This window comes from Crotalus tigris, unplaced genomic scaffold (assembly GCF_016545835.1).
Source record: "Crotalus tigris isolate CLP2741 ecotype Arizona unplaced genomic scaffold, ASM1654583v1 scf7180000018053.2689490, whole genome shotgun sequence".
NCBI classification, from domain to species: domain Eukaryota; kingdom Metazoa; phylum Chordata; class Lepidosauria; order Squamata; family Viperidae; genus Crotalus; species Crotalus tigris.
The window spans coordinates 2,061,033-2,349,390 of NW_024096796.1; the positions used below are offsets into that span (position 1 = coordinate 2,061,033).

The 288,358-nt window shown below is 36.7% G+C and overlaps 3 protein-coding genes across 14 annotated transcripts; 1 reads left to right on the plus strand and 2 right to left on the minus strand.

The window, feature by feature from the left end:
- Positions 1–5,033: 5,033 nt before the first annotated feature.
- On the minus strand, positions 5,034–29,902 carry PLEKHB2 (pleckstrin homology domain containing B2). 6 transcript variants are annotated; one of them, XM_039347175.1, is made up of 10 exons: positions 29,722–29,902; positions 28,955–29,040; positions 26,412–26,472; positions 25,434–25,479; positions 21,970–22,122; positions 19,426–19,528; positions 13,822–13,861; positions 10,122–10,211; positions 9,430–9,532; positions 5,034–7,205 (listed from the first exon to the last, which is right to left on the minus strand). In XM_039347175.1, exons 4-10 carry the CDS (start codon positions 25,468–25,470, stop codon positions 7,069–7,071), a joined length of 663 nt encoding a protein of 220 aa, XP_039203109.1. In that variant the 5' UTR covers positions 25,471–25,479; positions 26,412–26,472; positions 28,955–29,040; positions 29,722–29,902; the 3' UTR covers positions 5,034–7,068. The 6 variants fall into 6 exon arrangements, with proteins under 6 accessions (XP_039203109.1, XP_039203106.1, XP_039203107.1 ...); XM_039347172.1 differs by lacking the exon at positions 28,955–29,040 and having other exon boundaries at positions 29,722–29,901; XM_039347173.1 differs by lacking the exon at positions 26,412–26,472 and having other exon boundaries at positions 29,722–29,901.
- Positions 29,903–33,525: 3,623 nt separating this feature from the next.
- FAM168B (family with sequence similarity 168 member B) lies at positions 33,526–51,182 on the plus strand. Its single transcript, XM_039347177.1, has 7 exons — positions 33,526–33,804; positions 38,237–38,317; positions 39,042–39,125; positions 44,653–44,795; positions 45,287–45,464; positions 46,429–46,556; positions 46,661–51,182. The coding sequence occupies exons 2-6, from the start codon at positions 38,248–38,250 to the stop codon at positions 46,539–46,541; spliced, it is 588 nt and encodes a 195-aa protein (XP_039203111.1). The 5' UTR covers positions 33,526–33,804; positions 38,237–38,247; the 3' UTR covers positions 46,542–46,556; positions 46,661–51,182.
- ARHGEF4 (Rho guanine nucleotide exchange factor 4) lies at positions 49,516–188,044 on the minus strand. Of its 7 annotated transcripts, XM_039347165.1 has the most exons (16): positions 187,655–188,044; positions 185,191–185,212; positions 182,661–182,816; positions 149,800–153,984; positions 146,686–147,000; positions 145,913–146,039; positions 94,981–95,114; positions 71,109–71,288; positions 69,610–69,804; positions 66,150–66,329; positions 65,446–65,678; positions 64,532–64,661; positions 62,570–62,701; positions 58,467–58,710; positions 57,043–57,120; positions 49,516–55,455 (listed from the first exon to the last, which is right to left on the minus strand). In XM_039347165.1, the coding sequence occupies exons 3-16, from the start codon at positions 182,670–182,672 to the stop codon at positions 55,295–55,297; spliced, it is 6,306 nt and encodes a 2,101-aa protein (XP_039203099.1). In that variant the 5' UTR covers positions 182,673–182,816; positions 185,191–185,212; positions 187,655–188,044; the 3' UTR covers positions 49,516–55,294. The 7 variants fall into 7 exon arrangements, with proteins under 7 accessions (XP_039203099.1, XP_039203098.1, XP_039203097.1 ...); XM_039347164.1 differs by lacking the exons at positions 182,661–182,816; positions 185,191–185,212 and having other exon boundaries at positions 49,516–55,452; XM_039347163.1 differs by lacking the exons at positions 182,661–182,816; positions 185,191–185,212.
- Positions 188,045–288,358: the final 100,314 nt, after the last annotated feature.

Here is a 288,358-nt window from a genome sequence, read left to right on the forward strand (position 1 = left end):
CAGTCCAAGGGACTCGCAGGAGTCTTCTCCAGCACCATAGTTCAAAGGCCTCAATTCTTTTGCGCTCAGCCTTTCTTATGGTCCAACTTTCACAGCCATACATTGCAACTGGGAAAACCATGGCCTGAACTATATGCACTTTTGTTGGCAGGGTGATGTCTCTGCTTTTTAGTATGCTGTCTAGATTTGCCATAGCTTTCCTCCCCAGGAGCAAGCGTTTTTTAATTTCTTGGCTGTAGTCCCCATCTGAGATGATCTTTGAGCCCAGAAAAATAAAATCTGTCACTACCTCCATTTCTTCCCCATCTATTTGCCAGGAATTGAGAGGGCCGGATGACATGATTTTGGTTTTCTTAATGTTGAGTTTCAAGCCAACTTTTGCACTCTCCTTCTTCACCCGCATCAAGAGTCTCACTTAGCAACTGTCTCACTTAGCAACAGAAATTTTGGGATCAGTTGTGGTCGTAAGTCAAGAACTGCCTGTATTGTAATTTCTCACCAACTTTGTCCCTAATCATTGTTTTTAGCTCATTTGATTATTTGTTTTGTTGTTTTCTGTTTTCTATACAGCCCAGAATTCATTAACTTAATTCAAGTTAAAAAAAAAAATCCACTGAATACTTTTATCACTATTGATAAAATTAGAAGTGATATCCTGTCTCATAGTCAACATTTATTTTTTTTGTCCTATTACAAAGGGATCCAAAATTATACTATTTAAGAAAATAAATATTTAGATAGTTCTTCTAATCTTGGAAAAGGCAGGATCTTCCTTATTAAAACCTAAGCTAAGCTCATATACAGGTGAAACTTGAAAAATTAGAATATCGTGCAAAAGTTTATTTATTTCAGTAATGCAACTTAAAAGGTAAACCTAATATATGAGATAGACTCATTACATGCAAAGCAAGATAGTTCAAGCCATGATGTGACATAAGTGAGATGATTATGGCTTACAGCTCATGAAAACTCCAAATCCACAATCTCAGAAAATTAGAATATTACATGCAATCAATAAAACAAGGATTGTACATAGAACAATATCGGACCTCTGAAAAGTGTAAGTATGCATATGTACTCAGTACTTGGTTTGGGCCCCTTTTGCAGCAATTACTGCCTCAATGCGGCGTGGCATGGAAGCTATCAGCCTGTGGCACTGCTGAGGTGTTATGGAAGACCAGGATGCTTCAATAGTGGCCTTCAGCTGCATGTCTCATGTCTCTCATCTTTCTCTTGGCAATGCCCCATAGATTCTCTATGGGGTTCAGGTCAGGCGAGTTTGCTGGCCAATCAAGCACAGTAATCCCACGGTCACTGAACCAGGTTTTGGTGCTTTTGGCAGTGTGTGCCTCTCCATTCTTCCTCCAGACTCTGGGTCCTTGGTTCCCAAATGAGATGCAAAAGTTGCTCTCATCAGAAAAGAGGACTTTGGACCACTGAGCAACAGATCAGTTCTGTTTTTCTTTAGCCCAGGTAAGACGTTTCTAACGTTGTTTGTTGTTCAGGAGCGGCTTGACAAGAGGAATACGTCATTTGAAGCCCATGTCCAGGATCCGTCTGTGTGGTGGCTCTTGATGCACTGACTCCAGCCTCAGTCCACTCCTTGTGAAAGTCCCCAACACTTTTGGATGGCCTTTTCCTCACAATCCTCTCCAGGCTGATTAGAGTGGGACTTTTTGAGCCTAGAATATTGAACCTTTTCACAATATTCTAATTTTCTGAGATTGTGGATTTGGGGTTTTCATGAGCTGTAAGCCTTAATCATCTCACTTATGACACATCATAGCTTGAACTATCATGCTTTGCATGTAATGAGTCTATCTCATATATTAGGTTCACCTTTTAAGTTGCATTACTGAAATAAATGAACTTTTGCATGATATTCTAATTTTTCGAGTTTCACCTGTAGTTGGAAATAGATTCAGCATCTTGCATGCATTTAACTGATGCTTTTATCTTTGTCTCTTCCTATCTCTCTTAATACTTGCAAAACTGTACATCTTGCTTTGGGGTAATAGTAAATGGAAGTAATGCCAAATAATATTTTGTTGATTTTCAGCTATCTCCCTTAAGCCTGTTTTAAAGGCCTAAGCATAAATTTTGTATACTGACATTTGCAATCCCTCAAATGTCAATTTCTTGTCTATAGTAGGTAAAGGTGGGAAGAAGCCATATTGTATTCAGAAAGCAGAACATTCCAACATTGTAAGCTGGTCAAATTAACTCAGTTTTGAAAGCTCTGCTGTCCCCAGAACAGAGAGAATGATTTTTCTACCCCGTTAGTTTAATTCTTTGGCTGAAAATTTTGAGCTTTATCATTTACTAGTGGTAGAATGCCAGTGGTTTTACTTTTCTCTCTCTCTCTATTCTTCTCAATCTGCATCCACTCACACTTCCTACAGCCAGTGATCTGAAGGAATCCCAGACAGGAGTTGCTTCATGACTATATCTTTATATAGATCCAATTCAAGCATATGAAGCCAGGGAAGGTAAAGATGTCTGGAGAATGATTGTACAATAGTGACAAAATATTCATATAATTTGCCCATTAGTGTCTTGTTTTTATGTAAATTTACCGGCTGCCAAATTTCAGTTGTGTACAAAACTAGGATAAAAATAAAAAAACACTAAAAATATTAAATCAGAGAGCCCAGACTAAAATGACTTAATAAAAAATAAAATCAGCAAATTGATTTTGAACCCAGGCCTGGGACCACCAGCAGGTTTTCAAAGCTTTCTAGAACCCCAGGATAGGTCACCAACCTTATCTCTGGGGGATGCTGTTTCAGACAGTGGGAACTGAAATAGACCGCTTCCTAGGTCCCAAAAGATGGCAGTATTTAATGGAGGCAACCTGGAGCTCACCCACTCTGCTGAATACATGGGCTGGGCAGAGATGACTGGAGACAAGCAATCTCTCAGATATCCAGGCCCGATACTAAACGGGGCATTGTAGGTAATAACTAGCGCTTTGAATTGCACTCAAAGGCCAAATGGCAACCAATGCAGCTCATGTAGGTGTAGCTTCTGGGTTATCTTCAAGGGCTTTCCTATGTAGAGTGCATTGGAATAACCCAATTATAAGATGATCAAGGCAGAGTAATTATATCACTGTTATAATTATAACACACTTCCAATGAAGTGCAAGAACACATCAAACACATGACCATCTTCTTCTGTTTTGTATTTTGTTTTCCAAGTAATTTATTTTGTATCACGTTAAATAAGATTTATTTTTTTAAAAAACTGTAGAATTTTTTTTCAATAGCTCACTACCAGTTTGCGCTTTACTCAGTTATTTAAGTTGGGGCTGGAGACAATTGCCAATATATTCCTCTTATATTGAATAATACCTGAAATCTACCTGTTAAGGTTCTATTGAAAATGGACACTCCAGTTGTATGCTAAAAAAACCAGCCAGATACCCACATAAGACTGAAGGAGAAAAAAAATGATTTTCTTCTGTGTGACTTGATACTCTTTCGTGTTTCCAAATGCATCTTAAAGTGAAAAAATAATTGTTGAAGCCTGAAAACTGAGATAACAAGAACATCGCAACTTTCTGGTCTCTGGAAAAGTTTCAGTCCTGAAAGTATCTTGCATTTCTTGCTCATGATAGCAATCTCTCTCTTCCTCTACTTTCTTTTCTTGTTTGGAAGCAACTTATCAGATTTTCCCCCGTATTGAAAAGAAGCAGGTAAGGACAAAGTCCTAAAATGAGGAACTTTGCCTCTTGCTCCCTCTTTATCTTTGAATAGGTCCATAAGTGGTTTTTATGCATAGAAAGTCTTCTTTCCCCAATAACTGTTTTGAAAGCTAAATTGTATTTCCATATTATAGTTTGGGGGGGGGGTCTGTTTTCAACCATTATGTAAGGCATTTCAAGAAGTATTGCAAAATTATCTGTCATCTCTCCAATTTCTTGTCCCCACCACTTCATTTAAATAGACTGTTTTTTCAAAGTCCAGATTTCTCACAGCAGCCAACATTCAGAATCAAAACAAAACAAATCCTTCATACATGTTCATTATATTTTTCCCTCCTTCCAACCCCCATTACACACACACACACACACCTTTTCAGAATTGGGTAGCCCTAAGCCTTGTAGGATATGGAAATAGCACTTCTTTCACTGTAAGTTCCCTCGTGTAAGCTCAAACCTGCCCCAAGAATTCTATAGATCAGTGGTTCTCAATCTGTGGTCCACAGACCCCCAGGGACTGTGATGTTGTAACAAGGGATCCACAAAGGCTTGAAGAAATGTTATGATTTAAATCTTGAGTTAAGTCTTAGAGGTCCATAGCCACAAAAGTTATTTAAAGGGGGTCTGTGGTGAAGAAGAGGTTGAGAACCACTTCTAGAGATTAGGAATCCTAGGCTGCAACCCATTACTAGGCAGAGACCTATTTGGAATTGGGCCATGTGAGTGGCTGGTTGGAGAATGTGCATAGGGCTCAACTTGCATGAGCAGCGAGCTGACAGGCACTTTTTATGTGTGTGTGCCAGCTCGTCACTTGCGCTACCCAGTTCCCCCCTCCCCCTTCCAGTCGGGCTGCCAAGCCGCAAAGTTTGGGGATTGCTGCTATAGATGATACACAGGATTGTTTTCCTTCCTTCTATATTTAACTAAAATCCAACAGTAATTCATCTGATTGATCCACTGCATTTTAAAATCCTGTTAGAAAATGTTTTATATATTTTTGTGTATATTTATTTTATAAATAACTCTAAGCCGTTAACATACCTATTATTCCTTTCTCTCCCCATTTTTCTTGAAACAACACCTCTGTGAGATGATTTGGGCTGAGAATGACTGGGCTAAAGCCAGCTTAAAGTAGAAGTCACATTTACCTGATTTCTAGCTTTGTGCCTTAACCATTAGATCAAACTAGTAGTTCTCTCTAACTTCAAAGAATTCTGCTTAATAAGAGTATAAATGTTCCAATAAAAGACTACTTGTATCGTTTTGAAACATCATGTGATAATCTTTGGTACCTAACTTAATTATCACGAAACACCAGGGATATGTACAATTTAAACTTGCCAGCAGTTCAAAGACTAAATTTATTTATTTTTTCAAAGTACAAATATGGTACATAGAAATAGGGGATTCGGATAAATCTATGAAAGACATAAAAGGTGCACTTGACAAGTTACATAAAAAGAGCAAAAGCTAGTATTAATTTTCACCATATAATCAATTTCTTAAATCTTAAGAAATTCCAATGTAACCTATATATTCCAAAATAACATAAATTATTTAAATATGTATCATATTTATGAAACATTTATTATCTTCAATTTACAGTGTGATCACTTGAAATGTCCTAGACTGGATCTATTCATGAAAACAATAAAAATATCTTAGCAGAGAGATTATTCATTTCTTTAAAAGAAAGCTTCCAAGTTCAACAATGATGGATGACACCCATATCTCGTATTAAATTTTGTTGTTGCATATATACCTAAGGCAAAAAGTAACAGCATATGCTTAATGCAAAGCTTACGGAAACCTGTAATAAGATTTCTTGTGCCATCCCCAGCTTTGATTTAATTATCCTATCTCAACAGGATATCATACACACTGTATTAGCACTTGGCTGTATGGTACTTGGCATCACCCAAGTCTGCTTTTGTGAAAGTTTTAATTTACAAAACGAAGAACAAAATAAAAGACAATTGGAAGAATTGTATGCAGATCTTAAGATTTCAACAGGACATGCATGCACTATTTATAAAACTACCAGGTTCTTACAGTTAATTCTGTGTGCTAGCTAAAAGTAGAAAATGAAACTCATCAGGAACACAGCAGGCTTAATCACCAAAGGACAAGCCTCTTTACAATGTCCCAGAACAGTAAATAAGTGTTAAAAATAATTTGCAATAAAAAGAAATGAATAAGTTTTTGTTAGCCTCCATTCTCTATAATTATTCTACTTTGAATATAAAAAAATTAAATGCCCAGTAGAACTATAACATCTCCTACTATCTATCAAGACCCAAAGCCAAATTATTTTCACATGCAGGTTGAAACATTTTGATACTTGACTAATTCTGGCACAGCTAAAATTCTCAAATTGAGGATGTTAATAGGTACTCACCATTCCCTTCTTAACGTCCCCCTGATGGAATGACAACTCCCAGAGTTCTAAATAACAATCTACACTTGACTAAGAGTGCATAGCACATCCAGAGGATCATGTCCAGGCTTTTGCTAATCTTCCAACTAAATAAGATAGCAACTTATATGACACTGGCATTATTTGCATGGTCATCAAACTCCTTCAAGTACAGACTGGAATTTTTTCAAAGCAAAATGTTGGAGTGTTTGTGGCTTAATGATCTAGGACAGTGGTTCTCAACCTGTGGGTCGGGACCCCATTTGGGGTCGAACGACCATTTCACGGGGGTCGCCAAACAAGGCTGTCCGCCACTTTTTCCCCCTTTTCTTTGGCCACGCCCCTGGCACCCGATGATGTATAAGTGGTTGGGGGTCACCACAACATGGGGAACTGTATTATGGGGTCACGGCATTAGAAAGGTTGAGAACCATTGATCTAGGAGGATTTATATCTGCCTTTAGGGTGAATATTTACCAACTGTTGAAATACAAGAACCATCTGAATCCACACACAGAAACTCTTTCTCTCTCTCTCTCCTTCTGCTTCTCCACAGAGTGTATACTAAGTCATTATCTTTCGTCTCTGAGGAGTGTTTAAAAAGATATTTGAGTTTCCTTCTGAGGCAGCAGTTGAAGAAATTTTACGAGAATTGTTAATATTTCACTGTAAAATGAAGTCAGTGGTGGTTATTTAGCCACCATTAGTAATACTTCACTTGTTATTACTGCTACTTGTTTATCATTACATAGGCTCAAACTTACTTGACCTTTCTTAACTAACGTGAACTTTCTGGATGATTAAAAATGTGATTAACTAATTCCAGTGTATCATTAGCCAAAATATTGTTAGAACTTATGAAACGCCTATACACTACTTTACCAATATATATATTATTATACACAGAAGATAATAAGAATATCCCTCAACTTGAAACTCCAAAGAAAATCTAGAACACCCAAAACAATGAGCCCAGGGCCATTCCTGTTGCTGCCCCAGCTAACATGCCCAGTGCCAGGTCTCCATCAGTATCTCGGTAACGTTCTCGAATGATGACATGGTTTGCAGGAAGCGGGCCATAGGGACCTGAAGAAAACAAAAGGGGATATCAGTGAACTAAACTTGAAATAATTTCTTTTTTTCTGTTTATTTTTGTATTGTTCTAGCACAAGGAATGTTAGATCTCCATAAAATTGGACACCCAACACATTCTGGGCTATATCTTATTAGGAAATAATAAAAGAAGTTTTGTAGTGATGTCAACTAGAAGAGCTTGAATTTAATAGCAAAGAGCATTAGAGAACATACATAATGTTCTCCAACATATTCACATATGCACAAAAGGGGTAAATGAAGGAGCACGAGTAAAAGAGTTAAGACTGCATGTGTATTCAGATATTGCTCTCGTTTAACTCATTCCCAATCCTCCAAAATACTTAGGAAGAGCAGAAGGTCTTGTTTGAATGTGTTTGTCATATGGAATCAATTCTGTAACTACAAAACTAAAACGTAATCCTAAAATTACTAAGTTATTAAATAGAGTACATTTCGCTGTGAGTGGATGCAAACAGGACAGACTCAGTAGCGTAATCTAAATATCTACTCATAAATGATCAGTAAATTCAGTAGCATTTACTTCCACATAAGTATGTATAGAACTGCTTCCAAAATAGTTACTGGTTCAGTGTAAACACGAGATATAAAATAGGATAAATAAAATTCTTTCAGGTGCAAGAAATCATGTTAATCAGAATAGAGCTGGAAGGGACCTTGGAGGTCTTCTAGTCCAGCCTCCTGCTCAAGCAGGAGATCCTATACCATTTCACACAAGTAACTGTCCAGCCTCTTATTAAAAACGTCCAGTGATCAAGCACTCACAGTTTTCTGACAGCAAGCTATTCCACTGGTTAATTGTCCTCACTGTTAGGAAATTTCTCCTTAATTTCAGCTTGCTTCTCTCCTTGATTAGTTTCCATCCATTTTTCTTGTCCTGCTCTCTGGTGCTTTGGAAAATAAATTGACCTCCTCCTCTTTGTGGCAACCTCTCAAATACTGGAAAACTTCTATCAGTAGTCCTTTTCTCTAGACTAGTCAAACCTAAATCCTGAAAACATTCGTCATCTGTTTTAGTCTCCAGGCTTTTAATCATCTTAGTTGCTCTTCTTTGCACTTTTTTTTTTCAAAGTCTCAATATCCTTTTTGTAATGTGGAGACCAAAACTGGATGCAGTATTCCAAATGTGGTCTTACTAAGGCTTTATAAAGCAATACTAATACTTCATGTGATTTTGATTCTACGCTTCTGTGTATACAACCAAGGATTGTGTATTAGCTTTTTTTTGGCTGCTGCTGCACACTGCTGGCTCTTGTTTAAGTGATTGTCCACTAGGACTCCAAGGTCCCTCTCATAGTTACTGTTTTTGAGCCAGGTTTTGCCTAATCTGTACTTGTACCTTTGGTTTTTCCTGCCTAAGTGTAAAATCTTGCTTTTCTCCACATTAAATTTCATGTTGTTGGATAGGGCCCATTGTTCAAGTCTGTCAAGATCTTTTTGAATCCTGAGCTTATCTTCTTGGGTGTTGCCTATTCCTGCCAGCTTAGTGTCATCTGCAAATTTGATGAGTTCCCCTTCTATTCCCTCATTTATGAAGATACTGAGGAGCACTTGGCCTAAGATAGAACCTTGTGTTAACCCACTGCTTACTTCCCTCCATGTATATGTAGCACCATTAAGGACGACTCATTTGAATATGAAACGACACCATGAGCTGAACAGAGGTGCTTCCTTATTGTTGCTAGCCTATTTATAATAATCTCGCCAAACTAACTGCATTCTCTTGGGAACAATAGATAAAAGCTTCAAGAATTTTAGGGAGGGTCTGGCCTCAGCTGCTTTTTCTCCTGGAGCGATTCCAAGCTTGCCAATATCTTTACTCCACCCTTCTCTCCACTCCAGATTCCACCACACTTTCTCCCCATTTTTTAATAAATAGCAAAAGCAGACAGCCTCTAGGCTATATAGGATTCCTTGCCTGGTGTTGCAAGATCACATGGCTCAAATTTCAATTACAAAATTACTCATTAAAAAACCAATAACCCTAAAATAAGAGTATTAAGCTTCTCAATAGACCTAATCCAACTATTTTGCTTAGCCTTCTCTAATTTGAAACAATGAGGGGGAGGGTGTTTTACAGCTTTGGATTGCAAAAGGATTGCTTTCCCCTAATGTAGCATAAAACAATGCTTTATTATTTATTAAAATGACTCTAAACTATGAATCAGTTCAAGAGAAAAATAAAAAGAGCAAGTACCTTGGTTTGGGTACTGGTAAGGTATAGCATATGTCTGTCCATTAGAAGTGTAGATGATCTGAGATCCTGGATATGCACCATTGTATTGTGGGTAACCATAAACCTAAGGAAATTATAGTCATGTTAGAAGCATTTGTGAAAGAAACGGTGAGAGTGAATATGGCCAATTACAAAACACTTATTTACCAGAAAGTCAAACAGATTAGGCTGTTCCCCAGCACCACGTTACCTTTTTAGGATGTTCTCTTTGTCATTAGCTATCTATGCCTTTTTTTTTTCCATGACTGGCTAGTACACACAAAGACCATTCAATTTAAATTTAGTAAGAGTGCGTTTAGGATTTAAGGAGGACCAGATTAATCCTCAGAAACAAAGGATAAACTTGAGATAAATACTTTGCACACCTTAACTTCACATTTATTGGCTTTCAATCAAAATAATTGAATGGATAGGGAAGGGAAGGCTGAGTTATATCCACTGCTGCCCACAAGTGTCTGGGTGGGTCCCAGGACTAGGAAGTCACAGGCTATGCTTTAATTAGGAATTGGGGCATAAAGCACCTGTATGAAGAAATAAATAGTTCTAACAGTCCTGCTTCAAGTCAGAGATCCTGTCGGCAAGTTTAATGCATGATGATATAAACATGTCAATTACTACCATTTTAAATTATTTACACATTTGGTTTTAAGTACCTCAGGTGATGGTGTTGCATACGCTGTGTATGGAGGAGGTGCTGAAGAAATCGCATTATCATCATACATCATCTCAGAAGCAACATAAGCCTGGGCAGATCAACATAAAAATACAGCAAAAGTTGGCCATGTTATTAAATGACAACTGCAACTATGCAAGTCAAACCTAAGAAAGGCAAAGAAACTAATATCTTTTACACAAAGAAGGTGTGTGTTGAAAAAGACAAAGACAGGGTTTTTTTCAACTAGTGCTTCTAACTAATAGCTGGATAATTTAATATATATTATGCATACTATACAAGTTAAGCCTCCCAGTTTTGCTTTCTATTTAATATCAGAAATATGACAAATGTAACAGTGCATACAGAATTCCAGAGGAATACATTAGGAGATGCTGCTGTAAAGTAACACAGATCAGGCTGGCAGTAGTTGTGACAGTAAAATTAATCCTATAGTCACACAACAGACTTCTTACAAAAAAGAGAAGAACTTCAAAAATCTGGGTGCCTTTAATTACTCAATTATTTCAGCAGGTGAGAAATGCCACAATGAATGGCACTGTACAGGAAACTATTTTTGAGAGCCCACTCTGCCATTCAGATAAGTACCATAAGAATGAGAATAGGAATCCCAATCAGGAGCCCCACCAGGTTTTGAAAAATTGTTTTGTTATTCAAAAACAATTCGATTTTTGTTGGCTTTGTGCAGGCAATGACTGAATCCTTTGTTTTTAAAGTATTACATAACGCACTATTTATTTTTTTAAAAAAGACTCTTGCTATATTGTTCTCCCTGATGATAGAAGTAAAAGAAAGGTCTTCAAAATTTAATATTGAAAGAGAAATTTAAAATTGAATTTGCTGCAGTGGAAATTTACTGAGTAGAGAAGCTATGGTGGGAAAGAGGAAAGGTTAACATAAAGAAAGGATGTAAAGGAAATACCTAGGCAAAAATAGTTGGGTCTTAAGAGTGGGAAAAAGAAGAAGAAATCATCTGTAATAGAAGATAACTAGCAAAACAGGAAAGAACCTATTTTTCTAAGAAGTCATAAAAAAGGGGGCCAGAACTCAGGCAACTGAGCATGCGCAATTAATTGATTAATATTAACTGACACGCCTTGCATAAATTATCTTCTAATTTTAATGTACATGTGATGTATGATTTAGTATGTAGCAGGAAATATGTAGGAGGCGGTCGGAAAGAGTGTAACCTCATAGTACCTCAGCCAATGGGGAAAGAGGAGGGATGTGGCGGCCGGGACAAGGGATGTATAAAGAAGGAAATATTTTGGGTTAAAACTTTGGAGAGAACCAAGTTTTGATAGCTTCTCTCCCCGCTTATTGCAATAAACGAAACAAAAGGCCTTCACTGTGTCTTGGCTGGTTATTGGTCAGGCGAGCTTGCCTCTGGTCACGAAGGAAAGTAGCCAGGAGCACCTAACACTGGGGATATTTCTTTCCCTCTTTTCACTTATGCAAACAGATTGTGGCTTTTTACAAAACAAGTTGTTATTTTACAAACCTCACATTCAACTGACACTGAAGTCTCCTTGCATAATCCTGGTGCTCCTTTCAAGTGTATTGGATTACAGGTCCCACCACCTCATTCAGCAAAGTGACAGGACCTGTAATCCAACAAACCTTGAGTAGACCAGTCACCAAAGCTGCTTGAATTGATAGAACAGACTTATTCATGAATTTAACTCTGCCTCCTCTGTCCCTTACCCAAGGTTTACTTTAGATTCATGAGCAAGGGAAAGGAAGGGAAAAGAAGGGAAGAGAAATACTTCTTTAAAAAAATTCCCCACAGTTTAACTTTGGGAAAGTAAATAGTTGGCCATATATGGAATGTTCACTTCTTTCTTTTATCCCCAAATGCTTATGTTTTATTATACATATACAGGGGATTTGAATTGCAGATTCTGCTCTTGCATTTAAATAATCCCTTTTAATCACAATCTGTAACAAACATGATAAAAAGTGGTAAGCAGTGTTATTATGTTCTACTTCTGCCCCTCAGATTGGGCTACTCAATAAATGCAATAATGAACAATGTCAAATGTGGCATCAATCCTAGCAATTCGCCAATTTTCTTCAAAGACACAATGCACATTGTCAACTAGCGTTGCTCAGATATTGCCCAGTGTGTTGCTTTTGAAAGACTTATACTTAATCATACAGCTAACCTGCTCTGCACGTTCTTTCTCAACAGTCCCAAATGGAAAAGTGAGCTAATTAAGAGTTAGCGTTCATCAATAAACAGCAAAGTGATCCAATACTGTTGGTCTTGATGGAGTTGTGCTTTTCCTAAAGGAGGGGATTCACAACTTGGGGATACTATTACTGGGCTCCCAGTTAAAGCAACTGTGCTTTAACAACAATGGAAGCCACAGCCATGAGAGCTTTCTACCCAGCATGGCCATTTAATGCTCTACCTATACCAGGATGTCCTGGTGTCAGTAGCTCAAGTCTTATTCATCACTTGACTAGATTACCAAAAGACTTTATAGGTAGTTTGCCACTGGAGGTGACCAAGATGCTAGAAGTAATACAAAATGCAGCATCTTGGGGTGTCATGAGAAGATGGATGAAAGAAATCGGGGCTCTGGTTTCCTAGTACGATTTTGCTCCGTCTGAGGTTGGAAGGTTGCCCTGGCGAGGTGACAAAGAGGAAGGGAAGCCTTGGGAGTTTGTAGCCGATGGTGGTCAGCCCAAACGAACCGAGGAACCTCTTCAAAAGGACGGGAGAAAAGGCTGCAGGTAAATGCACAGGCAGCCCAAGTCATAGATAACTGGGAAAGAAGCAAAGAACTGTGCCATGCCACAGCATGCCACTGAAAAGCTGATTGTTAACAATGTGCTAAGATCTGGGTGAGACTATTTTTTATTTCTCTTCCCTGTGGACTTAGAAATATAAATCCCCAGAATGGATAATTTCCAAAGCAAAGACCCCAGGAAGACTTGGGAGGAAGGTAGTTAAAAGCGGCGAAAATTTTTAAATGGGGGAATGAAATTAAGGAATATAAAAGAATATACAAAAATGAAACTGGGACTGATTTAAAGAAAATTTTGCTAACCTTTATGATGTGGGAATTTTTTTTATTTATTTTTTGTGAGAAACCATTTTAAAAAATCTTTTTAAACCTGGACATACCCATTACAATTAATTCAGACATCTAGTGGTGAGAGGAGATACTACAACAATACAAAAAGAATTGGAGAAGTTGCTGACCTTGGACTAACCCGTTGTAAATAAAAAGAATTGTGTGTGATTTTATACTAGAAAAGATTTTTTACAATATCTTCTGACCCTGGATATAACTATAATAGAAACTATTTGGAAATAGAGGGCTTTTTATATTTTTGAAATAATGGGAACATTTGGATTAGCCTAAAGCAGTTGGCTTTTTTCATGGTTGGATTATAGCCTAAAGCAGTTGGCTTTTTTTTTCTTTTTCCTTTTCTCTTTGTGGATTTACAAAACCTGTTCAATTGAAAAATGAGTACACCAAATATCACTAAAAACATCCTCTGCACCCTCTTCTGGAACATCTATTTATTACATTTTAACTAATTATTAAAATATCAGTAATAGTAAAGCTTGTAAGCAGCCTAGAATTATATTATTGAAATGGAATAAAAATCATAACAAATAAATAGTTATGTCTCACCACAGATAACAACAACAAAAAAATACTCACTTCATTTGTTCTGGCATCCTGAAGAGCAATTTTCCAAGCCCTACAAGAAACATAAGCTAAGTAAAGCATGAAAAGAAACAAATCACTAGCAAAGATCAAATTACAGGTGAAACTCGAAAAATTAGAATATCGTGCAAAAGTTCATTTATTTCAGTAATGCAACTTAAAAGGTAAACCTAATATATGAGATAGACTCATTACATGCAAAGCAAGATAGTTCAAGCTATGATGTGTCATAAGTGAGATGATTAAGGCTTACAGCTCATGAAAACTCCAAATCCACAATCTCAGAAAATTAGAATATTACATGCAATCAATAAAACAAGGATTGTACATACAACAATATCGGACCTCTGAAAAGTATAAGTATGCATATGTACTCAGTACTTGGTTTGGGCCCCTTTTGCAGCAATTACTGCCTCAATGCGGCGTGGCATGGAAGCTATCAGCCTGTGGCACTGCTGAGGTGTTATGGAAGACCAGGATGCTTCAATAGCGGCCTTCAGCTCTTCTGCATTGTTCGGTCTTATGTCTCTCATCTTTCTCTTGGCAATGCCCCATGGATTCTCTATGGGGTTCAGGTCAGGCGAGTTTGCTAGCCAATCAAGCACAGTAATCCCATGGTCACTGAACCAGATTTTGGTGCTTTTGGCAGTGTGTGCCTCTCCATTCTTCCTCCAGACTCTGGGTCCTTGGTTCCCAAATGAAATGCAAAAGTTGCTCTCAACAGAAAAGAGGACTTTGGACCACTGAGCAACAGATCAGTTCTGTTTTTCTTTAGCCCAGGTAAGACGTTTCTAACGTTGTTTGTTGTCCAGGAGCGGCTTGACAAGAGGAATACGTCATTTGAAGCCCATGACCAGGATCCGTCTGTGTGTGGTGGCTCTTGATGCACTGACTCCAGCCTCAGTCCACTCCTTGTGAAAGTCCCCAACACTTTTGAATGGCCTTTTCCTGACAATCCTCTCCAGGCTGCGGTCATCCCTGCTGCTTGTGCACCTTTTTCTTCCACACTTTTCCCTTCCACATAACTTTCTATTAATGTGCTTTGATACAGCACTTTGGGAACATCCAAAACCTCTTTTGCAATTACCTTTTGAGGCTTTCCCTCCTTATGGAGGGTGTCAATGATGGTTTTCTGCACAACTGTCAGGTCAGCAGTCTTTCCCATGATTGTGATTCCTACTGAACCTGACTGAGAGACCATTTAAAGGCTCAGGAACCCTTTGCAGGTGTTAGCTGATTAGAGTGGGACACTTTGAGCCTAGAATATTGAACCTTTTCACAGTATTCTAATTTTCTGAGATTGTGGATTTGGGGTTTTCATGAGCTATAAGCCTTAATCATCTCACTTATGACACATCACGGCTTGAACTATCTTGCTTTGCATGTAATGAGTCTATCTCATATATTAGGTTCACCTTTTAAGTTGCATTAATGAAATAAATGAACTTTTGCATGATATTCTAATTTTTTGAGTTTCACCTATATGTATGCAATTACCAGTTATAACTGAACCAGTTTAATAATAAAAATTCTAATGTTTTCTGAAATTTTTCTTTGATCACCAGTTGATAGATCTTATAGAAATTAACTATTCTTTTTTAAATTCCTTTTTATTAAAGAGTTTAACAATATTAAAAGATAAACCAAAATCAGAAATGAAAATAAAGTAAAAAGAAATGAAATATAAAGTGCACAAAAGAATGGAAAAAGAAAAAATATTAAAAATATTTAAAGAAGTAATTCCTTGCAGTAAGTGCAGGAATGTTTAATATGTCGCCACCCACATAAAATTGCATACATAATTCACTTCTTCTGATAACCCCCTCCTCTATACACCTGCAAACCCATCATTATTTCTGTCCAGGTTTTGGCAAAAAGTCCATAAAGGGTTTCCACAATTTTATAGAAATATTTATTTTAACTATGATCAAACAAGTCAACTTTATATTCCTTTCTTTTGCTTCTGACAATTTTGATCTTTAATTCATCAACCTGCTGTTGTAGGATTGAATCTCCAATCAAATTTTCCTTCTCCCATCTCAGAGATCTCTTCAAGGGTTAGAAAACCTCTTCTCTAAATCCAGTAAGTCTTGCCCAAGTCATTTTTCATCTCTTGACTTATCATCTTTCCATTTCCAATCTGGCTGTTATCTCTATTTTATAATCCACAATTTCTTTATCTTCCAAAATTTCTACATCAATTGGAATTTGTTTCACTTTTTCATTCTGTCAGTCTATAAATTCTTTCATGTTATTTTCTTTCCCATCTTTAGAATGTATTAACAGGTGCAATAATTATTGCTGTCAACTTAGATATAGATTTCTCCCAACTTTTCAAAAATTATTTTAAATGTCTCAAATTTATCATTTTGTATGTTTCACAGTTTCATTGTTCCTCTTTTGACTCAAAAATAAAAGATAGGCCTGCCTCTCTCTCTTTTTTTTTCTCTTCTCTCTTTCTTTCACTTTCTTTCTTTCTCTTTTTTCTCTATCTTTCTCTTTCTTTCTTCTTTCTCTCTCTTTCTTTTTCTTTCTATTTCTCTCTCTCTTTCTCTTTCTCCTTCTTTCTCTTTCTTTCTCTTTCTCTTTCTTTCTCTCACTTTCTCTTACTCTTTCTCTTTCTTTTTCTTTCTTTCTCTCTCTCTTTCTCTCTCTCTCTTTCTATCTCTCTGTCTTTCTTTCTATCACTATCTTTCTTTTTCCTTCTTTCTCTGTCTTTCTCTCGTTCTTTCTTTCTCTCTTTTTATCTCTCGTTCTTTCTTTCTTTCTATCTTTCTCTCTTTCTTTCTTTCTCTCCCTCTTCCTTTCTTTCTCTTTCCCTTTCTTCCTCTTTCTTTCTCTTTCTTTCTATCTCTTTCTCTCTCTCTCTTTCTTACTCTCACTTGTTCTTTCTTTCTCTCTTTCTTTCTATCTCTCTTTCTCTTTCTTTCTTTCTCTCTTTCTTTCTCTCTCATTCTTTCTCTCTTACTCTTTCTCTCTTTCTTTCTGTCTCTTTTTCTTTCTTTCTTTCTCTCTCTTTCTCTTTCTCTCTTTCTCTTTCTTTCTCTCTTTTTCTCTCTCTCTCTCTCTCTCTCTCTCTCTCTCTCTCTCTCTCTCTCTCTCTCCTTTTTTTACTGCCTGGAACTTTAGTCCCTTCTAGTTTCTCATTTTCAGGTATTTTTTCAAAATTGTTGCTTGGAAGACTTATTTTAACTTTAAAATAATAAATCCAAAAGTGTTTAAAAGTGAGTTTGGATGAGCCCAGTATCCTTAAATCTTAAACCCAAAAGTAAACAATTTTCCAGCAGCTTCTTCATAAGGAGTAGCTATCTGGAATACAAATAGGTGTTCTCTCATGCTCTCCTTGGCCAGAGAAGTTCCTTTGACCCAAACTCATCACCGGTCCATTGGTCTTAGCTACGTTGTCATTTCCACTTCTCCAGTGTCATCTCAGATCACCAATGGTCAACTATTCTTCATGTGAGAACACAGGTCCAAAAAGAATTTATTCTAAGTCATAGGAATCCATTTCAGCTATATATAATACATTACTTATAAACCATTTCCCACTACTCTAAGGACAATATATAAAAAGTAAAACAGATACACATCCTGTCTAAAATATAAGTTTAATTTCTCTTTTTGGCAGGACTATCAAACCCCACATATAAGTTCTTGATCATCATAGCAATGCTGCTGACATGAAAATGTACTATGGTACCATCCTCTAGGATAGACATGGCAACATACAGCATATTCTGACAGCCTATGTTGCCAAAAAGCTGCTTAGAAGCAATAAAATTGTACCTTGGCTATTTGCTTGATAATTATGGAAAGACTGCCCCTAAGTCATCTCAATATCCTTGAGATCTCCCTACAATTTGTGGAATGAAGCAATGTAATGTGTTTAACAGCTAGCAGTGGAGTAAAGAACCAGTTTTTCTTTAAATAGTAATTAACAATGGCTCGTTGAAAATTAACTCACTATCTGGACAATCAAAATTTCAATATTTGCTTAGATAAATTCTTCATGAGCAAGGCATGTTCTCTGGCACCCAATAAGTATGGATAGATACTGGACAGCATGGTGTCTTTTGATTTCTAAAGGGTTCAATCCCTCATTATCATTATGAAAAATTCACATCCCTTAGTGACAATACACACAGTCCTATTTTCCCCACTGAGGTTCAGACTATCATGAAAACATCTTCCATTTATGTTAATGTTAAATATTAGGAAAATAAAACTAATGTCACCCAGTATGATTAGTAATTCTGAGCATGGAACTGCCCACATATGGTATTCTCGAGAATGAAACATGGGAAAAAAATATCTTGAAAGGAATGAAAGAAAGCAGAGTGAAAGTAGAAAGGCTGCAGGAAGAAAACATTATGAATTCTATATGAAAAAATATTGAAAGATTAGTGTTCCATAGAATGGAACCAAATTTCTATTATCTCATATGTGTGTGTGGATGTGTATTTATATGAGAGAGAGAGAGAGAGAGAGAGAGAGAGGGGGGGGGGGGAGAGACTGACTCTTGGAGACATACAATAAATATTAGAAGTTGTGCCATTGCTCTCAGCAAACTGTAATGCCTGAAGGGACAGAGAACTAGAAGCAGTCCACTGAAAATAGGCCCTTATCTCAAAAGCCCTCACCAACTACAACTTCCCCTTAAGACATCTTTCCTGCATTGGGACCTCAGGACTAAGAGCAGTCCTAAAAAACAGACAACCAAGCCATAATTGAGCTGACAACTGCTACGTGCTTTGTTAGAGATGCCACTCATAGTGATGCCTCAGAGCAACTTCAGTTCACCTGTCATTGCCACTATCACTCTGCTCCTTAGGTATCACAAGACATTAGGGCTCAGATCAAGGTTTCTATGGATGAACTTGGTATTTCCACTGTCACCTTTGAGAATATATAAAATGTGTTGGACAGGAGGGGAAGGATTCTTTATTAGCCTGCCTTTTCACCCCCCCCCCCAAAAAAAGTTAATCCTTTCCTAATGACTCCATCACTCTGGTGACCAACAGTTTATATAAGAAAACATTTGCAACATATGATTTTATATTCATCTTGAGGATTTAGAGGATCACAACATAATGTTGGTGATATTTCAATGGACAGAGAGAAACTTAAGTTTATTTTAGCAGTTATGTGCTACTATATGCTAATCTTGAAAGAAGAAAGCAAATAAAATTGCTAACAAAGCAATTGAATACTCAGGATAATCTAGCACGATTCATTTCCTGAATTTCAAAAGTCATCAGAGAAAGTCAACAGGTCATGGAAAGTAGGATTAACATTTATATCTTCATGAAGTACAGCAATACATTTTAAAAATTATGTACAACTATACTTAGCTGCTGGTAAGATGCACATACAGATACAGGAAAATAAAAAATAAAGAATTTGGGGGTTATAAAAAAGAGCAAACAAAAAGAGAGTGGCATTTTGCAATTGGCAAAACTGTTACGGTTTTACCTAATTCATATATGTACCTAATTCATATATATATGAATTATGCAAATATGAGCTACTTCCATTATGAAAGTAACTAAGCGCCTATATTTGAATCAAAGCAGAAGAGGCAAATCATTCAAAACTCACAAGCAATCATCGGTACTTTCTGCACAGAGATTGAGCACCTTCCCATCACGGCAAATTATCTGCAGCAAGCAGTCTTTAGCTTTGCCCTCTGGAGGCTGAAAACCTATCCAAAATAGAGATGATTTTACACCTTGTGATAAAAAGTTAATAGTTCAAGATAAAAACCAAAATGTTCAAAAATCCAAACATCCAGCTTTCTTAATTTTCTTTCTGAAAATTAGCAATTTCTATATCTGATACTGTGGAAAACAAAATCTGTTCATACAGAATTTTCTTTACTTTGGGGGGTTTCTAAATGGGTTGTGGGGGTTTTTGCCACTCATTTTCAGGGCTAACTTTTTGTCTGCCTAATTCTTCTAAATAAAAAAAAGAGAAAAGATGCTGCAGTGTTGGCAATTCAGTAACTGCCATTTCCAATTTTAATAAAGATTAAAACTATTTTAAAATATATTTGTAGGAGATGACCTGACAATATTCAATCAATAAATTATTGTCTCAATAATATATACTTTTCATACACCAATCAAGCTTTTATAAGCAAACCAAGAATTAATGTAGGAGATGACCAGGCTGAACCAAATGGAGGGGTCAAACACATCATCAGTCATGAGTCCCTTCACGCCCACAAGAGATTTAAGTGCAGCCTACTTTGAATTCTTTCTGATTCTTAAATTTCCCTTTGCCATTGAACTTTCCCGATCTCCTGATTTTCCTGGCACCTAACAATTAAAATGGGAAAAATACTTGTTTTTTCATGCTATATATCTTTCACCAGTCAAAGCAAAAGCCATGCCTGACAAATATAAGAAATATGTACATGTTCTTTGCTTTATACAGGTAGTCCTTGATTTACAACCACAAATGCATTGATGGTATTCAGCCAGTTTGCACCGGTTCAGTAAAACCGGTACGTAATTTTTTGTTGACTTTTGTTGATGCCCTAGCCCTTTTTCACAAGGCCCAGAATGGACCGCCGGAAGTGCGTGGACGCCATTTTTGGAAATTCGTTCTGAGCCTGGGACGCCTTCCCCAGGCCTCCGAGGCTCAGAACAGACTTCTGGAAGTGGTGTCCATGCACTTCCGGTGGGCTGCTCTGGGCCTGGGAGGCCTCTCCGTCTCAGAATGGACTTCCGGAAGTGATGTCCACGCAGAGAACCAGTTGTTCAGGTATTTGAATCCCACCACTGCACAAATGGAAACAGTTGTTAAGCAAAACTCCCACGTGACTGCTTTGCTAAATGATCACAAATCCATCATTCTCAGTTGCAATCGTTAAGCAATCTCCCAGATCATTTAAGCAAAGTGAATGAGCTGCCTGTCAAGTTCAGTTCCCCTCCATACATAAAGAGTCCTCCTCCAAAGTGTTGCAGGAACATAGCTCAGATCTTTGGGATCTACCTTCCACTTGTGTAGCACTCCAGAGGCATTCTGTTTCATTTGGCAGGTAGTCCTTTCCCTCTTGAAGAGCTGCTTGCAGGGGGTAGGAGGAATCTCAGCAAAAGGAGCTGAGATTCCAAGCCGAGATTCCCCCCAAATTTTGGTTCCCTAATAAAAAAGAAATATCTCCCCTGACGGAATCCAAAATGCAAACTCATAATACCCATACAAAATACTACATAATACAAAAACAGAAATTGGTATTTAAAAATCATAAGTAAAATAAGACATTTGAACTTGAGATGCAATATGGACAACCATTTGACTCAAAATAATTTCCAGAATCACAAGGCAGGAGTTATCTTCCCAGCCTAGGCACCTTGCAAATGTGTCTACTTTAACTGCAGAATCCTCAACATTTCTCCAGGATCTAACAAAGTTTGAATTGGAGTGTGTTACTTCCTCAGATGTATCTGAAATTAGCATGCAATTTCCACTCATCAGTTCTAGTCCTATCCCCTGCAACAGCAGAAAACAAATCTGTTCTATCTCTTATGGAGCACTGTTTCAAATATTCCTTAATTTTTTTTATTTTCTAAGTAAACACACGATGCAGTCTTTCAACTCTTTTAAGCAGAAGGCAGTAAAGAAGAGTTGGGCAGTCATCATCCACATTATATAATATGAAACTGTTGCCAAGTGGGGCAAAACAATTGCTTTAATGGTCATCAAATATATTCCTTTAGTTACAAAATATATAAGCTGAAACGTCCAGCATCCTGTCTTCTCTTGTGAAATAAAAACCAATTAATCAAAGACAGGTATACAAATTCTATCCTTAAAAAAATTAAGGGAATTGTCATCACTGCGGGCAAACCAATTATTATAACACTAAAATTTTAGCCTACATAAGGAGTAACTCCCACTGAATCAATGAAGACTATTATTCCGTGTGCTCACATACACATACACACACACACACACAAAAAAAAAACCAGCCATCACTAATCCCCATTTAAAACAATTTCTCTGCATTTAATTAGTTTTAGACCTACACCACTAACACTGTTATTACAGGTGACACTAAGTTCTCTTAGATATTGGGGGGGGGAGTACACACAGGCATGTGAAGGGAAATGGAAAGTCATATAAAAAGCACATACTCACCTCGGCATTCATTTCCCCCTCTGATATTGATACAGTCAATTTTCATGTGAATTCTATCTTCTAGATCATGTCGATGTTGATTGTCATAAAATAATAAATGGCCATCAGACCACAAATCAAACCAATTTTTCTTCCAGCGTCGTAATATAGTACCTAAAGAAATACATATAGAATAGTCATGGAAGGTGAAGACAAGCGGGCAATATGCATACCTGACTTGTAACTTATTCGTATTGCATATAGGTTTTGAATCGTTTTATCCTTTTAAGCCACCCAGCCAATAAATTAAATAAATAAGTTAGTAAAAAACTTGGGTCTCAAGTCTGAGGAACTGGGTATGTTTACTTTAACAAAGAGAAGGACTAGGAGTGATATGACAGCAGTCTTCCAATACTTAAGGGGTTGTCATAAAGAAGAGGGGGGGGGTCAACATATTCCCCAAAGCCCTCAGGGCAGGACAAGAAGTAACAGATGGAAATCCAATCTAGAACTAAGGAGAAATTTTCTAACCATGAGAACAATTTATCAATGAAACGGCTTGTCTCCAGAAGTTGTGAGTGCTCCACCACTGGAGTTTTTAACAAGAGACTGGCCAACTATTTGTCTGAAGTGGTATAGGATCTTCTGTTTAAGCAAGGAGCTGGACTAAAAGACCTCCAGGTTCTCTTCCAACTCTATTATTCAATTATTCTATTATTTGTTACATTGAAGTAACTAAAATCACTAATAGGTTTGAACATTCTACAATGCTTTAAGAAAAATTCAAACACTTTCCCTTTGAAAAAAGTACTAGAATGCATTACCACAGGATATAGGAATGGCCACCAGCCATTAACTTTGTAATCTTTGAAAGGTTAAAAATGCTCATGGAAGATGAGGCTATCCCTGGATATTGAACAATAAACCTACACCTTAAATTATCTTCAGGATCACAGGAAGGTTGGGGATTCCTCTGAATATCAACTACTGTGACACATAAGCAAGTGACCTCCCCATAATCATCCAATCAGAGATGTAGGAATCAAATGCTGCAAACTCTGAGTCTGCTAAGTTACTCTTATATTTTTAAGACACAGCTTGGATGCCAGGAAATATTTCCTGACTCTTCCTAAGAGCTAGCTGACTCATTCTGACAAACCATTCATCAAAGCCAGCAATTAAGTTTTCTCCTTTAACCAGTGAAGGAGACAGACATCTCTACAATTACTGTGTAGCTCAAATGCTGCAGAATATTTTCATTTTAATAATGGCAATCATTAAAATATGATAATGCAAACAAAAGCCTATTCACATGCTTTTCTCAAAGATGGAAGAACCAAATTATAGATCAGGTAAGAATTAAGATCAGGTAAATTATAGATCAGGTAATAAACTAAGATGTTTTATTGGCTTACCTGACATTTTCTGCCTTAGTCCATGCAGCCACCAAGACCATTACCAAGCAGCACTTTTTGAAGCGCTTTTTTAAACCAAGCATCACTACTTTGGGAGGATATATCTAATCCACTATTCCCAACATCATATTCTCCTACTATGTTGTCCACAACTCCAGAATTCCATCTCCCAAAGAGAAATCAAAGGAGTTATATCTTAAAAGGTTAAATCATGGCAATTGGACCAAAGTTTATTAAACTGAGACATTTTGTTACTCATCCAAGTAACTTCAGTCAAAATGAAAAATTTAAGTTAGACAGAGAGTCGTTGGAATGTACTAACTCTTGCAGGGGTTTCTCCTCAAAATGTATTGCAAGTGTAAATGAAGACTCAATCATTGAGGCCAAAAGCTTAGATGATTGAGTCTTCATTTACATAGGAGTTGTAGCTCTGTATATCTGGAGGTATCTGCTAGGAACAGCTGTTTAATCCCTTTCTCCCCAATACGAGAGTTCTTCCCCACTACCATGGCCATTGTAATTTGCCCTGTGGGAAGAAAACACTTCTTACTGATTGGAAGAAGAGGGATAAAAAAAGGAAAAAAGTCCTTGCATAGAGCAGGGCTTTTCAACCAATGGTACGCGTACCACTTGTGGTACATTAATGAGTGGCAGGTGCTACGCAGCTCTGCCTAGCCAAGTGTAGTGGGAGAGGGAAAGAGCCAGCACAGGCAAGGACTTGCAGTGAGAGAATCCCCTGGAGCTGCAAAGGCCCCAGGCTCACTTCTGGCTCACCCTCCCCCTTGAGAAAGGAGGAAGGGGGCGGGAGACAGGAGAGCCTATAAAAGGGGGCAGTTTGGGCAGGAGAGGGAGAGAGAGAAAAAGCAGCAGCCTTGGAAGGAGGCAGAGTCAGCTGCACCAAAGGGGAAGAAGGAGAAGGAGGGGGAGGGGAGAGGAGATCAAGCAAGCTGGCCATGAGCCGATCTACAACTGCTGTGGCAGTCACCTGTGCTGGCAACAGCAAACAGGCAAGAAATGCAGTGGGGGAGGGGTCACCCTCCCAGAGGAATGAAAAAAGGCAGCAATGGCTGGAGGTGAGGCACAGAAGAGGGAAGGAGATGGAGAGTGGAAAGATTCTTATGTGCTTTTGTTACTTTGAAGTTCTGGGATTTGTGCAATGAGGGCTTTGTGTTCTTAAGGAGTGTTTGGCAATTTCTATTTGGCTGATGGCTGATGTCTCCTGTTAGCTTCTATTGTTCTGCTGTTGTTTGCTGTAAGTTTTGCTGTAAGGGATTTTGAAGTATTTTTCTCCTGAATGGATTTTACCTGTAGCATTCCTTTACTTATGAATGGAGCCATTTGGGGAGGTTGCCTTAGCCGGCAGCCAGTACTTACATATTTTTTTCTTAAGTGCCGGCTGCGCTCCTTACTTTCCTTTCTAGCCAGTAGCTAATTCTTAAAGGGGAATGTGCCTTTTTAAGCTAGTTCATTCAGCAGCTTGTCTTTTCTGTCTCTGGAGGCCTTTCTTTGTTTGATCAATATATGGAAGAGGGAAAATATGGGGGGGGGGGTTCAAATTCTTCCTTCAGAAGCTCGGAATGAGAAAAAGGGAGGCAGGGAAGGGAGGGAGGAAAGGAAGTCCCGCCTTAGCACTTGGCCACCAGCAGCCCTGCCATTGACTTTGCTTGTCAAAAGGTTGCAGAACGGGATCACATGACCCTGGAACACTGTGACCATTATAAATATGAATCAGTTGCCAAGCATCCAAATATAAATCACATGACCCTGGGCATGCTGCAATGGTCATAAGTGTGAAAAATGGTCATAAGTAATTTCAGTGCAATTGCAACTTTGAACAGGTTTTTTTTTTCGTCATCAAGTTTTTGACACCTTGCTAGGTGGTACTCGAATATTGCCATATCCTAAAAGTGGTATAATCGGTAAAAAGGTTGAAAAGCCCTGGCATAGAGAATGCTGTCTGCTATAGTTGCAGACTTTTTAAAACACACAATATGAAGTGATCCAATCATTTCTTAATATCAAGCTATTTGGCCCCAAAGCAAAGAGTGGAAAATAAAATCCATTACTTACTTTGTCGGAGCAACCATCCACTTTTTACCAATGCCATCACCAATCTCTAGAGCAAAAAGAATATGATAGACCTCTGAGATAAAGCAAAACATAGCAGTAATGACATTAACAAAATGGATCAATGTAATGATTGTCAAAGAGGATCCCAACTCTGGAAGTTATTAACATATCTAAAGGATGCCAAATTCATGAAATTTGATATAAAATGCATTCTTCTGTCTTGATGGTGATAGGTTAAAAGAATAATTGAAATTATTGTGGCCATTTATTACTTATTTTTATCCCACCTTTATTATTTTTATAAATAACTCAAGGCGGCAATGTAACTAATATTTCTTCCTCCTATTTCCCTACAACAACCACCACCACACTGTGAGGTGGGTTGAGCTGAGAGAAAGTGACTGGACCAAACTCTACCAGCCAGCTTTTTTGACCAATGCAGGACTAGAGATCAGTGTCTCCTGGTTTCTGGCCTGGTGCTTTAACCACTAGACCAAGGGTAAGCAACCTTGGCTCTTTTATGACTCGTGGACTTCAACTCCCAGAATTCCTGAGCCAGCTAAAAGAGCCAAGGTTGCCTACCCCTGCACTAGACCAAACTGGCTCTTGTCCATAATTTTCAGGACTATTTTTTATTAGGAGACTATTTCATTTACGAATCCAAAATATCATACCATGTGAAGGAGTTTTCTGTTTCTGAAGAATAAGCAGTTAAAAATTTTAACATTCCAGACTCAGGAAAATCATAAGCAAGATTTAACAACAATGCTGAATGTATGTACATCTGCCTTTCCTTCCATTATTTCCTTTTAATTATTTAATCAGAATAGCTACAGAATTTGCACCATAACTGACTTGCCAAGTACCGTCTGAACATGGCAGACCAAACTAGCCTAGATGTTACTTAATGTTATAATTCTAAGACAATGAATTTTTAAAAATTGTAAATTAAAATTGAGAAATATATTAGTTAATTACCTATATATGCAAGTTGATTTAATCCATGTGTACTTTAGAGATTCAATCTATTTTCAAGTTTCTGAAATCAATTTAGAAACTGAAGTCAATTTGGAAACTAATAAATATGCCTAATTTTGCACTCAGCTGAGAAAAAACAAGGTCTTCAAACCATGGACTCTACTCTAAGACCCACTGCTGCTATGTCCATGATTGTGTGTGTGTGTGTGTGTGTGTGTGTGTGTGCACGCGCGCGTGCGCACAAGCGTGTATGTGTGCCTTCAAGTCGGTTTTTAATTCCTGGCAATTGCTTGGGTTAGTGCCTACAGTTTTATTGGCAATGTTTTTCAAAAGTGATTTGCCATTGCCTGCTTCCTAGATTTGAGGGGGAGTCATTGGCCCAATGTCCCCCAGTTTACTTTGTGCCTAAGAAGGAACTAGAGCCCAGTCTCCTATTTTCTACTTGGGGTCTTAACCACTACACCGAACTGGTTGTAAACAACCACCTATACTGGGCAATAAATATAACAATTACATTAGGCTTAATGCTATGGTTAATGCCAAAGTGGGAGTTGGTTGGAAGGGAGAATAAAAACAGGTTTCTCATGATGGGTACAAGGGCAAAGTCAGAGGGAGGCCCATTCCCTCTCCATGGGAGGAGACCCGGCTTTGTATCCAAAGCTTCCTTAGCAATAGGATGGGAGACCCCCCAAGATAGGCCAGGAGGAGGGGGCAAGGGATGGTAAAAGAGCAGCAGGGCAGGACTAAAGCAGGACTTCCCTCAGATCCTCCCTCTCCTTTTTTCCTTCTTTCCTTCCTTCCTAAGTACAGAGTGGTGGGAAAATATTTGAGATGAGGGAGGGAGAAAAACAGGCAAGAAACGCAGCTGGGGAGATGTCACCCTTCGTAAGGAATGAAGAAATGCACCATCGCCTAGAAGTGGCCAGCACATGGTCCTCACCTACTTCACATATCGGGCTTAGTGGGCTCTGGAGGAGGGGCTGCCATGAGTCAACGTTACCTGCACAATGCCACCCAGCCCCCAGCCTGCCCGGTCTCAGCAGGCAGCAGGGCGCTCTCCTCAGAGCGCCAAGAGGCCGCCCAGCCCTCAGCCTGCCTGGTTTTGGCAGGCAGCGGGGCGCTTTCCTCACAGAGCCAAGAGGCTGAACCGGGCAGCGGAAAACCAAAAAGAAGCGTGATGCCACCCAGCCCCCAGCCTGCATGGTTTTGGCAGGCAGCAGGGTGCTCTCCTCACAGCGCCGAGAGGTTGAGCTGGGAGGTGCAAAGCTCGTCAGCTTTGCACCTTGCTACCTGCTGAAACCGGGCAGGCTGGGGACTGGACAGCATTGTGCTTCTTTTTGGATTCATGCCGCCCAGCTTAGCCTCTTAGCGCTGTGAGGAGAGCACCCCACTGCCTGATGAAACCCCTCCCCCGGATATGTGAAGTAGGCGAGGGCCATTTGCTGGCCACTTCCAGGCAATGGTGCATTTCTTCATTCCTCACAAAGGGTGACACCTCCCCAGCGTGCACCCAGGGGGCAGGCCGATGCAACAGGGGTTGGTTCCTCACTGTTTCCAGATGGCCTTATGGAGTTAAGACTGAATGTGTTTCAGCATAGATGGCCACTACAAAATTGTACATTGGCTCCCGGTTGGCCTGGGCCAGGGCCAAGGCAGAGGGGGCTGTTCCCTCACTGTTTCCAGAATGGCTTCACGGGCCACATCTGGCCCCCGGGCCTTGTGTTTGACATGTCTGGAATAGGGTTTTTCCCCCAGACTCTCACAGCTGCTTTGGAAGCTGTTCCCAATTGTGTCTACATGATTATTGTGTTGGGAAACAAAAGTAGTGTGCATTTTAAATACCCCTTTCAAAGAAATCGCATATCTCTGATATAATCTCTGTAAAAGATTTGCTCTACAATTCAATCATGTTCCATATTACTGGCATAAGCTCTTTAAAACAAGATTTAGAACCATAAATATTCCTGGAATTTCTTTCAGCTAGAGACACCAATATATTGACCACTCCATTAAACTTTAGCTCATAAAAACTGATAAGACATTACTGGTTTGATCCTAGTGGATTAAAAATTGTATCTAGGTAAATTGAATATATAATTCATCCCAACAATGGATATTTCTAAATTACTCTATGGACCCATCAAAGTTGAGACAATAATACATTTGTATCCATTTGAGATGGAAACTGCACTATTCAAAATAAATCACTTTACTCGAGAGAAAAGATGCTAACTTTCTGTCAGCCCCTTGAATGCTAAATGATTTATTTCACAATTACTTTATTTCAGGCTTGCTTCTTCCAGATGTTTTAGGATCACAAATATAATTATCACCAACCATTATCAATCAATCAAAATATATTTACTGTACTGTCTAATCGAAGACATCATACAATATAACTATAAAACCATCCTAATATGTTGACTAGTGATAATGGGAATCATAATCAATGTATCTGGAAAATAAGATCACATTTATTTCTGTAGATGTCAGTAATAATTTCCCAATTTTTGTTTCATCAGATTTATAAAAGAGAACCTTACATCTGATTGTGCTGTACTTTTTCTTTATGGCAAAGTACAAAGACTCCCAGCTGTTTTCTTTTGTCTTGCAGCAGGATTTTTTAAACCTTGGACATGACAGTAACATCAAGCAAAAACTTAAACAGGTAAGCATTTTTTCTATTACAGCCCAATATTTATATTTACGCAGTTCTTAAGAAATAGATCAGCTCATCACTACAGTCTTGAATTACCTTCTGCGGCAATTCAGAAATTACTTCACCTTAGTCTGAAATTCTATACCGGTGAAAGTTGGTTTTAAAACCTGCAATTCCTCTCTTCCTAAAAAGGCTACGCTGAAGTGCCATTAAACTATCTTCCCTTTCCTGATTTAAAACTCCACAACTTCTTCTCTGACATTAAGACGGGGAAAAAATATAAATAAGCGATTCAGACTCCATGAGCTCGTTACAGCCCGAAGGATTACAAAACGCGATGGCGTAACCTCGTTGGATTTGTCTCTGCCTCTAGACGAGTTGTAGCCGATGGGGCAACTAGCCGCCCTCCCACCCCACCACGGTAGTACGGCTTTCTTTCTGTCCTACCCTCCGCTAGTAAAGACCCACACAAAGCGCACCACCGCCCGTCGTTCGGCTATCGAGAAAAACACGACCTCCAGCGCAGCTAAACTTCGAGCCCTAAAAAGTTAACCCTGGAACCATTCTTTTCCTCGGCTTGCTAGAAACCATAGAAGCGGTTATTCACTTCAACAAGAAAAGGAGGCAAAAGCGACTTCATTGACCTCTTACACTTTGGAAACAGCGAACAACTCCTAGAATTCCGGCTTCCCTTCTTCCTTGTTGCTGAGAAATGGAAAAGCTTCCACAGCACCGCCTCCCAACGCCCAGGACTCTCTTGTCAGATGGATCCTGTGATCGTTTGCGTCACTTAATACATCTGCACATGCTCATAACTGTAGATGGGAATTGTAGTTTCCAAAAGCAAAAGAAGGAAGGTGACACACATGTCGTTATTATTTAAATAAATCATTGTGCAATATGTTGCAATAATAAAGGACAGGTCTACATGGGGAGATATCCGTGGAACCATTTGCACAGGGTTTCTCAAACTAAGCAATTTTAAAATCTTTGGACTTAAAATTCTCAGAATTCCCAGCCAGCATCCCTGGGGGAATTCTGGCAGTAGAAGTTCATACATCTTAAAATTACCAAGTCTGAGAAATACTGCTGTTCAACAATTTCCTGCTAATATCTTGAACACAAGTTGAAAAAAAAAAAAAAACCTATGCCAAGAAGAGATTGTAACAATTATTTGCTAAGGGATAATGCCAGGAGGCTGGCTAACTCCCCAAAATGAAGGATGCTCAAAGTGAACTCATATCTATAGTGCTCTCTTTTGTTAATAAAATGAGTGGCAGAAATGTATATTAAGAAAAAAATCATTATGAAGCATTTAATGTAAAAATTAATCTCTTATTAAAAAATTGAAGATGTAAAACTTTCACACAAATAGCTTCTTGTGATAGCAACTTCTACAGCACTGCTACTATCCAGGGCAGTGTATTAAAAATAATCCACAGAATGATATAAGAGAAAGTAAGAGTGCTGAGCATAATATACAGTGATTTAATGGCTTGCTGTTGTTTGGACATCTTGGGGATATTGAGATACTAAAATGTATATAAGAATGCAACTGTACAGATCAGTGTGTATACAAAATATGAAACTGGTCAATCATTACAATATTAATATATCAGATACAAAAAACCCACTCAAATAGCAATCTATATTAAAATAACATCTGCAGAAACAATCACCAAGAAGAATATGATTCCTAGTTGCTCCAAAAGTGTATTAACATCAATAGGTGGAGGAACAGAATGTTATTTCTTCAACTACCATGACAAACATATATTTTTTTTTTGCCAATGTTAGCCTAAGAAAAAGTTCTGAAAATCTGAAGTAATATACACATGGAGCTTCTGATGTAGTCAATCCTGTCTTCAATCAATAAGTGTCTCTTGAAGGGATTTTATGGTACACTATTTACCTTATATGCCGCCCATCTCACTAGAGAGGCAACTTTAGGTGGTTATAATCAATAAAACACTAAACAATTAAAACAACAAATAGTAACATTAAAACTGGTTTAAATTGCTGCTGCTTAAGAAGGCTACTATCATCCAACAGACATAAATGTTGGCTAATAAACACACATAATTGCAATCATCCATACATATAATTGCTATAACTACTTATATATTCAGCTATCAATAAGCCACACAGGCAGATCAAATAGAAGCAAATCTACTTGAATCTCATGTAGGAAACTGATAATCACATGAGTGAATGTGTTGACATCAACGTTTGTGGATACAAACGTTTGTCAGTAATTGATGTTTTGTCATACATATAGGCAATGTTATTGGTCTCTGGAAAACCCAAAGACCAATGGATGCCTTTCCATACAAACAATTACCTTTGGAGATGACACTTATCTGATGCACTGGTGGCTTATAAGGCTGTTTTTAGGCAAATCAGCATACATATTCAACCAGTGCAGGAACTTAGCAGAGAGTGCCTTTGGAAGGCTGAATGTTAATATTGCCTCAGTACAAGGTTGCCTGTGGCTGATGAAAATGTGAGTGCCATCACATTCATTCCCTCTTCTGGGTGCAAACACGTATCATATTGATTGACAAGGATCAATATGAAGGGCAGTACTAAGTCAGGCTATGTTTTATTATGTCAGGCATCACAGCCGATTCCTATAAAAGGATGTGAGCTCTGTGTCCAGCCCTCTTCAGTGTGCCTTTCTAGCATTAGGTCCATCTCTCCCCCACCCTATCCAGACCCTAATGGAGATTACAGAGAAAATGATACAGGTTGATACATATCCTGTTTATATGCCTGTGGATGGGTGTGGCACAGGATAATAAAAGCATTATCTCCTTGCACACAAAGCAGCCTTGGAGAATCTGTGGGTTTTGTTTGCAGCCTTGGTAGAGAAAGATGCACTGTGGCAGGCAAAACTAGGGGAATTTCATGCCCTCTGGTACCATAGGCCAAAAAGGCTGTAGACCAGCGGTTCTCAACCTATGGGTCGCGACCCCATTTGGGATCGATCAACCATTTCACGAGGGTTGCCAAGCAAGGCTGTCTGCCATTTTTTTCCCCTTTTCCGGCGGGTGCTTACCTCCCTTGGGCTGGGCCAGCTGGTGGCCCAGCCGGTGGTCGGCCTGCTCCGTCTCTGCCGCTTGCCAGCTATGCCTCGGCTGGCGCAGGGGGTGGCACAGCACATGCTCAGCGCTCCCGGGCAGGGAAAGTCCTCAACTTATGACCAGTTGGGTAGTCCTCGACTTACAACCGGTTTACCCTCGACTTACGACCGGTTTAGTCCTCGACTTACGACTGGTTGGGGGTCACAGCATTAAAAAGGTTGAGAACCACTGCTGTAGACCAGTTGTGCATTGGTGGCCCAATAGTCCTTTGAGTATGGCCAATAGCAACCCACAACCTTCTAATGCTTTGAAACTGCCAGAATGTGTCATTTTTCCTCTCTTCATATATGTGGCTTTCATGACAAAAACTGCAGAATCTCCCTTTGAGGCACCTGAATTTTTTTTTAAAAAATGCTGCAGTGCTGCAATCCTTGTATGATCATTGTAAAAAGCTAAAACAATTTTTGCACCTTTCTTGTGTTTTAACAATTCATAATTTTACAGGGATAGTTTTCATTCAGCCAGAAATAGAGCATTGACTGATAAACTAGTTTTACATCCATTTCTCTATAATATAAATCTACTCCTGAGTTTTGATAGTACAGTAACAACTCCCCCGCATCTAAATGTCAATTCATGTTTGTTAAGTTTAAGGACTTCAGAATCATCCTTGCACATATTTACTTTTAGCTAGCTCACTGTATTAATGAAGGTAAAGAATAATAGAGCAGGAACATTTCAATATTTTTTTTCTTTCAGTTTTGCTGGAAGTAAAACACTGTTGCACCCTTCTCTGTGCAAATAGTAAGACACAGTTTTGTGCAGCCTTTCTTGAAATTCTTGTTTCACATATTTTGTGTTCTAGGTTAGAGAAATTACATTGCAACAGAATATTGCAATTATTTCTGATAAGTTAACACTTTGGGTAACTGTGGCTATAATAGGCTAACAACTAAACAAATTTTATTATATAGGTGTACACTTACATGAACGAGATACTAAACCAATTACCCCTAGAGAAGTTACACCCCGGCATGTCCTTTTCATTTAAGATAATATGACTTCTGTACATATTAACAACCTCCAGTCTTTTGGACTCTTATTATAATGTGCATATCTGTACATAAAATTATAGCCTAATTATCGTGAACATGGGTCTAATTTATTACCCAGGGGTAACTCTCAAATCTCTAAATTCGAAGTTCTTTTGTTTTGTTTTGAAGAAAAAAAGAAAGATGACGGGGCTTCCATTCGCAATTAATAGCAAGGGCGCCAATCCCCCTCCGATCACGTGATTGGGAACCGCGTCTCTCTCTCTCTCTCTCTCTCTCTCTCTCTCTCTCTCTCCTCCCGCATGTGACAACAGTTCTTGGCTCGCCTTTGGGGGCTTCATACGTATGCGGGCATCGTCCGTCCTTTGCACACAGCCGACGAGCGGATGTGACGTTCTGGGCCGCTGGGTTGCTGCGCAGTTCTCCGGAGAAAAGAGAAGGAGAACGAGACGGCGAGGCGCGTTCGGGAAGGGTTCGTTCTTGCGGCAGCTTTCGGCGGCAGTAGCCCTCGCCCAGGCTTGGCCCCCTCCCGCCTCAGGCCCCGAGAGCGAGAGAGCGACCGCCGGGCAGGGGCCGCCGCGACCAAACGCTGCTGTTGGGTGAGTGAGGGAGCGCCACCTCGGCCCCTCCCCTCTCCTCTCCCTAACCGCTGCCTGAGGGGAGGGGGGGCTGTAGGTCGTTTTCAGGCTGGCTCCCTCTGGCTACCTTTGCCGAGGGGCCCATCACGAATGAAAGTCGACCCGGGGAGTTGCCTCCTCTGCTCCCGGCCTTCTCGCTCGTCAGCTTTGCGGATGCTTGGCCGAGCCGAGGCCTCGGCGGCAGACCCCGCGTTTGTGGGCGCCCTTGCGCTCTTGAAACGTTTCTGAGGCACCCGCTTGCCTTCATGTCTCTTGGCCTTCCAGCTCTGCATCTCATTTTGGGTCTGCAAAGCGATGCTTGCAAAGAGCGTAGCTAGACCTCGCTGTTGTTTTCCTATTCGAGGGGCTGCTGATAAAGAATGGATATTTTTTTGGGGGGGGGAGCAGCTTTTGATGCAAAGCTGGAAGGTGAGGCAGCAGAACAGTTACTTGGAGGTAGAATAATTCAGATTTATTAGTTAGCCTGGGTTATTGGGAGCAATTGAATCTAATCTGGATTTCGGTGTTGACAAAAAATTACATAAGAATTAAAATAGATTTGTATTCAAGTTTGTACTTAGTATGCTTGTTGAGAGTCAAAATCATGCTCTTATATGGTGGGTGTACTAAACTTGAAGTGTAGGTACTTCAGCTCTAATCTGGCATATTTATATTGACTTTTTGAACTAGTTCATAATCATTCCAAGGTCACAGCCCAGCTGCATAAAATACCAGTATGTTTCTTAAATGGAATCTCCATCTATTTTATTTCTAGTTTTTTTATCCAGAATTTGTATATATTCTGGTTGTAAATTTGAATGACTTGCAGGAAAAAAAGTGCATCCTTTCTCAAAATATAGCTTGAAAACTGAAATATTTTAATTTAGGTCTTTAGGTCATCAAAATTAAAATGATGAGCAATTTGTGTAAAATCAATTAGTGCCATTGATTTTATCGTAAAACAATGAATGCATACATTCCATTTATTCAGCTTCATCCATAGATATTTGTAAAGTGAAGAATGTATAAGTAACTGATTAGATTGCTGTAGATTGTTGGCATTTATTCTAGTTCCCTATCAAAATAGCGGATAAAATGAATTGTGTAGCTGATGTTTGAGTTGTTCTAATGCTAATATTAATATTAAGCTACTGGTAGTTACTAGAATTTAAAATTAAAATTAATAGTGATGGTACTACAGAAGACATACACATGGTTTTCTCATCCAGTTGCTTGACCAATTGAAGTATAATTCAATATTATGCTTACACATTGTGCAAAACAAAAGTAATTGGCACACTGATTCATTGTGTTGTATGATTACAGCCAGCAATAGGACAAACTTGGGCAATGCTATTTGTTTTGTGTCCTGCTCTGAAAGTGGATGACAGGAAATTCTTCTACACTTTAGATTATGGCATCAAAACAGCTGTATGTCATCCTCTCCCTGGAGGGGAAAATTAATGATTTTTGAAAATCAAGTTAATTTTTCCCTTAGGGAAATTAAGTCCCTGAATAAACATAATTTCTTATAAATATATGTCATTTTTATAGCCTTATATATTAACTCTTATTTTTTGCCAGTGAAAATGTAATGACTTGCTAAGATTGCTGAGACTATGTCTTTTTCAACTGCTTTTGTACATTTCAGTTAAAGATTAGAAAGCTTCAGGATACTGGGGAGGAAAAAATCTTTTCCCCCCCCCCCTTGATTTTTTTTACCAACAAATGTTCCTGCTTTGGAGTCTGTTAAAATAAATCATATATAATGCTTTTAAGATAAAAGTTTTATTCATTTAAATAGTTTATGTAAGACCATCAATAGTGTTTATACACTGATGCGAACTACAAAAGAATTTTATTTTGAAAATGAAACTTAAGCAACCTGTAGTGAGTCTATAGTGATGTGGAACTATCTAAATAATACACTTTTGATTAATTACTATAAAATTTGTGGTTTTTATTTTCAGCTTCAGTTTCCCACCTTAAAATTGCAGATTCACATGCTTAATTATTATAGGTTGCAGCAGTTGGTATCTGTGCATCTAATATTGGATGCTGGATGTTTTGCTGCTGTCAAACTAAAACATACTTAATGTGGAAGGGACCAACTAATCAGAGTGGTTCTTCTGTGTAGGATTTTTTAAAATCCAAGCTTCCTTGCAAAGGGACTTAAATTATTGTTTTATGGCTAATAGAACAGTAACCCAAACCTTCTCCCTATTTCTGTATATTTCTGTATCATTGTAATATCTTACAGTGAGACACATTCTACACACATTGAAGAAAAATCACGACAGTTGATTCATTTGTAGTTAAAATGCAGGACACCAAAATTATTTTTATATACTTAAGAGTGAATGAGACTGGTAACTTAGTTCCAGAGAGATAACCTACCAGAGTTTGGACTGGATGGCTGCAGTGCAACTTATCATGGCCTTCTATATTATTAAACATTTGAACGAGGTCATAGAGGTTTTTGCAGGGTTCTGTCTAGTCCTGTATAGTTTCTAATAGGACTATGTAAACATTTGAAAGGAGCATCTTGGAGAGTACATTGATACAAGCTAAGCATCTTTCAAAAAGTTTAAAGAAGCTATATTCTCTGGAATGGTTGAAGCAACTGTGTCATGTTACTGCACTCAGTGGGAAACCTTTTAAAGCAATTGAGCTGAGAACATAGCTGCTTTAATGCTTCAGGGAGGAGTGTGCTTCACTCATGGCAACTTATTTTGCAAAACACCTCTTTTAAATGTTTTGTGTAACATTTGTTTCTAAATAAATTAGCTGGGATAAGCTATGTGAATATTTTTAGTAGAATTTTATATTGTTTGTAGTTGTCTAGAAAGATGTTGAATTCTTGAGCAGATGCTTAGAAATCTGTTTTTAAATACAATGAAATTTGAAGTTATTTGCCAGCTAAAACTTCAACTAGAGAAAACATTAGTCTCTGTTAAGTACACAGTAATTACATCAAAATTAATCAAATTATTTGTCTTTGAAAGCTATGTGAAAACTTCTGCTAATGCAACCTTGTGAATTAGATATACTGTAGTTCACTAACTAGTATTAGTTTTCCTAGTTATGGTTAATTTTGTAAGGGATAATTCAGTGCAGTATTTGACTAATAAATCCTTTTTTCCCCATCAACCTGTCCTTAGGCATTAGAAGTTCTTAATATCAGCTTGGTTGGTAGCTGGTAGGAATAGATCTTTTCCCGATTAAATAGCATGACTCTATTCCAAAATAGAAGCAGTTTGTTCCCCAAATTAGAATACAGGTAGTCTTCAACTTACAACCACAATGGAGCCCAAACTTTCTGTTGCTCAGCAGCAGTTTTTAAGTGAATTTTTTGCCCATATTACAACCTTTCTTGCCACAATTGTTAATGAATCACTGCATTTGTTAAGTTAATAACATAGTTGTTAGTGAATCTGGCTTCCCCATTGACTTTGCTTGTCAAGATCACAAAAGGGTGATCATATGACCCCAGAACACTACAACTGTCATAAATATGAGTCAGTTGCCAAGCGTCTGAATTTTGGTCACATGACCATGGAGATGCTGCAGTGATTGTGAAGTAAAAATTGGTCATAAGTGCCGTTGTAACTTTGAACAGTTACTAAAATGACTGTTGTAAGTCAAGGACCACCTGTATTGTATTTTTTTAAAATTAAAACCTATCTGTTCAAAATTCATAACACAAATGAATATATTACAGGATTATATTTACAATATAGTATCCATAATCCAAATCCTAAAAAGTATTTTATAGCTATTGAAATTTTGCAGATTATAGGAATTGCTTACTCGTTGATGTGAAATGTACTTGTAAATATCTTTTGTTTGCAATTTTAAGAGTACTAATTTATGAAAATATTTAATAACGTTCAGTACTTTGGACTTGGCTATAGAAAGATGCTTTGGAGCATACTTGGGGCTCATACGTTCTGCAGTTTACTGAAGCATTTGCATATTTTCTGTGATTGGATGGCTGCCTTCCATGCTGAAACACAAACACAAGAAAAGGTGTTTCATGCTTGCCCAGTAAAGTACTTTTTTGTTTTCAGTTATGAAGTCCTATGGAGCACAAATATTTATAACTAACCCTATATGTCATGAGAGAGTAAGTCCTGTTGAAATCTGAGATGGAATAAATGTCTGATTTGCACTGTTAGAGATATTATCAGTTAATCTACTTGGTACAATATAAAATTGTTCAAATATCACTACTACTTTCACAGTCATATTTGGTTGTATATACAGGATGCACTGCTAACTAGGTATTTGAATATTTTTTTCAGAGATGTACTTTGTAATATTCTCATGTTCATAGTAGAGAAGGGAGCAGATTTAAATAATTCATACTGTTAAAGCATTATAGTCTACTAATTGTGTGACATTTCCCCTTCAGTTGTTGAAATCATGAATCCTGTTTATAGTCCTGGATCTTCTGGGGTACCCTTTGCAAATGCCAAAGGAATTGGGTATCCAGGTATGCAATTTAATCTCATAAAACTTTCTTGTGATTTCTTATCAGACCAGATGCTATTATTATCTCAATTCTGAATTCAGTTTGCACAAATAACTACAGACTTCCTGAAAATGATAGCATCAAAATATATTAGGACTGAGTTCCCTAAATTTCAAACATATCTGAGAGTTCTATGTTGGAATTGTTAAGTAGCTTTAAAGAAAATATTGACCTGGGAGTGTGTCATCAACTTCTTTCCTTTTTACATAAGGACATGAAAAATTAAAATAGTTTTGTTTATGTATATCTATGCTATTTGGTATAGAAAATGAAAAGTCACGATACTGTTTTCAATTCTATGGCCAAAGATTAGGACATAAACTATAGGTTTTTGCACCAAAGTTAAAAGATGAATTTTGACCAGATTTCCCCAATCTCAATTTCCACCAGATATATGAACCAGTTCTCAGCATTCCATGGCATATCCATTGTTGGGAATTCTGAGTTGCAAGCCACAGCTATGGAGAGCATCCAATTGAACAGAGCTCTTTTTGAAAAGCATCAATGAGCTAATTAAATAAATAAATAAATAGTTCAGGAATTTAAATGATGTGTGACAAAATATAAGGTATTACTTCATCTTATGGATTGAAATTATATTAAACAATAGTATTAAGTTTGTTGGATAATAGTACAAGTACAATATTGATGCATCTGAAAATTAATTTTCAACTGTTCCTTTCAGCTGGATTCCCAATGGGCTATGCAGCTGCTGCTCCTGCTTATTCTCCTAATATATATCCTGCAGCAAATCCAACATTCCAAACAGGTAAATGGTACTACTGCACGTTTCAGTAATGTAAACTTTTAAGTTATTTCCAATGTTGATATCTGTAATAGTGTAAGTGACATATACTGTAAACACTAAGTAGCCACATACTTTCATGCAGATTCTCTATGTTTGAAAATGTCAAACACAAAGGAGAGCAGGAAAATGTAACATGCTGGATATTTCTTCATTGATTACATTTCTCCATCTTGTATTTTAGAAAAGCATAGTAACCCTTAGAGGAACAGCATTGTGCTTATATATAAGTGGGATTTGAATCCCCAAATTATTTGTTAGAAAGGGTATATATGGGTTTTGCCTTCAGAATAGTCTTTTCACTACGTTTTTGATAATAGGAACAAACAGTCCATTTTCACAATCATTCTTTGTCGTGATATGGAAAGAGTAGTTTAAAACTATTAGGGATTGAGCTCCTTGTTATATTAACCCTCTTTTTTTACAATTATAGAACGCCTCAATGTTAAGACAAGATTTTGTGTTGAGTTTAAGTTCCCATTGGGCATTATATTTAAGTTCTGACAAATTAGTCCTTTAGGCAATGATGTCAGAAGCAGGACTGGATTTTAAGCCGGATTATATCCTTGTTCCTATCCAAAGTAGCCAGTTATCATATCAGTTAAAGCTAAACTAAGACCATCTCCATAGAAACATTCCTTCATCAAACCAGAGATACTTCTGCCCACATTCACATCATTTATTAGGCTTAGTATGACAGCCACAGATTGCTATGATTCACAAGTACATAATAGCAAAGAACAAGGAGAAATCATCTTGAAAAGGGTGGGTTTTACTGGAAGCTCTAGGAGTTGAAGGAATGGCTGGAATAATCCTCTTTTTAGTCTCATAAGATCAAAGCTTGGCCATTATCAGGAAGAAAGCAGTGCAGGTTTTTCTTCCTGTATATGTTGATACATAAACTTTCTTCCTCTAAGTTTGAGAATTCCTGATGATTGTTCAAGGAATTAGTACATTAAGGGAGTTTGGAGTTTAGCTGTGAATTAGGATGCACTAAAGTATCTGGTCTATCTGCATCATGAACTGAATTCTGTTCCGCTTACTGGTCTCCTCAAGCAGTTTATTGAGATAATGGTATGGAACTACCCATTGTGGTTTTAAAACAGTGTTACATTGTATCAATGGAAAACAATTTTAAATTAAAAAACCAGGACACCCCAAAGGGAAGAGTAGATACACTAACATGAATACTTCTCCACTTTGTCAGCGAAGTTACAGTTAACCTTAATTCTGGAAATTTCTGCCTCTATATATATATGCATGTTTTCAGGTGTATCTCAGAAATTTGTATGTGATTCCAGGATAAATGTTACATTAATAACATCCAATTAAAATTACCTGTTTATGAAATACAGTGCTCTGTTTACAAAATTAATTTCTGGAGAACAGAAGTGCCAGATAACTAGAAAAAAGCTAAAGTTGTCGTTCTTCAAAAATGAGAATATATATAATAATTAACTCTCAGTCTGAATTGATACCTGAAAAAATTGAGAACAACTGGTAAAGCAAATTATCTACAAACATCTTAAAAACAATTGAAGGATTTTTCATGCACAGGTATTAGTACTGGTATTTGCCAGAGTAATTGATCTGATAAATTTAAATAGATTGTGTGAATATTGTAGTCATTATGTATCTTAACTTCAGCAAAACATTTGACAGTATGCCATGACGCTCTGATAAACAAGCTAATTGTGAACTGTAAAGTATGACAAGTATATAGAACTAACTGGAAAAACATAGAATGTTCCTCAATAATTATGTGTCAGAGTGGACTAGATAATGAATTGCACAGAGTCCAATCTAGTTCTGTAGAAATTTTATTAACTCAGTTGACCATATCATATATAAAACTGATACAAAAATACAAAGAAATGCATAGAAAACAATAAAACACTTTCATAATGTTATCACCCCTATAATTAATTCCAGTCTGATCTAGATATTCTCTCTTGTTCTCTTGGCCTTTGAAATGAAGACTGCAGTCTTATTAGTGTTTCCTACAATAAATACCATATTTTCCCCAAAATAAGACCCAACCAGAAAATGAGCCCTAGCATGATTTTTCAGGATGCTCATAATATAAGCCCCACCCCCAAAATAAACCCGTTAAGATTATCAGCCAGGCGGATGCATTTATTACCGTATTTCCCCAAATATAAGCCCTAACCAGAAAATAAGCCCTAATGTGTCTTTTGAACCTGGTCTTATTTTGGGGGAAACACGGTATTGTTTCTCCTGGGTGCTCCAGTATTTTTTTGTTTTTAAATAGGAATCTAAGTACACAACAGACAACAGTTTGCAGTCGACAAGAATGTGTCCAGTGTCTTCAATGGCTGGTGCTCCACAAATGCAGTGTCTTTTTTTAAGTGGGACTCCATGAAATCTCCCATGTCCAATGGAGTTCAGTTGTTCAAACTGAGCTCTAGAGAAAGCTCTTCTGAAATGTTGAGACATGTAACTTGTTAAACATTTTTCTAACCAAGAGGCTGATTTGTGTTGAATCAGCCACTTCATAGATGTGACACATTTAAGTATTGCAGCCATATCAATAATTCTTTGTTTGAAAGCTTCCTTGGTCTTTAGATGTGATTTGACTAGGATATTGAAAGATTACATTTGAAAATTGGGTGTAGTTGAGGTAGAAAGTATGGTTATCAACTTAGGTAACACAAAATAGGTACAATATTACCTATTGTAATATATAATATGTAATATATAATAGGAAAAAAATCAGGAATAGTTTGGTAGGAAAGAAAATGGGCTAGAAATAATAGAATTTAATAGACACAAAGTTCTTCACCTAGGAAAAAGTAGATAGGAAAATACTTCGCTTGATGATAATGCTTATAAAAAATTTGGAATTGTTCATTTATGAATATTAATCTGTAGGGGATTTTTTTACTGCAAAGAAGACAAATGCAGTTTTAAAGTATATTAGCACTGGTAGTTTCCGAATCAGAGGAAGTAATAGTTGTAATTTATTCTTCTTTGGTCAGGTCCCCAATTTGAGTATTGTGTCCAGTTCTGATTATTGCATATTAAAGAGGATTCAGATAAACTGAAACAGGCTCAGAGAAGAGCAACACGGATGATCAGGGGATAAGAAACTAAGTCCCATGAAGAGATATTGAAGAAATTGGGAATGTTTAGCCTTAAGAAACGAAGACGCAGGGGGGCATAATATTATTCTTCAAAATACCTGAGAGGATGTCATACTGAAGAAGATAAAGACTGTTCTCCGATATTCCAGAGCTCACGATGCTTAATAATGGATTGAAGTTACAGGAAGGCAGATTCCGATTCAATATTAATCCCCCAAAAAATTGTAACAGTAAAAGCAGTTCAACAATGTCATTATGTGTTCCTTATGCAGAAAGAGCAGTTCAATGTTGCACTGTAAGTGCCTCCAGGTTGGTGGTATGTGTACAACAGTATATGGGGGTCACAAGTTAGTTTCTAGATTAAATCTCCTAATTTGCATGGAATAGTGTGACCATGCTTGGGGTAAAGCAGGGCCTTGGTTGTGTTGGTGGCATGTTATTCAAAATTTGCCAGAACTGACTGTTACTGTCCACATTAGTAACAGAGAACTTGGTTTTCACACAGATCTGACTAAGTAAAATAATATAGCCTTCTCTATATTAGTCACTAAAAATTTCATGTGAAAACCTTGATTGTCCAAAGCTATATTAACTGGCAGAGATCTATATGGGGCCATTTGGTGATGACCATGGTGCATAGAATATTGTAATTTGGAACATTAGAAGAGTGAATGCTTAAGAACAAGAAGGGAATAGAATGGAAGGAAGGAATGTTACATATCTGTACACTAAGAAAAAAATAAAGATGCAATAGATTTGAATGAAGATAATCTAAATACATGAAGGAAAGTACAAATAGTCCTGTCTTATTGATTGCATGTTCAGCGACTGTTCAAAGTTACAATAGCACTGAAAAAAGAGTTTTACGATCAGTCGTCCAAGTTCTGAACATCACAATGTCCCCACCTCGCACAATCATCATCACCTTCACCATTTGGCAACTGGTGTGCATTTATAAGAGTTGCAGTGTCCCACGATCACATGATTGCCACCTGGGTGAGAAAAAATGCATGTAAGAAAATTATGGCTGAAAAAAATGAGGATGAAAGAAATACATTGTATAATATGTATATAGGAAAAAATGGTTGCAAAGAATGTAATCAAAGAGAATAAGGGATGGTTAAGATGAAAATAGGGAGACAAAAGGCCGAACAATTTTGATGAAAGCAAAAACATTTGGTTTGCACAATAGGGCTGCACAAAGAACTTCAGCAATGAAACTCAGGTGAAGGAATGCTAGAAGTATTTTAGAGCTTTTTGTGGGAATTATAGTGATGCGTTGAAGAGCAATATAAATGAATATTTTAATTCTTAATGCCCAAGAAAAAAATGATGAAGACAATGTCCCAACTGCTGTAATTGAAATTGAAAAATGGTAATACTGCAAGTGTAGAAAATAAATCTAAAGAAAAGTTAAAATACGTAAAATGAAGCTAGTTTAAAGAAAGGAAAATGAAAGGGGGAAGAAACTGAATAATGAACTAAGTGGACAGGGAAGGAAACAAAAGGTATTTAGGTATTATAGAAAGAACTAAATTCAGTAGGTAAGCACCCTCTTTTAATCTAGGTTTAAAAACATCCACAGTCAGCAAGGAATGTTTTCAATCATTTGACCTTTAATAGCTTTGTTCTTTCTAATTTATGTCAGATGTTCCTATATCCATTCTGAATCAGATTCTAGACTTCTAATCTATACTACAATATTCCAAAATAAACTATACATCTAATTTCAACCATAATTTAACCCACAGTAGTAGAGACTGGATCACTTAGCAATGGAAATTCCAGTCCCAAAAGCCCTTGTAACTGGAGGACAACCTGTAAATACTTTTTTATCAAATTTTGTAATGGCAATAATCCAGAATTTATGACAGTAGTAGTAATCAAGAATGTAGTTTTATGCCATAACATACTAGGCATTTTGTGAACCTCTCAGAGTCATTGAGAGTCGGGCAACATACAAATTGATGAATAAATGATAAGAAACATTACTTTTTACATTGTGCTTATTTTGTGTTTCTAAATATTAAACACTGAGTATTTTCTTGACTATTCTTGATCATTGTACATATTTTACTGTTCTAGAGATTCCATCTCTGGACATGAGGGCTGAGCTACAGGATGATTATATCGATTGTAGGGTTTTTAACTTTGGCTGCCAATTTATATTTATTTTAATATTGTGTTTTTAACTGTTGTTAGCTGCCCATAATTGTCATGTTGAGTTATGGATCGTCATTTAAATAAATAAATAATATGTTGTGGGCAGCAATTTGTTCCTATTTTAATTTTTTAAAAATGGATCATGCTGTTTTTCACCATTTAATAATATGAATATTGCAAATTGTTGAAACACAACGTTGACACTTGGCTATCTTTTAATATAGGTTATACACCAGGCACACCATATAAAGTCTCTTGCTCACCTACCAGTGGTACAGTGCCTCCTTATTCTTCATCTCCCAATCCTTATCAAACTGCAGTATACCCAGTTCGAAGTGCCTATCCACAGCAGAATCCATATGCACAGGTAAAAAGAGTTCTTTGAGTTAATTATATAACAAGTGGAACTGTTGTCATTTTCTAGATTCTTAGTGCTGTGATGGCTTGGGGCAGGGGTTTAATCATTAATCATTTGTATAGTATAAATCAGAATTTTAGTGAATTCTGGCTTATAGTTGATAATTTGCCTTCAAAACAACATGATTATTGGCTTCTTGTTTCTGGATTATTTAGAGATACAAGCCAGCAATTCTGGTTAACATGCAATTGCACTTGTGCTTCCCAATTAGTTCAGATTGATTGAGCAGTTAATTAGGAATAGTTTTGAGAGAACTGAAAACTCATTATTACTGATGAACAGTAATCCGTTCTTTTTTTTTTTTTTCCTTTTTGAAGGGCCCGACTCATACCTGATGTGTATAAGTAAAATAATGGCATTTCCTTGAAACCATGTGGCCTTTTAGTATGTATCAGTAGTACTGGAAAGAATTTTAGTAAACCAACCATTTTTTTCAACAGCAAGGCACTTACTACACACAGCCTTTATATGCAGCACCACCCCACGTAATCCATCACACTACAGTTGTGCAGCCCAATGGAATGCCTGCAACTATGTATCCAGCACCAATTCCACCTCCCAGAGGAAATGGTGTCACCATGGGAATGGTGGCTGGGACCACAATGGCAATGTCTGCAGGTATGTGAATTTTCTTTTATTCCAACAGTCTGTGATGTGGTATTGGTGTTTTAGAGCAGTTGATACTCATTAGTGGGGCCGGTTGGCTGCTACATATAAATTCTCAGACAACCATTGGTAAACAGATAATCTCTTTGGCACATAGCACTAACATTCTTGACTCTTGTAACTAATAATCTTTCATCTATCAAACACATTTTAAAATGCAGGCCCTTCTGTGACAATGAGCCTCACAAGTCAATTGTATACAAAGTACTGGTAGTTATTTGACTTAACAACAGTTTGTTTAGTGACCATTCGAAGTTACAGAGGCACTGAAAAAAGTGACTTATGACTGTTTTTCACACATACAACTATTGCAGCATCCCTATGGTCAAATGATCAAAATTCAGATGCTTGGCAACTAATATTTATGATGGTGGTAATGTTCTGGGATCATGTGATCACCTTTTGTGACCTGACAAGCAAAGTCAATGGAGAAGCCAGATTCACTTAACAACGGGTTGCTGACTTAACAACTGCAGTGATTAGCTTAACAACTGTGGCAAGAAACATCATAAAATGGGGCAAAACTGACTTAACTGTCACTTAGCAACAGAAATTTTGGACTCAATTGTCATAAATGGAGGACTACCTGTATTCTGATTTATAGAATATTTATTAGTTGTCTGTCAAAGTGCAGAGAGAACTTTTAACATGGTATTTCAAGAAGTGAATTTAATTCTGTGCCATGTCTTAATATCATTTTAATTGGGAATTCTGGGAGTTACAGTCCTAAAATATTTGGAAGGCATAGGCTGTATAAGATACAAAATGCTGGGGAAACAAAAACAGGACAGCAGAGTTTGCAAATATAATTTCTGTAACAAATTCTGATGGCTATGCCAACTTCAAAATTACTTATAAACAACGAAGAGTGTTAATTATGAAGCAATTAAGTGTGGAAATATTTTTTCCTCCCCAGGTACCTTGTTGACAACACATTCCCCAACTCCCGTAGCCCCTCACCAAGTTACAATGCCCACTTATCGAGCTCCAGGAACTCCAACCTATAGTTATGTGCCCCCACAGTGGTGATCACCATTACCCAGTGTAAGTATTTGTATATTTATAGCTGTAGTGATTTCGCCAGTGTAGGACTATCAAAAGTCAGAGTGGATATTTAGCTCTCTTTTTTTGCCTCTTTTTGAATGCAGATTTGAAGATGGGAGATATGCAATCAAGTAATTGAGGTTTAAAAGTTGGTGCTGAAGCCTTCATGCCTCCAACCAGGACTTGTTTCTTCTGAATGCTTGCAATCCTTTGCTAAACACTAATTCCACTGAAGACTTCCCAGTGCTGCATATCTTACATCTTGGAACTCCAGCAGTTAGTCTTAAAGCAAATCCTGTTTTGTGGACTGTCTTGCAATTTTTAGCTAATTATAATGATTAAAGGGAGTATAAATTTATTGATTCATATCTAGTTGAATGCATGTCTAAAACTCGCAAAGCTTGCTCAACCTACCTGCTCTGACTGATGCAAAAATTGTCATATGCAAAATCCAAAGGAGCCGAAAAGTATTTTACAGTTTATATCACTAATGCACTGTTGTGATGTTCGCAGGGTCTTAAAGAGGTAGAATTGTGACAGTGATTTTTTTTCATCATTCTAATTAGCAAGTGTGTTAACGTTTTAAGACACCAGGTAAAGGGAGAAAAAATGGTGGTATTTTTCTTTCCGGTTCAGTGACTGGAAAATGATTTTGTAGAAATCTTGCAAAGGAACCATTTGTTATTTGTAAGTTCTTTATATTTCCACTTTTTGGTTTCAGTGTTAATATAGACATTCTCAAGGACAAAAACATTACAGGAAAAATATGGTTACAAGTCTTGCTATCTAAATCATTAATCATCATTGGAATATTTGGTGGAAAATCATCCACATAATGGTTTACCTCCTAAGAACAGTCTTAAGTGATTGATGTCAATGATTTCCACACTGCTGTAAAATAGAATTTTGTTCAATTTTGTTCAGGTCCACCCTTCCAACAAAAATGGGCTAATCTTGGCCAGATTGATAGTTTGAGCAGCTTTCTTTTGTAAAAGCATAGTCATATCAATATTTCAATAGAAAAGAATTCAACATATTCTGAAGAAAAATGTCCTTTTTTATATATATTAAAGGGGAGCAAACTAATTAAATCATTTTATTGACTTATTTTCCTTGCAGCATGGATATGAACCAAGTATGGAAGCAATTGTTAGAATATACCTAAAAGTAGGACTAAATTCAAAAGTGATCAAGTACAAAGATTCTTTTTGGTAATACTTTTCTTTTGGCATAATCTTGGGCATATACTTTTTTACCTCCTAAATTGCATTTGGAAAAATTGAAATTAAGAAAACAGATGCAGTATTTCATTGCAGCGAACTCCTTACCTGCAGCTTTGAGTCTTTGTAGAAGTACCTCAGTCAATGCTGTGGCGATATAGGGCTAGTCTTGGAACCAGTTTGTGCACCAAAATTATTATGGGATTTTTAAATTTTTATTTTAGGTTTTAATTTCAGTGCTAAAAGCAATCAAGGGCTTTCTTTGAATTGGCACCAATTATTATTCCCAGTATTTCCTGTCTGCAATAAATAGTGTAGTCAAAGGTTAAAATGTTCCCTTTTAAACTTAACATTTGTAGATTAGTTTATAGTATTGGTAAAATATTTGCAAGTTGTTGGGGTTTTTTAATGGTGAGACTGAGCATCCCAACATTGGGATGATAAGTTTTTAAATCAGATATTACAACTACTTATATGTAGCTTGGAAACTGATTTTAGTACTACCATCCTATTTTTTCTTCTGAGGCAAGAATCTTCTGTGCCTCAAATCCCTTTGAAACGGCTTTTACGACGTTTGAACAATAACATACTCTTTTGTTTTACATAAAATGTATTTTCTTTGGATCATTATATAATATCTTTATCCAAATGCCAGTGACACAACATAATCGTATGTATTCTTACATTTTAATCTTGAGCACTTATTGCAGCCGAGAAAGTTCTGTATCCATAGAACAAGCAAATTCTTTCTTTCTTGCCATTTGGGTCTGCTTAGCTATTCCATTTGTGACGTTGTCATCATTCTGAAGAGTGCTCCTTAAACTTATTGATTATTCAGTATGGACACTTAGCCAGTGTAGCAGGCTTTTAAAGTTAAATGTTTCTTGCCACATTATCACAGATGTGAGTTTTGAAAAATAGTTTGCCAGGGACATGTTGAAAATAAAAGCTTATCTCTTTATATAAATGTCCTGATGTCTGTAGCCAGTGCAGCACTTTGTAAATGATAAAGATAAATTGTATTTGGTTTTCCTCAAGTTTCAGTTTCCAAATACTTCCTTGGTTGTTGTTGTTTTTTTAAAAAAAATACAGTGATAGTAACAGCTTTTAGGGTAATCAGACTTCGAGCACTTTTTTCTGAGTTGTTTTATGGGATTCATCTGCAATGGAGGAATAGTACTATGCTGTCCCTTGAGGAATAGTACTTCTTGCAAAAATTACTGCACCTTCCAGAATTTGGGGGGAGGGGGCAATGATATTTTATTGGAGATAAGTCCATATCTCCGATAGTGTCAGTAGGAAAGTAACCAAAAGCACAGTGATGAGAGGATGTATATAGCTTGGTATATTGTTGCAAATAATTTAAAAAAGCATGACTATGAAACAAAGTTTGTACTTCAAATGGGTGTACTAGACAGGATATTGTGGATTTTTTTTTCTCCTGGCTGTTAGTTCCCTGGTTAGAATTCCTATATGGGAGGGTGGGTGAGGTAAAGCCTCTAATTCTTAGTATGTAGCTGCATTGAAACTCCTTCAAAGGAGGTTGATGCAGCAGAGACAAGGCTCCAATCAAGCTGCTTTCAAACAAATGCAGCTCTAGAGGGGAATACAGTAACATATTACAGCAATAACAGAAAACAAAAGATCTGAGTTTAATTTCAAAGGCTAGGTTTTAAATAATACTGAAGGCATTGTTTAGGAGACATTTTCAAACTAGATAACACAATATTTGAAGTGTCTTTTTTTTTTTTTTTTGAAAATAGCAAAATAGACACATTCTACTTTATATTTGGCCAAGAAATACTTGTAGATGTAATCAGTGGTATTAACGCTAACCAACTGACATGAAACTGAATCTCCCATTTTTAATTGAAGTAATAATTGTATAACTAAAATATTATGGTAGACATACATTGAAATACTCTGAGAAGCTCATACATTACCACAAAATGTGTCTTGATGCCACGATGGAGATAATGGAAGGAAGAAGTTTTGCTTTATTTGGGTTCCTGAAATGTAACCCTGTGAGAGCAGAGTTTTTAATCTGTCATGACTAAAACTTGGCACAGATTCCATATAGTCAATATTCCATGACCATTGCAAAGTAATTTTAACTTCAGTGGAGAATTTTGAATTTATTAGGGAAAACCTTTTGTTCTTGTGTGTTTCTACTGAGCATTCTTATTGCTTGGTTTTGGCATTATAAAACTAAATTAATTTTGTTACAGTCAAAATGCAGGGAAGCAAAACATTTTCAACTAGTTTGTATTACATTGTTCTGTTGATTCTAAGAAGCAAACACCCAACACTAAGGGTCTGTTCTGGGGCAAGAAAAAAAAAGATATTGATAATCATTTTCTGACAGTGAAGCTTAACATTGCATTCTGCATTAGGTGGTTTGCTAATTTAGTACATTACCTTTCTGCCTTTGCCTGCAAACACTGAGCCCCAATCTAGAAATCACTTTGTGATTTGTTTTTAACCTGTGCAGTGTTTGTTTGCACTTGGCTTTCCCTCTCAACTTTTTCCTCTGTAGTCATTCTCAGTATATCTAACAATCCCATCCATGTGGAATAATAGCAAAAGGGAGACAGCAGTGCAGCAAAGGAGCTGCATTTATATTAAACATCTAATTCTTGTTCAACCTGTCAGTAGAGATTGAAAGACAGCAAGTGACAAGTAACTGGGGAGGGGTTGTATTATCCTTGAATTTTCTCTTCAGCCTACCGAAGACATTGGTATTTATGAGATACTGATTTTAAATGAAATGGGCACTCTTTCTAAAATGACATGGAGCTATTTGAGCATCCCAATATCGGGAGCCAATTTAACATGCCAAGATAGTCTGAACAGTTTGACTTCCAATTCTCTGTCATCAGTATCTATATGACTTTTTCTAATCTGATATGACTTTTGAGCACTTAGCAAGCAAACTGTGGAAGCTTCACTTAGCTTGCTGCTGTACAAACTTGTTTTTAGTAGAATGGATTTGTTAGTGGGATTTTATTGTAGTGCTATTATTGGCTGCCCTTGTGGGGTGAAAAGGGGAATGCATGCAACAGAAGTGCAAGAGGCCCCAGTAATAGTGTTGTTATGAAATAGGCACAGGTTTCCTTTTTATATAATTTTTTTTTAAAAAAAAGAAACTGTCTTAAAACAGTTGTATTGGTACTTTTCCCCAAGTTTAGGTCAATGTTGTCTTCCAGAAGTTTAAAGCATCACATCTTTTGCATCAACACATAGGAGTGGCAATTCCATTCTGAGCCAATTGTGTAAAATTCATTTTTATTATACAATCGAATGAGTAGATGAGCTCAGAGTTAAATTCTTAAAAGCACGTTTATGTAACAGGAATTGTTATGTATTAATACTTCAGTTTTCAATAAAGATTGACTGTGTTGCTTAATGCTTTTTTTTCTTTTGCAACTACAATCCTCAAAAATATGTTGTTACATTTAAATGATGTTTAGGCCTTTCAATCTGCACTGTGCTAGAAACTGTTTATCCCTGACAGATAGGCAATCTGCACATTCTACAAGTTGTGGATCACAATTGCTATGGGTCTCAGTCAGCAAAGCTATTAACAGTGGATTGTGAGAATTGTGATTTAAAACATCTGAAGGAATTCACATTACCTGCCTCTAATTTACTAAGGAACAGTAGTTTGATTCACATCTTACACCATCCATAAAATTTTAAAACAATTTGCAGGTTTCAATGAAAGAAAAATATTAAAGTGAGATTAGCAGATTTTTCTTTCTTTCTTGGCAATAAATGTTTTAATTTTAAATTTCGCATACTTTTAGAGAATTGAAATTTTACCATGTTTAATGAAAGTTGGGAGGGGGGTTGGTATTAGAAGGAATAATTTAGTAAGTTCAACTGCCTATTCAGGGTAGGGATTTAAATTGGCATTCCAGAAACATGCCTACCTAACCACTGAAATAACCAATAGAGAGAACCCACCACCCTCCAGGTAATTGGTTCTTATCAAATGAAAACTTTTTCTAACAATCTGCCTTTCTGTAACTTACATCTGTTTCATGCCATGCACCCCCTAATGAGAATTCAGAGTTCATGTTACTTGTGACTTTTATTTATCTAGTTTATATAGCTGCTCATCTCACAAAGAAGTGACTGGGATGGGGTACAATAGATCTTTGGAAAATGCCACTGTCAACTTCTCAAGGCTGTACACCCAGTTCTTTCAGCCTCTTCATAGGGCTTAATTTCATCATCTTTCTCTGAACCTGTTCTGATTTTTCTGAATCCTTAAATGTGTGCGGCCTAGAATTCAAGGCAAAGCCTGCTCAAAGCCAAATAGAGTGACCAATTATTTGCCATACTCCTTATTTGATGCGAATAATGCTAAACTCATCTATTTAGAAGAATGTGAGGTGAAATGTGGCAAAGCACTAAGCTGATCAGATCACTGATCAGAACTTTGAAAGATAAGCAGCAAGCAAAAATAATTGATCTATGTGTTAATGGTTTTATTTTACCTTTCTTCAAGTGATTACTATTACATAGAGCAGTTTATAGCCTTGCCTGTGTTGCAATTACAGTACCACTGGACCCCAAATTTAGGTTGGAGGCTGTGGTGTAGGCCACAGGTGTCAAATTCGCCACGCTACATAACATGTCACCAGTGGTGGGATTCAAATTTTTTTCCATTTAAATGAAAGAAACCGCACTCTGTTCTGAAATCTGGCCTATTTCCAGATTATCTCAGAACAATGTTTATGCCTGTGTACGTATGATAGCTTTTTTAAAACAAAATTGTGAAATTGTAATATTGTTAAAATACATTCCATTCAATTTGTGGAAGTCTCACCTGACTCAGACTTTCATCTGTATTCCTCTCAATTACTGTAGAAGCAACCAAAGACTTTTAAGGTTTTAAATGTAACCATATAAATATAAAAATACCTTGGGCCATGACACTAGCATCACTGCCAGCTTTCTTTTACTACTTGCTGTTTTCTTGAGTGATTAAACTGCAACCTTAACATATTATATTTATAAAATACCTCAAACAAGTGCATAAATGTTATTTCTCCCACATCACAGTTTAATTAGCTTTATGCTTCATTATATCATTCTAATCAGAATGACCACTTTAGGTTTTGGAAAACCGGAATGTTTTGTTACAGACTACAGTTCCTAATTTCCAGATAGTAGTATGTTCAGGCAACCTGGAAAGTCTCAAAGAATGGTTAAAATATCTGATGAGAAGTGTGTTTGTGGCAATATGTGCCTACTGAACAAGCTTTCAAACTAAACATATTGTGTTAGCATTGCAGCAGGACACAGCACTTGTCTGAAGGTGGCTAATGTTAAAAAATATTAATAAATGTCAGACCCAATTATTTGAGTGGGGGATGGAAGGAATTCCATGACCGTAGATTGGATTGGAAAGCTGAAAAGTTACCCTAGAAGACAGTGGATCCATTTCTGCATTATGGCAAGAAAACAATATGATTATGTGGTTATGACAATTGAGTGTTAATTCAAAGACAAAATATTTAGCCGTTATCTTTGCAACTGTTGAAATTGTATTCTGATGTATGTATTCATATACTAACACAAGGGTGAGTGACCTGCATAATTAACATGATTGCTATTTGAGACTCAGCATGACCAGATGTTAATTTATTCTTATATTATTTTTAAGGTAAAAGATGAGGAGTTTTGACTGCCTAGAAACTTTGGATATATGCTTCTGCTATCCTACCCTTTCCTATATTGTTTGGTTTTCTTGGGAATGAAACTACCATTTCAATATGTAGAACTACAGATACATAATGATACATACTAAACACAAGGATACACTTAGTATGAAATAAAAACTGTGCTGATTGCTCCAAGGCAAACTACTAATTGTTCATTTAAGGGTAATCAAATGCAAAGGACATGCTTATTGGGTTACCAGTCATTTCTGCATAAGAAAAAAAGACACAAGAGTGAAAGTCAGTTTTACAATTTTCTTTATGAAATTAAATGTAACCCCTCCAAAGAGGGAAAGAGAAAGTGCAAGAATGATTCTGTACATGCTTCTAGCTTTCTATAACTGAAGGCTGGTCAGCTACAGTTAGACCCTGCAACTTTTTGCATCACACTGCTGAATGCTCACTCCCCTGGAGTAATGTCATGCCAGGGTAGATTGGGTTCTTCACTTTAATTTCACAGTACCAGGAAATCCCTAAACAATGGGATTCAGTCAGTTATGGCTTCTATCTATTTCACTATTGTAAGGCAAAACTTTATCTAATCAAAAGATTATATTGAGAGAGAGAGAGAGTGCCATCAATTTTAAGTGGTTAGTATCTGAATATACACTCTCCATAAAAATTGGCGAATCTGTATCCCTGTCTTACGCACCCTCACTTCCTCTGCAGAGTGTTGCATAGGTGATAATAGTTCCAAATAATACTGCTTAGTTTGTAAGTGCCTGGCATGTCTGAAATTAATCTTTAGATAAATCTACGTATTGTATCTTTAGGAATATAGGTCAGCCTTTCTTCCATAATTTGCCTCCTAGATATACCTGGACTGTAACTCCCAGAGTCCACAAAAGCTCACTGCACCTATTTTGGAATTCTTGGAATGGGACTTCCACACAATTAGAGGACATCAAGTTGTGGAAGGTTGATACAGGCTTCCAAATGTTGGCTTTCTTCGGTGGAAAAGAAGAGGCAAAAGAGGCATCAAGTTAAAACCTGACAAGACAGATTACAAACTTACAAAATACAGTTATTTGCACTGTTACATAAATAAACATTTTATAAACACTGAAGAAAAGTATTGTTGGCCAGGAGTTATGAGAAAATGTTTATAGAAAGTAAAAGAAATTAAAAGGTAATTTAGGCTCATTTCCCCTCCCCTATATACATTAACTCAATTAGACTAAAAATGTCCTGGCTGTTAGCCACACTTCAGGCTGGTTAATCAAGTACTGGTTCCAGATCAGCTGTTTGACATAAGAGAAGGTGACATCTGATCTCTGGGAATGTTCAGGCTGTTCTGGATTTCTGAAAATTTGGATAAGAGGAAGGGAGAACCTCATCATCCCAGGAAAATGGGCACCAGTAAGAATGTCAAGCAGCTGCTCAGAGCAAATGACCGAGAAGTGGTGGTAGCTGCTCATCTACTGTTGTCTTTTCCTGTCAGTCTTTTTGAATCCCCAAATAAAGGTTCCCAGATGAAAGGGTGGTCCAGAATAAAAGGGACAAAATAAGGAATTAAAAAATACATATATTCTGTCATCCGTCTTCTCCTAGGTACGCATTTGTATGGGCAGTCTCAGTTCATTTTCACCGACATACACACATGCACACGTACACAAAAGGATCATAACACTTCAAAGCTCTTCCAGTTGATCCAAAGGAAAGGAGTCGGGAGTGGGGGGTGGGGGAAGAGGATGCTAAACCAGAGGTGGAGGCAGTGCTTGGGCTTGCAGGACGAAGCATAAAGTGCTGTCTCAAAAGGGATTCAGGCACAAGGTCAGGCTGCCTCCCTTTATTTTCGAAACGGTGCCAGCCTGCTAATATTCTGCCAGAAGTTTGAAGGTTTGCGTTTGGGCTCTGCCAGCATGAAGACTTGCTGCTGGGGAAGGTTTGTAGGCAGAGTAGGGTGTTTCTGGCGCATCAAGAAATCGTAGTATGTCCTAGTGATCACTGCTGATGAAATGAGCAAAGAAAAAAAATTTTTTATAGCTGTATCTTCTGCTCTGCCTCCTCTGAGAACAGGAGTGTCCCGTTCTCAATATGCTTTTCACTCAAATTGCAACCTTTAAACATGGTTGTTCAGCAGCAGACTGTTATTGTGAATACATGGGAAGAAAGGGGGAGGATTACATCGTCTGGAGGTTGTTTCTCGGTTTAGGTCTGTGGAGATTCTCAGTCATCCAGGTCATAGTTATCCCAAAGATGCTTTTTTCACGAGACAGCTGGACTTCCTTGTTTTTCTTTGAAGACATTTCGCTTCTCATCCATTCCCAAGAAGAAGCTTCTTGAATGACAAGCGAAATGTCTTCAAAGAAAAATAAGAAAATCCAATTGCCCCGTGAAAAAGCATCTTTGGGATTGTTTCTCGTTTATTTCTCTCAAAACTTTATTTACCAGATTTCTTCACTCTCACACCTCTAGATATGATGGGACCGCAACTCCCATTGAATTTGCATTTGCCATACATTTGGAGATTGCCAGAGTAGTAATAGCTATTCTAGGATATGGGGCCTAATTATTAGGTTGTAAAACAACCCAAAACACATTAGGATGTCAAACTGAAAAACAGTATTCTTTAAAATGGGCAATTAAAGATTTGTCTTAATACAGACTCCAATTAATTCAGTTTGCAGTGTATCACTGGTACAATTCAAGGGGCTACTAATGATCTTATGCCTACCATGCAATTTAAGCAGTTCGAAACATGAGTCCAGCTTGTCCTTACCCTGGAAATGACATGTGAGAAACTTAGTACTTATTGCATGTCTCCTGTTTCTCCAGACAAGTGCCGTCTCCTCATTACATTTAAAATGTAAAAACACTTCCCTATTAGAAAGATGAATGATGAGCAAAATGCTGGCATTTACATATAGTTCAGTCAGGAGGGGTGGGGGCAGAGCTGAAGATTTGACTTAGAAAGGCCCACCAAATTCTATCTTCACATTTTAAAATAGTTAGAAAGTCAGTAAAATCAAGATGATGTAAAATCCTGCATGCATTACTATTTTTAATAAAAGAGTCTATGCTATGACTTTCCTGCCCCAGCAGGGGACAGCATCCAGCCAACCCTGTCTAGGCTCAAAAGTTAAGCAAAGTCAATTTAATTATTATTTGTCTGGGGGGTGTCTAAGTAATACTGGAGCTATAACCCAGTCATGGGGAATTCTGAATGTTGATCCACACATAAAGTTGTGAAGAAATGCTGGTCTGTTAAAAAGCACATTCTCCAGGAAGGCAGTGGTAAAGTGTTTCCTAATTACTGCCATGAAAATTACATGGATATGGCCTTGAGGTTACCTGGAATTGTTCAGCTTGACAAAGATGTTACCTTTCTGATTCCTGTACCACCAAATAAAACCAAAATATTCTAAAGTAATTACTTGGCTTCTAAATAGATCTTTTTTTTTTAAACTGCAGCTTCTGAAGATAACCAAGGATTGGATCATAGGCTATTAACTCAAATAATTTTAGACCATTGAGCTGTGATACTTATTTTAGGGGAAAGGTGAACAAGGAGGGCAGACATCTCTCTTGACTTGCCTTTTGGCTTTCCACTCTGATTTTGTTTGCTGGCATTAAGCATAGCTTGTTTCTTCTGCATTTCAGTGATGGAAAAACCTTGAACATGAAAAAGAAGCTGTTAATCCAGTTAGGCTTTTCTAGCTAAGTAATATAAACATATGCATAGGGAGACAAGGGCTATATCAAGCAGAAAATCCCAATGTGTGCAATAGAAACTATACCAAGCAGTTCAATTTTATATCTCCAGAATAAGTTCATTGTACAATCTAATGTACTATTTTGTTCAGCTCCCACAAATAAGTATTGTAAAGAACATGCAGCCTGTGCAGTCCTTAACTAAATGTAGGAGAGGAGATAGGAATTAACAAATATAGGTTAAGGTCTGAGAAGGAAAGCGATAGGAATGGAAACTATGAAAAAATTAGACTTAAACTGTTCAGAAAATAGTCTAGTTTTCAAGAAAGATTTTTTTAAGAGGAAGAACTCAATTTGTAAGGCTAAAAAGTTGCTGCAGGCAATGGGTCTCCATGGGACCAGATAAAGGGATACTGTATGCTATTGCAGTCTTCTTCAAACTGATGTACTCTAGATATATTGAGCCTACAATCCCTATAATTCCCTGTCAGCCTAACAATTCACAGTGCTGGCTGGCAATTCTAGGAGTTATAGACCCAACAGATTGGAAGTGCATTAGCTTGGAAAATACTAATTTAGGGCATCCTATGGTTTTCCAGATTTTACTGAACTCTGCCTCTCAGCCTTCCTCATTGTTGGCCATACAGGTAGTCCTCGATTTATGTTCATAATTGAGCCCAGAATTTTGGTCGTAAGTTGTGGTATTTGTAAGTTGAATCATTATGTGACTAGATTCAATTTTACAACCATTTTTATGATGGCTGTTAAGTGAATTACCTTGATTGTTAAGTAAACCATGTAATCATAAATCTGAGTTCATATTTTTGCCAGAAAACAGCAAAAACTCTCACATGACCCTATGATACTGCAGCCATCCATAAATGCCATCAGTTGCCAAGCCCGCGAAATGCAGTCATAGGACCACAGAGGTGGTATGGCAATTGTAACAAGGATGGGTCATAGTTAATTTTTTTTTTTCAGTTTGTTGTAACTTCAAAACTTTGTTAAGCGACCAGTCATAAGTTCAGGGCTGCCTTACTCACTGATAATTCCACAGCATATTAAGGGCCACTGTTCTCTGTCTTTTACTCACGAGTAGTCTGCAAAACTAGATTTATAAAATAAGCACTTGAGTAAGATTAGGAAAAATTCAAAAATTATATGTGATAGAAATTCTTGAGAATGTAGAGTCAATAACAAAGTGGGAACATTTTAAAAATTTAATACATAGTTAAGGTGTAGGAAAGTTCAGTGAAAGACATTCTCAGCACAGTGGCTCACAGTGATGGTTCATGGCTATTGCATACCTGTTTCCTGGTCAAGCTGAACTTGCTTCCTTTCATTCTCAAATGCCTTGAGCCAGCGTTGCTTCTGTTCTGGTTTCTTTGCACAGAATAAATGAACTTCTTCAGTGACCTGGCAATACAGTTTGAATGCGTTTTTAATAGTAATATTAAAATCTTTATCCTTTCCATCTTCCATATCCAGAATCTCCATAAGATCCATGTTGATCCGACTCTTATAATAGAGGATGTCACGCCGTAGGAGATCCTAAGAAAAAAAAAGAAATATTTTAGTGCACACTTCTCAGATGCAACAATGGTTAGCCAAAAACCACCAATTTCTCATGTACAGAATAATGGTACAGAGTTTTTTTAACCTCTTATCTGAAACAAAAATTACTTTCAAGTTTTACATTAAATTCCTTTTCCAGGAAAGAATTGGGGGAGATTTCACTTAGTGCGAGGGTAGGTGCCATTCAGAAGTTCTAAAACCTAAACCCCAGCCAGCATAGCCAAAGACAAGACATTATGGAAATAATGTCCAAAATAGCCTTACACTGTAAGATTTCCTAAATAGATTGCCTACAAACTCTGCTTCTAAAAGATATTTTGCTATATTCATATGGATACCTAGTTTGTCTCTAGAATGATTCAAACTATAAGAAATTCATACAGTTCTGAAGAACATTTACTTAGGTTAGGACAGTGGTTCTCAACCTTTCTAATGCCGTGACCCCATAATACAGTTCCCCATGTTGTGGTGACCCCCAAGTGGATGTGGCCACCAATAAGAGGGAGTAGGACAGCTAGGGAAAAGGGAAAAAAATGGCGGACAGCATGGTTTGGCGACCCCCATGAAATGGTCGTTTGACCCCAAATGGGGTCCCGACCCACAGGTTGAGAACCACTGGGTTAGGAAGCATGTGGTCCAAAATGCTCTCTGAAGACAAAGTATTTCTGTTTTTAAATATACCTTGATATATACTTCAAGGACAACTGCTAAAGGAAGTATATATCAAATCATTATGTGAATGTTCCACTTCAAGAAATTCTTCTGATAATCTTGTAGATAAATTGCATGTTCTGAGGATAAATTGTAGATAAATTGTATGTTCTACTAGTTTACTCTTTTCTTTCCTTCAAAGACTGGAATGCTATTTGGATATGAAATTCTCCAAGCAGGAAAGAAGAAATTAGCAAATTATGTGAAGCAAATCAGCTCTACAGTCATGTCATTATTGCAAGCTTGAGGCCTTGAAACCCCTCAATTATCCAAGGAAATCAAAAATCTGAAAAAGATCTAATGAGAAGAAAATTCTGTTTTGCAACAAGGGCAATTGCTTGTTGATATTGACAAAGATTGGTATTAATATTTAATATTTAAATAGATTATCTCTTTAGTGAAGCCAATACTATCTAATGGAACCAATCGTATATCACCTGGGAGGCCTTCACCAACCAGGAGGGACATCTAATAAACGGTTGGATTAGCAATACTGAGGATTCTGTCCATCTCCTCATGAGCTACTACCTGAAGCTCATCCCAGCTAACCATGCAGGGCTTTGTTTCCTTCACTTCATTAAGATAAGCCTTACTCTGAACAAATCTGAATTATCTGCCAAATCCCTAGCATATTCCTCACAAACAGCCTCATCCCTCCCCAACGGGTCATATTTAAAAGGAATGCTGAATCCTATAGAAAACCTCCAAGTTTTCTCTGGAATCCAGCAGGGTCCATTAGTTGGAAGAAGTGGAGCTGCATGCATGCACAAGCCTGCCTGGCGGTTTGGTTCTGAACAGGACATGGCACAGTAGTGGACTGCAGCCTGGGGGTTGGAAACCCCTGTTTTAAAGGCCTCAAAGTAGCATCCCAGCCACCCCTGCCCTGTAATTACAGCTGGTGCTAAACTTAAACCCAGATGGCATTATCTCCAAAAGGAAACTCTCCCTTCTAAGGCCACACAGGCATTTGTTATGATGCCAGTTTGGCTGCCTCATCCATAATTTAATCATGAATGTTCTCATTACAATTTGGTATTCAAGAATCACAACCAGAATCCATATATACCAAAGATCCAATAACCAGGATGATGGCTGGCATCAGTCCTGTCATAAAGATGAGCAAGCTACCCTCAATCTCTCGTCTTATTTTCCTTTGTCTGTCACAACTGTGTTGGAACCACCTTCTCTCTTCCCTCATCGCCCACCTCCAGTTATCCCATTCTCATAGCTCACCATAAACAACCACTCTCTGTTGTTTGTGCCTCCAACACTCACCAAATAGGGGGAATATCAATATGGGTCATTGATGTGGATCCAATTCAGTCCAATCACAGACATTCACCACTGAACCACATTCTTTCACTATCCACCCCTACCTATAATTAATTTCCTATTCATGTGATTTGTTTTGTAAGTATAAGATATTTGGAGGTATGCTTTTGTAGAAAAATGCATAAAAACACTTTTTGTTGTTTTATATACTGACATATTACCACTTAAACAAGACTTTGCTTTATAAAAAGATGTATAGTACACAAGAAAGAACCACATCTATCATTTTTTATTGATAAGAATAGCTCATACCACCATCGGCACTTGGGAAATAAAAATAAGTTACATACAAAAGTTATGCAGAGCTCTAGAAAAGGACAAAGATAAGCAGGGATGCAGACATGCTGAAGGGCTAGAGGAAATGGCAACGATATTATCACTAATTTGTCTTTTATGGCACCATTTTGTAAAGAGACACATCTTCCCATGATAGCCATTTTAGGAGAGTAATTATGATATACAGTACTCCAGGAATTTGTATATGCTCATTGGTTAAATGGATTGCGTCTTCTCACTAGCTGTGAGGAGGGAAGGAAAAATGAAACACCCAGGTTTTCTTTAAAGCTTGAATAAATCTAGAAGTTCAAATAGTCCATTTTATTAATCTGATTACAAATTCAGCAATTTTAGAAAGTCACTATTAATTTTGGGAGCTTAGGCCAAAAGTTATATTTTTTGAGATTGGGTGCTACATACTGATGTTGCTATCTATGTCTTGAATATCAACAAATACAACAGTGTGTATGAACATCTGCATAGGCAAGAAGCAATTAAACTATGGCTAATTTATGTCCTAATTTGACTAATTTATGTATAATATTATACACAACTTCCCCCTATCACCCACTTAGTGGGTTTTCAAAGTATTACATAATGATTGGCAATTGTTCACATGACCATAGAATGGAATTGGAATATTATAACTGGACCAAGCATTAAGCTTTAACTGTATTTAAAAAACAACAACAATTGGCTAAACAAATAAAGCAGGGAAAGATCCACTATCACAGATGTAAGAATTATGATACCTCTTATAACATCTGTTCTTTTATAGAATAGCAGATTTATATATCGTTCCATAGTGCTTTACAGCACTCTCTGTAAATCAGCATATTGCCCCCAACAATCTGGGTCCTCATTTTACTGACCTCAGAATGATAGAAAACTGAGTCAACCTTGAGCCGGTTAGGATCAAACTCCTTGGAAGTGGGCACAGTTAGTCTACAATACTGCATTCTAACCACTCCGCCACCACAGTTCATATCCTTTGAGGATTTCACTTAGGCATATACTTTAATGCTTAACTGGATGGATACATATTTAGTTGGAAATATTTGTAGAATTCTTTGTTTTACCATACCTCAGTAGAATTTAAATTCTAAGGAAGAACACGGGTGGCAATTCTGATGGATTTAATTTGATAGCATTTTCATCTGCATCTTTTCTTTTATAAATGCTAAATACGTGACTTTCCTGCAGCGTTGCAAAATAGGTCACAGCAGGCTTTTTCATTAATGACCTTAGTACAAATCCACAGAAAGCCAGCCTGAAAGAAACGTCAGCCTTATAGGCATTGTTGTAGAGCTCTCTTTCTGCTTCTCTCCCAGATTCTTTCCTTGATTTGTTTAAATGGTGATGCTTAGTATAATAGGTCAGCCGCCAACACACTGTCATGTTCTTTAAACAAAATGCTTGAATGCTACATGTTAAAAAGCAATTGAGAAAAGATGTAATTTTGCTGCCACCAGGAGACAGTGTATGTGGGCAGAGGCAGCAGTAGCTCTTAGCTTACCTTCTTGCAGCATACAAGTTGGTGATCAAAGAGGAAGAACATTCTTTGATGGCTTTTTGCTTGAGGCTGGGAAATTTTGGTTAACTCTCCAGAGTAGATGAGTTCAGAACTCTTAACAAGGACATCTTCACCCTGTCAATCAAAACAGAAGGGCATGCACTTTCTTTTCCACAGAAGAAGATAAGCAACATACAGCAGCTTAGTACTGAAAGTCTCTAGGGTCACAAATGTCTTATCATTCATCTTCCAACTTTGCACCCTCTGGGTTAGTTTCATTAAGACTAAAAATCAGGGCATCCACATAAAAGTGGCAATAAGTTTGCTACTATTCTAAATTGTTTTTTCTTCCTTTCTCCGCTGCCCTTTGGAAATATGGAAAGTGTTTGAAACAATGTGTGATGATTTTAGTATTATTTTTTAAGCTATTCTTATTTTTAAGACTCCACTTGGGAAGTGCCTAACTGGCACAATCAATCCTACATAAATCAGTCAGTCTATATCAAGTGATTGATATTATCATTGCCAATCATTTTATTTTGTATTTTATTATGGAGAGGTAGACAAATGACGTTGCAAACAGAAAATTAGTTGGAATTACTAAGTATCTATAACTTTGAAAATAAGTCTACGCCAGGGGTAGGCAACCTTGGCTCTTTTATGACTCATGGACTTCAACTCCCAGAATTCCTGAGCCAGCATGGCTGGCTCAGGAATTCTGAGAGCTGAAGTCCACGAGTCATAAAAGAGCCAAGGTTGCCTACCCCTGGTCTAAGCCATACTTTCCTGAGGCTTCCCATAGGTGTTACATCATCTGTCTTATGTAAGTCACACTGAAATGGCTCTTTCACTCAAGCCTAGTGAGGATAATCTTTTGTTGAGATTTTTGGCTGTAAACTGGCTTCCTATTCTAAAGTAAGTGTTGAAAATAATCTAGTTGGAGTAATATTTTCCATTAAACAACGTGCTTTGAGAATAAAGGGATCTGTGATCCAACATAACTAGAGGATGCTACTTTTGGCAAATCAGAGCAGAAGGACTTCTAGAGCTAAATTTAGACAAGCATGCTTCAATGATAATAAACCTCACTGAAGTTGAGTAACCCCAGAGCAGATTCAGAACTTTGGTACAAGTATGTTTTCTATTCCCATGGGATATATGATTTTATTATTGAACTACAATTGACTTTATTTCCACAAATGGTATGATTACCAATTGTACAGTAAATATATTCTGTATTTTAATCTTCTTTTATAGTGTCTAAAAGGTCACAATCCAAACAGAGAGGAGATCCAAAGCACATGTACAATATATATGTACAGGCTTGCACATTTACTCAAAAGCTTTAACAGCATTTACTGTGGATACCTTCAGTGCATTTAACTTTGTGTTAGATTGTGGCCAGTATATGACTAGCTCAAAAGAAGATCTTCCCTTTATCCACCCTGTTTTGTTTTTTCAGATAGAGGAAAATACTTCTCAACTTTTTTATCCTTTGACAGATGACCGTATGATGTGCTTGTGTTGATGCCTATTAAGAAAACAGTGACAATTCGTATCACTTAAGGCTCTGAAGTACAGAACCTTATAAACAGAAGCAGAGTCTATTTTCAACAAATGTAGTCCATTTGAAAACAAACTGGAAGGCATTAATTACACTCAAAACATTCCTGGGTAACTGTAATTCAGACTAAGAATTAATTTAACTTAATTGTGATTTTTATTGCTAAGCATTTGGCCCCAACATATAGGAATATTTGCAAATTTATAAATAGGGTTATTTAATTTAATAACAAGCAGACAGAAATAGTAGATTAATTCATCAATTAAAATATGTAAAATTTTATTAATTTGGATGTGATAGTATATGATATTCCCTTGCCCAATAGAAGAATTATGTTTGTGCACACATAAGCAAGAATAATGTTCATGTAGCTCCTTGTTTTGAAGACGTTTGCATTTTACCTCCCAGTCCTCTATTGAGCTCTGCCACTGAGCAATTTTGTCTATATTTTCCAAACGCCTCTTCCTTTCATTGATGAGCCGTGCTACATTTTTCATGGCATTCAAAGCAGCTTCAACATCTTTAAAATCCCTACAGATGAAATAGATTCCTTTAGAGATATGAGCAAAAATGGAACAAAAATGTAAAGAACTAGCTTTCTATTGCAATGTACCAGAAATTGGCAAGGAAATTATGGGTCAGAATGAAATATATCTACCTGTATCTCATTTGAGAGAGAAAGAGGGAGGGAGGGAGGGAGGGAGGGAGGGAGAGAGAGAGAGAGAGAGAGAGAGAGAGAGAGAGAGAGAGAGAGAGAGAGAGAGATCAATGAAGATGTAATCATCCCAATTTTGGAGAACTAACAATACTATATTTAACATTTTGATACTGGATTATTATTTTTCTAAACTATAAACCTTTGCAATGGCTGTCAGTTATGCTGATTGTTCTTTAAAATTTGTTTTTCCAAGTGTTGAAGTAGCATTAACCCTCCCTCACTCTGTTGATTCTGCAGGGAAATGGATTATTACTTTCCTATCTCTGTTGCAATTTATGTCACTTTCTGATAAAGGCAATGGAAATTGTGGGCAGAATCTCAGGATTTTATAGAAAGAGCTTCTCAAACCTGCACTAATCACTTGCAATCATTCTTCGGTTACAAGGCAACTAGTTTTTAAATGCTATCAGAAAAGAATGAAATTTGCCCATCAAGATGAATAACCTGTTAGATCTCCAAAAAAAAAAAAAAATACTGCTTAAATTTAATTACAAAGGGATGTTACCAGTAGGCAATAAACAAAAGTTGTTAGAATAACTAAAACATAATGACAGTTTTCTTTCCATCTATTTTTTTTTAATCCTCATTTCTCCTTACCTATGCTGTGAATTGGTATATTTCAGCAATTCTGCAAGCTGTAGGGGATACTTGCAAATTTTCTGCACTGGTGTTAGGAGGAAACCATCCAGAGAGATATCAATCATCTTCTGAAGGAGACGGCATGCTTCAAAGAAATAGACGTATTTGTTCACTTTGGTAAGCCGGGAAAGTTCCATACAAGCATTTGGGTGATTGTTGCAGTACTCCGAATAGATCTGGAACTCATTTTGCTGAATTGGAAGCCAAAAGATTGTATTATGGAAAACAGGATCAATTTTATTTTTTGAAACCACAATAATCCAGCCTAACACAAAATACAAATGAAAATAGTTTAAAATAAATGAATACATGGACCATGTGAAATATCTTAAACAATAGCATTAATTCAATTGGACAATAAAAGAATACCTTAGGCCAGCCTTTCTCAATTGGAGTTCCACAAGAGGTTGTAAATACAATTTCCAGGAACAGGGTTCACTGAGCTTAATGAAACTTTGGAGTGAGCATTCTTAATACATCAGCCACTCCATCACAGGTGTGTAGGTTTTTTCTCTTAGAATTCCTGTCCAGAATAGACATTGTTCGGAATTCTTGGAATGAAGTTCATGCATCTGAGGGGTATGGATAATCACTTGACTGCAATTTCCAGAACCTGATAACCCTGTCCTTTAGCTTGCTTACTTGCACAAATGTCAACTTACATATTCCAGGAAGCAGGAGCCAACCTCACTTAGATGCGGGCAGTCTTTGTTGAATTTCTTCTCCAGGGCTTTAACAAATTTTTTCTGGCATTTGTAGATATCCTCAATATTCCCAAATATAGTCTTCAACTGCTCTTCAGTGAACATATCTGCTCGTTTACGGCATTGTTTTATATAGCCCTAGAAAGGGTCAAAAATTGTAATGCAGAGTCAAAATAATCTGCAGTTCTACTCTGTCTTAGTCGAAAGGCTATATAGATAGAAGAACAATATAATAATGCTACAACAACTTAGCTCTTATTGACATGCAATGAAAAGACGAACTACTATAAAAACAAATCTGGAATTTCTGTATTCAAAACTCAAAAGTCTGCCCATAATTAGAGACAGACCTAATACACGCCTTATATTAAATAAAACTAAATTGCATCTACATGTCAGACTCAAAGAAACATACTCTACAATTGTAAAAAATGATTCAATGGCATTTTATTCAGTTTGGTTTTTTCAGATTCCTGATAAAATTTTATATAGGATGATGATGAGTCACATACTTGATTCTCACAGTGCTACTGGTATCTAATGTCTATGTGTATTTACCCATGTAGTATGGCTGTATTATTATTTTTTATCCTTCTAATTATCTTCTTTACCCCCCCCCTTTTTATTGGTATTATTATAATTATTTTGTTTGTTATTATTCTGTTGCTTTGCCTGTACATTGAGATCTTCTGTAGCGGAGACAAATTCCTTTTCTATCTAATCACACTTGGCCAACTAAAGCATTCAATTCAATACAAAAAAATCTAAGTGGCAGAAATTGTCACACTCTTGTGGTTTCTCAAATAAAGATTCCCTAAGGATTCAGCGCTTAAGACTTATATAGCAGAAATAGATTGATAGTGGTATATTTAATTCAAGGATGAGTTCTGGCGAACAGCTAACATTGTACCCATCCACAAGAACAGGGTTAAGGAAGAAGCTAGAAACAATAGGCCAGTAAACTTAATATCTATAATAGTGAAGTTAAAGGAATCACTCCTGAAAGAAAGAATTGACAAACATTTAAGAGAGCACAACTTGATGGACCCAAAGCAGGATGGCTTTACTGAGGGCAGATCACATCAAATTAATCTGACTGACTTTTAAACTATGTCAGAAATGTTTTGGATGAAGGTGGTGCTGTGGACATAGCTTATCTCAATTTTAGCAAAGCATCCGATACAGTTCCATATAATGAGCTCCTTAAAAAGTTGTATAGGCTAGGGCTTAATCACTGGATGGTTCAGTAGAAAGGAAGTTGGCTCAGGGATAGATCCCAGAGTGTGATGTTAATGGGACACTCTCTGAACAAAGACTAGTCACCAGTGGTGTACCACAAGGCTCTGTCCTAGGTTCTGTTTTGTTCAATTTATTTGTAAGTGATATAACAGAAGGATTTCTAGGTAAGGTTTGTATTTTTGCTGATGACATGAAGATGTGTAATAGAGTTGACATCCCTGGGAGTATTCATATCATGGAAAACAATTTTGCATTGCTGGAAAATTAGTCAGAAAATATGGAGACTGCAGTTCAATGTTTCTAAAAGTAAGATAATGCTCTTGGTCAAAATGAATCCTCTGGCAGGGTACAGTATTGGGGGTACAGTGTTGGAACAACAGAAGAAAATGATTTAGGTGTGCTCATAACAGATTACTGCAGTGTTGCCGAGTCAGATGAATCGGATGAGGGGGAAGGGTTGCCGGGGGTCACATCGGAGTTTGTGGAAGGCTCTGAGGAGCACGAAGACTCAGAGCTAGATGTGACACCAGGCCCAACTACTCAGAGAGACAGCTGGGTTTGGGGCCTGAACTGAGTGAAGACGAGGAGCAGCTGGGGCCTGTTCCAGATGCACAGGGAGGAAAGGTGTGCAGGACAAAGGAGGGTGGGGCAACTCTCCAGAAAAGGTAAAAGACTCTAAGAAGCCATGCCCTGGCTGGACTATAAAGAGGAGAGGCATGGGAGGGGCCAGTGGCCAAAGCAACCATTCATGCTACGGCTTTGTGCTTCTGTCATTGGATTTCTTGCCTCAGGATTCTTGGATATTTAGCCAGATTTGTTGGATTTCTGTATGTTTGAGTGGCTTAAACCTTGAGCATTCCAGCTGAGAACTCAGTGACTGATCTTGTTCGTTTCAACAGCTGGTTGGAGTTTGTTCCATAAAACCTGTGTCAAAATAAAAGGGGTTTATCTTACCAAGTCCTGCTTGGTTCAATGCAAGGTTTTTTTTTTTCTTCTTGCGAGTAAGCAGTTGAGCAGTATTCGCGTAGGCTGGGACAGAACACTGCAGAATGTGTAAACAGTTGCGAAGGAAAACAAAATTCTTGGATACATCACAAGAGGAAACATCAGCAAAAATGTCTTAATCCTGCGATATAGGGCTTTAGGAGGTCTTAATCCTGTGATATAGGGCTTTAGTTAGACCCCATTTGGAAAACTGTGTCCAGCTCTGGAGAGCTTACTTAAAAAAAGATATTGATAAGATTGGGTAAGTCCAGAGATGGGTAACAAAATGGTACAAGGTCTGAGAAACAAAACATATCAGGAGAGAGGGAGGAACTGAGTATCAACAGTCTGGAGAACAGAAGAGAAAGGGGGAATATGATTGAAATCTTTAAATATATTAAGGGTGGGAATAAGGTTCTAAAAGGCAGTATTTTCAATATTAAGCAAAAATCAAGAACACGGGGGCATAAACTTAAACTAACAGGAGGGAAGTTCAAAAGTAATGTTAGAAAGTATTACTTCACAGAAAGAATAGTGGAAACTTGGAATCAATTTCCAGTGGTAATAGTGAGTTAATCATCAGTAACTGAATTTAAACATGCTTGGGATAAACATATGCCCATCATCTGACAAAAATTAAAAAATTAAAATTAAAAATCATAAATACATTAAAAAGAAAACAAAAACAACAAAAATAAAAACAAAGAGCAGACTCAATAGATCACTAGGTCTTTTTCTGCTGTCAGTTTTCTATGTTTCTAGAGCTTTTTAGAATTCTTATTTTTTTTCTTAAACATCAGCCAATCAACATCTTTGACCAAAGTACACTAGCAAACAAGATGGATCGATGACATCAGCAAGCATTACAGGCCCAACTGACAAAAGAAAACTCAGGACCATATTGGTTAGAAACATGTTGGATGAAGAGGCCTTCATCCTGCAGTGGATAGACAATGTCTAAAACGATGTTGACACTAGCAAACAGTGGTTCTCAACCTGTGGGTCGGGACCCCATTTGGGGTCAAATGACCATTTCACGGGGGTCGCCAAACCACGCTGTCCGCCATTTTTTTCCCTTTTCCCTAGCTGTCCTATTCCCTCTTATTGGTAGCCACACCCACTTGGGGGTCACGGCATTAGAAAGGTTGAGAACCACTGCTAGCAAACAACACATATTATTTACATGTCTCATTACCTCACAGATGTCTTTTAGGTGTTTGATGTAATCTCTCTCTGTGCTTAGAATTTCATTAATAACATTGGTTCTCATTTGATCTTTTGTTGTATGCCCCATTCCATAGCGATGAGCAGCATTTCTTCCATCTTCTTCCCGACCGTCTTCTAACTTCAGAGGATAGTCTTCAATTGGTTCATCCTGGTTTACTCGGAGCTATATCGAATATGCATTATTATCTTAACATTATTCAATTACTGAGACGGAGGTGGAGTTTGGGCATCGATGTAAAAATATCAAATCTGTGAGATGTATTCTGTCTAATAAGAATTTGAAAAGCCTTGGCTTACGGTATGGACCTAAAAATCCCTAATTAATCTCTGTACCATTTCATCTAGTAATCCATTTGTCTATTTTGCTATTATTACATTTATTTCAACAGTAATACAATATTTTTGCTTTCTTTCTAAAACCAATAAAGTACTCTGACTACTCTTTTTCCAATATCTGTAGTACTGCTGCATTCAATTATTTTTTCAAGAACAACAAACTCTTTTAAGCATCTTAGAAGGAACAGGTAACAGTAATGAGTATTGTAATTGTAATTACATTACAATTACAGTAATGTACTTGTAATGAGCCACGGCCATATCACAGATGTGAAGGAGAAAGAAAGAAACTTTTACTAATAAAGAGTTGCAGAAGCTATCTTAATAAAGGATATGGGGTTCACACGGAGGAGTTCTATGTTTCAGAATTCAAGGATTGGAGCTGGCTATGTTTTTAAACTTGCATAATTCAATTTCTCTTACTGTATCCCTGTACTTCAGCACCTCTTGAATGTCCAGTGCAATATCACAATTTATGATATTAAAGGTTAAGTATTTACTTGGTGGTGAATTAGGTAATTGGCCAGTAGGATCATTGATCAATGTTTTTTCTTAAAAAAAAATCAAGGACTTTATCTCCAGTATATAAAGAATCCATTGGAAGTACTTATCCAACAGTGTCTTTACTAATGTGGATACAGAGCAAATGACAGCATATTATATGAATAGCATAAGACAGCTGTATAACATATATTCAACACTGCATCTTCATCCTAAAATATGTTTTTGTTTTATACATCAAGTATTTATAACTTTATAAGCACCATAGACAGGTAACTACAAATTATTGCTGTATAGAAGGGAACATTAATGATATTGTTAACAATCTTGGATTGCATCCACAGAGATATGGTGTCGAAATCATGGGAAGTGATAGTTCTTCTAGGACCAATGCAATTGCCAACCTTTTTTTTTTTTTGTCTTTCTCAATAAACATGGGAAATATACAAAACATCAATATAAATCCAAAAATATGTTTACACAGTTTAAAAATAAAGACAGGTAACTACAATTATTGCTGTATGAAAAATATATTAAACCTAGTAGGCAGCAGTATTTAAACCACACAACGATGCATTCAAATTATCTTCTCTGCCCAGTTCATTGATGAAAGGTTACATGGGTTCTTACCCGTATGAAGCTGGCTGGGAACCAGCCTTCATTCTCCATTATCCTGCCCCACCACCATTCTTTGTTAGTAGCATCCATTACTTCAACAACATCGCCAGCCTTGAAACCTAGTTCTTGGTCATCCATAGTGACATGATCCCAGAGTGCTTCTGCATAGACCACACCACCATCACTGATGAGCTGAAACAGAGAACACAAACATTTTCACAAAGTTATATTGGAGAGATGATCCAGTTTGCTGGGGAGGGGAAGAACAAAAAGGGGAAGGGGTGTTTTTGCCCTACCTATTCAGTAGGCTTTAATGAAGATATTGTCACTGATTTAACAAACAACAAAATTATGGCTTTGCTGATATAAGTGCTGTTAAGTTTCTCTTTTCTGTCGAACCAGGAACCTAAAGTTTGCTAATGATTAGAAATTGATTAGCAGCTACTTAGTTTTGTAAAATGTCAAGCTTGCTTTGTTGTTAAAACTTGCGTCCACTACATTCAAACTACTTTTTTTCTTCTTCTGTTCAGTCATGTCCAATTCTTGGAGACTGCCTGGACAAGTCTCTGCAGTTTTCTTGGCAAGATTCTTCAGAGGTGATTTGCCATTGCCTTCTTCATATGGATGAAAAGTGACTGTCCCAAGGTCACCTAGCTGGCTTTGTGCCTAAGACTAGAATTCATAGCCACACACCTCATAATTATAGCATCTGGTCTCATTCTTAGGATTTCCATCTCTCCAGCCTGTATGTTTTGTAACATCCTGCATAATGAAGAATTTTGGAGATCATGAAAGCTGTTAGTTAATCCTAATAAAGTTATTACCAAATTATGATTCAGAAATTAAAATGTTTGCTCTTTTCTCAAAGAGAAATTCAACTTGGAATAAATAGCTGAAGGAGATGGCTGACAGAATATGTATGTATGTATGTATGTATGTATGTATGTATGTATGTATGTTTCTAGAATTGAGGCAAATAATATTTTAAACAGTATTTAGACTGTCCGATATTTAAAAAAAAATAACTGATTGATCATTTGTCATCAAGTTGTTTTGACTCTTAATGACCACCTAGATATTTTTCATGATCTATCCTTAACCTGATTATTTAGCTCCTGCAACGGCACCCACATCACCCCTGTATCTGAGTTTATTCACCTGGCTGAGAATTGTCCTCTGAAGGCAGCTCTTCAAGGTAGACCATAGTAGGAAATCAAAGCCATGTCAGCCAGCACTACTTTTACTATAAACTTACTGTAACAGAATCTTCAAGTCTGAATGCAGTTCCCCCCTCCCTCCCTTTATTTTCATGAGAATAAACAAGGGACAGTTTCGTCTGAGACATTTTCTTGGATTATGTTCTGTTTCTTTTATCTGACTGTTACCTTGATGGTAGCTGCCTCTGCCTGATTTTGTCTACTTTTACCATCAGATCTGGGCAGAGGGATATGCTATTGAATCTCTATTAAAAAGTTCTATCGGGGGACCCAGGAAAAGAGTCTTTTCTGTCACATGCTCTTTGAAACACTGTCCCTCTAGAGCTGATGAGCCCCCAAACCTGTCAGCTTTCATCAGACCTTGAAACCTGCCCATATCACTGGACATGGAATTGGAATACATGGGAGATGGTTATGCTGATACTTGTGGGTTCTGTCATAGCTGCTGATTATGTGTTTACTGTTTTGTTGTGTTTTTAATTGTTGTTCACTGCCCAGAATCATGATACTGAGGTATGCAGCCATATAAATCAAAATAAATAGAACAGATAAAATAAAATAAAAGTGAAAGGAAGCTATTTATTCCTTGTGTATTGTAATGTACACTGCCAAACTATACATCTTTATGTGTAAATCACTCAGAACTATTCAGTTCCATTTGTTAAAAATGCTTCATCTTCACATAACTGCCTTGTAAGTTGGCATGTAGTAATAAAATCTTTAAGTAGCATTAAAATAGTAAAAGACATGTTCATCTACATTTTATGAATTATAGATTAGGGCTTTTAAAGGAAGCATTTAAATTTGCAGCCTTTAGTTCTGTAAAGAAATATATGTAATATCTCAACATAGTAACACAGAACATAGTTTATTGCAAAGAGATCAGAAAGAATCTAGTTTCCATTATATGATAGATTTTTTTTAATATCAAAGAAATTCTATGTATCAGAATGCTCCCTGATAAATACATTTGTACTTATGTCACCCAAAATACATGCATCTGAGGAGTGGGGCAGAGGGGACTGTTGCACCTATACTATATATGCTGTATATAATGTATATATAATGTATATAGCAGTGGTGGCAAACCTATGGAACGCGTGCCAGAGGCGGCATTCAGAGCCCTCTCTGTGGACACCCGTGCCGTTGCCCCAGCCCCGCCTCCCCCACGGCCCCTTCCTCACCAGCAGCCCCCCAGAGGAGAGTTGCCCCTGAGCACGGCCCATGTGGAGCAGCACAGCCAAGGACATAGCAGCTGGGCAGTGGGGACAAGACTCCGCTGTCGCGCCCCGTTGCGCACAGTTGATGCTGCAGGGCATGGGCGGAGAGAGGACTGCGATGGCGCTACTGGGCTGCCTGGGTGATCTGTGGCGGGCCATGGAGGCAGTGGGTGGCCCTGTGGGCAGGCGGGGGGCGGGGCAGGCACTTGGTTTCTAAAAGATTCGCCATCACTGGTATATAGTATACTGTATATATTGTATATACTCTGCATATATTATTTTAGAATTATTTTACAATATAGGATCACAGATTCCCCTCTTCTGCAGCCTAAAACCAGAAACAGTAATGTCTTTGGCATTTAAAATACTATTCTAACAAATAAAATAACAATCACTACACATACCAAATACTTGTGAACATTTGGGACTCTCATTTCATAATTTCCTCTGGTTATAGAAGCTCAGGAATGCTGGATGGCTCTTTACATGTATTTTGCTGGACTAAAATTACCCCAAAATTCTTGTGTCAAAAATTTCATATTTGCATTTCTGTTCAGGATGAGTGGCTCAGCAGAGAAAGAATAGTTGAATAATCATTCTTTGTGACTGTAGGTGTGCTCTTGCGAATAATTGAATTAAGAAGATGATGAAAACCTGCCTCTGCTAAAGTAGAAATTTGCATTGAACTGCTAATTAAGAGTCTACAAGTATGCAACAATAAGCATTTTTCAATTTTTCTTTTTATGGGAAAGGCTTAGTGCTAAACAGACTTCATTCCTGCTTGCATTTCTCCAACCATCAATCAACTGATGTGAGAGGGGACAAGAAGGGATCTAGACTGAAGTCAGAAATCTGGGTTGCCAGTATATATTCTCTTCCCCAAAAAAGAAATATTTGAAACTCATATATAATAGGTAAATCAAATTAATCCGAGGAGTTCTTTTTTCCAAAGAGGCTCATATCAATGCAACCCTGATAATGATGACTACGCAGCACTTCTAAGAATAACATTTTCTATTTCATTGATCCACATTTGGGGATTTACAACAGTAAGCTGTGTGTGTGTATTTGGGTGCACTTCTCCAAGGAATCTACCCACATTTCTGATGTCAGTACTGTAAGAAAAACCTGCAGAATGCTTTTGCAGTCATATAACAGCAATATCTTCATGTTTAGGAGACAAGATTACAATTATAAGAATCAACTTTTATAAGCAAAATGAAGAAATTATTTTTACACTACACCTTTTTTGATCTCACAGTTGATTAAACTGATGCAAATTGACAATTGTTTCATTTTACTTCCAATATAATTTTTATAAGTAAATCATGAAAATTAAGCATGTTGTCTCAGAGCCTTCCTGTTAGTCAATACTAGGTTGCACTTGGGTATCCATTCATGCCACAGAGTATTTCTAGAAAAGAATGAAGGCTTTAAAAATAATCTCACAAGCATATTACATATTCCTATTGTTTACTACAGTAAAACTATTTCAATGTATTATTCTTAAGGTGGTTTGTTTATTTGTTCAATTTATATAGCCACTCATTTCACATAAGTGATCCTGGGCAGCATACACAATTAAAATGCAAAGGCAAACAACAAGTAATTATAATAAAACTATTAGAACAATTAAAAACTATAACCAGAAAACACGAGAGACTTCAGTTAGACTCTTGCACACAATACAGCTTTTTCGGGGACTCCATCTTTCCATAGGATCCCCTACCAATTTTTCAGGGCCTTCCAGAAGGCCAATAGATTCAGGGCTAATCTCTTCTTGGGGGATGACGTTCCCATCAGATGAAACTTCCTAATGAAAATAGCTGCACTTTTTAATATAAATTTTAAAGGCGAAATACTGTCTGCTCATGCTTGTTTCAGTTCATTTATTTATTTACAGTATTTGAAATTACACCATATTAATGTTTCTCAAAGTGACTTTAAGCAGCAAGTAATAATGATCCCTTTCCCAGCAAAACCTGTTAATATGTCCCCACACACAGAGCTAGCCTAGCAAATATTAATACCTAATGAATGGGGCCTGAACATGCTGCATTCTTAAGACAACTCATTGGCCCAATATCCTTTCTTAATAGACGTGAGAGGAAACTCAGTGACTCTTGGTAATCTTTGCTATATTGTAAGACTTTTACCAGCCTATGTCAGTTTTTTACTTAAAATATTAGGTCCCATCATGGATTTCCAAATATTCTTAACCACAGATTAACAATTCTCCAAAAATTGAACAGAACAAGACCCAATTGATGTGGAGAAAGAAAACAGCAAATGAAAGATCTAGCTAAAAAATCAGTCTGGGCGCCATGAAGAAAAACACTGTAGAAAAAGTTTCTTCCAGCATATCCTTATGGACATATTTTTCATGGAACTAGCAATTGGGTCTTCATTTTACCAACCTCAGAAGGATGGAACCCATTAGGATCAAATTCCAGACTGTGGATAGAATTAGCCTGCAATACTGCATTCTAACCATTGTGCCACCAGCACAAAAACATAGGTACAACCCTAGTAAAAATTAGAAACACAGAGAGAGTAATGCTAAATGGAAAAATACAGATGCTTCCTATAGCCGCTGATAGTGAAGTGGTTGGAAAGAATCCTAGAAGTCATGCTCTATATACTTTTCCTAATTTTTATTGCTTCCATGAACAAAAAGAAAAAGTAAACAGAAAATGGATAAAATTTGTGATCCTCTGGATCATACTGTCTTTCTAACATCAAGGAATAATTGCTACTCAGCAAATTCATAATTCTTCATATAGTATGAATGCCAAAACATTGGAATACAGTTCAAGAATATATTCACATTTAAATGATATCAACCTTTCTAACATTGTTATCAATGAATTTAAAAATATAACAAATAATAGGACAAGTCCAAAACCTTGGAGTACATGTTTTCTCCCCATGTAATTTTACAATTCCATCATAATGAAATTCACCATCAGTCTTTCTTAAATATGTCCCAAGGTATCTAATAAACATGAAATAAAATATTTAATGTACATCTAAACTAGATTAATGAGATAGAAAAAAATCACCATTTCTCAATCCAAATATTCCTAACAGCTAAAGAGCAGTTAACAAGCAATTTCCAAAATTTATTAGAAAAGGAATTAAGTGAACCTTAAAGGTGCCAACCATTGTTTGAGAAGGATGGCTATTCCCTTATCCCCCAAAGCTCTAAACCTACCAGAGATAGATTGGGGTCTTCTCGCAAGGAGCAACTGTATGAAGCACTTATGGGTGATCTCAACTCCTCTCTTTGTCCAGAGAGGAATTATGAAGAACCAGTCTATTTGCCCACTCTTCACTCAGCCATGGTGGACCACTCTGCTTTTAGGAGACCTGTCTTCAGTACACTATTTCTTCCCCCAAAGTCCCAATTTTTAGGCTCAAAAATGTATAGGGAAGGTAATTCTAACCATAAAATAAAAATATATGTGCTGCTTGGGAGAAAGAACATGAGGAATCTAAAGAAAATATTAAAATACTAAGACATTACGTGACATGATATAAACTGTTAAGACCACACAGCTTTTCTCTATGTAGCACAAAGCTTTGCAAGTTGGAGCATCAGAAGGTTGAATGAATGGAGACTGCAGGAGAAATGTGTTGAAAATATTTTGGCATGTAGAAAGAACAAATCATTTAATACTAGATGAAGTGAAACCAAACTCCTCATTGGAAGTGCTAATAACAAATTAAATGGTTAAAAGTTTGGGACACAATATATTATACCAGGAGTCAATGGAAAAACCCCTAGATTTGGAAAAATCAAAGGCAATAAAAAATAGGCCAACAGAAGAGATAAGGTAGATAGATATTACCAATGATGACAAAAGCATGAGCATACAAGAATTCAAGGAAGCAGTTTATGAAAGACTCCTTCTGAACTGATGTCTATTGTGTCCCAAAAAGTCAGAACTGACTGAACAACAAAAATGTAAATAGAAAATGCTGAACATTTGGGAATGCTGGAACATCTACAGCTGTTCAGAATCAGACCAGCATTTCAAAATAATTTTGGGGAACTTTACTCAAAGCTTAGTATGCTCATGAAAAGTACCAACATACAGGTACTTGACATACAGCCACAATTGAGCCTGAAATTTCAGTTGTAAGTTGTTGCAGTCATAAGTGACTGGTCACTATGTGATCAGTTGTTAAGCATTGTCAGAAGTCCAAATCAAGCTTATTCAAATGGCCAGTTTTTGCTGAAAAATGGCAAAAAGTCACAAGATGTGATCGCATGATTATAGGACTCATCAATCAATCATAAATGTTAGCCAGTTACCAAGCATCCTAAATGTAATTACATTACAGGGGGTGTGATACAGCAGTCATAACTTTGAGGACAGGTTTTAAGTAACATTTTTGAGTCCACTGTAACTCTGAATAATCTTTAAACAATTGGTTCTAAGTCAACAACCATCTTGTATATGCTTCTTATGCTTCTCATTCTGCCTATGATTAATGCCATGCTATGAACTCTGTAGCTAACAATAACAGCCATTTCAAATATTTCTTACAGCATCATTTGTTCATTTCAAAACAAGCTTCCCTTAGGTTGCAGAATAAATCAGGAAGCCAGATGTTGTCAGATACCCCTTTATAGATTTTAATCTTACCATATTTTCCAGCATATAAGACAACTTTCTAAACCCTGAAAATCTTCTCAAAAGTCGGAGGTCGTCTTATACGCCCAGTCGTCTTATACGCTGGAATATACGGGTAGCTGTTCTCTGAATTTAAAACCAATCTGTCCCCTAGTGGCCAGCCTTATTTTTTTTTTTTTACAGAAACAAGCACTAACAGGACAAAGCATACAAAAATCCCATTTTTCTACATCGCCCATCACTTTATTCTTTTTCAGGAAAAACAATTAAATAGTATAAAACAGTAAGCTATATAAATTAAGGTCATTACATCTAAAAAAAAGAAACATTCGATTTACTTCTTATACCTATAGCAGCAGTCATGAATATATGGAAAAACTTTTTGATTCAGCAAATCACATTGATTAAGAAAGATACTGGTCAAAGGAAAAAGATCAAAGTGAAAATTAAGAAAATAGATGATGGGATCTACCAGAGAAAATATTTAAAAAAGAAACATTTGTTTGAATATGGTTAAAGAAACAGAAAAAATTCTGAATACATATGTCATTGTAAGAGAGATGAATTCCTTAAATAATACTGTATGCTTTCCCCCTCTTTTATTTTATTTCTTGATATAAGTAATATAATACTGAAATGGCCTAGATGAAGGAAATGTTTTAGATAATTAAATGTATCTGAATTTAGGGAAATTATAATGTATAAAAAAGAAAAAAATGTTTTGAATAAGACCTAAAGGATTAGATGACTAGGCACATTAAATGGAATATTTAAAGATTAAATATATTTTATCAAAATAATAAGAACTATATTATTTCAAGGTTTGCAAAGAAGACATTTTGGAGAAAAGGGGAAATCAACTAAATGTACTATGTGGATTATAGATTATAGAAAACAATTGTTAATGATTTTTCTTTACAAATGTAAACCCAGCAAACACACTGTTTACCAACTATTAAGTGATTTATGTTTTAAAAAATCAATAAAATATATGGGAAAAAAATACCAGCTGAGTTCAGGAAGCATTAGGGAAGCAGTAGTGGGCAACACTCGCTTTCTAGCAGCAAAGGAATGGAGCTCCTATTGTGCTCATCAATAAACAGAAATTCAATATTGTACCATATTTTCCGGGGTAGAAGACGACTCTCTAAACCCTGAAAATCTTCTCAAAAGTCGGGGGTTGTCTTATACGCCCAGTCGTCTTATACGCCGGAATATACAGTAAATAGCAACTAATTGACTCAGTACTCTTTTACACACTGGAAAATATACAGAGGATAATCTAAATAAAAGGCTCTTGGGAACAGTTTAATTATAGAAGATATACAATTTTCCTTTCTTGCAGATATTTATACTTTGCTGCAAACATACATATTTGCACTAAAACTCTGTTCAAACATATGGAAAACAAGCCAAAACTGTGATTGGATTGATGGATCCAATGGATTGATTTACATGGTCAAACTGGAGATAAATGAAATTTGTACATGGATATCTTTGGGCAAAAATGAGTAATGAATATCGGAGTAATGGGGGAAGGGTAGATACAATGCTTATCTATGAGTTTTTATTATATTCATTTTAAGAAGCCCAGGAATAGAAAGTCTCCCCTACACATTTGCAATTTATTTATAGCTGTATAATTACAGTGTGAAAACCTTTACCAGGTTCTTCAAATTATAACTATTCCAGGACAAAACCACATGTAGGCTGCAATCTTATACTCATGTAGTAGGAGTTCCATACAATTCATTTTGACTTATATTTGAGCAGATGGAGTAACGCTGCACTCTTAATTTTATTTCTGAATATAATATTTGAATTCTTCTCAACCACAGTGTTGACAATAATTTAAATATGAGCCAGCAATGTGCTGCAACTACCAAAAAAGCCAACACAGTCCAACAAAGAATGGTTGCAAGAATTGGGTATGTCTAGTTTAATGAAAAAAAGTACTAGGGGTGACATGATAGCAGTGTTCCAATATTTAAGTTGCTGCCACAAAGAAGAAAGGGTAAACCTATTCTCCAAAGCATCTGAAGGCAGGACAAGAAGCAATGGATGGATACTAATCAAGAAGGGAATCAACCTAGAGATAAGGAGAAATTTCCTGACAGTTAGAACAATTAATCAGTGGAACAATTTGCTTCCAGAAGTTGTGAGTGCTCCAAAACGCTGGAGGTTTTTAAGAAGAGATTGGACAACCATTTGTCTGAAATGGTAGGGTTTCCTGCTTGAGCAGGAGGTTGGACTAGAAGACTTCCAAGGTCCCTTCCAACTCTGTTATTCTGTTATAATCACATTTCTTTGAAAGTACAATTGTTTACTAAAGCAAGATCCCTACTGTAGCTCTACTTCACTTTACCCTTACTAACCATTGCTTTCTGCTACCTCAATACTTCTTGGTTCTTTCCTCTTTGCAGGGTTACTTTCCCTCTTCCAACTGGGTCACCTATATTCTTCCAGTTGTCTCACTGCTACCTTCAAGTCCCTTCAGACTAGCTTGAAATATTTCAAAATGATGCACTCATTTCCATCCACCTTTCTTATTTTTTAATGAAAGTCTTTGTTTCCCATGGCAGTTGGTTGTAGACCAGATTTTCCTTTGAAGTAGTTCTAGAGCCCAGGGGCAGGGTGGGGGGAAATAAAATAGAATAGAATAGAATAGAATAGAATAGAATAGAATAGAATAGAATAGAATAGAATAGAATAGAATAGAATAGAAGCTGGAAGGGACCTTGGAGGTCTTCTAGTCCATCCTCCTGCTCAAGCAGGAGAACCTATACCGTCTCAGACAGGTGAATGTCTAGTCTCTTCTTAAAAATCTCCAGTGATGGAGTGTTCACGATTTCTTGGGTAAGCTGTTCCACTGGCTGATTGTCCTCACTGTCAGGAAGTTTCTCCTTAATTATAGGTTGCTTGTCTCTTCGATCAGTTTCCAACCAGTTTTTGTCCTTCCCTCTGGTGCTGTTGTGAATAATGTGACCCCCTCTGCCTTGTGGCAGCCCCTCAGATACTGGAGCACTCCCCTATTTCTTCTTTTCTTTAGACTAGCCAAACCTAAGTCCTGCAGCCATTCTTTGTATGTTTTAGTCTCCAGGCCTTTGATCATCTTAGTTGCTCTTCTCTGAATTTTTTTCCAAACTCTCAACATCTTTTTTGTGATGTGATGACCAAAATTGGCTGCAGTATTCCAGGTATTCTTACAAGGGTTTTATAAAGCGGTACTAATACTTCACATGATCTTGATTCTATGCCTGTTTATACAACCCAGGATTGTATTAGCTTTTTTGGTTGCTACTGCACACTGCTGGCTGATAGTCACTAGGACTCCAAGGTCCCTTTCACAGTTACTATTTTTAAACCAGGTGTCACCTAATCTGTATTTGTACCTTTGGTTTTTCCTGCCTAAATGTAAGACTTTGCTTTTCTCCACATTAAAACTCATTCTATTGGACAGGGCCCATTGTTCAAGTTTATCAAGATCTTTTTGGATCCTTAGTTTGTCTTCTGGGATGTTGGCTACTCCTGTCAGTTTGGTGTCATCTGCAAATTTGATACTCACAAATTTATACTCGCAGATAGAATGGAATACACCACAGATATTAAGGCCCTTCATCAACAGAATTAAAATTCCCTGCAAATGTTAAACTGTTTCTCCCTAATCATATCCCCCATACAGTTTATATCCCCCATACAGTCTATTTGCCAGGAATTGAGAGGGCCGGATGCCATGATTTTGGTTTTCTTAATGTTGAGTTTCAAGCCAACTTTTGCACTCTCCTTCTTCACCCGCATCAAGAGGCTCTTTAGTTCCTCTTCACTTTCTGCCATTAGAGTGGTATCATATGCATATCTTAGGTTGTTGATATTTCTCCCGGCAATCTTAATTCCAACTTTTGATTCATCTAGCCCTGCCTTTCTCATGATGTGCTCTGCATATAAGTTAAATAGGCAGGGCGACAGTATACAGCCTTGCCGGACTCCTTTTCCAATTTTGAACCAATCAGTGGTTCCGTGTCCAGTTCTCACTGTTGCTTCTTGACCCGCATATAGGTTTCTCAAGAGACAAATGAGATGGTCTGGTACTCCCATCTCTTTAAGAACTTGCCACAATTTGTTGTGATCCACACAATCAAAGGCTTTTGCATAGTCAATGAAGCAGAAGTAGATGTTTTTCTGGAACTCCCTAGCTTTCTCCATGATCCAGCGTATGTTGGCAATTTGATCTCTAGTTCCTCTGTCTCTTCGAAATAGTACTTCTGAATATTTAGCTTCAAGCCATGGATTGGCCTGTTCTCTAGGAGCTTTAGGGCATCCATAGAATATAGCTAACAATTTGATAATGCCACAATTACATTTTGTGAAGATATCCAAGGAAACAGTCCTTTATTTATTTATTTATTTATTGCAGGAAGATAAGCTAGACTGCTTTTTCTATTGCCAAGGTATCAATTAAATGTATTAGTAGCTAGTATTGTGCGCTCAAAGATAAAGCCAACTTCCTTTGCCTTTCCAGCCTTTTTTGCTTTGCCACCCCTATTGCAACTTGCAACATCAGGGATCCTGATTTTTTTCTTCTTCTGATCTGTAATAGGGCTTCACACTGAGCTAAGAAAGCAATTTAAATGACACAATTTCTTAGCGGAGGCAAGCCAAAGGTGCTTTTTCAGGAGGCAACTGGACTAGATGCAAGGGAGATGGTCCTCTATTTTTATCAATCTATAGTAATTTCACTCTGTTAAGAAAATAAAATGATTGAAGATAGCTTGATGCATTCATACAAGCAATGTATATGGCTTGCTAGATATGTACCAATCTTTTAAAACATTGGCAGGTTGGAAAGAGAAGCAGATTTAGCAGCTTCTATAAACCGAGAGTCTACAAGCCAAGAATATGAATCAATCTTTCCTCATGAAAGTTGCAGTGCCTGACGAAGGTGACAGATGAATCTTTTTCTTCAAGGTTCTGCTCATCCTCAACAAAGAACCTGTTATAGGTTTATTTTTGTTTGTTTGTCTGTTTATTTTTTGTAGTAAAGTCTTATTGTACAATGTTTAAATATCTGGAAGGAGAAAAGGTTTTGTTCTGAATACCTTATCTTATACACTGTATTCATTATTTCATAATTCAAGATGTTAATAGCAATGAATATCAATAAAATTCTGGTTTCCCCCTGCTCTACCTTCACTTCTCTAACTGATTGTTTCACTACTTCTTGAATAATATAGGTCTAGCCTATATTATGAAAAACAGGAAAAGAAATGGCATTTAGCACTGGATTTCAGTTCTTTTAGTATCAGTGCTGAACTCCTAGGAGAAAACAGCAGTTCCATTAGCAAATATGGGATCAAACAAGAAGATATCATAAAGTTTGTTTTAGTAACTTTAGGCTAAGAAGGGGGTTGTTGAGTTTCTAGAGATTGGAGGATTTATTCAAAGACCTGATAACAAGTAGCACATTCACATTTTCCATTTAACATTACTGCAGGATTATTTTGTATTTGTTGAAGAACTAATGGCTTTTGCTGATATAGTCCAAATCCTCTTCCTTACCTTTCTTCTATACACTTATACATCAATGTCTGAATTTCTGAATAGAACTAAGCAGGCAATAAAAATATATCATTAATTTTTAAAAAATGATTTTACCATATTATAGAAGGCTTGTTTCAGCTATTATGTCTTTTTACTAGTGAAAAAGGGGAAAAAAATCATTTTTGTGTCCAAAGTTCTCACTGGTCATTTTGTCCATGCCCTTCTACACACAAATGCTCTAATTAAGAGAATGGGATAATCACCAGTGAAGACATACATTCCACAGTGCAGCTGTCAATTGTAAACACAGATTCCTGATGTACTCTAATGATCCATCATTAATCCATTACAGCTAATTGGGCATTACTTATATTTCTGCACATATATTCTCAGAGGCCCGATAGTCTCAGTTATAAAGCAGTCCTGGTTTTAGCAGTTTGAGGTTTTCTTACAGTAGTTGCAGACAAAGAGCCATTTTCTTGTGTAATAGTTCATCAATTAAGTACCCCTTAACAAACCCATAGACCCAGCCTTTAGGCACTTTAAAGCCCACTTGCCAAAGAGGGGGAGCACCTCTGCATTCAGCAATGTAGGGAATACATCCAGAAGTTGTTGGCACGTACTCAATTTATCATCTAGCTGCAGTCTTTTTTCCTTGCAAAAGGACAGGCAAGAGGAACAGGGTGAGCAGGGAGACAGCGTGCTGATGAATAACAGGAGACAGGCGCAGGTAGACAGCTATGACAGAAGAGATGCCAAACCAGAATCAGACAAAGAGGAGCTGATCTGCTGATCAATCTTGGAAGCCCTCATACAGTCCTGCTTCTCAGTAAAATGCCATAAGAAACATAAGCAGAACGTTAATGATGATGAGAAAAAGCAAAATGACAAACACCACCACACGTTGAGTGTCCGGGTTCATATTGCACCGGAGGAATGTGTGAAGAACACTCCATCGGCGCCTGCTCTGATTAGATCCCTTTGCCATGCTGACAATAGCTCTGGCTCTAGAAAAACAGTATTTTAGCAGCTTAGCAGCACTGCCTCTGGAAGGAAAGCCAAGGAAGGGGGGGATTTACAAACAATGGAGTCAGCTTTCAAAAAGCAAAACTTAATCAATTTCCTGCAACCATTATTATCAACTTTCAAGCATAATGCATGCACATGCTGGAATGCTGTCTTCCCTTTCCAAGAAATTCTTATCTTTGTTTTATCTCAGCAAATCATCAGCTTTTCATTTTATCTTCCAGAAAAGAGCTGCCTCATTGCATTAGCTGAGGGAAGCTCCTGTAGCAGGAAGCCTGTGTGTGCTGGAACTCAGGGATCTCAGCAGTGGGACTGGCTTCCCAAAGAGCTTGTCGGCTATTTGCTAAGCACTGTAGCTAGGATACAGGCAATCCTTAGCAACTAGAGAAAGGGTGGGCATGAGGCTTTCCAGGAGAGCTGCAGAAATGGATATGACATATCAATCTCACAATATACCTATATACACACGCACATTAGATATACATAAATTACTAGATGCTTTTCTGCAGATGTAGATAGCTTGAAATATATTGCAACTAAAACAAGGAGAAGCTTTTGGTACCTTAACATGCCATTAATTAATTAATTAAATTTCTATACTGCCCACCTCACTGATGCAGCAACTCTGGGCAACATACAATATAATAAAAAGTTTAAAAAGTGCTAAAAACAATTAAAATTTAAAAAATTGAATAGAGAAGTTTAAAGTTAAAAACCACTATGATGGGCAGTCTTGGGGTAAGAATCTTCTCTATCCTATCAGTAGGCCCCTGTTGGAGCCCCATGCCAAGCAGCAGAACCAATTTTTAGGCTCTTCCAGAAGGCCATGAGTATGGGGGAAGATCTCACTTTGGATGGACGAATATTCCTGAAGGCAGGGTCACAGCAGAAAAAGCTCTCCTCCTGGACCCTGCAAATCAAATATCTTTGGCCAATAGGATCTAAAGTAGGCTTTTTCCACTGAAATGAGTGGGGTGGGTTAGTCTCATCAGGGTGAGACAGTTCCTCAGATACCCTGGACCCATGCCATAAAGGGCATGAAAAGTAATGTCCAATACCATAAATTGGACCTGGAAGCAAACTGGTAACAATCGTCACATGTGCTACCTGAGAGGCTTCCAGATCTGCCCACACAGTTGCAATCTGTACCATAACATGGAATTATGGTATGAATTCAATGGATTACACTTCATCCATGGATCACAATTAGATCTATCTAATTAAGTGGATCATATTCTTCAAAAGTTTAACATTACTAAAAAGAAGATTGTGAAGTTTAGAAGATAATTTATGCAAGTAGTCAAAAATATGTTTTTCTTACAGAAAATATTTTCTTACAAATCTTTTTTAGAAATTGCCTGATGAAGTTCAGAATTTATGCACAATTAAGGTATTTTGAGAAATAATTAATCACAATAACTTCAAAATCATGGCAGAGGAAAAACAAATAAACAGCATACCGCATGATCAAACTCATTCACAGAAGACATTTAAATGCTGTCCTTGAATAACCATTTCTGTTCTTGGTCAATTAATCTGGACTGCCAGATCTCTCTCCTACAACTTCATTTACTTTCTCCTCAAAATTTGTTTATGAATCCTTTCTGAATTTATCTACATATGAGAATTAAAGTGAAAGGTGGAGATTTGTGATGAATGGGGCCAATACTAGTATGGATCCAGTTTTGTAGAGAGAATGCTTGTTGCTTATAAAATAGCATTATAAAAATGGGGACATTCTAAATAAGCAGTTTTGCCATTTATCTTACCACACTAAGTCCATGTAGATATTCACTTAATACAAGGCTTGTAGTTAAGTATTTTATTTTTCCTAAATTAATTAAGAAGGATATAGAAATTTGTGCAATCTCTCCCAGGACTAATTGTATGTGTGGTGAGGAAACGTTTATTTCTTCCCTGATTATGTCAGCATGACTGAAGGTAAAATCCCCCTTCATCCCTCTGTTAACTTGGGAGAAAGGTTTCCATTTGATTCACTGGGAACTTTATTTTTTTTTTAGTTGCATTAGTTATGCTAGTTTCAGAGAGAAGAAATATAACTGGTCTATCCATTCACAATGATCCTGGCAAGAATCATTCACGTGGGTACCAATAATTAATTGAGGGACAAGGAAGTGAATACCTAGTGTAAGTCTATGATCTACCTCTTTAATCTGTTGCATACTTTCCAAGGTTTTAGGGGAATGCACCAATGCCTTAACCTTATGCTAGTAATAAACAGATGACTGATGCAAATACAGTAATTTATAGCTGCTTTATTTATCCTGAGAGGGCCAGAGGTATTTTGGTGACCAAATTAAACCCCTGTATTTCTTTTAAAGTTACTTTCTGTATTTCATATAGTGAATAGTACAAAGACCAAAGCCTTCTAGTTAGTAAAAATACAAAAATAAAATAAAACTACAAAAATAATTCATAAAAACATGATTATAAAAAGAAATTAGAGAACTAGGAAATGTTGACTGAGATTCCTAAATATTGAACAAATTCAGCAGCCACCAGAGCTTAGCCTTACTAATAAGCAACTCTACCCTACATTCATGAGTTGAAAGAAATTGAATTGTATCCAAATCAGAAATTGCTTTTGTGATTTTGATTTGTTTTTTTAATCGTTGCAGCCTTGCTTTAAATATAGAACTTTATAGAGATTTTGGTCAACAAAACAGTTTGCTCGTCTAAGGTGACCGTATTCAGTATTTCAGGACAGCATAGTTTCATCTAGATATAAAAAATAATAACACAATATTTGCATGGCTTAGAAAAAAAGAAAGTAGAGATAAGAGAGCATCAAATTTCAGCTGTGATATTTAGCTACTGTTGTATGCTAACACCAACTTCTGTATATGTTACCTTACTGCTTTCCTGTTTTGTTACTTACCAAATTGAAAGTAACATTTGTTTTATTGTGAAGTTTGTAATACACTATTCACAGATGAAACTGATCATAACCACATTACCTCAAATTTCTACCTACATTCCCTCTCCCCGTTTATTACCTTGAAAGCAGTTGTGAGCACATGTATGATTTTCATACTTTTTAAAGAATAAATAGTAAAATCATGAGTCCAGAATTTAAGAATACTCAATTCAAACATCAAACTCCTGCTTTGAAATTATAAGAAAAATTTTTATCACTACCAATTAAGTTGGAGGACTGGTTTCTCCCTTTGCCATAAGCATCCAGAAGGGTGCCAACAACAACAAAAATTAGGTCCTTTCCTTATTAGTGATTTACAGTAAAACTTTTTCTTAGCATCACCAAGCCACTGTTGGAGTGATTTAAAGACTTTCCACCTTACTATGGTTTTGCCATCGTGATTTAATAACTCTAGAGCAGTGGTTCTCAACCTGTGGGTCGGGACCCCATTTGGGGTCAAACGACCATTTCACGGGGGTCGCCAAACAACGCAGTCCGCCATTTTTTTCCCCTTTTCCTTAGCTGTGCTACTGCCTTTTATTCTATTGGTTTTTGAAAGCCAATAGAATAGACTCTCTTGAATAGAGTCTAATTCTATTGGCTTTCAAAAGCCAATAGGAATTTTCCAGGCTGTCTCTGCCCTGCTGAGCCCGCCAAAAGTCCCATTCTGCAAACAGTGCTGCACCAGTTGAGTAGTCCTCAACTTACGACCGGTTGGGGGTCGCTGCATTAAAAAGGTTGAGAACCACTGCTCTAGAGGACACTATAAAATGTTAGTGTGGAAAGAACCTTACCTTTCTCTCAGATGAACCATTTAAAAAAAATGACACCAACAAATCTTTAGCTTTTCTGGAGAAAAGAGGATAAGGCAACATGTGTTATTCTGTCCATTCTGTTTTTAAGAAACTATGTTTGTAAGAAACTAATCTCTTGCTTCCTTTAGCCAAGGAATGAAGTCATAGCAACAGTTGGCATGTCAACAGTTTGGAAAAGGTCCTTTCTAATATATTTTTTTCTACCAGCAAATATTTTTTAAAAGATTTCCCTAACATGACATTATGGCTTTTTTTTTTAAGAACGAAGTACAATAGCAGTATAGGTATGATTAAGAAATACTGCTGCCATCCAAGTAAAACCTAGGTTTATAGGTTTATAAAACATATGTTTATAATATTTCTCACTTAATTCTTTTTAATGATTTTTTTTCTGAATTTCTATAATATTTAAATTTTGTCCTGCTAACACAGGGAAACAATCCCTCATTAACAAATATATGGCTATCAATTAAAAAATTATGAGTTATGCCAATCAAGCAAAATAATCATCTAATGTTATTATGATCATTTTGCTACAGAAAGAATTCAGGTGGGATAAGACAATGCTACAATCAAATTCATGGTTACTGTGCAAGTTCCTGAGGGCTTGGGACAGACATGCCTGGGGTGAGGTGGCAGGAACTGAAACTGATTGTAACAACTGTGCAATTATGGATTGGAGACCTTTGAAACCAATGTAAATCTGTACATAACATTGCATGATATATTTAGTCTCTTTCTTCCAGGATAGATCATTGCCTTCAAGACACAGACTGTGACGATGTAATAGTATGTGGGCATGACCTTGGGTGATAGGAGGAAGTGTCACAGACCAGACAATGGTTAAAAGAGCTTAACCTGCAGAAGCAATGGGAGTGTGGCAAATGACTTAGAAGAGACACTCCTAATTTCTTGGATTGCAAAAGTAATGGGACAGAGATGTATTTTAAGACTTGCAAGATTATGATAATGTAACCTTACAATAAAGTTAGAGCTTGTACATCTGGGTGTCTTCTGTCTGGACTACATCACAAGAAGATGAGACAGAATGTCATGCAATGGTTTTCTTGAGCTGCAGTGTAGTCTGCTTGGTTTTTCAATGTGCTTTGTCATGAATATACCTGGACCTCTTATGTATAACCTGGAGAGCATAGGATAAGGCAGGCTAAAGGCTGAGCCCATGTCAGAAACTGTTTATTACATTTCCAAAAGATTCTCAGGACAGCTAATAGAAAAAATAAAAATAAAAGTAGAATTCCAGTGAAACGTAATAAAAAATTTAAAAAGATACAGTTTTAGCTACCTCAACAGACAATTCAGTTAAAATGTTAAAGATATGTCTGAATAAGAAAAAAAACTGGTTTATTAGGACGAGGCTAACAGGAAGCATATGGTCTACTTAAGCATGAAAGTCAGCTGGGTGACTGGGCCAGTCACTCGCTCTCAGCTCAATCCATTTTATGGGTTTTGTGGGGAAAATAGGAGGAAAAAAGAATAATACATATGTTCACTGCCTTGAGTCATTTATAAAAATATAAAGGTGGGATAAAAATAAATAAATATATCAACTAGCTTCAATTTGTATAAAAATGATAGTGAAAATATGTATGTATCCCTAAAAACATATTAAATACCTGTAATTTTTAAGTACATAAAACAATGGGCACAAATATATATGGTGCAATACACACACACACACACACACACACACACACTAATTTAGATAATTACAAAAAGGCTACAAGAAACAGTTGATAAAACATAATCAGTTTCATCACTCTTCTAATCAATTTCATTAGTTAAAACATTATGATAAATCAACCCAACCATAGGCATGATAATACTAGAATCACAGAATCAGAATGTTGGAGATAATTTTTTCAAGTCCATGTCCAACATAGAAATTCTTTGCCACAATATCTTTGATAGTTGGCCATCCATCTCCAATAAAGTGTACACTTCCTAACATAATTTGATTCATTTTTAACAGCTCTTAAATGCTTCATCACACCCACCTGAAATCTATATCCTTGTGATTTAAAACCTTGTTTCTGCTGCTGTTGTGGTTGCTATTGTTGTGTTTTTTGGAAGAATTCTGAACAATTCTGTCCCATAAATGACAGAACTTCAGATACCTGAAGACAGATATCATGTGTGAGGGTGAACATTCATTCTCTGAGTTTATGGGTTGGTTTCTGAACGTTTCGTTACCAGACTAGGTGACTTCTTCATCAGAGTTTAGGGGATGTCAGAGTCAGTGTTCTTCTGTTATCATGTCTCATTGTTATCTTCTCCAGGCTACAAACACCCAAAGCTTCTAATTATTCATCATTATCTTTCCTTCTAAGGCTCCTTAGCATCTTGATTGTTCTTCTCTGGACACACTCTAGTTTGCCAATGCCCTACCTAAAATGCAGTACCTTAGATGTACATTGTAGAGAGGAAACATTACTTATTTTACCTGATATTATATTTTTGCTGAAGCATCATAGAACTGCATTTCTTTTTTAGAAGCTGCATCACGTTGGATTTTTGCATTTGTTCCTGTTGGAATTCAACTTCAGCTTATCAAGATCCTTATGAATCATACCATCACCTAAGGAAATTACTATTTTTCTATCCTTATGGCATCAGCAAATTTGACATTTTTTTCATCTTTAATCCAAGCCATTTATAAATATATTGAACAGTATGGGGCATTATAACACAACCCAGCTTCTCATGGAGTTATTGGCATATGCTCATTGTGTGTAATTGTTTAATCAGCTGTGCTGATTTATGATAAATTATTTCCCAATTTCCTCTACTAGAATTTCATGGGAGTTTTGTCAAGTGCTTAAAAAAACCCTAGCGTACATTATGTCCACAGCATTTTTATGGTTTATTAAACCAATCACTCTGTCAAGAAAAAAATTCAAGTTCATTTGGAATATCTTGTTCTTGAGAAACATATACTAGCTACCAAATAATGCATTGCTTTCACAGATTGACTGTTTAACAGTCTGTCCCAAAATTTTGCTTCATATTAAAGCCAAACTAATTAATTGGCAGTTATTCAATTGCATAGAAACAACCTTTTCTCTTCTCCTCTCTTCTGACATTACATTCATTTCATGATTCTTCAAAGATCACAGAAAGGATTTCCAAGATGACATCGACAGGCTTCCTCAAGTCTCACAAATATAATTACTTCGTGCATGCTGCAGGAGATGCTCCCTAACCATTTTTTTTATTTACTTTGAGTTGCCACTCCCTTTTTTGACAATTGTTTTGCTTAAGTTAATTTAAGCACAGGTTGATTCAAACAAAGTTGTTTTGGGGAAGAAAAGACAACACAGGAACTGAAGAATTCTACTATCTGCCAATCTTTTATTATTATCCTGTCATGTACTCTTAACATGTATTCTTTCCTTCTTCTTCTTTTTTTACCACTGATGCAATAAAAAAAATCATTTTTATACTTTTAGCTTTTCTTGAGAGACTATATTTCCTTTTATGATTTACCCCCCTTTATTATAAGCTACTTGGTGGTATACATTTTTGTGATTTCATTTTTATACATTTCCCTTTTAACTCTTAGCTAAGTTAAAAGTTCTCTCTGCACCCACAAGAATTTCCTATTCTTTAGGAATGTGTGCCATGTACTTCCAGTATCATTTCTGAGAGGTGGCCAATCCTCATTGACCTGAGATTATCATGGGACCCCACCAAGTATTTCTCAAAGCTTGATGAAATTGACTCTCCTGAAAACTAGTGTGCATGCTCCAATTTCTTTTAAATGGATACCTGCCTGCTCTTTATACATTTTAAAATGCTAAACACATGCCTGTTTATATTGACAAATACAATTTATGATGCAGAGCTGAACACCTTCTTTGTCATTTGGGGTGTAGTTCACCATCAAGTTAAACCGAGTTATTTAAAATATACAAGCTGCAACAGATATTTCATTGTCAGAAAGAAGTAAAACCCACTGAACTTCAGTAGCCCTTTCTTCTAGTAAATAAGCATAAGGTCATGCTGCAAGGTTCACGCTAGGATGGGTTCACTTTCTCTTTTAATCAAAGGTGAGAAAAGTGACTTCCTATTTCTTCATATAAGGAGTCATTTGTGAGAAATCAACCTTAAATGAGACAGCAAGTGTTACCTTGTCAGAAATGTTTAAAAGTTGACAGTGTGATAGAAAAGTCACTGGGTATGAATCAGACTTCAAATAATTACTTTTCTGAAATATGTTGCATTGTCACTGAAATCCAAAAGCAGTTTATGCTGTACAGTATATTAACAGAGAAAGAGGATATAAAACCTTTAGTCCTAGAGTTCTACCACACCACCCCAACCTTTGGCCTCCAAAGTCCCTCAAACAGCATTTTTTTTACTTCAATAGAAGAAATATTGGTTTATTATATTAATTTAAATTAAAATTCATATTTGTCCTTTCAGCAACAGTAATAGGATGGATAATAATCTCAAATCTATTTAGATTATATTTAAATACCATTCAACCTGTATCAGTACAGGGGTAAAGTTATTTCATTTTAGGCATCTAGAGCCATGACAGATTAAAAGAAAAAGAAAAACCTGAAGAGTAGAAAACTGCTGCAATAAAGATAGAAAATGCAAGCTGCAGTTACATGACATTTGAACTTATTTATAGTGGATTAAGATCAAATAGCACTTTATGAGACGCTATAATTGGCAGGCTGCTCAGAGTGTTCAGTCTTTGATTTAGTTTTGTTCTGCAGGTGGGGGAAAGAGGAACAGAAGAGAAATGACAACAGGCTTTTCAGATTTGCCACACCAAGGTACAAAGCTAATGTTGGTATGATGTTGCAAGGGTTCAAAAATAAGAAATAAAATACCATAATAACAAAGACTTGAACTATTTTCTAATAAAAAAACTACAAAGTTCATGTTGCCAGAAAGTAAACAGATATTAATAATGATTAAAAAGCCCTGAATTTCATTTTGCTTAGAAGAACATAAAGAGACAATCCAATTTAAACATAATTATTTTATTTACAGTGTAGGATAAAAATAAAATATGCCACACTGCATTGTAAATAGGCCCTACTTCTTCAGACTCCACTGTAAAGTGCAATTTAAGGTTGGTCCTTCAATCAATCCTATTTTGGATTGAAGGTATTAGTCCATGCCTGATATAACTGAAATAACTGTTGTTATTTGCTTTGAATCTCTGTTAAAATTATTATTCTTTAATGATGCATAATGAGGAACAAAACAAGGTAGTCTCTAATTTTTTTTAAATATATAATAATCAGGTCCAATGGTGAAAATCAGATTTCAAAGAAATAAATAAGATTTGCTTACTCTCTCTGTACCAGCAATATCTGAGTTATGTCTGTCATAATCTTTGGAAGAAAAAAATGCATAATCAGATAAATTCCACGCCTCATTGTAGTCAAGAAATGGAAGGAAACCAGTATTGCAAATTTCAGACATTTGGTACTTCATATTATTAGAAACCGTTTCATAGGAATGACTCAAGGGTACATTAGGCAATATGCAAGATATTAGGATTAATGTCCCTTTTCTCAAGCTTGGAAAGATTTTATTCCATTTGCTAAAAGTTCAGACTGAATTAAGAGACCTTTGTCAATAACAATGATGAGGATTTTGCAGGCAAAAGAAAATGATTATTTTGAAGTGAAGAGATGTCATGAATTGACATTTGAATCGACATTTACTTTGGCTCCTTAGTTAATTGTGTGATGTTTCTGAAAACAGTGCTTTTATTCTAATCTGTTAATTGTCAATAGTGTGATTTTATGTATGTATTATCTATAATAAGACAAATATTATTTTGGTAGCTTAGCTTGATATTTTGGTATTATGTACTTGGAGAACCAATATGGTGTAATGATTAAAGCATTAGGCTAGAAACCAGGAAACCGAGTTCTAATCCCACCTTAGGCACAAAGTTAACTGGATGACCTTGGGCCAATCACTCTCTCTCAGTCCTAAGAAGGAGGCAATGGCAAACCACTTCCAAAAAAATTTGCCAAGAAAACTGCAGAGACTAGTCCATGCAGCTGTTAGGAGCAAAAAACAAAAACAAAAAACAAACCTAACTAGACTCAAAGCTGTCTGTGCATGTTTATGCATGTATGAATATCCTACATACTTAGCAATTTAATAGGTTAGGTTTTTCTAGAACTTACATCCTATTTTAGTTTATAGGACTCATGAACCTTCTATTTATAAATACTCAGAAAAATCAAATAAATATAGCTTTTGCTCATAAAATTTCTAGATAATATCCCACTAGGTGTTTTAAGCATTGTTACTAAGTATTTTCTTTTTGAAGTGTTAATGATAGGGATGTTTAAATCTGCTTTCAGTTTCATAAGGATATTGGTATATACTTTTAAGCTGCAATTTTAAGTCCTGCTATGAGATAAATGAGTTACTAGAAAATGCACAACATGAAATGTATTTTATTTGCCTTAGTTACTAAGAGCTGCAGTACCTCATTAATAGCAAGTTGTTCTCCTCCACCACCTGGGTGGCCATAACGATGACTTGAACTTCGGAAATCTTCATATAAATCCTCTTCACTCCCAATGTCATCACTGGTTTTCTCTAGTGATCCATCAGCAATTACTAAAATGACAAATACATACATATATAGGCATATTTGTTTAAAGATGTTGGCAAAATCAGGATGGAAGTATTGTGATTAATGTGTTGAAGTCATGAATATAAAAACTGTAAATAATCAGACTATATATTTTTAAAGTTTAATTAAAAAAAGAGAGCAATAATTTTAGGGCTATGAAGTGCTTTAGATTTGCAGGCAAAAATATATTTCAAAGCATATGCTCTGTCACAGCAGAATCCCAGGAAAAGACACCTTTGTCTTAAGGAGTTGCAGATGATGTGATGTATGCAACCCCACACTCTGAAGCATCTTTTTTGCTATTGAATCCAGCATGTTCCCCTGTCAATAATTTATAAATAAATACAATAGAACTGTTTTACAGAGAACTTATGAGGAAAGCACATTAGCTAGTACTCCTTGGAAAAAGGATAAAAAATTGGAATCTATTATACCATAGCATGCATAAAGCATTTCACCCAATCCCACATACAACATCTTGAAACCAGCCATAATTGTATTTCCATCTGCCAATCTCAAAATGCAAAAAATGTACAACATCCTGAACAGTGTTTATCTCCCACCACCAACAACAACCCCAACTACAAAGACCTATCTCTGACTGGGGGAAAAAAAATCCCATTATAAAATAAACTGCAACTGAATTTCTCCTTTCTCTATATTTCAGAATGTATGTTGGTGTGCAATCAGGTGATTTGTAAAAAAAAAAAAAGTTAACAAAAAACATTGAGATCCTTTGCTGTCATTTCTCTGTTGCATTAACAACCACCCCATGGCCAAAAAAAAGTAGTAAAGGTGAAAATTTAAGTTCATAAACAATTTAGAACCAGGCTTTCCCCAATAATTGAGACTAACACTTTATGTTTCTAGGCTGAATGATGGTGGTAAGAGATAACTAAGTTTTACACTTCCATCTATTGGAAGTTATAAGTTCAACAGGATGCTAATCTCTATGGGATAGCTTGAATCTTAAAGCCAAAAGTAGAATGAGACACAAGTTCCTACCAATTGGAAAACAGATTGCCCATACAGTATGCATAGTCACAGAAATTCTAAGAAAAAGATCAAATTTTCTGTTAATAAACAGAATAGAATAAGAAAACAAATCATTCTCTAAAATAGTTGACATTGTGAGTGCTATCAGGGGCAGAGAAGATTCCAAAGTGGTGCAAAACATTAGCATGAAATACCCAAAGATCCTAATCCATTAGCTGGCCTTAAAAGAAGCTGCAATCTGTTAAACACAATGACCACAAAGATAGTAACAGTACCTGGCCTTAAAGGATTGTTATTTGGATTATTAAAATGTTACAGCTGAGAAAGAGTGACAAACAATTGCTCAGCCCTGCCCTATCACAGGAGAATGCATACAGGCAGTCCTCAACTTATGACCACAATTGAGCCCAAAATTTATGTTGCTAAGTGAGATATTTATTAAGTGAGTTTTGCCCCATTTTACCACCTTTCTTGCCACAGTTGTTAAGTGAATCATTGCAATTGTTAAGTTAGTAACACGGTTGTTGGATGAATCTGGCTTCGCCATTAACTTTGCTTGTAAGTAGGTTGCAAAAGGTGATCACATGACCCTGGGACACAGCAACCATCATAAATATGAACCTGTTGCCAAGCATTCAAACTTTGATCACGTGACCATGGAGATGCTGCAGCGGTCATAAGTGTGAAAAACAATCATAAGTCCCTTTTTTCAGTGCTGTTGTAATTTCAAATGGTCACTAAATGAATTGTTGTAAGTTGAGGACTACCTTTATGGAGATCACAAGTTGCCCTTCTTTTTCAGTTCTTGCCTCAGTGAAAACTTTTGTTGCACACCAATCATCCCAATTCAGTCACAGAAGCACCGTAGAGTACTGAGAGATACATCCATTTGAAATAGTAGGAAAGACACTCCTAGTTAATATAAACAACCAATGAACCTGAAAAAGCAATAGTATAACTAGGAAAAAGGTGGTTTTGTAGTTTTTGTTATAGGAAGAAGCAAATATTTCCTGCCTAGGTGTTGAACCTTCCTCCCATCTACTTATTCTTGATTCCTGGAATTCTTTCAGGTCTGGATATCTCGTTTTTCTGCTTGTCTTAGCTCCTTCCATTTATTTATGAGAATACAGGCTTTCCAATGTTTTAAATAACAACCACAGTGATATACAAAGCAACATCCAAATGAAAATTGTAGCATGACAAGGATGCTGAGATGGATCAGAAGCTGTGTGCAAAAAAGTAAGTAGAAACATCAGAAGCTTTGTACAAAATCAACTGCACAATGGAAGTAACAATTGCTGGTCTATGGTGATAATTGGGATAGGTTAATCTCAATAGATCAATCTTCCAAGGAGACTCCCTATCAATACTATTGTTCATCATTGCATTGATTCTTCCACAATAATACTGAACAAGTCAAGCCAGGGCTATCAAATATCAAAAATATCTGCCAGGCTATTCATTTCCTTTTCATGGATGATCTGAAGCTGTATGGAAAAACACCATCTCAAATAGAATCACTGCTCAATACTGTCCATATATACAATCAAGATATTGAAATGGAATTTTGATTGGACAAATGTTCCACCTTTACCATCAACAAGGGGAAAATAGTGACAACTAAATGAATCAAGAGGCCCTATGGAAGTAACATCAGGGTCTAGATCAGGGGTGTCAAACTGGCAATGTCACGTGATGTGTCGCAACGTATCGTGACTTTTTTTCCATTGCTGGCAATGGGGTGGGCGCAGTTTCAGCATACTAAGAGCAGGAAAGTTGAAGAAAGAAACAAAGAGGCTAATCCTTGGCTATAGGAGAACAAGCTGTAAGAACAAATGCATACTAAGTCGGAATTGGGAAAACAGTGACAGCAAATGCTGACTGTGCAAAGAAGCTGAAGAAACAGTGCACTATCTAGTTAGTTGCTGCAAGAAGATTGCACATATTGTCTAAAAACAATGACATGACAAAGTTATGCCTGCAAGCACAAACTGGCGGGACTTCAAAATCCAGTCTAAATGGTTTTCCTGAAAATATGACCAACTATAATAAAAATAACAGCATTGACCAATTTACAATTGTTACAATATTTAAAAACAAAAACAAGCACAAAAACAGCACAAGACAAAAGAACAACAATTGCAAAGTTAATAAACTCAGAAGAGAAAAAAAGGAAGAAAGGTGCATTAATTGTCCAATTTGTAAGAAGTGAAGTTGCTTATTCTTCCTAAACCTCCATGCATGCCTGCACTACTACTAGTTCCACTGCCATGCCACTATGTCATCAGAGTCAATCATGAGGCAATAGCCACCTGCATGAACAAGGGGCTGGATCAGAAGACCTCCAAGGTCCCTTCCAATTCTGTTATTTTGTTAAAGTCTATGTCTAAGTGCTATTGCTAAAAACCCCACCCTAGCCTACTAATACAGTAATGGCAAGTCTGATTCTATGTGTGTGAGAGAAAAAGGTTAGCACAGTCAATTATTCAAGCCCAAGCCCCTCTGTGTTATTTTCCACATGTCCAGAATAACCATCTGTATTGCATCATTATCTTATATACAACTGATCACTATCAAAACTAACAACCACAAATGGTTGTACTCTAAACATTTCAGTGGTATTTGCAAGTCACTTCTGCCCTCTTGCCAAGAAAACTGCAGGGACTTATGCAGGCAGTAACAAGGAGTCAACCCTGATGTAGACTCAAACACACACACACAAACATGATAACAATGAAGGGCTGCAGAATTAGCAATGTCATCCTTGCACCTCCTGAACATGAGTAGATTGCTATTTGTCTGAATAATGCCCGAAGAGGGTTTCTTTGTATGAACAAAAGTACAATAGTCTGTGTGCAATCATATGCACGAATCATGTATATATCATTTTTGTCCATGAAGTCGCATGCATGTTGCAATAATGAAAGTTTGTTTGGTGTGTTGCACATACACACATATAGTGTAGGTATAAATACTGTAAAACATATGAATAGTATTAAGGTACATGCAATTGTAGCAGGTTTGTCTCTGACCACTAAGCCACTAAGCAATGTTCTCCAACTCACTAAACCCCATTTTGTCAGTTCTTTGCACCCCCAGCTCTAATGGAGAAAAAGTCATTCTAACAAGGTCAGTTACTAAACGAAGTGATTAAAGCTTTTGAAAAAATAAATGGTTGATGTAGGAGGAATGTCTTCTTAGATCAAAGTATTTCCTTTTGAACTGTTCCCTTTTCCACAGCATGGAATTTTATTGTTTCATCAAATGTTTCATTATTTTTTTCTTTAAAGTGCTGTCTCTGCCTGTTCCATTACTGAGCTCTATAATTTTCAGCTTGAAGACAAATCTCTCCTGCCATTTTTACAGCTTTCTGCCCTCCTCTTTGTTGCTGTTCTTGCTCACTGTTGCTATATGAATTGTACTGATATGAAAATTTAAAAAAATTATAGTGTATGCTAAAATCTATTCCATCTATCCTAAGCTTCCTTGCAACCCAATGTGTTTGTGTCAAGGACATATTTTTGGAGGGGGCTTAACCCTTGTTTAGGGGTCAGCTCCTTCAGTGTGCTAAGCAATGTACAAAATGTTATTTCACTCTGGATTAGCTGTTCAAGCTTAATTAAAGAAAGCTGCAGTGGCAGGTTTCAGCCAACTGTTCTGCTGCTTGCAGCAACTGCAAAAAAGCTGTTTCAAATAGTAAGATGAAAAGAAGAGAGAGAGAGAGAGAGGGAGGGAGGGAGAGGAGAGAGAGAGAGAGAGAGAAAGAGAGAGAGAGAGAGAGAGAGAGAGAGAGAGAGAGAGAGAGAGAGAGAGAGAGAGAGAGAGAGAGAGAGAGAGAAAAGATGCTCTAAACGTGGAGGCAGGAAAAAAAGTTGACGAGACTCAAGCCATTGCATTCCAATCATATTTTTATACAATTTACATCCCACCTTTCTGATCAAGACACTTGAGGTGGATCAGATTTTTTTTTCAAAAAAGCATAAAACGATTATGTCATTAAAATTGCTATAAAGCCACTATTAAAATTAAACTAGAGAGATCTGGCTTAATTAAGGTTCAACGCTTTTCATAAGCAGAAATCCAGAAGAAGTATTTACCTAGTTTTAAATCAACATCCACTCCCAGTCTTACAAAAGAATGGACTTCTGAAAATGACATTTTTTTAAGATAGCCTGTTCTTCTTATCTTAATGCTGTGATAGCTTTACATCAAAAGAAGTAATTCCTCTGATAATCACATCCTAAATGATGTAGAATTGTAATGCTATAATTGTGTCCAGGGAATGAATGGCAATCAGTGCAAAGTTTTGAGATGGCCATAATATACCCCAGTACTTTTTGTATCAGCTGAAGCTTTTGGCTATGACTTAGAGGTGGCCACAAGAGAACCCACTGCAGTACACCAACTGGAATATAACTGAAGCATCTTTAATTGTTAATAGGTTTAAGGCTTCAGGAATGGTTGCAGTTCCTGTACTAGATATACAGTACTTGTGCAATGCCATTGATGTCCCTAGGAATCCAGAAACAGCTGGAGGTAAAAGAGCACTTTCAGGGTGCAGATACAATCTCCCCAAAGAAGGACTGTAATCAAATGGGCCTAAGCAGAAACACTGACACAAAGGGAGTGGCAATTCAAGATAAGTAATGTGTTTAAGTGGTGACAACCAGGCCACTTACATCCATGGATTTTGAGGAGTTTGTGGTTGTTATTTTAATAGTCCTTCTATATAATGTTGTAAGTTGCTCTGAATCACCTTGCAGTGAGATGGGCAGCAAACTAATTTAATAATAAAAGAAAAGAGAAGTATCTGAGAAATCATTGCGAATGAGCATAGTTCCAGAAGAATGGAAAAGACTAAATACTGTTTCTATCTTCAAAGGAAAAAAAGACCTGGGATCAGTCAACTTGTCATCAGTACTGAACAAAATAGTGGAACAAAATGTAATCAGTTTGTGCTTACTTAGAAACCAATGCTCTGCTTAGTAAGAACTAGCATGGTTTTATCAATAACAAGTCAAACCAAACTAACACAGTCTTCTTTTTTACTAGTTCATATGAGATAGTGTGCCCTGACTTCAACAAAGCTTCAACAAATTCTTAATAATATGAAGATTCATGATCATTTTGAAAAACTGAAACAATATGGTAGAAATTAATCAGATGAATTTCAGCAAAGAGAAGTGCAAAGTCCTATAGTTCAGTAAGAAAAATTAAATGCATGAATCTAGGATGGCAGGATTCATACTGGGCAGCAATACATACACAAGGTGGTGAAGCTGCAATATATGAGCAATGTGATAAAACTGCAAACTAAGCAAACATAATCTAAGTTTGTGTCAACGGAAATACATAGCATCAAGATCAAGTTAATTCAGTTTCTTTCTATGCTGCTTTGGTCAGAACATATTTATAATATTACATCCAGTTCTGCTATTTAGAAAGAAAGATGACAAACTAGAGTGTGTCCAAAGAAATGCAACCAAAAGAAAAAGCCCATGGAAGAAAAAAAATACTACGAGGAACTGTTGGGGGTATTGAGTATATTTAGCCTCAATAAGATAAGATTGTGGAGAGACATGATAGCTGTTTTCAAATATCTACAGAGCTGTTATGAAGAGAGCGGAGAAGAATTGTTCAGAGTTGTTACAAAAGGGGTGGAGGATAAATAATGGATTTAAATCACAAGGAAGCAGATATAAGAAATCATTTCCTAATGCAGTGGTTTTCAACCTGTGGGTCGGGACCCCATTTGGGGTCGAACGACAATTTCACGGGGGTCGCCAAACAACGCAGTCCGCCATTTTTCCCCTTTTCCTTAACTGTGCTACTCCCTTTTATTCTATTGGCTTTTGAAAGCCAATAGAATAGACTCTCTTGAATAGAGTCTAATTCTATTGGCTTTCAAAAGCCAATAGGAATTGTCCAGGCTGTCTCTGCTCTGCTGAGCCCACCAAAAGTCCCATTCTGCAAACGGTGCTGCACCAGTTGAGTAGTCCTCGACTTATGACCGGTTGAGTAGTCCTCGACTTCCGACTGGTTGGGGGTCGCAGCATTAAAAAGGTTGAGAACTACTGTCCTAATGGTAAGAACTATTTAACGGTGGAATAGGCTGCATCAATTGTAGTGGAATCTCCTTCACTGTAAACATTTAAGTAGATAGATGATCATCTGTTGAAAAAGTTATAGCAATGAATTCCTGCCATAAGCAAGAGGCTGAACTAGATGATCTTTCAAGTCTTACATTCTATGATTCTAAGAAAAACTATTTTTCAGCATATTAACTCAAAATGAAGCACCACTGAATTGCTTTCTTTTCTCAATCTCTTCCCAGTTGCCACAGTAATTCAAAGAATGTTCAGGTTTAATTGTCATGATAAAACTGTTTTGATGATAATCATAACATACTATTTCCAAGGATCTACTTTGGATCTAAATACAGTCATTACTCATTCTATTTCTATTTTACATTGCATGCATAAGTCGGTACAGTTGATGTTGGAGCTGAAAATTGTGTAATTTCACACAGTTTTATCAGGAATACGTTAGTTTCTACAGGAGCCTCTGTGACTTGAGACCTCCTAGAGATACGTTGAAGAAAAGCCCTCAACACAGAAATCAGACAAGGTAATAAAGAGTAAGAGTCTCACATAAATTCTCCAGGGTCACTCTTATAAATGCCAAGGTATCTGATCCATTGCTTCTTTATGCATTTCTAAACATTTCTAAATATATAAAGTTAGAAATATCAAAGATTATCTCCAGTATTATCAGTCGAGAAGGCAAATAGCAACTAACAAGGGAGGCCATTTGTAGCAGGGACCAGATTTAGCTTCCCCTGTATTTTAGATATTTATACTTCTAGACCATCGGTGTCAAACTCGCCTCGTCGCATGACGTGTCGCAACATATTGCGACTTTTTTTGCATTGCCAGAGCTGTGGGCACGGCCTCCATATGATGCAAATGGCCCATGGACCTGCAGTTTGACACCCCTGTTCTAGACTATATAATACATAGTTGTTTTTTGGTAAAAGAAAGAGATTTGAAACTGCCAAATTTGAAAGTGTATTTTGCAGCATCTTGCCTCATTATGTTAAAAGAATGGTTAATGTTAAAGGATACAAGGTTACTAGATCTAGAAAGCCAGGATTTGAGATTTGGATAGCATGCATATCTATGATACAATAAAGTTAAAGTTAACTTTGATTTTAGAAACTACTTTATTGGGCTAGCCATTTTGAGAATTTGGAATAAATATAGAATGAGACTATGCCCAAAAATACCTTTATGTCCCTTTAAGAATCAAATAGTTTTAGTGAGAATAATAGTGAGAAAAATAGTTTTAAATACCTGAGCCAATAAAACATGTCAAAAGGAACACACTATAACTGATACTTTCCTCCTCTGGAGAGCATTCAATGCTGGAGCACCAGACATAACTAAACAAAGGGAATGCTTTTACACACAATTAGTTTGGATGGTAATTTGGGAGCTTTCTTTTTTTTTTTTTTCACAAACCCATGCATGATGTCCTTTTTCTCTGAATTGATTGTATGCATTAGCTAACACAGGCTTCTTAGAGTACAGATATTTGAATATTGAGATTATCAAGTGTTATACCATATCTCTGTCAGGGATTAAAAATAATTTCACCACAAAACAAAATGTATGAAGAACAAATAAATATTTTGCATTCAGTAAACCCTAGGTTGAATGAATGAAGTCTGGCTACATTTGTTCTTCCTTGGAAAAGAAATGCACTCTTGTAATCTGAGTACCAGAAGTTCACCTGTTTTGTGTTTAATAACTTTCACAGCATTATCCCATCTAAGTCTAGAGTCCTATTGATATTTACTAAGCATATTCATGTATATTAAATTCTACCATACTTTGTTTTTGTATACACAAACTCTCCTAAGTATTTTAAAGAATTTATTTCCTGATCTTTTTTTTTTCTACCTGTTTATTTAGTATGGAGGTGAATCTTAAATGATTTTTGTATCTACATACATACTAACAAAAATACAACGAGAACATATACGTCTCTATAACAGATTGAGGTTTTAAGAGTTCAGGGTTGTGCAAACAATATCTATTGCAAACTGGGAAGCAAATTTGTTTACCAAAATATGTTGGGGGGAGGCAAAAAAAGACAGCTGATGCATAGGATGTGAAAGCCCAACCATGTGTCCTATCAGTTGATGAAAGAAACTATTATATTATGATAGCACAGTTCTCTAAAACAAGCAACAGGATGTAGTGCAGACTGTACATTGTACTCAAAATGTTTATTGGAATAAACAGCATAAAAAATATCACACAAAATGGGATACTTGTAATAAAAACAAGACAGCAAAGAAGTATAGATTTGAGACTTAGGATCTATCTACTTCCTTTGCCCAGCAGGGTGTTCTATCATTAAAAAGGAGAAAAAATAAGGTTTTTTTCCTTCATTATTTTCACATTGTCTGATTCTTTTTCCTGCAGAAACTTTGATGGCAGTTATCAAAGTGTACTGGAGTTATCACATAATTCTTCACTTGCTATACTTCATTTTAAAAATAAATTCAGAAGTTTTTATAACAGCAAGTATTACTTGAGGCTACAGCTCTTAGCCAACTGCAATTTGTCAGTCATCGCATTTTGAACATTGTAAATTTTCATTACTATTTATTTTTCATTTCATTTAGATGTATATGACCACCACATTTGCCAAAACAACTCTGGGTAGCAAAGTGTCAAAGTGTGTGTGTGTGTGTGTGTGTGTGTGTGTGTCTGTCTGTAAAACCCTTATATGTGTATATAACCCTTGAAGTATACAACCTACAATCCAATAACTGGTAGCTGAGAATTTAAAAATAATCAAAAATAGTATCAAACCAACAGAACTTCACTAATTAGCATGCAGAAACTTTTTTTTAAAAAAGCTAATTCTTTGAGGACATTATTCCAATGGTCACACTGCATGAGTTCTCAAATAATTCCATACAAATCAGTCAAGGAGAAGAAGCACAATTGTGGTCTCTCAAAGGTTGTGCTTGCAAAATCCTAACAATGAAAAATACTTGTAGTTTTAAAGATGTGGTGCCTTTTAGAGTAAAAGTAGAATAAGTCAAAATCAATGAAATAACAGAGCTGCATACAAAATGAACAACTGACCAGGGTAAGAATAGGAAAAAACATGTTTGGGGAAAAATATTAATAGAAAACTTGTTCATTCAACAGAACTTTTATAAATAGGCCCTGCACTCTTCATATAAAATAGGAACATAAACAATATCAAAGGATATGAAAGCCTTTTTTTATGGAACGTTGATCATACTGACACCATTCACAGACTATATTAGTAAATCAGTTTCCATAACTAGTCACTCTTCAGATGGGCTGAAATTAGAACTCAGATTTCTGAACCAGCCCCAAACTATAAAATACTATATAGTAGGCAGTTGCTTTGCAGCATGTTGAAAGAGCCACCATCAAAAAGCGAAACTACTCTATTTGTTCCCTTCAGTGTGCCAGGCATTACCTATGTTTATTTTTGGGTTTTATTTCTTTACATATATGTCTTTGAATAGCATTAATAATCCAAGAAGTGTGTCACTTTTATTCATCTATCAAAGGCCCAATCATCTCCTGGGCAAAGATGCTGTCAGTTCTTATTGTGTTGAAGCTAGTGACACCAAGAGAAAATGCTAACTGCTGTTTTTGTTTATTGAAGTTCAGAAATTCCTAAGGGGAAGTAAACAGCAATGTCTTCTTTCTCAGAGCATAAAGGTCCTTAAAATAACCCTCAAAGGAAACCCAGTGTATTTTCTATTCCCTTTCTATTCCCATTCCACTTGAAAAGAGATATAGGCAAATTTTCTGCCAAACATTTTTCATCTTAAAACACTTTTTTTAAAAAAAAAGTAATAACAACAATAATAATACATAACACCCAAACTTAATCATTGTCAATAGGAAAGACAAAAAAGTCTGGATAGTGAATGTGGCAGAACCTGGAGAAAGCAGAATAGAAGAAAAAGAACTGGAAAAAATGCAAAGACCTGCAAATGGAAGTAGAAAGTCTGTGGCAAAAGAAAGGAAATGCAGTACCAACAGTGATACAGTAGGTGCCATGGGTGAAATCCAAAACATGTGAAGCGTCACTTGAACCCCATTGGAATTGACAGTCACCATCAATCAATTGCAAAAGGCAGCTTTACTTGGAACAGGACAGGTACAAACTCCAACAAATAGATCTGCAGAAAAAACAATTGCAACCAGCCCATGTATATTGCATGGGTCAGAAGGAGGGCTGAGAAAATATCTATAGACCCCTTGCATCCTAGACATAAAGTATTTCAACTCCTTCCCTCAGCACATCCTTATAGCACATTGCATGCCAAAACAACTTTACACAGGAACAATTTTTTCCCCTCGTACCATTACTTTCCTGAACACCTAATTCTCACAGTACTATCTTATGTCTAAATATATTTATATGTTGTATGGCTTAGTATTATTATCCTTCTCATCTTCTTTACTAACCCCTCTTATTGGCATCATTATTATGATTATTGTTACTTTTTGCTTTACATGTATACTGAGAACTCTACACCAGAAACAAATTCCCTATGCGTCTTAATCACACTTGGAAAGTATTCTATTCTATTCTATTCTATTCTATTCTATTCTATTCTATTCTATTCTATTCTATTCTATTCTATTCTATTCTACACAGCTTACAACCTGAAACAAAACCTTTAACACCATCAAACAACTTTTGACTATCCCAGGTCATTAAGAATATGTGGATAAATTGCCAAATCTAGTCTAAACATCTGGCTGACCATAATAATGATCATTGTTACCCAGCTACTGTACTACAAACCATGTAGCACAGTCTTCATACTGGCATCAAACCAATGTGTGAAATATTAGTAAAACTGGCTCATGTATTACAGTTGTTCAATCTTTATATTTAAGACTGGTGAAAAGTACCCATATTAGTCCATTTGAAGCAGAAAAAGCAAAGTAACCTTAAAAAGTAAAAACATCTATTGTTTGATATGATGAAAACAGTATTTTATGCCATATTAAACAGGTATCCTAAAGACTTTCTGTTTGTATAAGCAATCCTATTATGACAGCTAGTGAACTGGCCTGTCTTAGATTGGCTGAAACTTGCTATTCTAGTGGCTTTGGATATGGGACATAGAGAAACAAAGACAACACAACAAAGTTGTTTGTCCAGTAATCACTTGCCTAATATCAGATGGCCTGGGGAACCCAGAATGGGATGGAGCCCATCAAGTGGCTCATTTGACTATGGGTGATCACCAGGGGATGGGGGGGGCGTATTGTTTTTTATTTTTTATACTGGGTTTTTACTGTTTGTAAGCCGCCCAGTGTCACTGTGCATGAATGGATGCCATATAAATCTTCCAAATAAATAAATAGGAAGAGGTGGAAGATACACAAGGTTAGGTTTTTGAATTAGGTTTTAGAGCAGGGCAGTTGTGCAGGAAACAGGATTGAGCAGCACTTTTCCAGCTGATTTCTGTTTCTGTTATTAAAATTATAACATTAACAGATGTCATCAAAGGTCTCTCGTGTCACATCTGCTTCCAGAAGAATAATGAATTTCTAAACAAAAACAAAAACAAACATAAGAATCCAATACATGATTTTTTTTAAACTCTGTTTTCAGCTATTTTCGATCCTAGGGGAACTCAGTTGTTCTGTCAAAACATCTCAAGTAAAATTTCAAAACTATCAGCATTCTTTCATTTTACTTTAGGAGGGAGGGAAATTAAGACTGGAGCTTAAAAGATTATTGTTTTCATTTCAAAGTGGCTTAAGCTATCTACTGTATATCTTGGAAATACTGGAGCATAAAGTGCTTCTAAAATCTGAGTCTGAGCAATTTCCAGACTGATTTTTGAATTCACTGGAGAAGACATCTCTCTGCACTCATGGATGATTTGGCCTACAATTAAGTAGACTGCTCTCTGTTCAATTTACTTTTGCATGGAAAAAGCACTACAATTGATGTCTGTGGAGGTTCTCAGTCATTTGGGTCTAATTTATGGGAGTTCTGCCTGGAATTGCCATGCCTGGAATATATAAAATGCCAGGACAGAAAATCTTTCTGTGATCTAATCCCAAAGATGCTTAAGGAGCAAAATAAAATTAATTTCTCCCTGAATATGTTTATTGTTATGCTCAGTAATATCAGATATGATGCCACAATATATTAAGGTTCCCTGATCACCCCTTCTTTGTGACGAAGGTTAAGTTGAGGGGTCCTTGGTGCTCTCTGAGTGTGGTTGTTTTCTTGCAGATATTTCATTACCCAAACTAGGTAACATCATTAGCACTTATGATGTTACCTAGTTTGGGTAATGAAACTTCTGCAAGAAAACAAACACACTCAGAGAGCACCAAGGACTCCTCATTGCAACCCTGAGCTAAAATATTCTTCTTTATGGAAGATTAAGTTGTATTATTAGACTAAACGGAACAAGCACCCCCTTACAATATGTTGCCGAACAAATAGAACTTGTGTACTACACAAGATATGATTCACTAAACAGTTAAGCAGCTGAAAGAAATTTCTTTTAACAAAGTGCACATAAAAAGTTCATTATCACAACTAAGAAATGGAATCTAAATGTCAGATGGGTGGGGGTGAGATACAGAATGATTTGTTTCAGGCAATCTTTTAACACTGTGTGTCTATATATTCATGAAGGATATGCAACTTCTGGTTTGGGTTGAACATAATGGAATGGAATGATTTTTTTAAAAAAAATCCTCACAACATATTGATTTAATAGTCATGAGACAGCTCACCTTCAGTAGAATGTAGATTCTTAAATAGCAAGAACAGAAAGGCAGAAAATACTAGAACAGCAAGAATTACAATCTTGCTTAAATATTGACTTTTTTTTCAGCAGCAGTTTTAGAAAGCCTTTAGATTGGAGGAAAGATAGGTTTCAGCTGGCAAAACTAATTGGAACTAGCAGAACAAAAGGCATAACTGAATTGTACCTATGATGGATGGTTTAAAAAATCAGCAGGTTCTGTTACAATAAGTTGACCTGGATTTATGGATAAAAAACTAAAATTTCCTTTGAGCTGAATCAATTCGTGACTTTATGGAACATCCATGTTGTTTCCTTGGTAACAATAACAAAGTGATTTGTCAGTGTCCTTTATAATCTTTTCTCCAATTTCTTAATCTACCCTACCAGATCTAACTTTGTTTCATTTTTGAGAGTAGCCAAAGGCACTTAGAATTGAATGCAAATGCCCTTGTATTCTGATACTAGAGGAAAAACAGCTAACCCATTTCATTACAACTATGAAATGCTGGTCAACTAAGAAAAATCAGTATGAAATGAATGAAGGCAAATATATGTGTCCCAGGATAATGTTGTAGGATTGGTCTGGATTGGTCACTGAGACCAGAAGTTTAGTCTTCCGAGCCTTCAGACTTGTGCTGGAGATCCATCCTCAGGGGAACTGGAAGATGGGCTCCAGCACAAATCCAAAAGTTCAGAAAACTAACCCTCTGGTTCAGGTGACCAACACAGATTGGATCCTGCATCAGTATACAATGTTAACAAATTATGATGTGTTACTGTTGTACACTGGAGAGTTTTTCATATAATGAAAAAGAAGAGCAGTTTACACATGTTTTAATTCTCTACTTTAAAAGATTTTTGTGACCATGAGCTCTTGTTTCATGAACACATATATTGCATTTTATTTGCAATGCAATGTACTGATTTTATACAACCATGTATAAAATACAGAGTGGTTGATTAGGAGTCACTACATCATCCAGTAATGTCCATAGCATTTAATACATATGCCAATTCTACACGTGATTTTATAGATTTCACAAACTTTGAAGATAATATCCCATAGGGGTCATAACTTAATGAGAACCATATCCAATATTAATCCATAGGAATTCTGTACATGCAACGGAAACTCACCAGATTTGCTGCACTAAACTCACCAGATTTGCTATATATGGTCCCCTGCAGATGACAAAGGGGACTGCAGATACATACATACATAACTAGTTTACATCAATACCATTATACTCTTCCAAGTGTTTCTGCTACTGCAAATCATTCTTGCTCATACTTTGTCCATATATCAATTCATATACTGCCTTTTATTCTTTAATGGATTTTTTTTACTCTTTCTTATGATCTCATCAACTGTATCCAGACACAACTTTCTTGATTGAATAAACAGATAATATCCATTTCTCCAGTTACAAATACAGTCTTACCGTTTTTCAGAATTCTCATAACTTTTATTCAATTGTTCATGGACTCTAACATTTATGGCATTCATTTAAATTCCAAATTTACAAAAATATACAGGTAGTCCTCAATTTACAGCAGTTCATTTAGTGACCTTTCAAAGATACAATGGCACTGAAAAAAGGGACTTATGCCCTTTTTCACACTTACAGCTGTTGCAGCCATGTGATCAGAATGCAGATCCTTGGCAACTCCCTCATATTTATGATGGTTGTAATGTCCTGGGGTCATGTGATCACCTTTTGTGATGTTCCGACAAACAAAGTCAATGGGGAAGCCAGATTCACTTAACAACCATGTTACTAACTGAAGTGATTCACTCAACAACTGCGACAAGAAAGGTCGTAAAATGGTGCAAAATTCACTTAACAACTGTCTCAGCTGTGCAAGAGAAATGTTGGACTCAATTATAGTCGTACGTTGAGGACTACATGTACTATAATTCCCATACAAATGTGCAAAGCGAAAGTCCTCCTAGATTCACAACTCCTGCTTGATGAACAAGAGGCAGACATGGCTAAGAGGGCCTTTGCAGAGCTTCATCGCATGAACAAGTTGCACCTCTCCCTGGATTGGCAGACCGTGCTCACAGTCATTCATGTCCTAGTCACACCCAGATTAGACTGCCACAATGTGCTCTTTATAAGGCTGCCCTTGAAGATTATGCAGAAGCTTCATTTGATACATAATGCAGTTGCACAGACGGTTATGTGCACTCCTAGAATAGTGCGTGCATACCTCTATGCTATGAACTGCATTGTTTGCCAGTTTGCTTCCAGTTCAAGGTGCTGCTTTTGATCTTTAAAGCCCTTTAAAGAGAACCTGGGGAAACACCTCTCCCCAGTTTTACCAGCCCTCGCCAATAGATCTGGCAGAGAAGGCATGCAACGTATACCATCAGTCAGGGACTTGCCTTTGGTGGGTTCCAGGAGATGTTCCTTCTCTGCCCTGGCATCTTATGAAATATTCTCCCCTCCCCTCCTCCCTGAAAGTAAAATAATGCCATCCTTTTTAACAGTCTGGAAGGCCCTGAAGACCTGGTTATGTTATCATGCCTGGGACTCCCAGGCAACTGAAGACTAGCTCAGATGCTCCATTGCTGATTCTTATTATCTTTTTGCATAGGGTTTGTATCTGTATTTTTTATATTTGTTGTTTTTATATGTGATTTTACCTGTTTGTTGTGTACCACTCATCTTTGGTGAGATGGATGGCTACATACATTTGATTAATAAATAAATAATAAATAAAATAAATACTTTGAATGCACAGTGTGCTCAATAACTGCTTCTTTCCTCCAACTCATTCAGAAGTTCATTTTGGGCTTTGAAAGTTTTAAGATTTTGGCTAACAAACATATCATTCTCAAAACACAGAATATTTTTTTACATCTTATTAAAATAATAAATGCTCAGTTTATCCTAAAATTGGATTGTTTCATCCAATAAAAATGTCAAGCATCTTTAGCAGTTGTTAAGAGCAATTGAGTTTGAAAATCTTGTCTGAAAAGGAAAAGAATCTCAAAGATAATCCCAAGGAATGATTCTCCATGCTGATTAGCATATCTAATGCCTATTATGTAACAAGATTGCAGGAAGAAAGAAGAACAGGAAATATACCTGTAGATCAAAGAGCTCAGGTGATTCAACCCAATAATTTCATCTTGAAAGTAATATAAACTGCTATTTCCATGTTAATATGAGAAACAACACTGTAATGCTTCATTGGAAGATAAATACTAATTAGAATTTTCATGAGCAAATGCTACCTTCAGTTTGAAATAACTAGGTGGTCTTCACAATCCAGCAGTTATAAAATGAAAACAAAGGAACAAAGCCTTGAAGATCAAGAAGACAACCCGTAAAGTAAAGCACTTTGTTGATTAGAGCTACAGTCATAAAAGCACTCACCTAAAACACAGTGTGTAAGCCTTTTGTCTTAATGAACTTCTGCTATTATGATTTGTACTCGTGGCTTATAATTTAATAAGCTGTGTAATGCAGTCAATTGTGGTTTATACAGCCAGTCATGGATATGCAAAGTACTGATTCATATATCCACTATTTCAGTCACTAAAAAGGAATTTAAATAAATTACATGTCAGGTAAATTTAGATGGCCTTTTACCTTAGCTATTAACAAAAATGATTAAGGGATCATCATTTATTTGTTAACTTGACTTACAACCATTAATTTAGGGACAACAGCTCTACTTGTGACTGTTGCTGCATCCCCAGAGTCATGTGATCAAAAAACTTTGGATAGTTACAACAGTTACAGTGTCCCTGGGTCATGTGATTGCTATTTGCAACCTTTCCCAGTCGCTTCTGATAAGCAAAATCAATGGTGGTACCTGGATTTGCTTAACGACTACTTGATTCATTTAACAACTGTGGCAAAAAGGTCCAAAAATTGAGTGCAATTCATGAAACAACTGCCTTGTTTAGTAACAGAAATATTGACTTCAATTGTGGTTGAGGACTGCCTGTATAGTGCAGATCACCAGAAATGATCTGTCCATAAATACCTAGATAACATAGATGAGCATTGAGTGCTAAGTATTCTATTAAAAACCTGCTGGGACAGCTACAATTCATTCCTTTAGCATAATCAACATAAAGGGGAAAGCAAGAAAGGTAACTTTGCAGATATATAGTTTCCTTTTATTACTTTGCATCTAATTTTTTTTCAGACCAATTTTCTTTTCTGCTTATAACATAGAAAGATATATTTAGCAAATGATGATATTTTGTAGATTATTATAACCACCAAAGTTTATTATCTTGCATATTTAAATCCTTATTCCCATGTTGTGTTCTTACACCAATTTTATTTTAAGAAATCTTTAAAAATTAAAATACTATTAATAAAAAATCAACCATGATGTGAGTGATTTTTTTATATTTAATTAGCCACTAGAAAAGGAATGCAATACTTCTTGGTTAACAGCCCGGGTCTGAAAATAATCAGGGCTGCTTCAGATGGAGCAGAAATTATTTTTGTAATTATTTTTGCTCTAATCCATGGCCAGTAATCTTGGATATAGACAAGGAAGCATCCTCTATATGTAATTCATATATTTGTATCCCACTTTCTTTTTCCAAGAAATAAGAGCTTGTATTTTACAGTATCTCAGTGGACAACAGACAACAGGGAAAAGCTATGGAGGCCTATATTTTTTATTTTAATGATGTGTAAAGAAATAAGATTTTAGGCTGACTTGTGATGTCCCTGTAGCGATAGAGAAGAATGTTTATAGTCAAATAGTTTATCAATTGTAGCATTCACCCTGTCAATGTAGAATGCAATCTGCATTTATAATAGCAGAATAAAGGGAATACGATAGGAGATAAAGGTGGTATCTTCAATGATAATAATGGTACTATACTTGAATTACAAAGGGAAGTATCCCAGTTTCACTGAAATATCAAAAATTAGCATTCCTTTAGAATTGCGAAGGTGAAAGATGTGTGGGGCCTTGGGGGACCCCATTTAAACAAAACACTGACATACAACAACAAGCCCTACAGAACATTCATCCCAGAAATGTTGGGCTTATGCTCAAGTTCTGCTACTTATGGCATGAAAATACCTAATTACCTTAAAAAAAAATCTGCCTTACATGGAGTCCTTCCCTTGGACCTGAGTTAGACAGATTTGGATGTTTGATGGTGTTAAAGCTAGTGCTGCAGGATGTAAGCTGTTCCAAGTAAAGCTGCCTTTTGTAATTAACTGATAGTGATTTTGTCAATGCCAATAATATTCAAGTGGTGTTTCAGTTGTTTTGGGATTGCACCCAAGGCACCTGTTACTATTGATACTGTACTAGCTTTGATTTTTTTTTTTTTTTTTTTTGCCACAGTTGTTCTATTTTTATTTGCAGGGCTTTGTAATTTGTTATCTTCTTTGGTTCCTTCCCTTCCACTCTGCCATCTCCAGGTACTGCCATATCCAGTATCCAGACTTTTTTGCCTTTCTTACCAATTGTAATTAATTCTGGGGTGTTATGTGGCAGGTCCCTGTCGGTTTAAATTCTAAAGTCCCAGAGCACTTTAGCTTCTTCATTTTTTATTGCTTTCTCAGTCTTATGATGTCACCAGTTTTTTGCTTGCAGGCAGATAGTATTTTTTGCAGATCTTCATGCAGAAATTGGGGTGGGGGGGTAGCAGATCAAAAAGGTTACCATGCAGCCATATCAGATCTAAGTTTGTCTCTCTATCAGACAATTCAAAATTTAAAAAAAATAAAATTTAATTTTTTAAAAAAATTTAAAAGAAAAGAATCAGACTGACATTCTCAGTATAATGTGCAAACAACAGTCAGGCACATACAAATCGCAGCAAACTTTCTCTACTCTGACCCACTGGAGATGTTCTGGCTCTAGGATCAACAACCCCCAGATCTGAGTGGTCCATGCTTCTCTTTCAATAGGATTCTTACATAAGAGTTTCCTGCTATCTTTTATCAAATGATAGTTTTATAGTCTTGTTCTATTTGTAGTTTTATTCTTCGTTAATACTGGTTTTGCAGGTAGCTTCTTCCCTCCAAGTATTTAAATGGTTGCATGTTTTAAACAAAGAAAAATAAATTAAACAAAGCAGGAAGCAAAAAATAATGTATGAAGAAGGTTACAAAGTGATTTATTCTATTAAGGAACTTCTGTGTGGGCTGAGATTGATAAAGGATGCTTAAACTAATAGACCTCTGGGAGTTAGTAACTGCATAAAGGTTATAAGAGCCCTCTTCCAAATGTATGATTTATAATATTATTCATTTTTACAAAATTGGGTTTTTTGAAAAGGCTAGCTGAATAGACTAATTCACTGTACTATATAAGCTCTTTATTGTAAATATGGGCAATCTATTTCTGTTAGGAAGAGGCAGCTGAACAATTATGAGACTGAATTCAGTACTGAATATAAGCCCTTGATATGTGGTAGAAAGCTAGGGCTTATATCTTACCTCTGTTCCCCTTAACTTGCACTGAACTAACAATTCTGTATTGTCACTTTGCCTTTAAGGAGAAAAATTCTGTTGGGAAGATAGCGTATGTCAGATAAATAGCTGGCTGACAAATTCTGGGAGCTGAAATCCACAAGTCTTAAAACTGCCACACTTGGAGACCACTGCACTAAGTTAAGTCTACCAAATTTAAGTTCTAAAAACACATACCACTACTAATTGGCACCTGTCACTCCCTGTCATCACCTAGTTATTGTCAAGATTTTTGCAACCCAGATCTGGTAGTCATACTCTAAGCAAGATACTTAGCTCTTTTTCTCATGTCAGCCTCCATAAAAGTCTTAGAGAATGAACAAAGAAGAGCAAACAAGAAATTCACCAAATTTCACAGGACTTTCTTTCTTGCTCTTATTTCTTTTCTCCATCAATTCAAAAAGGGTTATATTGTCATCTTACCAAAGAATCCAATTACAAATAAAATATTATAATGTTTAATTAACAAAGGTTCTGTTAAGAAGAAGAAAAACAAGGTTGAAATATAGTACCTCCCATATACTTCTAAAACTCTAGGCAGAAATAGTTATATAACTATTGCAGAGACAATGATCCTGCTAAATATAATCAGTGGCATATTTGTAGTGGCTCAAACCACTTTTTCAAACATGTAGGCAAGGATAGGACTTGGACCAAAACTAATCATTTCCTAGGAGCCAACAATAATCTCCTTGACTCTGTTAAAAAAACAAATGAAATGAACGTTTCTCATGGAACTAGGAAAAAAACTATGTGGGTATGAAAAGGCCAAAATTACAATAGGATTGCAATAATCAGTCAGAACATTTAAAGTATTAAAGAGCTAAAAAGGGGGAAATGGGGTCCCTATTTATCAGCAGGAACATACAGTAAGACATTTCCTATGGCATTTTCATTGGTATGTATGATTGGTGAGCTGGTTCTTCATGGAATCAAAGATAGTTTTACAGTTTAGTCACTTAGTCGAGTTATAAAGAAAATGTTCATATATCAGAAAAAGCCTTTTTGCTTACAAATAATACAACTGTGTAGATACTTTGTCAAAGAAAAAGACATCAAGAGTGTGATTTCAGTGGATTATGTTAAATAAGTTATATCATTTGAGGGAAATAGAGAGGAAACATTTAATGTATTTACTTGAGCTATTATATGATTTTGTTTTTGGATGATTGACCACCTAACCACCACGGTGTGTCTTGAGCATTCTGTTGTAAAAGTTAAAAAACCAATAAAATTTATTATAAAAAAAAAGAGTGTGATTTCAGGTACCTCCATGCCTTCAAGCAATTACAACTTTATGCGATATGGAATGAAGGTTTTAAAATTGCCAGATATTTACAATTGGTCTGAAGAGAAAGAAGTTATCTTATCTAGAATTATCCCTATCCAAAGTAACATCCACATCTAGAAAATATGACTACACTATTTATTTTTGATATGACCAGTATTTGTTTTTCTAAGTGACTATATATCCATCTGATGATGGGTAGATAGGCTACAATTACTACCCCAAAAAATAGTTTAGGTGCCACTGCAACAATCATAACAAAGGGCTTTTAAAAATAAATAGAAAGACTGTACAAGTGAAAATTATATTTATAGGTATTTTTAGTTCTCAAGTGTATTTCCCCAAAGAAACAAAATGAAAAAACAAGTTATTTTTCGAATAACCTATGTTCTGAAAGCATCTGTCAGCATTTAATTTGTATTATGGTGCATAATAAATTTATATTTTGTTCGATAAGAGTTAATGTTTTTTCTAAAATAAATATATGAACAAGAAGATGTATCAATCTAGAATTTAGACTAAACATAGGCTAGAACAAGATTAGAGGGTCTAACCAAAAAAAACCTAGCAAAATAATTGGCTCAAAATGACCAACATAAGTTGTTAAATTATTTCCTCCAACATGATCTTTCAAAAAAGAAAGCAACGCTTCTAGATTTGTTGAAGGGGAGGGGAAAGCTGTGTCAAATAAGTTTTCTATAAATGTTCTAATATTAATGGCTTATTGGATTCAAATAACAGCTTCAGACAAATTTCATGGAACTATATTATCAAGGCAATTTTAACTGATGCTAGGAAGAAGTGTGACCAGCAAATACATACTGTATATGACTTGTTTCACTATGAACAAGTACTACGGTATCCAATAGGAAGAGATTCTATACGGCTTCTTGAATGTTTACCAAACTAGGCCTAAGATCATTGATCCAGGTAATTAATAAGCATTCCCCCTTATTCCAATATGTTGCACTGATGATGAACTGGGGACAGTAAGAGGAGGAAACATCAGCAAAATTAGACCATGATACTTGCCCTCATGTCTGGAAATAACTGTTAAGTCATTCTGACAGAAATGCTCATCAATTACATTTTTGAAGCCTTGCAGAATGGTTGACCTCTCTGTAAATCAGAATATAAAATCTCCCTAAAATGCCTGCAACATACACAATAGCACAACAGCTGCCTTTAGAAGCAAAGCCTCCAGAATCTGAACCAATATAAAATAAAATAAAAACTTGTGTCTGCCATATGGTGACACAGTCGTTCTAACCCCAACCTTGATACCCCCTGGCATCAACTAAGCAAGTGAATGTCAACACTTCACTAAATAGTCTTCTGGCTACTTGAATGCTGTCATAAACTGACCCAGCTCCTTGAATAATAGTATGCCATGAAGTTATTTCTTTCAGACAAAGTCAAGAGGAAAACCTAGGGACTTGCTATCCATGTTCTAGCCCCAACTGAATCCAGATGATACTTTATGATGGTTAAGTGTCACATGATTTGTCCCTGGCCATTTCCATTCTGTTTTCTCACTATATCAGAAAATCATTAACAGAGAAAAGTAGGCAATATTTTCTCCTCCATGAAATATTTTTATTTATTCTATTATTAACAAAGAATCTTGGAACATCTTTAAAATATGACATAAACTTTCATGCATTAATTTACTAAACTCATACCACCACCTATCCTGTTGGTTTTCTGAAAGAGCTTAAAAATAACTCTTCCCTTAAGTTAGTCTCTTTTGTATGTTTGGTTTTGCATTGTTAATGAATGGAAAACCATTATTTATGTCTGTTGTTCTTTTTACTTTTTTTAACAAGGATGCTTTTGTTTATGCTTTGTTACCTGCCTAAAGTGATTTAAGATGGGCCATATACTTTGCAAAAAAAACCCCACATAAATAAAAACTAACAAGTTGCCCCAGCAACTTTACAATAATAACAAAATTAAAATCTGAGAAACTAAAAACGATTAAAATCATATGTTTTAATTGTTTTGAAGGCCTTTTGTAGAAGTACATTCTAGAAAACCAGAGCAGTTACAAAGTCTGTTTCATCAGTTGCCTGCAGTATTATTCTAACTTGATAGACACATACAGAATTCTCAAAATGGAATGAGTTACAAGGAATCAAATCAAATCAAAAAGCATGAAAGCTTATTTCTGTCTGAGACCACTTCACCACTAGTGACTTCGAGCTATTACTGAAGTAAGATTGTGCACACTTTGGATTTCATTCATAGTCTACTGGTTAGAAACATAACACCTATCTACAATTATTAAGAGCTGGGGTTCTAAGCCCAGGATCAAATCTATAGCACTGAACAAGCTGAATGCAAACATTTGTTCTTAATGCATTGGTACAATGTGGATTGAATGACTTTACAAGACATAATTAGTGACCATTCCATCTTCATGCATGGGTAGTTTTAAAAAAAATAAACAACTTCTATCACTAAAATTAATGGGAAAAAAGTCCTATATCAAATAAATTTGTCACAGCTTTCTAGACTATGCTTCACTTTCAAATCATTTTAAATTGAGGTGTCAGCATTTTCAAATGGAGGTATCAGCAATTTCCTTTAGACTTTTTAAAATAATAATTATTATTGCAAATAATTATTATTGCAAATTAATCTGAGATAAAGAATGGGATTGGTATAATGATTACTGATATCATACATATATGAACAGCTCTCTTCTAAATGCAGGATTGTCCAACAATACCCTGGGTTCACATGTCACACTAAATGACAATGCAATTTTCTTGTTTGTGGCTTAAATGATTTTGAATTCAACTATTGGAGGGATGTAATTCATGGTTTATGTTTAGCTATTCTCTAAACCTAGCCAACCAAGATATATTTAGTAAACCATGGCTAAAGCATAGAATAACACAATGTCTTACTCCAATCATAATTTATTGCCTTTATTTCCTGTAACATTGCTCTTCTTCTCTGATACAATGTGGCTAAGAGAGATGATGGTTACAACCACATGTTCATAGATCTATAGCAGGGGTATCAAAGTGCTGGCTCGTGGGCCGGATGCATCATAGAGAAACCGCGCCCACCCTATTGCCAGCAATGGCAAAAAAGTTGCAATACGTCACGACACGTCACATGACATTGCAAGTTTGATACCCCTGATCTATAGGATAAATGTATTATAGGAGTGATATCTGTTTTCTTAACTGATTTTCTGCAGTAAAAGAATATACCTTTCAATAGATCACATTATTTCCATGAAATTATTTTCCAAATACTTCCTGCAGGTGCTTCCACAAGAACAAAAGTCTCCTGCTGTGGGAATCCTGGAATTTAAGAAACTTTTTTTTTCTTCCAGAAACCCTCTTTGCTACATTGGCTTCCTGGACTTGCAGCTCTTGCTTGAAGAGCAGGTGCCAGCTGTGATTAGGAAGGTCTTTGAATAATTCCACCTAGTGTACCTGTTAAACACTTTCCTAGATCATAGAGCCTCTCTGAAAGTCACTCAGACCTTAGTCACTTTGCAGTTTGACTACTATAATATGATCTACATGGGGATGCCCCTGAAGACCACCCAGAAGCTTGAGGTAGTTCAGAATGCAGCAGCATAAGCAAGACTTGGTGGCAACACAGTTAATTTGAGTCTCTTTCTTACGTTTTCTATTTTCCCAGAACTAATTGTCATTTCATCTCCCTTCATGGTTTCTGCTTTGCTTCATCAAGGTCATTTCCACATTTCTGTACTGAAAATTTGCACCAGTTTACCAACTAACTTGCTATGCTATGGTAGTTATGCATATGTAGTCCATTTGTAACTACTGAAATCCAGAGAGCCAAGTCATTGCATTCTATTATTATGCTCACTTTCTTCAGAAAGTGCATAAATGTTTGAAAAGGAAGAAATTCAGATAACATTGAATAACTTTATTAATTATTGCCTTATTTGGTTATTTGCTTTTGTTTGCTTTTTTCAATTGCAATTGTCACAGGCCATCAACAGCCTAGTTCAGGTAAGGACATTCCAGACATATAATTATTCACTAAATTTGTTTTCATTCAAGATTTTTTTATCTATATTTCATCTTTTTGCATTAATCTGCAACTTTTTTTGAAAAAATAGACATTTATAGATATTATATGCATTTCTCCCAATGTACAGCTTTGTATCCATTTTTTGTAAACGGCTTTCCTTTATATGCCATTTTGTACTTTATTTCCAACAATTCATACTCCCTATATAAATGTGTCTTAATTGTGTATATACACATACATTCACACACAGAGAAAGTGTCTGTCTGATAACTTATTAATACATTTTGAACTAATGCACATTTTAGGGACATGCCAAAAAACACACTACAAAATTCCAGATTTAGAAAGATAGCTGAATTTTAGTTCATGTATAGATCTGAGAAGCAACAATTAGATAAATTTATACTTAAATAAAAATCAAATAAACCGTTTCCTACCTCTAATCTATCTGCAAATATTTATTTCTTACATAAATACAGTGGTACCTCGGTACTCATTATTAATTGGTTCTGGGAAGCATGATGAATACTAAAAACAATAAGTGCCAAACAAGTCATGTGACTTACCATGTGACCCTTTGTTTTGGCCAGGAAGTACTTCTATCCCTTTTCCTATGTCAGCAACCTTTTCAGAATGGCCAACTTCCTGTCTGCCCTCTGTGGTGTTGTTCCCACTTCCTTTTGCATTGCATTGAGTACCGGACATTTCCACGTCAAAGTGCGATGAGTACCAAATTCAACAAGTTTTGAAACAGTCAAGTACTGAGGTACCAGTACATCATTAATGGGAAAATGAGTGTAGACAGGAATGCAATTTCCATTGAACAATTTGATGTCACATATTATGGCACTATTGATAATCATTGATGCTACAATATAAAAACCTGAAGCTAAAACAAAAGTCTTTAGGAAATAGAAAAGCAAGAATAACATGTAAGCCCTTTCACACTGAAGCTGTTTATTAAATAGACTAAATTTCAATGAATCATTTTGATCACCTATCATGGCATCAAGTCATATTAATGTGACAGTAACAAATGCAATTATTTCCATGACAACAGAATTGCTTATTCCAAATATAGACATGTAAAAACCTAAGTCGTAAAGATAGAAAAGGAAGACAGATTATTAGTCCAGTTTAAAAGAGCAGTCAGATTACCAGCCCTTTAAGTATGATTAAAATATTATGAAGGTAATCACAGAGCTGGAAGGGAGTCTTTAGGCCTTGAATCCAACTTCTACCTCAGCACAAGAATCCACATTCAACCACTACAATCCTTATAGCTTGCAGCTCACCAGCCCTCTGTTTCATTGGCTTTCCTGCCAAACTACACTTATTACTGGGATGTTTTTTTCTACCATTCACTTGTAATCAGCCTGCCAGTAAGTTGACCTGATTATTTTATGTCCTATCCTCTGGAGTGATGGAGAACAAGTCTGTTAATTATTATTAATTAACAGATCAATCATTTTTTAAATTGCATGTCTAATTTTTCAATGGAAGAGCTGCACAGAGGCCAGTTTTTCTCTTATTGTTGGCAAAAGTATATCACAATTTGCTAATACTTTGGAACATGATATGGATATTAGTTTATTTACAAAATCATTTAAAAGTCCTTCTCCAACGTCAGAACAATGCAGCATGCCCTTAATACCTTCCAGGTAGAAACTAGTAGGATGAAACTAAAAAGGAGCACCATTTGTTCTTTAACATCAGTTTTTCCTTAAAAACAGAAAATCTTTCCACTGCACTGAGAGAAAAAGAATACACTGAAATCAGCTCTATAGCAAGTTGAAATCTTGCAATTGTATAGGGGACCTTACCAAGGCCAAACAGGATATACAGTATAGTATTCACTGGCTCTCCAGCTCAGCCTAACCTACTCTTACTTTCTTTGGAGGCTTTCCAAAGTTGAGATTTCCAACATAGGAAAAAGTTTGTCTTCGAGGCCTCTGGTGTCAGGCTTCATATTAAAACTTGGTACCAAATCACAGATCTCCTGTCATTATGCAGTACTTGGTGTGACTTGACAGAGGACTCTAGGGCATGAGTCTCTTCTAGATCAGAACTCTTATGACAGAAAAGAATGAAGCCTCAAATACAAGAGATGATTGTGCACTACAGAGGAAAGAATTTGGAGTCAACAGTATATATGCATTTCTCCAGAGTTAAAATTCTCATCTTCTCCTCCCCCCCCCCAATATTTTCATGTTAACATCTACTTCAATTGGAGGCCTTGGTCCTTTTAGTCTCGGTATTACCAGTTCCTATTTTACCAGGTTCAGCAAAAGACAAGGGAATATCGAAGATCAGAGGCCCTGTCTGAAGTCAGAAGTTTCCTCCAATTCCAAAAGGGAAGTTCAGCAAATTCTGTGGCCTGCAGGATGCTGGCCAAGGGAACACAGGCTTGCCATATGCTTATTTATTTTGAGAGTTATTCCGGGAATATAGTTATTTTGCTTGTTTTCTTGAATTCTTGACTCTCTGATCCTGAATATTTCACATGCCTAATCTGTATAATTGCTAAGAATGTAAAATAAAGCTTATGACTAGTACTTTATTGTGGTACTGATAATATTATTTACAAATTGAAAAGATATATTAAAAAACAGGAAAAAATCACTCTCCACTCTGTCATATATTTAAATCAAAATCTTTACAAAAGAGCTGTCCAAATGTAATATTCCTGTCTGCATTACTAGAAGCAAAGTTGGAGAAGGATCCACTTCTGGATTAAAAATGTGTATTTTCTTTGTGTTCTTCATGCCTTATCATAATGGAAATGTTATTGTTGAGGAGTGCTGCTGTTAAAAATTAGATTCTCTACAAATGTACACACAAAAATGTCTTTTTATATGAATCAACTATGATTAATCACTTTGGTAGCATACAGTAGAGAAAAAATGAATAGTTGTGTTAAATAAGATAATTGCAGTTTTATTTGTATTATTTGTTGTAAATAGGAAAATATCCTCCATTCAAGCTCTGAATCTGCCATTCATTGGGATATTTTGAGAAAGTATTTTCAGTAGTAGATTCCATTTGTGCAAGCCAACTATATTGCTTTTAGTATGATAGTTTGTAGGAAACAAATACTGTAAGTTTATGTTAAGAATTCAAGAAGCAGAAGGATTTACCAAAATCAGTTGATTGTCAGATATGAATTGTCTGAACCGAGATTGTTTACAAGTGCTAGGGATTTCAGGACAAGATAGGCCAAATTAAAAATTCAAACATATTATGCACATCAAAATTTTAAATAAAATTACTCAAATCATGTATGGCCACCACCTTATTAATTCAAAGATATATTTTCTTGAACATGCAGAGATATGGTGCAAGCGTAGGAAAAGGCACAGTTCCTTTAGGGAGAGCTGAGAGATACAAGAATCTAAAATAATCTTATCAGCTTCTGATCCAAATACTGCATACTAAAAGTTACCTTGCTGGTAAGACAAACTTTTGAATTAACAATTTCTAACATCATAAGGATAAAATTTTCATCTTAAAAGATTCACCATCTTTCCTTTCCTTTCCTTTCCTCTTCAGAAGATTCCCGACTTCCCCATCATTTTTCTAGCTCTATCCTCTATGACATGGTGATAAATACTGACCTTGCAACTTTCTGTCTCTTCTATTTTTAGGTTAGAGGATGCTATGTGGAAGTGGAGTGCCAGGAATAATGTTTCACCCTTGCCAGAACTATTACCTCTATTCAGTAGAAAAATATGTTTTGTTTTAATCAGCAGCACATTATGATAATTGCTTTTGGGTGGGACTTATCTCTCTTTTCCAACAGTGGATAAGATTGACTGGGTGTTGTGAAGTTCTATTTTGGTGGCTTTCATCAAGTCATGAATGAATGAGACAATGTGGTTTATCTCATTAAGTTCAACTCCTACTTGTAAATTGGATTCAAAAATCAAAGCCAATACATAGCTAAGGTAGGATACATGATCAAGAATTACAGGGAAAAACACCAGCATGGGCACCATAGTTTAGACAGAAATGGAAAGACTCGGTACTACGCACAATGGAAGAAATGGTTGGTGAACATTACACAACTTGCAGAAACAACCAAGTTGATTTCTTTGATTAGAGAAAAGACAATGTCTGTGTTTATTGATGACTGGAAACCTGTTATAAACTTTTTGTGTGAAACAGAAAAAATGAATTTATGAGTTATAAAATTGATTGACAGGATTATATAAAAATGGAGTTATGCTGCAACCTAGAGCAAGAGGTAATTTTATAACTGTACTTATAATTGCTGTAAAGAGAATCAGAAGCTACTTGTCTGTACTTTCTTCCTTTCTTTGCTTTTGCTCTTTTAGCTCTTTCTCTGATCTTTTTCTTTGCCCTTTTCCCTCACTCTACATTAATTTTTATTAGATTTTTATCTTCTTTCTTAAAAGTTTTAATAATATATATATATTTAAAAAGTAATAAAATATATGTGCGTTAAATAAAATTCCTACAGAGCAAACAATTTGAAGCACTATGGAGTTTGTATATTGTTTTGAATTATATTCCTTAAGAAATGGAAATAAAGACCCTTAATGGTTTCCTAAAATAAGCATCAATTACCTATATCTTCAGAACAGCAGCTGTTTTTTAAATTTCATTTAATTTCAGGTTGGATAACACCTTGATATAAATTACTTCAGACAGATTATTTTAAGACCTAGCTTCTAAAACTGGAAAAGACGGAAGGAAAGAGGATGACCAACAGCAAGAGACTGAGTCTGTTATAAGGCGATGGGGACATCATTGAAAAAGCTGAAGGACTAGGTTAGGGATGGTCATCATGGAGAAAATCTATCTATGTCATCACTAAGAGATTACTACCACTTGATGGCATGTAATCAATCAAATAATGTACAGTAATAGTTAAGGGAGCACGAGACCCCTCTCAAGCAATACATTGGATGACCTCTGGAATTTCAGCCTTGCCTGCCTTAAAGAGTTGCTGTGATGAAACAAAGGAGGAAAGAGGACTACGTAAACCTGAATGAAAGACAGGATATGAATCTGATAAAATAAATTGTTGCGTTTTGATATAAAAGTCAGTATATTATAATGGAGAAATCCATTATTTTAAACAGATTAAGAATTAATACCATCCTCAGACTAGAAATTTAGAAAAACTTATCTCTCTGGAGATTCAAACATTAATGCAAGTTGGGAGAAGAAGATTTAAGAAGTGTATCAGAATAAGTTAGAGTAGATCAACATTCCACCAATACTCTTTAGCATGTTTTTCAGATTAAGCCTAAAATGTATGCTGTGATATATGTGATGGTGTACTTGTTGCTTTGAAATGAGATTGAATGCCTATTTTATTTTCTTCCTGTTTCATCTTCCTTGAAACTTTTTTCTGAAGACATGACTCCAATGCCCCAAAGACAATTAAATAGTGCTTCATAGTCCCTGAGTTCTATAAACATCATACTTCGAGATAGACAAAATGTCTAGAAAGAAACTCTTTTAGACCAAACAGAAATAAGGCCAGCCATGTGTTACCAATTTTCTCATGAAAAATGTGCCTTGAAAAATTACAAGGATTGATGAAATATTGCTAGTTATTTTTCTGAAAGGCATCAGAATACTTGCCTCACTCTGCTATTCAGAGAATTCCAACATTGGTAAAATTGCTAGAACATCTCCAATTTCTTTTCATCTCTGCCAAGCATGGGAATATTATTCAAAATGATGACATTTAAATTAATCTAACAGCCCTCTTCAAGCATTCTGGAAACCAGATCAATCTGGTTCAGCAACACAAAAGTCAAACATACCGATTGTATTGTTTTGCATCAGTTTTCACATGTCTTTTCCATAGTCTATACTGGTGAATCTTCACAGGTAGAGAAGACCTCAGTTGAATGCTGGGGAATAAGCCAACATGTATAATATGGGAAGGCAAAATCAGTATATACACAAGAAATGAAACATTAGCAAGAGCCATCTGAAACTGAGTGAGAATAAATAATCACAATGCCACAGCAGCACCTTTTGTCAACTCCAATCTCTCCAGCGGTCCTGGGCAGCCTGCCAGGTGTTTTTTCAAACAAAATGACTATTGAACTGATAAGAGTTCTAAGAGATTACATTCAATTTCATTTTCTTAAGGAAAGCATATGTGGTGGAGTTCAAATGATCAAGGAACTAGCCCAATTTTCCTATAAAATTATAACAAAATTTGTGGCTTTATAGTTTCAACAAAATACAAGGAGAAAAAAATCAGTGAAGCGGAGGGGAGAAAGAATGCAATAAAGCTAACTGGCAATACATTTGGGACAGTAATAGAGGATAAAGTTAAATTATAGAATGCTTATGTTTTCAATCTGAGCATGAGCCTTTCTACTTACTAAATATTAGTAAGTAGAATATTCAACTTTAAAATATTTCTACGGCTAAACACATTATTTCTGCACAGGTTTATGCCAGTTAGTGCTAGTAGAAATATAATTGCTGAATTCTTTCCAATTCAAAATAATACAAGCTGATAAAATATAAGGTGAAATATAGGGGCATGGGGGCAGTTTTAGCCTCTTTCCCAGTTTTTAAAATATATCTATATAATGTAGTAGAGCCTTTCTATTCATCTGATTGTCACTAGCAAACTATGGGATGCTGTTTTAGATAACTACAGAAATGCCTCCCTTCTGGGTGTCTTTGAAGTGTGATTGTTCAGTCAATTTACCATTGACAACAGCTACTTCAAGAAACTGAAAGTTAAGAGAAAAAGAAATTATCCTGACAAAGTTTACAAGGTTTCACAATGGCTATATGGAATGTGAAAATGCTTTACATTATTTTTATTTATTTTGTATAGTGATAGGTGGGACCTGCATTAATGCAGCCTTCCTAAGACTGGTATCATTTCATTCATCTGGAGGAAACCCATCTGAGGAAGATAGTTACACTAATAATGGCAAGCAAAGCATTTTTCACCGGTATCAGGGAAACACCACCAGAAATGAATGAATAATACACACCCACAACACACCCACACAACAAAGTATTATTTGGTACAACACAATGAAGAAACATAATATTTTTATTTATGTCATCATCAAAACATGAGGCGTGGCTAATGTGAACCAACATGAGACTGCAACAAGGATCCTTATAGATAAGAGCATGGGGGCAGTTAAAATCCTGGCAGTTTCCATAACAGAGTAGCAAAGTGAGCCTTTCTGTATCATATTGTGATATTTAGACCAAAGCCATAGCAGAAACTTATCATAAATGTTGCTGCTACAATACATACATTAATTGCAATGTAGATATTGATAATGTTTCAAGAAAACTGTGGGCCTTCATGTGCCAAGGAAGTTTTCATTCTGATGCCATAATTTCTGCTAATTATATTACCCAGGCTCTATTGCTTCATTGCCAAAACAGTACCATCCATGAACAAGATAGAGATTTTGGCAGGTTTGAAGAAGGTTTCCAGAAGATAAACATATAAATATTTGGAGAAACAGCTTATAAGAAATTACTTTAAAAACAGTGCAGTGAGCAATCAATAATCTCAGAAGCCATGAAATGTCAATTGACCATTGCTGAGGGGAAAGTAATCAAATGGATGCAATCCTGAACATCAGCATGCCATGCTACAACATTCACGCTATGACATAGTTTTTCAGGTCCCATTGAAGAGGTATAATAATCATAGTCTAGTATCTAGCATCTGCCCATGTATTTTATTTCTTCAGGGCATCGTAATACCATATAGAACACAAAAAGATGTGAGGTTATTTAATCTTTATAAATTAGAAAAGGTTTGTCATTTAAATAGGAATTAGAAACATAATGCTATATAAAATAGCAGCAATCCTTTCAAAAGTCTTTTAAATTGTATCAGCTAAATAGAATGTTTTCAGGAATTTAAGCTTTTCTGATAGAACACAGCAAATATGCCAGAGCAGAACTAATCGTTTGATGTATTTGAATACTGGTATCCAAACTATCCTGAAGAAAGTTGTTTATGTCAAGTACAGACTAGTTGAAACTGATAAGTCTATCTAAAAAGCGTAATTAGAAAGCCATGATAAGAAACTATTCAAACATCAACAGTCAAAAAACGATGGGTACAATTCTCTCTAATGCATTTACATTCAGAGTTTTCATCTCTGAACATTGTTTACATCCCTTGAATGGCAGAAACAGAAAAGACGGAGTAAGAGCAGTGAAATAGAAGTAGTACTTAATAGTACTTAAAAGATGAATAAGAAATATTTCTCAAGTAAGACAAAAAAAAATCCAAATCAGACTGTGGCATGCAGTAATAAGCCTTGCTAATCTTCAATGACATTTCATAAGAGAGAAAATGTGCTGTATTATGGATTTCACAGTAACTTTGCCACTGTAGAAAGAGAAAGTGACTGAGCACATATGCAGCCTGCTACCAGCTTCCACATCCCTCCTTTTCTGTACTCTTCATTCCAGAAGAAGAATCAGGCTTTCAGTAGTAAAAGGCACAGGAATAAAGCTTGTTAACATTTTCTTTAATGTATTTGTTTACCTCCCATGTTGTACATCCCCATTTCAAGCAAATGCTCCCTTGCTTCCCTTTCTATTCCCCAAGGTACCAGACAGCCACCCTTTAGCTGTTCTTACCTGAAGTAGAATGAAGACTTTCTAGACTCCAGTATCTGGAAAGGACCCCTCGCATCCCACTGCTACCACCACACACCACTCCACTGCTCTCTGAATCTGAACCTGGGGAGAGGCCAGAGCTTCCACTGCTACTACAGTTGGCTCCACTATCTGCACCAGCAGATTCGCAGCTGGAATACTGCTGGGTCCTCATGCAGGCAGGCAGATGGAGAGCCAGGAGGCTCTGCTGCTGAGAAGGAAAAGGGAGAGTCAGCTGCACCAGGCAGTTACGCACAGGGCAGTGGCCACCAGATCCTGCTATCTAAGAGCTGTGTGGGATTCCTCTCCTCCGCGTTGCCAACTGCCTGCACGATGCAACCTGACATCATAGGGGTCCACCAGGGAGGCTCCCATGCTGACTGTTGAAAATGCCTCAGCTCAAATTTGCAGAAGCAGGCTTATTTCTAAGCTGATTCCAAGGGATTAACCAAACCAAGGACAGGACAGAGAGAGCTTAAATTGCAGTGGGAAGGAGAGGATATAATAAAAAAGTTTGAAGCAGTTCCAAAAGGCTTGGAGAGAGGAGAGAGAGTTGTTTCACTGGCAGCTCCCTCATCAGCAGACAGCAATTAAACAGAATGAAGGGAGCAGCATGCCTGTAAGTAAATATTAAGAGGACTAGCCTGCACTTCCACATACGATCCTGGTTTGTATCTAGAATAAGCTAACCCTGAAGCAATGACACTATCCTGCAAAGCTACCACAGTCCATCCTATAACAATGCATTTAGAGGTGATCAAATTTAGAGAGACAAAAAAAAAACAGCTCACCAGAACAATGTGATTATGGATGCAGGATAACCTCATTACTCCAATATATATTTCATATTGGAGATCTCAGGGGGGGATTAAAAAGTTTCCTCTACAAAGGATGTTTAAAACAAACAAACAAAGGGGCACATATTAATAGTTTGACAGCATAATGCAACAGGGAGGTTCAGCAGTTCTTATGCTCCGTCTCTCCGGACTGCAAAGAAACATAGAAGAGACTCCAACAAACTTAGCATGTGTGGAGAGCTTCAGGTGTATCTGAAGAGCATATTTAAGACTTGAGGAAAGATGCAACAAAGATTTACTAAGGTTGGCAACATATTCATATGTTGATGTCTGTTTCTTTAAGACACCTGTATTTCAAGTAAAACTTTCCAGAGGAAAATATATCCCATACCTCAGCGCTAGGAAAAAGTTTAGCTTTTGAAGATTTCTTTCATGCAGTTTTTTTTAAAATTAAGAATGCTCTTATCAGAAAATAGTTGACAAAACCTTAGAATTCACTAATAGATTTCATCATTATTTTTTAATAATAATAATAATAATAATAATAATAATAATAATAATAATAATAATAATAGAGTTGGAAGGGACCTTTGAAGTCTTCTAGTCGAACCCCCTGCTCAGGCAGGAAACCCTATACTATTTCAGAAAAATGGCTGTCCAGTCTCTTCTTAAAAACGTCCAGTGTTGGAGCATTCACCACTTCTGGAGGCAGGTTGTTCCACTGGTTAATTGTTCTAACTGTCAGGAAATTTCTCCTTAGTTCTTGGTTGCTTCTCTTGGTTAGTTTCCATCCATTACTTCTTGTCCGGCCTTCAGGTGCTTTGGAGAATAGCTTGACTTCCTCTTCTTTGTGACAACTCCTGAGATATTGGAACACTGCTATCATGTCACTCCTTGTCCTTCTTTTCAATAAACTAGACATACCCAATTCCAGCAACCATTCTTTATATGTTTGAGCCTCCAGTCCCCTAATCATCTTTGTTGCTCTTCTCTGTACTCTTTCTAGAGTCTCAATGTCTTTTTTTCATTGTGGTGACCAAAACTGGATGCAGTATTCCAAGTGTGGCCTTACCAAGGCATTATAATAGTACAATAAATGTAACAGAAAATAGGAGAGTAACATGCCACCTTTTTGAGTATCTATTTTACTCACAATATGAGAAAAAAAATTAACATGCCATTCTGCCATTTTTCCAATGTTTTTCTAAAGCAACTGTGAAGTTGGTTTTAAAAATTTTTGGAACTAAGATATGTATACAAAAATTGTATTCCGTGATGAAGAAGGAATTCACCTTTTAAACATCAACATGCTTTGAGCAAGGAGTCCCTGCTAATATTTCTAAGAGCAGGGATCCACAGCTTCTCCTGTGGGGCCCTGATAGGGTTGGCACGTAGCTGTCAAACATCAAAAGATAGGAATGAAAAATGCATTGAGTGCAGGGAGGAGGACTAAATCCTTTAAAAAGCCACTTATTTCTCTTCAACATCACACAGTTTATGTCCACTGGATGTCTTTTTTCTTTAATAATTCAGTACTACAGAACAAAATCCACCCAGATTAATAGTAATGATAAAAACAGCAGCAATCAAACATAAAAGTTATCTTGAATATCCAACATGCTGCCTCTCTAAAGCTTTTTGCTTTATAGAAGGCAATGGTATTTAGAAAACATTTTCAAAACTGCTCAGGAACAGTCTTGTTTTTTTTCTGAAAGCATGTATATATTGCACTTTTCATCCCAAATGAGATTTTTGAAATAGCGAACAAAATCTGAAATGAAATGACAGAGAGATAAAAACAATCTCTCCCTGGAGAAAAATAATGAACAGGCACATCTTAAATCTCTTATGTTAATATTTCATTCTGTATTGACATACAATAGCAGTGACATAACTAATAATATGAAATCTACAACTGTAATAGAGCACATGCATATATGCACACGTTCACATGCATGTGATGGGTTGGCCTCTCCAGCTCTTTAAACAAAGGTCCCTAAGTCTTTTCCCCACAATTCCTGTTATTGCAACCTCCCACAGTGGTTTGGGGAATGGGTTGCAGTCATTACTTTTATTCAGAGGCAATTTTCCTCCATGTAGGTAGGTAGGAAGGAAGGAAGGAAGGAAGGAAGGAAGGAAGGAAGGAAGGAAGGAAGGAAGGAAGGAAGGAAGGAAGGAAGGAAGGACTAATTTAGCACTGAAAGGATGATAGAGAAAGGAGAATAGGCGTTCCTGTCAGTATCAAAGACTAGATGCATATACACCCAGGTAGACTAAAACAGCAGCAAAACACAAAAAATGGCTCAGATCAATCGTTAATATAAATGTTTAAAAGTTTATCTGACAGAGAGGGAAAAACTTTCTGCTCCTGACTGGATGCTTTGTTTGAAACTTCCAGGTATTGCTGGACTCTGCTCAGTATCTAAAATGATTAACTCTTTCATATCCAAATCCCTGAGAATATTTTTCCCCTTTCACTATAACATTTGATAAGTATTTGGATAAGAATCAACCAAAAGGCTAAAAAAGTATAGGCAAATATCTGGAGAACTGGAGAGTTTGCATAATCTGTTCACTCTTGTAATTCAAACTTCTTTAACAGTGACCACATATATATACATGGGTTCAAGTGAAAAGAATTAGTCAAGTTTATACTGAGGCAAAATGCCTTCCTTCCCCATTCAACACACAGAAGTCAACAGTATGAATGTGGATTGCCATCCTGCCTAAGGGCAACAGAGTGTAATAGTTGTATGTAGAGATCACCTGTTACATACATTTCCTTTTCTCTTAGCATCTGCTTTCTCAATTGTAGTAGAATAATATGCTTGGATAATCCTAGAAAGCATTTTAAAGCAAACCTTTATGGTTCACCATTTTTCCATAATCCAAGACAAACAAAACAGAATAACATAAATAGTATATATTGCTATGCTCCAAATTGTAAACCACATGTGACTCAAAAGTTAAGATACAGTTTTTAAATGTATTTGTATTTATTTATTCAATTTCCATAGCCACCCATCTCAATCAAGGACTATAATTCAAAAATATACCACAATTAAAAAACTAAATAACAAAAAAACCAATAAAAATCAAAATAAACATACATAGCCAACATAATTGGCCAGTTAGCAATAAAGCCAGAAACAGAGCCCTTGACAAATTCAGCATTCACATTCAGGAACACAGCTAGGTTTTTAGGGCCTTACTCACTGGTTGGATAGAAATGTGGAAAGAAGCTTTGACAAAAGTAGGCAAGTGGGTTTACAGAGACATTAACAGAAAATAAAAGGCAACTCGGTCCTAGGAAAGGAAGGAATGTGAGAAAGAGACTCAAAACAACCCTGTCTTGATTCTGCTTGATATAAAAGGGACCAGAGGGAAACTCTAGCAGAGTCTCAATGTTCTGTTATTATACCCTACAACAATAAGTAGTATTCCTGCAATCCTTGTAGTGTCCATTTCCGGATCGGGTCCAGCTCAAAGATTTGACCCTCATGCACAAACAGATATAATTTTATTTTCAACTTATTCTTCTCCCAAGGGCTATCATGGCTACTATTATTCTTTTCATACCACCATTATTTTCATTTCCTAAACCCTCACAATTTATTTCAAGTTCATCTATGGTCAACCAAACCACTGATGAATTTTAAATGTGGAGGACACCTGTGAAGAAATCAGTTCAACGTTATCTATAGGATGGTGCAGAAATCACTTCCCTCCAGTACCTATCTACAAATGCGATATTTAGTGTGTTTGAACAATTTGAATGTTTGCATTAGGGGGTTGCAAAAGCACCAGGGACCACCCTTTTGCTTAGGTTAAAACAGCTGAGAAACGTTAGAATGAAGCTTCCTATACAGAGAGAGGAAGGGAGCACAGGAAAGTACAAAAAAGAGGGTGGGATTTCCTGCCAGTGGAAAAAAGAGCAGAGCTTTGGTGCTTCTCTTGGAAAACAGAATTAAGTGATTGTAGCTGAGGCAGAAGTCAGATCAGTGGAACTGCTGAAGAATGACAATGTTGTGTGATTACATAAGTACAATCCAGGAATAGTGCATATATTGCACGACATTAGGAACCCTAAAAGCAAAGTCGTAAGCCTCTTGTAATGATGCTTGGGTGTACACTTCCAAGCCCATCATCATACATAAGAGTACTTCAGCACCAAGCTGGGTGTCAGCTTTAAAGAGCTATATACTATATCACTTTGTACAGAGAGATGTTTCTTGAAAATAATGAGACGCTTCCTTTCGCAGTATCTTGAGACAGTTCATGTGGGTTAAGACACAAAGATGTCTTGCTTTTTTAAGGAATGGGGCCTCATAACATTGCTTCCTTAACCCTGCTGCAGAAACAGTTTAAAGTTGATTTTAATTATTCTGTTTTTAAACTGGCATTTTTCTTTTGTTGTTACAAATCTTTTCATAAACTGATTATATAGTTGAATGACCTACCTCATCAGGGACTGGATCTTGCCCAGTTCCCATTAGCCATGTCATTCTCCTGGAAGCACATCTTTTCATATCCATTCAATGGGTACTTTCTTCTATATGATAAGAGATATCTGCCTTTTTTTCTGGGCTTCATTAGCTTAATTGTTGTTTGTTTATTTGTTTTACATAAGACTATTAATATCCAGCTGACTAGCCAGTGGAAGGGAGCCATTGAAGGGAGCACTGGCTGAAGCAAGGCTAGAGCCAGCATGTTGCATGAGTGAGTGTGGATGGGTGAGAGAGACAAAGAAAGGGGAAGGGCAGAGGATAAGTGAAGAGCTCATCTAAAATGACCACCTTCCCATTTTTTTCTTTACAGGGGAATATTGATCTTATGATATAGAGGTACTTTTGATTAAGGGTACAGTTTCTCTGGTTTGGGCCTCCCCCACCCCCAACATTGGAGTAAGGATCTCCTGGGAAACTGATAGTCCTATTAGAAAAAAACCCTAAAGTTTGTTCAAGTTTATAGAGGTGTACAAAGTGGGTAAACACTTGGAGATGACCAGTCCCCCCTATATACATAGCATGGAGAGCAGTTACTGGTTGTTTCAGCTGCCAGCAAACAGATATAGATTTGTATGAAGCCAAGAAACCACCAATTGCCAAGCCAAACTCTCCCACATCAAATGGAAGGACAGTGCCATTTCCCAGGCTCACTGCTGAGGTAAAATAAAACTCAGCTGTAGGAAAGCAGAGTTTCTACTTTTCTGCCAGTTCAAAGAGGGGAAAAATGCACATCTACTCAGCCAGGAAAAAGTTTTAGGACAAGTATTGAAAATGACCTTTGCTGCAGATTCTCAATATTGTTGGCAGGAAGAGATACTAAACATTGTTGTTTTAAATAACATTTATTCAAAGTGCTGGCTTCATCCTTAGAAATTAACTTTAATGTATGTAAGAAGTTTAGTTTGTACCCATTATAAATGGAATGGGTAATTCCAATGCATCTTTGGGATATAGTCTTCTTGGCTGAAACTGCATTCCTAATCCTAATCCCTAATTCAAGTCTAATCTAATTTTTATTTATTACTGATGTCATCTCTATGTTAGGATTATGAGTGCTATTCTAATGTATTTTAATGAAATATTGTATTTACTGTTAACCATTATGTTTGGAAAAGATAAATAAAAATATTTTACAATTTTTACAATAGATAAGTAGTAACAATTCAAATCTGAGTTTTTTCCATTTACAATAACTATAGTTACTTAATTATAGAGTTTCTCTCTATAAGCAACAACTGACAAGGATTACAACATTGCAAGGCATTGTTGCAAGTAAAGGAAAATGTATTTCGAGGACTATTCTTTTTTAAGGATTACATGAATAGTTATAATGCTTGAATGCTACATCAAGACACCACTTAGCTTCTAAGAAATGGGACAGTTAAATGGGACAGACAAGTTACGGGGAGGGACAATTCTGTATTCCTCACTAGTGAAATCACACACAAGCAATATTTAATTATAATTCATGACTACAGTTATTGCAGTTTATTTACTAATTGAGAGAAAATCATTAAAATAAAACTGTGACAAAATATTGCAGTTTAATGATGAGGAAATGTGATATCTCCATCTCCCTTAAGAAAAGCTTCTGAAACATCCCAAATAAAAGAGTCTACTGTACATTATTTTGACAGTTTTGAAAGATCCAAATACTTTTATCCTGCATAAGCGAAATTAAATTTGAGAATTCATTATTACTGGCATTACATCTTGTCCTTCCTTCATGGACCTTACAAGCCTGATCTTTTCTACTGGTATTTTAGGTTTTATACTGGTCAAATATAGAATTCCAAAAATGACCTCTGTGGAGGAATTTGCACGTGCAGCAAACTGCCATGCATTGCCCCCCCACAAACCTCATAACCTTTTGATACCCTTTGTCCCAAGGAAGCAGCCAAAAGATCACCCCCTTTTGACTTAATATCTTACCTACCTAAATAATAAGTTCCCCCTTATCTCTTCCTGTCTTTATCTCTTCTTGTCTTTATCAGTTCTTTCTCCTTTTCTAATTTACCTGTATTTGTTTTTACCTGCTCTCAACAGGTAATGTGTTACTAGAAAATAATTGCTTATATGAAGGAATTTTTCAATTACTTTATGTCAACAGCTAAAGATTAAACTTCTAAATGTAAAATGTCAGCAGTTAATGGTAAAGCCTATGTATGTAAAAAGTATATAAGAAACAATAAACTCAGAATTTGTCAAGCTGTGTGAAGCTGTGTCATGCAGCTTCAAAACCTCTGCTCAAGACATGCCTGAGTCTTTTTCTTAGCATCGTTACAAATGGCACCTTGAACTGGGACATCCCCTTCCGAGGGAAAGCAGCAACCAACATATTTACAGTCATCTGGAACAGACCCCTTGGTGCACCTTCTCGTCTTCTCGTCCTGCGAGATTTCTCAAACTGTAAGTATGGGCTGCGATATATCTCACTATCAGCAAAAGCATGTAAGGGACTTAAAGTTTCTCTTACACAAATCGGGCATGACCATGCCTGAAAGGGAGCTTAGGAAGCTGGTGAGTGAGATAGGAAAAAACTGTCCTTGGTATCCTGAAAGGGGGACACTCCAACTTAAGGATTGGGAAAGAATAGGTAACACCCTTCATCAGGAACCCCGAGCCTCAGTGGATGTTTTGCATTGTGGGCATCAATGTCGCCATGCAGTGGAAAAATATGGAGCTGATGCAGTACAATTAAGTTCTACTCCCTCTCCAGGTTTTAATCATGTTCCATCAGCTCCTATATCTTCCACGATAGATGTAACACCTTCAGAGCAAAAGAATTCTAGATCTTATGTTTCTATTCGCCATGAATTAGAAAATCAAATGGCGAAAGGAGAGGGAGATATGCAGGAAATAGCAGATATGCTCTCAGTTTGTCCTGTACATTTGACTGGGCAGGTAGATGCAAATGGAGCCCCAATGGTTGAATATCGACCACTTTCTTATGCAATCTTAACAGAATTGCGTAAGGGTATAAGAGATACTGGGTTAGGTAGTTCATATGTGCAAGGTATGTTAGAAGCAACAATGAGGAATCATGTTTTGGTACCAGAAGATTGGAAAACAACAATTCATATGTTATTAACACCAGCTCAGTATGTGGTATGGGATAGTGAGTTTAGACATCAATGTGCATTAAGAGCAGCAACTTCTGGAGGTGCTTACCTCCCAGAGCAGTTATATGGCTCTGATGATTACACTCCAGTGGATGCACAAATTGTTTTGCCTATAGCTACTCTTCAAATATCCTCTGAATGTGCTTACAAAGCTTTTGGAAAAGTTCCTATAACTGGGAAACCATCTCAAGCATTTTCAAATATTCGTCAAAAGGCAAATGAACCATATGCAGATTTTATTAACCGTCTGCAAGATGCCTTGAGATGACAAATTGATAATCCTGATGCCCAAGCTGAATTGCTTATGAAATTGGCTAAAGAAAATGCCACCTCTGAATGTAAACGGGCCATCATTGGATTGGGAGCTCAACCAGATTTAGCAGAAATGATCAAAGCATGTCAGGACATTGGGACTGTTTCTTTTCAAACTAATCTCTTAGTTGCAGCTCTTACAAAACCTCAGGGGAAATATTATAATTGTGGTAAAATTGGACACTTTAAACAGGATTGCAGAAATCCTGGGGGAGGAAAGTATGCCTCCCGACCATTTAAAAATAATGCTGGGAGATGTCCAAAAACAAAATGCCCTAAGTGTAATAAGGGATTTCATTGGGCTGATGAATGTCGGTCGGGAAACTTCAAAGCGGGCCGGTCTCTGGCCCCGGTCCAAACAGAGACCCTTCAGTAATTCCATCAACAATTAACAATAGCCCTGCTGCCACTAGAGGGAGTGCTGGGATAGATTTAACTATCCAACAAGAAGTATGTTTCAAATTTCCAGGAGAAATACAAATAGTTCCTTCATAACTTTCTGGACCTCTCCCTTCTGGATATGTTGGATTAATTTTGCCTCGCTCTAGCATGGGAAAAAAAAGGAATTTTTGTAATACCTGGAGTAATTGATTCTGACTATACAGGTGTCATCTTTATTCAATTATGGACTAATATGCCACAGACTTTGCCAAGTAATACTAGTCCTGCACAATTACTCCATTTGCCCTATTTTGTCCCTGCAGGGGGTCGTGATAGGGATCAAGGGGACAGCGGGTTTGGTTCCACAGATCCTGTTGTAATTGCATTAACCACCCCAATCACCACCCAGCGACCCCGTCAGACAGTCTTTTTTCAGGGTAAGCCTTTTGAGGGCATAATTGATACAGGGGCTGATGTTTCAGTAATTTCAGCTAAAGATTGGCCTGCATCTTGGCCCACTGACCCATGCTCTAGTGTCTGGGGTGTAGGAGGGCGACAAGGTGCACAACAAAGTACACAATTTCTTTCTGCAAGTCTTCCTAATTCTACTGTAACTGTTCAACTTCGTCCTTTCATTCTTGACATTCATGTCAACCTTTGGGGACGAGACTTGCTTAGTAAATGGGGGGCTACCGTCACCTTCGATGAATAAAGTGTCTGCCTTACCCTTAACTTGGTTAACTACTACCCCTGTTTGGGTGGAACAATGGCCTCTTCCTCTGTACAGATTACAGGCCTTAAAAATTCTTGTTCAAGAACAATTACAAGCCAAACACATTGCCCCTTCCACTAGTCCATGGAATACTCCAGTTTTTGTTATCAAAAAGAAGTAGTGAGAAGTTTGTAACAAAATTTTTTTCCTGTCTCTTTGTTTTTCAACTGGCTGTGTTGCTTTAAGAGCAAGAGAGACCAAAAGAAAGAAAGGGGGGGGGGGAAACTGTTCGTTTTAAACTTTTTTTTCCCTCTCTGCTTAGAATTCCAGTTTGCGAATGGAGATGAAATTTAATCCCCGCTCTTGCAGTTTCAGCTAGCAAAACTTAAGTTTTGTAAATGTTTAACCTACTTAATAGAAATTTGTTTGCATCTTTGATTAACTTGGAATTTAACTTATTGACCAAAGGAAAACAACCTGGAGATCTCATTTGTAGTTCCACCTGCAGCATTTACCACAGTTGAACAAATTAAGTTCTTGAGTACTCAATTTGTGGACAGAATTCCATATAAAATTTGTCACTTAACACTTTTGATATTTCTTACTAGTAAGCTACCTACAGGAGTATTAGCTGTGTTAGAAGCTAGATGGCTTTACTTATCCCATCACAAAATGTTTTATCTTTTATCCAGGCTGTTGCTGAAATAACCTCAGGACACAATCAAGCTTGTCCTTGAAATGGGACTGATTTAATTAATATTGTTATTTCTATCCCAAAATTTGATTTTCAATTTTATTTTCAGAATAACTTATCTCTTCAATGCTGACTATATAGGCTGTATTTTATATCATCTGCCTACACTGCAGTGCAATCCTCATCACAACGCTCAGAATTATCTGCTGCTATTTTAGCTTTCCACACCTTTTCTCAACAGACTTTTAACTTAATCTCTGATTCTCGTTATGTGTGCCAACTTATTTTTAATCTTATAGGTGCTTACATCATGCCCAGGATCAACTCCAATCTTATGGCTTTGTTTTTAACTTTACAGCAGCTATCCTTTGTTTCTCACATATGTATCGGTCCTTTAAGGACTGCCTTCATAAACAATTAAAAAAGGAGGGATCAAGGGTACCTAATTTGGCATGGATAATTTGTGTCAAATCAATAAAGTCTTAATAACTTTAAACCAGCTAAATATTTCTTTTCAAAACACTATTGCCTACCAGCGTCACTTTCAGCAGAAAGCTGTGCTTCCTAATCCATTGGTATATTATCAGCAATTGCCTGATAAAACCTGCCTAGGTCCAATTCCCTTACTAACTTGGGGGCGAGGCTATGCTCTGTGCTTGCTCCTACAGGCCCTCTCTGGATTCCAGCCCAGTGTGTGCAACCAGCCAAAGATGTCATGGCATCAAGTTCAGAACCCAATACTGAAAATGAAGCAGGTGACTCTTCAGACAGCACAACATCCCTTTCGCTCTTGCCATCGCAGTCAGCCAACAACCTGGGGCGATGTGAAGAACCTAACATTCAAAGCGCAGGAGATTCTGAGGCAACAGGGAAAAGAACCTACACCAGAGAATTTATGAGCTGCCATATTTGCGGTTTTGACTGCAAATTCCTTAGTCATTCTTTGCCTCTCTTTCCTTCTTAATTGCTGCGTGGGGGCTGAAGCTCTTCCATCTCATCCTTTAGAATCACGGATGAAATATAATATTTGGGTGCAATTAGCTAATGTAACACAAGTGACAGACTTTTGTATTTCTGAATCATATGACATGGAAAATCTACTCTCTACCTGTCTTATACCTGTGTATGTCCCAGCTTCAGTTTATTTGTTATTTCAATGTTTCTGATCAATCTGGTGTTATTCAAAAGCAAATTAATGTTTTACATAATTTGGTTTCTGATTTAAAAATTGATACCTTAGGAAATTGGTGGAGTGCTCTATGGTCATGGCTTCCCATTGGCCTTCTTGGAAAGATTGTTCAATATCTCATTATAATAGTTGCTATCCTTATCAGCTGTTTTTGTTTATTTCAATGTCTTTTTTCTTTACTTAATAAGATGTCTTGCAATCTTCCATACTAAGCTAAGACCCACTAACTACTCCTGCTTAAGATGTCTTCATTAATAAAATAGAAAAAGGTGAGATGTGGAGGAATTTACACATGCAGCAAACTGCCATGCATTGCCCCCCCACAAACCTCATAACCTTTTGATACCCTTTGTCCCAAGGAAGCAGCCAAAAGATCACCCCCTTTTGACTTAATATCTTACCTACCTAAATAATAAGTTCCCCCTTATCTCTTCCTGTCTTTATCTCTTCTTGTCTTTATCAGTTCTTTCTCCTTTTATAATTTACCTGTATTTGTTTTTACCTGCTCTCAACAGGTAATGTGTTACTAGAAAATAATTGCTTATATGAAGGAATTTTTCAATTACTTTATGTCAACAGCTAAAGATTAAACTTCTAAATGTAAAATGTCAGCAGTTAATGGTAAAGCCTATGTATGTAAAAAGTATATAAGAAACAATAAACTCAGAATTTGTCAAGCTGTGTGAAGCTGTGTCATGCAGCTTCAAAACCTCTGCTCAAGACATGCCTGAGTCTTTTTCTTAGCATCGTTACAGACCTCCACATAGATGCCTAACCTTGATGGGTTTCCATTAGTTGCAGCTGCCTTGTTTTTCCATGTGTTTACAGGCCAAGCCTGTGTCTGTTAAACTAAGGATTTTTAAATTTAGCAACTTTAAGCAATCAGAGATCTGCCTCAGGACAATATTCCTAAACAGAGAGTGACATAAGTCTAATTTATTATCTTGCATTAATAGTGCTACTAACAGCTCCAGGGAAAATAAGATCCTAACTTCATCACCTTTGCCATCTTTTACCTTTATTTTTTTATTTTCTATTGTATTATCTATTTTATATCTATTATCTATTATCTATTTTCTACTGTAATTTCTTTTATTGTTGTGAGCCATTCAGAATCATTAAGAGTTGGGCAGCATACAAGTTTTAAAAATGATTATTGTTATTGTTACTATTATTATGCCTATCTTTTTTTTAAATTAAAAGCTGAGTTCCAGGCAGTAAAACAACATAATGGTTTCAACAAACATTTGCTGCATGCAAAACAAGTGTTGATAGCTGTTCATAAGAATAACATCCACTTTACAGTTTGAGGTATACCTTTCTTCCATGAATACTATGTGGTTTGACTTCCAGTTCTGGATCGCGGTGTTTGCAGCTGCGCGAAGAGACTGCTCTCTTCGCTGGCTGCTTTCCCTCTGCCGTAGACCCTTAATCGGGTCGAAAAGTCACCCTGAAGGGGTGACTACCGTTGAGGAGGCCCTCGTCGACTGTGGAAGGGCGGCAGCTCCTTCCACGGTCCAAGAAATGCTCCTTAGGGCCGACGGAGGAAAGATCGGCCAGTAAAATGGACAGTCACTTTGCTGCTGTAACCAGAAGTCAGAAGAACATCTAAGCGCAAGAACCACCGTGGTTGATCCGGGTGAGACTTTTTTTCCCCTCTCTTAGTCCTCTTTTCTTTTTTGCTTCCTGTAACAAGCATTTCTGGAACTATTTCCCTGCTTTAAGAAAGTGGCGTTTGTGAGTTTGGGAATAGAAGCTTAAATGGACTGAATTAACTTTAACTGACTATTTCTTACTTTTTCATCTACTTTGGGGTCTTGAAAAAACTTTTATTATTGAACTTACTACTGGATTTAGTGTACATGTGAAGATTTTTTTTCTTTTTCTGATCTTGTTAACGTCATTTTTGGTGTCTGGGAGGAGATTTTACAGTCTACTGAGGACACCTTGTGGAGAAAGTTAAAATTGCAACTGTCTTTTTTCTCTGTTTGATGTTGAGATTGGCTTTGACCTTCAGATCATCATAAAAGGGAAAAGACAAAGAAATTCAACAGCTGTATTTGTGGGGGTGGACACTGGCTAAATGTTTTTTGAATACAGCTTCCACTAAAAGATAACAGGACTGTTTCTAATCACTACTGAAATGGAGAAACCCTATTCACAACTTAATTGCAAACTTATATTGGAAAAAAATTATGAAGCTACTGAGCAAATATGTTTGCAAATAAAAGAGAGTAATACAGAAATAAAAAAACAGAAATTCTACCTTGAACCTACAAACTGATCTCCAGATCCTATCTGAGCATTCTATAGACCAAAAAACAACAGAAGCGGAACCAATCAACATTAAAGAAGATTCTACTTCATTTTATACACAACCTAATGAGATTTCTGATGAACAAAAAAGGACTTAATTAAATCACTCACAAACTTAAAACCAACAGAAATGGATATACAAGTACAACTAATTGAGAACCATGATAGCTTGGATAATCAACTACTAATTACAAAATTGGATATAATCGAGTGTTCTACTCAACAGATCTAAATGTCGAGACTTGAATCTTTAAAACAATAAGGGACTATCTACAAAGGAGTCAGGTCTCCAAAACAGAGAAGGGGACGCTCTTTCTTGACCCAAATGATACCACAAGGCACAAAAAGAGACTTATTTGTTGATATAGAGGTGCTGTTATGGAAATCTACTTGGCATAAAAAGAAAGCTAGAATAAGATCCAAAACGCTACATAACGGGTTTAAAAGGCTTTTTAGATACGGATTGACTTATGGTTTAAGATGGGTAAATAAGACGTTAGATTGAATAAAGATTAATTAAATATCTGAATTTAGTAAGAAGATGTTTGTTTGTGTATTAACATGTTTGTTGTGGATATAGCAATTTTGGGTGGGGGGTTAAAGGCATTTGATATAGATATTGATTGATTGATAGATTATAGAGTATAATAGAGTAGAAATGTATTTTTGGAGTAATATTTTTGTTGTTAGAAAGGATAGTTATTTTGTAATGAAAGAAGAATAAGAGGGATTTTTGAAAAAAGAAGAAATGATATTAATAAATGATTATTGATTATGTCAAGGAAAAAGGGAATGGAGAGACACCTGAAGTGTTAATAACATTTTTATAGTAGCGAAATGGAATATCGTAATTGAAAATAGTAAAGCTTAATACAGGATATAGATGAAATGTTATTGATGATTGTTTTGATTGAATTAACTATTGAAATACATTAATTTGAATATAAAATATTATTTGAGGGAATAGAGAGTGAGTTTTTAATGATTTAATTTGAATTATATGATTTTGCTCTTGGATAATTGATTACCTTGTCATCATGTTGTTTCTTAAGCACTTGTTTGTAAAAAGAAAAAACTAATAAAACTTTTTTTTAAAAAAAAAAAAAATACTATGTGGTTTCCTTTCCAGGAAAAATATCTAAAGCTTTGTTAAACTTGGGGCACCTCTCATTGGCCAATATTTTTGTCCTATTAAATATTTTTCTATTATTTTTGTTTAAACTATAATCAACCTCATACTAATGGTAACAGAACATTGAGAGAATTGTAATTAATAAAAACAGTTAGAAAACTTCAGCAGTCACATTAATTCCCTACATGTTTCTAAGAACTTCAAATAAATACAATCCTGTTTAAAAAGCAAGCAAGCTAGAAGTAGTTCATCAGCAATGTCAGTGATGAAGCAATCTGACTATATAATCAGCAACAGTTATACTTATGATAGATGTCCAAGTAGTATCTTTGAACATCTTTGGACATCCTTGTGATCCACCTCTGTGTTGGGGAAAAAGTGGATTTCTTAACCTTCATTTAAAGCTGCTTATTATTATTCTCTGCTGAAGACATTTAATTGGTTTTTCTGCTTCTAATTTTCAGTAAGCAATTAGAAGTATCAGAATACAAAAATCATCATTACATTTAAATTAAAAGGAACCATTTTTGTGAACATTATCTTTAACTTATAAAGCAATTTAACTTACATATATGGAATGAAAGACATTAGAAAACAGTTGTCAAGACCCCTTTCAAAGAAAATGGAGCAACAAAGCAAACTCTACATGATTCAGTCAAACTGTATAATAAAAGACATCAGTTTAGCAACTGCCACCTATAGTCCTTCCACTTTATTTTGTACCAACACTAATGAGCTTAATACTAGTGGTGTCTTTTGAAATAAACAAGTTAATCATGTCACTATAAAACAGTGGTTCTCAACCTGTGGGTCGGGACCCCATTTGGGGTAGAATGACCATTTCATGGGGGTCGCCAAACAACGCAGTCCACCATTTTTTCCCCCTTTTCCTTAGCTGTGCTACTCCCTTTTATTCTATTGGCTTTTGAAAGCCAATAGAGTAGACTCTCTTGAATAGAGTCTAATTCTATTGGCTTTCAAAAGCCAATAGGAATTGTCCAGGCTGTCTCTGCCCTGCTGAGCCCGCCCAAAGTCCCATTCTGCAAACGGTGCTGCACCAGTTGAGTAGTCCTCGACTTACGACCGGTTGAATAGTCCTCGACTTACGACTGGTTGGGGGTCGCGGCATTAAAAAGGTTGAGAACCACTGCTATAAGATCTCTACTGAGGTAGATCAATACAAGCATGTGCACATATACATACAAAAGAGGCACTGAAGAAAATAAGGATAGTGTTGCTGAATATGTATTTCCATCAAAGCTAATTGATATAACTAAACCAATTCAAAATCAACCAAATTATAATGTGAATTATTAGCTATCAAATAATAAAGGTGGTCATACCAGGAAAGGAGATGCTTTGCCTCAAGCCCATGCAATCTAGTCCCGTAGGTGTGCTCTGGGAATAGAGGTGCAACTTGAGAGAAAGGGCATTAGTGGCCACTGGAGAAGTAACTGATTTCATTTTAACCTACAGGGAAAAAAAGTAGTAACACATTTATACAAATGACTAGCCTGAGCTCCAAAAAGATTACCTGGTTTTCTGTTTTTTAAAAAAGTCTTGCCTTCAACCTAAACAATCTGGATAAAGAAAGCAAATGAGAATGTTAAAGGACAGCAGGAAGTATTCTCTGAGTGAAAAGAGTTTTATGGGTATCAGAAATGCTAGATAAGTCATTATGAAGAATTTTAAAAGGAAAAGAATGGTCTTAAAATTACACATTTGTGATAACGAGGGGTGGGGGAGAATGAATTAATATTGTGTGGTCCTTGGTTTTCTCCATGCAGTTGTTTAATACTTAATACTGCTTCTAATAAAGTTACATTTATATAGTTTATATTCTAAAATATAAATTTTAAAATATAAATTATATTCTAAAATATAAATACTTTTCAATCCACTCATCATAAGTATGTTCATATGAAGCCATGCATCCTATATGAGGCAATAAAGAAGACCTATCTGTCAAGATAACCTTTCCTTTTATGGTTAGTCAAGTTAATGCAAAATTGCCATACTGTGTTAGAAACAAAGGAAGCAGAAGTTAACAGAATCATTGAAAGGGAAGGATGAGATGAAAACAGAGAGAACAGACAACTTATATTTGGTTCCTTACATTGAGTTGTTCTTCTGGAAAGTTACTTAATTCATTGTTTCTGTCTGTCTGAGCCTCTTTCACAAAGGTCCTTTTTCGATTTCTCTCCATCCATGCATCATCAAAGCTGAAGCACTTGTACAGGTATTTGTGTCTCTTCTGCTGGATGTGCTTTTTTATCTTTCCCTCCTGGATATAGAAAGGAAGGCTCCAGGCCTTGTCCTCTACACTTGAATCCAAAGACCCTGGCATCTGAATGAACTTCTTTCGATAAGGAAGATCATGCTTTTCATCTGAGCTCTTTTCTGATGAAATTTCACTTTGTTGGGAATGTTCCTATTTTATAAATAACAGGTGAAAATATCTTTAAAACATGTTTTTTTGTTGACCATTTTGGGCAGCTCACTGCAAGCAGTCATTATAAACCTGGAATATCTTATTATATTTGTCACTTTTTAAAGTAACATCATCTATAAGTAAACTCTTTATTGATTCAGTGTGGATGCCGCAATCTAAATGAAACCTGGATTTGCACTCACCTGTATTAACTTCATGTAAAGCCTGGATGGATGCTCAGATAAGCACTGAGGAAAAATATTTCAGCATAGTGTAGATACTCTTGAACAGTTGCTGCAGGGCAGCACATGGCAGGGCTCACTTGCCATATTCTGTTTGTGGTGCGGTCCCAGTTCAAATGCCCCTCCCATATGCATTACTCATACAATACATAGAAAATTCTAAACAGCCATTTTAACTATTAATCAAGTAAACCAACCAATCTAGAAGGACTGGCATCAGAAGACTTTTGACCAAGAGTTCCTTAAAACTGAAGCTGCTGCTAAGAATATACAATTAGCAAAGCTCAGGTAGCTATTTTCTTAAGCATCCTTTGCATTCTCTACGTATGATAACTGTTGTTGGGCCTATAATAAGGAACACCTTGCAATATAAAACCTTGCCTCCAGAGGGCACAGTAAAATTTTATTTAGCTGTGACAGTTCACTACCTTCCCTAGTAATACCGAGATTTTTGTCCACATATCTAAACTTACTTGGTACACTTAGATGTCTCTCCAATTTTGGAATGCTGCCTTCCCCTAAGAACTATGTTTCTTTTTCCTTTCTATTATTTCAGCCAGAAATTAGATTTACAGATGTAAGTTCTATAGAAAGGAGTTCAACAAACTTCTATATATACTTCTGTATATAAACATCTATATACACAGTTCTGCATTATATGGAAATAGGAGGCTATAATTTCAGAAATCTCTAGGAATATAAGAAATTGGTGTCGTGATCCTAGAAAGCCTAGTACAGACTATGCAATTGTCCTTCTGAGAAGCAAAAAAAAAAAAAGTTTGAACATAGAGATAACCAATCCCTTGCACTGAAGAGCTAGCATTGATTTTTACTTTATATTTTTAGCATCAGTTGAAATGGTGGCATTTGTCTCATTTTCAGCCCACAGTAGAAGAGGCCTGAAGTTGTCTTTAACTGTTCTAGTCTTAAAGTAATATTTTTTCCTTTTCTCTCAACATAATGACCATACTTCATCAATAATTTGGCTGATGACATGTTCAGGAGTGGGATCAATCCACTTGGTCACTTAAAACTGCTACAGACATGGTCCTCTCTTTTCTTGTCAGTGGGCATTGCTTTCCAGAGGCCTTTGAGGTTTTCGTTGCAGAAAGACTGACATCTGGCTTCTGCGGCAGCGTCTGCCTGCATAATGTCTGTGCAGGAATTTTCAAAGCCTTATACGGGTCCTTATAGCTATGAGTTTAGCACTGTTTTGGAAGAATACTAGACCTATGTTTAAATATCATTTCTGACAGATGCTATTCCTGTGCTACACAGAAGGTCAGTTTTAAATGGAAAAGAGAGCCAGCTGTGTGTTGCTGGTTCTGTCATCATTGGATATATTACAGATTTCTCATTGCTACTGTTAGCCATACTTTTCCTGGTTTTAATACTTTCCGGAAGCACCATTTTGCCTACTCTGTTCTGTCTCCATGACAATTTATGGGCTACTTTTTAGTTTGTTGACTATGAGGACAGGGGTGGACTCATTACCATTCCCTTGCAGCACTAGTTTAGGATAGATCTTTTTTTCCTATCAATTTACTCTTATTTCAACCTTTTCAACAGTCTCCCTTGTGCTTGTAGTCTAATTGATACATCATAATCTATTAGGCAAACCTTGACAGCTGGCTAAACACACCATTCAAAAAAACTTCCTACACTCAGTGAAGCCTGTGGGGTACACATCAGGAAAAATGATTGGAGGCTACTTTCGTGCTATAGGCAATGCTTGGTAGAAGGGGCTGTAAAGTCAAGCGCTTTCTTAACTTTTCCTACACTTAAACAGAAAGAACTGTACTGGGCACCACTTTAATTACATTGGCAGACTAGGGCTCTGCAATCATTCCAGAACAATTTATGACAGAATACCTTTCTGCTCCTCAAGAACTAATGGACAATAGTTTAATGTTTGGCCATCCCTTTGTCTTCTCTATAGGAGAGCAGGTGATATGAACGTTCTCTGAATTCTGCAAAGTGCCTCTTGATCTGAATGCATGGTTGCAGCATAATTGCACAGATAATGTGGCCTGGTACATCTGTACTAAAAGTAAAAAAAACCAAAAACCTAACCCCTCATTAAAAGACAGTAACAGAGAAAACTACCATCATTAAATTTTAACCCAGGTATTTAAAATGAAAAACCTGCATTTGTTTAGAAATGAAAAGAAGCACTCTTTCAGCACCATTTTTCAGAGGTCATTTCTGAAAGCAAACCTATGACTACAATACCATATCCTCACATACTTATGAAATATGAAAATAGACTAATTAGCTCTAAATATTTTTTCTGAACAGTCTTATAACCAGAATCTTAAATTATTATCTCATCTTATTTCCAGGTTCTCTGGAGAATTTAAACAAATGAGTATTTCTGATGCCATATGTCTTGTGAGCAAGTTTCTAAGGTTACCTCAAAATATGAAGTTTATAACGTTGAACATGACATCCAAATTAACCCAGAATTCCACTTGAGATACATAAGGAAAAGAATGAAGATAAATCCTTATCAGTAGACTCAGTGCCAATACACATAATCTCCTGCAGAGCAACTCACCTCATCTCTGATTATATCACTCATTGAAGTAGTAGTATTTAAGCTGATCTGTGACTGGCTGCTTATCCCACTGTCTTCTCTCAAATAGTCATTATCTAATGAGTGCATGGACTGCAAGAAACTAGATCTGGGTTTCAATGTCTTTGGCCTCTCAGGTGCTTCCAAACCGCCATCAATAACAGAGATATTTCCAAGAGATATCAATGAAGTTGAACTTAATTTGCCAGGATAATGGAAGCCCATGCGCTGATGAGCAGTTCGAGGACTCTGTGGCTTGGGACTCATAGGCCTGCATGGCATGTCTTTACGTTCATACATTGACAACTGGGGGCAAGAAGGAGTGAACTGAGGAAATGACGACTGCAGATCAATTGGAGTAATTGGAGATTTCAGCCAGAGTTCTTCACAGGAAGTATTCCCATCATTCCCCATCATTTTCGCTTTCCCAGTGCAATCTGGGCTATAGGATGACTCTCTCCTCTTCCTCCTGGTGTCTATAGGTAGAAAGTCAGCAGGCCCAAAGGAATAGGAATGCCCACCTGCTGTAGATGAGCCATTAGAAACATTGTATTTTAAAAATTCTTGCCCATTTTGATACTCCTTTTTTTCCTTCAATGTTTTTCTACCAAAGCTTCCAGAGCTCCTATTTGAACAGGGATTTTGCTTCAGGCTATCTGCCTCTTTGCTTTTCAGAAAAGCTTTCCAAGATTGGTGCATTTTCATTTTTTCTTTTTCATTTTTTAATGAAATTTTTGGACTGTGTTGAGCATTTTCCTTTTCCAGAGTTTTAGATTCAAAAAAACTTGAAAAGGATCTGTGAGCCAAGGCCAATCGGCTCCGGAATTTTTTGCTATCTATGCTTTTGTTACTTTTAAAATCATTGTCAGGAGAGGATTTCCGGACTTCAGGGTACTCAGTAAACTCATTATTGTTGTTCTCTCCAAATCCTAAATTTGTTCCTTCGCCATATTTCACTCTGGCTAACATGGGAGAAGAAGAATATGTGCCTGAACTTTCCAAGAGTGTCCGATCACAGCTAGAAGCTTTTCTCAGACTAATTCTATTGAAAAGTCCAGTAGGTCTTTCAAAGAATAAATCATCATCATCTGAATATCCTGCAAGACATTGATCCTTGTTTTGCAAAGTAGAACAGGATGAATTGAGGTCTTTCCAATTATCTTCTACTTCATCTGCTTTATCACTATCAATTGTTACTTCCTTAGTTTTCATGTTATCTTGATTGTCAGGAGGTGTTAACTTAGATTTCCTGAAAGATGCCATCTTGGGGAAAGCTAAGAATTTAGAATACTTAACAGACTTTTCTATGGCACCCATTTTGTTGATTCTCTGCACTGCCTTATAGAAACTATTGTTACTACCCAAAAAATTAATGATATTATTGTCCATCTCTTCACTATTTGCACTGCCCATGCTGATATTATCTAGGCCACTGGTACTATTATCTTGGGTGTCAGTTTTCATGGGAGTGTCACAGATATCTGGATTCACATTCATGTCATAGTTTTTACTAATGCACTTTGAATCTTCTGCTGAGAAGACTTCATCTGATTCTGATTTTGGAGAAAGAGCAATTTCCTGTATTATATCACAGATTTTGGAGTCTTCCTCCTCAATAATTTGCTTAGCATTGATTTTATTTCCTTCATCATCAACAATGTCTTGGCACAATATATTTACACTATTCATTTCCTGTCTTCTTGCAGTATTTACACAAGCATCTTGTTCTACATTTGTGGTCATAGATCCATCCATTGCTGTATAGCCACGAGTTTGAGATTGATGGTTTGTTATTTGTACTGTCTCTAAGACAGAATCACCCATCAACTGACATGGGTTTATTAGTGATATGCCCCTATTTGTTGCAGGCAGGTCCAAGGACAAAATATCTATGCATCCCTCTTCTTTCCAAGTTTGCATAGTACTTTCTAAAAGTAAATTAGTTGTGGATGTATTGTTCACCAAACTAGCTTCCGTAGATTTTGCAGAGACTGACAAAGACAGCGAGTCCAGCATGTTTGCATCTGCTTCGCAATGTGTATTTCTTGAACTTACCTCAGGAGCCGCCTTAACTAGGAATTCATCTTCATTGTATGACAACACCTGCACAGAAAACGTGTCATTTGTACAACTGGACTTTCCATTTGGAGATTCTTCTGATTTTGTGGCATCCATGATGGTGATGAGATCAGAGTTTGAATTCTCATGGTCTACTATCTCAGTAAATTTAATCAAAGAGTTCTCAACTTCAACCTTTGTTTGCAATCGTTCTTGAACAGGAGTTTCCATCAATAAAGCTTTTAACTCAGAAATGTTATCTGATTTTTCCTTCTGGCACATATAATGTGGTATTAGTGCTATTTCAAAAGCAGTGACATCAACATCTTCACCATTACTACAATTGCAAGCCTTCTTTTCTATATCATTGAGATGATTCAAAGGGTATTTTAATACGTTGGATGTACTGGATTCCTGTTCTCTAAAATCTTTTCCATTTGACGTCAGAATCTCAACTGCCTTCTCACAGCCTATATTTGGTCCATGTTTGCTTCTCACTTCAGATGCTCTGAGAAAAGCCTCAAGGTTTTGAGTTTTAATGCATTTGCTTTCCTTGTTTACATCTGCATTAATCATGGAAGCATGAACAACACAAGTATTATCATATTTATTTGCCATACTGCATTTATCTATGTATCTTTCTGAGACATGAACATCACAGATGTGAGATTCAGAACTAATGTGATTTGGAAACAACCCTTTAATTTCTATCTGATCCTTTGATTTCAGATGTTTTTTTAACACTAAATTGGCATTTATATGTGTTGATATACATCCCATATTTGAAAAAGTATTATTTTTAGAATTGTTTTCTGAGGAATTTGGCAGCTGGGACAATATCAAAGACTGACACTCAGATGTATCTATTTCTTTTGTTGTAAGGCCACAGAGCTGGGATTTGTTGGTCCCATGGGAGTTTTCTGTTTGCTTCTGTACATTCTTATTTGAAATCAAATGAGGATTAAGAAATAATCCTTTAATATTAATGTCTTTTCCCACTTTTAAGGATGTTTTTGAACAGTCTATGTTTTTTTTAATATGAACATGATCTGATTCTTTTAGGGGCAATGTGAAGCATGATTGGCTTAATTTATCTGCCAGGCAAAGGCAATCATTGATATGTTTTCTGATATCTTGACCATTTATATTTCCAGGAGAACTATGCCATGATTTCATTGCTAAATTTCCTGGCTTTGTGGAAGGCACCAGAAATGTAGATTTAAAATCTGTGAATTTCTGCTTTCTGCCACACAAATTTGTTTCTACAGTTTTTTGACTGTCAAAAATATTCTTCTGACTATACTCGGTATTAAATATACAATCTCTTTTATACTTCATTTTGGAAGATTCATTATACCTTTTCCAACTTCCATTTGTTTCTAAATGAATATTAGGCAAACTGTTTCTGGAAACTATTTCTGAGCAGGAACAGCAAGTTTCAGAAAAATTCAAAGAGCTTTCAGAGTTTGTTCTGAGATTAACCAATGTTACTGTTTCTGGGCTCAATCTCTCTTTGCTACTAGCACCTTTAATTTGATCCTCTGAATGGGTATAGAAGTGTGCTTCTCTGTTTGCAGATTTTGTCCCCACTTTTAACAAAGCTTCAGTCTGTAACACAAAATCATTTTTATTAGCCTTTGACCCTGTGGAGGTAATACTGTAAGGTAACAACTGCTCCTTTCCTTTGACGTCTTCAGTTTTGGATTCTGGTAGTAATAACTCCAATGCACATTTGCTTGTTGCTACATGTAAGACTGAAGGGAATTCCACACTTTCCTTCTGAATAAATCCCAATTCTTTTGTAAAATACTTGGGAGGAGACCTATCTCCTTTTGTTTTGGAATGCTTATGCCATGATTCTTCTATTTCTGAAGAAAGATTTGGTTCTCTAGTATCACTGGCAATGGACTCTGAGTCTGACACACTTTCATAAGGCTCTGTCTTGATATCTGACAATGATTCACTTTGATGTGACTGGGTTTCAAAATAGTCTTCATCTGTTTCCTGGCCTGATCCACTTATCTCCAGCTCTGGAGTATCTGGGATTGAAGAATTCTGGTCTTCTTCAATCTCTCCTTCACTTGTGCAGTTGTCAACTGGCTCTGAGGCCTATAAAAAGAGGAGAAATTAATCAATAATAGAGTCTTGTATAAAGAAAATTAATTTATAACAGTTGTGGTTCCCATTGCTCTCCCCAGAACTGCAACAGAAGAGATAATTTGATACATCAAATGCAGTGTTGACTAATAAATTTTGAGAGTTGACATTTAAATATCTTTAAGTTGCTAAAGTTGAGAAAGAATGCTGTAATTGCCCATAAGAGCACATTGTGGCATTTTGTGGACATTGTACTGTATGGTGCAAGAGCTAAACCACATCTTCCAAATAATTTTCAAAACTGCTTTAATACTTGGCGGATTTTTACAATGGCTTTGTAATCTATGCAATTTACAAGTAGAGTGCTCTGTGTGCTTTGGTTAGAATATTTCTTCATATTTTTCCCTTACCTTTATTTTAAGCATTTATCTTTATTACAGATGTTTGTTTATGATATAAATTCTCTATTACATGGAAGGTAAATCTTCTGCACTGCATTCTGTTAGTATTCAAACTGTATTGACAGTCAGTGCATACTAAATCAACTGGATTAGAATTTTTGAGATTAAATGTCATCTGTTCCAACTAAATAACAGCTCTTTTCCCAAAAATGTGGATGTGTAAGGTTTAGTGGCTCCCTCTACTGGACAATTCTAAATATGTTTACATTTGTTAGCTTTTTCATTAAGTATTTGTCAAAAGATTTAAAACTACATTTTATGTATAGTGCTTTAACTTTGTATAGGTGCTTGATGCTTTATTTAATATTAGAAATATATTTAGCTTGTTTGATATTTCATTGGGGTAATTTAACTACATGATAATTCATGACAAATAGGTTCATAGAAATAGTCAGAACTACAGTAGTGGTCATTAATAATTGGTGGGGTTTTTGGCCCTAGAAAAATATAGTGTCTGTCTTCTGTCAAAGATATGTCTTTTCCAATACTAGAATGCAAGCAAAATATATTCACACTGAATTTATATAACTTTCTTTTATTCCATCTTTATGATCCAATTTTTAAAGAACAAATTACGCTTAGTTATGGTTCAGTTGTAGCTACATTGTACACACACACACACACACACACACACACTTCCTGGAAAATGAGGTTAAAATCTAAGATCAAAGTAACTCAGACAGAGGTTAATCAGCTGATGGAATTATAGAAGGTGTGAAGATTAAAGGTAAGACTCAACTACTGAAAGAAATATAAGAGCCTGACTATATCTAAGCCCCTAGAGCAGGGGTGTCAAACTGCTGGCCCATGGGCCAGATGCGTCATGCCAAAGCCACGCCCACCCCATTGCCGGCAATGGGGAAAAAGTCATGATACATCGCGACACGTCACGTGACATTGTGAGTTTGATACCCTGCCGAGCAGGGGGTTGGACTAGATGACCTCCAAGGTCCCTTCCAACTTTACTACTATTACTATTACTAAGACTCACAGCACTGACTACCAAGCTAAGGAGGTACATTAGAGAAGCAGAGGCCAAAAAGATAAATGCTTGTTCTCAAAAGAACCATCCAATTGTAAAGTAACAAAAAAAAAAAAAATAATAACAGCAAAGCCCAGCAACAGAAGAAAGTGAACAGTATTGGAAGAACATATGGAAGAAACAGATGCCACATAACACCATTGCAAAGTGGCTGCAGGACCTGAGAATAGGCCACTGAAATCTCCTAGAACATGAAGAACTGGATAGCACCTGGTCCAAACATGATCCATACCTACAGGCTAAAGAACACCTAGCAGCTCAGAGAAACCAGCTCTTCATGTTCTTAAACTGCTGCTGCTAGCACAAGGAAGAATAGTGCTGATCATGAAAGAGCCCTACAAGGAAACAGTGCCATTCAACCAGCCAAAAATCTGCCTCTCCACAACATGGAAAGACCTATCAAGCATCATAACAACTAGGCTAAAGGACCATATGGCCAATACATGAGCACAGCTCAGAAGGGCGTAAAGAATAACACCACAGGCAGAAAACACCAGTTGCTCATCGATAAAGCAGTTGCTCAAGACTCAATGTCTGGACCAACCAATCTGAGCACAGCCTAGATTGATGACAGGAAAGCCTATGACTCAGTGCTACATACACAACGTCCATAGGATGTTAAGGCCCTTCTTCAATGGGGTTATGGAAGACAACACTGGAAGTCAACTCAAGACAACTCACATAAGTAGTCATCAAGTGCAACTTATACCAACATGATGCACTGTTATTGCTAATGCTCTGCATAGACTTGAATTCCCTCAGCCAGATAATCACAATAGGGCTAGAAGTTCAGGAGTCACCATCAGTCACTTCTTCCACATGAATGACATCAAGTTGTATACCAAAAGTAAATGAGACATCAACTTGCTGATCTACCTGACATGAGTCTACAGTGAGGACTTTAGGATGTCATTCAGACTAGAGAAGTGTGGCCGGATGATAATCAAAATAGAGAAGAGAATTATGACTGATGGGGTAGAGGACTGTAGGCAATACAGCAGATAGACACACCAGATACAAATACCTTAGTATCCCACAGTCACACAGGAACCATAATGAAGTGACAAGGAAAACAATAACATCCAAATACCACCAAAGGATAAGGTAAGTCCTTGAGAGACAGCTCAATGTGAAAAACAAGATCCATGCCATCAACATGTTCTTAAACTGCCATTAATAAGATACTCTGCTCGTGAAGTGAGCTGGCCAAAGGTTGTACAGAGGTTCAACACCCAGAGACTATACACTAGCCAGAAAGAGGATGGTCAGGTTCTAGTGAGTATCAAAGTCACTGTCATGGATGAAACCTAGAGCAGCCAGGAGTACATCAGTAAGATGGCACTCAAAGATGTTGAAAAATGCTTGAGGCAGCAGCAGACATGGGAAAAAGATCAAGAAGAAGAAGTGTCATGGCAAAAAAAGGCCCTGCATGGGATATACCATAGACAGATAACTGAGGTGGCAGACATTTGAAAATCCTGTCAGTGGCTGGAAAGGCCTGGATTAAAAGACAGCATTGAGACACTGATCATAGCAGCATAAGAATAGGCATTAAGCACCAATTCCATAGAAGCAGAGGTCTACCACATGAGACAGGAACTAAGGTGTAGGCTATGCAGAGAAGTTTCAGAGACAAATCAACACATAAAAGTAGGATGTATGATCCAGGCAGTAACAGTATATACACTGAATGGCACAATCTAAGTAATTGACATTGTGTACAGGAAAATCTACACAGTATATGAGCTAGACTTTCCAGATTCAGATGGGAGGTTCTACAAAAGTTGGTTTGAATAATTGGCCTGAAATCCTGTGACACTTTCAGATCCAGATAGACAGGAAGGTACTGGCCAATCAACCTGACATAATGATAGCAGACAAGGAACAGAAGACAAAGAAAGTGATAGATGTAGCAATGCCAAGTGACAGCAACATCAGAAAGGAGGAGTATGAAAAGCTGAAGAAGTATCAGAGACTAAAAGAGGAACTAGAGAGGATATAAAAAGTGGTCCCAATGACAGTAGGAGCAAAGTGGTCCCAATAGTGGTAGGCATACTCAGGGCTATGATTACTAATCTAGGAAAGTGGCTCCCATGAACAACATCACTACTCCCTGACCAGAATAGTGCAGTGTTAGGAACAGCTAAAATATTGTGCAGAACTCTTAAAACTCCCAGGTCTCTGGTAGAGGACCTAAGACTGGGGTGCATACCTACTACCCATAGAGTAGTAGAGAAGAATTTTTTCCCTTTTAAAATGTATTTCTGAATTAGATTTTTGAATTATTCATATTTGATTGATATAATATTTAATAAGCAAACATCATAAAATTTTTTGCCCTTAAACCACTTGAGTCTTAGGTCACTGTCAGATTAGGTTATTAGGTAATTAGAGAATTACCCTGTGGAATTCTGAGAGAACCAAGGCCACAAGAAAATATTCACTTCAGCAGGAGCAAAATTCATAGTGTTCTAGGCAATCTGTTTCCTGAAATAATGTTAGCAACTAAGACTGAAAGAACAGATTAATATGGATTTAACTTTTCCACAAAGCCATTCACACTTATATGAAAAATGAGAGAACCAGCACAATCTTGACGCACCCTCACTGGTACACAAAGAGTATCTTCCCAGGTGATTGATGTAGTAAGGTTCTTCCCCAGCAGTTAACTTGTTTGCAACTTATCTCTCTTAATGCAAGCAAGAAGTAGGTGTCTATGATTCAGTCATGCAGCCTCCACAAATTCTAATCTTTGGAAACCTTCCACAGCAAGACATTTTGTCACAATCAAAAACCCAGTTGCTCTTTGACAGGAAGTAGTATGGAAAAACAAACAAACAAACAAACAAAAATACCAGTTCTACTGCATAACATTTACTGGATATATGGCTCCATGCCAAGTAACTTCACACTGAAGTTCCCAGAAAAAGAAGGGATGAATTATAGTAATTTCAATCTAACATTCAATTATCTAACACTATAAACTGCAAAAAATAATGGTGTTAGAATAGCAATATGAGGTATAATAGTTAATACATCCTAACAATACCCTTGTGCTAATGAAAATTTATAACATTGCAATCCTATGCCCATATGACAACAATAAGACAGACTTTGGCCAAAATGACAAGTACATTGTTTCTGTTTAATTGTTCTGCTTAATGATAAACAAAACACAGAAATATGCAAACAGAGATATTCTTTCTTATAATCATTCCTGATCTGACGGCCATGATAGTATACTTCAGAAAATTTTTAAACAGCAAATATTTAGGAGTTAACTAGAATTGCAATCTTGAATGATATTAATCATATCAGCCCTGTTTGTTTTACTGTTCTTATTATGTCTTGTTTTTTGTGAATCTTGGGTTTAATCAGTTCTAGGCTATCCAGAGTCTTTGACTGAAGTAGCATACAGATTTTGGTAAATACAATAAAACACTTCAAAATGGTGGAAGTGAATTCTATAGTGAATGTATAAGTGCAATGAGCAGAAAGAATAAACTTGAGGAACAGGAGGAAGACAATGGTCAGCTAAAAATACTATTAGCATTTGTGACTTTGGTTTCCTAGTCTTGGAAGGATGACAATATTACATATTTCCAATGGTGTGATTCAAATATGTGAACAACCGGTTCTCTGTGTGGATGCCGCTTCCGGAGGTCCATTCTGGGCCCAAGCAACAAAAAATTAGCTACCGGTTCTGGCGAAGTGGTGAGAACCAGCTGAAACCCACCACTGCATATTTCTCTTAGAAAGTATGTTATTATCTTATCTAGCTATTTTATTAATTTATTTATTTATCTGGATATTTTTAAAAACAAAAAAAATCATTTGGCTGAATTCCTTGTCTAAATTGTTCACAACAAATAAACAGAAACAAATGAATACATCATTATCAATCAAAAGTTGGTGGTGCTCTGGGAAACCAGAAACAAATTAATGTTGCTTTTAAAAAGGATGGAAGAAGCAGTTAATAAGAAGTTTTTAAACTTAGGGTATGCTATTAAACTATCCTAGAATGATAACCGATATATTGGCTCCTTATATATAATATATGGATTTATCATTTTTATGTTATTTGCATTATGGAATCAGAGAGTTAAAATAAGTCATTTAGGCCATTGGGTCCACTCCTAAAATTAAAGCATCACAGGCAGACAGTTCTATTGATTCCCCCTAAACAACTCTAGGAAACAGAAACCTCTCTGTAGTGAGATCCACGTCAAATTGCTCTTACTCTTAGGAAGCTTTTCTTTCATTCAGCTTAAGAACATTTTCCGTATTCTTCATTCTGGGGCAATGAAAAACAACCAGAAAACACACTACTCAGAATAGAGCCTGGCCAAGTTAAAATCTACCCCTTCCCATGGATTAGCAAATGCCTAAAATTGCATTTCCCTTTTTACCAGCCATGTCACACTGTTCATTCATACTAATCTTTTTCACAAGTACTATTACCAATGCAAATATCCTTCAATACATGTACATTTGCTTTCTATTTTTAATAGAATATCTCTTTTTAAATAAAAATATCCATTTCTTCCTCTTAAATACCACACTGTTTTAAACCTAACTTCTAATTTCTCATGACGATTTTGAATTTTGCTTCTGTATTAGCTGCCTCTACCCAGTTTTTAGTCATTTGTAAGTTTGATAAACATTCCTTTGACTTATCAAATGTGTAAAAAAATGAAATACCATACAACATAATTAATATTAGCGTGTCAAATGTGCATCATCAATGCTGCTAAAAACATACCAATTTGCTCGATGCCCTAAATTGCATTACGTTGTGGCAATTGTGGAAAGTCTTTTTGACCAGACAGCATTTAGTTCCATGTGACAACACTCCTTTTCCTGTTCTTTGCTGCAACATTCCATAATGTTGAAAGTATTTCATTCTCCAGTTTTTACTGCGGATAATCTGATGCTTCCATTGATCTATTGCTGATGATATTCTAGTTGGTGCTGCTTTGAAAGCTGTTTCCATTTGTGAGCCAAGCTCTATGGCTCCGGACAGAGTCAATGAATTTATTTGGGTAAAGAGAGTCTCCCTAATTCTCCCATCTCTTGCTTTCTCAATTAGCTGGTCACGCACAAGCTCATCCTGCAAAGGTCCAAAGTCGCAGTGTAGTGCCAACTCCCATAAAGCAGAAGCAAAACTCACAAAGGTTTCCCCAGGGAGCTGTGCCCGTTGCCAAAAGCAGAGCCTCTGGATCTTCTTGAAAACATTTTGCCTGAATTCAAAACCTTTCTGAAACTGATTGATAGGGTCAAAACATGTAATCAATCCCAATTTTGTAACCATCTTCTGATTTCCCCAACCAAGCTGGTAGGGATGATAATTTTCCATTTTCTCCAATCCTAAAGTTCAGCCGATTATATTTCTGGGCAAAGCAATTGAAGCAGGAAGGCATATGAATCCACCATCCTCCAGAGCCACACTATAGCATAACTGGCAGTAAACACCTTACTTTCCTAATGAACAGAGCAGGTTTAGTCAGCAAACTTAAATCAAGACATTTCTCCATCAAAACACCTGACCTGTAATTTGTCACTTGGGCATCTCCACCCTTTAATGCATTTATTCCTGAACATGACACATCTACAATGTCAGAGCTAGAAAAAATTAAAATTCTTTAAATTAAACAAAAAGCAGAGGGGAAAACTGTCTATCCTCACTGTATGAAATAGTCAGGGGGGCAGAAATGTATATATATTACAATGCAATCAACCCCTCCCCCCATTTTTTGGCATTAAAAGAAATAAAAATTTATAGTAACCTGATCTGAATGAATCCCAGACAGTTTAAATTCTATATCCCCACCCCTAGAGGGAGAGGCATAGTAAATAAAAACTTAAAATAAAAATAAATTGTATAATAAATTGATTGTCATAGTCTAAGACTACTCTGGGTGCCATAAAATCTACAGAAAGCATGTGGCAAAGAATCCACTTTTGTTAAAACCAGACCAAACATCACATTTTAAATCATCTTTATCATAAAGGTTACCTAAAGCAGTTTCTTCACACCTGTTCTTATCCAATATCAACAACATTGTGCCAAAGGAGTGGGGGAAGCTACCTTATCAACCGTGATTTTTAAAAAGCAGCTGTTTGGAGGCATGACAATAACATGTCTAAAGGGGACTATTTCCTACAGTTTTGGGTATGACTTTACTGATATCATAATCATTTTACTATGTTATACTAAATTTTACCCAAAACTTAGGTATGTACCACTTCCATGCATCTGCAAACCAGTGAGTATTCACTACATATAAGCAGATATTTGGCTACGAGCTATCTAAAACTTAGTAGAAAAAGACAAAAAGAGAAATGAGTCTAAAAATTATGATTGGGAAACCAAAAGATATGTGAAAACAATGACATAATGGTTATCAGTGATGAAACCTGCACCATAGGTATTAACCTTTCCTTTTCTTTCTAACTCTTTAGTGAGGATTGACATTCTTACTGGAACTTTTTGCTACACTATACACCAAAAGACATCACCTGCACTAATTTCTGAAGGTAATATTTCTTAAAATATTGACAGCATATATTCTGAATGAGATTGGATGAGAAACATAAATGGAAGTTCAGTCCAGCCATCAAAGAAATATGTTGAGTATGTTGACCCATCAAAATGCATTGATGAGTTTCAAAGCAGTTGAGTACCAAGGTATGACTGTAATAATAATATTCAGATACTAAGAAGCTTCAGATAACTGATATAATTTGGAGTATATCTGGATCCATTTCAGTCAGTGGACAGCTTGGTGGTCAATAGTTCCTAAATTCAGAAGTAAGTGCAGGACAAAGTTAAGAGAAGAGCAAATGAAAAAGACAATGTTATAACAACAAAACTCTTTTAGTTTTTTATTCATATTCTTTAATGATATGTAACTCCCTCAGACAAATGTTGAAGTTAGTAGAAGATCAAAAACATAAATATTTCTCTCAGACAGCCAAATGCACTATCATATGTTATAGATTCCATGTATCAGAAATCAGTGTGGCAAAAAAAATATCTTAAAGGATATAGCAATAGCACTTAGACTTATATACTGCTTCACAGTGCTTTACAGCCCTCTCTAAGCAGTTTACAAAATCAGCATATTGCCCCCAACAATCTGGGTCCTCATTTTACTGACGATGGATGGATGTAAGGCTGAGTCAGCCTTGAGCTCTGTCAGGATCAAATTCCCAGCTGTGGGAATGCAGAGTTAGCTTATGGTGCATTCTAACCACTGTGCCACCACAGCTCTATAGTATGCAAACATTCTTCAATTTTTCATCACAATCAGTTGAGCTTTCTTGTCAATCTTTTGAATGGAATTTAGAATTTTCCATACATAGACCTGACAGATTCAATTAATTTTGGCCAGTAGTTATAACTTCTTTATCAATCATTCCAATGTCCCTTAAAAAAAGAGCGTAAGATTCTTTTCTATTCAAAATCTCTTTAGAGTATATTATCATTCCCAGATCTCCCTCAGTACAATCCCCATATCTTTTCATTTGGCAATCCTTTTTTTAAAAAATGTGAACATTTAAAGTTCAGGCCTGATATTCCTGATTCTCACAAATATGTGAGATTCATACTTCAGAATCTGGGCTAGCTTTTAGCTACAACTGCTCTATCACCTCTCTCCATGAATGCTAATATCCTGTCCAGAATTCAGGGCAGCATTTCTTTTGCAACTACGTAAGAGTGGCCACATTCAAAAGGAAAGTCTGCTTCCTTCAACGTGACAGCAGATCCAAGTACTAAGATACAAAATGATCATTGTCAATTGACCATTGGAGCCAAGGATTCCACATTAAAGCATACATTACATATCAGTAAAATATCCATATAATACTATCATTATCATTTCATACCTTCACAACCTTATCCAAAAAAACACAAACCCCTTTTGGAATAATTAATTTCTGAGAGTTCCCTAGTATTCTTGAGAAAAAAGGGAAGAGTTATCTAAAGTATTTGATACACAAAATAATTACAGCCTTTTCAACCATGATTAAAATAGAGTTTGGATAGAATCTAGGTCTTAAAAATAGATAATGTTAGGAAGGTACTGTATGTTCAGGTGACTCAAATGAGTTTTGGAAAGTGAAAACGCCAGGAACCTTGATTATTGTGGATCACATTGTAACAGCAGACAATCAACATCTTTGCTAATCTTTTTCTTATTTTTATTATTTGCTTGGTATAAACTCTGGAAGTTTCTGTACTGACTTGTGGAATTCTCAACTTATTATTTTGTACATATCCAAAATATGAGCCATATCTAATACTTTCAAGTGTTTTGCCATCAGATTACAGGAAGTTTCTATTGTATTTGATCAAAGCAAGTTTGCCCATTTTGTGTGCAAAACCTTTCAGTTTTAGCTAATGACTAAGATGATAGCTATGACTGACATTTGAAGAGGTGATACTAGAGATATTATCAAAAAAAAAAGTATTCCACAAAGATTGTCTGGAGAAGTGATTTCCTGGTTCATTCTAAAGTCTTTTTTTTTTCCTTCCATGGGGATTGCTGCCTACAGAAAATAACAGGATTTTATGATATAACTGGAGAACAGCAAGTACGATCCAAAACAATAGGCAGCAGTAATATACGATCACAATGGAGCCCAACATTTCTGTTGTTAAGTGAGAGATTTATTAACTGAGTTTTGCCCCATTTTACAATCTTTCTTGCCACAAGTTGTTAAATGAATCACTGCAGTTGCTAAGTTAGTAACATGATTGTTAAGTGAATCTGGCTTCCCCATTGACATTGCTTGTCGGAAGTTTGCAAAAGTTGATCACATGATCCTAAGACATTGCATCTGTCATAAATATGGATCAGTTGCCATGCATCTGAATTTTGATCACATAACCATGGAGATGCTACAACGGTCGTAAGTGTGAAAAATGGTCATGCTTATGATATTACTTCAGCTTTCCTTTGCTTTACCGACCTGCAAAAGTCATAAATGCAATGACAAAGTAACTTTCTAATCACCATAGTAACCACAAATATTCACTAAATGAGGCAGGTGCTAAACCAGGACTACTTGTATAAAGATAGTTTCATCTGCTTTCCCAAGCAGGGCAATGGAAAGATTTACAGTAATTCAAAGTCTCATTGATTCCAATGTCAGCTCCTTTAATTTGAGAATCCTTTCTCTGAAGGGCTTCCTGAGTGATATGAAGCTTTTTTATGAAGTTTCTGGCACAGTATACTTTTAAAGCTGGATCTTAATATTTTCTGGCAGTATTTATCAAGTTTTTTTGAAAATACAGGGAACAATTTCGTTTTGAATCTTTCTGTTCCATGTAGGGCTTGCTTGGTGCCATTCCAAATACAGAACAACATGAAAGTCTTTTGATCTATTTAATTACAAATACAACTTTGTATTATACATACCCATCATTTCCATATGATTGGAATTTAAAAGCTGTAAATAGCCCTCATTTATTATGACAACTCACTTGTACTGCATGCAGCTGAGCATGGGTGACTATCTTCTAAAAATGCACCCGCTGGATTTCTCTGCAAGATGTAGCAATTGATTTGAGTTACGTATGTTCAAGAAGAGATGAGAAAGAGGTCAATTACTAGAGGGCAGCAAAATGTTGAGAGTTTATGTGCCTCTTTGCTCCCACTTAAGTTTTTTGCAGCCCAGATATCATAGCACTAATATAAACTACATACAGTATACAGATATCATGTTTGTACAAAATATCATTTTAAAAAGACTGTGAGCATGTAAAGGAATGACTCAGAGCTCTTCCTCTTCCTACCAGCAACTTTTTATCCTGGCATAGGCAAATAGTGAAATGTTGGCAAATAGTGAAATGCTTAATTACAATCTAAAGGACATGTTAAAGACAGGAATGTATTATTTCCTGTGGCTTTGTTTCTTTCTGCTGTACCCAACATCTCCATCTATTAGAAAAACAATCACTCTCCTTAAAGTAGGATGCGATGGGGACAGGATGAAGAGAATTTTGAGAGATGGCTAGAGATCAAGATAGGGATGAAAAGAGTTTAGAAGGATGTGGGTTTAGATATATCTCAAAGTAAATTCTTGTTTTCCATTGATATATTCAAAGAGAATCCGTCAACTGATATCAGACGGCAATCAGACTACCAAGTGTTCAGTATTCCTCCAATAATACCATGCCATCTTAAAAAAAGAACTTAAATGGGTTTGGCACAATTCCCAAAGAACTTTAAACTCATGTTTAGAAGTATCAAACAGTCAGCTGATATCAGATGAAAGTTGGCCTTCTTTTGAAAACAGGATTAGCACTATTCCAAACAGCAGTAATCATGCATTCAGAAGAAGCCCAAACAACAGTTAACAGATATAGAGATACTGTATAGATCATAACAACACCTATCTCCCCTGCCAGCCAGCCAGCCCCAGTTTAGTGCACAGCATAAGGCACAAAATTCAAAACAATCTGACTGAAAAGAAACAGAATGAAATTTAAAAGAGATTAATGCAAAGTTATGCACTCAGAAGTCAAAAATAAAGGACATTCAGCTGGGAAATAGAAACCAATGACTAGACAGTCAGCTATCTGGAATGCACTGAATAGGATTGATCTTAATGGGCTAAATACCCCTTTTCTATTCCATGGTTCTATGATTTTTACATCCTGTGATGACATCTGTAGCATCACCCAACATCTACATCTGCCTATCCCAGCTCCTTTGAAGTACTTGACAGACAGCCAAAAATGCCAAATCCAGTCTGAACATTTAGCTGTCTGTGTGACAAACAAAAAGAAAACAAAGGTAGTATCAATAGTAATATTGCAGGTGCCTTGGATGCTATTCCAAAACATCTGGAGCACCATTTGAACACAGTCAGAACTGATAAAATCATCATCAGTCAATTGCAAAAGGCAGCAATTAGAACAGCTTGCTTACTTACTTACTTACTTACTTACTTACTTACTTACTTACTTACTTACTTACAACAGCTTACATCATGCAATGATACCTTTACGGTGACTTATTAAACAACATCTCTCTATTCCAGGTTTTTGGGAAGGACTCGAAATGTGGACAAAAGTGAGAAATCCAGTCTAAATATCTGACTAATTGTGTGACAAACCATAATAATAAAAGGTAATACCAACAGTAATAGGCACTTTGGGTGCAATTCCAAAACAACTAGATCACCCTTTGAACAGCATTATCATTGACAAAATCACCAACAGTCAATTATAAAAAGCAACTTTACTTGGAACAACTTACATCTTGCAACAATACCTTTAACACCATGAAACAACATCTCCTAGCTCCTTAGCAGGGACTCAGTAGGTGGACAAAAATGCCAAACCCAGTCTAAACATCTGGCTGGCTGTGCAACAAATTATAATAATAGTAATTTTAAAAATGAGAATCTGTCTATGCAAAACATCAGCTGCCAGCATGATCTAAAGGGGATTGGATTATCCCTACAGGAAATGTCAGAAAATAAAGATACAGGTGATGGGGGTGCAGTGTTTTCTTTCAAACTGACCCCCATTAGCTGAGGGAGAAAAGAGAAAGAGAAATTGGACTACCAGATCCATTTGGGGAATATCCTCAGAAGCTTAACTTCTCGTAAAGAGGTCTTCTATGAGTGATCCTAGATACCATGAAGACACCCACAACATACTTTCCAAAAAGTCCAAAAGGATTGCTAACCATTGACATACTGCAATTGTTTGCATTGCCTATATAGAATTCCTAGTCACTTGTAGCACAGTAACTGACGTTCCTTAATTATTGCTCTGTTTCAGAGCTTTCTTGTTAATGCAGAAAAGTCAGGGTGGAGAAGGTAGAGTTGGCACACACATCCCTGCCTTCCTCTTTTTTTAAGATTTGAAAATGTATGAAGAGGGCTCACTATATGCAGCTTCTTTTGAAAACACCTGCCACATCCCAATAATTTTGTAAATTAAAGGCTGCAAGATGTCTGTCTCACTGAATAAAGAAAGAAGACAGTCTCCTGCATTCAGCCATACCTGAAGAACTGGAAATGATTTAAGGAATACAAATATCTGTCTGTAGGAGTTAAGATTTCTAATCATTTTTTCTGCCCATGTCACTTGTTCTGCATTCCTATGAATCCTTGTTTCTGATTTTTTTTTATTATTTTTAATTATTATTTTTGAAGGGAAAAAGAGTCAGGATGTAACTGAAATATTTTGGTCCATCTGTGCAAAGCAGAATGTATTTGTTTGCTTGTTATGTGTGTTCTTTCTTTAAGACAGTTCTTCCAAGAGTAGTTTAAAAGTTTAAATAAGAACACAATATTTTAAAATTCAGGGTCCATTTGGGAGTGGGTTGATATAAATAAATAAATAAAATATCCTGTGTCAGAACTACATTTACTTCCTAATTTGTGAAATGCAAGCTGTTGGATTTCACGATGCTATTTAAATTAGAGATCATAGTTTATACAGAATGATGCCAGTGTACCCTGGAGCTTCCAAGGATTAAATTGGTCTCTAATTTAATGGATCCAAATGGTTTCCAGAAGGCACTTGACAATTTTCCCAACAATTTGGCAGGCAATTCTATCTCTTACCTGGACGAGCTATAGAACACAGAGCTTGGCTAAGTATTGAACAAGATGGCACTATAGAGGCTTCTACCCAGTTGCCAATCCCTGTGGTCTCTGAGTTTACTGAGAACTTAACAAGGGAAATGGGGAATTCCAGTTGAGGAAAATGATGATTCATACATCTCCAAATAAGTGGACACAATGACACGACAACAACCAAAGGACCAACAGCAAGCATGATCCGAACAGAGCTTCTCTGGACAAGTGGACAAGAGATCACCCAGTTGTACTCCAGAGATTGTACTCCAGATGACTGTTCCCTGCAAGGAGATTGCGCGACAGCAGAAGCCATCACGCTCTCAACCACAGCAGTGCCTTTAAAGACACTAAATTCGTCTAACTTCACTTTCTAATAAAAATTTGGATGTATAATTATTTTAAACTTAAAAGAGTTCTTCCAAACAACAAGCCTGAAAATCTTCTTGGTAAGTAAAAATTCATCCTGAAGTAAAAAATAATAATTTATTTTAAAGAATTTAAGAGCAAAGCTAGATGACAAAATGCAAAATAAGAATTCAGCCTGTTTCAAATGGATTAAGGGACCAGACAAATTTGAATATTAGGATTTTTGCTAAGATTTTTAAAAAATAAATAAATAATAAATATATGTGGGAATATGTTTAGACTGCAAGAAAAGAGATTATTAGTGGAAAGTTGAAAATAAACAATTCTGAGATTTTATGAATATAGAAGTAGCATTTTAAAAGATTTTTGGAGAATTGTGAAAGAGAAAATTGGGAGTGACTTCTTTAAATATTCTTTTTTTCTATTCTTTCTTTCTTTTTTCTTTTCTTCTTTTCTTCACATTGTATTTCTTTCCTTTTCTATTTTTCTCTTTATTTCTCACTTTAGTTTGTATTATCTTCCAGTGTAGCAAAAAATATTTTTAAAAGAAGTTAAGGAAACTGAAGTGACTAAAAAGATAGCAGAAGCGATGGTAGCAAAAAATCTGGAATGGGTATGACCAAACATTGTTAAGAGCACATACTGTGCTTACATAGTGGTGATTAAAGTGGCAAGCATAAATTCCTCTCTATACTTATTGTATCTACAGACTCTACCTGGTGGCCTTTGTTTAGAGCAGTGTTTCTCAACCTTGACAATTTTAAGGCATGTGGACTTCAACTCCCAGAATTCCACAGTCAGCAATGCTGGCTGTGGAATTCTGGGAGTTGAAGTCCACATGCCTTAAAATTGTCAAGGTTGAGAAACACTGGTTTAGAGTAACCCAGTGTCTTTTAGGGAACCATGGGCATTTTCCCCCCTTTCTTATCTTGTTATTACACACTCAGAGTCCACTTGAATTGGTGCAGGATAAAAATATTGGAAAACAAAGAAGTTTTCAATTTGGAATATAAAGCAATATATGATACAGAGTATGAATTAAAAAATTAATGAAATGAAAAAGGAAAGAAAAATAAATACATGTGTTAAATATAAATAAAAGAAAGGTGAAGGATAAAATAGATCTGAATAAAGAGAATCTGATCTTATAGACTGGTATTAATAAATCATGAATGAAAATGAAACTACAGTTTTCGTTTTGAATATAAGGTTTAAAAATATATTAGAAAATTTGAAGTGGTATCATATATTGTACACACTTGTGGGTGTGTAATAAAATGAGAATTTGTAAGTTGGTAAAGTGGTATGTTACACTCCAGTAAATAGTAATAGTGAAAGAATTAGAAATGAAGTTTGAGAAAAATATGAAGCAGTTTGAATTAATGAAATCTGGGGGGAAATTATCTTGTTAGGTAACATGAATTAATAAGTAAGAATGAGATAAGAAAGTTCAAAAATAGTCAAAGACCCTGAAATGAATGAGTATGATGAAAGTTAAGTGTATGTCTACAAGAAGGCATGTTTGTTTCAAATACATGCCTTAAATATAAGACTGCTTAAAGCATGTTTAAAGCACAAAGTAAAAAAATAATAATCTAAAACCATTATTGATGTTTAATGAAAGATTTCAACTTCTTCTCTCAAGACGACGCTCTAGGGCATTGCACACCAGAACGACTAGACATAAGGACAGTTTTTTCCCCCCATGCCATCACTCTGCTTAACAACTAATTCCTACAACACTATCAAAATACTAGTAAAGCTGTATTACTATGATACTCCTCATCTTTCCTATTACCTATCCTTATCTTCTTATGACTATAACTTTGCTGCTTGTATCTTACAATTTATATTGTTTTTTGTACCCTAGTATGATTTATGTTGTTTGCTTAGCTAGCACTCTATAACTATCACTAAGTGTTACATCTTATGATTTATGATGAAGTGCTGTATTTAACGATTTATGATGAATGTATTTTCATGTTGTATATGATCATGATTATCACTATTACTTGTATGTACACTGAGAGCTTATGCACTGGAAACAAATTCCTTGTGTTTCCAACCACACTTGGCCAATAAAGAATTCTATAAAGAATTCAATTTACTGAAACACTAAAAAAAATTACAAAAGGAAAGAAGGGCGATGAAAGATTCTGAATGTAGGGCAGATTATTATTTGGGTATTTACTTGGTAGGAATAAAGAAAAAGAATCTCATGCACTTTGATCCCACAAAACCAGACAGCTGCACAAAAATAGAAGAATTCCTTCAGGAGAATGAATGGAAAGAAGATATAGAAGGTATTGATACAGAGTGAACAGGATTTTGTTACAAACTGCCATGGGTATTTATAGAGCCATGCTAATAGAAAATATGAAACAGGATGCTTGGCAGAAGGATGAAATAAAAGAAGCTATGGATGAGAGAAATGTATATAAAAGAGTTATTCAATTATGTTACCTAAATTAGGTACAACCAGTTCCTGAGCAGGTTAGAGGCCTTGCATTATATTCTCTTGGTTATTTAATGTGTAGTGGATAAATGTATAAATAGTTTGTTATGATCTTAGGAATGTGTTTTTCATGGATATGAATGTATAACTGTATGTACTTTCGGATGTAAACAATGCACTGCATTAAACTCATATGATCTGTAGTGAGTGTTAAATACACTGCATGTGCAACAAAGAGTTGAATCTAAAAATCAGTGCATTGATAACTATAATATTTCTGCTTTACAGGTAAAATGGAAAGAATAACTGAAAATTAATTGTAGAAAAAAATGAACCAATATATGTTTTTATTTACCTTGACAAAACAATTACTAGAATGAGAACATGGATGGAAAATTTTAAGACAAGAATACTAATAGAAGGGAGTAGGTGAGTTTCAAGAAATAAATGCTTATCAAAAGAAATAAAAATGCGCAAGAGCATGTTTGTGCTGTCGTTGTAATATGGAAGTTGGGAGAATATACTGTAAAAAAGGAAAGCAGTGGGAATGGGATACCAAAGAAGTATTCCAAAGGAAGACAAGATGAATGGGTGGATGGATGGATAACGATGAATATGGATGGAATAAAAAATAAAAGAAGTATATTGGAATGGTTTTGTTAAATAAAATAAAGTAATATGTATTGTATTGTAATACAAATGTATGAAGGAAGAGTGAATGCACTGAAAGGAAGGGGAAAGTCAAGGACATTGTCACTGGATGGAGCTGACAAGATCTTCAAAAAAAGAGATGTGGAAAGTTGAACAAAAATCTATAAATCAGATATTTAATATTTGATTTATATCTGATCAGATAAATCTGATATACAGGCGTCCTCGACTTACAACCACAATTAAGCCCCAAATTTCTGTTGTTAAGTAAGACATTTGTTAAGTGAGTTTTGCTCCATTATACAACCTTTCTTGCCACAGTTGTTAAGTGAATCACCACAGTTGATAAGTTAGTAACACGGTTGTTAAGTGAATCTGGCTTACCCTTTGATTTTGCTTATCAAAAAGTTGCAAAAGGTGATCACGTGACCTTGGGACACAGCAACGGTGATAAGTATGAGTCAGTTGCCAAGCATCTGAATTTTGATCACATGATCATAGGGATGCTACAAAGGTCATAAGTGTGAAAATTGTCATAAATCACTTTTTCAGTGCCATTATAACTTTGAACGGTCACTAAATGAATTGTTGTATGTTGTGGACTACTTGTATGAGATTGAAAGTATGAAATGTGCAATGAATAATGTTCATATAAATTAGATTTAGTTAAGTTTCCTTTTCTTATACTTCTTCACTCCATTTAAAAAAATTTACGTACAACTTCACATGATTTTTCTGAACTTTGTGCAACATTACTTAGCCGATGAAAGAATAGTACAATGTATGGATCAGTGATATATTCAAAATAATGGAGTTTATAAAAATATAACATGAAACAGCATGAGGTAGATCAGCAACTATATAAAGGCAGGAGCAAACGTGGAAGTGAAAAGGTATCAGTCTCCATATAAGACTAGCCTTCTTGGAGTGAAAGCTCTAAAGTAAGAATGTTGATGAAATTATCCAAATATAGGTTCAGAAAAGGTCTCATCAAACTGTTTCAAGAGAAAGACACATTTTTAAAACTGTTCCCTTTTTCTGTTCTCAGTTTGAAATCTCATAAAAACTGTGATTTCCTCATTTTTTTTGCCATCCAAAGGATTGTAGGATTTGGCAACTAAAGTCAATCTTGTCTGAGCTGCAAATTGTTCCCAAAGTTCTAAAAATTGTAACATTTTACAATGTAATTGATCTTGTTAGTTCTCTTAAACTGCATGCAGCTGGTTTTAAGAATTTAAGGATAAAATCAAGGAGTCAGAAGAAAAGCCACTATCACTAAACATGCAGAGAGTCTACTTTCCATTTATAGGCATTTGCCAGAACTGCAATGGGAACAAATGCTGAAAGATTCTCCGAGCTTGTGGGTTGGTTTTTGAACATTTCGTTACCACACAGAGTTTAGGGGATGTCAAACCTTAAACTATGCTGAAGATGTTACCTAGCCTGGTAATGAAACATTAAGAAATCAACCCACAAGCTTGGAGAACGAACCTTCACCCTCATCCTACACCTGAGCTACAGATATTCCCCACTATTGCAGATGAAAGATTTGTCGTGATTCGTAATACAATTATATGACATACAGTACATATTTGTGTCTAATGTTAGAACAAAGCACAAAAGGACAGTGTTTACTTTCCATCATTAGAAAGTTTCTTCATAATAATTTTATTATGGGGGGGAAGCCACAAATTGGGAAAACTGGTGTCAAAACCTGCCATCCACATAGGTCATTGGCTGAACAAGTCTGTGTCTCAGTCAATGGTGGAGGAACCTTTAGAAAGAGATTGTCACAATTAATAAAGGAACAAGGTAAATCATGGTAAGACTTCAACTCAGGACAGGTGCTGAAGTCCATGCTTTTGTACAGAAACATTTGCAGACATTAATTGTAAAAATCTATAAAAGAAAATATTTCATTTTCTTTTGCTTTCAACCTAGACTATAGGTAATACATAAAGGGAGAACACTTTCTAAATGTTTTACAGTGCATGGCTGACAAACAGAACTAGATGCTATCAGACCCCATTCATTCAAGTGTTGGGATCATCAGCTGTGATTTCCCTTGCTCATCAAATTAGGGAGTTTTTCCTACCACAGTTAGAATACAATATTCCAGATCCCTCCTAGGCTTTGTTATTACCACCATTGAAATTGCCTGACAGGTTGTTGCCACAAGGTTGAAAGCACCTCAGGGTGGCTATCTGCCACTTTATCCTGTGGTCCTCCTTTCAGCCTGCAGCTTATTAATTGAGCTAAAAGATATGGAGTGGGGGCACAGGGTGAAGTAGGAGAGAGCAATGGTTAAAATGCAGTATTGCAGGCTAATTCGGCTGACTGCCAGGAGTTCATTCCTCACTGGCTCAGCCTTCCATCCTTCCGAAGTTAGTAAAATGAGGACCCTGACTGTTGGCGGCAATATGCCAACTCTGTAAACTACTTAGAGAGTGCATTAAACACTGTGGAGTGGTATATAAGTCTAAGTGCTACTGCTACTGTTATTGCTATTACACAGGGAAATGTCTGGCATCCTATTTTAGTGCCTTTTAATATGAGAATATCTTTAACATAGAAATATGGCTAAGCTGGACTGCACACCTTGATGTTAATGCATCAGAATTTGCATGGAATAGACCATTTTCCTGTGCTGATTAATATCATTTGTGTGATGATTTCATTACTGTATATATATGATGTTAATTTATGCAACTGATATGTGTATTATTTGTATTATTATATAATTAGACAAATTATGCAAATCAGAAGTGACACTCTTCAATTTATTAGATGTACATGAATACAACTCTCTCAATTAGTTCATTAAAACAGAGCCTGGATATTAAGACAGAGCCTGGATATTAAGAATCATAGAAAGGCTATACCCCATTTTCCCAGGAAGAATACTATGGCTAGAGGAAGACTAACCAGGATTCAGGGGAAGCCTTACTCTTAGTCATTCTGAAAAGCAAGAAACTGCAAAAATACATGGAATTGTATTAGCCCTTTAATCAGATATCTAAACATAACTGAATTATAATACATGAATGAAAAACAGAATGTTTTGTGGGGAGGGGCCAGCCAGCTATAAAAAATCATTTGTTTAAACAATAAACAGAACTGCATTTTTCATTCTATATTCAAAATGCCAAATTAATTCAAACATTCATATTTCTGTAATATTATTAAATGAGTTTTAGTGTTCATGAATTCTGAACTTCTGTTTCTGATTCTGTTTCTCATATTTGAAAATATTAATACAGATTAGTGTGACACCAACAGGCATATGTGGGAAATGCATACTTAACTGACAGTAGCTTTGCCTTTGAGATGCAAGATCTGGGCTGTTTATAAATAAGCCTCTTATTTATTATGTGGTCACCTGCTTCATCCATAAGAGTTTAGGGAGGGAAAGCTCAGAGGATATCATTCAACTATGTACTGCAGAATTTATTCATGTTTCCTGTATGGTATTTTAGCTTTCAAATGCTTTAAAAAAAGATTTTTAAATATGGCAATATGGATATTGTATATACACACACATATATATCCACTAATCCACTAGTCTCCAGAAGGTCAAATTAAATTTGGCACAAAAATGCCATAAACATTTAAATCCAATCAGCTGATCTTTTCTGAATTTTAATTCTCCAAGAAAAAAGTCTGAAGAGAAGGAACAGCTGAAAAAGCACACTTCTTCATGACAAAACTCACTGGCATGGCCACAGAAACATCCACAAATGCTGACTGGATGCAGTGACCAAGCCATGCTTACTGCTTCCTGGATGGACCATTGAGGAGGAGTCATTGGCCTTGCCAATGTGATGCTAGTGTAATCAATTCCTATAGAAAGCAGCTGGGGAATCTGTATTTCCACGTGGTAATTTTGGATCATGTTCACTTGACATGTTTGTGTTCAATTGACTGTGTGCTGCCAGAACCACCAGTAAGGAAATTTGACTGAGTTGTTAACTGGTTTTACTATGGTGTTAAGTTAACTATGTTTCTGGGTTCATCCAAGTAATACGGTGATAGACTTCCATTTCTTGCCCTGAATCCAGCATTTGGGCTTTTGCAGGTGAGCATGTTAATAACTAAGGATTCTATGGAGACATTCACTGCTGCAGGAAAATCAATGCTAATTCTATATCAGTAATTTTAAAACTTGACAACTTTAAGATGTATGGACTGCAAGTCCCAGAATTTCCCAGCCAGCATAAAGTCCACACATCAAAAAGTGGCCAAGTTTAAAAAACACTATTCTATATTATGCCAGAAATCCACTCTGTCAGTGACAATTTCATGGCATCATGGGCCAGGGGATCATCTTGTTCCATAGGTGGATCTGAAAAAGATTTTGATCAAAATGGCTCAAAAAAATAATAATAAAATCTAGGAAGAGAAATGGACTTGTTGATAAATCTTTGGGTTAATTAATCTGAAGACAAAATGTAATCATATTTTTATGTTTTCCTTTTCTCTTTTGTTCACATTTTAAAGTTTGTATTACTGCTGTCATAATTGTCTTAAATTTAAAAATGACTAAATCTCTTGGTAAATCTTATGACTTAGTAATGTAATTATTTCTTTATCTGATTGGAACTTATTCAATTAAGATTTTAAAACCTTGCTTATCTTCTTTCTCTCTATTTTCATCCAAAAGGAAGCATAGAACAATGTATTTTGAGAATGATTGTGAAATAATTGATTTATATAGGATGTGTTATTTTGTATGAAAAGGAGAAAATTCAGAAATAAACATAAACACTTCTGAAAAACTTACCCATAAAACAAATGTTTGATATTTTTAAACCACACCAAGATTGTTTTTCTACTAGTAATTCCCAAACAGCAAAGTTATGCCCTGATATAGTTACTTGTATCAAAGCAAATCAACTGTTATGTTTCTGACAAGTCAACTAGATTCACAAGATGTGCAAAACACGTCAAGGAAATGTAATTGGTATGAGATATCATAGCCAAACTAATAGAGGCTAGTCTTTAGAGAATGGCTCCACCGATCTACCTTTCCTCTAGCATCCACTGTTAATGATTAAATTATGGCCAAACAGAATAAGCTTCAAATCCATTTTTCTTTATGAACTATTATTAATTGCAATATACAGTTTAAATTGCAGGCACTTTGCCATGAACACAGTCCACTGATTTCTAATCAGTTAACATTAGAGCACCCGTGCATGAGCAGGGAAAAAGTATCTATTTTGCACATATTATTTGTAGAGTTCTGTTACTCAGTTACATCATATGGACGAACTTCATGTAGGGAAAGTTCCATATTCCAGTTTTGCTTACTATCTCTTTTTTATTCAGCCCTATTGTTGACAGAGCACCACTGAGTTATCAATTATCCCTGAAATATATCACTATCTTCTAGACTCATTCAGCATATTTCTACTATACAGATAGTCCTCAGCTTACAACCACAATTGAGCCCAACATTTCTGATGCCAAGCAAGACAGTTATTAAGTGAGCTTTGCCCTATTTTATGATCTTTCTTCCCACAGTTCTTAAGTGAATCACTGCAATTGTTAAGTTAGTAGTACGGGTTGTTAAGTGGATCTGGCTTCATGACTTTGGGAAACTGCAACCGTCATAAATACATGCTAGTTATCAAGTGTCCAATTTTTGATCACATGACCATGAGGATACTGCAATGGCCATAAATGTGAAAAACAGTTATAAACCACTTTTTGCAGCGCTGTTGTAACTTTGAACTGTCTCTAAATAAGTTGTTGTAAGTCAAAGACTACCTGTATTGCGCTTTTCCACAAATCTAGGAAGCTACATATCATTTTTATCATGATCATTAATCATACCTAAACTCTTATTGTTATAGTTTGTTTTGTTCTTTGTTCTTGTTGATAAAGTGTTCGTGTCACATAGACATAAGCCAAGCATATTCTCTCTGTGTAACATTCAGAGCATTGTCAATATAGGATCACTGTGCACACCATGTTCTTCTGCTTGAGCCAAGTTTTCCAAGTGCAGGCCTACATTCACCCTCTAGGCTAGGGATGGGTAATTCCTGGCTTCTAGATGCTGTTGGATTGCAGAATCCATTAGGCCAGCCAATATTGTAATGTTTAGAATGTTGTAGTCCAACAATATCCTAGAGCTACAGGTTCATTAGCAATTAATATTTGATGCTGGTGAAATAGCCATCATTTCCATATTTGGCAGTAGCAAAAGAATGATATGCAAATTTTTTGAAGAAAGGCTGACAATATGATGACAAGCACATGTTGCTGCCATCTTATCTGCTGAAGCACACAAACCTTTGATAGAAGAAATTTTCCTGAAATGAACCAGGAAATATATCATATCTGCATATTGTTTAGTGCCTTTGATAACTCATACTGGCCAACACTGGTGCATGGCATTCAAATTACAGTGCTGAGGAAATTATAATCTATCAGTTATATACTATGTCTTGTGCTTGTTATTTAGCTGGAAAGTGAAATGCTTCCCAACATGATACCAGCATTAGTATCAGTTTTCTGGTGTCTGAAACAGCAGGATAAGCCTGGATGCCATTATTCTGCATTTGAAGCAATATATGTTACTGTGAACCTGAAGAAAGATTTGTGATTATATTTAAAGTCTTATTGAATTAAAATTGTTAGACAGTAAATCCCATCTTATTAGAAGGATATAGAATCCAGAAATATTGAAGATCTATTGTTGTTCAACATACAGCCTGATAGTGACACACCACAGATAGTAATTTTGAAACCCTAAGCAATTTATATTATGAGAAAACTATAATTTTCTATATATAGTAACAGTGCACTAATAAATACTACAGGATATGTAAAAAGCTACTTTTAGACAATACATACAGTACTTTATTGCTGAACTTCTGATTGGTTTTTAAATCCATCTGTAATTGATTCAGGTGTTGAGACATTGTACATAGACATAGTTTTGCAAGTCCATTTCTTGCAGAGAACTCATAACCAATTAGAACTTGTTTCTCTTGGTTAAGAACAGAGTATACAAATTGACAACCAACCAGGGCTCAGTTATTGGACAGATATCTATTTAACTTTTTTCAGTAAAAAAAAAAAACAGGTATCAACAAATGCCATTTCTATAGTGGCATTTACTGCTTAGAATGGGATTTCCTCACTCTCATAGGACAAGAAATCTCATAATGGTACCCAGCTACAGCATCATCTCACCATTCCAGCCCCCACCCGGTTCCCTTGCAATTGCATCCCCATTTAGGAAGATCCCTAAGCTGCAATAATTTAATAATCAGCAACAGAATTATTGTTAAATAGGCAAAGATCAGAATAATATATGGAACATTATGATCTTTTTAAAAGGTAATGTAGGGATAGTTTAGTAACACCTCCTCAGAAAATAGTTCAACAAGCTATAAAGGAATAAATGAGCATACCAAATACCTATTGCAATGAAAATAACCAAGACCTCTGTAACCCTTTAAAGACAAACATATTTATTATGGTACAAAACCTGGGAACTAAAATTCATTTCATTAAATACATTATTGTTTATCTTGTGTTGGCAGATATACATTTGCCTAGATTTTCCTGGACATATCTTTTTTGCCCCAGTTGTGCTCTGTCTAATTAGGAAAAAATTATCCCAAAACATCTGGGACCAGAAGACTGCTCTACCTGGTTACTATTAATATACCACCAGTAAAATCTTCCTGTTCTCAATAGCATCAATTCAGTATCACAATCTCAGTGTTCACTTAGTGCTCAGCCTTGATATTTGTATATTCATTTAACTTCATCTGGTAAATCAGCTTTTATCAAGAAACTATCCTGTCTGCAACTACATGGGTGGCCTAAAAGCTTTTGTTTACTGATCAAAAGACTCTTTAGCATATATTTGATTTACTTCTTGTACGTTCAGAGTATTATCATTCATTTCAACCTCTTTTAACTCACGAAACTAATTTAGTAAATATAAGCTATGTCCAGTCATCTTTTAAAAGGAAAAAAAGTCAAATGTATGAACAGTGGAAATGTGTGATTTCATTTGCATTTTGATAAAAAAAACTACATTTCCACAATCAATGAAATGAAGACACTTTTATCTGGTATTTTGTTATTTTTTTTCAACTTAGTATTCATAGTAATACCATGTCTATTAAGGGAAAGTATGCACAAAGTTCATATTTTATTTTAAAGAAATAAAACAGATTAAATAAAATTGCTTGAAAAATGCATAGGGAAATCTTCACGAACAGTTGAATTGCTGGTGATTCATGGATATGCTCACATGCAGTTTTCCTAGCAACATAATGTTTATTTTTTATTTATTTATTAAATTTATGCACCACTGATACCCATTTCGCTGTCACATGAGTCTGTGAGGCTTACTATCTGAGTCATCAAAGAAGTCTTTCTTTATCTTCTGATATTTGCTACTTTCCAGTCTAACCTGTAGCTTCAGGATTGCCTGGAGATCTCACATTCAGCTGCTAATCAGGTCTAGCATCTGAGCTCAGACAAGGTCAGACAAGCTACGTGATATTGCAAAATGCACCAATTAGGCAAATTCTGCACCAATGTTTGTCTTATGAAAACATGAACACAAATGCTTATAAACTTTTTGCAAAGTTAAAAATTATGGCCACTGGAATGGAATTTAAAATAAGAAAAAGTGAACAACTGAAAAAAATCCAAATCTGTCCAACTACACCAGCCTGCTCTAGACCTTCTTAACCAAGTTTTCTATAGGTTTAGGTACAACCACTCTTAAAGTTTCAAAAAAGTGGCACGGATTAGTGGATAAATTCCACCATTTGTCAGATTTCAGTTTATCAATCAACTCATAAAAATACTTGAAAAAGATTAATAAATAATAGTAATAGTAATTTTACAATAACCTCACATATGGTTGAATAGATTAGACTGTCTCTGACCTTCTATATAAGAGGAAGTTCATCTCACGGGTAATGCCAGTCCAGTTTTAGGGATTCTTAGTTGACATATCTTGTTTTAGCTCAATGATGCTGGATGACTGCAATATTATGCATTATTTACTATTAATTTTGTACTATTAGAGTATTTTTAGATTTTATAATGTATAATAATATAAGAGTTGCTTCTGCAAGATGGGTGGCCATATAAATTGAATAAATAAGTAAATAAAGACTATCCTACTTAGAGTCATTTGTGAATAAGGTGTTACAGGATCTAATGAATAAATAAGATAAATATACCATATTTCTCCCAAAATAAAACCCACCCAGAAAATAAGCCCTAGCCTGATTTTTTAGCATACACCTAATGTAAGCCCTACCCCAAAAATAAGCCTGCACAGCCAGCACAGGAGGTGGTGAGCCCGCAGGGGCTGACGGTGTCTGGCAGCAGCCACAGCCCACTCAGCACAGGTAAGTCCGAGCATTGCGATCACCAGGCTGGCCTCTCAAGCAGAGGCGTGGGAGGATGCAGGCAATCTGGACATGCTGCGTGGCCACCTGGCTCGTGGGAGGCTTGCAAGAGGCTCATGCGGGGCTCATGTGATGGCACCTGCAGCAGGTGGAGGCAGACGTATGGGGGGGAGGCAGGTGATCTGGACACGCTGTGCAGCCACCTGGCTTGAGGAAGGCTCATGCATTGGCACTGCCAGCAGGCAGAGGTAGAGGCACAGAAGGGGAAGCAGGTGATCCCAATGTACCATGGGCAAGTCAAGAGACAGTAGGATGGAGTGGGCAATGCATCAGGATTGCTGGCCTCCCTCCCATGCCTCTACCTCTGCCTGCTGCCAGTGCCAACGCGTGAGTCCCGCATGAGCCTCCCACAAGCCAGGTGGTTGCACAGCACGTCTGGACAGCCTGCCTCCTCCCCCCCCGCCTCTGCTTGAAGGGCCGGCTTGGTAGTCGCAGTGCTCAGACTTACCTGCACTACGTAGGCGGTGACTGCTGCCAGATACCGTTGGACCCTGTGCGCGCACTGCCTCTTATTTCCCCGAAAATAAGTCCTAATGCGTTTTTTGGAGCCAAAACAAATACAAGACTGGGTCTTATTTTGGGGGAAACACCGTATGTAATGGATTTATAGGCAAGGCATTAAATATGTTATTACTATTATTATTGCTAATACAAATTTGGGTCTCAGTTTTTGATGGGAGGTCATTGTTCAAAGCAGATAAATACTCCAAGCCTACTGTATATGCAGGAACTACGCAGAGATTACTTTTGCGAAGTAGCTGCTGTTTGTAATGAAATTGAGTTGTCAAAAGGAACTGAGCCATATTTTAAATCTGGCTACTCAAAGAGGTCTAGAAGCAAGACACTTGTCCCCTGTCTCCAAGTTCTTCCCAGGACCACCCTTATCATTCAGCTGGTCCAAAGAATCTCTACATACTCACATAGGGAAGTCAGGAAGTTAAGAGAGAAGGAAAGGGGATTGTTAAGAAATTCTGCATTTGTATTCAGGATCCAGAATTAGCAGATGTTCATACAATATTACATTTGGGGAGTATTAATGAACTGAATATTCGGAAAGTAATAAGCACTGAAAGTCAGAATCGGAAACACTTGTGCTACCATACTGTTAATGAAACAGGACAAATCATGGCATTTCCTCTCAGAAACCCATTCCTAATTAAAGGTGGCACTTTTTTTTTGAGAGCCAGTCCAAACAAATTCTTACAAATAATTTATGTTTGATACGGCATCCTATGAGACACACCCATGCCAAACCAGTTTTCTGAATACCTCTCCACCCTTCAATTTCATCTTCATAATACAGGGAAAATAAGGCCTCAAGACTCACAAGCCTAGAAATTATCCTTAAAGCAGCTCTTTTCTCTGCACCGTCCCTGCCACAAAGGAGATCCAACTCATTTACAAAGGCAACTACTGTATTCACATCAAAGCCCCACATCAGCCATATAATATTGTCAGGAGATCAAATTCTCTAAATTCTCACAGCCTAATAGTTCACATGCAACCATTGGTTACATAGCTACATAATGTAATTCCACAAAAGGAAAGATTAATATTCATCTCGCATTTAATGAGATTAAACTGCTAAAGAACCAGTCATACTTTGGCAGGTGTTAATTTCCTCTATACTGCATTTGACTGTTAGCACTACTTACAGTTTGCACCATTTATGTCCTGGCTTCATCCACAGGTCCACCAGATCCTCTGTTTAATCATTTGTCCTTTTTTTTCTCCATGTTCATCTAGTTTATTATGAAGACCATAAATTTTTTGTTCTTGTTTAGGGCTAATTCTTTTCAAGATGTAGAATGCTATGATAAATAACAAATTCATTCTTCTGAGATATGACTCTGGATACATGAACCACACATACTTGGCCCAGTATATTCCATCCACACCCAGTCCCATTGGACAAGATCAATTTTTAAGATGTCAGGTTCTGCTGTAGGCAGAATAAGCTGCTGACTGAATGATGTTGCTGTAAACAAATCAGGCCCAAATGTCAGAATCATTTTGGAAAGTTTTTCAGTCTTCAAAGTTTTGTGCATGATGAGACACAGTTTTGCTTGCATAAGTCCAAATATCAGCCTCAACTACACATAACATTTTTAAGATAAGACTGCAGCTGTTCAACCACTAACATTGTACACAACTGTAATTTCAATTATTTAAGAAAATGAACATCTGGTACGTGCCGTTACTTCAGAGCTGTATAGTCTTGTCCAAACAATTTGAAAACTAATAAAATTCTGTAGGCTCAGAAAAGGAACAAGCATGTTAAGATGTGAACCTCTCTAGACTCTCTGAAGTAGCTGGCACATAATAATAATTCTGATTTAAATAGACATCATGGCTGGTTAGTGGCTATTCCATTCATATTCAACTGTTTATTCCAAAATACAGCCTTTGAAGAATGTAGCTCAAAGCATTCCAATAGATTGAGAATAATGCTGTCTCTCAACATCTGTTTCATTTTGTTAATATGATATAGCTAGAGACAATTCCTGTTAAATTACAATCAAAAATATAATCTGTCATAGTAAATCTACAACATATTAATGGCTGGGAGAAATGAAAATCAAACATGGAGACACCAGCATCAGAAACTATTTCTGCCAGGGGTTCAGCCTATTAAAACACCAGGAGGAGTTTGGTTGGGATTAGCAGAAGGTATATTTGGAACTAAGAAGACAAGGTCTGCCACCATATAGCCAATCAATCAATCAATGGCAGCTGCAGGGACAACCTAGAATGTCAAGAACATTCTTTCTCTATGTTCCAACATCTGGTTTGTAGTAAGCCAGCCTTCTACACCAGCTTTCAGGCTGATCCTTTCAGTTCAAACTTAATTTGATGCCCTCAGCTCCTGGCAACATGATCAATGGTAAGATCTGCCATAGTTGCAGTTGGATACTTCTGAAAGATGTATGTACTGTACATTGTATTTCTGTCTTCTGGTTTTCCTACACCAACTCTATGAGAAGGTTGCTCTGGGAGAGAATGACTGGCCCAAAGTCACCTGTTGACCTTCCATGCTAAAGCTAGACTAGTCTCCCACATCCTGGGCCAGTTCCATAACTACTGCAATTGCTTTAAAAATGCTTCTAACATCTGGAAGATATCTAAATAACATCAAAAAAAACATTTTGATTTCTAGTAAGTTCTCACTAGTATAAGAAGGATAGAGAGGTACGAAGACATTTCTAGTGACATTCCCCCAACATAGTGAAAATCGTGCATGACAGTTCAGCACTGGTAGTAATCCACATTCAGATGACATAAGAATGTATAAATAACATGGAAAAATAACAATATCTTGGAAAAGGAGAAGGATAAAGAGATGGCATTATAGTTTATAAATGGTAAAATTAAGGAGAAATGAGACTCAAGCTAATCACTTATTCATAATCTAATGGGCAAGAAGATGTATGTACTGAAAGTTTGATAGTTGATTTATAATGCTGAAAGTTTTACAATTCTAGTTATTAAGTTAAGAAGCAATCAAAAATCAAAATCCTCCTAATTGTATTTATTCAGCATTAAGCCAAAATTATTTTTAAGATTTAATTTCCTCTTATCAGTTTAAATTTTGTTATGGAGAACTTATTCAGTTGGATGTAAAATTCTTCCACATTTCAATGACACTTTACAGAAAACTTGAAGTGTAACAGTTTTAGAATGACTGGGATGACTTTGAATGAATTTTCTATGCATTCCTTTAATTTTTAGCCTTTATCATTTTGGTGGTGGAAATATTCCAAACTTGCAAGCATACACTGATACTTTTGGTGAATTATTGAAGAAGTTGTTTTAAAGTTACAGAGTTTTAAAGTTCCCATTTTATTCAGAGCAGAGAGACATAAGCAAATATTGTAGCACAAATCATTTCTTTGTACACAGTGAAGACAGAACAGAGCCTCAGCTTTTCTCTTAAACTGATTGAAAAGAAGCCAGCCCAAGAATAATTACTCTGCCCCCCTCCATGGGATAAAACTACTCTATATGGGTATCCAGAGCAACATTACTATGGTAACCAGACCTAACAGATTTAACTAAGAACATTTTTCAGAAGACTAGCAGGAGTGAAAAGCATTTTCTAAAGCCTATTCATACATTTATACAACTCATCCCCCCTGCACCATAGATACAATCATAACAGTTTCAAAGAGAAATATTTTTTTTTACCAATGGCAGTGATTTGTCAGTCCTGCAAAAGAAGAAAAACATCACTCCTATAATACAGCTACAAGAGACCAATCATAGTACTGATGTATATAATTGTACCTTATTAAAATTGATGTCCTCACTAGTGTGAGAAAGGACTTAGAGATATGAAGACATTTCTAGTGTCATTCTCCCAATAAAATGAAAATCATGCAAGACACTTCAGCACTGGGAGTAATTTACATTCAGATCACAAGACCACAACTAATATGGGAGTTTTGCCTGTAAAAATAATGACACTTCAGTCTTGGAGAAGGATCAAGAGATTGCATTATAGTTTATTAACCATCAACTGAAGGAGCAATATTAATGGTAATCCAGTTCTTTTTTATTGTTTGTTTGCTTTTGCTTTTTAGGATAAATTAATGAACATATTTACAGGTATCTAGAAGAAAGTGAATTGATAAACTATTTTCTAAAACTATTTTTTTTAAAAAAATCCTTCAAGTGAGGAAATAAGTGAGCAATGAGAAATACCATGCATACCTTCAGTTCAACGTATTGTATAAGAATATAAACTGACTATTGTATTGATTACTCTTTGCACGATACGTTGTTCAGTGCATAAACCATTTTCTATTCAAGAATGAAGATGACAAAACTTTGGGCACTAATGCATAATCAGCATATTGCACTATAATTTAGTTCAGATTACACTTCAGCATATTACATTATAATTTAGTCTAACTGAGTTCCCTTAAAAATAGACATGTCAGGTTATATGCTTTGGGGATAATACTGTCACTCTTTAATGGGGAAGAAAAATATTATTTTCACAATTACATAAAGTAAATGGGAAAACTGGACTGAATACATTTCTGTTTATCGTACTACTGTCAAAGACCTAGAAGGAAAAGAGTGTCTTCCCTTCTGAAGACTGAAACTATAGATGAATAAAATTCCCTTAGTTTTGCTTTTTCATTAATTTTATTTACTTATTTGAATCCTACCTTTTTATTTTTACAAATAACCAAAGGCAGTGAACATATCCACAACACATCTTCCTCCTCCTATTTTCCTCACAGCAACCACCCCGTGAAGTGGGTTGGACTGAGAGAGAGAGAGAGACTTGCCCAAAGTCATGGTTTTCATGGCTAAGGTAGATTTGAACTCCCAGCCTCCTGCTTTCTAGCCCGGTGCCTTAATCACTAGACCAAACTGGCTCTCAACTGTTTAGAGAAATGTTTATTCAACTGTTCTGAACTTCTGAAACAATGAAATATAGAATATATAATTTGTCATCAGGGACAATCTTCCCTTCTTTGCTAAAATGGTTTTATTTCCCATTTTAAAAAAAAAACACTAAATTTGCTGTTCAAATTTGCTAATTTGCCTAAATGACAACATACTACTTGCAATGAATTCAAGCAAGTTCATGAAATGAGCTGCATTAAATATAGAATAATCAAATATTCTAATCTGTTTAAAGAGGTTTAGAATGTGTTCTGCCTCCTAATTGATCCTAATTGATCAATCCTTTTTATCCATGAAACATCTCAACAGAAGCATTGAAAAAGATACACTTGCCAAAACTCTAACTTAAAAGTGGATGGATATTACAGAGATTAATTCTCTTAAATTCCCTTTAAATGTGCCAGAAGATTTCTGCAGGTTCTCCTGTTAGTTCTAGTTCCAGTCATAACAGAAATTGCATTTATCCAGTTGTATTTTCTGCATTTTTCAACATGTTGACAGGACATTTTTTGCAAATTTCTTGTTGAGTAAATGAAGTTGCGTACAATGACGAAGGCTGCCCTCTAAACTGTAAAGTAAATTGTCTTGCATCCATTGGAATTTATTCTATAGGATCAGGCTGAAAATTGGAAGCAGGCAGCACAGGACAAGGCAGTGGAATATGCCAACAGCTAGCATAAACCACAGGATAAACCATAAAACAGGATATACTTGAATAACACTACTTTCAGAACTAACATTGAAATGTTCTGTTAACCTCTAAGTAATTATGATGTGCAAGATAGATCTGTGACCCAGTTCATAAAATTCAGCAATGCCCTAACACCTGAACACAAAATTTATTGCATCCCAGAAGTGTTTACAAATGAATGCATAACTTGAAAACAAAGTTTAGTTATACTTGTTTAAAAGGCAAGAAAGATGCTTAGGATATATATAAAATTAAAATATTGTATCAAAATAAATCATTTGCATATTGAATTACTTCAATGAATAAAAATATTCTGACAATTATTTTCCATAGTTACTCTCTAGAACTACAAATGTAAAAATATATATTTATGGAAAATATCATAAAAGACATTCTCCCCCCCCCCAAAAAAAAGCATGATATTTATGTTAACAAGGAATTTATATTTGGAATGTCATTCATATCTATAGCCTCATAATATCAAGTTCTAGCAATTAAGATTTGAAACCATTTAGAAAAAAAAGTTTTAAAACTTCTTACCTTGAAGAAGCTCCGGAGAAAATACATTATGCTAAGCATTTTTGGAATAAGTAATAAGGAGCTGCTCGATCTTTGGAACATCCAAGGCCTGTGAGAATTCCTACAACCCCTGCTGTGTCTTTAGTTACATGCTTTCTTGTTGCTATTTTGGACAGACTTAGTACAAGAGAATCATATGAGCCATGCCAGGAGCTTATGCTAAGGAGTTGCATAACAATTAGGGCTTATCTGAGCTAGCTGCATAGTGCAAACAGGTTTGTTCACAGTTTGCTGGTTCCAGAGTACTTCTACTGGGCATGCTCAGAATACTAACCATTGTATTTGCTAAATGTAAAATAAGAAGAACCATTTGTAAACTCATCCAAAGGAACCAGTCGGTCGTCAATGAGACTCAAAGAGAAACTACATTGTTGGTTATTTACATCCTGTCTTCCTCTGCCCCTCCCCCTCCACGTTTATTTTTGCCAAGTGTTACCTCAATTAGGAAATATTTAACTCCTTGCTTCATTTTTCCTCATCTCAATCTTCAGCTCAGGGCACATAACTGTAAATGACATTTACCGTAGTAAACAACTACAAAAACAGTTTGAAGAATCTTCTCCAAAAGTGTGCTTTTATGCATTTCATTGTTATTTTACCCTTTCTCCAAATAATTACAGATGGTTTTGCCTTTAGAAGAACCTTATGAAGTAAAGTAAGCTGAAGAAGAATATGACGTAGTTATTTCAGTATTTAGATAGGAGCAAATTCAAGTCTTCACAGCTATGTGACTTCTCAGCTGAAGTATTACCTCCTTGACCCAAGTATGAGCAGAAATGCATCTAAATCCCAGAACCAAGCTTTCAAAATGTTCTTTCAGGCAGAATTAAAACAAGTGAAATTGGCTTGATAGACATAACATTACTTTGAGGCATTCCTGGACTATTAAATATTAGGGCACTGAGGTCCTTCAGTTTTTTCAACAGGAAAGGTGAAGTGAGAGACAATCTTTGAGAGTCATCATTTTCAGATATTGGGAATTCCTTGAATTGGCCCTTCCTAGAGGTACAGTACCATTCATCCTTCCTCACTTTTCCTGTTTGTTTGTTTTTTACAGGCCTTGTGATGTTGGTAGACATGCTTTCTGGGAATGGCTTTTCTTCGCTTACTAAAATCATGCAGCCTTGGAGGATTTCTGAGGTATTACCCAGCCCCTGAACCAGAAGAAGCTTTTCTTTCTTTCTTTCTTTCTTTCTTTCTTTCTTTCTTTCTTTCTTTCTTTCTTTCTTTCTTTCCTTCCTTCCTTCCATCCTTCCATCCTTCTCCAGGATAACTTTTTAATATAGGAAAACTATTGTACAAGCATCTCTCAGAGATTTATGTGGATGAACTAAGATATGGGACATCTCAGTTCAACCCTTCTTTCAACTTTAAATAAATCAAGATCATTGGGTTCATCCACAGTAAAATCCTACTATCTGCCAAAATTTTTCCTAAAGATGGAAGGTTGAAGACTGCACAAAAGTTGCATAATACAATGGGGTTAAGACATGATGCCTTCAAGAGAGAGCATACTACCAATCCTTCAACTACAATAAGGTGACCAACCGTCATCCTTTAGGGAGGACAGTCCTCCTTTTGTGAGTTCTGTCCTCCCTCAAAAAGTGTCCTCCTACATGTCCTCCTTTTCGATATTTGAAGACTAATCTGCAGGGCTTTTTTTTCTCATAGAACGCTCAAATGGCATTCTGGCACCTTTTTTTGATGTTTTTTTTCAACTTTTGTATGAGCTGTGCTACTCCCCCTATTGGCTTTCGAAAGCCAATAGGAATTGCTGCTGAGCACCAAACTCCCGGCCGGCAAACTTTGCACATGTAAGTTGTCTGCAGCAAAGGTGAATTGGCAGGAACTTTACACCCCTCCCTGCTACCCAATTACACCATCTCCTAGTTAGTCTCGAAGATACCTGGAGGAGACTGGAGCGGTGACGCCACAGTAACTTTCTCTTGATCTTCGGCCCTGCTAGGGCAATAATGGCTGTGGGTGCAAGAGGCAGGGGCGGCGGGGCTGCTGCGGGCGGCCATGTGAGGGGCGCCAGTGGCCAGCTGCCCCGCGTGCTGTGGGAGCTGCAGGGCCTGCGCTACATGGGGCTGCGCAGGATGGGCAGTGGTGCTGGTGGGGCAGCTGCAGGCGTGGTGTGTTGACGGCGGGCTGACCCCCGGGGCCAGAGCCAGCACAGCTGGTGCTTTGGGAGCCGCGGGGCCCACTCTACACGGCGGGGCAGCAATGCTGGCGGGGTGGCTGCAGGTGGGGGTGCGGCATGTAAGCATAATTACAATATAAAATGTTATTGTTACAAATGTTTTTATTATGCATTTATCATATTACAGTGTATTCTGTATTATTGTTGCAATGAATAAAATGTTTCTTTTATTTACGATATTTTTTTTCAATTTATTTGTGTCCTCTTTTCATTGTAAAAATATTGGTCATCTTAACTACAAGCAATTCCTCTCTCAAAGAGAATTTGCTATCTCCTGATCCCACTCCTTTACTTCCACTTTATCTGTCTGAAGGAGTTAGGATAGGCATAGGTGCAGTCCACAAAACTCATAGGTGCAGTTTGGCAAAACTCAAAACTGTCAAAAACCTTTTCATATTTTGAGAGTCAATAAGACTAAGAGTCTCAGATAATCTCATAATATATTACTGCCAACCCTATAAGAGAGATGCCAGCCTCACGATAACTAAAAATCACAAACAGTAGCAGTACATTCAGGGCAAGTGTGTCTGACATCCCCTGTATCTAAGATGTCCGGCTTAGTTCAGTGCAACACCTGCTTTGCAGCCGTCCTTCGCAGTACCCTTTTCAAACTTGGAAACTGTCCTATCTGTAAACAAATCACTAGCCTACAAGGACAGATCATTTACCTAGGGTCTGTAATCCGTGCTCTTCGGGCAGAAATTAGGTGTCCAGTTCAGCCCCTCTACTCTAGTAAGCCTCCCTGCTATCAGCCCCCTTTACCACAAAGATCCTGCAGGAAAAGGGCAGTGTGGACAACCGTGGGATCTGGCAGGGTGAGAGCTGTGAACCATAAACACAAAGCTTTCGCTGTGTCCCTGCACAACAGCTACAGTGCTCTTGCTGACCTTAATAGGGACATTAAGGAGACTGGTAAAGGTATTTGTGAAGATAACTCAAATAAGCAGGGGATTGTGGTCCGAGATGAAGAACTAGATTTTGATAGGGAGAAGTGTGAATCAGGTATTGCACATCAGTCATGCAAGAATAGAAAGGCTCCCAAAAAGAGAAGCTACCTTCTGGTAGGTGATTCAATTATAAGGGATGTAAATTTAGGAAAGGACACAGAGGCTTTGAAAGAGGTCAGGTGTCTTCCAGGTGCTACTGCCAGTAGGGACAAGAAGCGTATTTCTAAAATAATCAAGAATGGCAGCAAGGACTGTGATGTGGAGGCTATTGTACACCTTGGCACTAATGATCTGTCCCAAAAAGATGTACTCTCTGTGCAGAATGATTTCCAGAGCTTGGGGAAGGAACTTAGCAGAATAGGCTGTAGGCTTACTTTCTCAGAGGTTTTACCAGTGTATAAGGAGCAAAACGGAAAAGGCCAGCGCATAGCACAATTCAATATGTGGCTAAAGGAATGGTGTAAAGGGGAAGGCTTTGGATATATTAGTCACGATGTCAGTAGCTGGTCCAATCAAAAGATGTACAAAAGAGATGGTTTGCATCCATCAAAAAAAGGGACTGAGTTACTCGGCTATAAATTCACAGATTTTCTGGAGGGAAATTTAAACTAAACAGCGGGGACAGGGAGTTAATTGATACGGAACAACCCTGTCCCCGGCAATTTAAAAACTATAGGGCTATCAGTGCATGTAGCACAGATGTGTGTGTGGACAAGAATACCAACCTTGCTACCAATCAAAATGAAGCCTCTAATAGCGAGTGCCATATAAAGTGCACTAACCAAATAGGTGGTAAGACAATAGGGGAACTCAGGCACCACACAGGTTATGTAGAAAGGAAACACAGGGCCACCCACAAAGGACTCAAATGTTTATACACCAATGCACAAAGTATGAACAGCAAACAGGGTGAACTAGAAATTCAGGTTAATGAGGGCAGATACGATATTGTTGCCATTACGGAAACATGGTGGGATGAAACTCACACATGGAACACACAGCTAGAGGGATTTAAATTATTTAAAAGAAACAGACCAAATAAAAGAGGAGGTGGAGTTGCTCTCTATATAAGAAATAACTACATCTCCACAGAAATAGAGTACAACAATGATAAAAACTGTCTTGAATGCATTTGGGTCAATATAAAAGGGGGGGGGAATGACATTGCCATAGGTGTATACTACAGACCACCCAACCAAACAGAGGAAATAGATGAACTTTTTGCTAGTCAGCTAACTAAGGTATGTAGGAAGCACATCACAATAGTAATGGGGGACTTTAACTACCCTGACATCAACTGGGAGACAAACTCCGCACCAAGTGGAAGATCAAACAGGTTCCTGGCAAACCTAGCAGACAACTTTGTCTCCCAAAAAGTAGAGAATGGAACTAGGGGATTAGCCATTTTGGATCTAATTCTCACTAACAGAGATGAAATGATAGACGGTGTTGGAGCCATAGGAACCCTGGGAGGAAGTGATCATGCAATATTAGAATTCAACATTATAGAAGCACAACCAATAGAACACAGTCAAACTAGAGTCTTGGACTTCAAGAGAGCTAATTTCAATAAACTTAGAGAGGGCTTGGGAAGGATTCCATGGATGAGAATCCTCAAGGGGAAAACAACTCAAGAAGCTTGGGAAATTTTGAAAAATGAGATAATAAAAGCACAGTCTAGCACAATACCAACAAAGAGGAAAAACAACAGCTCTCAAAAGAAACCAGCATGGCTGCATAAAGAACTCTCTGACAAATTGAAAGATAAAAAGGACAAGTATAGAAAGTGGAAAGAGGGGAACATAACTACGTCAGAATATCAGCAAATAGCCCGAGCCTGCAAAGATGAAGTGAAGAAAGCCAAGGCTCAAAATGAACTGAGGCTTGCGACCAAAGTCAAAAATAACAAAAAAAAAAGCTTCTTTCAACATGTAAAAAACAAGAAAAAATTGAAGGAAATGATTGGTCCATTAGTGGGTGGAAGTGGCAAGAAGGTGACAAGCAACAGGGAGAAAGCAGAACTAATTAACTCATTTTTTGCATCTGTCTTTACACAAAGGGAAAAAACAGACCAACCTATCAAAAATAGTGCCACAAAAAACAAAACAGAAACACAAGTTAAGATAGGCAAGAAAATCGTTAGTGAGCACCTGTCCATCCTAGATGAGTTCAAATCGCCAGGACCAGACGGATTACACCCCAGAGTTCTCAAGGAACTGGCAGATGTGATATCGGAGCCACTGAACTATATTTTTCAAAGATCCTGGAACACAGGGGAACTACCAGAGGACTGGAAAAGAGTTGATGTAGTTCCCATCCTCAAAAAAGGAAAAAAAATGGATCCAGGAAATTACAGACCTATCAGCCTGACCTCAATACGGGGAAAGAATCTGGAAAAGATAATCAAAACAACGAATCAACGAAACACCTAGAGGCAAACAAAGTAATTCACTAAAGCCAAACATGGGTTTTGTCAAAAATAGACTCCATGCCAGACAAATTTATTGCATTTCTTTGACCAAGTGACAAAAATTAGTGGAGCAGAGGAATGCGTGGGACATAATTTACTTGGACTCAGTAAGCATTTGATTCTTAAAGTAGATCACAACCTACTACTGAACAAGATCGAAAAATGTGGGGTAGACAGAAACCACACCAGATAATCGGATCCCGTAGCTGCTGACCGGCCATACTCAGCGAGTGGTCCTCAATGGAACTGCATCTATAGGGAGGGAAGTGTGTAGTGGGGTGCCCCAGGGCTCTGTTCTGGGCCAGTACTCTTCAACATCTTCATCAATGACTTGGATGAAGGGATAGATGGGGAACTCATTAAATTTGCAGACGACACCAAGCTGGCAGGAATAGCCAACACTCCAGAAGACAGGCTTAAGATACAGAAGGATCTGGACAGACTTGAACACTGGGCACTAACTAACAAAATGAAATTCAATGGTGAAAAAAGCAAGGTTCTACATTTAGGCAAGAAAAACCAAATGCACAAGTACAGCATAGGTGGCACCTTGCTCAATAGTAGTAACTGTGAGAGGGACCTCGGAGTCCTAGTAGACAATCACCTAAATATGAGCCAGCAGTGTGCTGCAGCTGCCAAAAAGGCCAACACAGTGCTAGGCTGCATTAACATAGGGATAGAATCAAGATCACGTGAAGTATTAATACCACTTTACAATGCCTTGGTAAGGCCACACTTGGAATACTGCATCCAGTTTTGGTCACCACGATGTAAAAAAGATGTTGAGACTCTAGAAAGAGTACAGAGAAGAGCAACAAAGATGATTAGGGGACTGGAGGCTAAAACATATAAGGAACGGTTGCGAGAATTGGGTATGTCTAGTTTAACGAAGAGAAGGACAAGGGGGGACATGATAGCAGTATTCCAATATCTCAGGGGCTGCCATAAAGAAGAGGGAATTAAGCTATTTTCCAAAGCACCTGAAGGCAGGACAAGAAGCAACGGGTGGAAACTCATCAAGGAGAGAAGCAACCTAGAACTAAGGAGAAACTTCCTGACAGTGAGAACAATTAATCAGTGGAACAGCTTGCCTCCAGAAGCAGTAAATGCTCCAACACTGGAAGTTTTTAAGAAGAGACTGGACAGCCATTTGTCCGAAATGGTGTAGGGTTTCCTGCCCGAGCAGGGGGTTGGACTAGATGACCTCCAAGGTCCCTTCCAACTTTACTACTATTACTATTACTATACAAAAAGGATACAAGCAAAAAATTTGTGAGCAGAACATTGACAATAATTTCTTTTTGAGTGAAGTATGAGTTAAGCAGCTCTGCTTTCTCCCTGTTGCCTGTTATTTCTTTGCCATTTTCTCTCTTTAGTGGATCTACAGTTTCCTTGACTTTTTTCTTGTTGTTAATATATTGGACTTTTTTTTTATTATCCTTGATTTGTGTTACACATCTTTGTTCATTCTGAGTCTTTGCTTTCCTGACTTCATCTCTGCATGTTCTGGCTGTCTGCTGATACTCGGCCTTAGTTATGTGCCCCTCTTTCCATTTTTTGTATTTGTCCTTTTTGTCTTTCAGTTTGTCAGAGAGATCTTTGTGCAGCCATGCTGGTTTTTTTTCTTGAAATTCTTGTTTTTCTTTCTCAATGGTATTGTGATGGTCTGGACTTTTATGATCGCATTTTTCAGGGTTTCCCATGCTTCTTGGGTTGTTTTCCCCTTTAGGATTTTCATCCATGGATCTTTCCTAGGTTCTCTCTGAGTTTATTGAAGTCAGCTCATTATTTGTATTCCAATACCAAAGAAGGCAGTGCTAATTATATTTGAACTGCCGAATAGTTGTTTCTATCTCACATGCCAATAAGAAATTCTCAAGGTCCTAACATTCTGGACTTCAACAGTGCATAGAATGAAATAGCTGCTAGATATATAAACTGGATTCAAAAAGGGAACATTGCTAACATCCAGTGGATGGTGGAAACGACAAGAAAACTTCAGAAAGATTTGTGGATAGCTTTAAAAACATGGATGGTACTAAGCCATGTCATCTGCCTGTTGAATAATTTGTATGATGTCTAGGATGTAACACAACCAAAGCAACTAAACCCCTCAGAATCAAGAAACATTTTATGTAGTCCCCTAATTAATTTATATGCAGAGTATGTCATGAGAAATGTTGAATTAGAAAAAAAAGTAGATGTTGGAATCAAAATTGCTAGGAGAAACATCAACAACTTCAGATGTGTAGATGACCACTTTGAAGATTAGAAGTAAGAAAGGCTTAAGGAATTTCTTGCTAGAGGGGAAAGAAGTTTTCTGCTCAATATTTTTTTTTTTAAAAAATATCAAGTTACCAAGCAATGTCAAGTCAGTCCAAGCAGGTGGAGAAGAATATAAATAGATCAGGATAGCAACTTGGAAATACTTTATCTTCCTATACTCAAAAATTCACAAGGATTATCATTAGAGTCATGAAATAAAGAAATGTCTCTTATTTAGAAGAAAGACGGGTCTGAATAAAATATTAAAGTGCATAGACTAACAACAAAGGCATGTACTTGTAAGGCATTGGCTTCCCCTGATGTAAGTTAAGGCTCTGCAATTAGACTATAAAATAGACACCATGAAGGCAAATTGATGCCTTTTGAATGGTACTGGAAAAAAAAAATCCTGAGAAGACCTTGGCTTGCAAGAAGAACAAATACTTCAGTACTAGAAGAAGTAAAACCAAACTGTTCATTGAAAACAGTAATAATGAAGGTAAAATTTAGGTATATTAGGTACCTCAAAAGATGGGGAGGAGCCATGAAAGAAAAATGTGACTGCTTGGAGTAATGGAATGCAATAAAAAGCTGATAGAAAATGTTTTTCTGGATCCTGTTACTGACGTAAGTAGTAGCTTAAAATAACAGTTACTGAGAGAAAATTCTTGTAGAATTATATTCATTGGGTGACAATGTGTGGAAGTGACAGAAACAAAATCATGGTTGTTTCTTCTGGCCTGCCGATAATTCTTTAGCAGGTGATACTGAATCTGGCTGTATAGCAGGACACACTGTGCTTTCCAATTTAACTGATGATGTTAAATTGGCTGTGGAATTCTGGGAGTTGAAGTCCTCATGCCTTAAAATTGTCAAGTTTGGGAAACACTGTTGTAGGAGATAAGCACTGGGCATCAAGCCTGAAACTTGGGGGCTGAATTTGCAATTCTTCATTCTACGTGGTTCAATTCATGTGGATACTTCCTTCTCCAGTGAAGCCACCTCACTCCATCTCCAAAGTTGTTCCCAAGAGTAACTATAGCTCTACAGATTTGTCAGGAAATGCAGGAAGGATTTATGCTGAATTTAGTTCTTTTACCTCATGGTCAGAGAGAGCCTTTTGAAAATAACACAGCTCCCTACATGGGAATTGAAGCTCAATTGTCAGTCAGAAAATTCTATTCTATCTCAGATGAAATAGTGCCCAATTTTTATTACAAGATTATGTTCAAAAGTCACAAAATAACTGTCCTTTTAATTTGTCCTGTGGATATTGTCTTTGCAAAATAATATACTTTTCCCTTCTCTGGAAGATATTTAATAATATATCGAAATGAAGCAGCTGTACCATATGGCTTCCTGTCTTGTATGTATCAGCCATGCTGCTTTTGGTCCTTTTAGATCCATTTAAGATATGAAGGAGACCATTAATATTTCCCTTAACTAGCTTATTCTTCAGAGCTTCTCAAGAGGCAGCTGTTACAACTTTAATAGGTCTAACATTACTTTTTCAACATGAGGTATTATAATAGCTACACACAAACAGGCACACAAATATGTGCTCACAAAATACAAAATTCCACACCTTTATAGAATTTTCAAGGAATAATTTAACTTTCAAAAAAGAACTGAAATACGGAATAACTGACTGGAACTGAACATTAATGTTGTGTGTATACTTGTTGGGGTCTATGATGGTGTTGTTGATGTAGATGTGGGAGCAGATTGGACATCTGGGTTTGTTGTAGCATCTGATTCCCATGTTAGTATTGTCCTTGTTGCTTGTGAATCTGCTTCAGGTTGGGTGGTGGTTAATATGCAAATGTGGCCTTGACACTCAGTATATGAGAAAAGGCAGTGATATTGTTCACTAAGATTTCAACTTATTAATAATAGGTCTGAATGTTTTGAATGTGAATTGTAGGTGACAACTGATGGTTTCTGTTTTTCTGTTTTTGTGGTTTGTTTTTTAATCGCTCTGTGGGAGGACTGATCTGGCTCTCTTGGTTTGCCTATTGAACTTGTCTAGGGCATGGGTGTCAAACTTGCCACGTCATGTGACGTGTCATGATGTATTGTGACTTTTTTTTGCATTGCCGGAGCTTGGGTGCGCACAGCCTCATATGATGCAACCAGCCTGTTGGCCAGCAGTTTGACACCCCTGGTCTAGGGGATTACTTTGGTCTCCTGAATGCCTGGCTTAATTTCATCAGCTGAAATTCTGAATTGTGGCAGTGATTCAGAACAAATGCAACTGTAATGTAATGATTAAGAGCGGGTTTGGTGTAGCATTTAACGCACCAGACTAGGTTCTAATCCCACTTTAGGCACAAAGCCCACTAAGTAATTTTGAGCCAGACACTCCCTCTCAGCCCTAGGAAGTAAACAATGACAAAGTACTTCTGGAAATCTTGTCAATAAAAGTGCAGGACTAGTACAAGCAGTCACTGAAAATCAAAACTGTCTTGAAGGCACAAAAAGGAACAAGAACAAAAAGAAAAAAGTGGCATTTGGCTGCAGATTTGCTGATATATTCTGGGTGGAAGCTGGTACCATCCTTTTTTAAATAACTAGAATAGAATGTGTTTATGTCATTCAGGTTAACAATCTTAAACAGTCAAATAATCAGATAAATGCTTTCAACTATAATATTAAATAAACAAGGAGAAGATAATCTGAACCTCATTCAGAGTTCTGAAAATGCCTAAAAATTCCAACTTTCTTGGAGAAAATGTCACACAGGTGCATTGTGTTGAATAATGTTCTATTTTAATGTAGGAAATGTAACTACTCCCCTGCCTTATGTCTCTTGCAATGGCACCTTTGAAATATGACACACCTTCTCAGCAAGGCGCCTTCAGCAGCTCTTCATGCAAAACCTACTATTTTCCACAAAATGTGTGGGCTGCATAATTTCATGTCTCAGCACTTCCGAGCCCTGCATTTTTAAAGGAATCTCATGATGGAGCAGTCATCCCAGAGCTGCTTGAAACAGAAACTCGATAGGACTTTGATATAGCTTTCTAGATGTCTTATAATGTAAGCCAAATCTCAGCTTGCAAGAGACTCAACATGGAAGTGTAGATCAAAAGTGGGACTCATCCTTGATAAACTAATGATAATCTAATCCATTATTCTGGTTTTTATGCTGGCCAATCATATGTTTCTGAGAAAAATTAAAATAAAACACAATGATAGTACATTATGTTAGATTATGACTTACAACAGTTCATTTAGTGACTGTTCAAGGTTACAACAGCACTGAAAAAAATAACTTATGGCCATTTTTCACCTTTATGACCATTGTAGCATCCCATAATCAAAATTCAGAACCTTGGCAACTGACTCACATTTATGACAGTTGCAGTGTCCTGGGATCATATGATTACCTTTTGTGACTTTCTGACAAGCAAAGTCAATGGGGAGGCGAGATTCACTTAACAATCGTGTTACTAAACAACTGCAGTGATTCACTTAACAACTGTGGCAAGAAAGGTTGTAAAAATGGGGAAAAATTCATTTAATAAATGTTTTACTTAGCATCAGAAATTTTGGGCTCAGTTTTGTTTGTACGTTGAGAACTACCTGTAATCTTGTCCTTTTACCAATATGCCATATTGTCTCAATTTCTTTGAAAAAGAATATAGACATTATATCCAGTAGCTATTTATGTATCTGTCCCCCACAGACTAGATTCAGCCACTTCTCAGAGTATGCAAATTACTGCTTAACTTTTTGGACCGGAATATAATTTCATAATTTAATCTATGTAGGAAGAGAGCTCTTTATAATATCCCAAAATCAGAAGGGGACTTGTATGAGAAGTCTGATGCATCTTGATGACATTAGCTGCAGCTTGCAAAAGATACCGCTCTGTAATAAAATTTGCTTGTCACAAAAAGTGCTACCAGATTGCTTTTGGTAATCTAATCTAATGTTATTGTTGAAAAGGAAAATATGTGCATCAGAGGGACTTGGTAAATGTGTTATCCATCTATATCCAAGAAAATCTTTTAGAGGAAGACAGACACAATAAATAGAGGAAATATTTCATATACAATTCTGAGAAGCTGACAATCTGTACATATTTTGGACCAACTTTCACAATCTCTTAACAATGGACACTGGCCACAAGCCAAACTGGCTTGGGCTGAATCCCCAAACTTTTGGAAGGTTACTTAGTTGACTATAGGTTGTTTAATCTATATTGTATAGGGGTTGTTAATAGAGTGGGTAGAAGATTGCTTTTATAGCTGAATAAATAAGTTGTTATAGAGACAGTCCTCGACAACTGAGACCAGAAGTTCCATTGTTAAGCAGGGTGATTGTTAAGTGAATTATGCCAAATTTTATGACCTTTTTCCATGGTTGTTAAGTGAATCAGCGTACTTCTTAAGTGAACCATGATATCCTTAAGCCAATCTGGCTTCCCCCATTGACTTTGCTTGCCAGAAGTCAGCTGGGAAGGTTGCAAGTGGTGATCACATGGTCCTAGGATGTTTAAATACAGGCCAGTTGCCATGAACCCAAATTTTGATCATGTAACCACAGGGATGTTGCAATAGTTTTAATGTCAGGATTGATTGTAAGTCACTTTTTGCAGTGTTATTATAACTTCAAAGGGTCACTAAATGAATGGTTGTATGTCAAAGGCTACCTGTAATTACAAAGCAAGCATTCAAATGCAGGAGGGGATCGAGAAGCAAGCAAGCCTTAAACTGATCAATGTTCTTTCAAGTCAACTTCTCTATTCAGGTCTGCTTTTTTATTTGTTTTCTCTTATCTTTATTCATGGAATGCATTCTTTTTCTCTTGGCAACCTGTCATACCTCCACCTCCTCTGTTTCATGTTATGCTGATAAATCCAGAGTCAATTTTTTTTCCTCAAAAATATATGGAGTGGGGAAAAGTTTATACATTGGAGAATTCCAGAAGTATGGAGAAGAAGGGAATTTGGGCTGCTATAGCATTCAAAGCAGCTTCTTTGTTTGAATTATGCAAACAGGGAAATCTTGTTCTTTCAGGCATAGTCTTTCTCCTCATCTTTTCTTGCTTTGATCAGACCACTAATGTATTCTTAGGCCAGTCTTTACCACTTAGGATGTTGAACCTCCAACCAGCCCTTTTAAAATTCTTAGGACACAGAACATAGAATAACAGAGTTGTAAGATACCTTGGAGGTCTTCTTATCCAACCCCTTGTTTGAACAGGAGATTCTATACCATTTCAGATAAATGGCTGTCCAGTCTCTTCTTAAAAGCCTCCAGTGATGGAGCACATACAACTTCTGAAGGTAAGCCGTTCCACTGGTTAATTATTCTCACTGTCAGAAAGTGTCTTCTTAGTTCTCAATTGCTTCTCTCCTTGATTAGTTTCCATCCATTGCTTCTTGTTTTGCCTTCTGGTGCTTTGGAAAATAAGTTGACCCCCTCTTCTTTGGGGCAGCCCCTCAAATATTGGAACACTGCTATCATGGCACCCCTTCTTTTCACTGGACTAGTTATTCCCAATTCCTGCAACTGTTCTTCATATGTTTTAGCCTCCAGTCCCCTAATCATCTTTGTTGCTCTCCTCCGCACTCCTTCCAGAGTCTCAACATCTTTTTTATATTGTGGTGACCAAAACTGGATGTAATATTCCAAGTGTGGCCTTACTGAGGTTTTATAAAGCAATATTAATACTTCACATGATCTTGATTCTATCCCTCTATTAATGTAGCCTAGGACTGCATTGGCTTTGGCTGCTGCATACTTCTTATCTCTGTTCCTTGCAGCACAAGTCTTCTTTGAGTCCCCACGGCCGTATATTGATAGCAAATAAAGCTGAAAGCTACTTCTAGTAATACTTTTCAGCCATGTGAGATGAAGGTATATTAAAGACTTGTCTGATAGATTTTGTAGTATCCCCAAAAAAGCAGGGAATGCTAGTAAAAACAACCCACACAGCTGTAAATGAAGTGGAATAATAAAGATAATCTTGAACTTTAATGTAGGAACTGGAGCCAGTATTTGAAGAATGCCAAAGGAATGGAAGAATAGACCAATTAAAAATTATTAGGGAATGGGTTTATATGAGGAACACAGAAGATACTATTAACAATTACAATCAGCTCCCACCATGATGGTGATCAATTAAACTTATCCTGCTTTAAATAACATAGGACTAAAATATTTGAAGGGGTATTTCCTGTACATGAACTTGTCAGTTTGAATTTGTCTTTGTAACTTGGATTCTTTTGTCCCACAGAAAAGCTGACTGAATGAAAAACAGGTTTTCTGTCATGGTATCCCAACTTTAGGTAGTCCTTGATTTACAACCACAATTGATTCTAAAATTACTGTTGCTAAAGGAGACAGTTAATAACTCAATTGTCAAATGAGTTATGCTCCAGTTATGACCTTTCTTGACACAATTGTTGAGTGAATCACTGCAGTTATTAAGTTAGTAATCTGGTTAAGTGACTCTGGCTTCCCCATTGACTTTGCTTTTCAGAAGGTCGCAAAAGGGGATCACATGACCCCGGAACACTGTGACCATCATAAATATGAGTCAGTTGCCAAGGGTCTGAATTTTGATCACATGACCATGGGGATGCTGCAATGGTCATTAGTATGAAAAACAGTAATAAGTTGCTTTTTTCAGTGTCATAACTTTGAATTTTCACTAAATGAAACTGTTTTAAGTTGAGGACTACTACTAAGAAGGATTTATTGGTCTCAGCTTTGGTCCTTTTTAGAGAAAAGATTAAGGTTCTTTTGTTATATCAAACTTTTGATGAATTTTCATCATAAAAATCTATTTTTTAATTTCTTTATTGGCTTGTGCTAATGGTACTTTTTTCACTGAATTGTTATTCTGTTGCAAAATAGCCTATGAATACACTGACAACCAAAATCTAAGAAGACTATAATGCAGTGGTTCTCAACCTGTGGGTCGGGACCCCATTTGGGGTTGAACGACCATTTCACGGGGGTCGCCAAACAACGCAGTCCGCCATTTTTTTCCCCTTTTCCTTAGCTGTGCTACTCCCTTTTATTCTATTGGCTTTTGAAAGCCACTAGAATAGACTCTCTTGAATAGGAAAAGCCAATAGGAATTGTCCAGGCTGTCTCTGCCCTGCTGAGCCGGCCAACAGTCCCATTCTGCAAACGGTGCTGCACCAGTTGAGTAGTCCTTGACTTATGACCGGTTGAGTAGTCCTCGACTTACGACCAGTTGGGGGTCGCGGCATTAAAAAGATTGAGAACCACTGCTACAATGCCTTCTTGATCAACTTTCCATTAAATCTATCCTCACCTTATTTTCTAGTTTTCACAAATATATCCATTCCTTTCTCCTGCTCTTAGTCTTCCTTAATTTATAATAATCTCTTCTGTAGTTCGGGAAAAAAGCACTGTGATCTAACAATGAATTGACATTTCAGGAATATGTGCATTTTAAGCTGCAAGCATCAACATGGTAAACACAAATGTTTATCAAGCAATTTGGAGGCATACTAGGGCAGAGACGTTGGGTTTTGACCGCTGGATATCTCTTTCATTAGTCCAGAATCCACAGTATTGAGGGGAAAAAGCCCTAACTCTAATCCCTACAATGAAGAAGAATATTTGTAGCTGAAGGTTGAAACGAGGGGTCCTTGGTGTTCTCTGAGCTTGCTTGTTGCAGATGTTTCATTACCCTAAATAGTGCTAGTAAGGAGGTACTCTTTGCTATCAGTTTATATTCTGGTATCTTGCCTGTATGTGTGGGTAGGGACGGTCTTAGGGATTCTTAGTTATGCTGTTTACTAATGGCTCTTTAGAAGTTTCTTGATTGGGATATTGCTTACTTGATTGTTGGTCTGAAGGTGACCTTGGAGTTAATCTATGGCTGATCTGAGTGCTGATTACTGGTGGGATCTTTTTCTCTTTGGGGCTGGTTGATTGTCTCTTTTGCATAGTCTATAGATGTTGTTATGTCTATGTCTATGGATGATTGATTTGTCAGAGTGACAAGCTTCTAGAATTTCCCTGGCATTTTTGGATTTCTAACCTCCACAATTTTGGATGGGGCCTCTAGAGAGTTTCCAAAAATTGCTTAGGAACTATTTTTTTAATGTGACAATAGGCAAACATTATAAAATATACAAGGATTAGTTATTAGATCTACGGAAAGCAGCCTAGATACAATTCAGACTGGAAATCTAAGACTCAACGGTGATATAGTTCAGTTCAAGTACGCACTTCAAGGTTTGAGGGCAAACCAATTAAACTTCAGCCACTCTGAGATGTGAAAAAGAAAAGGAAATTGCCCATCAGTTATAATGAGGAAGCATTAAAATTCATGCAGCTATTTTTATTTGTAGAGTGGTTTATAAATAACAAGGATGGTACTTTAGAGGAGACCAATTCAGCCACATTTCAGTAAGATATCTTCACTATAATAGTTGCACTAGAAAGAGGTAGCTGGGTGAAAAAAAGATGAGAGCAGATGTCAAGTTAACTGATGAATGTTCTGCTTCTTGAAATAATTAAGAAAGTATCCTGCTTCCACTGAAACATAAGTTCTTTTTCTTTAGTTCTCCATTTGTTTTTCTGCCTCTGATCACTGGTAGGTTCCAGAAGGGCTGGAATGGTTGTTGACCTTGGTTTCTCTTAAGGGTGACCCCTTAGCACCAGAGGAATCTTAGACTTGCAGGTCTCTTTGGGATCCCAAAGATGCTTTTTCAAAAGGCAACTGGACTTTCCTTATTTTCCCTTGAGACATTTCACTTCTCACCCAAGAAGCTTCTTCTGTTCTGACTGAATGGTGGAGAAGAAAGGATTTATATTCCATGCAGTCATCTGGTTGTTAGCATTCTCTCTGAGAGTCATCGAGGCCACTTGGATGTTTACCTCTGCCCTCAGGGTCACCTGAATAGTGCAAATGCGTGTGGATACTTTTTGGAATGGCTGAAAGGATTGTGTTGTAAACAGCAGAGAGGTGATGTTGTTTCCTCTCCTCTGAAGAAACTTCTTGGATAAGAAGCAAAACATCTTCAAGGAAAAACACTTGCCTTTTGAAAAAGCACCTTTGGGACAACCATGACCTGGATGACTGAGAATCTCCATAGAGATCTCTTTGGGATGATCTTAGAAGATTGTACTTTGACTTTTTCTTCCAGGGAAGCATATCTTTGCTTTCTCTGATTTTTGGCACATAGTTTCAGTCGAATATATTGGAAAAACCTGTCTCCTGAGCATGACTTCTTCCTGACATGACTGTAACTTCCTGGCTATGTTAATAGTTTGTAGAAGCACAAAAGTAGTATATGGTGAGACACAATGCCATAGAGATAGTCAGTTCATAAAAAAAGAAAGTGATATGTTATGTTTTGCTAGTCCTATTTGTATTAGAATTAAATGCTTCGTCTAGTATCTATAAGAGTCAGCCTGGCACCCATTCATTATTGTTGAGAGACTTAAACCTGCCCCAGTTAGGGAAAATATAAAGATTAGACCCAAGACCTAACTGGATTTGCCTGAGTCCACAATCAGAGGGCTGAGAGTTTAGCTGAATTCCTAATTATGTTCATAGAATCAGCAGAGATGTATTATATTATCCCCAAAGAGTACCATATTAAAGTTGTTGGCTGGACACATCAAAGAGATTAAGGAGAATTAAGTCCAAACAATGTTAGCCTTATTACCCTAGAAGACCTCTGATGGGCAGTTTACCAAGGTGATAAAATGTGCCATTCATGTCAATGTCAGTCAGGGCATCACATCACACATTCTGTGCATTATTTATAAAATGTGCCAACCTATTAAAATCACACTTCCTCTATCTAAGATTGGTTTACCCTGCTTATGTCTTGCCTTGACATATTAAACACCCCTATGAAGATTGATATGCTTCCTTTACGTGATGTTGTTTTTCTGCCTCTTCCATTTAACTGTTATAGGTTTAATGACTGCAGAAGCATACATTTAATCACATAGCTACAGCGATATTCACTGTTCCCAATAGCCCACACTTCTGGGCTCCCTTTCAGACAATCGTGGATTTCTCTTGTTCAAGAGAACAACCATTGCCATTCTTGGAGGAACTGTGGTGGTGCAATGGTTAGAATACAGTATTGCAGGCTAATTCTGCCTACTGCCAAGCGTTCGATCCTGACTGGCTCAAGGTTGACTCAGCCTTTCATCCTTCCGAGGTTGGTAAAATGAGGACCCAGATTGTTGGGGCAATGTGCTGACTCGGTAAACTGCTTAGAAAGGGCTGTAAAGCACTATGAAATGATGTATAAGACTAAGTGCTATTGCTATTGTTCTGAGAAAAATCTTTCCAGTGGAATGAACAAAGTGCTGCAAAAATTGGCTGCTTTGTTCTGCTGGCTTACAGGGCTATTAGTACGTGTTGTAGGAATGAAGTCCATGTCTTTATGGGAACAAGTGGATTATATAGAGCTGAACAACACTTCCATTTCAAAGCATGTAAAGGTGTCTCATTCTTAGGAAGGATAGAATTTTATGCTATTCATGTGTCTAGTAAGGCATATTACTATACACTGTCAGAAAAAAATATGTCACTCCTTCAAGCTAACCGAGTCACACTGTAAGAAGAATTGTAGGAAGCTGAATTTATATATATTTCTTCTTATTATTATTATATATTGGATGCAAACTAGTTATGCATACCAGATTTAGAAAAAGAATGTGCCTTTCACCATTTTGAATCAAATTTGGATCTTCTTAAAGCAAGAAACAAACAAGAAATACTAATACTCGTATAAATACTAAGCCCGAAAAACCTTTTTTTGGTTTTCTATCTCTGCAAACTAGGCTCTGTGATATGAATCCAGACAATTGCTACTTCCATAATAGAACAATAGTTTAGTATGAGATGGGAATCCAGCCAGTACCTTGATAAAAACTGCAATATTTTTCTCAAGATTCTCCCAAGACTCAAATGTTGTTTCCTACCTAATCATTTTTCAGTTCTGCCTATTCTGAAACTGCTGAAATTATGCAGATTTAATTCCCAAGCTTGTAGTGGCAGGAAATTACATTTTTATTCCCCCATTTTTTAAAAGGCACTGAATGGAAGAAAATCTAGTTCTCAGAATTTTTGCTGGAACATTTCTATGAAATATGTCCTTCTAAAATTATATTTGGCACGGGGAGGGGGGAATAGTGAATCTTTTTTAAAACTTCCAAATTATAACCACTGCATTTGGAAATGCCCTCTACACATATGTGTGTAAATCTATATATTATATTCTGAATGTGTATTGGGACATTGCATGTCTATGGAGATTCTCAGTCATCCAGGTCATGGTTGTCCCAAAGGTAATTTTTCAGGAAGCAACGGGACTTTCTTGTTTTTCTTTGAAGATGTTTCGCTTCTCATCGAAGACCATGACCATGACCTGGATGTCTGAGAATCTCCATAGATATTTAGTTATGCACTTTGGGATGAACACCTTTCGAATGATGCGGGACAATGAACAGATTTCCAGAAAACATTGCAAACTACAGGAGCCATTTGCACTTCAGTTTGAGATGCAGATAACACAGACTCATGCCAAACAGCCTGCGCCTGTCTTCAACAGTGAAGGGACACTGGGTAGAAAATAAGAAGCAAAACCATTAGGACAAGATTCAGCATCTGCATTTAAAAAACAAAGGCCACTTTTTTGAAGACAGTGAAGTCCACATTTTAGATAGAGAGGACCGATGGTTTGAAAGAGGGGTCAGAGGCCATCTATGTCAAAATTGAGCAGAGGAAGAGGGATATGACATCATCTATCTTCAGTCTACAACATAATCCTTTCAACAGTTCCAAGATAGTTTCACACTCATTTGCACCACTCAGGTGATCCAAGTGGCCTGAATGACTCTCTAAAAATGCAAATGACCAGCTGTCTGTAAGGAATATAAATCCTTCCATTTCCCACCATCCAGTCAGAGCTGAAGAAACTTCTTGGATGAGAAGCAAAATGTCTTCAAAGAAAAACAAGAAAGTCCAGTTGCTTCCTGAAAAAGCACCGTTGGGTGATACATTGCATGTACTTCCAAGTTTGTGGGATTGTGATCAGCAATGTATTAGATTGCATTGTACTCTCTATATTAGCTTGCATGGAATAGCAATAGCATATATTGGGTAAAACTGAATTGTGGTTGTGTTTCAATGAATATCTGATGATAATGATCCTAAGAGTAGAAGAAATGGGGCGTTGTCTTACCTGAACGCCTTTTCTCAGCATGAAGATGTAGCATCCACCGATTGGGTAATCAAAGCCCTCCTACTCAGATTTAGACTAAGACCAAACTTTAGCCACGCCTCCCTTGGGCGCTCCTTTCCCAGTTTTGTCGAGGCGAAGCATTCATTAGGTCTGACACAGTAGCTCCTCCTGAAAAAAATCTGCCTAGACTAAGTGTTAAGGGTGGGTGTGGATGCTACATCTTCATGCTGAGAAAAGGCGTTCAGGTAAGACAACGCCCCTTCTCCAGCATGATAGATGTAGCATCCACCGATTGGGACATACCAAAGCCACCTGTGTCCCTGTCGGGAGGGAAGTCTAGGCTTGTGGCTCATGCGTAGAGACTACCTGCTGCAGAACCCTTCTGCCGAAGGATGCGTCTGAGGCAGCGAATTTATCAAGCTTGTAATGCCTTATAAATGAAGAGGGGGAAGCCCAGGTGGCTGCCCTGCAAATTTCCTCAATCGAGGCCTGAGTGGACCAGGCCGCAGATGTAGCAGCGCTACGTGTAGAATGAGCAGTGATGTGAGGAGGAACAGGAAGAGACTGAGTCCTGTAAGCGTGAGAGATGCAGGCCCTAATCCATCTACCAATGGTCGAGGATGATACTTTCAGACCCATGGAAGAAGGTTGGAAAGACACAAACAAGGCCTCCGATCTACGAAATGCAGCGGTTCGCTTCACATAGTGATGCAAAGCCCTGCGTACGTCTAATGTATGCCACAATCTTTCAAGACGGTGAGAAGGTCGCGGACAAAAGTCCGGAAGAATCAGATCTTGATACCTGTGGAAGCTAGTATTGACTTTCGGAATGAAAGAAGGGTCCAATTTTAGGATCACTCTGTCATCCAGAAAAACACAAAGATCCTCCCTGATTGAGAGTGCAGCAAGTTCCGAGATGTGTCTTGCTGAGGTGATGGCTATCAAAAAGGCTACTTTCAATGAAAGGAAGTGTAGTGAACAAGATCTGATGGGTTCAAATGGTGAACTGGTAAGAACCTGCAGAACCCTTGGCAGGTCCCATATGGGATATCTGTGTACTACAGGGGGACCTGTATTAACGGCTCCCTTAAGGAAGGCCGTAACAGCTGGATGATGAGAGAGCTGTACCTGATCCCCGCAAATAAGGACCGTGGATAATGCTGCGATCTGCCTACGGATGGTATTGTGAGACAGTCCCCTGTTTAGTCTGTCTAAAAGGTAGTCCAATAATATCGGAATGGTGGTAGCCAGTGGGTTGACCCTCCTGGTGTTACACCATGCACAGAAACTTTTCCACGTGGCATCGTAGATTCTGTTAGTGGAGGGACGTCTGGAGGCTTGAATTATAGCAATCACTCCAGTCGAATAGGACTGTCTAATTAAGCTCTCCCTTTCAAGTGCCAAGCGGCTAGTTGAAGCCACTGCGGGTCCAGATGTTGGAGCTGACCCTGACTGAGGGAGATGCGATCTGCTGGAATCTTCCAAGGTGGGGAGATCGATAGGTCCACGAGATCTGCAAACCAAGGACGCCTTGGCCAATGTGGGACCAGCAAGATTAATTCTGCCCCCTCTAATAGGAGTTTCCTGATGACAGCTGGAATCAGGGGAAGTGGAGGGAAGGCATACAGAAGTCCCTTGTGCCATCTGCTGCGTAGTGCGTCCGTTCCCTCCGCCCCCCGTGACGGAAACCGCGTGAAATACGTGGGAAGCTGAACATTTGCTGGCGAAGCAAACAGGTCTACCTGAGGCTGCCCGAACCTCTCCGATATTTCCCTGAAGAGGTTCGGTTCCAATCGCCACTCCGAGTGGTCTATTGTCGCCCTGCTTAGAGAATCTGCCTGACGATTCTCCTCCCCGGAAATGTGTTCTGCTCTGATGGATTTCAGATGGGATTCTGCCCACAGACCCAATGCTAGGGCTTCCTGCATGAGGGACCAAGATTTGGTCCCTCCCTGTCTGTTGATATGAGCCTTGGCTGCGACATTGTCCGTCATTACCAGGACATGATTCCCCTTCACTATGTTGGAGAACTGGCAAAGAGCCAGGTGTATTGCCCTGAGTTCTAGCCAATTTATATTGTGCGTGAGGTCGTGCTTGGACCATTGACCCTGAGCCATATGTATCTGCATGTGCGCTCCCCAACCGAACAGACTGACGTCCGTGGTCAGGATAAGTCTGTGAGGCTCCTTGAAGAATGTCCCCTTGTGTATGGCTGGTGACCCCCACCATCTGAGTGACTGTAGAGTGTGGTACGGAACTCTCACCTTCCGTGTGGAGGCACTCATGTTCCGCTTCTGGAAGGGAAGCAGGAACCATTGTAGATGTCTGGAATGAAGACTGGCCCACGGCACTATTCCTAGGCAAGAAATCATCTTCCCCAACAGCTGTGACAACTGGACAAGGGGAACTACCTTCTCTCTCTGGATCCTGCGAACTAAGGATCTGATACTGTCCCTGCGTTCCTGGGAGAGGTAGACCTTGCATAGGTCTGAATCTATCACCTCCCCTAGATGCAAGATCCGAGTGATAGGGGTGGTGTGGCTCTTCTTGAAATTTACTGAGAAGCCGTGTCTCTGAAGTGTCTCTATTGTAGTCTGTAGATCTAGTTGAGCAGTGTGGAATGAACTGGGCTGAATGATTATATCGTCCAGGTAACATTGTACTCTTACCGGTATTAATCTGAGATGTGCCGCTAATACTGCCAGTATCTTTGTGAATACCCGTGGTGCCGAGGATAGACCGAAGGGAAGTGCCCTGTACTGATAATGTCTGTTTGCATGGCAGAAACGGAGGAATCTGCGGTGATGTGGTCTGATAGGAACATGAATGTAGGCTTCTGTCAGGTCTATGGAGGAGAGGTAATCTCCCTTCCTGACACTTGCTAGAATGGACTTGAGGGACTGCATTTTGAACTTCCTGTAGATTAGGAAGCGGTTGAGTCCCTTTAGATCTAATATCGCTATCCATCCCCCTGAGGGCTTGGGAACCACGAAGAGAATGGAGTAGAACCCTTTTCCTTTTTTTCCGGAGGAACTGATTCTATGGCTCTTATTTCTAATAAGTGTGATATTGCTGTGTCCACTAGTTCGGCCTTGTGTGCGTGTCTTGAGGCGGGGCACTGAAGGAAATGGTCTGGTGGTATGGACTTTAGTTCTAGGGCTAGACCGAATCTTATGGTCTCTCTCACCCAGGTATCGTTTGTGGTGACCTCCCAAGTGTCGCTGAACAGGGTTAAGCGTCCACCTATGGGAGGGTCCAATCTGGCGTCACTTAGACCTTCGGAATGGACGGCCTCCCGCCCCCCTGAAGGGATGCTTGGTCTGGAACTGACCCCTGGCTCCTGAATTCTGGCGGTCCTGTTGGCGATCCTGTCTGGGGGAGAAGGATCGGGAACCTCTGGGCCAATCCCAGGACTGCCCTGATCGAAAGGGCTGCCTCCATCCCCAAGAACTTCCGGCCCTGAAGGACTGCCTGCGAAATTCTTGTTGAGGTCTCCTATCCATCTTCTTGGACGGATGAGCTAAGGTTTTTCTCTTATCCTTCCCTTCAACCAGGTACGGCTCTAGGATTTGGCCAAAGAAATTCTTGCCACTGTAGGTGTCTGTAGCAAGACGCCATCTTGACTTTAGGTCAGCCCTCCACTGTTTGAGCCACATGAATCTGCGGGACGCAACTGTGGCTGCAATAGATCTGGCCGAAAATTTGGTGGAGTTGAGGGAAGCATCTGACATGTATTCCGCCGCTGTTACTAGTTTACCTAGAGTATGATGTGCGCGTACCTTGTCTGGAGGAATTAATGCCTGTAGTTCCCGGAGCCACATGATAGAAGTTCTCGTGAAAAAGGACGAGGACAAAGACGCCCTGATGGCCCAGGCAGAGGCCTGGTGAGCCCTGCGGAGAGAAAACTCAAAACGTTTATCTTCCGCCTTGAGATGTTCGGCCATGTCTCCAGGAACAGTGGATGTGGAGAACAAAGATGTTAATGGAGCGTCCACTGTGGGACCCTCTAGAAGGGAAGAGAATGCAGAAGATACATTATACAATCTCTTTTCTGTGCTGTTAGGAGAGGGTAGGGTGGCCAGTGAGGTCCACTCTTTTTCCACCGTCTCGTGGAAAACAGCTGGACAAGGAACTTGTTTTTCCTCTACCACCTTTCTAACAAACAAAGGGTTTGACTCCTGTGCAGCCGAGGTAGATGGCTTGGGTTCCTGCTCCGAGACCAGGTTGGCTGTTGTGCAGGCTTTTAACAAAAGAGATTTGAATAGGTTTGGATCAAAAAGCCCCGATGTTGGGGTTGGATCCTAATTTACCTCCTCATCCTCAGACATAGGTCCTTCAGTTGTCACCAGGTCAACAGATTCAGTCTCCCCAACCTGAGATGAAGTCTCAGAAATACCTGAACCCGCTGACTGGGGACGTCCAGTGCGGTCTGCGGGCAAGGGTGGAGAAGGTGAAACCTGTGAGGGACCAGCTGCTAAGGAAGAAGACCTGAATTGATTGAAGGCCTGGTGCATAAAGCTCTGAAACTGTTGAGCCCATAAGGATCGCTCAGCTGAAGGCACACCAGCAGCGGTGGTCTCAGGAGTATGCGTACTAATGTTAGCAGGAGAAATGGAAGGCCCTGGCAGAGGGGATGTAGGGATATGTTGTCTAGGGGCAGATAGACTGACCTGTTCAGTTCCCCCTTGAGGAGACCCTGCCCTGGGGGCTTGATAAGATGGCACCAGTGAGGGCTCATAAGGTAAGCTGGCCAGAGAAGCAGGGGGAACCAATTCAGCTTCTCTGGACCTGAGCCTTTGTGCTTTGGAGAACTCTTGCTCCAGTGCCTGGTGTCTCCTCGAGGCCTCTCGCTCAGGTGTCTCCACGAGGCCTCTCGCTCAGCAGTCTTGGAGGGTTCTTTGGTTGATAAATGCTTGGTTTTAGCTTTTTTCTTCCCCCCTGTATTTGAATCAGAGGATCTGCATTTTGCTTGAATGGGGGGAATATCAGAACCCTGCAAAGCCTGAGGAGACTCACCATCTGCCATTGTGCCCAGGCTTTCCAGGTAGGAGAAGCCCTGGGGTGGGGGTAACTACGCAGATCAAGTTGTCCAGGAGGGAAGCTTCCCACGCCCTAAGACAACCACAATGGCAAACAGCCAGAACAGCTGTCTAAAACTGTCTGCTGGGCCCTGCCGGCACAGTGCCGGGAGCTAAACAGAACAGGTCAGGAACCCCACAATTTAAGATAATAGGTGTTATTATTGTTATTATTATTTTTATTTTATTTTATCTTATTTTATTTTACTTTTGTAATCAATCTCTGAGAAGCAATGCGTCAAAAAAACAACAGCTAAACCCCCAAGAGGACCCAACGCAGTGAGTCACTAATGCTAGGCCTAAATTGGAGGCAAACAGCAACCTTAAAATGGCGACCACGCCCAGTACCAAATTCAAAATGGAGGCCGCAGGTCTTCTTTGTGCCTAAAAATGGCCTCTCCTCTTAGTCGGGAGCTGTAAGACAGCTTCTCCAGCCTCGTCTTTGAAGTCCCCGTTCAGGCAGGTAAAAAGACGGAGGGAACCTTACACACACTTCCCCCCTTACAGCTATAAGGCACCACAAACTACTTGCAATTCTGCAGCCTGGGGGAGTCTCTGTGTGATCCTGGATAGAGCCTCGTGGCCACGAGGCAAGAGAGAAGCTCTGGTAATCGGCTGAATTCTCCAGAAACGCTGGCAATAAAAATTGTTATCACACACAAGGGAAGCCTCCCTCAGTGTGCTGAACAGATACTCTGAGCTGAAAACTGCCTCAGCGGCAAAGCTCCGACGATCCACAAGGCCAATTAGGCCCTCTGGAAAGCAACTCTCCAAGGTTGCTAATTCACTGTCCTTTACTAAAAAAACAAAAATTATGTAAAGAGTACACTACAGGAAGCTATATTAACAATCCTAATGCTACACTATTTAAACTAACAATTGCTGAGGAGCTAACAAAACTGTGTCCTCTCTGAGCATAGACTAAGACAAAACTGGGAAAGGAGCGCCCAAGGGAGGCGTGGCTAAAGTTTGGTCTTAGTCTAAATCTGAGTAGGAGGGCTTTGATTACCCAATCGGTGGATGCTACATCTATCATGCTGGAGAACAAATTGTCCCAGAGACTTCCGGTCCTGCGTAGTAGCGACTGGTCACGGGCTTGTGGACCCTTGCACCCCACAGCCAACTTTCGTCTTGCCTGGAGACCCTAATGTGTCCACGCTGCTCTGGAAAGGCAGTGAATAAAGAAGGGTGCCCTGTCGACTCTGGAATGATGGTGGTCTTGGGGAAAGCCTTCTAACCCGACAGGAGAAAGGCTGTATTTCATCAATCAGCCCAAGCTACTTGCAACTGGAGTCCAAAAGAACTAACCAGCACTACAGTAAACAGTGTGCTTGAAACTGGGTGAGTAATCTGATTTTCCCTTTTCTATGCTACATTTAATTTCCTGAAAAAGTTCCCCAAGAAACAAAATGCCTGCAAAAGTGAAAGAGGGGGACTTCCACCCCATCCTTATACTAAAGGAAGTGGCAAATTAAAATTTCTATGGAGAATCAAAATATATGGTAGTGAAATAAATTTATAAACTTGAAAGCTAAAATTTAACTTTGGACAAGTTTAAGATTGTTGAATGGTTAAGACTCTCATTTTAAAGACCATTGTTCATATTGAAAACTAAATAGATGCTGACACTTAGTGGTGAATGAAGATTATGACAGCTATGATTTCCATAGAGAACTTGCCAAAACCTGGGAAAAGCTAATTTGTATTTGTGACCTTCAAAGCTTTAAAAATAAAATACAGTTGTGACCAAAACAAAAGACAACAATCTGGGCTGCAGACAAAGAGAGAATTATAAACTTTAGAAAAAAAATATTTTTTGAACTCTTTGGATTACAAATATCTATTTAACTGGGACTCTAAAGCTATTTGCAGATAAGAAGGAAAACTCCAACTTTTGGCCATCATGGATCAGAGACATGTAGACAGAACACACCAAGAAAACATAAATACCTCTCAGAAGGAGATATATAGTATACTGCAATTAATTCAAATAACACTGAGTTCAAATCACAAAGAAATCCAAAATAACTTTGAAAATACAAATCAATCTATCTCTAAGTTAACTTTATAACAAAAAAACTTCCAGGAAACAACAACAGAGAAGGAGCAGACAAAACAAATAAGTGGACATAAAATTGAAAATAGAGACTCAAAGACGGAACTTAACAAAGCAAGAAAACATGATTTAATCCTAGTGGGAAAAAAAATTACAAGAAATGAAAAAAACAACTCATCCCTTAAGACTACAAAATAAATCTGAGGACAAAAAACAGATTGGATAAAATGGAATGTAGAGATGTTAAAAACATTAGAGAGAAAGGAAATGATAAGAGAAGCAAAGAAAAAGAGAAAAACATTTTCAAGAAACATGGAAAGGCAAAAGCCTCACATAAAGATACTTTATTCGATTTACTTCTTATACCTAGAGCAACAGTCATGAATATATGGAAAAACTTTTTGATTCAGCAAAACACATTGATCAAGAAAGATACTGATCAAAGGAAAAAGATCAAAGTGAAAATTAAGAAAATAGATGGGATCTACCAGAGAGAATATTTAAAAAAGAAACATTTGTTTGAATATGGTTAAAGAAATAGAAAAGATTCTGAATACATATGTCAATCTAAGAGATATGAATTCCTTAAATAATGCTGTATGCTTCCCCCCCTTTTTATTTTATTTCTTGATATATATTATATTATAAGTAATATAATACTGTTGAAATGGCTTAGATGAAGGAAATGTTTTAGATAATTAAATGTGTCTGAATTTAGGGAAATTATAAAGTATAAAAAAGAAAAAAATGTTTTGAATAAGAGTTAAAGAATTACATGACTAGGCACATTAAATGGAATATTTAAAGATTAAATATATTTTTAATCATGGTTAAAAAGAATAAGAAATTTTGGGAATGAATATATATTAGTTTAGGAGGAATATATATTTTAAGTAGTATTTTACTTTTTATGTTTCTTTATTCTTGCTCTCTTTTCCTTTTCTTTACTGTTTTTACCTATTCTTTAAGAAATGTAAAAGTGGTTTATATGGGAAAAATAGATCCAAGAGGTGGTTTATATGGGGAAAATGGATTTAAATCTTTAAATGTAATTAACTGTTGAGAAAATCTTAACCAGCAAGAATACTTTGAACTTTATGGGAGAAACAAATCTAAATAAGGACTGTAACAGGATATAAGATGAGGCAACCAGAATGATTAGATAGAAAAGAAATATTATATTGATGTGATCATTATTTCTAGGAATATTGGGAAAAATCATATATGTAACTGTTATTTATCAAAATAATAAAAACTGTATTATTTCAAGGTTCGCAAAGAAGACATTTTTGGGAAAAGGAGAAATCAACTAAATGTACTATGTGGATTATGGATTATAGAAACCAATTGTTAATGATTTTTCTTTACAAATGTAAACCCAGCAAACACACTGTTTACCAACCATTAAGTGATTTATGTTTTTTAAAAATCAATAAAATATTTGAAAAAAAAGAAAGAAATCAAATTGTCCCAAAATTTCCCTTTCACTTGGTATAAAAAGAAGAAAGGGAGAGGGGCAATCTTATTAATTTAGCTCTTCATTCAATTTTCCTTCTGCCAGTGTAACTTAGTCCCTTTTTAAGAAGCATCTTCCACTTCCTTGCACCTTCTATTCAACTTTCATCTTGATGGGAGGAAAGCCTGAACTGTCTGTCATCAGTTACGCTAATGGTTGCACCAGGAGTAAATTAGCTAATGGACTCTATTTTAATCCTTCTTGAGTGGAAACAATTAGACACAAAAAGCAGGATTATAGATCTGATTCTTCCTATTGTGTTTACACTATAACTAAGCAACAAAACAGAATAACACAGTTGGAAGGGGATCTTCTAGTCCAAATCTCTACTCATGCAGGAGAGCCTATATCATTCCAAACAAGTGGCTGTCCAATCTGTTCTTAAAAGACTCCAGTGATGAAGCATCCACAATTTCTGAAGGCAAGCTGTTCCACTGGTTAATTGTTCTCACTGTTAAGAAATTTCTCTTTAGTTCTAGATTGCTTCTCTCCTTGATTAGTTTCTTGTTTTGCCTTCTGTTGCTTTGGAAAATAGGTTGACCCCCTCTTCTTTCTGACAGCCCTTCAATTATTGGAACTCTGCTATCATGTTTTCCCTACTCCTTCTTTTCACTAGGTTAGACAAACTCAATTCCTGCAATGATTTTTCATATGTTTTAGTCAAGTAAGAGTAAGAACAAGTAAGAGATGGAACTGTTAGAAAAAGTTGAATGCAATAGAATTGTGATACTTAAGTAGTGTGAGCGGTAAATGTCAAACAGATAGGTCCAAGAATGATTGTATACTAAATGATGTATATTGAATACAAAACTGAGTGATTGATATAAAAGAAACACACTGAAGTATTTTTGTAATTTAATGGAAATGTATAAAGACTGAATTACAAAAGAAAGGAAGGAAGGGAGGGAGGGAGGGAGGAAGGGAGGGAAGATGGAATGGAAGACAAAGAAACCTATGGATGGATTTGAAAAAAAAGCAATATAAAAAGCAATATACGGATGTAGCTGAAACAAGAATGGTTTGTAAGAACAGAAAAACATAGGATATAGTGATTGTTATTAGTATAACAATTAGTGTAATTTAGCTATATATATTTTTCCTATCTCAACTTTTCTTTGATTTAGTTAGTATTCATTACTCTGCATTTTACTCCAAAAGAGAATACATTTCTTTCTTTATTTCTTTCTCTCTTTCACACGCACATACTGACATGCACAGAGACACAATCCATCCATCCATCCAACTATCCTTTGGGTTTTTTCCACATACAGTAAGTGCAAAGAGCTACAGCAGTTTACTAACTAGTTATACTCTTCATTAGTAATAGAAAAACAAAGAAAGCTCTTGTCTGTTTTTTTAACATAGATTCTCATTTGAACTTGAATAGCCTCTGAAGCTATATTTTGCATTGGGTGGCATTTTATTTGAACCACCCTGTTCAACTGCTGTGCCCAATGTACACATTTACATATTTGCATCATCATCATCATTATCATCATCATCATCATCATCATCAAGTTGGAAGGGACCTTGGAGGTCATGTATTAGTATATAATGTATCAGTATACTTTTTTCCATTTGTTAAAAATCTTGAAACAATCTGGGCCAGGTTACAAGTAAAAGAAAATGGGAAATGGCTGATGAACTGTTTCATCTGACATCTTTTCCACAACACATTAACCTCCCCAAGATGCTTCTTTATCTTAATCATTATCTTTATTTAAAGATAATGATTGTACTTCATTTATTTTATTAAATTAAATAAACAGTTTCCAATCACTCTAGAGAAATATTTTTGAACTCTATCAAGAGTAATCTGACTCACTGCAACACCCATAGGTATTATAATGACTTGTCCACTTTCTTGGTCTTTTTAAAGCTAAATGTGTTCTAATTACTGTTCTAGTATTTAACTGAATTTCCTTTTATTTGGGCTTGGTCTAATGACTAGAACTAATTGGGAAATTAAAATATAAAATAAAAGTATATACATGACTTGCCCACTGTATGTTTTCAGTCAGTGGTGAGGATTCTCCTTACCTTTAATACTAGTTCTCCTATCAGTCCATTCCAAGTCCCATTCTCCAGTGGAAGTCCATATTTCTGATCTGGTGCAACATAAATTTCATATGTGAAGCCAAGGTAAGTAGATAAAGATTCCAGGACATCAATTGAAAAACCCTGATATTTCTTTGTTTTGCCCAAAACATTTTCAGACACCATCACAAATGGTTCCTCCTATACAGAGAAGAAAAAGAGTAACATTATGGCAAAGGAAATTCATATTTTCAAAGATTTTTTCACTATTCTTTACCCCACTTTCCTTCCCTCCTTTTTAAACTTGTAGAACTTTGAGTGTTTATTGATAGATTCTGGTGTTTCATAGTTGTTTAGTCCTAGGCTATTATTTCTATTTTATGTAGTACAGAAGAGATGTCCTATTATGAATTGTAAAGCAGCTCAAGCCTAGAGGTAGAATGACTTTTCTTCCATTCTTGATTGTCAAATAACAGTACTTCAAATGAGTAACAATGTGTTGTAATAGAATAACATTTTAAACAGTACAATTGTCTAATTTTCTTGGAAAGCTTGTTTCATAAAAACACATATGAGTTCAAAGAGTAAGGCACCATGCATTGTAGGAATCTGACTATGGTCCATTACAGTGAAGTACAGTATATATTCCAATTCTCAAAAATGGGATTGTTATGAAGACGAATGTGCTTCTGGACAGAGAAAATAAGAATGCAGTTAAACTTACTGAATGCATCTTTACATGAAAATGGAACTGTATATCCTCATTCAGAGTTAAGTATTTCCAGTAGAGCTATGAATGTTTTTGTGACAACGCAACAACACTTAATCCAAGAAATCTTATCATTCTGAAGACATTATTCAAGAAATGCATGCCATGATCCCCAGCTGTATGTTAAATCACATATGTGATGCAATCTCAGAACAGAATTTAGGGAACTAAAATGATCAGAGCTTGGTTTTATACACAAAGTATACAAATAAGTCAAATGATAGAGTTACTGCAACACTGGACAGCAAGCATATTATATATAAATACATTTTGATTTAGAACAGATAAAAAGATAGCTTACTTTCCTGTTCAATAAATCTGATCTGCTGCAGTTAATAAATTTACACACACACACACACACACTCACTCACACACAAAGTCATGTACCCATTTGATGCATTATGTACAACATTCCTTAGATCTGTACAGGAAAAAAATGATTCAAATGATGATCTTCACACTGGAAAGACATTCCTATCTCCTTTGTTGGAATATTAGATAATAACAGTTAATAATTCAGAATGTGAATTCAGGAAGTTATAAGTCCCCACTAATTGCTCCTCTGGTTTATAAAAAGGCTTTTGAAAAAAACTTTACTTCTTATGCTCAACTTTCAGGAAACCAAGGACAGAAGTTGGCAGGTGAGGAACTTAGAGCTACGTTCTACTATACAACAGTAGCCACAAATTAAAGATTCCCAAACTGTCAGGGTATTAACATTTTGTTCAAGCATAAAATAGATGACTTTTCAACTCTTCAGTTGATTTATTATGTTTCACTTTTCAGGGCATCCAAATGTTCACTACAGATGTTAGGCTCCAGGGGAAGTACACATTGCAGAAATTTTTGTGCTTGGAATCTTGCAAAGAATGCTCATTAATATGGTCATTTCTGTAATGACCAAATGGATCTATTGAAAATTCCATATCTTAAGGCTCCCACACAATCTGTCTATCGTTAGAAATGAATAATAAATTCTGAAAAAAAGGAAACACCAGTTCTATAAAAAGTTTCTCAGGTTAGGGTGCAGTAACAGAGTTATTCTGAAAGATTTTATATACATAAATGAGAAACCAAACATAGACAGCCTCCCTCCCTCCTTTCTGAACATGCATCAGCTGAAATCAGCAGTTATGTCACAATACACTGATGTATTTGCCAAAGCATTTTCCCTTGATTTCTTGCAAATGATTAAGGAAATTATATTTTCAGAATCTAGCGACCACTGAAGTCCTGCAGTGGATTCTAAATATCCTAGGTCACTCCAATTCAGGAAAACACCTTGTACATCTTTCTTTACCATATCAGCTTGAAGTTGTATGCTCCTTCCCCAGTTTTCTCAAATCCAGAGGATAATGGTTCTACATTTTATCAACTATGAGGCTTCAAAAAGGTTGAGAATTCTGTACAACCAAGGTTAATAACAAGGAAGTATTTCACAAAGCTTTAGAGCCAGCAGTTTGATCCTATCTGGCTGAAGGTTGACTCAGCCTTCCATCCTTCCGAGCTCAGTAAAATGAGGACCCAGATTGTTGCAACAATATGCTGTGTAAATCATTTTGAGAGTGCTATAAAGCACTATGAAGCAGTATATAAATCTAATTGCTATTGCTATTAATAACACCCTGAGATGGATTAGCAAGGGAATTTGATCTTGCAAAGTTTCTTAAAATCATAGTTGGCCTTAGATCCTGATGTAAAGGCATCTTGTTGAGATTTATCTCAGACCACGTAACCTTCCACACTGTGCTTTCCACGGTCCCGCCAGAGGCAACATATACTTCACTGCCTATTGTCTAGAGTACCAAATCTATAACCTGTTTTTGCAGGGCCCTCAGGAGATCAGGGCAAAGATTATTTCCATGGAGTTTCAGAAGAAGTGAAGATTACCTACTCTTTTCCTGACTTTGTTTAGTAATGCTGCTTTTTTTCATTAAATAAAAAATAAATAATAAACTAAAAAAAGGATGGTGTTAATGAACCATCCATGCTATTGATAACATCAAAGTGCTTTTAGGAAACCTTTCTTGAAATACTTAATCTTTGAATGAAAATTGGCTCAAGACCACTTGTAACACACCACTGTTGAAGTGGATTGCTTTCACAAATAGTAGACTTGATCGAACCCAAGTATTTTCCATTTTCCTTCTAGAAATAAAGGGTAGCTTATTTCATTATCTCATATGTTGGATAATGATCAAGATAAAAAGTAGGCCTCTCCTGATATGGCTCGTAAAATCATGTATGATAGGAAGAATTCAAAAAAAAAAAGGCAATCAATAGCATAACTGAGCGGCAGATCTCCATTAGACTTTCCCAAACACAATAATCTCCTGATGTTTGTGCTCTGTAATATACATTCAGTTATGAAACTGACATTCTTGTTCTGCTGCAGAAAATGAGCAAAAGACATTTTTGTTGACTTCAACTTTTACATCCCAGGTGAGGAACCAGAAAAGTCATGTTTTCATAATCCTATGTTAGGAAACAAGTAACTAACATACACATACATAGAGTCTCAGAGCAGCATTTTCAAAGGAGAATTTTATACTGGAATTAATGGAATGGAATGGAATAGAATAGAACAGAATAAAATAGAATAGAATAGAATAGAATAGAATAGAATAGAATAGAATAGAATAGAATAGAATAGAATAGAATAGAAAATAGCTTTATTTGGCCAAGCGTGATTAGACACACAAGGATTTTTGTTTAAATTTAAATTTACTTTGTTCAAATATCTCAGAGATTCTCCTTTATTTTGCTTTGTCCACTGTAACCTGACTGGCACTTGCAACTGATAAAACTCTGGTTTAAAATTTCATTGTGTGTGTTGCACTATTTCACAGATACAGAGGAGAAGAGATTAAACTGGAGACAAATGAGGACCCACTCTTTTAGCTACCCTTTGGTTCTGCCTTGGAGGAATGATTTGAGTGGAAATTAGTAAACCTTGAGTTGGTCTACCCGTATATTCTCTAAATACAATATAGAAAATTAAGTCAAAGTGCTATGATAATTTTCACTATCTCACCATGATTTTTAGTTCTTCTTAGAGTGACATAAATATCTTAGATCTGTGTCACTTCAAATTTAAATCAAGCTGCATGTAGGAATGTTCCTAAAGATTATTCACAAATGTAGGTTAAAACACTGCTAGGTGAGCTAACTTCTCCCTTCATTGTCATGAAATTTCAGCTGAAAATTTGTTTCTAGTAAAACTGAAAGCATGGTTTATTATTTTTTAATCAGCTTAATCACAGTGGTAGCAGCACATAGCCAACCATGGCTGATCTAGAAAAAGCTCAGCAGGAACAGGTGTCCATAGTAATTGGACAGGTGACCAGCAAGAAATCCCAGGACTGTAGAGCAGTGGTTCTCAACCTTTTTAATGCCGTGACCCCCCACCCGGTCGTAAGTTGAGGACTACTCAACCGGTCGTAAGTCGAGGACTACTCAATTGGTGCAGCACCGTTTGCAGAATGGGACTTTTGGCGGGCTCAGTAGGGCAGAGACAGCCTGGACAATTCCTATTGGCTTTTGAAAGCCCATAGAATTAGACTCTATTCAAGAGAGTCTATTCTATTGGCTTTCAAAAGCCAATAGAATAAAAGGGAGTAGCACAGCTAAGGAAAAGGGGAAAAAAATGGCGGACTGCGTTGTTTGGCGACCCCTGTGAAATGGTCGTTCGACCCCAAATGGAGTCCCGACCCACAGGTTGAGAACCACTGCTGTAGAGTATCTGAAAAAAAAAATCTGAAAGAATGCAAGGGCAAACTACTAATTTATTATTACCAGGAAATATAATGGATGTGTCCATGAAGTCATCAGAAGTTAAGCTTGATTCCAGGATGTCTTGACTTTACAAGGACTAGAATGTTTGAAATATTGCATTCTTGCATAATAATGCATGGATATTACATTCAATATTTCATTCCTCCCATTTTTAGCAGTAGGTAAATAGTGCCTAAAGAAAGACCTTCTCAGCTGTGGCATCCCACATTTGAAATACCCATACTAAAGAGGATATTCTGGTAATAAAATGAAATAAAATGAATGCCCTTCTGGAATCACATAAAATTGTCTGTGCATTAAATTTTTTCTGATGTTTTTAATTGGCCATTTTTTATTGAAATTGCTGAATCTCAATGTGTTTTTATTGTGGCGCTACTTTTCTTTACTCATGAGTGCATTTTGGTGATTCAATTTTACTTCATTATTTATTAGCCATTTTGAAGTTGGTGTTGAAAAGCAATACATTTCCAAATACATTTTCTACAAGAAAAAAAAGATCTTTAAGCTCCTTTCCATTTTATTCAGGTGACCTAGTTAGAAAGTTATAAGGGTCCTGAGTTTTCTAACATCTAGGCTTGTTTGTGGGTATATATACAGTGTCTACAGAAATGCCCTTTTCCAACATACAATTATCCTGATGTTGTAAATGAAAAACATGGCACACTCTCTTATTTGTATATTCCAGCGCAAACAAAATAAGGCCCTCTAGATGTTCCAGACTTAAGCTTTTAGAGTTCTGTGTCACTGACTATTCTGGCTGGACTGATGGAATCTGTTGCTTAGAATATCCAGTGTCCTGAGTACTTTGTCTTAAGAATTAAAAAACCTAATAAAATTTGTTTTTTAAAAAAGAAAGAATATCCAGTGCCAATTCTTGATATAGGTATTGAAATATAATATATCCCACCAGAGCAAAGAAGTTGTCTGCTCTTCTTAACTACTAAAACCATCCAGTGAAAATGAAATCAACTTCTCCTTAATCTTGGACAAGAAGCAACAGATGGAAACTAATCAAGGAGAGAAGCAACCTAGAACTAAGGACCTAGAACTGACAGTTAGAACAATTAACCAATGGAACAACCTGCCTCCAGAAGCAGTGAATGCTCCAACACTGGAAGTTTTTAAGAAGAGACTGGACAGCTATCTGTCCGAAATGGTGTAGGGTTTCCTGCCTGAGCAGGGGGGGGGGTTGGACTCAATGACCTCCAAGGTCCCTTCCAACATTATTATTATTATTATTATTATTATTATTATTATTATTATTATTATTATTATTATTATTATTATTACTACTACTACTACTACTACTATTACTACTACTACTACTACTACTACTACTACTACTACTACTACTACTACGAAACACCCAGTATGCATTGCTAAGTGTCTTCTAAGCCCCAAGACCCCAATTTTAGCTATGATATCACTAAGAACTCTATTACTTTAATGAAAATATTTTTAAAGTCCTCTTTTTCATTGCTAACGTGACAGTCTGTCTTACTTTTCTGAGGACAATCTATTGTGATTAAAATGCATCCTTTATTTGAAGGATTACTTCCACTTTAGTAAAATAACAAAGAAGAGAGAGCTCCTGTTGTTTGAAGTTGTTCATAAGCAAATAATTTTCATACAGCAAATAGCTTTCTCAAATTTGACTGTACATATTGTGTTGATATTTAGTTCTATAATATATATACAATCTGCAGCCTTTTTGCCTGATTTTTGTAGAACTACCTATTTTATTCATTTTAAAATGAATCTTCTTTTAAAAATCAAAATCAAGCTTCGAGTGCAGGCATGTCAAACTTGTGACGTCACGTGATGTCGCGCAATGTATCAGGACTTTTTCCCCATTACCGGCAATGGGATGGGCGCGGTTTTGGCATGATGCATCCGGTCCGTGGGCCAGCAGTTTGACATGCCTGTTCTAGTGGGTTTGCAAAATCAAAATGAAAGCAGAAAGAGAGAGAGAAATGGTAATCGGTGTGAAATATAAAATAGCACTTTTGAAGGTTTGATTGCAAACTCATGACCTTTTACTCTACTGTTGAAAGAAGCAGCAAGGTCAAATAATTAGCCAGACAGTTAGCATTCACAGAACATATAAAATGGCCTAAGTTCAACCTCTTAGATTTTTCTGATCAAATCAGAATAGATCTTAGTACTGATATTTTAATCCATTAAATTGAACTCTTCAAGGAATATAATTTTCCTCTCTGCCAAACTTGTCTGCCAGTATAAAACCACCCAATATTGTTAATATAGGAGACAAATTACAAATGGCAGCTGCAAATTACAAATGGCTTAAAATGGCCCAAGGGAATTTCTTACTGTATATAAAGAACATGATAATCAGTAACAAAACTGGATAAGCTAATGGTTCCTACTTCATTGCTAATGATGGAGTAGTATCTGCTGCTTCTGAAGTCACAGAGTAACTTAGAAGCTACAGGGCAGACAATGTGGCACATAATATACATATATCTCTGCCTGAGCAGTCTCTCTCATTTTGGCTAATGGAAGGAGTGATGTCAGACTTTGTTCAGCTAGCAATGCAAAATTAGAACAAAACAAAATCTCAATCCAAGCCAAACTAACTTAGAAAGATTTCCAAGGAGAGAGAGCTGAGATAATAGATTTATTGTCAAAACATTATTGATCATTATGAAAGGATTCTAGCAACTGCCATGTATTAAATACAGGTTTTAGTTATAGAAAAATCAAGGGTCAAATTACTTATGTCCTCCCCCCCCCAGTACAATGGAATATCATGTCTGTCCTTTTGGCAGCCCAGTTTCTTGCTTGGGTAAAAGACAGATCTGTTACCAGGTGTTTCTTATTTTTGTTTATGTGAGAGCTAGTAATCACATCTGGTCCTGTTTAAAATGACACTTCATTATCAGACTTCATTCTGCTTCATGACTTGACCAGCCCAGAGATAGGGAAGACATACACGTAACTAATACAAAACTTTGGGTACCTACTTAGCAATTAATTCTATTAATTCACCTGCATTTTAACACAGCAGCAAAAATCATAACATCTCTGCAAATCATGATACAAATATGGTAGATTTTATAGCTGTATGACATAGTCTCCCTCTTCTGATTCCTCAAAAGTTTTAGTCTTTGTGTTAATCATACTCACAAGGTTTCAGAAAGAATAAAGAGATACTGATACTTTATTTCTTGATTGCTTTATTGACCACCTTTTCCTTTCATTTACACTTGGACAAAGGATGGCATTATAGTTTGTTATTTTTAATTGAAAGCAAAATGTACTATCTTGATGTTGACAATGGTCAAAATTGAATCGAAACTTTTAATATTCTCCTTCTGGAAGCTCTGGATTGCTAGCTATGGTTAAGCAATATTAAAAAGAAAAAGATTGATAATATAATAGGCTACAGAAAAATAAAATAACATTAATATTTTGAACTGCACTCCAATAACTGGTCAATGAAAACCAGTCAGAAGTAATGCATCATAAAGTTATAGAGAGTATTATGCTACAAGTTAAGGCACTTGGTGAATGACATCAGTGAGAAGAACTATCATTAAAAGATAATTTATTTTTATTGTTAATTCTATTTTCATGCCCTAAAGTGATACATCCACAATGTCTGAATCAATAAACATTTGGCCTGTCAAACCGTCTTGTACTTCAGGTTCATATTGTGACCAAAGAACATAGGAGATATAGCAGTATTTTTTCTAAATGGAATGGAAAAAAATCATACTTGCAGATACTTGAAGTTGGCAGAAATTTCTTATGATCTGCTGAGGAAATGTACCTTATAAATAATAATTCCTATGATCTTGGTAAAGATGAGAAACCTGAAATTTCCCAAAGCTTGCAGAATTCAATTCCTAATAGTATTTGCCTGCCACTCTGATTGAGATTACAATTCTCCTAATCCATAAGAGATAATGTTCTTTTGAAGTTCACATCTTCCTGTTTTGGAGGTAGCTTCAATAACCTAGTGATCTAGGCTGAGGCCCTGATGGTGGAGAATTATTCTTCATACTTAGCAACAAGTTGATTCTATTAAATAGCAAAAGAAAACGATTTCTCTCAAATACTTTTGGACTTCTTTCTCCAGCTATCGCTTACTAACATTAAAATCCTTAGAATTTTTTTTTTTAGATCCTAAGAAATAAAAACTTCCTTTTATATCGTAGACCTGACTTTTTGACAGTGTTGTTAATGTGGGTTTTCTGGGAGTTAGGAGGGATAATTTGTTTGTTAACTTTCTAGATTAGACAGCAGCCCTGGAATTTCTCAGAGGTCTCCCATTCAAATGAGACGGATCCTGCTTAGCTTCCAAGATCAGCCAAGGTCGCCTAGGAACAGCCACCCATTAAAGCAAAACTAAAGTCCTCTGCAATGTGAATTAAATATTTCATTGATTGGGTTATAGTTTCTGTCATCTTATCGCTCCTTAAGTTTATTTTTTAAAGAAGTCCTATTCCCATGCAATCACATCACACCGTGAAATCATTTTCTCTCCCGTATAGAAGAGACCATGCGTGTGGCATGGTGACCTAAAAGGTGGAGGTCTTGCCTCACAATCAAGAGGCTGTGACTTCGATCCTAGGTAGTGGCAGATATTTCTCTCTCCGGGTACAAAGAGAAAGTATCTGCTGTGAGTTCTGTGTAGGTGTCAGGAAGGATATCCAGCCTGTAAACACTCAGCTCCATTCAGTTGCCCCGACTCCATTCTGATGCAAAGGATTACAGGGTTGTTAAAAGAAAAGAAAAAAATAGAAGAGACCATGCAGCAGTTGGTCTCTCTTAAACTGGAGCTAAGGTTACAAACTTAAGTAAAAAACAGGGAGAATGTCTCCATTCTAAATTTAAATGAATGCACAGTCAAGGTGCCCAGTGACCTCAGAAAAGTTTAGCTCTGGCTAATAGTTGCATTTGAAACAATTCTTTCTGTTTAGATACTGAATGACCTATTATTTTTAGCAGTGTTGACCATTTCAAAACCTCTATTACTTACTGTGTGTTATCTGTTTTAAATTAAAAATGACAGCCTCCAGAAATCTCAGGAGATATATTTCATATTTAGTGGCAGCTTCCAATCATAGGTCTGAAATGGCTAGAAATAATAGCAAATAGTCAAACACTTGTGTCATGCATTAATCCTCATGATGATTTTATTCACCCAGAAATAAAATGAGGCCATTTATCATGGCTGCTGTAAACTAGTAACCTTTGGGGGGGGGGAAATCTTAGATGGTTTTTTTTGACATTGTCCATCCTCATGCTTTTTCTTCTCAGAAGAATATAAATAAGAACAAGCAATGAAAAGTGATGAATAAAATACTGCTGCTTTGCCATTTCTTTAGTCAGCTAAAGATTCTCAATAAATCTTATGCTCAAATACTTTTCAAAAATAGGTTTTTCTCATATCATGGGTTGATTGGTAAATAGCATCATTCCCTTCCCCTCCCCACCAAATTTTATACTGATACTCAGCAATTTACAAAAATGTCACTATAATAATAATTAATGCTGTTACTTGTTCATAAATGGCCACATGAATCTTAAGTGAAAAGCAAAGCATGAGAGTCCTGGTGGTGCAGGGGTTAAAGTCCAGTGTTGCAGGCAAACTCGATCCACAGTCTGGAGTTTGATACTGATGGGTTCAAGATTGACAAGCCTTCTATCATTCTGAGGCTGATAAAACGGAGACCCAGATTGTTAGGGGCAATATGCGGACATTGTAAACTGCTTCAAGCCTTATTGCTAATGCAACAATTTATGATCTAACAAGCTTACATTTTGAAAGAGGGAGGAAAAGGAGACACGTTGCATGTGAATCCATGCAACGATACATATTTGAGCTTTGATTCACTATAATTCTACTGTAGAAAGCAAGATAATGCTTTGTGTATCTTCCTTGGCAACGCCATGCTTAAGCCCACTTGTTCAAAAAAATAACTGGACTGGTACAAACATTTTAGAAAAGCTATCAGGAAGCAACCTCAATGTTCTTCTCCTTCTCCTTCTTTACTTCTTCTTTTACCACTTTGGGTGTTGAGGGAGATGCAAAGTTCTGGTTCTTGCTCTTCCCACAGCCTCAACCATTGTTATTTGATACAATGGTTGAGGTGTCTTTGATGTTGTCCCTCCATCTTCTTCTGAGTCTGCCTTGTGTTCTTTGACCTTCTCCTCCTTTTGTATATGCCTTGTATGATATGTAATCCCAAGGCATCCTCTCCAGATGACCAAACCACTTTATTTGCTGCTTTTGTATGTAATTTAAGATTGGTTCTATGCCACTTCTTTCTCTTATGATCTCATTTTAGATTTTATCTCTTCTGGTAACTCCAAAAGTTTTCCTCAAACATCTCATTTCTGTGGTGATTAACTTTTGTTTATGTTTTATTATAAGTGTCCATGTTTGGCACTGGTAACATAGGGTGAGGATAAATTTGCTTTGCATCAGATGCTTCTTTCTATTGATCGGTACTACTTTGTGTTGTAGGAATGGAGTTAGCTGTCACAATACTTGGAACATTGCCTTCTTGTATTCAAGTGTTTATTAATAAGATATACCTGTCATGACAATCATTTGTTAAAACAGGCGATCCCTTCCCCCCCCCCCACAAACACACATTAGTTATTTTATGAGACTGCTCATAATATGATTTTAGGACTTTGCTAACATAGCTTTGACTCTTGAAGAAATGTGGTCCTCAGCCAAAAAGAAGCTGCCCATCCCTAGTAAGGGAGGAATGCTGAAAACTCATCTATCATATTGATGTGAATGTTCAACCTTTTTCTGCTTACCTGTACATATTTTAGAAATGTAAACTACTGGGCCTTTCTTCTTGGTAGCAGCAGGATTGTCAAGATAAGACATTTATTAAATGGCTTAGAATGAGAATAGGGAAAGGATCACTAAAAAAAACCCGATAATGACAGGAAGAACATTTTGAATCCTGGTCAGAATTGTACAAAGGAACAGCTAGCTTGTTATTTTAATCTGATGCACATCATGTTTAATGGAAATGCTAATTCAATTGCTGGTGACTATATAGTCAAATGTATAATATTTGCACTTGACTTTGGTAATAACCCATAGCTCTTTGAAGGACATTCTAGAATAACAAAATAATAGAACAGCAGAATAACAGAATAGCAAAGTTGGAAGTTTCAAAGTTCCAACTCCCTGCTCAAGCAGAAAAGTCTATACCATTTCAAACAAATGGTTGTCCAGTCTCTTCTTATAAACCTCCAGGATTGAACACCCACAACTTCTGGAACAGGTCATTCCAAAGAGTCCAAGTCATTCCAAAGAGATAGATTTGATCCTCTCCATCCATTGTCTTTCCTTTCTTTAACCTTTTTGTAGTTTTACCAATCATGACCCATGGAAATGAAACAAAATTCAGTTTTGGAAACAATGCACTTCTAAAGAGATATTGCTACTTCTTCATTGAATTCATGTTTTAAGTAATATTTATTGAAAACAAAGATAGTATGAGGTTTCAGTATTTATGTTTTATACCTGTCTGTGAATACTTTAAAAGCAATTTGCCATGAAACTGAATGAAAATCATTTAAAAATGAAGAAATTATGCCATAGAAGAAATTGTTATAAATTAACAGATTTTTTTTCTTAACTCATGAACTTGGGACATAATTTGTATTCTCTGATTAAGTTATCTTCTAGCAGTGTATGAGATATACTGGAGTTTCAAGCAAAACTAAAAATGGCTTTCCAGCCATTCAATAAAGCTGGATGGAAAAGTGATAACTATCCAAGTATAAAATCTCTCTGTTTAAAATGTCATTCCCCTTTTGGGCTTCATATGACTTGAACTGGATTCAAATTCCTCTCATGCATATAGAAGTGCATTTTCAAGCATTTCCTGTTTTACAAATCAAACTAATGAGGCTATAATTTATTTATTTGTTTGTTGGTTTTTCACATTTCTGAGTAAAAATAAAATAAATAAAAATAAATTTCTGTCACAGAGGGGCTCTGGGAGGTGTACAATAAAACAGTGGTTCTCAACCTTTTCTTCACCACAGACCTCCTTTAAATACCTTTCTAGCCACAGACCATGGTCTTGAACCCCCAAGATTTAACTCAAGATTTAAATCATAACCTTTCTTCAATCCTTTGTGGAGCTCCTGTGATGACACTAACCCCCCCCAAATATTGAACTATAAAATTACTATACAAAATATTAAAATATTAAAACTGAGCACACTCACTGCAGGAATATGATACTAATCTCAAGGTACAAAGACCTAGTTTCTCCTTTTGTGATATTAGTGTGATGAACATCAAATTAGCTTTGACACATATCACTCTGGCATTTTTGTATTATTCCAATTTAGTTTACTAGAATAGAAAATGTATGCTTATCCTATACAACTCTGTGGTATTGAACAGGCAGGGGTAACTTATGGTATTGTTGGAGCACAACTGCCAGCATGTTTCTAATATCCAATATTAAGTTACAGTGATGTCAACTGAAAGATGTCACATTAACTCACAACTTGTTTTTGTTTTTTTGGGCCTGAAGTCCAAATACTTAATATTAATTATATTAAGTCTCAACATTTAGTGTTGCTCCCTAGCTTTTCTTAAGTATCAAATTTAATGCATTTGTTCTGTTGAACTGATAATTGGGACATAGGAAACTAGTTACAATATTGGTTAGACAACATTCTGGACATATGTCCTTGTGTCACTGATTCTATTCTGATCTAGTTAGCTGGATGGATAGACAGACAGAGGATAGATAGATAGATAGATAGATAGATAGATAGATAGATAGATAGATAGATCACATCCTGTCTCAAAAAGGCACTTGGGCCTTGAACACAGGCTTGCTGCTTGTCAATCCAGTGTCCTAACCATGCGAGCCACCATGCTCCTTAATAGTTATATAGCTAGTTATCTATATAGCTAGCTAGCTAGCTAGCTAGCTAGCTAGCTAGCTAGATAGACAGACCGAGACAAACAGATATTAAATTATGTCCCTTACCAAAGCCTTTTCCCATCTGCAAAACCAATGACAGTTGAAGAAACCCATACAAAAAAGGACAAACCTCCATTTCTATATCCAATAATATGAATAAAATTTAAGTTCAATCATCCCCATTCAGTACAAAGGCCTAATCTGGCCATATTATTCAGAATTGTATTGTAATCAATGGTAGAGAAGCCCACCAGTAATCTAAGAGAACCATAAGAGATGTACTCACTTTGTTCATTTAACAACTTAGATATTATATCAATGCAAATAAAACAATTTCAGAATGTATCCTAGCCCCAAATTTAATTGAAATGGGTTCAGATCAACAGTATTATCAACATCCATTACTCCATTCTTGATTACCTTTTCCAGTATTCCAATATCCAAACCTTTCACAAATTGGTTTCTATAATTTAAATTTTCGGTATGTCTACATACGGTATGGGATGATGTGTTCTACACCATGGGGAAAATTTATCTCATTTTTAATTGAGGTACAGTACTTCATAAATATTACAATTATTATTCTATACTTAGTAGCAAATTTAAGATGACTTGGTGCCCAGGAAGTGAGACAAAATAGAAGATAAAATTGAAGTGTGTTGGAAAAGATTACCAAAAAATGGCTAAACTATCTTAATTCACCTTACAGTGAATTAAGATAGTTTAGCCAATCTTTTGTAGTCTTTAATATCTCCTGAGTGCAGTAATTCGTGTGAAACTACAACCATTTTACTATCATAACTGGATGCCTTTAATGCATCAGTTAGAGCTCTTGTTCTTGGACCCATCTGTTTTGCCTCTTTTAATGTCCACATACAGTAATTTACCACATTAAAACAATACATTTGTATCCATGGTGAAACAAATATTTGGTAGTGGTCCCCCATATTGATAAATGTTCAGACCGAAGGTTTAATACTTTACAGAAAGTTTATGCATATTTGCAGGGCTTTTTTGTCATAGAACGCACCTTTTTTCGACAGATTTTCCAGAGTTGCCTTGAACAAAATCCTAGTTTTTTAGATAAACTAAAAATTGAAGGGTTTTTTTTTCAACTACAAAGATAAACCTTGTAGGGTAGGCAAGGCAGGTTGTATGATGTGTGTGAGTTCTGGCATCTTTTTTTTTTTTTTTTTTTTTACAAAAAAAGCACTGCATATTTGATTACATTTCTGTTTTGTATTACATTTCTTCTTCAGATTCTCTTAATCAACAACTATTTGTGGGAAACCAGGGGACCCAGCAAAATTAGGAAGAGGAGAGACAACTGTGCTTATGTTTGGATTTTTTTTGAATCATTCCAAATAAGCAAATTGATTCAGAAACAGATTTAAAGGGGGCACTTCTTCATTTTGTTTCAGGGAATTGATTTGCTTTGGAGAATTAAGGAAACTACCATGTGATTTCTGAAATAATCACTTCTACAGCCCCAATAAATGATTTTTTTTTAAAAAAGAAAACTTAATTCTGCTTACCAACACAGTCACTACACGAAGAACTACTCCCCGCATATTATTTTCCAGTCTTCTGTCTGTTAGTGACCCATTTAGACCAGTGGCAGGATTCCAGCAACCCAACTGAAAAATAGAAAAAAGAAAAAGAAAGGATGTGTCACATCAATAATCATAAAACCTGGTCAATTGCTTCTATTTAGGTAGAAGTGCATGCGCACACACCTACACACACACACTCACACAAAAGGTTGTTTTTATTTCATCAATAAATTGAATTCAACTTAGGCTTGAAGAATCTCTTTCCTACATTGCTTTGAAACTGAGAAATGTATTCCCTTTGGACTTGGGTTTATTTCTCACTCTTTCTGCCTTCAGGAAATGAGTTAGACTTTCTTCTTCAGCCAGACTTTTTTGGACTTTGTGTAACTTCTTGCTGTTTAAAATTGCTCTGGATTTTGAATCGAGAGCCTTATGGAAAGAAAGATGAAATATACAGAACCAATAAATAAATAATTTCTTCGATATCAACCTCCTGCAGAGCCTCTGATTGAAAATCTCTATAATGTCTCCCTGACTGCGTGAAACCCTGACTAACGTGTATCTAAAACAGTTGTTATGGATCCTGTTGAGCACCCTGGCATAACTTTTTCTCCTTCGACATATTATGAGATTATGTAGTAATTACCATCTTCTTTTTCAGCACAAATATATCTGCCTCTATGCTCAACTTTGCAGCTCAATGTTTTGGTAAAGGTCGGAGGGACCTAACAGAATAACAGAGTTGGAAGGAACCCTGGGGGGTCTTCTAGTCCAGGGCTTTTCAACCTTTTCACACACTGTACCACTTTTAGGACATGACAATATTCAAGTATGACCTGTGCTTAGCAAGATGTCAAAAACCTGATGACTTAAAAAAAGGGGCGGGATTTCAACCTTGGCAACTTTAAGACGTGTGGATTTCAACTCCCAGAATTCCTCAGCCAGCAAAGCTGGCTGAGGAATTCTAGGAATTGAAGTCCACACGTCTTAAAGTTGCCAAGGTTGAGAACCCCTGGATTAGATTCATTTGTTGTTATAGAAATGGCTAGTTTATACTATTATGGAAAATAAAAAGTTAAGGTTTGATGTTAAGGCTTCCTTCTACTGCAACAGAGGAAGTTGGGAGTAATAGTAATAGTAATAGTAGTAAAGTTGGAAGGGACCTTGGAGGTCATCTAGTCCAACCCCCTGCTCAGGCAGGAAACCCTACACCATTTCGGACAAATGGCTGTCCAGTCTCTTCTTAAAAACTTCCAGTGTTGGAGCATTTACTGCTTCTGGAGGCAGGCTGTTCCACTGATTAATTGTTCTCACTGTCAGGAAGTTTCTCCTTAGTTCTAGGTTGCTTCTCTCCTTGATTAGTTTCCACCCGTTGCTTCTTGTCCTGCCTTCAGGTGCTTTGGAAAATAGCTTAATTCCCTCTTCTTTATGGCAGCCCCTGAGATATTGGAATACTGCTATCATGTCCCCCCTTGTCCTTCTCTTCGTTAAACTAGACATACCCAATTCTAGCAACCGTTCCTTATATGTTTTAGCCTCCAGTCCCCTAATCATCTTTGTTGCTCTTCTCTGTACTCTTTCTAGAGTTTCTTTCTAGAGTCAATGCCCCTTCTCCCCCTCACTTCCCCCCTTTCTTCCTTTCCACTGGGTCCCACTATTTGCTTTTGTATTTTTGTATTTTATTCCATAATCTAATAAAATGTTACAAACCGTTTAAAAAAAGGAAAAAAGTGCTAGTTTTAGTTTCTTTAGTGGCGGTTCCTTTGCTCTCAGGCCACGCGGAGGACCCCGGGCAGTGCAGGCTGCCCAGAGCCCTGAGAAGTGGATGGCAAGCACCCAGCTAACCCCAGCTTCCCCAAGGAGGCACTCGGCTGTGCTTACTTTCTTACCTACCTGCTGCTTGGCTTGCTCTCCTTAGGCAGGTTGCTCATGGTGTGTGTGGGAGGGCAAAATGTGGGGGTCAGAGGGAGGCCCACTCCCTCTCTATGCGAGGAGACCTGGCTTTGAAACCAAAGCATCCTCAGCAATAGCATGAGAGACCACCAGGAGAGTCAGGAGGATGGGACAAGGGGATAGCTAAGGGCAGCAGGGCTGGTCGTGGCCAAGTGCTAAGGCAGGACTTCCCTCAGACCCTCCCTCCCTCTTATTATAACCTTCCTTCCTTCCTTCCTTCCTTCCTGCCTTCCTTCCTTCCTTCCTTCCTTTTCTTCTGTTCCCTTCCCTCTTCATTCTCCTTTCCATTTTCTTCCTTCCCCTCTTTCCTTCTTTTTCCTTCCTTGCTCTCTTCCCCTCTTTCCTTCTTTTTCTTTGTCTTTCCTCTTTCCTTTTCTCCTTTGCTCAAATCCAAAAGGGGAAACATTTCTCGACAAATGCCCCTCTCCACAGCGTTTCCTTAAGTCTCAATCTTCAGGTGTATCTTGTGGACAGGGGCGGGGCGCTCTCCTCCTGAGCAGTTGAGCCTACCTGCATTGTTCCCTCCTTCTAGCCACTCTCTGGGCTCTAGGATCAGGAGGGGGTGGCCCTTGCTCATCACCTGAGCTCTGTCTCTCATGTTCATCCTGTCCCAATCCCGAAAAGCCCTGGCCTGCCTCGGCCTGCTCTTCCCCACATCCCTCTGAATCCACAGACACCTCTCCCTCAACCTACATAGGGTCCAGTTCCAGCTCATTTTCCTCAGCAGATTCAGGCTCCGGCGGAGGCATGACAGCAGTCCTTTTCCCAGCTCCTTCCTTCCTTCCTCCCTCCCAAGGGATAATAAGAGGGGGAGAGATTGCCAGCACTGCTGGTGGCCATGCTGCCAACGGCCATTGTTATCCCATGCAGGTATGGGCAGTCCAGTTGAAAGGGAAGCCTGTGGCTGCAAGGCTAGGTTAGCAAGCAGGCGTGGCACTGATCTACTGATGGGGGCCCTCAAAGCCAGAACGTGCTCAGTCTTAGATCCATGGGGCATCTCTGGAGCCAGTGAACCCCCCCACTCTCTCTGCCCTGCCCCCGGGGGTGCATGGAGAAGGTGGCAAGCACGTGAATGCTAGTGTCCTGAGGGAAAGGGAAGTGCTTCTCTTGCTTTTTTTCTTTCTCACTAGTCAGCAAGGATGGTCAGTAGGGATGCTGGGCACTCGCTGCCTTCTCTTCGGGTGCCCAGGGGGCAGGGCAGGGGCAACCCCTCACTGGCCCTTTCCTGCCAAAACCTCCTCTTATATCCTCTCTTCTCCCCCCTCCTTTTCTCTTCAGGGTATCTCTAGCTTCTGAAAGCGCCGATCAGCTGGAGCCTGATAGCCCTGCAGCTCCAGCTGTCTTTCCCTCAGGCTGTGCAGCACTGCTGCCTCTTCAGCTTATTCCTCTCCCCCCTGCTACCACTTCTCTACGATGATTGCATACCACCTGCCAGATGCCAAAGTACCACCAGTTGAAAAGCCCTGTTCTTGTCCAAACCCTTGCTCAAACAGGAGACCCTATGCTATCCTATTTCAGACAAATGGCTGTCCAATTTGTTCTTAAAAGCCTCCCTTGATGGAGCACCCACAACTTCTGGAGGCGAGCCCTTCCACTGATTAATTGTTCTCACTGTCAGGAACTTTCTCCCTATGTCTAGGACAGGAGATAGTGAGATAGACTGGATGGGGAGATTAAAAACATATATTATTCTCAGACTACTCATACTACTCAAAGCCAGCTGCTGCTCCTGCTTGTAGAAAAATATCTTTAAAAGCAAAGTAATGAGTTTTTATTCAAAGTGTTCATAGATAGGTTTTGCTCTCGCCCCCCCACAATTTAATCACTGCCATCTCCCAGATGAAAGAAAAGCTAGCCTTCTGCCTTAACAAAAAAAAAAGTTGCTAGGTTGAGCTCTGTAAGCACATTACTTCTATTCAGAACTATTATTTTTAGTTACATAAAGGAACTAATTAGAATTTAGATCCAATAATCCTAGTCAAACACGTGGATAGTCTGATCACCAGCGATACTGTACTGCTTTTCCCAAATATAAAACTATATGAAGAATAAAAAAAAATGTTCTTTTTGGAGATCAACAAAAGCCTATTTTACTTACATTCATTAATCTCTTATTTTTAAATAATTAACTTTTTAGCCTAGCTCTATTCTAAGATGTGTTTGAGGGGTTGTGGGGGAGGGAGATAAAATAATAGCACAGCCCTATGATAACAAACATTTTATCTTAATCTCCTTTCCTTGCTTAAATGGTATTGTTTGCTTTCCAATGTCCACATTTCATTTTCAACTCTCTGTTGGCATTTAATGGTAGTCAAACTATGACAAATGTGTGCTTGCAGGCAAAGCAAACATAGCATTGATTTTTGAGGACTGAAGTTGTTTACTTGAGATTCATTAGTATTGATCACCTTTTATAAATTAGGTTTGAGTGGCTCATTCCAATACTAAAGGACTTCCTAAAGATTATTCTGGAAATATAAGTACATGTACACTAAGAGTGAATATCATGTGGCTGACATGATCAGTGCTTTTTTTGTAAAAAAAAAAAAAAAAAAAAAGATGCTGGAACTCACACACATCATACAACCCGCCTTGCCTACCCTACAAGGTTCCATCCAAAAAAGATGCCGGAACTCCGTTCTGGGCATTCTATGACAAAAAAAACCCTGGATATGATGAATATAGCATTGTCCTCAGCCTTCTCTCTCTCTCTTTCTCTCTTTTTTTCCTCTCTCTCTCTCTCTCTCTCTCTTTCCCCTCTCTCCCCCCTCTCCCTTCAAAGGTCATAAAATTTTCCTTCCATAATCTTGCTTTCTAACCTATTTCACTTTAAAAAACCAAAACCATACTACACCATCTGGAGTTCTACAGCAAGGAATAGGCAGTTTTAAAGAAAGTTGATTTCTAGATTGATTTTATGGACTTAGAAAGCACTTTTAATCATTGTACTGAATATTAGAACATATGGAATAGACATTTTTCATTGTTAAACCCTTTTCTGATCATCTGCTAAGCAGAAAAATCCCATGCTCTTTTTCTCAATATATTTATATATATCAATAGTCCCCTTCATGCACTAAAGGAATTCTTCAGGTGAAGATTGGAGAACAAGATCCCACACTGGACATATAGATGGACATTCACAACAGGAAAAGCAATATGTTGTTAAATTGCACCAACAAGGGCTAGAATCCCAGTCCTTCACTCTCTATTAATGCCTGTATGGGTAAAGTATACATATAGTTTCCGACTGTTAATAATTATTTTTATATGTATTTATTTTTAAATTATTTCTTACAGGCCATCTGTCTCAGAGAAGGACTTTAGGTAGTGTACAATAAAATATTAAAATTAAAAAAAACAGTGCATAAAAGTTGAACATTTAGAAACAGGCAAAAATAGCAATAGCAATGGCACTTAAACTTACAATATATACAATTTTATATAGTGCTTTATGCATTCTCTGAGAGTTTTATAATAAACATACTGCCCTCAACAATCTGGGTCCTCATTTTACCAGTCTTGGTAGGATAGAAGGCTGAGCTGATCAGGATCAATCTTCCGGCTATGATTAATGATTAAACACTGTTAAAATTAATTGAAAGGTGAAGGTTGAGCTTTCAGGACATTATTATTATAAGTGACTATACTTAGATGATTACAATCAAAAATAAGTTCTAAAGTCAAAGAATCGTAATTCTATTTTATTCTTAATTTGATCATTAATACTAAATCTTAATACTAAATTAAAATAAAGGATATTAAACATATTTTCTTCTGCATTTAAAACCTTTTGGATCTTTCCTATATATAATCACCCTTTCTTTACATCTGAAATTGATTTTCTGTTTCATCCACAATAATCTTTTTATTTACTTTGACTTTCTAATATAAGCTTGGTTTAAAATGTAAAAAGCAGCTTGTGGGAGGATATTTTTATGAAGACCTTGTCCCAGGATACAAAGTGTTAATCTGGTCCCCAATTCTGAGTTGTTGAACCAGTCTTTGTCTACCACTTGTATAAATAAGATCAGAAGTGCACATTAAATTGTTTTCACACCATTTGCTCAACCTTACTTAGAAAATGTTGTTATAGTTGTTTTGTTTCTTATAATTAAAGAATTCCTTCTATAAACCTTATATCAGCATAGGGATGAAGTCCATCAATTAAACATTTCCTTTACACCATAACTACAAATTTAGACAGACAGATGTTCTAGTGATTGTCTATATCAGTGGTTTTCAACCTTTTTAATGCCGCGACCCCCAACCGGTCGCAAGTCGAGGACTACCCAACCAGTCGTAAGTTGAGGACTACCCAACCGGTTGTAAGTCGAGGACTACTCAAGTGGTCGTAAGTCGACAACTTTCCCTGCCCAGGAGCGCCATGCATGCGTGGTGCCACCCCCTGCGCCAGCCGAGGCGTAGCTGGCAAGTGGCAGAGACGGAGCAGGCTGACCACCGACTGGGCCACCAGCTGGCCCAGCCCAAGGGAGGTAAGGCACCCGCTTGGCCCCACGCATGCCAGCAACCCTCTCTGTGCCCGCCAGCCTCCCACCTCCCACCCCTGGCCCTCTTTTACTTACATTTTTAGTAGTTAGTCAGCAGGGAGGGGTGGAAACTTCCAGACAGCTCGCCTTCGCTGCAGACAACTTGCAGCACCGTTTGCAGAATGGGACTTTTGGCGGGCTCAGCAGGGCAGAGACAGCCTGGACAATTCCTCTTGCCTTTTGAAAGCCAATAGAATTAGACTCTATTCAAGAGAGTCTATTCTATTGGCTTTCAAAAGCCAATAGAATAAAAGGGAGTAGCACAGCTAAGGAAAAGGGGGAAAAAATGGCGGACTGCGTTGTTTGGCGATCCCCATGAAATGGTCGTTCGACCCCAAATGGGGTCACGACCCACAAGTTGAGAACCAGTGGTCTATATTGTCACTCATTGGGGTTTTTTTTACATCTATGAGAAGGGAAATCTTTTTTCAAGAGATGCTTTTTGTCTTTGACTAGGCTTTGTTGTAGCATGCAACAGATTATGAATCTAGCAGCCAATTGCGAGTTGTTCAAAAATAATGAATTTGTGGATTATATGTACAGATGTGTTTGGATGTGTATACATGCACATACATACTATTTATGTGTGTATATACATGCACGGCATACATGTTGTCCACAGAAAGTGAAATGGAAATGAGCAAACTTTACTTTGATAAAAATGTTATAATTCTCAGTGGTTTCATTTGTCCTTAAGCAAATCCATCAGTAGGACCGGAATGATAAGCAATTGGAGCAGTGCTCCAGAATTAAAATGTACTTGTAACTGGTTTGCATGTATTTCAAAAGATCAGGAAAATTTTTTGGGTGAAAACCTGCTGTCTGATTGCTAATAATGGATTTACGAACCACTAGCCTGAGTTTACATATGGCAGTGTCTTACATCACTATGATTCTTCACAACTGAATGAATCGTGATCTATTCTGCATACTGCTGCATGGCTTCACATCTTTGGTTTATTAGCTCTGAAGTTGCCTTCCAGAAAACTTTCAGAACTTTGGGCTACAATCCCAAGAATGTTTATTAGAGATTAATGGAATATCTATCCAAATTAATAGGGTTGACACTGAGTGGTACACATTTGGAAGAGTGTGAATTCCAGTGAAGATGAGCCACACCAAAATGTACAATTATTTTACATCCCTCCATAGGAAAAGCCCCACATTATTAGCCTTCCAAGCCTCCATCCTGTTATCATTGCATCTGATCCTAAGACATTAAGGAACTCATTTATTCTATACCAATATGATGTTCTGTGAGATGAAATAACCATCTTAAAATGACTAATGGCCCTGATAATATAGGGCAGCTGGCTCACCTATGTTTAGTCTGAACACTGCAAATCATTGGCTATTGCCAGCCAGCTTGCTAATACCAGTGAGAGTTATTTCTTCAAGAAAATGTAGATTTATGGATAGGGCTATTCTCCCCCTTCCTTTTAATCTTGATGCCTCATGGCTAGACCATGATAAATGAGGTAGCTCCTTCAATGGCAGAGAGGAGGGGCAAGAATCATGATATGAAAAAGGAGGAAGGTCCTGAAAGAAACGAGTGGCATTTTTCTCTTGTCTCTGAGTTTTCAACACATTAAAATTCTCAAAGGATATCAGCATATGAATCAGTTAATGGAGTCATGGCTTCAAAACAAAACATAGACACGGTGTTTGTCTCAAAACTTTTAGTGATTCCCTCCCCCTTTTCCCCTATACAATTTTATGCTTTTTAAATCCTTAATAGCCATATAAATTAGAATTTATGTTCTTGGTGAATTGTTTGTTTAGAATTTCCCATCAGAAATCTTCAGGCAACCTGATGTCCTTCAGATATTTTGAACCAGAGCTGTTACATTGTTAACGTTGGCCATGCTGGTCAGACATTCGATTTCCCTAACTCCTGCTATGAGATCTGTCTTACCCATTTTCAGTCTTTGCACTTTACTATGTAATTAGAATTACAGAATAACAGAATTGGAAGGACCTCGGAGGTCTTTTAGTCCAAGCCCCTGCTTAAGAAGGACACCCTATACCGGGGTAGGCAACTTCGGCTCTTTTATGACTCATGGACTTCAACTCCCAGAATTCCTGAGTCAGCTATGCTGACTCAGAAATTCTGGGAGTTGAAGTCTATGAGTCATAAAAGAGCCGAGGTTGTCTACCCCTGCCCTATACCATTTCAGACAAATGGCTATTCAGTCTCTTTTTAAAAGCCTCCAGTGATGGAGCACCCACAACCTCTGGAGGCAAGCTATTCCACTGGTTTATTGTTCTCACTGCCCAGAAGTTTCTCCTTAATTCCAGGTTGCTTCTCTCTTTATTAGATTCTATCCATTGTTTCTTGTCTTGCCTTCTGATGCTTTGTAAAATAGATTGAGCCCCTCCAATATTGGAACCTTGCTATCATTTCATGCCTTGTCTTTTCACTAGACTAGACATATCCAATTCCTGCAACAGTTCTTCATATGTTTTAGCCTCCAGCTCCCTAATCATTTTTGCTGCTGTTCTATGTACAACTGAATACAATCAGCCTCACTAATACATGTTTTTAATCATAATCATGTAGATATGTGGCTTGCAAGCTTTTTACTTTGAAGAATTACTTTTTACATTTATTTGTCAGCCAAAGCCCTCTTCAAACATTACTTTTTTATGATAGCTGGCTCCTGTCACATTCTTGAAGTCCTTCAACTCATGTCCAAGAGAATTTATTAGGTCCAGTGAAGCCAGGGGGTGGAGCCAACTGTCATGGTCACAATAAAAGAGGCTTGCAAATTATTCCCAGCCTCGCTAAATAAAATTAATGAGGAACATTTCTGAAGAGTTCTTTAGCCTTGGCATAGACTTCTCAGGATGAAATAATGTTCTAATAATTCTGTTCCTATGGGACATTCTGTCAGTACATGTTGGATCTACTGCTGAGCCTAACTTGAGTATGCATTCCCAAACATTCCTAAGTGATCTCTATTCTTAGAAGTGCAGAGCAAGTCACAGGGTGATATTCTAGTCTTGTCCTTGAATCCATCATCTAGTCATGCTTCATCATAGCATTTAATTCTAGAGATAAAAGTCAGAGTTTCTAGTAATAGGCAAGTTATCTAGCCTATACATTCTAATAATTTTGAGGAACACTTCATAAAATTTCTTTAAGATTAGCTTACCAAATACTAAAAGCCCAGGGACACAAATGGGGATAGCTTCAAGTTCTATTTTGATTGGAGAAGGCCTTTTTCCACTTCCAGGAATTGTTCTTAGGAACACTTTCACTTCATACTTTTTGCATTAATTCCTTAACTTTTTCAATGTGCAAGGAATGAAGTTAGTTCCAGGTTTAAGAGAACTACTATGTTAGACATATTTTAGCTGCAGCAACGTCCTATGCTCTTGAAGAAAGCAGCAACAGGTTCCTTGACTCACAAAGGGGAAGGAAATGCAGAAGGTCATACATGCACACACTTGCACACACAAAGGTTTTACTGTTGTGAACTGCATTAGGCAAATCTCCTGTTGTCTATGGTTTCATTCTATTCTACAAAAGTCACTAAGTGAGCCTTCAGCAAAGTAAACCAAGAATATAAGGTTCAGAATTTGGAAAAACTAGGTTTATGATTGTGTCTGTTATTAAGTCCAACATAATGGATTATGGACAAAATGCAGGAAAGGACAAGAAGAATAAGCTTTGTATGGCTTACAGAGACAAGCATCTTAAGGCAATCATTTTGAAGCCATTACAAGTTTTATTCTGAATGCAGGGATGATGCTGGCTCCCATTACCATTTATACGCTTGTCAGAACATCCTACCTTCTATAATAATTTAAATAGCCCGTAACGTACGATAAGAATCACAAAAGTTTTATTAAACCAATAATGTAGAATTCTAGTCTACTGTAGGGAAAAATGGTAAGTCATTTATTTAAATGATGATATGGAATGGTAACATTCTTGTCAGCTTCTAGAATAGCTGAAGGAGTGCAATCTATTTTTATTATGAAGAAAAATCACTGCAGTAATGATACCAAGGTTTCTCACAAACACAAACCAACAATTTATTGCAGAAATTAGATTATAGGTGCAATATAATGTTTTCTTCTAAAGGGAAATAAAATTCATTCTTTGGGACATAATATTCTCTAATCAGATCAAGATTAGTGTTTCTATGTCATTGAATATTTATTAAGGTGAAATTAATTAAATAATTTTTAAAAATTAATACCATTTTTTCAGGGCATTTACATCACTTGATCAAATCTTGCAAATTTTAAATGAAAACAATTCCATTAAAATGTCCGGAGAGAGATCCTCCCCTTTCACAAATAGCTTTCACAGGGAACATAACCAGTTTCAAAACAGCAAGTAACCAAAGGAGTAGTGCCATACCTTCTTACTATGCTTCCTGCAGGAATAATTTTTTTGGCAATGACTACATCTTCCCCTAACTCGTGGTATACCAATTTCCCTTGCATGCAGGGCCTCAGGGGGATGAGGGCAAATGCAAATATATATATATATATATATATATATATATATATATATATATATATATATATATATATATATATATATATATATATATATATATATATATGAAATCATATGGGACATGGAACAGATAAATTGACAAAAAGGTTAAATACTTGGGAGTATATCTAACTGCTTCAAATGGAAAATTGTACAAGAACAATTATGAACCACTATGGGCAAAAGTCCAAAAGGATTTAATAGATTGGAAAAAATTGCAATTGTCATTGTTGGGGAGAATTTCAGCTGTAAAAATGAATGTTCTACCAAAGTTTCTTTTTTTGTTTCAGATGATACCTATTCTTAAAAAAGAGGCAAATTTGGAGGAATGGCAAAAGGGTATCAATAATTTTATATGGGCCGGGAAGAAACCAAGGGTTAAATTTAAGATATTACAGGATGCTCGAGAAAGAGGGGGACTTAAGGCACCCAATTTGAAATTATATTATGATGCAGCCGCCCTAACTTGGTTAAGTGATTGGCTTAATTTAACAAATATGGATATTCTTTTTTTGGAAGGTTGGGATTTAATATATGGTTGGCATGCATATTTAATTTTTAATAAGAAAGTTGATCGGACTTTTAAATCACATATTTTGAGGAATGCCTTACTTCGTGTTTGGAAGAAGTATTATTATAGATTAAATTATAAAATACCTATCTGGGGGATTCCCAGACATGCAATTGAGGGAACCTCTAAGGGGACAAATTTTGATAAAATTTCATATAAAGAATTGTTAATTTGTTCTGGTTCGAATTGGCATTTGAAATCCCTAGATGTATTAAGGCAGCAAAATATTCTACAGTCATGGATTCAATATTTACAAATAATGGATAGATGGACTGTAGACAAGAAAGAGGGAATAACACTAGAAGATAGACAATTGGTTATTCAGATTAAAAACCAAGGTCCGGCTCATATAAAAAGAATATATAATGTTTTATTAGAGTTAGATTCGGAAACAGAATTGGTTAAAGATTGTATGATTAAATGGGCTCAGAATATACAGGAGCCGATCTCATTGGATTTATGGGAGATAATTTGGATAAGAAATGTTAAATTTACACAAGCTCAAAATTTGAGAGAAAATTTTTATAAAATGTTTTATAGATGGCATTTAGATCCTAAAAAATTATCTTGTATGTATTCCAACATACAGCCCAAATGTTGGAGATGTGGCAATAATGATGCGACATACTTTCATATTTGGTGGAATTGTAAAAAAGTAAAGGCTTTTTGGATTATGATTTGGTGGAACATTCAAAAGATTTTTAGAAAGAAGATAAAGTTTACTCCTCAACTATTTTTACTTGGTATTTTTGTTGACTTAAATGAAAAAGAAACTACTTTGATGTTGAATTTATTAACTGCAGCAAGGTTACTAGTAGGTCTATATTGGAAGAAAGATTCTTTGCCTACTTTAGAAGAATGGATATTTAAAGTATCTAGTTTTGCAGAAATGGCAAAAATTTCTGCTTATTTAAAGGATCATACACAAGAAAGATATATTACTGTATGGGGAAGGTGGATAGATTATATTCAGAAAAAATATGGAATTAAAAAGTTTTATTTATTTTATGAATGAATATCAAATATTATAGAGAATTGTTTTATAAGTTATGGAGTTAAAGGTTAATTATGATATTTTTTTTTCTTTCTCTCTTTTTTTTTCTTTTTTCTTAATTATTATAATTTTCTTTTTCTTTTTTTTTCTTAACCCTGTATTCTGCTCTGGGAAGTGAAGGGAGGGGGGGTGGGGATGGGAGGGAGGGTAAGGGGGGGGGTTCTCTATTTTAAAATTTTATTGTATTTTTATAAATGATTGTATGTTTTAAAAAATAAAAATTTTCAATAAAAAAAAAAAGGATGATGTTGTTGAAAAGGAATGAAGTATTCCACAATCTGATGTGATCAATGAGAATTCTCTCATTCTTCCTCCTACCCAACATATTACCTATGTAATAAATCTTACAGACCAGACAGATTAGTTCACAAGCAAAGAGTTGTTTGATACCATGTATATCTAAGTAGTTTAGAGTTATAGTCACCAACATTTCAAATCTCACTTCAAATACATAGAGAGTGTAATATCTGGATGGTCAATGCAATACTGAGAAGTTGTTTCTACTCTACCTGCTGCCAATAGATGGAAGTCCAGAAAATGTGAATTCATTTCTGGACTTCTATATGCACAGAAATAAAATAGGTTGCAATATTTCAAAGTTTATATAACCAGTCCCCCCCAAAATACATCACAATTAATTTTTTCAGATAATTAAAACGTATTCTTAGGTTCAGTTTTTAACTGGCAAAAATCAGAATTAGTCCAAATTCAGGATTCATCTCAAGCTGATTCAAAACTCAATGGATCTTGACAGGAAGAGCATATTTTGTGCTTTTTTTATTGTTTAACCTTCTAAACAGATATTCAACAGTGGCCTAAAAGATGTACCATTTTATGCTTGTGAACTCTTAGGAGAAAGAGCATTCCAGAATTCAGTTATCACCATAGACAATATAGACAATAACTCTATGGTTATAAAGGAAGCAGATACCATCAAGCATATCTTAAGATAGACAACCAATGCCATCTCCAGATATGAACATTTCTTAACCAACTGCTTTTTGGTGGAACTTCTGTAGTTTCTGAGACAGCAGAAGCAACTGTTTTTTTTTTTATCTCTGTCACCTAGATGTGAGCCACAGTTTTAATTTCCCGAACACAACTATCCCAGGAAATAGTGAGAAATTAAACAAACAATTGGGCATTGTCCCTCAGGCATATTCCTAAAAAAATCCAAGGCAGGATGCAGGGTTGGTGTCAATCAAGTGTTAGAATTCTAACATATGTCTAAGAGGGTGATCGCATAGATATGTCCTTTAGGGCTAGTGATATCTCAGAGATACAGTGATAACCTAGAGGGATTTATGCTGAAATTGATACAAGTAGTCCTTGACATAAGACCATAAATGAGCCAGATATTACAAGTGTAGATTATAATGATCATTGAACAAGTCACCATGTGACTTTTCCGCAGTTGTTATTAAGCAAATGAGGCAATCATTAAATGAGTTTGATTTCCTCAGTGGCTATTTTTTACCAGAAACTGGAAGTAAATGCTGGAAACTGGCAAAAACGCCACAAATCTCATGTGACTGTCAGATGCTGCAACTGGCCATAAATGTGAGCCAGTTGCCAAGTGCCCAAAATACAATCACGTAGCTGTGGAGGGGGTGCAAGTGTCAGAACTTTGAAAACAGATCATAAGTAGATCTGGAAAGGTCCATTTTAACTTTGAACAGTCGCTAATCAAGGACTACCTGTATTCTTTTTTGGGGAGTGGTGATTACAATATATAAAACTTATCAAAAGGTTCCTGCACACATTTTAAGTCCTCTATCTAAAACTGTGCCATTGATATTTGGTATTTTCTCACCGACTTTCAATGTAAAAATCTTGGAAAGTTTATATTGGCAAGAAGGGATTCACAGTTGCTTGTGAACCAAATACTATGGAGTAGTGGATATTTAAGTGAGTCCTTAATTTGGTAATGATTTCAGCAATTACTTGTTCTATCCCAACTTCTCTTTCAAGAAATGAACATTACTGAAAAGACTAATGTTCTATATATTTCTCCAATTGCTACGCGCCAAATATCTCACAATGAAGGAACAATAATGCACTGGAATTTCATTATATGGTAGTAGTGCATACCCATTATATAAAGCATAAACAAAAGCAATTTGCATACTGGGATTAGTCCTGATTTAAATACTTTTTCTCAAGACACTTTCATTAACCGAGTTGACAGAAACTATCTATTATTCATTTTACCTGCATTTAATTGCAGTTTTAATGTGCAATGTTATGTCTTCGATGTGGAAAAAAATAAAGAAATAGCTTGCTTTAATATGGTTAAATTATTCTACTGCTATTGAAGATTAGCCCAATATAGTTAGATCCTACAGCAATGCATTTATCTTTTCTGATCCCATTGCCATTAATCATTTACCACAAAAAATAAAGATAACACAGGGCTGATGTTTCATAAACAGTTAATAGCCACCAACAAGATATTTTTTGCATGTCTGTGTATTTAGCATATTATTATTTAACATAGATGAATCATTCTATTCCTCTGAAAATGTATGTATTTTCCTGTTTTCCTGCCAAAGTCAAATCCCCACTAACTTAATGTTTGATTAAAAAAACCTAAATACTGAAAAAAATTAAATATTGGATACTCCACAAAGTATATACACAAACCTAGACACAAATGTACCCTAACATTAAACCTTTTAAATATATATTTTCTTAAAATGCATCATGATTCATATTGTAAACATGATAATACATTTTATTATATAATAGTCAATATAATTACTTAGTAATTAAATAAGTAAGAACCAGTTTGATGTACTGTAGGCATCAGACTAGAAACCAGGACACCATAACTTCTAGTCCTTTCTTAGACACAAAGCCAGTTGGGTGATCCTGGGCCCAATCATTTTCTCTCAGCCACAAGAAGAAGGGAATGTCATTTTTGAAAAATTGTGACGAAAACTGCAGGGACTTGCCCAGCCGGTCACTAAGAGTTGCTAACACTGATTTGAACATCAAAATAATAATAAACAAACAAATAAAAAAACTGTAGAATAGCCTCCTTCACAAAATTCAAAGAAATACATCATTTGAAGAATAACTTTTATTCAATACACATATTAATGAGGCTGATCTGGACTAGCTTCATTCATATATTTCTTTCAGGAAAGAAACAAAGAAGAAGGGATCTGGACCAGTGCTTTTACTGTGGAGTAATCAGACATACAACCAGATCATTGATAACAAAATGTCAAATCTCTAACAAAGCAACAGGATGTAGAACCTGTAGATCCATAGAACATATAGCCAAAGGTGACAGGAAATTTCCAGAAGCTTTAAAGAAACATAATGAATGCTCAGAGAGCTGAAAGCAGGCAAGCATACTTTATTATTCTTTGTTTAGATTCAGATCAGAATAAAGTTCACTTTTTTGTGGACTGATTGGGTACTAATTTCATAAATGTATCCACAGTTCAAAGACTAAGGTTGCCAAGTCAAAGTTTTGAAAGCTCAATGATGGTAAAATCAATAGATGGACAGTCACTGAGAATGGTACCAGTTTTGCAGAGCATGGAACCACTGCAGATGACAATCCATGAGAATTAATACCGTGCTATATACTGTAATTTGCAAATGCCCATTGCCTTGGGAAGCAAATGGCAGCAGTTACATGATCCAGATGTAGGTTGAACACAAGGGACATTCATGTTTCCGTCATTTAAATGATGGAGACATGACTTGTATGCACTATAGGTTGCCCATCCCAGCCTGATACAGCACAGTGGAACAACCAGACTGCCAGACAAATACTTAGACTTCCCAGATGTATTTGGGGAACTCTTCTTATCAAGATTGTGTGATTGCACCATCAATTTGTATCCAGGAGCCCAGATTCAAGCAGAGATAATATCAATAGCACTTAGACTTATATACCACTTCATAGTGCTTTACAGCCCTCTCTAAGAAATTTACAATATCAGCATATTACCTAGGTCCTCATTTTACTGACCTCATAGGGATAGAAGGCTGAGTCAACCATGAGCCGGTGAGATTTGAACTGCCAAAAAGCTGGCAATCGGCAGTCAGCGGAATTAGCCTGCAATACTGCATTCTAACCACTGTGCCACCACAGCTCTGTAATATTCCATATTATTATTCCATGTCTATTCATGAGTTAATCATTCTGAAAGAATATTTGGATATCAACATTTTTTTTTTAAAAAAAGGATTCATTTACCTTTGCAAATCCAACATAGGGAAAGGGGTGAGTGGACTCAGAAGAAAATTGGAGCGTGTGTGTGTGTGGGGGGGGTTCATGTGGACTGTGCATAACTACAAAAATTTGAAAAAGGTAACTATTACACACTGCTATTCTCTACTCCTTATTTTGGGTCTCACAGGCTGCCTCTGCTGAAAGCAGTCTGAGATTCCCAGGGGAAGGCTGGGAAATGTTAGTGCTCAATCACTCCAGGGAACAAAGCCATATGCTTCAGTATAGCTTCAGAAAATTGGAAGGTCAGAACCTGAATGAGTGGATGAAAAGGAATTTAATTAAAAGGCTAAAGCTTTCAGTAAAAGCCTAACTACTTCAGCTTGCTAAACTGTAACCCCAGCTGTATCAGGGGACAAGGCAAAAGGCACAAACAGGAAAGATATGCACATGTTTACAGTTAAAAGGAGAATGGAAGGGTGTTTTGGAAAGCCATGCCACAGTACTGCTGATGTGTTAATTCTGAAAGTTTTATGGTTAGCTTAGAAGCACAATTATTGCATTTTTGCTTAAAACGGTTAAAAGGAACTATAAAGGGGCAAGAATTATCGTCAAGGGAACATCTTGGGACTTTGTGACATGTAACTGATGGTAACTGTTGTATAAAACATACCACGGGGCTTTGATGGGTAGACAAGCTTTGAGGGAGACTGTGTCACTTTCTGCAGAATAAAGTTTTCGTTAGGGATCTCCACCTTGGTATCTTCAATTTTAGGTGTAGCTACTCCAGGAACCGGATTTAGGGTGGGGCTAAGACAGCGCCTTCCAAAGTTTTTATCAAATTAGAGTTAATCAGAAGGAAGGAAGAGCAGGAATACTTGACCTGATCTACCCTGAAGAGATGACATCACCCCCAAATCCAATCCTGTGCAGCTAAACTGTAATTTCCTTTGTTTCAAGACTGAAATTTGCTTCAAATCCGCAAGCATCCCCAAAGCAAAGATTCAGTCTTGTCAGATTCTGTTTTTCTGAACAGCCACTTCAGGAAAGTGATAAGCAAAAGAGGAAAGGGAAAGCTATGAGTTTTGTCTTCTCTGTGGAGATGCCATATAGCACTCTTAGAAAAAGTCAGCAGTGGGCAAAACGAATGACCTCAAACATTAAGAAAATAGGTTTTTTTTAAATTAAAAAAAATACTAGTATGGAGAGTTTGGCCTTTTTTTCTTTTTCTTTCCTACAAAGGTTAAATTCTGAAAAAGCATTTATAACTCTCTAAGTGTTTTTATTAAAGTAGTTCTGAAGAACTCATTTCCCTATTTTCCCTTAAACTGATCTCATAACCATAAACCGGATTATACTGCTGAAGTCTGTATAAATTATAAAGTTGCTTTGTAGAGGGAGAGAATTAGTAAGACTGCTGAACACAATAGTTGGACTTCAGCTTTTAATTCTTTTTAGCATTCCTATTACAAGGCAGCTTCAGAGATAAAACATTATTTTGTTCTCTAGACAAGATTTCACACTTTATAAGTGTTCCTGGAACTTTCAGCCATACTGAAAATGATATTTAATGCCTGCCCTTTTGGGTGTTATTAAAAGACTGATGATTAACTGTATTATTGGCAGCTACCAGCTAACTGTAACTATGATATTTAAATCGAAATGATTCTACAAAAAACAGCTTGTTTGCATTATAGACCTAACCATTCTAATCACTGCGTCACCATGGCTCTTTATGTATTCTATATAGTTTAAAATGGCATTCTGGGTATCCCTAGTACATTTCTCACTGGAGAAATTGTTTTCAATTTTCTGTTCATCCATCTGTTTGGTCTCCTACAACAAAAGGTATAAAGAAAATATAAGAAATTCATACTTTTCACTTTTATGTGAATAGTAATCCAAATTCTGGATAGACAAACAATAATTTTCTCTCTTGGTTTGTGTACTAATATGTATTGATTGCAGCTTATGAAAATACAGCCAATTTCACAGAATAGGTTGGATGCGTGATTCTCTTTTACTGACAGGTTAACTATATTTTGTTCACTTGGACTTTTCAAGAATTGAAGTTACCATAGCAACAAGAAAATGTTCAGTTCTTTGATTTTTAATAACAAAATGTAAGAGCATGAAAGAGTAACAGAAATAAGTCCCGATAGAATAACTTGTGCGTGGCATGGAGTTTTTGAAAGCCACATGCAAGTCCTTAGGACACATGTTTGTGACAACCCCATTGTATCAGAGCAGATCTGAGTACTTCAGTGCTTCAGAGAATGTAAAAACCACACTGTCTAGTAATCTATGTAATTCATAGGATGATCATTTAAAAACTATCCTTGTATTTAGTATATGGGCCGAGGATGTACTTCACCCTTCTGTAATATTACTGGTTCAAAAGCAAAATACATGTCACTGTCCTTTCATGTCACATGGGGTTTAGAGGAATTACAAACACAAAAATTACTAGGCTGCAGGGATGTGAAAGGAATGTGTTATCAATTTTTCACTTCACAAAACTATCTGCTAAGTGGAGTGCAATTGCCCTTTGATAGTCACACTTTCCTGAACATTACAATGCAGTTCTCTTAACATAAAAAGCATAGACATTTACATATGTTAAGGAAAAATGTGAATGAAAGCAATTTGGTTGCAAAAATGTGCATACTGGAAAAATACATATATATTTTTTTTGGAACTCTGAATCTGTGAATAATGTCTTATTCATTCAAAAACACTTTTCCAGCATAGCGCAAAAAATTCGATCCCCTTTTTTCTCATCTTAAAATTACCATCGGGAACATTTTCATTTTTTAAGGCTACAACTGATCTGGTATTTTTAAACTCTGTGCGAATTGAAATACATAGCATTGCAGGCAAATATATAGAATTCAAGTTACAAGATTGGAGTAATCAATGGTTTATACCCACAAGAGTCTGAATTATGATGTGACTGAATTTATACTTCATAAACATAGGAGTTTGTAAATTACAATGAATAGGATCAAACAACATATTGGACCTTCAATTAGAGTGATCCTGCACTCGAGAAAGAACACATTTTGTGTTTTCCACTTTTCTAGTGTGCTTTCTCTAATTGTTGAAGGAAGAGCAACTTTTAGTTATGCACTCTAATTTCTCTTCCCTTCTCTCAGTCCTCTTCTCTAAACAGACTTTTACAATTTACTTATGATTTTTTAATTATTTCAGCTTTTTTTGGATGAACTCAAGCATTTTACCAAATGAAAGTTCTTAACATTACTAATATTTCACTCCATGTATATACTCAGTTTTTCCACTGGCAAGAATTAATAACATACTAAAGGTTAGTTCCAATTAGATTTAAACCTTGTTCATCAAATCAAAATTGAAGGAGAGCTACCTTCATTGTCATACAATCCAAATTTCAAACAGGAACCTTTAAAAGAGATTTTAACTTACTTATTTTGCTTGCTTATCTTTTAGAAACTTTGTGTGCATTTGAAATCTGTGAGACGTTATATTTTACACTCCCCTGTTCTTGAGAAATGACCAAATGATCACTTGACCACACATACTGAAGTGTGGTAATTATATTGACTGTATGATGTTGTGTGGCCAAGCAATAGTTGATGTGTCCATTTGATCACTTCCTGAGACAATACTGAGGATGGAAAATAGAGAGTCGGTTTGGTGTAGTGGTTAAGGTGTCGGACTAGAAACCAGGAGATTGTGAGTTCTAATCCTGCTTTAGGCATGAAAGTCAGCTGGATGACTTTGGGGCAGTCATTCCCTCTCAACCCAACCCACTGCACAGAATGTTCATTGTGGAGAAAATAGAAGGCAGGAATATTAGGGTTGTTTGCCACCTTCAGTGTTATATACTACACACACACACACACACACAGAAAACTGGTTTGGAAAAATAATAATAGAAACATCATGGTTTACTAGTGTCAGTCAAGAGAATGAGAAAGGAACTGATGGCAATAGAAGTCTGTTCGAAGGGATGGTAGCAATTCTCCCAATTCTGAGCCTACAACTTTGTTCGCTTGACTCTGAGAACATCCCTAAGTGCTCAAGCCCATGAGAACAAAATTACTTTAGGGTGGCAAAGTAAGTACAGAAGAGAAGTACAAGTCTTCAGAAGTGGGCCATTTGAGGCTAACAGTTTAACTCCAGTCAAAAGTTTCTCAAGAGCAGAACATGTTCCTTAGGAATTAATGAGCCCTAGCTGTGTTTTGGATAGAATGCCTCATTGCATAAGGCAGAAAATTGCTTAGAGGATTAGAAGAACCCCTTCTCAGTCTATCATTTTCTAGACAGGGTCATTCTTTGAATGCATAATGCACAATGTCCCAAGTAAACATTGCAACGCTGGATGAACAATTACAACTAAAAAGTTATCATCTTAAATCATTACAATAAAGAATATAAGTGACTTTATTGTCATTCTTTCAGATGAATGCACTGATTTTAGCAGGGCAATGATTGCTTTCTAACCTGATCTGGTACCAGTTCTTTGCATGCTATCATCCAACAAACTGTATGGATAATAGGATAGTTGAAAGAGAACAACAACAATAATATTCTGTACTGTTAAATGATTTCCCTGAGCCAGTTTTCTTGAGAAAATGGAAATTGTTCTTGTTCATCTTCTTATGAACTCTTTAAACTCTTATAGCAGTGATGGCAAGCCTTTTAGACACTGAGTGCCCAAACTGCAACCCAAAACCCACTTATGTATCGTCTGGTGTCAGGTGGGCGTGGCCCATTGGTGGGTGTGGCCCATTGGGCGGGCATGGCCCATTGGGCGGGCGTGACTGCGGTGGTAACGGCAGACTGGGTGGGACTAAAAAGTTCAATCAATCAATTCCAACTTTGCGAGATCTTTCTTTTTCTCGCGAGAAGTTGAAATTGATTGATTGATTGAACCTTTTTTTTGCACACGGTGGTGGAGGCCTAAAGTGAGAAGGTTTTATAAAATCCAGCTGAAGGCCTAGGACTGGTGCGATGGCACGTGTGCCCACAGAGAGGGCTCTGCGTGCCACCTGTGGCACACGTGCCATAGGTTCGCCACCACGGTCCTATAGGCTATGGTTTAACTCAGGGCTCTTCAAACTCAGCCCTTTTATGACTCATGGACTTCAACTCTTCAGCCAGCGTTAGACCTCTGGTTTAACTGATATCATACCAAAACTTAATTTTATGTTTGCACTATCTTCTTTTGAATCCATCCAGGAAAACATTTTACTTCTTAAAAGAGAAGCAGTTGAAAGCCACAAACTAATAACCAAGTGACAAGAATGAACTTTTAATTTCTTTAGACTCTTGAAATAGACAATTTCCTAGGGGGAATTACAATAGAACTGTATTGATAAATTAGCCCCCCTTTTTATTGCCTATTCTCTGAAGGATGAACCAAACTCTTTCCAGAAATTTTCATGGAAATCCGGTACAAGTGGCAAGAGCTTAAGTAAATTGTGAAATGATTCATTCTACAAAAATGTTCAGAATTTTATTGTGTTGAGAGCTTAGAAATTTGCCACTAGAAACAACCACCAAACTGTTGCAGAAAATAGAAACATTTGGAGAAGTGACTGGTTTGAAAATAAATAGAGAAAAGACTAAGGTATTAACAAAAAATTTAACAGACAAACAGAAAACCCAACTCACAAAAAAGACAAATCTGCAAATAGTCAAAAAAGTTAAATATTTAGGAATTTACTCAACATCAAGATGTACAACACTAAAAGAAGATAATTACGAAAGACTGTTGAAACAAATAAAACTATACTTGGAAAAGTAGAAAAACCTCCAACTGTCACTGCTAGGAAGGTTAGTGACAGTGAAGATGAGTGTCCTGCCGAAACTACTCTTTTTATTCCAAACAATTCCTGTAAAATTGGGAAAGACATTTTTGATGACTTAAATGCAACAATATTGAGATTTATATGGCAGGGGAAAAAAGCACGAATAAAGTGAAAATGCTACAAGAAGCTAAAGACAGTAGAGGATTTGGACTTCCAGACTGGAGATTATATTATCAAGCAGCCATTTTACCATGGCTCAAAGAATGGATAATGCTGAGAAATAAAAGACTAGTCTATCTAGAGGGGCATGACCTACAATTGGGTTGGCATGCCTTTCTGTGTTATGGGAAAAATAAAATACACAGATATTTCCAAAACCATGCTATAAGGAATGTACTGTTTCTAGAATGGGAGAGAATAAAACAAAAAATGTATATTAAAATACCAGAGTGGCTTTCAACAATGGAAGGTTTTGCCTACCCAAATTTAATCAACTATGACAAACTCGTTACTTACAAAGACATTTTGGACAAGGACGGAAAACTTAAAGACAGGCAAGACTTACAACAACAAGGTATTGATTTAGCATAGTGGCCTTATTTGCAAATTCAAACAAGATATGAGAAAGACGTAAAGACAATGGGATTTTATAAAGAACAGATAGAATTTGACCAAATACTTTTGAAAATAGATGAAAACTTGATCTAGAAACTTTATAGATTTCTGCTAAACTGGAAGATGGAAGAAGAACAAGTAAAAGAAAAATGATAGTATGGGCATTTTTTTTTGGATATTCTATAGACTTAGAAGATTGGCAAAAGTTATGGGATAGTAACATTAAATTGACTAAAGCAGCTTCATATAAAGAAAACCTGTATAAAATGTTTTATAGATGGCACATGACACCAGTAAGACTAGCGAAAATATTGAAAAATGTTTCGAATAATTGTTGGAAATGTAAACAAAAGCCAGGTACCTACTATCATATCTGGTGGATATGTCCTAGTGTGACAAAATTTTGGTTTAAGATTAATACATGGTTGGAAAAGATGACTAAAATATAGATAGAATTTAAGCCAGAATTGTTTTTGTTAGTACCCAAATATGGGAAAGAGAATGAGTATTTAATATTACACATATTGACAGCTGCGATAATAGCATTTGCCCAATATTGGAAAAATGAAAGTATACCATCTGATGAGATCATAATCAAAAAATTTTTAGAATGTGCAGAAATGGACAGACTAATCTTAGAGATTAAAGAGAAAGAAGACTCAGTCTATTTTAAAACATGGGAAAACTACTACCAATGGTTGGCAAAACAAACTAGTGAGAAATGATTGTGATATTTAATAAGATGAATGATATCTACTGATTAATTGATACTCTTTACGATTACTGTTATTCTATTACTGTAGCTATTTACTTTTACATTAATTAGTGTCATCGAATATATGTACCCGGACAATAGTCTGCTTGCTAAAGGTTGAAATGTTATTGGGGCAACCCCATTGTTGTACCTACCCCTATCTCAATCCCATCCCTGAATCCCACCCTGAACCCCAATACCTATATTGACCCTATGCCTTCCCTAATCTTATAAAACTTAATAAAATATTGTATAATTTTTTTTAAAAAAAAGAAATTTGCAATAAGTTTACACAAGAGCTAATATTCATTTTAGGATTGGCAGATAGCTTATGATATTAAAACCTAGATTATTTATCTCTTTTCTGCATCTGTAGCCCTCAATTTTTAAAGATTTTTTTTTTTTAAAAAAAAATCCTGTCATTATTTTTACAAATGCCTCAAGGCTGCAAACATACCTAATACTCCTTCCTCTTCCTATTTTCTCCACAACATCTGTGAGGTAGATTGGGCTGAGAAAGAATTAGTGGCTCAAGGTTACCCAACTGGCTTTCATGCCTAAATCAGGACTAGAACTCACAAACTCCCAATTTCTAGCCTGGTGCCTTAAGCACTAAACCAAAGTGGCTCTTATATTCTGCACCACCAGAAGGATAATATCTTTGAAGTTAAACTTTGTCCACTGGAACTATAATATAGGAAATTATTCCTACAGGATTTCAGTAGCAATCCTGTTTCCAGATATGAACATTTTCACGAGGAGGTTGGGCATTCCAAGCTGTTGTGATAACTACAGCTGTGGAGGCAAGAAACACTTAATGCTTGCATTTGCTGAGGATTTTATGCTTCCATTTTCCACTGAGAAGAATTAATTGAACATTTGCACTTGTTCATTCTTTTCAAAATATAAAGAAAGACAGTTGGATAATTATATGAAGAGATACACAAAACAGGGAGACAGGGCAGATGGACTCCTATTAACAGTGGTTGTTAATTGACTTGTGGAGTTAATGTAAGAACAGATTTTCTCCCAATAGTTTGTACACAGGCAACTTGAATTTCCGTTCCCGCTCTTATAAATGAGAGCTGTGCATTTAATTTCATTTGTACTATATTAAAAATCTGATACTATAAACACAGTGAAGATAAATCTTTACTGCTTTTCAGATACTGTCATACCTGTATGCTATTAAATATGCTAAATCCTTGACTGAATGGACTAGTAGGTGTCTGTCAGAGCTAAATGTTCATTAAATCATTAATGGTATTTTACATAAGCATGAAGTTTACATAATGTATATAAAATGTACTTTGCTTGTAGTGACAAAATTCAATTTGGATTGAAGCCTGAATACAGAATATGTAATTACAAGTAAAGTCTACTAAAACAAGATCTGCAAAATCTAGACTTTATTGTAGTTACATACACAATATTATCTCACAAACTAATTTTAGTTCAGTAAAAATACTACATGTGTTTGATAAAGTAACCAAGGAAATAAAGTTTTAATTTATTAGAGCAATGGGTGCACTGTTGTTAAGCACAGAAGGTATAATAGGGCACCTCAGTCATTTTTGCACCAAGTCATGATTTTTAAATGATGCTTTGTTGAATAAGATAAACTGCTTTGGGAAAAATATCTGCTCAGTTAAATGAAAACACACTTCAAAGTACATTAAGCAGTGAACGGGGCAAGCCTACCCAAATGTCAATCTGTTGTTTTGCATTTCACAAATTGTGATTTAAATCTTTTATAGCTGCCCTTGTTCAGCCTTCTTCACCTTGGGCCACTTTGGATACATTAGGACTAAAGTTGTCAGCTGTTGGTCATGCTAGATATAAATTCCAGGCATTGTAATTTCTATACATCTGGGGGGATGCAAGCAGTGGTGGGATTCAGCTGGTTTGCACCACTTTTGTAGAACTGGTCGCTTAATTTTGCTGAGTTCAGAGAACCATCTGAATGTACACTGCTTCCAGAAGTCCAGTCTAGGCCTTGGAGGCCTGCCAGAAGTGCATGGATGCCACTTCCGGAAGTCCGTTCTAGGCCTCGGAGGCCCAGGCCTACATCCAATAAGAGAACTGGTTGCTCAGGTATTTGAATCCCACCACTGGATACAAACTTAGGGAGAGCTATCCATACTAAAATGTCCTACATGTAATTAGGAAGGAATATTTTAATTCTTTTATGGATAGTTCTAACTTTTCAACACTCCAAAATGTTCCCCTGTGAAGGATTATGATATAACTTTGTATGTCATATCCTTGGTCTATCTTTCAAGAAATAATTATAAAATATATATTTTTAAATAATTCATCCTAATGAATTCCCTAAGCATCAGAAATGATGTTTAAATGCATTTCAGTCAAGACACAAACATATGTTATTCTTTGAATACAATTATCTTATTTTGACTATGAATGGGGAAGAACAGACCTAGCTTCAGCCCTAGTAACAGAGCAAATGGCTGTGATTGTTGATATCTCTTGAATAATAGATTTTCCATCTCTAGGTCCAAATAGAGGTTTACTTCCACAGACTTGATGCACAATCTAGAGGTCCCCCTAGTCTCACAAGTCCTACTCACAGAGTAGGGGCAATTACATTTTGTGTGCCCTTGCTTGCTTTCCAGAATTAGGAGTCCCTATACCATTCTCTCTTGTTTTGGTCACCTCCTGTCTATGCTCTACATAAGGCAACCTTTCAAGACCACTCAGGAACTGCAGCTGTCTAAAATGCAAAAGCAATGGCATAGGCCAGGGGTGTCAAACTGCCGACCCATGGACTGTATGCGTCATGCGGAAGCTATGCCTACCCCAGCTCCAGCAAGGGGGAAAAAGTCATGATACTTCGCAACATGTCACATGATGCAGCAAGTTTGACACGCTAGCATAGGCTCACCTTAGTATGCATGCAACATTTCCACCTTTCAAATCACAAAGATTGTCAGTGGGCAGTTCAAGGTGCAGGTTATCTCCTTTAAAGCCCTTCATAGGTCCAGTTCTCTTATGGAGCTTCTCTGTCACTATGCCTGCCTTATGAAATAGCATTATCTTGAAATCTGGATGTTCCCAGCCCTACCTGGTTTTAATAAAGTCTTAAAGACCTAGTTTTTTTCTTTAAGATCAAGATGATCTTCCTTTTTTAAAAATCACATTGGCAGAATTTAATGATAATGGTTAATATTTTATATTTTGTTATAGTTTGTTTTTGTTTTAACTGTAACTTGGTTTGACCTGTTTTGAGTGAGCAGCCATATAAATCAACTAAAAGAAACAAATAATATTGAAATGAGTGCTTTTATGTAGAAAGTGATAGAGCAGCATACAGGAGAGAGAGAGAGAGAGAGAGAGAGAGAGAGAGAGAAGGAAAAGAAAAGAAAGGAAAGGAAAGAAAAGGAAGCTATGATTATAGCCTTCACTAAATGGAATGGATGTGGATGTTTTGATACTATCTTATTAGGTTCAAAAAATAATAGTTTGCTATACAGATTATACAACAGTTTTCAGCACCTACTCAGATTTATTTACCAGGCTCTCAGAAATCATTACACGAAGCAGATGGTGGTATGCTACCACTGCTGGCACATCATATTACTTTCTTCCTTTACTATAATATGATGGTATTTGCAAGATGTTTCAACAACAGCTCCCAGTACAGTTCCCTAACAGACAAAATGCAACCGATAGTTACAATGAGATTCAGGGTTAAGTGACCCACTTTGTTGAATTGTGGACAACATAATGATTCCCATAAAAATTTCAGCAAAGGCAGACTCCTGCAATTCAATGTTTTAGACCAGGGGTTTTCAACCTTTTCACTGATTATACCACTTTTAGGATATGGCAATATTTGAGTACCACCCAGCAAGATGTCAAAAACTTGATGACCAAAAAAAAAAGTGATAAAGTACAGGTAGTCCTCGACTTATAACAATTCACTTTGTGATTGTTCAAAGTTACAACGGCACTGAAATTACTTATGACCATTTTTCACACTTATGACCATTGTAGCATCCCCAGGGTCATGTGATTTATATTTGGATCCTTGGCAAGTAATTCATATTTATAATGGTCACAGGGTCATGTGATCCTCTTTTGCAACCTTTTGACAAGCAAAGGCAGGGCTGTTGGTGACCAAGTGCTAAGGCGGGACTTCCTTCACACCCTCCCTCCCTTTCATTCCAATCTCCCTCCGTTCCCTCCCTCCTTCCCTGCCTCCTTCTTTCTCATTCCCATCTCCTTCCTTCTGAAGGAAGAATTTGACCCTGCCATATTTTCCATTTTCCATATATTTATCAAACAAGGAAAAGCCTCCAGAGGCAGAAAAGACAAGCTGCTGAGGGAATTAGCTTAAAAAGGCGCATTCCCCTTTAAGAATTAGTTACTGGCTAGAGAGGAAAGTTAAGGAGCCGGCAGCACTTAAGAAAAAACAAACAAACAAATATAGCAAGTACTGGCTGCCTGATAAGGCACCCTCCCCAAATGGCTCCATTCATAAGTAAATGAATGCTACAGGCAAAATCCATTCAGGATAAAAATACTTCAAAATCCCTTGCAGCAAAACTTACAGCTAACAATAGCAGAGCAATAGAATTAGAACCCAAAATCCAACACGGGAGGAATCCGCCACAATAGAAATTGGCAAACACTTCTTAAGAACACAAAACCCACACTGCATAAATCCCAGAACTTTAAAGTCACAAAATCACATAAGATTCCACTCCCAGTTTGTTGTTCAGCTGACCCAAAACCAAACTGCTGAAACCACACTTCACTTCTGCCAATAAACATCTCCTCTTGAGCAGCCAGAGTAGCCAGCTTCCTCTCGCCTATTTCAAATGGCGGTGCTTCATTTTTTTCCTTTTCTCTTAAATGTATAGCTTCCTGGCTGAAAAGCAACCCCCCACTTTTTTCTTCCAACACTTCCTTCCTTTCCGTTTTCCTCCTGCTCTCTACCTCCGTCTTTCTCATTGCCATCTCCTTCCTCCCTCTCTCCCTCCCTCCCTGCCTCACCTCCAGCTAATGCTGCCTTTCTTCATTCCATGTGGATGGTGACCCCTCCCCCACTGCATTTCTTGCCTGTTTGTTGCTGCCACCTGTGTGCATGCCTGGCACGGATGGCTATCCAAAAAGTTGTTGATTGGCTCCCGGCTGACCTGTTTGATCTTCTCTCCTCTCTCCTCCCCTCTTCTCCTTTTTCCTTCAGTGCAGCTTCAGCTGATTCTTCCTCCTCCCAAGGCTCTCTCTCTCTCTCTCTCTCTCTCTCTCCCCCCCCCGGCCCAAACTGCCTCCTTTTATAGTCTTTCCTTTCTCCGCCCCCTCCTCCTCCTTCTGGGTGAGCCAGAAGTGCTGATCCTGAGGCCTTTGCCTCACCCCAGCCACCTTGCAGCTCCCGAGGACTCCCTCACGGCAAGTCCTGAGCTGCGCCGCTTTGGCTCATTTCCTCCCCCGCTACACTTGGCTAGGCTGGGCATTGCCGCCAGGTACCAAAGCCCTGTTTTACATCAACATTTTATTTCTCTATATTGCAATGTCACAATTCATTTGGTGAGAAAATATATTTCTTTTCTTTTCTCTGGAAACAAAAAATCTATGGATGTTCCTGCATGCTACAAAAATAAGCAGTATCATTTCCCAACTTTGATGTTTCCTTTATTTCTTTAAGGGGGAAAAAGTATTTATACAAAAGTATATAAATAAGCTCACTCTTTCTTCTTTTAGTCACCAGCAAGACATCGTTTTCTTTCTGTGTTTTTTTATATAAAAAATCTTATCATCTTATTCCTTTTTCTCCTCCTCCTCGTCCTTCTCCTCCTTACTGCTATCAGTAACTGTGAAATACAATTTGGCACACTAAATAAGGCTTTATGCCAAGTTCATCTTCCCTACCTCATTTCTGTTCTACATACAACAATGTTCCACATGAGATATTGCTTTGAGGGAACTAAACATCTGTAGGGCTGCTCTTTGATACCAAATTATCCAAAGCAAAAAAAGTTACTGCAAGAAACTAACTCTGGATAATTTTTAAAAAAAATACATGAGCGGCATTGCATAAATACAAGTAGTCCTTGACTTACAACTACAACTGAGCACAATATTTCTGTTGCTGAGACATCTCTTAAGTGAATTTAATCCCATTTTCCCATTTCTGGCTACTGTTGTTAAGTGAATAATGCAGTTCTTAAGTTAGTAACACCGTTGTTAAGTGAATCTGACTTTGCTTCTCAGAAGGTCCCAAAATTGATCACATGACCCATGGACAATGCAACCATCATAAATATGAGCCGGTTTCCAAGCATCTGAATTTTGATTACATGACCCTGAGGATGTTGCAATGGTTGTAAGAGTGAAAAACAGTCATAAGTCATTTTTACAGTGCTGTTGTAACTATAAATGAACTGTTGTAAGTTGAGGACTACCTGTATAGCACGACTTGTTCATTCAGTTCTGATATTGAAATATATGACTATGAAGGAGTGATCCTTTAGTCACTTTACAAGCCGATTCGGGGGAAAGAGCAGAAAAATAAAAGTAAAAAGTCATCTAAATCTATTAGCAAAATGACACACCCTCCTCCTTCTTTGCTGGGATATTCTGCTCTTCTCCATCTAGTTTTATTTTCAGACAATTATCAATGTAAAAATGCCAGCACTTGAGTCTTTCTCAATATTTCAGTTTCTTTTAGAAAAAAATAAAACTTTCCTTCAATGTCTACTATGCAGTCATTGATACATAGGGATGAAAACCTCTGTGTGATAGCAGTGTATTCTTTATTGAATAATTCATCCTATTCCAGAGCTAAGCCCTGAAACAGAACATACTTTAAAATTTACAAATGAACAAAAGCTCTCTCTAATCCATCATCCCACAAAATGGCCAAGCAGACATCTTGTTCAATAACCATACCAAAACTTAAAAACAAAATGATCTTTCCTCTTTGATTTGAGAGCCGAGGTGGCGCAGCAGTCAGAGTGCAGTACTGCAGGCCACTTTAGCTGACTGTGTTCAGCAGGTCAGCGGTTCAAATCTCACCGGCTCAAGGTTCACTCAGCCTTCCATCCTTCCGAGGTAGGTAAAATGAGGACCCGGATTGTTGGGGGCAATGTAAATATATATATACATTGCTTACTGGTGTACACCGCTTAGAGAGTGCTTGCACTTAAAGCGGTATATAAGTCTCATAAATAAATAAATAAATAAATAAATTTGAATAGCTTCTATTCATTTTGGAAATTTAATATAAATATTAATAGCTTTTCATAGACATATTTTTCACTAATCTATTTTACAAACATCTATATCAGTAGCCATCACTAATCTGAACTAAAATATAACCAAAGAGACTTCTCCAAATGCCAAATCTATAATAAAGATGAACTGTTTCTTCATCATTATTATCCATAAACTAAATTTTAGGGATAAAATAACGTATGTAGGGAAGGCACAGACAAAAATTTTGGGTTACTCCCTCCACTCCTGATTTATCTTTGTTGATGCGATTCATAAATCATAATCTGATTTTGCAGTCAGAATCCTATCACGTTAGCTTGAATGTGCTTACAGATTACAAAGGAGTTCCTAATGCACAAAAAAGGAAATAATTTAAATTCTTAATTTTGGCATGGATTGCAACTGTAATTTACTTTTCAGATCTTCTTTTCAACAGGGACAAGAGAAGGCTTCATCTTCTAGATTGGTTTCTATTCCAAAGGCATGTGCTTCTCAGGGATGAAAATCTATTTTTCATTAAAAAAAAACCCACCTTCATTTCTGGAGATCTATATGCAAGTTCATAGATAGAATCCTAAAGAAATAATGTTTAATATATCATGTCACATATGTGGATTTTCTAGTTAATTCTTTGAGTCTTTATTGCCACAGCTTTCCTAGTTATAATATGCTGTTTTATTCTTCTCCAAAGTACAACCAGCTATATCTAATTTTTTCCCCCCTTTTGACATCAGGAACTGTATACGGCCAATGCTGTGATGCAGAGACATAAAACAACATCATCAGCTCCTCTTCATCCCCCTTTTAGACAGACACATACTTCAGAAGCTGCTAGTGCAGGAATAGGCAACTATGGCAACTTTATGACCTGTGGACTTCAACTCCCAGAATCCCTGAGCTAGCTCTACTAGAATTGAAGCCCACAGGTTGTAATGTTGCCATAGTTGCCTATCTCTGTGCTAGTAAATCACCATCTTGGCTCCTCCTCCAGACAGATACCTAACTTTTGTGGCAGTTTCCAAACCTAACAATCAACAAGAGTGTGACAGGTTGGTGTATCTGCAGAAAGGCAGGTAGGTAGTTTCAGCACCATGGAGAGCTGCAAGTGCTTATTCCAACAAAAACTGCCTTGTTCATTACTCTTCAACTCCTCTCTTTATCTAATGCATGAGTGTGAAACTTGAATACGTCAAGTGATGTATCATGATGTTTTTTGTCTTTGCAGAGCCGGGATGGGCATGGCCTAAGCATGGCACATCAAGCCCACGAGCCGTCAGTTTGACACCCCTGGTCTAAAGCAACTGAAATCCCTATACAAATGAAGGCCAATGCAACAACAACAAAACTAAAACAAAATATATTGAAGTTAGCTGACATGTGGGGGGAAATCTACTACAGGTAGTCCTCGACTTACAACAGTTCATTTAGTGACTGTTCAAAGTTACAAAAGCATTGAAAAAGTGACCTATGACCAATTTTCACACTTATGACCACAGTAGCATCCACATGGTCATGTTACCAAAATTCAGATGCTTGGCAATTGACTCATATTTATGATGGTTGCAGTGTCCTGGGGTCATGTGATCCACTTTTGTGATCTTATGACAAGCACATAAAAATACATGTCATTACAACAACAACAACAACAACAAAAGGAGGGTAGTATTTAAATTGGCTGACCTGTGGGACGAATCAATATCTATTCAAAATAGGAAACCAAATTGCATAAGCTAGTATATCACAAGAGATCAAACTAGTGTCAAAGAAGCCCAGAAGATAGCAAACAATGAGATAAGGTATAATGCTATTCTTCCTTGTTGCTGGAGTACTGGAATATCAAATATATACTGTCCCTTTCAGCTGAATATTCTTAATAAGTGTAGTATCCATTTTTCTGATGTGTTCCAGTTCCATACACATATTAAATCTTATGATAATGTTGGAGCTTGTCTTCTAAATTTATTGATTCAATCCTATTCTGTATTTTCAAATTAGCAGTAAATGCTAAACACTGAAAATTGTAAACTGTGTCATTAATAAAAATAAAACATTAATGCCACAAACCATTAGTATTTCTAGTAAAATGTCAGTGCAATGCTAACTGCTCTAATTGGAAAGTAGCACATCAGTGAATGGCTATTTTCTTGTTCTCCAACTAAAAAACAGTTAATCAACAAGAAGGAAAAGGAAATGAGCAGATGTATTTTTTTTTCTTTTTAACACGAATATAATATTTGGCTACTTGTCGCATAAACAGATTGGGTTTCAAATTATAAGAGGGTAATGGGAGGGAATTGGAGGCAGGAGATTTTTCATGTATGCCTCAGATCAATGAGGATATTCCATTATTTGCTGAAGAAGGAAATAGCTCTCGTCTCTCATTTGTTGCATATACTGAATATCCTGACCAACAGTAAAATATGCATGGATATATAGACAAAATCTGGTCATAAAATGTGTTTTTCTTGACAACACGGACAATGTAAATTTTTTTTTTTAAAGTTTAAATTTTCTAATCTAAGTTTTTAAGAGTTTTTGGTGGTGTCTTTAGAACAGGAGTCTCCAACCTCTGAGCTGTGACCCACTACTGGATCGTGGCCTATTTGCAATGTGAGCTCAACATATACAAGCGGCGGGCTGGTGTGCACATGCTCACAGCTCAACGTGCACAAGTTGAGCTGTGCATGCATGCATGTGCACGCTGGCCTGCCGGTCACATGAATTGAGCTGTGAGCATGCGTGCATACCACCCTGTTGCTCACATGGCCCATTTCCACTCTCTGTAAAATTTACAAAATGCAAAGTAAGAATTTAATACAATTTAAAAAGGCATTGTGAAAAGCCTTTTTAGTCCTGTTTTCTCAATTTCCCTTCCTTTTGTTCTATTGAACCGTAATCCAAATATTTTCTTTTTTATATGGAACATTGAGAATGACTGCTAATATCTACTTATTTCATTTGTTATTTTTGATTAATCTCATGATTCTTGTTCTAGAAACCACATCACCAATAACTAAATTTCCCTTCTTGTATAGTGTGTATCCATTCCTACTTAGATTTGGCCATATTTTCATTATGGATATACAGTATATGCTGTGAGTTTTGCCACTGCTCCAATTTAATATCATTGGCAAAGTTGATTTTTTCCAGTAGTGTGCCAAGTTTGTTTCCCCAACTATCATATATCTTGGTAAATTTTAATTTATAGTTTTTGCAATTATACCTTTTAAAAAGTGATTTCAGCTCACATTTTATTTTTAAAATTTTCTGAATATTTGAAGGCATTTGAAGGCAGGTTTGAATTTTTTTATATGACCATCACTGATGACAAAATGTTATGGCATTTCCAACACTTATTCTTATATATCTCATCTATTTCGGTATTTATTGACAAAGTAACTCTAAGCTATAGCTTAAGGAAAATTGCTATAAAATGCTTTAGAGTTGGTAAAAAAAAAAGATATTGAAGCAAATAAGAACTTTTGGAAATGGCCTGCTAATTATACTAGAGATGAACACATTTGTGATCTTGTTTCCAGCAAATCAGCTCCCATCTGAATCACTGATCTGGTTTCAATCAAACATTTAATTTGATGCTTCAAATTGTGTTGGATTAATTTGATTCAAAGAAGCAGCATCCATGCATGTACAGAAGAAGCCCTTCTGAATTCAAATGAAATTAGAGATGTCTGGGAGATTTGTTTTGGAAATTTGTTTAAATAATCTCACATAGAATCTTTAGATCCAAAGTCTTGCACAGAATTCTAGAATAGAATTTCAGCTATTAACTAATTTGGCATAGATATCAATGGTTTCTTCCTACACAATGCTTCCACATCTGCTTTAAATATTGCATTACTTGTGTCTTTTTGGAAAACTTCCTAATAATAATGCTGAATTTCATTCAGTTCATGATTAGTTTGTCCTGCATACTCTAAATTAATTGCAAAGAAATATTTTTTCTTTGCAATTAAGGAACGGTTGCTGGAATTGGATATGTCTAGTCTAATGAAGAGAAGGACAAGGGGTGACATGATAGCAGTGTTCCAATATCTCAGGGGTTGCCACAAAGAAGTGGGAGTCAAGCTATTCTCCAAAGCACCCTGAATGCAGGACAAGAAGCAACAGACAGAAACTAACCAAAGAGAAAAGCAACCTAGAACTAAGGAGAAATTTTCTGACAGTTAGAAACTGCCTCCAGAAGTTGTGAATGCTCCAACACTGGAAGTTTTTAAAAAGTGACTGGACAGCCATTTGTCTGAAATGGTATAGAGTTTCCTGCCTGAGCAGGGGATTGGACTAGATGACCTCCAATGTCCCTTCCAACTTTATTATTATTATTATTGTTGTTGTTGTTATTGTTGTTATTATTATTATTAATATTATGTATCACAGTAATTCTAGTAATAGGCGAGCAGCCTCTGTGAATGTTTTAAATGAAAGCAATTTTTTTAAAAGTTTTTATTCATGTACAACTGATAAAAATGAACTGAAAATATAGAAATACTGTAAGGAAAAAATAGGAAGAGCAATGGAGTCCTAATGCTGTCTTTAGTTTTGTTATGGTATAAATGGAAAAAGAAAGAAAAATGAATGATCAATTAACTATTATTTAACAAATATTTGCCATTGGCCTGGAACTAATAACAAATAACATGAAATGAACCAAGCATAAAAAATTGCCTTCCAATATTGGTAAGTACGGTGGACGTAATGGGATTGGGAAGGTTGTAACAATATTAGGTCATGGACATGAAAAAGATTTTGAGATGGAAAGGGAATGCAGTTTGGTTTGGTAATAAACTGACCAGCTTCCCAGCTTCATTTTAAAAGTAGCTATTTTGTAGGAGACACCCAGGCTGAGATTGAGGGAGGGGTCAAATGTATAATCAGTCTCTAATCCCTTCCTACCCAAAAGAGATCTAAGTCCAGCCCACCCTGAATTCCATTGACTTTTATATGCCACCAATTTGCTTTGACAGTTAATAATTCAGATTCTTATAGACTCTATAAGAAAAGCAAATGTTCCTATCTTTAAAAAAAAGGGAAGAAAAGGAGTCTATTTCTCTGCTTGCACAACTGGTTGCCAAAGATTTTTTTTCTTCCTATTTTTTTCCTGCAAATGAAGAATTTGTATTGCTTTTTTCAGATCAATCGAATGTTGATCCATTTGTTCTGATAGGAACTGATTGACTGCTTGTTGTCTGAGCCTGATAGAGAGAGAGAGAGTGAGTGGTCCAAAGTCACCAAGCCAGCTTTCATCCTTAAGGCAAGACTAGAACTCACAGTCTCCTAGTTTCTAACCTGGTGCCTTAACTACTAGACCAGGGGTAAACAACCTCGGCTCTTTTATGACTCATGAACTTCAACTCTCAGAATTCTGGGAGTTGAAGTCCATGAGTCATAAAAGAGCCGAGGTTGTCTACCCCTGCACTAGACTAAACCAGCTCTCAGCCAAATAATATATTACCAGGCTATTAACCTATCATTGTCTATAGATAGGAAATTGCAGATCTTCCACAAGCTAGGTCTTTTAGAAAAAAAAATTATCACAGTATCTTTGAGGGAAAGTTATCTCGGCGATCCAATAAGCAAGCCATGAATCAAATCTGGTAAACTATCAGTTTAATTAATAAGTGATTGCTGACTAAATTCATATAGTATTGCAGTAATAATATGCACACTGGCTCAAAATTCTTAAAAAGTCTTTTTCTGTAAACTGTCAGATTTTGGGGGGGGGGCAGTTTTCTTTTTTTTTTTTATTAAAAATTTTTATAAATTTTTACAAAAAGACAAAAAAACAATACAATACAATACAAAAACAAAGCAAAACAAAACAAAGCAAAACAAAACAAAACAACCCTTCCCCAACCCTCCCCAAAACCCCCACTCCCTCCCCCCCTGGAGCTTCCCAGAGCAGAATATAGGTTTAATTAAAAAAAGTTAAAAAAATTATATGAAAAAAAGAATATAACACTAAAATATATGTATATATATAAAAATAAAAGTTATAAAAAAGCTAGATGATATTTTTTTATATCCAATTTAAATTGTATAAACTTTATCCATTTATCCCAAACAGCAAGAAATTTCTCTTGCGATTGTTCTTTTAAGAAAGCCGAAATCTTTGCCATTTCCGCCAAATAAGACACTTTAAGAAACCATTCCTGCAAAGTAGGCAAAGATTCCTTCTTCCAATATTGTCCTACTAACAGCCTTGCGGCTGTGATCAAGTTCAACATCAATATAACCTCCTTTGTATCACAATCAGTAACTATACCTAATAAAAATAATTGTGGAGTAAATTTTACCCTCCTTCTAAAAATTCTCTGGATATTCCACCATATCTTGATCCAAAAGGCTTTTATATTTCTGCACGACCACCAAATATGATAATAGGTGGCATCCAAACAACCACATCTCCAACATTTAGGCTGTAGGTCAGGGTACATAAGAGACATTTTTTGTGGATCAAGGTGCCATCTAAAAAACATTTTATAAAAATTCTCCCTTAAATTTGTGCTTGTGTAAATTTAACATTTCTCACCCAAATAGTTTCCCAGGTATCCAGTAGAACTGGTTCACCAAAATTCTGCGCCCATTTAATCATACAATCCTTAATTAATTCTGTTTCTGAATCCAATTCCACTAGAACCCCATAAATTCTCTTAATATGAGTTAATCTTTGGTCCTTCACTTGCTTAATAAGATTTTCATCTTCTCCGAGGAAACCCACCCCACGATCCATCTTCCATCTGTCTACTAATTGCCTATATTGAAACCAAGAATAAATAATATTTTCATGTGCTAGCTCTTCCAATAGTTTTAACTGCCAGTTTTGTCCATCCCATCTAAGTAACTGTGTATAAGACACCGTATCCATTTTGACACCTCTTTTTATCTTGGGGGGGGGGGGCAGTTTTCTTAAAAAAATGATTCTTCACTAAGCATGTTTTCTACAGAGTTTTTTTTTAAAGCAAGATTTTATTGAGATAAACAGAATGGGGTTACAAGAATCCTAGCAACTGAAATATTTTTCATTTAGAACTTTCTAATTTTCATTCTAACAGCCTTCCTATAATCTAACAAGGAAGTAGCTTTCTTCCCCGATAACTGGGAAACTTGCAGCTAGTTTTTAATACATGGTCCTCTGAATTGTTAGAAACCAACTATTACAAAAGCTTTTGCAAAGTTTTAAAATGTAGCAGGAGTTTTGCAACCTTCAAATAGCCATTTTTCAAAGTGGTCAATAAGTCTGATTTTTAAAATAAAATCCTATAGAATAAACAAGTCATATCTCTCTATGAAGACTGTTTATCACTGCCAATATTCAAACCCCTCTAGTCTACTTGCAGGGGTAAATGTTTGCTTTTTTTCAGAGAAAGTGTGCATTGCTGCTCATTTTCATTTCTAATTTGTATTAAATGAAAAAAGCAATCTATTTATCAAGATTCTTCAGTCAGAGAGTGCAAGCACTTATTAAAAATGTATAACTCTTTCTAGGTATTAAGTTGTGTAAAAATTGAAATGTTGGGGCCGGAAAAGAATAGATTTGATTGCAGGGTGGTAAAGTGTTTGTTTGTTTGTTTGTTTGTTTGTTTGTTTGTTTATGAGACTTATATACCGCTTTAAGTGCAAGCACTCTCTAAGTGGTGTACACCAGTAAGCAATGTATATATATATATATATATATATATATATATATATATATATATATATTTACATTGCCCCCAACAATCTGGGTCCTCATTTTACCTACCTCGGAAGGATGGAAGGCTGAGTCAACCTTGAGCCGGTGAGATTTGAACCGCTGACCTGCTGAACACAGTCAGCTAAAGTGGCCTGCAGTACTAAAGTCTAACTGCTGCACCACCTCGTCTCTTAAGTGTTCATGAGTTCATGCTGGGAACCTGCATCTCTAATGTGGATCCCTAAGATAAATCAATATAAACAACTAAAGATGGCCCTCATATACAATTAAAGACCCTCAAACAACTTCAGTAAAAAGCAGAACATAATTCTTCTCCCAATAAAAGTCACCACGTTTATTGCAAAATTCAACCTAGAGAAGGAATTATTTGCTAATTGTGGCTATTTAAATCATTCCTCCTTTATTCAAAACAATGGTATTCATGAAAACAAGAAAGAATCAATAGAGTAATTAAGTATTTGGAAGAATGCATGAAAATAATTTCATTGAAAGGCAAGTGACGTTTGGCACTCTCGCACCTGCTGTGGGGCAGGGGGAACAAATCATGTAGTTAAACACAGATGCAGAATGTGACAAGGAAGAGGCAGACAATCTGCATTTGTCTCATTTTATATTACTGACTACTTTTCTGTTTTAAAAAATATACAGGAGGAATATTGCTTTTAATGAACCCGTATTAAAATGTATGAATTGTTCCTTAATACTGAATGAGGAAGAACAGGTTGTGACTCAAACTTGCCACAGAGCGGTTGTAAGTTTTAAGTCCCCAAAATCTGGGAGTTGCAGAGTTTCCATAGTTGGTTATAGATGTTGGGGTACTATTCCATTCAGATTTGGTGTGTAATATGGGATTTTTCTGGGTTTACAGATCCTGCTCAAAGAGCAGAGCTAGGGGGCCTTTTCCCAATGGCATCTTCTGCATCAGTTGCAACCATTCATGGTCTGGGAGGGCTATTCGTGGTCATTTACACATTCATCACTCCTCGGCTGAACTACAGGTAGTCCTCAACTTACAACAGTTTGTTTACTGACCATTCAAAGTTACAATGTCACTGAAAAAATTGACTTATGTTCATTTTTCATACTTACATCCGTGGCAGATATCTCCATGGTCATATGATCAAAATTGGGATGCTTAGCAAATGACTCAAATTTATGTAGGATGCAGTGTTCTGGGGTCATATGAATCCCTGTTTGTGACCTTCTGACAAGCAAAATCAATGAGGAAGCCACATTCATTTAAAAACCATGACAGTAACTTAACAACTACTGTGATTCACTTGACAAATGCGGCAAGAAAGGTCGTAAAATTGGCAAAACTCATTTAAAAATATCTCACTTAGCCAACAAAAAATTTGGGCTCAGTTGTAGTTGTAAGTAGAGGACTACCTGTATTACACCATGGTAATTGCAGGTTTGCCTCCTCCCAACAACATTTGTCCTTGACTCACACAAAAGGGAGAGTATGCACCAGATCCTTTAAATCTTGTCATCTTATGGGACATAAGAAGCATGTCTTTTTTGAGATTGCCCCTGTACTCCTGCCTGATATATAATGACTAAATCCTCTCACCAATAGGAAATGGGTTAAGAGACTTACCCAACACATTAGAGGCCAATTGAATATCTGTTAGTCCAATGGTTCTCAACCTTTTTAATGCCGTGACCTCCAACTGGTCGTAAGTCGAGGACTACCCAACCGGTCGAAAGTCAAGGACTTTCCCTGCCCGGGAGTGCTGCCCCCTGCGCCAGCCGAGGCATAGCTGGCAAGCGGCAGAGATGGAGCAGGCTGACCACCGGCTGGGCCACCAGCTGGCCCAGCCCAACGAAGGTAAGGCACCCGCTGGGCCCCATGCATGCCAGCAACCCTCCCTGCGCCCACCGGCCTCCCACCTCCCACCCCTGGCCCTCTTTTACTTACATTTTTAGTAGTTGCTCAGCAAGGAGCGGTGGAAACTTCCAGACAGCTCGCCTTCGCTGCAGACAACTTGCAGCATCGTTTGCAGAATGGGACTTTTGGCAGGCTCAGCAGGGCAGAGACAGCCTGGACAATTCCTATTGGCTTTTGAAAGCCAATAGAATTAGACTCTATTCAAGAAAGTCTATTCTACTGGCTTTCAAAAGCCAATAGAATAAAAGGGAGTAGCACAACTAAGGAAAAGGGGAAAAAATGGCGGACTCCATTGTTTGGCGACCCCCATGAAATGGTCGTTCGACCCCAAATGGGGTCGCGACCCACAGGTTGAGAACCACTATGTTAGTCAATATTTTTCTTATATTGCATTTGTTTATTGCTATAGAGTCTCTCTCTTCCTCCTTCTCTCTCTTTCTCTCTCTGTCTCTTTCTCTCTATTATTTGCATTTTATGCTCTACACCACCCAGAGTCACATTGTTTGAGCTGGACAGCCTTATAAATCCTAAACATAAATAAATAAACAATATTCACACCTCTTTCTTTTTTTAAAAAAAAAATTAACATCCCAATGAAGCTACGTAATGCATCACCATCTGTGGTTTTCATAAAGACTATGTGAGTGACACAATAAATCAATTCCTGAGCAGTGACTTAAAATCAAAGCAGAAAACTAGTGTTCATGCATTCTAAATGCGGGTAGAGGACTCAATAGTATGAAAACAGGGCAGCATTGTTGGTACACGAGCATGTAAGTAAGAAAAAAGAAACAGTTGGGGAAAATGGGCATTTTTTTTTTCTGGGCAACTCTCCTGAAACAAAGGACAAAGCAATAATTATATCAAGCAGCAATAAGGAACACAGTGGTGAGGACAAGATTACAGTGTGTACATCAAACATCAGAAACTACAATAGTAATATCCTTAGCTGACAGAAGCAGGAATGAGACTGAATAAAAGCAGAATGTTCCAAAACTGTCACAGTCTATATAGAGAACAGAAGAAGCTGAAACAAATGATTCTAACAACTGCCTACTCTTCCCTTGCTGTCTTTCCAGATATCTATTCTTAGCCTATTTCTGACCCAGCTTTCACTTGTTTAGATAGACAGTTCTTTTCTGTCTCAACTTTGGGCCCTCAACTTTGTACTTTGCTATCACTTCAGCCTCTGTTCTAGTATTTGTCAACTGATTGAATATGGGCCAGATTGGCAATGGTTCTTAGCAACCACATAGATCGACCTTGTTTAACAAGATTTCGTCCCAACTTGATCTTGTGATCCCCGAATGATGCACCCATCACAATTGTAATCAAGTTCACCTGAGTTCTAGTAATTCTCCTCTTCTCTTCCTTTGCACATTTCCAAAATTATGGATTTTTCAAAGCTGGGTCTCTTCATTTTTTATCCAAAACATTTATGTTTCAGCCTGCTTATTTGTGCCTTGGGTAACAAGTGTCAGCTGGTTTGTTTGATGTTCCATTTATTGAGCTATCCCTGGTATTCTCAAGATTGTTTTTGGAACACCAGAGTTCAAAAGCATTAAAACTCTTTCTAAACTATTTCTTCAAAGTCAAACTTTCACATTCATAAAGTATCATAGGAAAACTACTAATTGCATATTTCTGATTTTTTTTTTTAGGTACAGAGGTACAGAAACATCACTGCACCCATTTTTTTCCCAAGCTGTACATTGTTACCCTAATTTGGTTTGTATATTGTTGATAATCATTCTTAAATGTAGAGGTTATTCATGACTTCATCATCTTCATATTCAGTTTTAAGGCTTCATTTTCAGATATTTGGTTTACCTAAGAGTTTTTGATATTTATTTAAGATGTTTTATCGAAGTAGACAAACTTATCTATTTTCAGTGGCAGAGGCAGAAGTGTGGACTATTTCTTATCTACCACATGTTTTTGGCCTTTAATTTGCAGCCTGGTGGCTGGGATTTTGGGTGTTAAAGAACATAGAACATTAAAGTTGGAAGGAACCTTGGAGATCTTTTAGTCCAATCTCTTGCTTGAGCAGGAGACCCTATACCATTTCAGACAGATGGCTGTCCAGTTTCCTTCTAAAAGCCTCCAGTGATGGAGCATCCAAAACTTTTGAAGGCAAGCTGTTCCAATGGTTTATTGTTCTCACTATCAGGAAATTTCTTCTTAGTTCTAGATTGCTTCTCTCCCTAGTTAGTTTCCAACCATTGCTTCTTGTCTTGCCTTCAGATGCTTTGAAAAATAGGTTGAAGCATAATACCTATCTCTGTCTTAGAAAAGGTTATGACTGACATTTTAAAACTGATTATTTTCAATATTTACTAATATTACTGAACAGGTTTCCTGCTTCGTACAATTTTTTTTATTGAAGCAGGAAATAATATTTCAGGAAAACAACAACAAAATGTATCATATCTGAATTGAAGGAAGATAAAAGACAAGCTGTTTCAATAGAAGCAAAGATCATAAAGAATAATTGAATAGAAATAAGGATTAATTGAGTAAGAAAATAGAAAAAGTGATTCAATTTCTCATAGTGGAAATGTACTTCTGAATTTAACAAAATCACCATTATTCCAATAGTAATGAATAACAAATACAATAAAATAGAATGGATATGAAAAACAAATAAAGAATATAAAATATTTTAGTACATCCATAATGACAACCATTCATGAGTGAGGCTTGACTGCAAAATAGAAGAATAACATTTGATTCTAATTCATAAAATTCAAGGGTCAACAGGTCACTCTTCAACCCAATCTCTTACAAAGATGATACAAAGAAGAATAATCCAAAACTTAGACTGAATTTTTGGAAGAAATAAGAAAGGTACATTTAGATTTATATAGAAAGAAGCAAAAAAATATTTTTTTTGGCAGCAATATGTTTGATATGTGCAATATATCAGATCAGATCTATCAGCTGCCTGTCTCTATATAATCTAAAATTTAAAAGAAAGAGATCAAAGTGTCCATTCCAACCTCATAAGGTGAATATATTTTATTTTAGTTAGCTCTTCAGTTAAATATAAGAATGAACGGAAAAAAAGGAATAATTATACTTTGTAATGGATATTATTACTAATTCTTAAAATCCTTTAACTCTCATCTCTCTGTTGGTGAAAGAAACTGAAATTTGAGCAGTTGTATGTGATTTTTTTTCTCTGAAATCTGAATTTCTATGTATCTATTTGGGTAATATACATTTAGGATCATATATAACAGAAGGACACTATATTTTCTATATTCATTCGCCCATTTTGTCTCCAACATCCTATCATCCATGTCTTAAAGGAGAGCAATGCCTCTGGTGAATTTATAAGTAATTATTATTGCATTACCGGTATATCCCACTTTTCTCTCAAAGGTAATTTTTCCAAAAGGCAACTGGACTTTCTTATTTTTTTCCTTTGAAAATGTTTGATTTCTCACCCAAGAAGATTCTTCAGTCCTAACAATTAGGTGAGAATTGGGTGAGAAGCAAAATGTTTTCAAAGGAAAAAAAAAAACAAGTTGCCGTTTGGAAAAAGCTCCTTTGGACAACCATGGCTCAGTGATTGAGAATTTCCATAGATATCCTATTTTTATACAACTGTCAAGACAGTTACAGAAAATAAAATGCATATGGTGAAATGTAAGAACAAAGGAATAAAAGCAAGGGAATTGAAATCAAGGCAACAGTATAAGCATACAGGAACAGTAATTGGACTGAAAATTGTAGTCTAATTTTCCTTATCAAACTAAAGTGTTCAGGAAGATGTCATCAAGTTCAGTGTTAGGTGCTTTACTTTTCAACATTTTTCTTAATGTTTTGGATGACAAGATCTAGGGAGTACTTAAATTCACAGATGTACAATTTTGGGGAGATAGCTAATGCACTATAAGACAAAAACTGAAATAAAAAAAACATTTTCTATAGGTTAAAGAAACAGGCTTAAAATAACGTAATGAAATTTAAAAGAAGCAAATGCAATGTTCTTCTCCAAGGAAACAAAAAAATAAAAATAAAATGTTCCGATAGAATGGCTGGGTAATTGTGCTTGTGAAAAACATCCTGGGCATAGCAAGAACTGGACATGATTGGATTGCAAACTGGATATGAACTAGCAGTGGGACCGACTGTTAACTGTTTAAAGAACCGTTTGGCTGCTTTAACAGTAAAAGATCCCTTTTAATTTGCATGTATGCAGTGGTGGGATTCAGCCAGTTTGCACCACTTCGGCAGAACCGGTAGCTAATTTTTTGTTGCCCAGGCTCAGAAGTGGCATCCACACAGAGAACCGGTTGTTCACATATTTGAATTCCACCACTGCATGTATGTGTATAATATCCAGCTTGGGGCACTGAACTCTAAAGAAAGATTCAGAAAAACTGGAATAGCTTCAGAGAGCAAGACAACAGGAAACTAGAAGTGAAGTGAGACTGAAAAAGTCAGAATATTTAGTCTTCACAAGGGAAGACTTAATCTGGAACAGAGAGAATCAGGGAAACTCTTTTCAGCTAGTTGTAAGGTGTTGCTCAGAAGACAACAAGACCTTTTCTCCATCATTCCAGAGTACATGGGATGGAATAATAGATTTAACTTACAGAAAGATAGGTCTAATTGAACATTAGAAAACAAGGTTCCTAACAGGGTGAAAAGTCTAATAGAGAACCAATTATTCACAGAAAACATAGAGTCACTGGATATATTTATGCAAAGATCATACTTTCAGTGATGCTTTATGTTGGATTACTGTATTGACCAGGGGTTACTCTTAATAGTCTAAATGGCTTCTTTCAATTCTAGGATTCCATGAATGCATTCACCGTAAGTAAACACATTTGATTATCAAGTAATGCAGCGGCTTTATGGGCTTACTGAAAAGGCCTGTAAATAACTATGCAAACTGAATAAATACATCAGTTGATCTATAAAGTATTACTGTAATGTAAATAGTTAAACAGTTCACTGTTGGAGAAAATGTCAGTCAATCAACCAATCAATCAATTATGTGTATGTAAATGGGATAGGGTGGGTCACGCTAAGTTAACAAATTCCAGCCATGATGCACATTAACTGATTGAAAAGGAAAAATGTATTGAAAGCATTTACTTTGCCTTTTAATCTTTAATATTTGATTTGTACATTAGAGACTATCAGGAAAAAGAAAAAGGTATTGTATTTATATTCCTGATCTATTTCATATAACAACAACAACAACAACAACAACAACAACAATAATAAAATTGGAAGGGACCTTGGAGGTCATCTAGTCCAACCCCCTGCTCAGGCAGGAAACCCTATACCATTTTGGACAAATGGCTGTCCTGTCTCTTCTTAAAAAAATAATGATTAGGACTTCCGGTGGTTAGCGACGATGATGGCGGCTACAGTGTAGCCGTCCTCCTGGGACGGCGTTAGATCTGCGGAGCACAGCGGACATCAGCTGGCCCGCGACTCGAAATCCCCTTCCCGGACTAAGGGAAGGGGTAGAGAACTACACGAATAGAGGTAGAACCTCTTAAACCCCCCTGGAGTTTTTTTTTGGGGGTAGAAAGAGCGTTCCCTCGGAGTTCGTGTTCTCTCCGCCTCCCAGCTGTTTTTGTTTCCTCGGAAACAAAGTGAAACGCCGCTACCATCTCCGCGCTTAAAGTGTTCTGGTGAGTGACTTTTAAAGCGGACAGAGCTGTTTAAAGGATTTTACTTGTAGTGTCTCATTTCTCTTTTAGTCTATGTTGATTTCTTTTTCTTTTGTCTTTTGCTGGTGCAGAGAGTGAAAGTAAGATGGCGATTTGAAAGTGCCTTTGTTGTTGTTGTTTTTTCCCGGAAAGAAAGCATTGATTTAAACGGAACGGAATGGACTATAGTTCTTTTCTTTTAAGCTTTTCTTTTTTTTGAAAGTGCTCTGGTGGCTTTGAAGCTTTTTTTGCACTCTCCTTTGCTTTTTTTTTTCTTTCAAACCTTGAGGATTTTAGTACTTTTTTTTTCTTTTTAAGAAGGAAGACAGAGAGAATAAGATTTTTTAAAAAAATGGCTTCAAAGAGGCAACCAGCCTCTACAGTTTCTAAGGTGGCTTCTTCCCCTGCAATTCTACCAGTACAACAACCTAAAGCTACACCATCAGGACAGCAACCTAAAGCTACACCTCCACCTTCTCCTCCTTTGCCAGTATTATCTGTACAAGACATGAAAGATATAATGGGAAATGCTGTATCCCAAATCAGAGAGGAAATGAAGGACCTTCTTGAACAGAATAAATCTGAAAGTAGAGAGGAAATGAAGGACCTTCTTGAACAGAATAAATCTGAAAGCAGAAAGGAAATGAAGGAGCTCTTAGAGGAGAATAATACTATTTTGAGGCAAGATATAGTAACAGCTTTATCAGGATTGGCTTCTGTGGTCAAGAAGCTTGACTCCAGAGTGGAAGAGGTTGCAGATAAAGTAGACCTCTTGGAAGATAAATTTGAAGATATGGAAAAAAAGATGGAAATTTCACAAGATGATATTCTTATGTCTCAGTACAGGGAAATGGAATATGCCCTGAGAATCAGGGGTCTGAAAGAAGATATGAATCAAGATTTGATAGAGATGGTGGTTAATGATCTTGCTGTTGTTTTGAATAGGGATAAAGATGGATTACGTAGAGAAGTGGAAAAAATTTACAGAGTTAACTCTTGGGTTGCGAAGCAAAAGAATTTACCAAGAGATGTGGTGATTTATTTTGCCAAGAGATCTCTGCATAATGAAATCATACAAGCTTTTTATAATAAGAGGTTTCAGATTGCTGCCCAAGATGTCATCATTCTAAAGGAAATCCCATCTAAAATTTTAAGAAATAGAAAAGATTTTGCTTTTTTAGCTAATGAACTTAAAACAAGATTGATGCCATTCAGATGGGAGATTCCGATGGGTATTGTTTTGAGCCATGCGGGGACACGCTACAGTCTTAACACTGTTACTAAAGCAAAAGAGTTCTATAACTCGGTCCTGGGAGCAGGCTCATCTTCATTCATGATTCAGAAAGCTTTGGATGGCAAAGAGGTGGAACAGCAGTCTGAAGGATTAGGTCTGATGGTTGCTGGAAAGTCACAGGTTGAATGGTCTCGACAGAGATCAAAGAGCAAAGAATGACTCGTGCTGCACATAGACGCAAGGAAAAGGAACAACAAAAGAAAGAAGTCAAAGAATCTTCTCAAGAAAGTGTCTCGTTGCCGGTGGGAGGAGCAAGACCCAAGAGTTCTGCAACACATTCTTCAATGGCAGACCTTCAGGTAGTCTTCTCCAGGCTTCTGGTTAAGGGAGATGGTAAAGTTCCTGACCTGGAATGTTAACGGCCTCAACTCCCCTCAGAAGAGAAAGAAAATCTTTCATTACTTAAAGCAACATAATAATGATATTATTTGTTTGCAGGAAACACATATTTTACCTAAAGATCAAAAATATTTAGTCAATGCTCGTTTGGGATCTCATTTTGTATCTTCTGCTCCTGGGAAAAAAGGGGGTGTAGTTATCTATGTTAAGCAAAACTTACCAGTCTGTTTGGTAGAATCAGATCCTCAAGGAAGATATGTTATGATTGAACTTGGTTTATATGGTAAGAAAATACTTATAGTGGGATTGTACGCACCAAACCAACAACAGGAACAATTTTATAGACTGCTACATCAGAAACTAAGTTCGTTGGATTATAGATCTGTGATATTAATGGAAGATTGGAATGGTGTTTTAGATACACAAAGGGATAAAAAAGGATTTTCTACTTTTTTCAAACAGGCTAAATTACCCAAAGCTTTTTTTGATTTGAAAGAGGACTGGGAGCTGAGAGATTATTGGCGTGAACGTAACCAAGAGGAGAGAGACTTCACCTTCTTTTCAGATAGACATCAATCCTTCTCAAGAATTGACTTTTTCCTGATTACAACTGACTTATATTTCAGGGTAAAGAATGTAAAAATTTTTCCTAGGTCGTTGACGGATCATAGTCCAGTTTGGATGGAGTTGGCTGATGAAAAAGAGGAGAGGAGATCGTGGAGGGTGAATGAGAACTTATTTAAACAAGAAAAGAATGTTCAAAAATTAAAGGAGCATTTAAAGGATTATTTTGCTTTAAATATGCATAAGGGAACTTCAATATCAATGGTATGGGATGCAGGTAAAGCTTTCATGCGTGGGATTTTGATAAAAATGAATCATGTCTATAGACAAAAGCAGATTCAGAAACGTAAGGAAATGGAAGATGAGATTAAATTAAAAGAAAATTCTTTGATTTTAAATCCTACAGATGAAAAGGTTAAAGAATCTATAAAGTTGTTAAAAACACAATTTAATATGTTGATGGCGGATCAAACCGCAACTAATTTATTGTTTATGAAACAAAATACATTTTGCAATGCTAATAAACCAGGGAGATGGTTGGCTTACCAATTAAGAAAGAAACAGAGACAGAGAATTATAGACAAAATAAATTATAATGGTAAATTAGTCTATCAGAAGGAGTTGATCAAGAAATCTTTTTTAGATTACTATCAAAAATTATATAAGAGTACTAATGTACAAACTTTAGATATAAATAATTATTTAAGTGAGGCCAACTTCCCTAAATTAACAGAAGATCAGAAACAAGAAATTAATGGTTTAATCACCAATGAGGAAATTGTGACAGTTATTAAGCAATTAAAATTAGGTAAAGCACCGCGTACGGATGGTTTGACATCCATTTATTATAAAACCTTGGTAGAAGAGATGATTCAACCTTTATGTGAGCTTTTTAATAATATACTACAGGGCTCAGAGATTCCTCCATCATGGCGTAGAGCTTTTATATCTTTGATTCCAAAAGAGGATCAAGATCTCACTTTACCGAAGAATTATAGGCCCATATCTCTTTTAAATGTAGATTATAAGATTTTTGCAAAAATTTTAGCTAATAGGCTTATGAGGGTTTTGCATCAGCTTATACATAAGGACCAATCGGGTTTTATAACTGGTAGGTATATGAAGAATAATGTTAGACAAATTATTAATTTATTAGAATATTTAGATAAGAATAACCAAATCTCTGCAGGGCTGATATTTTTAGATGCTGAAAAAGCTTTTGATCAATTGAATTGGCAGTTTATGTTAAGATTAATTGAGGAAATGAATTTTGGAGAAAAAATATCACAAGCTTTTGGTGCTATATATCAAAAACAAACGGCACAACTTATTGTTAATGGGGATTTGTCAGAGGTTTTTACAATAGAAAAAGGTACAAGACAGGGATGTCCATTGCCACCGTTACTGTTTGTTTTAACTCTGGAAATTTTGCTGATCAAAATCCGAGAGTCGCAGGAAATAAAAGGAATAGAAGTTAACAAAAAAAGAATATAAATTAAGAGCTTTTGCAGATGACTTGGTGGTTACTTTGTCTCAACCTACCTATTCTGTAGTAAACTTATTACAACTGATTTACCAATATGGACGAGTTTCGGATTTTAAAATTAATAACAATAAGACTAAAATATTATCTAAAAACATGACTAATTTGGATAAGCAGATTCTGGTTAATCTGACAGACTTTGAAGTTGTTGATAAGATAAAATATCTGGGGGTTACCCTATCTGTTTCTAATGTAAAATTGTACAAAAACAATTATGAAAGGCTGTGGGTCAGGGTACAAAAAGATTTGAAAAATTGGGAGAAGTTACAGTTATCTCTTATGGGAAGAATTGCAGTGATTAAAATGAATGTCCTGCCAAAATTTCTCTTTTTATTTCAAATGTTACCTATTTTAAAGAATGAGGTTAATTTAAATGAATGGCAGAAAGGTATCAACAAATTTATTTGGGCAAGGAAAAAACCAAGGGTAAAGCTTAAAATTATGCAAGACTTCCGTGAGAGAGGTGGACTCAAGGTACCGAATCTGAAATTATATTATGATGCTGTGGCTTTAACACTAATTAGTGATTGGGTTGATTTAACAAATGTAGAAATACTCCATTTGGAGGGTTGGGATTTACTTTTTGGATGGCATGCCTATCTAATTTTTAATAAAAAAGTGGATCGGGTTTTTAAATCTCATATTATAAGGATTTCTTTACTTCGGGTTTGGAGGAAATATTATAAAAGTGAGTTTAAAATACCATTATGGGCTATACCTTGGCATGCGATAGAGGGGATAAGAAGAGGAGTTAAGATGGATAGTGTTTCTTATGCGCAATTACTCAGGTGGGATGATAAAAATTGGCAGTTAAAATCTTTGGAAGATTTAGCACATGAAAATATTATATATTCATGGTTTCAGTATAGACAAATAGCTGATAGATGGAAGATAGATCGTAATGTGGGTCTGCTCAGAGAAGATGAAAATCTCTTTAAACAAGTAAAAGATCAAAGGCAAACTCACATTAAGAGAATTTATGGGGTGCTAGTAGAACTGGACTTGGAATCAGAACTAATTAAAGAATGTATGATTAAATGGGCACAAAATTTTGGTGAACCAGTTCTACTAGATACCTGGGAAACCATCTGGGTGAGGAATGTTAAATTTACACAAGCCCAGAACTTAAGGGAGAATTTTTACAAAATGTTTTACAGATGGCACCTTGATCCACAAAAAATGTCTCGTATGTATCCTGACTTACAGCCTAAATGTTGGAGATGTGGTTGTTTGGATGCTACTTATTATCATATTTGGTGGTCGTGTAAAAATATAAAAGTTTTTTGGATTAAGATATGGTGGAATATTCAAAGAATTTTTAGAAAGAGGGTAAAATTTACCCCACAATTGTTTTTGTTAGGTATTGTTACTGATTGTGATGCTAAGGAAGTTATATTGATGTTAAATTTGATTACGGCCGCTAGGCTGTTAGTAGGGCAATATTGGAAGAAGGAATCTTTGCCTACCTTGCAAGAGTGGTTTTTTAAAGTTTCTTATTTGGCGGAAATGGCAAAGATTTCGGCTTTCTTAAAGGAGCAATCACAAGAGAAATTCTTCGCGGTATGGGAAAAATGGATAAATTTCATACAATATAAATTGGATATAAAAAAATATCATTTAGCTTTCTAATAACTTGTATATAAACTTTAATATTTTATAGATTATACTTTTTTATATCTCTTTTCTTCTTTCTCTTTTTTATTATTTTTTTCTTTCAAGTACTTTTTCTTTTTAATACGTATGTTTTTTTTACATATATTTTATTGTTAATTACTTTATAAATTGTTTATGTAAGGTATTTAGATATATTTATGATTAATACTTTTTCAATTTTTTTAAGATTCTTAAAAATTTTAAATTAAGCCTATATTCAGCTCTGGGAAGGTCGGTGGGGATGGAGAGGGAGGGTTGGGGTGGGTGGGTTAGGATTGTTTTTTTTGTTTTTTTTGCTTTTTGTAAAAATATCTAAAAATTTTCAATAAAAAATAATAATAATAATGATTAGAAAAAAAATATGATTAGAACAGTGATATAGTTTAGTTTATTTAGTGTACAGCTTAATTACAAAATTGGCAGCACTGACCTAAATGGACGCCCATTTAACCAGATCTGAAGGTTAAAACTGGAACTTAAAACATTAGTTTCCTTCTGTTTAGAGCTGTCCACATTTTTTTTTTTTGCCTTCATAACAGTTTGATACAAAAAAATTAAAAGTATCACAAGAGATATACTTTCTCTTTTGTTGCTATGGCTACTACTATATTAGAACATGCAAATATACATGTCTAATTAAACTAAGCGTATAAGCTGATATATCTATTCTACTTTTGAGTCCTTTGCCAGAATAAAATACACAACAACTCAGATGGACTTCTAATTAGTAATTTACATTATTAGCCAGGATACTTTTCAGAATTGGGCCTTGTTGACCCAATTTCCCAGAAGCTTCTTAGAACTGTTAATAGGCTGAAGTAAAGATGTTGCAAATTTGGGAGAAGGATAAATTGGTTTCTGGCCAATGATGTCTCACAGGGTTACTCCTTATGAAACCCCATGGGAAATGACAACATTAGTTCTATTTTGCTTTTTCTGATCAATATTCCAGAAATATCATGGAGATAAAGCTAGAGTTAGGCAGGATATATATATTCAACAAATACATATATTTGTTGAATAAAAATATATGCATCTTCTTAAAAAATACATTTAAGTAATCAAGGTGATATTTTGGGTATAGGATTTTTTTCTGCCTGCAGTTGCACATTTGCATATAGTATGTTCTTGTGCAATATTTAGTTACTTGCTGTTAGCCTTGTGTATTAGCTGGGCTAAGTATTAGTATTAGCTCTGCCTTTATTTTAAGGTTACATCAACATAATACAGAATAACAGAATTGGAAGGGACCCTGCACTCTTCTAGTCCAACCCCTGCTCAAGCAGGACACCCTACCCAATTCTGGACTGCCCAAACTCTTCTTAAAAATGTCCAGTCATGGAGCACCCACAACTTCTGAGGCAAGCCATTCCACTGATTGTTTTCACAGACAGGAAATTGCAAGACTGAAACTATTTTTCATCTCCTTTCCTTTTACTCTCTGGAAAACTAGGATGGTCCTTTTGTCTTTTGCATGCCAATCCAACCTCTGGCTCTCACTCATGTCTCTCAAGTCATTCCTACACATTATTATATTTGCTTGTTTGCTTGATCAGTCATTAAACTGTGAGAGGTCCTTGGTGGTCTCTGAGATTGCTTGTTTTCTTGCAGATGTTTCATTACCCAAACTAGGTAACATCAAGAAAACAAGCAAGCTCAGAGACCACCAAGGACCCTTTATATCAACCCTACAAATATTCTCCTTTATTAGTCATTAAATTTTTAGGAGCGATGGATACCACCCATGGAGATCAAGACCATTATATAGTGAACTTTATATAAGAGCATCCTTGCTTATATCAGGGGCTATCAGTGGTATAAAATGGGATAGGGATAGAAAATCATAGCTTATGCCAGAGATTGCTATTTAGGTCTGCATATTATTCTGTTAAGCAGCTGATTATCCAAGTCTGCACTATTAGCATAGTAAAAAGTGATGCTAGTCCCAAGTAGATCTACGCATTAATGTCCATTTGAAATACAGGTAGTCCTTGACTTACAACAGTTCATTTAGTGATCATTCAAAGTTACAATGGCACTGAAAAAGGTGATCATTATGATCATTTTTCATTGTTGCAGTATCTCCTCGGTCACATAATCAAAACTGAGATTCTTAGTAACTGACTCATATTTATGATGGTCGCCATGTCCTAGGGTCATGTGATCCCCTTTTGCGACCTTCTGACAAGCAAAGTCAATTTCACTTAAATTTCTCTCTCCTTTGAAATAATTTCTAAATTAAATTCTTTCCACTAATTGAAAAGAAATGGCAAAAAAAGAAAGAAAGAAAGAAAGAAAGAAAGAAGGAAGGAAGGAAGGAAGGAAGGAAGGAAGGAAGAAAGAAAGAAAGAAAGAAAGAAGGAAGGAAGGAAGGAAGGAAGGAAGGAAGGAAGAAAGAAAGAAAGAAAGAAAGAAAGAAAGAAAGAAAGAAAGAAAGAAAGAAAGAAAGAAAGAAAGAAAGAAAGAAAGAAAATTTCTTTTCCTGGACTAATCCCAAATAACTTCTTTCTGTACTTATTGTCTATAATGTATTTCTCTCTTTAAGCTTTTCATTTTTTTCATCTTGCATTAAACTCCATTTTAGATACTTTCTCTACTCATCAAATCATGATTAATCTCCCACAGGGTCTTGTGTTACTAAATACAAAAGCCAACTAAGGTTGGCGTATTGTAATCCAATTTTTTAAAAAGTTTCCTTTCTTTACACTTTGGGTAAAAAAGATACAATTGTTCTCTCTGTCAACAAAGTCAGAAATGGAAAATTAATAACCATCTTCTGACCTGGTACTCACATTGTTTTTGTTCTTTCTAATTTCCTGCCAAAGCACACCATATGGTTTTGCAAGGTGACATTTTCAGAACTCTGTGCAGATTGATAGGCTAAACTACTGAGAAAGTGAGAGGATTCTTATAAAGAATGACC

Bases quoted from the DNA above. Each gene is read 5' to 3' on its own strand.
- PLEKHB2 (XM_039347175.1), bottom strand. From the start codon at position 25,470: ATGGCATTGGTAAAAAGTGGATGGTTGCTCCGACAAA. The intron at 22,123-25,433 runs GTAAGTAATGGA...GTATTTCTTTAG, and splicing joins TGGATGGTTGCTCCGACAAA to GTACTATATTACGACGCTGG. The intron at 10,212-13,821 runs GTGAGTATTTTT...TGATCTGCCCAG, and splicing joins AGGATGCCAGAACAAATGAA to GCTTATGTTGCTTCTGAGAT.
- FAM168B (XM_039347177.1), top strand. From the start codon at position 38,248: ATGAATCCTGTTTATAGTCCTGGATCTTCTGGGGTACCCTTTGCAAAT. The intron at 44,796-45,286 runs GTAAAAAGAGTT...TTTTTTCAACAG, and splicing joins AGCAGAATCCATATGCACAG to CAAGGCACTTACTACACACA. The intron at 45,465-46,428 runs GTATGTGAATTT...TTTCCTCCCCAG, and splicing joins CACAATGGCAATGTCTGCAG to GTACCTTGTTGACAACACAT.
- ARHGEF4 (XM_039347163.1), bottom strand. From the start codon at position 187,735: ATGTTCCAAAGATCGAGCAGCTCCTTATTACTTATTCCAAAAATGCTT. The intron at 58,711-62,569 runs GTAAGCTAAGAG...TTTTTTTCTTAG, and splicing joins AACTTGTATGCTGCAAGAAG to GATCTCCTACGGCGTGACAT. The intron at 55,456-57,042 runs GCAAGTCAAGAG...TCATTTCATCAG, and splicing joins TCAGAGTGGAAAGCCAAAAG to CAGTGATCACTAGGACATAC.